Source organism: Somniosus microcephalus, chromosome 5 (genome assembly GCF_052327205.1).
Source record: "Somniosus microcephalus isolate GS21.2 chromosome 5, FLI_Smic_1.0, whole genome shotgun sequence".
Classification (NCBI taxonomy): domain Eukaryota; kingdom Metazoa; phylum Chordata; class Chondrichthyes; order Squaliformes; family Somniosidae; genus Somniosus; species Somniosus microcephalus.
The window spans coordinates 36986427-37274784 of NC_140991.1; the positions used below are offsets into that span (position 1 = coordinate 36986427).

A 288358-nucleotide genomic window follows, 5' to 3' on the forward strand; every position below is an offset into this window, starting at 1 on the left:
TTCATTTCACTGGTTTTCTACCTATTTGTCACCAATTCTGATCTGCTGGTTCCCTACCTGATTGTTCAGACTCTCGATCTGGCAATTTCTTACCCTCCATCCCTTCCTTCATACTGACAGACAAAAAGCAAACGTACACGACAAATAATTTGATATTTGTTTTTATAAGAGAATAAGGCATTACATTTTACATCTGCCTGCCACCAGTCTTCAGCCCGGATTGGAAGACTGGCTAACATCATCCTAACTTTCGCCAGAATAACGTTTCTTATTCCTTCCCACAAATGCTCCTTCAACAACACAGACATCACCAACATTTTTTTTAACAAAACATGGTTACTAATAATTGGCAGGGTTAAAACAGGAAATGATTTAATGCCTCAGCAAAACTAGGCAAGTGATTAGGACAAGCAGTTACTGGTTCACAAATATCAGTACAAGATTGGGCGCAAAAGCAACCTGAGCTATTTAACCTTGTTGGACAAGTAGAAGAGGTGCGTTTCAGCTCAAGATCTTCTTGTGGTACAAGGCCTCCTTCTGATTTGTTTTTCATGCTGATGCCAGGAAAGTATTGTATCCAGAAGAGTTCCATTTTGATTTTCAAGTAAAGCATCACCCTAGCTGAGCACCTGCTTGGCCACCAAGGGCCAATTGCTCCAGGTCAATTGTTGGTACATCCCTCAAGGATTCAGAGCCTGAAGCACAATTTTGACCCTGGGTCACAGTTCCCAAGACTGGCCTACATGTATAAATAATTTGAAGGTGAATGCTGCACTGCTTTCCTTTCATTTTAGCTACTTTGACCTTCATCCCCTCAGATTCTGACTTTCCTAGTCTTATTTTTTGTGTGTGTATGTTTTTCTCATTTCTTTTCTGATATAACATTACTTAACATCTCCTAATAAAAGTATAATAGAAACATAGAAGATAGGAGCAGGAGTAGGCCATTCGGCCCTTCGAGCCTGCTCCGCCATTCAATGAGATCATGGCTGATCATCCAAATTCAGTACCCTGTCCCTGCCTTCTCCCCATATCCCTTGATCCCTTTAGCCTTAAGAAATATATCCAACTCTTTCTTGAATATATTAATGAACTGGCCTCCACCACCCTCTGTGGCAGAGAATTCCACAGGTTCACCACTCTCTGGGTGAAGAAATTCCTCCTCATTTCAGTCATAAATGGCTTACCCCTTATCCTTAGACTATGACCCCTGGTTCTGGACTCCCTGGCCATCAGAAACATCCTTCCTGCATCTAGTCTGTCCAGGCCTGACAGAATTTTATAGGTTTCGATGAGATCCCCTCTCAATCTTCTAAGCTCCAGTGAGTATAAGCCCAATCGACACAATCTCTCCTCATACGTCATTCCTGCCATCCCAGGTATCAGCCTGGTGAATCTTCGCTGCACTCCTTCCATGGCAAGAACGCCCTTCCTCAGGTAAGGCGACCAAAACTGCACACAATACTCAAGGTGCGGTCTCACCAAGGCCCTGTACAACTGTAGCAAGACATCCTTGTTCCTGTACTCAAACCCTCTTGCTACGAAGGCCAACATACCATTTGCCTTCTTAACCACCTGCTGCACCTGCATGCTTACCTTCAGCGACTGGTGCACAAGAACACCCAGATCTCTTTGCACTTCCCCTTCTCCCAATCTATTGCCATTCAAATAATAATCTGCCTTTTGCCACCAAAGTGGATAACCTCACATTTATCCACATTATAGTGCATTTGCCATGTTTCTGCCCACTCACCCAACCTGTCCAAATCGTACTGGAGTTTCACGACATCCTCCTCACAGCATACCCTCCCACCCAGCTTTGTGTCGTCTGCAAATTTGGAGATATTACATCCAATTCCCTCATCCAGATCATTAATATATATTGTGAACAGCTGGGGTCCTAGGACTGATCCTTGCGGTACCCCACTAGTCACTGCCTGCCACTCGGAAAACGACCCGTTTATTCCAACTCTTTGCTTTCTGGAATATGTATATGCATATTATATTTCCTGTGTAACTGGCTGGGTGATGTTTTCTCCTCCTATTTGTCATTAGACAATAAGACAAGAGTGATCTGAAATCATTCCTGCAGTTGAATTTAATTAAGATGGCTGGTAATGAAAACATTCTTATAGGCTTGTGGTTTCTGACAGAAGGCTCTTAAAGAGGCACAAGCCATACTCTTCTCTTGCCAGCATTACCAATATGTTAAGTCCCACTTCATCTCCAACAAGAGGGAGCCCAGCATTTAATCTCTGATGACAATTGTACAGTTACATTTGATATCAAGGCAGCATTTAATAGAGTATTGCACCACAGAGCATGACTGGATACTGTTGCATGAGTTCCTCAGGGCAGCATCCTAGGCCCAACTATCTTCAGCTGCTTCATCAATTTGGTTGGAGTTAAGAAGCAATAGAAACCAAATTTTAATTTGATTGGTTAAGATTTTGTTTAGGGGTTTATTGGGCTTTTGTTACAGTTTATTTGGTTAATGTCTTTTTTTTTGGGTTATACAAAAAGAGCTAAGAAGCAATAGAGGAGCTATTATGCTACTTAGTGTATTTTATAGGCCATCAAATAGTGGGATGAAGATTTGCAAGAAATTTCTCAATTGTGTTCAGGAGAGTTTTCTTGATCACTATATTTCCTGCCCAACGAGGAAGGAGGCATTGCTGGATCTAGTCTTGGGGAATGAAGTGGGTCAAGTGGAGAACGGGAATAGTGATCATAGTATCATAAAGTTTAGATTAGTTATGGAGAAGGACAAGGAGTAATCTAGAATAAAAATACTTAAGTGGAGGAGGGCTAATTTCAGCAAATTGAGGAGCTTTCTGGCCCAGGTAAATTGGAGTCAAAGACCAGCTGGCAGAAATGTAATGGAGCAATGGGTGGCCTTTAAAGAGATACAGTCTAGGTACATTCCCACAAGGGGGGAGAAAAGGAGGGCAACGAAAGCCAGAGCTCCCTGGATGATGAAGGAGTTCGAGAGTAGGATGAAGCAGAAAAATGGGGAGTATGCCAGATGTCAGCTTGATAATACAAGGGAGATCAGGCAGAATATAAAAAGTATACAGAGGAGAATTGAAAAAGGAAGTAAGAGGGGCAAAGAGACAGTATGAGAATAGATTGGTGGCTAACATAAAAGGGAATCCAAAGGTCTTTTATAGGCATATTAACAGTAAAAGGGTTGTCGGAGGAGCAGTGGGGACGATTATGGACCAAAATGGAAATCTATTGGTGGAGGCAGAAGGCATAGCAGAGGTATTAAATGAGTACTTTGCATTGGTGTTTACCAAGGAAGAGGACTTTGCCAAAGCTATGGTAAACGAGGAGGTTGTTGGCATACTTGATAAGATAAAGAGGAGGTACTAGAAAGGCTGGCAGTACTTAAGCTGGATAAGGCACCCAGTCTGGATGGGATGTTTCCTAGCTTGCTGAGGGACGTAAGGGTAGAAATTGCGGAGGTGCTGACCACAATCTTCCAATCCTCCTTAGATATGGGGTGGTGCCAGTGGATTTTACGGTGGTGGATACAGATTCAATAGCAGCTTTCAAAAGGGAATTGGATAAATACTTGAAGGAGAAAAAATTACCGGAATAATGGAGGTGCATGAACAGAGAGACCTGGGGGTATATGTGCACAAATCGTTGAAGGTGCCAGGGCAGGTTGAGAAAGCAGTTAAAAAAGCATACAGGATCCTGGGCTTCATGAATAGAGGTATAGAAATTATGATGAACCTGTATAAAACACTGGTTCGGCCTCAACTGGAGTATTGTGTCCAATTCTGGCCACCGCACTTTAGGAAGGATTTGAAGACCTTGGAGAGGGTGCAGAAAAGATTTACAAGAATGATTCCAGGGATGAGGGACTTCAGTTATGTGGATAAACTGGAGAAGCTGGGGTTGTTCTCTTTAGAGCAGAGAAGATTGAGAGATTTGATAGAGGTGTTCAAAATCTGGACAGAGTAGATAGAGAGAAACTGTTCTCATTGGCAGAAGGGTCAAGAACCAGAGGACACAGATTTAAAGTGATTGGCAAAAGAACCAAAGGCGACATAAGGGTAAAACTTTTTTACTCAGCGAGTGGTTAGGATCTGGAATGCACTGCCTGAAAGGGTGGTGGAGGCAGACTCAATCACGGCTTTCAAAAGGGAGTTGGATAAGTACCTGAAAGAAAAACATTTGCAGGGCCACGGGGAAAGGGCGGGGTAGTGGGACTAGCTGAGGTGCTTTTGCAGAGAGCGGGCACGGGCTCGACGGGCCGAATGACCACCTTCCGTGCTGTAACCATTCTATGATTCTAATATGGGGAAAGATTGGGGAAGTGGGACTAACTGGATTGCTCTTCGAAGGAGCCAGCGCAGACTTGATGGGCTGATTGGCCTCCTGCTGTGCTGTATATAAACTGCTGGGAATAGCTTTGATAAAGCACAATCAGAAGGGAAAGGAAGTAATGGCTGGCAGCGAAGGGACAATAGCTGGCAATGAGGTGTCAGATTATAGCCACTCTGACTAATCTTATTAACTAATAGGTCCAAGAGTCTAGTGTAAGCAAATGTAATACTTTATTAAGAAATACAAGATGTAGCTTCCACCTTACCTCATATTGATATATCAATCATAATAAACATGTACGTCCTGTGCATCTGACTTACTTACATTAGTCAGCCTGCTGGATGGAATCTTACATGCTCCGGTCGCTCTCCAGTGTCCTAAGTTCAAGGTGCACATATGTACACCAGTTTTCTCTCACTTTTTCTACTCGATATTGATCCATCTCTGTCCTCCACATCGGGGAGACCAAGCTACATTGGGTGACCGCTTTGCAGAACACCTCTGTTCAGTCTGTAAGAGTGACCCCAAGCTTCCGGACGCCTGTCACTTTAATTCTCTGCTCCACTCCCACTTTGACCTCTCCATCCTCAGCCTCTTACACTGTTCCACAGAAGCTCAACGTAAGCTCGAGGAACAGCACCTCATCTTTCGATTAGGCACTTTACAGCCTTCTGGACTCAACATCGAGTTCAACAATTTCAGACCATAACCTCTGCCCCTATCTTTTTTTCTTTTTTTTCTCTCTCTCTCACATGGCAGCTGTCGATCATTCTGCCAGTGCCATTTACACTTCATCTAGAGTCATCTTTTGTTGCTTAACCTGTCCCATTACCATCTCCTTTTGCCTTGCACCATCATCCCTTTTGTCTCTTAATCTCTCCTGCCTTCCATCCTATCACAGACCTTCCCTTTTATTCTTTCCTCCCCTCTCCCCTTTCCCTGCTCCTACACTTGCTTAAAAACCTGTTCCATCTCCAACTTTTTCCAGTTCTGACGAAGGGTCATCATCCTGAAACGTTAACGCTGTTTCTCTCTCCACAGATGCTGCCTGACCCTCTGAGTATTTCCAGCATTTTCTGTTTTTATTTCTGTCACTTGATCCTTCTTTGTCTTAGCTTCATGCCAAAAAACAGAAGTTATCAATAGCAGCTAGAAGCTCTCTAATCAGTAATTTACAAGGACATATTCCTTGATACCGAGCAGCATTCAGTCACTTTTCTTCAGAAATTCCCTCATTATCCCTAGACCAACTTGCTGACTGTTAATTATGTTATTTCTCACAGTTTCACAATCATAGGTATAAACATCACACGTTATAATCTAATCTATTCCATTACTCACTCTGGGTTAAGTTTATATTATGGTTAATAACAGACAAATCTCTATTCTCCCTCCGTATTTTGTTAAGTTTCCAGCTATCTGACTGCGAGAAATGTCTTATCAGTGTTGCCTTAGCAACTTGTCTGCAGTGAAGTGCCTGTCTGCGTTTCTAACTCAGGCTAACTTCTCGATCCCATAATGCACATTAATCAGCCATTTTCATAGAATCATAACAACAACAACTTGTATTTATATAGCGCCTTTAACATAGTAAAACGTCCCAAGGTGCTGTACAGGAGTATGAAAAGACAAAAAATTTGACACCGAGCCACATAAGGATAAATTAAGGCAGGTGACCAAAAGCTTGGTCAAAGAGATAGGTTTTAAGGAGCGTCTTAAATGAGGAAAGAGAGGTAGTGAGGCGGAGAGGTTTAGGCAGGGAATTCCAGAGCTTAGGGCCTAGGCAACAGAAGGCATGGCCACCAATGGTTGAGCGATTATAATCAGGGATGCTCAGGAGGGCAGAATTAGAGCAGCGCAGATATCTTGCGGGGGTGGGGGCGGTTGTGGGGCTGAAGGAGATTACGGAGATAGGGAGGGGCGAGGCCGTGGAGGAATTTGAAAACAAGGATAATAATTTTGAAATTGAGGCGCTGCTTAACCAGGAGCTAATGTAGGTCAGCGAGCACAGGGGTGATGGGCAAACGGGACTTGTTGCGAGTTAGGACATGGGCAGCCGAGTTTTGGATGACCTCAAGTTTACGTAGGGTAGAATGTGGGATGCCAGCCAGGAGTGCGTTGGAATAGTCAAGTCTAGAGGTAACAAAGGCATGGATGAGGGTTTCAGCAGCGGGTGAGCTAATGCAAGGGCGGAGACGGGCGATGTTACGGAGGGGGAAATAGGCAGTCCTTGTTATGCTGTGGATATGTGGTCGGAAGCTCATTTCAGGATCAAATATGACACCAAGGTTGCGAACAGTGTAGTTCAGCCTCAGACAGATGTTACGGAGAGGGATGGAGTCAGTGACTAGGGAACGGAGTTTGTGGCGGGGACCGAAAACAATGGCTTCAGTCTTCCCAATATTTAATTGGAGAACATTTCTGCTCATCCAGAACTGTATGTCGGACAAGCAGTCTGACAACTTAGAGACCGTGGAGGAGTCGAGAGAAGTGGTACTGAGGTAGAGCTGGGTGTCATCAGCGTACATGTGGAAACTGACACTGTGTTTTCGGATGATGTCGCCAAGGAGCAACATGTAGATGAGAAATAGGAGGGGGCCAAGGATAGATCCTTGGGGGACGCCAGAGGTAACGATGCTGGAGCGGGAAGAGAAGCCGTTGCAGGTGATTCTCTGGCTACGATTAGATAGATAAGAATGGAACCAGGCGAGTGCAGTCCCACCCAGCTGGATGACAGTGGAGAGACGTTGGAGAAGGAAGGATCCAATGTTAGGATCTCTAAAGCCTATATGAGGGCCAGAGGGAAATGGATGTCAATGAAGGGGTGAGGGTAGGCAAAGATGAAGGCAAGAAGCAAGGGGCAGAAGCTGGGAATGGTTGGGGGATGGGGGGAGAGGAAGGAGAGTACTAGCATTAACTGACAAAGTGGGGATAGAGTTAATACGGGAAGAGTGGCAGCCTGAACTGGGGGAAGGGAAGAAAAGTGTCAGCCTGATCACAGGGTGGGGGAAAAAACGTACTAGTTTGAATGGGGGTGTGGAAGATGAGAACATAAGAGCATAAGAAATAGGAGCAGGAGTAGGCCAATCGGCCCCTCGAGCCTGCTCCGCCATTCAATAAGATCATGGCTGATCTGATCCTAACCGCCAATCCACCATCATAGAACCATCTCCTGAATCTAACAGAATTAGACACACGAAATAGGAGCAGGATCAGGCTACACGGCCCCTGGGCCCGCTCCGCTACCCACAGGGCCATGACCGATCCGAACCTAGTCTCATGTCCAAATTCCTGCCCGCTCCCCGTAACCCTTAATTCCCTTTACTTCTAGGAGTACCTGCTTTAGGTGGGTTGGAGAGGAAAAGAATGCCAGGTTGAATTGTGTGGCAGGCAGGAGGGTGAGGGAAAGGCATTCCAATACGAATTGAGCAGGTTGAAGGAGGATGAGAATCAGAATCAGAATCAGAGGATAAGGATCAGAACCAGCATCTCTGTGAACTGTATAAAATCCCTCGGTGATTGAGAGAGGGGGGGTGGAGGGTTCAATCTGGGAGTGATTTTGTTGAAGTAACTCTTGGGGAAGTAATAGTCTGGTTGGTCTCTTAAAAATCCAAATATAATTTTTTCCAGATTAAAAATTTATTTATCGGGAAATATTAAAGTGCTTCGAATGAATCACAATACATCATTTTAAATGTATATTTTTTCTAGAGCAGCGTGCCACCAGACCACCCTAATTTAATAACTATATTAGGGTATTCCCCTTCAGGTTTTCATATACTTATGTTTTTCCCCCTCCAAATGAAAGAATGTTTTCTATACTTACAGCTAAAGTTACAAAGTTCATGTAACTTAGAGTTGCCAACTCTGGTTGAACATATTCCTGGAGTTTTCATCTCCAACTGCCCTGCTTCATCAAACTGTTTCCCCCCCCATCTCCAATAGTTTTATTACTAATAAAATGTATTGAAAGAAAATGAAAAAAATACAACTTTTTTAATGCCCCTATGATTTATCTTCTGGGTTACTTGCAGCAGTATCCAGAAGATTCATCTTTAATTCCTGGATACGCAAGGACAATCCTGGAGGATTGGCAACCCTAACTATATTTGTACTAGGCTTAGATTTTATTGATTTTCAGTGGTGGCATGCATGAATGGTGCTTCCACCAGTTGAAGGTGCATAGCTTCAGCAACTGCTGTCTGCCTCTCTGCAACCCAATCTTGGTAGGCACCAAACCCTGGATACATGGGCAAATATTCTCATACCCTCCAGATAGATCACAGAAGGATAGATGCCCCATGTCTCAGGTTCAGATGCTGCCTGACCTGCTGAGTATTTCCAGCATTTTCTGTTTAGATTAATAAAGTCTGTAAACTCAAGCTTGTGGTATATCAATGTTATTCCCATCCGTTTGTAGAAAAACCACACTTGTAGTTTAACATTTAAAGCAAAATATATTTATATTTAAAAAACATTTGTAATTATTTTTGGCTTGTAATGTAATCAGCCAGACTTTACTGGGTAACCTTTTTTTTTAGAAACTGAAGCGAGGAAAGTCTTGGAATCACAATACAACCCCCCACCAAAACTGAACTTCTCAGCTGTGGCTCAGCTGGTATTACCCTCACCTCTGAGTCAGAAAGTTGTGGGTTGAAGTCCCACTCCAGAGACTTGAGCACAAAATTCCAGGCTGACACTCCAGTGCAGTACTGAGAGAATTCTGTAAAAGTATCCTCCGGACTCAAAGGAAAACCGTAAACAATGCATGCAGGGCAGAACTAGGCCAATATCCATTAATAATCACTATCCAAAAAAGAGCCACCAAATTTTGGGAACACCTAGAAATGAGCAACCCCCAATGCTATCATTACGAAGCCCTGAAATGCCAAGAGAGGACCATAAAGAAGAATACCCTCAGTCAACTAGTCCTGGGACTCAGTGAAGTAACTACTAACAATAACCAGCCCCAGGACAGTGACAGTGTAACACAAAGAATTCGACCCAACACAATCGTCGCTAAGCAAAAGGAAAAATATGTCATATTGGACAGAAACAACAAAAACCCAAAGCAAACTCAATTGCTACTTGGCCCTAAACAGACAATACAACATGGCTGATTACCTGACCATGGTAAAGGATAGCAAACTGAGAAAAACCGTGACAATGTACAGACTTAGTGAACATAGCCTGGCGATCGAAAAAGGTAGACACAGGCAGATCCGGCTACCAAGAGAGGACAGGATATGCTCTCACTGCAGTCAGGGAGTGGTGGAGACAGAGATGCACTTCCTCACAGCTTGTAGAAAATATCAGGGCATAAGGGAGAATTTCTACCCAAAATTCACAAAAATATGCCCGGAATTCAGAAATTTGAATGACGACCAAAAACTCCCATACCTACTAGGGGAAGAGAGAAATTGTGTAATCTTAGCGGCACACTATGTTACAGCTTGCCATAAACAGAGGGACAACCACTAAATAAAAGAAGAGTATATACAAATTATATGAATATATATTTATACACTCAGGGATATATCTGTTTATACACTGTATGGATAGATCTGTATTTTTGTGTACAATCATGAATGTTTTTCGATGCTTTGGCAACATAAGATGTACCTTGTCATGCCAATAAAGCGATTTGAATTGAATTGAATTGAATTGAGTGCTGCACTGTCGGCGGGGGATGCCGTCTTTCGGGTAAGACGTTAAACCAAGGCCCCGTCTGCCCTCTCAAGTGGACATAAAAGATCCCATGCCACTATTTCGAAGAAGAGCAGGGCTTGTCCCGGCCAATATTTATCGCTTCATCAACATCACTAAAAATAAAACAGATTATCTGGTCATTATCACATTGCTGTTTGTGGGAGCTTGCTGTGCACAAACTGGCTGCTGCTGTTTCCTACATTACAACAGTGACTACACTTGGGGAAAAATGTACTTCATTAGCTGGAAAGCACTTTTGGATGTTCGGTGGTCGTGAAAGGTGCTATATAAATGCAAGTCGATCTGTCTCTTTGTTTTGGGTGTAATTGTGGGAAGACAATGGGTTGACCCTTCCAGCAGGGATGGTGGCCTTGCTTCCGCACGCATGCGCGGCGCCGTGGTCCTCCACTATACCGTGATGCTGCACGGGAACAGCGCCATTCCGCCATGTTGTGATTTACTCTCTCTCTTGAGACGAGCGAACATTTCAGTCGGGCCTTTATTTTTCTTCTTTCTCTCGGCTCCCGGACGGGTGAAGCGAATCGGATCCGGGTTAATGCAATTCCGACAGCAAACTTGAAGCACAATACAAGCGCAGCACGATGGCCTGTAACGCACAAGGTAATTCCCTAACCGCGGGTTCATTTTTCTTTTTTTTTTAAACCCCCCACCCCCCTAAGACATTGAATTACAAATAGTTCGCATTTATTTAAGGGCGTCGGCGATGAGGAGGCCACAGGCCGGTGTGTAAAAAGAGAGAGGCCTAGACCTCGGTTCGGCGCTGGCCTCGGCGTCGTAACCGAGCCGGGGATGGTTGTTGTTGAGCTGCTCGCTTTTCTGGAGGTCGGTGCTGAGGCGGCGGCGGGGTTGACGGTTTCAGAGGTGACTATCTCCACGTCCCCCTCCCCGGTTGAGGGAGAGGGGTGGGTTGCGGTTTAACGATCCCTGATGCGGGGAAGGTGTTGTGTCTGATGTGACCATCTTACTGATGCTGTCTTTCTCCAACCCTCCCTCTTTTTCCATTTACAAACATTATTTACAATATTTATTGAAAGGGAACCCGGTTACTGGAATTATTTTTTAAAAAAAACAATCGTTCCCTTGATTATTCCGTCTGCGCTGTTTTGTTCCATTAGTACATACAGCGATTGTTAAACAAAGAGTTGGCCAGTGCACTACTTTGCAAACTAATATGTTACCATTTATTATCAAAAGCATCACATTCCTGCTTGTATTTATTTAATCACTACTTCTTGATTTAGCTGATTCATATTTTCTTTTACTTTTTCGCACTATGGACCTTATACTAGTTCACTTTATTTGAATAATGAAGAAATTATTTTATTATATATAATCTAGTAGATCTCTTGTTGTGCTGCTCACAGGTAGTCTGGAGCACATTTGTGACGTTTAGATCCCAAACTGGTCTGTGCCTTTTTAGGCCACAGCTTTTAAATGGGCAAATCCAGGTGATTATAGCTAAGAATTAAGCAGTTAATAACATCAGATGTCAGTTGTAATTGTAAATTTCAGGCTCCAGATCAATAATTACATTTTTAACAGTTAAATACCCATTGTTTAAATTGTTTAATTCAAATTGCTGGATAATTCATTTTTTGATGCTTCACAAAAGACTTTGAATTATCAAGCTATAAAATGTACGTTCTTTATGGTTGCCAGCACAAAATATGAGTGACATGGTGCAAGTATATTCTATGGAGTTCATGAATTGCATTGTTTACCAACTGGCAGCAGTTGAGTATTTCATTCAGCTCAAGTGCTGAGAAATGTTAGCAGTTTTACATACGTATGTGTGCATGTTAGATGAAAACAGTATGCCTATTATGTTAAATCATAAATGCATGGGAAAATAATACAGAAAAAGTAGTTTAGTTATAGAACATCAGCGTTGATCTGTTGCAGAACCTTCCCCCACCCCCACATAGTATTGGTGTATGAAATCATTAAAAAAAAATGGGAGGCTACCAACCACACATTTCCAGGGATGAATTTAGAGAACAAACAAAAAAACTTTAAAATGTTTTTGGGGATTATTGGAAAACAATTAAGATTTTAATTAATGTTTAGGATGTTCTGCAGTGTTAAGGGAACAACTTTAAGGACTGAGGGCCACACAAAACTGGAGAGAAGTCACTCAGCTGTAGTTATCTGCCAGTATATCTTATTCATAGTGTTCCTGGTTTTGGGGAAACTTAATTTCTAAAACCCAGTGTTAATAGTGATCCTTTTGAGCAGTTGACTGTATATTAAGGGAATGTTTTGCTCTATGGCTTTAATTTCCCTCCTGTTTTCCCCCTCCTGTTCAGATTTATTCTATCATACTAATTTTTTTCCAATATGAAGCACTGAAATTTAAGCACCAAAAATAAGTATCCAGGATTATACCAAGACTGTCCTGGATCTGATGGTTGTCTAGGAAAGAAATGTAAAATATAAATGCTGTTTTTAAAAAAATCAAAAAAAAAATCATATTTTTAAAAAAAAAATTTAATTATGAAAAGTGACCAAGTCAAACATTTCTAATGTCGCATTTATATGACAATTATCCACCTTCGACTGATAGTTATAGTCAGTACCTCATACATTGCCTGGTTTTAACTGCTGCTTTCCTCATGAGCAAGCTCTGCACACTTATAAAGCACAGAGTTGCACTCTGAGCTTTCTGCTCCAGTGAGTTTTGCACTGCTGCTCAAGTCAGGTTGATCTTTGATTCTGAATTTACATTGCAACTTAAGCAATGGTACTAAAGTTATAGAATAGATGCACTGAGTTTTAAGTGTCACTTGTGTTTATGCGGTACACTTGATGTACCTTAAGAGTGCTAACTAATATAGTTACATTTCTTAATGTGTGGTTTTATGCCCTATACCCATTTCATACTGGTTTCATTTAAGATTTATCTTTGTGAAAATCCACAGTGGTAACATGTTCTGGTTAGTATGTATTTGGGGGGGGAAAAAATTCTGTTTATTTAAAAAAAAAAAAAAAAAAAAATTGATCACAAAAATGTAAGCTCTATTCTGGATGGTGTCGAGCTTCTTGAGTGTCATTGCTGTTGCAATCATCCAAGCAAATGGTGAGGATTTGAGCAAAGTCTTGACTTGAGCCTTGTAGATGGTGGAGAGGCTTTTAGGGGCCAGGAGGTGAGTCACTCGTTGAAGAGTACCCAGCCTACGTTCTGCTGTTGTAGACATGGTGGTGGTGTGGTGTTTTCAGACAAGTTTCTGGTTAATGTTGACCTATCAAGATCTTAATGGTGTGAGACTTGGTGATCGTGATGTTGTTGGGGGTCAAAGGGTTGTGGCGGCATACAGTTCTACTGATGGTCCACAGTATCTCATGGTGCCCAGTTTTGGGCTGCTAGATTTGGCCATAGTCTGTCCCACTTAACAGTGTTAGTGCCACACTACATGACGGGAGGTCTTTGATGTAGAAGTGGAATTTTGTCTAATTGCTAACCTTGGTCAAAGCTAGTGAATTGTATATTCGTGTCCTCATTCATTTACATTAATCATGAATTTGTTTGACTTTGTCACTTTCCATTAGATATTGTATTCTAGACCTTCCATTATGTGGGCATCAGTCAGACTAATTGTTGGTATAAACTGTAAAATGGGGCCTACAGTTTGTGTTGCTCAGCTGATATTTGTGCAATAGGCCCTTTACAACCATTTAATGTACATATGGATCCTTTGTCTTTAAAAATAGAATTTATTGTAGACGATTAGAGCTGTGAGCAATATTTCAACACTGATAATTTCTCATCTTGACCAAAAACGGTCAAGTAAGATCAGTAGGTCTGGAACTTGTCAGTACAGTGTATACATTAAACTGGTAGTATTTCTGGAGAGTGACTTGTGTTTGGCAAACTAAATCTTTGTGTTTTTTTTCATAGAAGATGAATTTGACCAGGTTGATAAACCCGGTGCTGAGCGATTTCGGAGAAGACGAACTACCAATGACGAGTGGGACAGGTAGCTTAGAATTTGATTCTTATACATCATTTTCAAAATTCTGAATTACTCTCTCAAACAAACGGTTAACAAATGCATCTGTTACTAGCAGATGATAGACTAATCTTAAAAAAATGACTGGAGAAAATTCTTTTAATTGGTGGATGCTAAGACGTTGTATTTTCATAGAAAAAGCAAAGTCTACTTCCTTCCATTGAATTGTCTCATTTAAGATGCTCAATCCTGCAGAGCATTCCTCCTGCTTTTCCAAGCTTCATGCAGTTGGGCCCTTACTTAGTCTGTTGGGGTTGGCTAGCAACTCCGTATCGTATTCTCTCCAGGCCTCTGGAATAGTCTCACGGAGCACTGGTCTTGGCAGTCTTTGACACTAGTGTAGAGGAACTCTTCTAACCATTACTAACTTTGGCTAACAAATATACTTAAGTACTGTATCATGATTGTGTGATTGTATCCCTTTGTGAATGAATCAACTCACTGATCCCACTTCATCTGAAAGACTCTTGTGGCCTAACAACATGCTGCATCATAATCTATCTTTTGAGCAGCTCTTGATTGATCTGAAGAGGCTTAAAGTAAAACTTTAAAGATCCTTTGCTTATTCCTAGCAACTTTCCTCTGCTGTTGCTGTTAGAAGGCTGACCACTTGCAACACAGAGGCCATCAGCCTAAGACAAGTAATAGCTGCTCTCTTGACAAAATGGATGCCCATAATCAGGTTCTTGGACTTGCTTATGCTCACTAGGGGAAAAGAAGGATAAAATATCCAAGGGTGAGTCATCCCCAGTCCATTTGTACACCTAGTGGCTCTTTACCGAGTAGCATTGGCAGAGGCATGGGCTATTTTTGCTGATTGCCCATTCTCTTGGTGGACAGTAATGCTGGGGGTAATTGTAAGCAAGGGGATGTGGGACTAAGCATGACTGTTTGTTTCAAAGAGCCAGGTTGGCTGAATGGCCTCCTCTGCTGTAAGTTTCTATGATTCTATTCTATAAAAATAATTCACAAATGGAGCAGAAAGTCAAAAAAACTTAATTAGTTTACAGCTATGGTTAACAATTGTCGGTCTAATTTAGATACTTCACGATGGAGTTTAGTAACCCCTCTGAGCCAGTTTTAAATAAAAATATGCGATGAGCTGAAATGGGCAGGAAGTTGAATAACTTTTTTAAGAGGTAGTGATAGTGACACTCTTCCAACTCAAGATAGCTATTAAAGTTAAATTTGCATGGTAGTAATGGTACGTGGATTTAATGTTGTGCTTCATCTGCTATTAAAACTGCACCAAGAATGTGATGGACTATATAATGCCATAGTTTCATAGTGCTGTGTGACACTTCAATAACAGGCTCTTGTTTATGAAGAATTTATCAGTTGACGATTTTCCTGTATGTTATTGAGATCAAAACCCAATTATAAAACAGCAAAAAAATTATATATTCTACTTGTGCTGAAGCTGGTTTGGAACAATTGAGTTGAAGTGCCAGCTATAATAACTTCAGCTTCCTGTTTACACTACAGCAGCAAATTGGGATGGTTGAAAAATAAATTCCAGTGTGAAGTGCATGCATGTATAAGGGATTTGTGATGTTACAGCATGTCTTGCCTTTGTATTGATGCTGATGTAATTGTTAGATTACCAGTTATATATCCTTAGTGTACAGTCCCAGGGCTCGTCGAAGTAAGCTTAAACATATTTCCCATGATGCTGTGTACAGGAGACTTGAATATTAGAGTTATACCTCGTTTCCTGTGCTGTAAGAACTTGCTGGAATGATTCAAAAATATTTGCCGGAATAGTATGCATCAAAATCCTAAAGTAATACTCCGCTATAAGAATAAGGCTAGTAGCTAGTGAGGCAGAAATTATATCGGCTTCCTTATCGAATACATTTTGGAAAAGACAGGTTTAAAAACATAAAAGAATGGAACAAGAAAAAGGCTTCAAGCTCACTCTTTCCACATATAAGAATTAGGAGCAGGCCAATATGGCCCCTCAAGCCTGCCATTCAGTAAGGTCATGGCTGATCTTCGACCTTAACTCCACTTTCCCGCCCAATCCCCATATCCCTTGGTTCCCCAAGAGTCCAAAAATCTGTCTATCTCAGTCTTGAATATACAGGAAACTCTTGATTTTACCGGCACCGAAATAACCGGAAATCTCGGTTAACCGGCAAAATTCAGGAGTAGGTTCAGGTAAGTTTTACTTCATATTACTGGCCTTCCTCGATCTGTGGCTGTGCAATCGGGTGCGGCTGCAACTGTTGCTAAGCAACAGGGACGCTTGGATCTTGTGGCCATTGTTCTGCACCTGTTGCTAAGCAACAGGGTTTGTTGCTGTATACGGAGCTCTCGTATCTTTTACTAAAGCTCTCGGTAATCCGGACTTTTTGATGAACCTGCACCAGGCCGGTCCCGTCGGTGCCAGATTAAAAAAAGAGTTTCCTGTACTCAACAACTTAGCATCCACAGCCCTTTGGGGTAGAGAATTCCAAAGATTCACAACCTTCTGAGTGAAGAAATTCCTCCTCATCTCAGTCTTAAATGGTCGACTCCTTATCCTGAGACTATGCCCCCTAGTTCGAGATGCTCCAGCCAGGGGAAACAACCTCTCAGCATCTACCCTGTCAATCCCCCTCAGAATCTTATATGTTTCAATGAGATCACCTCTCATTCTTCTAAACTCCAGAGAATATGGGCCCAATCTACTCAATCTCTCCTCATAGGACAACCCTCTCATCCCAGGGATCAATCTAGTGAACCTTTGTTGCACCTTCTCAAAGGCAAGTATGTCCCTCCTCCGATAAGGAGACCAAAACTGTGCACAGTACTCCAGGTGTGGTTTCACCAAAGCCCTGTACAATTGTAGTGAGACTTCCTTACTCTTGTACTCCAAACCCTTTGCAATAAAGGCCAACATGCCATTTGCCTTCCTAATTGCTTGCTGTACTTGCACGCTAACTTTCTGTACCTCCTGTACGAGGACACCCAAACCCCTCTGAACACCAACATTTGAAAGTTTCTCCCCATTTAAAAAATATTCTGTTTTTCTATTGTTCCTACCAAAGTGAATAACCTCACATTTCCCCAGATTATACTCCATCTGCCACCTTATTGCCCACTCATTTAACATGTCTATATCCTTTTGCAGGCTCTTTGTGTCCTCCTCACAGCTTGCTTTCCCACCTAGCTTTGTATCGTCAGCAAACTTGAATACATTGCACTTGGTCCCTTCATTTAAGTCATTACAGGAAACTTTTTTTTATCCGGGACCGCCGTGGTGCCGGTTTATCAAAAAGTCCGGATTACAGAGTTATAGTTAAAAGGTACGAGAGCTGCGTACACAGCAACAAAAACAAGGCTTCCCTGTTGCTTAGCAACAGCTGCAAGACCCTGGCCACAGACCAAGCGTCCCTGTTGCTTAGCAACAAGTGCAGAAACCCCGATTACACAGCCAAGAATCAAGAAACGGCCACTAATATGAAGAAAAACTTAACTGAACCTACTCCTGAATTTTGCCGGTTAACCGAGATTTCCGGTTGTATGGGTGCCGGTAAATCGAGAGTTTCCTGTAATATACAGTAGATTGTGGATAGTTGAGGCCCAAGTACTGATCCTTGCGGCACCCCACTGGTTACAGCCTGCCAACCGGAAAATGACCCGTTTATCCCTACTCTGTTTTCTATCCGTTAACCAATCATCTATCCATGTTAATATATTACCCTCAACCCCATGTGCCCTTATCTTGTGTAGCAACCTTTTATGTGGTGCCTTATTGAATGCCTTTTGGAAATCCAAATATACTACATCACTGGCTCCCCTTTATCTACCCTGCTAGTTACATCCTCAAAAAAAACTCTTAATAAATTTGTTAAACATGATTTCCCTTTCATAAAACCATGTTGATTCTGCCTAATCATATTTTGATTTTCTAAGTGCCATTACCACTTCCTTAATAATGGATTCCAGCATTTTCCTTGCGACTGATGTTAGGCTAACTTTTCTGAAGTTCCCTGTTTTCTCTCTCCCCCCCCCCCCCCCCCCCCCCTCCTTTCTTGAATAGCAGAATACATTTGCTACCTTCCAATCCACTGGGACCGTTCTAGAATCTAGGGAATTTTGGAAGATCACAACCAATGTATCCACCATCTCTGTAACCACTTCTTTTAGAACCTTAGGATGTTATGTTGGCCATCAGGTCCAAGGGATTTGTCGACTTTCCCATTAGTTTCTCAAGTACTTTTTCTCTACTGATATTAATTCAAGTTCCTCACTCTTATTAGTTCCTTGGTTCCCCATTATTTTAGGTATGCTTTTTGTGTCTTCTACTGTGAAGACAGATACAAAATATTTGTTTAACGTTTCTGCCATTTCGTTATTCCCCATTATAATTTCACCTGTCTCCGCCTCGAAGGGACCAATGCTTACTTTTGCTGCTCTCTTCCTTTTTACATGCTTGTAGAAGCTCTTACAATCTGTTTTTATATTTCTTGCTAGTTGACTCTCTATTTTCCCTTTTTATCAATTTTTTGGTCATCCTTTGCTGGTTTCTAAAGCTCTCAATCCTCAGGCTTACTACTATTCTTCGCAACATTATAAGCCTCTTTTAATCTAATACTATCCTTTACTTTTTTAGCCACGGATGAATCACTTTTCCTGTGAAGTTTTTATTGCTCAATGAATGTATATTTGTTGTGAATTTTGGAATATATCTTTAAATATTTGCCATTGCTTATCTACCATCATATCTTTTAATCTAATTTCTCAATCTACCTTAGCCAACTCGCCCCTCTTACCTATGTAATTGGCTTTATTTAAATTAGACTCACGCTTTGAACGTAACTACTTCACTCTTGCGCTCAATGTGAAATTCTCTCACATGATCACTCTTCCCCAGAGTATCCTTTACTATGTGATTACTAATTAACCCTGTGTCCTTACACAATGCAAGATCTAAAATAGTCTGTTACTTGGTTGGTTCCATGACTTAGTGTTGTAGGAAACTGTTTTGAATGCATTCCCTGAATTCGTCCTCCAGATTACCTTTGCCAATTTGATATAAACACTCTGTAATGGTCATTATTGCATATTCTGATAGATATTTCTGCATAATTTTTCCTCCATTTCCATAGACAATGAAACCAGTATATCTGCAATGGAACTGCGTAAGCCACACTCCTATTCGCGTTCTTAATTGTCCATAATTTTTCCGCAAGTTGGAAAAAGAAAGACTTGCTTTTATATAGTGCCTTTCGTGACCTCAGGATGTCCCAAAGTGCTTTACAACCAGTGATGTATTTTTTGAAGTGCAGCCACTGTTGTATTGTAGCAATCAATTGGTGCACAGTAAAGTCCCACAAACCACAAGATAATTACCAGAAAATCTATTTTAGTGATGGTTGAGGAAAGACCATTGGGAGTTGGGGCTTTTTTTCAGGGAGGCCAGTGGGAGTCAAGATTGCCAGCCTTATTAAAACAAAACTCTGCTAATGTAGAGGAGACTGCACTTCAGAAATTTAGCAATATGGAGCTCATTCGGTGGAGCATGGAATCGTCTCCGCAATGCTCTACGTTGTAATACAGGAAACTTTGGTTTATCCGGAGGTTAACTGTCCGGAAGCCGTTTCATTAGGTTTTTTTTCATCAGTCAGGCTCTGCAAGGTCTCGCTGAAGCTGTTGCTAAGCTACAGAGACGCTTGCAAGGTATGGCCGACTGTTTAGAAGCTGTTTGTTGCCAGATACGGAGCTCAAAATCTCCGTATGTTTCAACATTAGCGCTGGTTTGTCCAGCAGTTTTGATGGGACGGCAATAGCTTGGTGCCGGATAGCACAAAGTTTCCTGTATAGTATTTGGTCTTAATTTTTGAAAATACACCATTTGTACATTAAAGAATGTGTGATCTGGACACATTGACAAACATGCTAGATTTAAAATTCTTGCAGGGCTTGACATGGTAGATGCAGGGAGGATGCTTCCCCTGGCTGGGGAGTCTAGAACCAGGGGTCACAGTCTCACAATAAGGGGTCGGCCATTTAGGACTGAAATGAGGAGAAATTTCTTCACTCAGAGGGTGGTGAATCTTTGGAATTCTCTACCCCAGAGGGCCGTGAAGGCTCAGTTGTTGAGTGTATTCAAGACAGAGATCGATAGATTTTTGAATATTAAGGGAATCAAGGGATATGGGGATAGTTCAGGATAGTGGAGATGAGGTAAAAGATCAGCCATGATCTTATTGAATGGCGGAGCAGGCTTGAAGGGCCAAATGACCTCCTCCTGCTCCTATTGCTTGTTCTTGCAAGGGAGAACCGGATCACTGACATCTGTCGCCCTGGAATCTGAATGATAAAAGTGGCTTTTGATGCTGTTGCAGTAGTCGTTCATACTTGGGTCAAGTCTGTGAGGCCTTCTAAGCAAGTTTTAAGAGTTTACAGTTGTCCAATGCTGCAACTTACATTATTGTGAATGTAATTGTCTGTCTGGTTGAGTTATGCTAAGATGACTGAATCACAAAGTAAATTTGGATCACTTTCTCCTGTCGGGCAGTTTATAGAGAATTTATTTGCATGTACTAGTATTGTTTCTGTCTACTTACTGGGTCGTGGGGTGGCATTAAGTCAGGGAGCTGCCTAGTTTTTGGCAGTAACTTCCCTCACTATCCTATTCCACCTGTTTGATTTTAAGTGGAATATTTCAGTTGGCTTAGGTCCGAAAATATTCAGGCATAGAGCTGTGGATTTTATAATTGGTGACTTAGCTATAGTCTTTTGAAATGTGATTATAATGACATGGGTATTGCATGTTAAAGCCATGGTTTAATGAGTCTGCAACACACCTAACTTCATAGAATGTAAAGAAAACTTAAATGAACAGCAAATATTAGTGTCGAGTTTCCACTAGTTATAGCAGCGCAATCCGGTCGAATCAGCGGCAAAGATCGCGTAATTTAAAACGTAACTGAGCTACCCCTTAGACCACTTGCACTCGTATTATCTGTGATCTTTCACACTGGTCCACAAATCACTTTGTCTGAAGCAGGCCCTGCCCACAACCGGCCATGGTCCCAGGTCGAAATAGTGGGGTGGCGAGCAATGTTCCCGTTAAGCTGCGCAGCGCTCTGGAGGTCCCGTGCAGGCCGCTCATGGATTTTTCAATGGAATTAACTGCGCATGCGCGAAAAATTGGGTGGACCACGCAGCCAGTTAAAGGCCCCGTGCACCTAATAATAAAAAAAAAGAATTACAAGTAACAGTGGTGGCGAGTTTCCGCAGTTTGCGCCCGTTTGAGAGGTCGTTAGATTGAGCTTGTTTTTTCTGCCGCACAGATACTAGTAGGCACTTTGCACTCTGCTCAGATAGTAATAAGTCACTGCTTTTAAAACTTGGGCATGGATTTAAATTAATTTAAATGTATTAATCAGATCAATGCTCTTAAGGCAGGGCTTGTGGCAGTCAAAGGGTGGCAGAGAGTGAAAAACAAAAGTCCGTTTACCTTTTGATCTTCAAACTCACTCGGAAGGATTTTCTTTCCCCCAGTGGCTTTTATAGGACGCCTCCCCTAAACTTGAGGCCTGATTGCACTCTGCTCCCAGCCGCTAAGCGATTGCACTCGTCTATGCTGCTCTGTTACGTGGAGTCATTGGCAATTTTACATTTGGAAATATGCAGTTGAGTTTGGGCAGAAACTTGAAGCATAACTTCAAATTGGAACAGCACAATTTCGAGCACAATTTCCCAGTTGCGCTCAAAGCGAAAGATTGGGATGGTATATTTGAAGCTAAAAACAAATAACGGGAAAGTTCAGAGAGACCAAGGTTGCAGTGAAGAGAAAGAGGCTGGAAGCTAGAGGTGAAAGAAGAATTGTCCATCAAATAACTAGCTTTTTATTGTATAGTACCAGGATTGCTGTGGGTGATATTTTGAATTGAGGTGTGATGTGCATTTGTGACTGCATATTTGACTTGACATGCATCTTTTTGGACAAGTGGTCTCTTTAAAGGAGTATGAAATAACAACAGAAAATGCTGGTAACACTCAACAGATCAGGCAGCATCCGTGGAGAGAGAGAGTTAACGTTTCAGGTCTGTGACCCTTCTGACAGTGTTATCAGCACTTTGTTATTTCAGATTTCCAGCATCTGCAGTATTTTGCTATTGTATTAGTGCTCTTTAAAGGAGTGTTTTCAACAGAATTACAAAATAGTAAAGTGAAGCAGGGCTTTAATTATAGGCTAAAGCTTCTCGGCAAAGTGTCTGGGAATATTTGGGTCCAGAGGCTAAGGTGACAGACTGTGTAGCTTAACGATTTGCAGTAAATATGGCAACTTCTGTATCCAAAGCTGCATCAATGGTTTTGTGAACTGACCTTTTTTGATGCAAGAGCAGTCAGGATGGCTTGTTATCGCTTGCAATCAAAAGTGGCGTTCGGGTTTTTAAAAAATCTAAAATGGTAATACTCGGGTAACAGATCTCACAACATAGCGTAACTGGAAATTTCCCACTAATTATGCAAATACAGTTGTAGTTGTGCTTCATCCAGATCTATACAACTTGAGCCAAACTAACACAATGGGCTGTTTTAGTTTGTTCTAGCGTGACTTTATGGCCATAAGAATTCAGAGCTGTTACAGTATCAAGGGTGTAATAGTTTATAATTAAGTTTTCAGTATTCGAGTAGTGCTGTATTGTTTTCAAAAGGTAATGCTTTCACTTAAGGAACAGGGAATCTATTTGCCCCCCTGCCCCCCAGCATTCACTCCTGAAGATGTGGGTGATGGCCGAAGCTGCCCACCACTATCCCCCAAAGACCAAGCTCCTGCGCCCTGGCAATCCACCTCCCAAAGAAAGAAGAAAAGACTTGCATTTATATAGCGCCTTTCACGACCACCGGAAGTCTCAAAGCACTTTACAGCCAATGAAGTACTTTTGGAGTGTAGTCACTGTTGTAATGTGGGAAACGTGGCAGCCAATTTGTGCACAGCAAGCTTCCACAAACCAGATAATCTGTTTTTGTTATGTTGGTTGAGGGATAAATATTGGCCAGGACACCGGGGATAACTCCCCTGCTCTTCTTCGAAATAGTGCCGTGGGATCTTTTACTTCCACCTGAGAGAGCACCAGGGCCTCGGTTTAACGCCTCATACGAAGACGGCGCCTCCAACAGTGCAGCACTCCCTCCGCACTGCACTGGAGTGTCAGCCTAGATTTATGTATTCCAAGTCCCTGGAGTGGGACTTGAACCCACAACCTTCTGACTCAAAGTCTGGGGAAATCCATTTTATTTGTGTAAATTTATTGGTTTGCCCTATTTCAGTTTTGTGGGCCTGGAGGTTTAGGAAGGACTGTTTTTTGGCCTTGTTGCCGTATACGTGAATGGGTTGTAAATCAGCACCACGATCTCTTGGTACCAGCAACTTAACTACCGTAGGATGTTGTTTACATTAAAGGTGCTATATTGTTGCTGTTGTGGTATGTGTAAGTTAATGGTGTTTTAAATTTTGTTTTTTAAAGTACAGTATGTGGTAATTCAGCTATTGAAGGCAGGATGTATTTATAATTTTTTCATATTGTAACAACTCCTGTTGGTTACCATCATTTTATGATCGATAACTGGAATCAAAATTAACAGCTAAACTCCACCAAGTGGTTGAAGGCCTGGTGTAGTGCTCAGGCATAACAATCAGGACTTAGTTGACCTCGGCTGAGGCAGCAGTTGTAGCTCTACAAATTAAATTAAAAGGAAAAACCATAAACGCTGGAAATCTGAAATAAAAACAAAAATGCTGGAAATGCCCAGCAGATAAGTCAGCATCTGTAAAGAGAAAAGACAGGGTTTGATGTTTCAGGTGTGTATCTTTGCAATAGAAGTGCTACAGCTGGTCCCTACCCCTCGGCAGGGAAAAAGAAGGGTTGCCATTCTTGGTCACTACCTAAGGACTCCTGCTGCAAAGTGTGCTTATGTGAACTTCATGTAGACACAGTCAGATGGCCCTCACTGTCAGATACTGGAGGGCGGTTGGCACCTGTGGAATTATATCCCCAGCAAAAGCTGATTCTGTCCAGAGAGGAAGGGCAGAAATGGGGAGAATATTGGAAAAGAAAAGAAATGAATAGCTACATTGAGACTGGTTTATTTTAGCAGACTATGGATGATGATTGTCTAGTGGGCCAGTGAATTTCACTCTCAGTTTGTGGTCACTGTTTTTGTATTGACTTTTTACAGAGTGCTCCAATAAACATCTGTGTATATGATGCTGATTGATCAGTACACATCTTGCATAAAAAAACACTGCATGAGTGACTTGGTCAGGTACTGGTCTTTGGTTCTGTCGCTTTATTCTGGAGCCACCATGATATTGCCTGTACAGATATATTCAAAGCACATAGGTGATATTTTTAACCTGCGGTTTTTGAAGATTCAATTTAGACTTCCATAAAAGTAAATCTGTTTTTTAAAAACTATGGCACACTTAAGTATTTTTAAAACTCTCTTGATGTTTTCCTGTATTTCATTTTTATATGGTTGGATATTCGCTCTTGCATGCACTTCATTAAAACATGCAGAATGCTTTGAATCCAAAGACTTATAATTGATCACAAACAAATTTTTAACACTAATATAAGAGCAAAATACTGCGGATGCTGGAAATCTGAAATCACAACAGAAAATGCTGGAAATACTCAGCAGGCCAGGCAGCATCGGTGGAGAGAGAGAAACAGTTACCGTTTCAGGTCTGGGACCCTTCATCAGAACTTCGTAACACTTGCTTTTATCAGTCCTGAGTAGGTTCGATCTTTGAAGAACTGACAAGAGAAAGGGTACTATGTCAACTGAACGGAGTGCTGTTGTGCTGAAATACATTAACTACATTTACCGTCCACACACACTAACCTCCAGGCTAATGAGGAACCAGACTCTCTCTCACCCCAGTTTTGCTTTCTTTAGCTGCCTACTTTACACAGTGGATACATGAGAGCAATTACAGAATCAATTACGTTGGAGAGATTTGATGATGCCAGCTAACTTTACAAGGCAGTAATCCAATTGGATAGGGTTTAATGTCAAACTGCTAAATTTAGAAGGCATTAATCTAATTAGAGGGATCCAATGATGTCAAACTTAGGCAATTTATGGTGCATTCACACATTAGCTTGAGTTTCACAGCAAAGTGCTTTACGTTGTACAGAAACATTGAATTTGGGGTGTTGGTTGAGATTTGGGCCAGTGAGCTGAGTGGATTGCACTGGAACTGTTGAAGTGAAATCCCCCTGAGCTGGTAGTTACACACCAGAACTGCAAACCAGACTGTTGTGTAAATGTGGTCTTCTGCAGTTCAGCTTCAGAAGTGTGCAGTAGGGTGAGGGCAAAGCTGATAGATATATATATCTTAGATAGAGATAGATAGATATATTTTTGCAAATTTAAGCAAAAATCTTTTGGACAGTTGGTTGTCCCTTCTGAGGCTAATGTAGGAAATGTTTTTAATTACTGCTAAATGTAACGAGCTGTCGCGTGTACATTTCTTGTAATTCATCACATGCATCATAATGCAAGGACATCACGTTTTCACAGCATTGAAACCCAGGAAGTCAAGTTAGTTATTGGAAGACACCGTATCAGTTGGTGCTCTAAACTCCAAGTGAACTTGAGGGATACGCTTTCAGTTTGCTTGGTGCAGTATAAATGCACCTCGTCATCTGTGCGTGAGATTATCCCTAAAGTTTTTGTACATTTATATAGATTGTTTTAATTCCTCTGTGTTTTCTATTAATGTTAGTAGCAGTTATCGGTGCCAGCAATTGATCATTTGCTGCTTGTCCTTGATGCATGGTGTCCAAATAAAAAGATTAACAAGTGAGCAATTACTGCAATTTTGTTCTAAAATCTGTAATTATTTAAACCCCGTCTATTATTATTGATGTGCTCCTGTAATCACTGAATTTGACCTTTGGTTTCTCAATATGACAGATCATATTTCACCCGGTGTCATCTGTGAAATGCAAATATTCCAGAGAACATGCAATTGTAGTCTGCTTAATCAGCCCATAGCAGGAGTATTGATCATCTTCAAATCAACTTTTGCCAAAAACTTAGAAATCTGATGACATAATGGACAAATGCACTCCCGAATGTGGCATTGAACCACCCAGACCAGGACGATCCCAGGGTCGATGCCTGCTCTGTGCTGAGTTAGTTGATTTTGCCTTGAGCAGTGCGGAGTGCTGTAATTGGCTCCGGACCACTGCGTTAGGGAAGAGGAAAGTCTACCAGTGTTCTTGCTACTGATTGCAATCCATTGTCCCCTTACTGTAAGTCATGTGTGTGTGTCAGGTGAGGATAGGACTGGTCTGTGCTGCACTGGAATAGCCTCACCGTTGAATAACTTGGTGACAGTCGCAGCTCAGGTCCACATTTGGGTGAAGTGTTGGAGGATGCATGGCACTGATGGAACTGTTTCCTAACGCGAGGCGGTGCTTTCAGGAGAGGACAATATTGCACAAGAAGAAAGATTGATGTTACCAGGGACCGACACAGGGTAAAGTACTTGGTGTCGGCCTTGGTTCAGTGGTACCACTCTTGTCTCTGAGTCAGAAGATCACGGATTCATGCCCAACACTAGAGAATATAATCTAAACTGACACTCCAGTGCAGTACTGAAGGAGTGCTGCACTGTCAGAAACACTGTCATACGGATGAGATGTTACACCAAGGCCTGTCCGCCCTCCCTGGTGGATATGAAAGATCCCATAGCATTATTTGAATAAGACATGGGTAATTCTCATGATATATGGCCAACATTTATCCCTCAACCACCACCATTAAAGCAAATTAACTGCCATTTGTTACTGCTATTTGTGGGGCTGTGCTGTGTGCAAATTACATAGAAACATAGAAAAATAGGAGCAGGAGTAGGCCATTTGACCCTTCGAGCCTGCTCCGCCATTCAATATGATCATGGCTGATCCTCTATCTCAATACCATATTCCCGCTCTTTCCCCATACCCCTTGATGCCTTTTGTGTCTAGAAATGTATCTCCTCAAATGTATTCAGTGACTTGGCCTCCACAGCCTTCTGTGGTAGAGAATTCCACAGGTTCACCATCCTCTGAGTGAAGAAATTTCTCTGCATCTCAGTCCTAAATGTCCTACCCTTTAACCTGAGACTGTGACCCCTAGTTGTTGACTGCCATGTTTGTCTACATTACAAGAGTGACTACATTAAAAAAAAAAGTACTTCATTGGCTGCAAAGCACTAGGACATTCTGAGGATGTGAATTGTGCTATATAAATGTTTGTTTCTAATAGCATAAGTGTATATTATATCCATTGCTCTACAAAAACTTCAGTTAGAAATTAGTGAAAATTTATAATTGCTGCAAACTTGTTTGATATAAATTTTATTACTAACTTGAAGACTTTTTTCCTCATCGGGAGCTTAGTGTTTTTCTTACTATATTAGCAATTCAACTGGGCACTTGGCGTGGGGGGTCAGGGAAGAGGAGAGAGAATTGTTATTGGAAAATTTCCAATAAAGTGGGGGGCGGGACGGGAGAGGAGAGAATTATTTTGGAATAATACAGTGGCAGTAATTGTATCCCTGCTTGGATGGAAGAACCTTTGTAGAGTTACACGGTTGCTATTTTTGATGTCCCCTGGAAGCCCTCAGTTTGGACTAGTACCTCTAATTCTTAATCAAATAAATAGAAGCTAATACAAAAAAAAGAGTTCTGTCTTACTGTTGAACTTAACAATAAACAGGGTGCAAATGAGAGCATGAAGGATGAGGGAAATGTTTTTTCCCCCTCCAATATTCTCTCAATTTCTCCCCTCCTTTCCGAAGGTGTTCACTCTTGCTCGGGTACAGTCCCACTAGCCTGAAATCCTCTGATACCTCACCCAAGGTTTATTTGAATTTAAAATGAGTGTCAGTGGGATATTTAACCATGGAAGATATCACAAATAAGTCTTAAGTTTATCCTCGGCCAAATGCCAACTCACGAGCACTTTTTCCAGCAAAAGTCAGTGGCTAGTAATTGTGAGCAGGAACTTTTTATGGTATTTTCCATCACTAGCCTAGAGGCTAATTATAGCAACTGGTGCTCTGGCTGCCATCCGGTTAACTCGGCATCGACTCGGAACTCTGTTGTCGAGTTACTCTCGCCAGCACCTTTCTCCACTGTGCCACTGAGGAATTGTCAGTGGCTTTTTTAAGTGAAGTACTTGGACAAAATATTTCTGTAGCTTTCTACTCCTTCTTTGTATTTTCATCTTTTTAAAAGAATGTAGACAATGTGAAAAGCCATGGCACATAGTGCAGGACATCCACTAAGATCGAGTAAAAGACAATACATGATAAATTGGGAGCAGCGATTGGGTGATGCCAAGTGTGGGTTATAAAAACCAGAAGATTGTAGGGGGAATGAAAGACTGAGATGATGGAGTTCTCCAGTTTTAAGGCCCAGGGTAAAAATGAGTTGGAGTGGGAGACTAATGAATCATGAGTACTACATAATGGAGCAGTAGGAAGAGGGTGTGTAATTGGAGTTGAGAAGGAGCACTAGAGGATGTTCAGAGGTACTGACTAATAGCATTGATAAAATAATGACAAGGATTGCACGAGAGACAGAGAGGCCAGAAGTGAGAAAAAGATTGCTTGTTAGATGACCAGTTTTTTTTCCTCTTGTGGCCTTTTCAAGGGTCGTGAAAGAAAGCTAGAAGAGCCTTCCCTAATTATGAGACAGTATTCCTCTTTGGATTTGGGGCTTTATAGAGAATTATGAAATATTGATAGATAAGTTACAGTAGAGGAAACTGAATACCATTTGAGGTAAGAGGAGATTGTGAAGCCAAGAATGTTGATAGTTGAAAGCGTAAGGGTAGAAATATCAAAGGTGAGTGGTGGTGGGTTAGATTTGAAAGTCACGAGCACGCTGCATGAAGAACTGAAACTAGAATTTCATTGTCCCATTGAAAGGCATGGAAGAAATCAAGATGTTATGATTAAGCTATTGTATAGCAAGAGGACTAGAGGTTGTGAGCACTGAGGGTGTGCAATATGATGAAAACACATGAATGTAAAGTGTGATCATTAGCAAACAATGTGGATAGGGTTTGTGCATAATTGGAGGACATTGATGTGAAGCTGTAAAGTGGGAGAGAGAAGGACATAGAAACATAAAAGATAGGAGCAGGAGTAGGCCATTCGGCCCCTCGAGCCTGCTCCGCCATTTAATGAGATCATGGCTGATCATCCAAATTCAGTACCCTGTCCCTGCTTTCTCCCCATATCCCTTGATCCCTTTAGCCTTAAGAAATATATCCAACTCCTTCTTGAATATATTTAATGAATTGGCCTCAACTGCCTTCTGTGGTAGAGAATTCCACAGGTTCACCACTCTCTGGGTGAAGAAATTCCTCCTCATCTCTGTCCTAAATGGCTTACCCCTTATCCTTAGACTGTGACCCCTGGTTCTGGACTCTTCTGCCGTCGGGAACATCCTTCCTGCATCTAGTCTGTCTAGTCCTGTTAGAATTTTATAAGTTTCAATGAGATCCCCTCTCATTCTTCTAAACCCCAGTGAGTATAAGCCCAATCTCTCCTCATATGTCATTCCTGCCATCCTAGGTATCAGTCTGGTGAATCTTCGCTGCACCTCCCCCCCCCCCCCCCCCCCCCCCAATGGCAAGAACATCCTTCCTCAGATAAGGCGACCAAAACTGCACACAATACTCCAGATGTGGTCTCAACAAGGCCCTGCACAAATGCAGCAAGACATCCATGCTCCTGTACTCGAATCCTCTCGCTACGAAGGCCAACATACCATTTGCCTTCTTAACCGCCTGCTTCACCTGCATGCTTACCTTCAGCGACTGCTGCATGCTTACCTTCAGCGACTGGTGCACAAGGACACCCAGGTCTCGTTGCACTTCCCCATCTCCCAATCTATTGCTGTTCAGATAAAAATCTGCCTTCCTGTTTTTGCCACCAAAGTGGATAACCTCGCATTTATCCACATTGGGCAGGTGCATGGCAAATGCAGTATAATCACCCAACTTGTCCAAATCATACTGGAGTTTCTCTGCATCCTCCTCACAGCACACACGCCCACCCAGCTTTGTGTCGTCTGCAAACTTGGAGATATTACATCTAGTTCCCTTGTCTAGATCATTAATATATATTGTGAATAGCTGGGGTCCTAGCACTGATCCCTGTGGTACCCCATTAGTCACTGCCTGCCACTCGGAGAAAGACCCGTTTATTCCAACTCTTTGCTTCCTGTCTGCCAACCAGTTCTTGATTCAAGTCAGTACCTTACCCCCAATCCTATGTGCTTTAACTTTACACGCTAATCTCTTATGCGGGACCATATCGAAAGCCTTCTGAAAGTCCAAATACACCACATCCACTGGTTCTCCCTTATCTATTCTACCAGTTACATCCTCAAAAAATTCCAGTAGATTAGTCAAGTACGGTTTACCTTTTGTAAACCCATGTTGACTTTGTCCAATCCTGTCACTGTTTTCCAAGTGTTCTGCTATTACATCTTTTATAATAGATTCTAGCATTTTCCCCGCTACTGATGTCAGGCTTACTGGTCTATAATTCCCCGTTTTCTCTCTACCACCTTTTTTGAATAGTGGGGTAACATTAGCTATCCTCCAATCCATGGGAACTGTTCCAGAGTCTCTAGAATTTTGGAAGATGACCATCAATGCATCTACTATTTCTAGGGCCACTTCCTTAAGTACCCTAGGATGTAGATTATCAGGCCCTGGGGATTTATTGGCTTTCAATCCCGTCAATTTCCCTAACGTCATTTCCCTACAAATACTGATTTCATTCAGTTCCTCCCTCTCATTAGACCCTATGTTCCCCGACATCTCTGGGAGGTTATTTGTGTCCTCCTTTGTGAAGACAGAACCAAAGTATGTATTTAATTGGTCTGCCATTTCTTTGTTCCCCATTATAAATTCCCCAGATTCTGACTGCAAGGGACCTATGCTTGACTTCACCAATCTTTTTCTCTTCACATATCTATAGAAGCTTTTACAGTCAGTTTTTATGTTCTCTGAAAGCTTACACTCATACTCTATTTCCCCCCTCTTAATTAATCCCTTTGTCCTCCTTTGCTGAATCCTAAACTGCTCCCAATCCTCAGGTTTGCTGCTTTTTCTGGCCAATTTATATGTCCTCTCCTTGGATCTTATGCTATCCCTAATTTCCCTTGTTGGCCACAGTTGAGTCACCTTTTTTGTTTTATTTTTATGCCAAACAGAGATGAACAAATTCTGTAGTTCATACATGCGATCTTTAAATGTTTGCCATTGCCTATCCATCGTCAACCATTTAAGTAACATTCCCCAATCCATCCTGCCCAACTTGCGCCTCATACCATCGTAGTTTCCTTTATTTAAATTCAGGACCCTAGTCTCTGAGTCAAATACTTCACACTCTATCTTAATGAAGAATTCAATCCTATTATCGCTCTGCCCCAAGGGACCTCGCACAACAAGATTGCTAATTAATCCTTTCTCATTCACCAGGCTGATACCTGGGATGGCAGGAATGACGTATGAGGAGAGATTGTGTCGATTGGGCTTATACTCACTGGAGTTTAGAAGATTGAGAGGGGATCTCATCGAAACCTATAAAATTCTGTCAGGCCTGGACAGACTAGATGCAGGAAGGATGTTTCTGATGGCCGGGGAGTCCCGAACCAGGGGTCATAGTCTAAGGATAAGGGGTAAGCCATTTCGGACTGAAATGAGGAGGAATTTCTTCACCCAGAGAGTGGTGAACCTGTGGAATTCTCTGCCACAGAGGGCGGTGGAGGCCAGTTCATTAAATATATTCAAGAAAGAGTTGGATATATTTCTTAAGGCTAAAGGGATCAAGGGATATGGGGAGCAGGCAGGGACAGGGTACTGAATTTGGATGATCAGCCATGATCTCATTGAATGGCGGAGCAGGCTCAAAGTGCCGAATGGCCTACTCCTGCTCCTATCTTCTATGTATCTATTAATGGTGCACCTTATCATGTCTCTGAATTGTCCCAAAGTGCTTCAAAATGAATTAATGTGAAGTTGCTGTTACGTTGACAAATATGGCACCAATTTGCACGCATTGAATCATAGAAATTTATGGCACAGAAGGAAGGCCATTCGGCCCATTTTGTCAGCGCTGGTCAAGAAAAGAGCTATCCAGTCTAATAAAGTGCCGCAAACAGAAATTCAGTGTTTAAGAACTATTTTGCATGTTATGTTCAGACTGGTTATTAAAAAGCACAGCATTTTTCATACTACTGGTAAGATTCAATGCGAACCTGGCAGTAAACAAAATAATTGCTTGTAAAGCAACTGCTCTCGAACGCCCTGCGTCCTTATTGTGCGCATATATGCACAACACATATCCATATGTCGAGCCCGTTGAAAATCTCTGCTCACCCTTCTGTACTGACTGTTCCAATTAATTATTCACTACTGCAGCTCTCCACCCCTTCCAGCTCATCTCATGGGTGCAACGTTGCCAACTTTTCAGCATTCTGTATAACTAGGATCGACACAAGGAATTTTACCTGAGGGTAGAGTCTGATTAAATATTCACAGATGAATTTCGTGCAAGGTCTATCTTGGGTGGAGGGTAAAGGTAGAAACTGAATCTGTTTCATATTTAGAAATGTTTCTATATTAGTGAAATAAAATGGAAAATGCTGGAAATATATAGTGGGCAAGTCAGCATCTTAAAGAGGAAAGATAATGATGCAGACAGAAACTCTTCATTGGTACTTCGGAGGTTTGGGCTAAGGCACATTGCCAGGGCAGCAGAGAAAGAGCTTTAGTTTGCATGTAACCTATGTTGTATCTGATGTGAGCATGCTTGTGGTTGACACTGTGCGCCCAAAATGGACTCTTTGATAAAGTTGGGTTTAGTTGTGGATTTACACAACTGAGCAAAGATCAAGTTGGCTTGGCAAGCTTCAAACTGATCAAAATGCCAGGTGCAATGGGCAGAATTGTTACAAGTATCAGCAGAATGACATGTTTGATGGAACCAAGATGTATGTTCAACAGACATGGTAATGAAACCTTGCATGCCAGCTAGAACAAAGCTGACCAATAGAAAGCATTGACTAGTCACAGGCATGGCTACATGCATATAGTTTTAACCACATGCATTTAATTTTAGTAGAAAAAGCCATGCACACAATGCAGGTAAAAGTACTCCATGGGTACGTCGGATGATCAGGGATGTAGGTAAATGAATAATTGACTGACTTGTTTGAGATCATTTGGAATGTCAATAAGGATTGCCAATATAAAAACTGAGGGTTCTTCAGTTTTGTTTCAGTTTTATTTTTAGTGTTTAAAAAAGGTAAGAAAAATTGGACCCTTAAAACCTGTGTAAAATTGTAGAAAATCATCAGGAAAGCAAGCAAGGAACTTAAATGTACAGTCAAGCTACATGAGAACCCACAGTTATTTGCACAGTTCACAGACATCACTTTTATGGGATTTAGGCTCTCACTTAACCTCTGCATAGTTTTTAAAATATTAAAAATAGAGATCAAAATCTTCTGTTTATTGTTGTGGCTGCCACTATGAATGTAGAATAATAATTTAAAAATTATAGCTTATGGGGAACAGTTGTAATCTTACTTACCCATATATCTCCTCCTTTGGCTTGGTGTCCATTTTGTATGGTTATGCTTGTGATGTGCCTGGAACATTTTTCTATGTTAAAGGTGCTTTATAAATGATCATTGTTATAGTACACAATGCCTTGGTGTATGATCTGATTGATTGACCTCCGTCTTGAGACTATCGGTGTGGTAACTGTCAGTGCTACACTTGCTCTATACCTAACTAGATATGATGCAGACATTTGCTGCAGTGTAAGGAATATAGTCCTCACAGCAACATGTAACATATCTGGTCTCCTTTTATATAAAAAAAAAATAATAATAATTCTGAATCGCACAGTCTTCATTTCTTTTCCTGCCAAGAATTAGTTGCACAGATGTCTGTGCATCGCATCAGTGATATCAGCATGGCATGTAGAGCACAGTGGATGCTAATGTTGTGGATGCAATCAATGCACAAGTATCTCTGGACCTGATTTTTGGGAAGGAAATGGAAAAGTTTGATGGTTTTTTTTTTGCTTTAATTTAGGAGGGAATCAATTTTCACCAGTTATCACCTGAAAAGATGGGAATTTTTTTATTGGAAATTGTATTTTTTTTAAGCTATTGATTCCTAGTTATTAAATACTGGCCTGATCAGTAGTTGAGTAGTCATTGTTGATGGTGAACATTAAAGTCATCAAAAAATGATTTCAGTAGATGGGGGATGTTAAATAGATGTTGCTTGACAGAATATTGATGAGTTCTACCGAGACATCAACGTTCGAGATAGCCGATGGATTTAGTGAGGTGAGGAGGAGAGTATTTTGGCCACAGGTCATTGAGGTAAATTGATTCTAAGGAGCCAAGACAACCAGTAGGGATATCAGAACAAACCTAACAACTGCACCTCCCTGGGTCAGAAGTTGGAGTAGAAAGTGTAAGGGAATTTGAAAGTGTGAGAGAATCAAAAAGGTAAAACTTGGGTTTGTGTAATGCTGTCATACTGCTAAATCTACTCGACAGTGATTCAGTCCATAGCTTTATTTAAGAAATCTTGATGCAGAATTGGAAGCATTTCTCTGCTTGTCTTTAATGAATGGTTTGTGTACCAGTTATGCATTTTTAAAAATGTAACTTTTTCACAGTGGGTACATAATTTGCACTTTTGTGTCTTTACTTACAATTGTACAAGTTTACTGACCATGAAAACTTGCATGAAGGTGGAACTTAATGTACCGGAATTTATTGACTATGCTTTTTTTTACAATGTTAGTTGAATCCGAATATTAGCCACTTAATAAATGCTGCTCTGCTAATGTATTAGTAGTTTAACTATTTCAAACTAGATAAAACAACATGTTAAATCTACAGTATGTGTCTTTCAGCAGTGGTCAGTAAATGAAATTATAGACAATAATTATTGTCTTTCTTACAGTGATCTTGAAGATGACTTGCTTAGTGATGACTGGGGGTTGAGCAAAAAGGTAAGGCGAACAGAAATGTCTCTGGGGTGGCTCTTTTCAGCTCACTGATTAGACCATTAATGCTCTTATTTCTCTCCATTTTGTAACTTTTTTTTGGATCATTAGTAACAAAACTAGCAAAAGATTAAATATTTGGACTATTAGTTTTCAAAACCGGATTGATGCACAAGCTTGCTCAAATGTCTCTTAGTGGAGGTGTACCTTTCAGTAAATGCACAGAACAGCATCAGGAAGGTGCTATAAACTGAGCAGTGCAGTATATAATGCATAAGTTGTTATATGGTAAGTGAGTGCTTGGAAAGACACAAGTGGTAATCTGTTTCTGCTACAAATTGTGCTGCACTTTGTATGTTAATAAATGGAGTAATAAAATGTCCCCAGTTCACCAACTAATTGCTGGCTGCATCATCTTATGAGCAGTCAGCACACTTTCCTAAGTGAACTGAGAACAAATTGCTCCTGAATTTGCTGCAGATTTGAAGAGGCAATTTACACTGACATTTCCAAGCCCAACTTCACTTCTGGTTTTGAAACCAGTGTGAAGCCTTTGATAACATAATGTTTGTGTTTTGAGGATGACCTTGATTGTGGCATGCATTTTGAACCCGAGCTGCGGAGTACAGTGCTTACACTGTGGCCTGAGATCTGCGGTTTGAGTGTGAAACCCCCAGCTGCTGTTGGGTTCACATCCAATGTCCCGGTGCAATCACCAGTCAAATCACTAGTGAGAATTCCTATTTGCACATTAACTTCAGTATTACAATTCTAATATTGTCCAGATGCATCCTCCGTGTCATCAATGACCAACAGAATGCATTCACTTACCTGCTCATATCACAAAATGAAGGCAAAATGGTGCAAGCACATAGATTTTACAATATAGATATTTGAGAATGCAGCAAGAATCAGTGCTATCTTGTGCAAAACAGATTTGGTTGAGAAATGTACCAAATGCTCATTTCCAGTTTATAGCGGAGGTCCTTTTTGCAATCCTCCAAGTTGTTAATTTAGTGTGTAAAAACTTGGATCTGTTGATTAGAAACAGTTTTATAAATAGCTGCAGTCTGACGAGTTAAAACTGAAAATAATGCAATAGCTAATGAAAGCTTGTTGGATAATGAATTTTAGATGAGGTAATTTAGAACTGTTTTTAAGTTGAGCTATTCTTGCTTTCTCATTTAAGCGCATTTGGTGCTTTTTTTAAATTTCTTCCCACATTAGAATCAGTCTGACCAATCTGATGAAGAACTTGATGATAACCTTTTGCAAAGTGATGAAGAAGCAAGTGAAAGGTACAGTCGATTCTGCCATTTATTTTGTGATTCATGGATTCTGAAAATTGTGCACTTACAAGTAAAATGACGATAGTCTACGACTTTTAACGTTAGACAAAAGACCATAATTGTGATTCAGACTGCACATTACTGTACACTGGAGATGTAATTTGTTTTATGTTTTCAGTAAAATTTAATTCTGTTGTGAAAGAGTCTTCTGGTCTGCTTAAACAGGTATTAAACGTACTTTAAGATATAGCATTTTGCTAGTTCTTTCCTGCTCTAGGTTGAGCAGCCCTTTCACATGCCTAGATTTTGGTACATCTGATTCAATCAAATTTTGAATACAGACATCACTGAAAGGAGTAATAAGGAAGATTTAAAGAAAACTTCATAGTAGCTAAATTGGATGGAGGTTAATACATTACATTAAAAGTGCCCCTTTTAATTGCAACCATGTTTACCTAACCTTTAAGGAGAAAGAAATGATCAACAGCTGTGCAAAAAGCATTTGAGATATTCTGAAGACGGTTACTGCTATCATTTTATGCTGCAATAATCTGTAAAATGTCTATTATTTTATCCTCCTGGCTTATGAATGAAGAAGTTTAATATTAATGATAATGGTCTGCATTTTGCAATCTGCGGGCAAGTGACGACGCTCGCTGCTGACCTCCAAGAAAGCTGTCCACAAAGATCTAGCAATCTCTGGCGTGGATTTCACCTTTCCCGGCGTTAATTTCATTCTGGCACCATGTATAGGGGATCTCTGGCGTCCAGCAACAGCGATGCCATCAAGCAGGTTAAGCAGCTAATCATATTGAAGAATTCTTACAGACAGCAAACCAGGAAGTAAAAAGCACTGATTAGCATTCACTTTACAATCATTTTAGAGAGCGAAATAAATATTGGGACATACACATGGGATTAAGGTAGAAGCTGAAATATCATAAGCTTAAAAGTTTTTAAATTTAAAATCTATGGGAATTTGTATCATGATGGAGAAATTTGTCATTCCACAAATATAAAATTAGTTTTTCAGCACCAGAGAGCTTGTTCAGTAATTATGACTTTGTGTGCTGTTTAAAACCCCAGTTCCACCTCATTCAACAAGGCTTAACTTTTTCTGGGGTTTTTACAATGAGATTAGAGTGTTAAAAAGTGGAAGTTCACATCAATTCAAGTGATTTGTAAGATTTCCATCTGCGAGGTCTTCAACAGCGCACCCTGTGGAGGAGCGGGGAATCACTGATGGCAACTTCTGGATTTCCGCGTTAAACTGCGCATGTGCGGACGCGAGAGGTTGCTGTCAGTTTCACAGAGTAATGATGGCGAACACTGCAACTGCAAATTCTGGGCCACTCTATTGACTTTCTTATCCCTACTTTTTTCTCTTGTGGGGATCTGTTTTAGCTGCCTACAGCTGTCACCCAAATAGACAAAATGCAGTGCTTTGATTGAAGTCTGTAAAATTCACACTCTGTACTAATTCTGTTTCTGCTATATTTTTGTTCAACTAGGACTCATTAGATAGTTACTGTGCCCTCTGAAGAAGAGCCACGTTTATATTATGCAAGTGCTGTCAACTGCAGATGTATGGGTCTTGCACAGCTGACCACACCAAAGATAAACATGCCAAAAGGGCGTAAAAGAAAAGACAGCCATGCCAAAAGGGTGTAAAAGAAAAGACAGCCATCTGTGGCTAACTAAAGAAATTAAGGATAGTATTCGACTAAAAACAACGGCATATAAGGTAGCCAAATCTAGTGGGAGGATAGAGGATTGGGGAAACTTTAAAAGACAGCAAAAAATAACAAAAAGATTGATTAAGAAAGGGAAGATAGATTATGAAAGTAAATTAGCCAAAAATATAAAAACAGATAGTAAGAGTTTTTATAGTTATATAAAAAGAAAAAGGGTGGCTAAAGTAAATGTTGGTCCCTTGGAGGATGGGACTGGGAAATTAATGGTGGGAAATATGGAGATGGCAAAAACACTGAATGAATATTTTGTATCAGTCTTTACAGTAGAGGACACCAAGAATATCCCAACACTGGACAAGCAGGGGGCTATGGGGGGGGAGGAGATAAACACGATCAAAATCACTAAGGAAGTGGGACTCAAGGCGGATAAATCACCTGGACCTGATGGCTTACATCCCAGGGTTTTGAGGGAAGTGGCGGTAGGGATTGTGGATGCATTGGTAATAATCTTCCAAAACTCCCTGGACTCAGCAAAGGTCCCGGCAGACTGGAAAACTGCTAATGTAACACCCTTATTTAAAAAGGGCAGTAGACAGAAGGCTGGAAACTATAGACCGGTTAGCCTAACATCTGTGGTAGGTAAAATTTTGGAGTCCATTATTAAGGAGACAGTAACAGGACATTTGGATAATCATAATTTAATAAGACAAAGTCAGCATGGTTTTATGAAGGGGAAGTCATGTTTGACAAATTTGCTGGAGTTCTTTGAGGAAGTAACATATAGGGTGGATAAAGGTGAACCAGTGGACGTAGTGTATTTAGACTTCCAAAAGGCATTTGACAAGGTGCCACACAAGATTATTGCTTAAGATAAAAAATCATGGGATTGGGGGTAATATTCTGGCATGGCTAGAGGATTGGCTATCTAACAGAAGGCAGAGAGTTGGGATAAATGGTTCATTCTCAGACTGGCAATCAGTAACCAGTGGTGTTCCGCAGGGGTCAGTGCTGGGTCCCCAACTCTTTACAATCTATATCAACGATTTGGAGGAGGGGACCGAGTAACATATCAAAGTTTGCAGATGATACTAAGATGGGAGGGAAAGTAGTGAGTGAGGAGGACATAAAAAACCTGCAAAGGGACATAGACACTAAGTAAGTGGGCAGAGATTTGGCAGATGGAATACAATACTGGAAAGTGTGAGGTTATGCACTTTGGCAGGAAAAATCGTAGAGCAAGTTATTATCTTAATGGCAAGAAACTGGAAAGTACGGAAGTACAAAGGGATCTGGGGGTCCTGGTGCACGAAACTCAAAAGGTTAGTATGCAGGTGCAGCAAGTGATTAAGAAGGCCAATGGAATGTTGGCTTTCATTGCTAGGGGGATAGAATATAAAAATAGGGAGGTATTGCTTCAGTTGTACAAGGTATTGGTGAGACCGCACCTGGAATACTGCATACAGTTTTGGTGTCCATACTTAAGAAAAGACATACGTGCTCTCGAGTCAGTACAAAGAAGGTTCACTCGGTTAATCCCGGGGATGAGGGGATGGACATATGAGGAGAGGTTGAGTAGATTGGGACTCTACTCATTGGAGTTCAGAAGAATGAGAGGCGATCTTATTGAAACATATAAGATTGTGAAGGGGTTGGATCGGGTGGATGCGGGGAGGATGTTCCCGATGATGAGTGAAACTAGAACCAGGGGGCACAGTCTTAGAATAAGGGGCTGCTCTTTCAAAACTGAGATGAGGAGGAACTACTTCACTGAGGGTGGTAGGTCCATGGAATATGCTGCCCCAAAAAGCTGTCGAAGCTACATCATTACATAAATTTAAAACAGAAATAGACAGTTTCCTAGAAGAAAAGGGAATTAAGGGTTACGGGGAGCGGGCAGGAATTTGGACATGAGTCTAGGTTCGGATCGGTCATGGCCCTGTGGGTGGCGGAGCGGGCCCAGGGGCCGTGTAGCCTGATCCTGCTCCTGTTTCGTGTGTCTAATTCTGTTAGATTCAGGAGATAGTCCTGTGATAGTGGATTGGCGGTTAGGATCAGATCAGCCATGATCTTATTGAATGGCGGAGCAGGCTCGAGGGGCCGATTGGCCTACTCCTGCTCCTAGTTCTTATGTTCTTAAATTTGTTAAGGCAGGGCCTGGGAAGAGCCATTTTTACTGGGTCTTCTGCGCCAGCACAAGCAAATCTGGCAAGTTTATGTTTGATGTTGCTGTTAGATGTGCAGGGCTATGACATGGAATTAAGTGTGAGGTCATCCACTTTGGATCTGACAGAGACAAACTGGAATATTTTCCTAATGGTGAGACACTAGGAACTGTGGAGGAGCAAAGAGATTGGGTATCCATGTACACAAACCATGAAAAGCTAGTGCACAGGTACAAAAAGTAATGAAAGAGGGAAATGGAATGTTTACCTTTATCTGAAGTTGATTGGATTTAAAAGTGAGGAAGTGGCATTTCAGTTGTACAGAGCCATTGTCAGTCCCCATCTGGAGAACAGTGTTCAGTTTTGGGCACCAAGCCTCAGGAAAGATATATTGGCTGTTGAAGGAGTGCAGCACAGATTCACCAGAGTGATACCAGGGCTTAAAGCATTAAATTATGAAGACCGGTTGCATAAACTTGGCTTGTATTCCCTTGTGTTTAGAAGGTTGTGGGTGATCTAATCGAAGTATTTAAAATGGTAATGGAGTCAACAGTAGATCAGAAAAACTTTTTTTTTCTGGTGGGGAATCCAGAACCAGAGGGCATAATCTTAAAATTAAAGTTAGGTTATTTAGGAGTGAAATCAGGAAGCACTTTCACACACGGTAGTGGAAATCTGGAACTCGCTCCCCGAAAACACTATACTGGATCAATTAAAATTTTCAAGATTGGTATCTATGGATTTTTGTTAGGTTAGGGTATCAACGGATAGGGAACAAAGACAAAGGAGTTCATAGTGTATCCGGAATGGTTTCCTAGAACAGTATGTAATGAAAGCAACCAGGGAGCAGGCTATCTTGGATCTGGTACTGTGTAATGAGACAGAATTGATAAATGATCTTGTAGTAAAGGATCCTCTAGGAAAGAGTGATCATAGCATGGTTGAATTTCAAATTCATTTGGAGGGTGAGAAAGTTGTGTATCAAACCAGTGTCCTGACCTTAAACAAAGGCAATTACCATGTCATGCGGCCAGAACTGGCTAAAGTGGACTGGAAAAATAAATTAAAGGGTAAGACAATTGAAATGCAGTGGCGGACATTTAAGGAGATATTTCATAACTCTCAACAAAAATATATTCCAGTGAGAAAGAGAGATTTTAAGAGACGGGAGCACCATCCGTGGCTAACTAAGGAAGTAAAGGATGGTATCAAATTGAAAACTAAGGCATACAATGTTGCCAAGATTGGTGGGAGGCCAGAGGATTGGGAAATTTTAAAAAAACTAGCAAAGGATGCCAAAAAAAAATAAGAGAGAAGATGAATTATGAGAGTAAACTGGCAAGAAATATTAAAACAGAAAGAAAGAGATTTACAGGTATATGAAAAGGAAGAGAGTAGCTGAAGTAAAGATTGGTCCCTTAGAGGATGAGACTGGGGAATTAATAATGGGGAACGGGGAAATGGCAGAGACTGAACAAATATTTTGTATCTGTCTTTACGGTAGAAGACGCCATCAACATCCCAATAATGGATAATCAAGGGGCCACAGGGAGGGGGGAACTAAAGATTATCACTAAGGAAAAAGTACTTGGTAAAATAATGAAACTAAAAGACAAGTCCCCTGGACCAGATGGCCTGCATCCCAGGGTCTTAAAAGAAATGGCTGCAGAGATAGTGGATGCATTGGTTGCAATATACCAAAATTCCCTGGACTCTGGAGAGGTCCCAGCGGATTGGAAAACCGCAAATGTAACACCCCTGTTTAAAAAAGGAGGGAGACTGAAAGCCGGAAACTATAGACCAGTTAGCCTAACATCTGTCATTGGGAAAATGCTGGAGTCCTTCATTAAGGAAGCAGTAGCAGGGCATTTGGAAAATCATAATGCAGTCAAGCAGAGTCAGCATGGTTTTATGAAAGGGAAATCATGTTTAATAAATTTGCTGGAGTTCCTTGAGGATGTAACAAGCAGGGTGGACAAAGATGAACCAGTGAATGTGGTGTATTTGGATTTCCAGAAGGCATTCGATAAGGTGCCACATAAAAGGTTACTGCACAAGATAAGAGCTCACGGAGTTGGGGGTAATATATTGGCATGGATAGAGAATTGGCTAACTAACAAAGCAGAGAGTCGGGATAAATGGGTCTTTTTCCGGTTGGCAAACGGTAACTAGTGGGGTGATACAGGGATCAGTGCTGGGGCCTCAACTATTTAAAATCTACATTAATGACTTGAATGAAGGGACCTAGTGTAATGTAGCCAAGTTTGCGGATGATACAAAGATGAGTGAGAAAGAAAGTTGTGCAGAGGACTCAAAGAATCTACCAAGGGGTATAGACTGGCTAAGTGAGTGGGCAAACATTTGGCAGATGGAGTATAATGTGGGAAAGTGCGAGGTTATCCACTTTGGCAGGAAAAATACAAAAGCAAATTATTTAAATGGAGAGAGATTACAAAATGCTACAGTTCAGATGGACCTGGGGGTCCTTGTGCATGAAACACAAAAAGTTAGTATGCAGGTACAGCAAGTAATCAAAAAGGCAAATGGAATGTTGGCCTTTATTGCAAGGGGGTTGGAGTATAAAAGCAGGGAAGTCCTGCTACAACTGTACAGGGTATTGGTGAGACCACACCTGGAGTACTATGTACAGTTTTGGTCTCCTTATTTAAGGAAGGATATACTTGCATTGGCGACAGTTCAGAGATGATTCATGAGGTTAATTCCAGAGATGAGGGGGTTAACTTATGAAGAAAGGTTGAGCAGGTTGCCTATACTCATTGGAATTTAGAAGAATGAGAGGTGATCTTATTGAAACATAATAAGATACTGAGGGGGCTCGACGAGGTAAATGCAGAGAGGATGTTTCCCCCCGTGGGGAAATCTAGCACTCGGGGGCATAGTTTCAGAATAAAGGGTTGCCCTTTTAGAACTGAGATGAGGAGGAATTTCTTCTGAGGGTCATAAATCTGGAATTCTCTGCCCCAGAGAGCTGTGGAGGCTGGGTCATTAAATACATTTAAGGTGGAGATACAGATTTTGCAAGATAAGGGAGTGAAGGGTTATGGGGAGCGGGTAGGGAAGTGGCTTTGAGCCCAAGATCGGCCATTATCTTACTGAATGGCGGCGCAGGCTCGAGGGGCCAAGTGGCCTATTCCTGCTCCTATTTCTTATGTTCTTAAAGACGGTTAAATGAAATTGAGGTACATTTCAGCCATAATGTCATTGAATAGCAGAACACTACGAAACAAAAACGCCATGGGAAAAGTGATCCAACTGTGCCTAACTAAAGAAGTTAAGGCTAGCATTAGATTGAAAGAAGCTTATAATGTTGCAAAGAGTAATAGTAAGCCTGAGGATTGGGAGAGTTTCAGAAACCAGCAAAGGTTGACCAAAAAATTGATAAAAAGGGAATAAATAGAATGAGAAAACTAGCAAGAAATATAAAAGCAGATTATAAGAGTTTCTACAAGTATGTAAAAAGGAAAAGAGTAGGAAAAGTAAACGTTGGTCCCTTAGAGGCTGAGACGGGAGAAATTATTATGGGGAATAAGGAAATGGCAGAAGCGTTAAACAAATATTTTGTATCTGTCTTCACAGTAGAAGACACAAAAAGCATACCAAAAATGGTGGGGAACCAAGGGTCGAATGAAGATGAGGAACTTAACGTAATTAATATAAGTAGCGAAACTAATGGGACTAAAAGCCGACAAATTCCCTGGACCTGGCGGCCTACATCCTAGGGTTCTAAAACAGGTGGCTGAAGAGATAGTGGAAGCATTGCTTTTGATCTTCCAAAATCCCCTAGATTCTGGAATGGTCCCAGCGGATTGGAAGGTCGCAAATGAAACGCTGCTATTCAAGAAAGGAGGGAGAGAAAAAATAGGCAGCTACAGGCCAGTTAGCCTGACATCAGTTGTCGGGAAAATGCTGGAATCCATTGTTAAGGAAGTGGTATCAAGTCCCTTAGAAAATCATAACGTGATTAGGCAGATTTAACATGGTTTTATGAAAGGGAAATCGTATTCAACAAATTTATTAGAGTTTTTTGAGGATGTAACTAGCAGGGTAGAAAAAGGGGAACCAGTGAATGTAGTATATTTGGATTTCCAAAAGGCATTCGAGAACGTGCCACATAAAAGGTTATTACACAAGATTAGAGCTCATGGGGTTGGGGGTACTATAGTAGCCTGGATAGAGGATTGGTTAACTGACAGAAAACAGAGTGTAGGGATAAACAGATCTTTTTCAGATTGGCAGGCTGTAACTAGTGGGGTGCCGCAAGGATCAGTGTTGGGGCCTCAGCTATTTACAATCTATATTTATGATCTAGATGAAGGGACCGAGTGTAAAGTATCCAAGTTTGTTGATGATACAAAACTAGGTGGGACAGTAAGCTGTGAGGAGAACAGAGTCTGCAAAGGGATATAGATAGACTAAGTGAGTGGGCAGCAAGGTGGCAGATGGAGTATAATGTAGGGAAACGTGAGGTTATTCACTTTGGTAGGAAGAATAGAAAAACAATATTTTTAAAATGGTGAGAAACTTTCAAATGTTGGTGTTTAGAGAGATTTGGGTGTCCTCATGCAAGAAACACAAAGCTAGCATGCAGGTACAGCAAGCAAATAAGGAAGGCAAATGGCATGTTGGCCTTTATTGCGAGGGGGTTTGTGTATAAGAGTAAGGAAGTCTTGCTACAATTGTACAGGGCCTTGGTGAGACCACACCTGGAGTACTGTGCAGAGTTTTGGTCTCCTTATCTAAGGAAGGATATACTTACCTTGGAGGTGGTGCAACAAAGGTTCACTAGATTGATTCCTGGGATGAGAGGGCTGTCCTATGATGAGAGATTGTGTAGAATGGGCCGATACTCTCGAGTTTAGAAGAATGAGAGGTGATCTCATTGAAACATACAAGATTCTGAAGGGGATTGACAGGGTAGATGCTGAGAGGTTGTTTCCCCTGGTTGGAGTGTCAAGAACTAGGGGGCATAGTCTCAGGATAAGGGGTTGGCCATTTAATACTGAGATGAGGAATTTCTTCACTCAGAGGGTTGTGAATCTTTGGAATTCTTTGCCCCAGAGGGCTGTGAACGCTGAGTCTTTGAGTATATTCAAGGCTGAGATATAGATTTTTGGACTCTCGGGGAATCAAGTGATACGGAGATCAGGCGGGAAAGTGGAGTTGAGGTGATCAGCTATGATCTTATTGATGGCGGAGCAGGCTTGAGGGGCCGCATGGCCTATTCCTGCTCTTACTACTAATGTTCTTATGTAACAAGCTCGAGGGGCCGAAAGGTCTCGTCCTGTTCCTACGACTCGCTCATCGAGAGCCAGTGCCTACTAGGACGGCACTAACAAAGTGCTTGTTAGTATTTATTTTCTCCCCTTTCCACTGTTCAAACACTCCTTCATCCATTCCTTGACCTATTCTGAGAAAATTATTCCCTTAAAGATTACCCAATGTTACAAGCCATTAATAAATTAGGAGATTTTCCAAGTACTACAGATTACAATCCAGTTCTATCCAGTAGTTTTTTCCTAAAGTATGATAATTTTTCACCACTTGGTAGTGTGAATGTTGCATCCTAAATGAAGGTTACAGAATACCATCTGTGTGGCTGTATTTTCAATCTCTACCTGATGAATGGAAAAAAAACTGAGGCACAATTTAGTACTGTATAAAGAACATACGAAATAGTGAAATTTGGCATAAATGTCAAATTTGTCGAAGGATTAACGCAAGCTGTACAAAGGTCAATATCCCCAGGATTAATTAAAAGTATGTTTTGTTGTATTTTGCTGTATAAGATAATGACCACCACAGTTATAACTTGAAATGTAATGGTGTAGCTAACTACAGTACAATAAAATGTGTTCAAAGTAAAGGCACTCTAATTTACTGAAATAAATGTTTAGTAGTGTAAAAGACTGGAAAAATACAGAACAGGGCACAGGGGAATGCACGTATAATTACACTGCCTCTGGTGAGCTGTGCTTTACCTAGAGCAATTTACCATTCCTCTTCTGCTTGAAGATCTTTTATCACAGGTTCTGTAGAGAAATTAGTTAATTGTACCATGGTAATCTGCAGCTACCTATTTACTAAAACCTCTCTCTCATATATTGGTTTTATTACTGTAATGTAAAAATGTCTAAAATTCATGCTGTCCACATGCTTCAGGGCACCTAAAATAACCTTTTAATTAATCGTCAAAGCAGTACTTTGCTGATAGGTGAGAATAACATGAATTAGCCATGTAACTTTTCCACTGGCCAGATGGCTTTTAAATTAGGTTACTAATTAATTAGGTTCTTCTTTGGAATTTGTACCTGCTGCAGATCTACTTCCATTGGAGTGATAGGGGTACCTGAACTTCCTGTCTTGTATTTGCCGTTAGATTAAATTGTGTTTTTGACAATGTAAGTATCTTAAAATTTGCTTAATGAAGTGTTACCTAAAAAGCTTCAACAGTAATCTATAAATCCATCACACTGACCTGTACATTAACGGCATGCCTTCACAGATTGATTACAGTATTATTTTACCAAATCATGGTTGCTTCATTGAGTGATTTGAAGAGACCCAGAGGGCTAAGCTGCTGAAAAACTAACATTTGTTTTTGTTCAGTCCTCTGCCAACTGCAGGCTGAAACCCATGTTGTCAAGAGGGCAATCATGAAATGCAGTCCCTTTGACATCTTTGATGTTGGCAGCATAATGTTGGGATGCCTCCTGAATTTTCCTTGTGCTATATGGATGATGTAAAATTCTTTATCCCATGTCAGCACTGAGGCATTCTTGGTTTCCTTCGATTAAAAGTTCCCTATTGTGGTAGTTTAAAAAAAAAAAAAAAAATCATCCTTCATTTTATTACTTGTTTTTATTTGCCCCTCTTGTAAAGGTGCCAAGTCATGCCAGCATATGATTCAGTGGGTGCTGGTAGCCATCTGATACCATGGCCTCGATTTTAACCCCCCTCCTTCCCCCGCCGAATGGAGGAAGGGGGTGGGGTGGGGGCAGTGTGGGTTAAAATATCAAAATTGAGCAACCCAACCCCATTCCTGGCCGCCGTTATATTTAAGGTGATGATTCAGGCACTGAATGAGGCTCCCATTAAAAGTAGGCAAGGGTCTACTTCACAGACGAAAGTTACGGCCTGATGATGTGCCGTGACTTTTTAACCTCAACACTGGGAGTCCCGCGCTGTCTGCTGCCCGGCAGCAGCAACACGGCAGAAGGAGCCGACTAGCTAAAAGAGGCCCAGGTAAGTTTTAGAACTTTGCCAGGATTTAAGCTCTTTGTGGGGTTGAAGGAGCAGGTGTGTTCCTCTTTTTCCACCACCACCCCCCCCACCCTTCACCACACCTAAGTGGGCCAGGCCTCACTAGGAACCGCCGACCTCCATCCATCAGGATCATGTCCATCAGCAGGCACCCCTATATTGATTGCAGCCTCTCTTTTTCCACCCCCGATCACAGCCTGAAGCTCTTTTCTTAACCCTCCCTCTCCCCACTGACTCTGCTGGGGACCGTTCCCACGGGTCTCTGGCTGTGGCCTCCTGCTGCTAAATATCAGCTCATTCCCACCGGCTGTCGGGCGGGAGTCTGCACAGAATTATTTGAGGCCCTGCCGTTAAGGTAGGCAGGGCCTCCACGTCCCGGCCTTGCCGGGTTCTTAACCCGCCACCGGGCTCCCCCACAGCCTAAATACCAGACCCATGTGCAAGAGCCAATTTTTCATGTGAGCGCTAGGTGGCTTAGTACCACATCGCACAGTGCATTTACCCACTGAACCATTTTAAGCAATTGACAATTCCAGATAAAGGGCCAGATTCTCGAGCAAGCTTCTCTTTAACAGCTAGGTTATAGTAACCAAGGTGTCGCCCTTGGCTCACTGATAGTATTCTCACTTGAGTCAGAAGGTTGTGGGCTCGAGCCCCACTCCAGAGACTTGGGCGCATAATCTAGGCTGGCACTGCAGGTGCTGCACTGTCGGCGGTGTTTTCTTTCGGATGAGACTTAAATCGAGGCCCCATCTGCCCTCGGGTGAACGCAAAATATCCCATGACACTATTTGAAGAAGAGCAGAGGAGTTTTCCCCAGTGCCTGGCCAATAGTTATACCTCAACCAACATCATTTAAAAAGCAAGATATCTGGTCATTATCTCATTGCTGTTTGTGGGACCTTGCTGTGCATAAATTGGCTCCCGTGTTTTCCTACGTTGCAACAATCTACACTTCAAAAGTACTTAATTGGCTGTAAATTACTTTGGGAACTCGAAGTCGTGAAAGATGCTATATAAATGCAAGTTCTTTCTTGCATGCTATTGAAAGAGAATGGTTATTTAACCTTGCATGGAAACTAATATTGAATCAGGGATGGGAACTCGCTAAAATTAACGTAAGCAAAATAACAGTAATGAGGAAAATAATGGCACTAAAGAGTGATAAATCCTCAGGAACAGATGGTTTCCAGTCCAGGGTTTTAAAGGAGGTAGGTGAGAACATTGCAAGTGCCCTAACTATAATCTTCCAAAGTTCTTTCGATTTGCTAACTTCCTTTTAGATTGGAAAATTGTGCATGTCACTCCGCTATTTAAAAAAGGTGAGAGGCGGAAACCAGGGAATTTTAGACCAGTTAGCCTAACGCCTGTCGTTGTGAAATTGCTGGAGTCTAAAATTAAAGATCGAGCAACTGAACACCGTGAAAATTTTCAGCTGATCAGAGAACCAGCATGGATTTGTAAAGGTCAGGTCATGCCTGACAAACCTGATTGAATTTTTTTGAAGAGGTGACTGAAGTCATGGACAGGGGACTCTCTCACTGGGTGTTATTTATATGGACCGTGATAAATTCCCTCCTAAGAGACTTAGCTAAAGTTGAAGCTCATGGAACTGAAGGTAAATTATTGGCTGAGCGACAGGAGGCAGGCAGTAGGGATAATGGGCAGGTATTCTAATTGGCAGGATGTGACTAGTGTCTTGCAAGGATCTGTGTTGGGGTCTCAACTATTCACCATATTTATTAACGGCTTAGATGATGGGATAGAAAGTCACAGATCCAAGTTTGCAGAAGACACAAAGATGGGCGCCATTGTAAGCAGGGTAGATGGAAGCATAAAATTACAAAGGCATAGTGACATTAAGTGAATGGGCAAAACTGGCAAATGGTTTTTAATGTTGGCAAGTGTGAGGTCATCCACTTTGGACCCAAAATGGATAGAACAGAGTACTTTCTAAAAAGCTAGAAACAGTGGAGGTCCAAAAAAGACGTGTGGGGGGGGGGGGGGTGTCCATGCACGTAGAACATTAAAATGTCATGGACAGGTACAGGAAATAATCAAAAAGGCTAATTTAATATAATAATTCAACTTTATTGTCACTGTACAATGCACAAGTACATGAACAACGAAATGTGATCTTGCAAGCTCCCATGAGTCCAGTACAAATAACATTAACATTAAACGTAAATAGCACCGTCCTGGGAGAAGCAAAGCCGCTGCGTCTGTGCGTGCCGCCATTCCATTTCCACCATTCCTCCTGTCCGACAATCTTCAGCCCAACGCCCGGGCCTGCTGGCCTTTACATCTAGAGGACTAGAACGAATACAAGACGGTAGAAGTTTAGCAACAGCTATACAAAGCCCTTAGACCACACCTGGAGTATTGTGAGCAGTTCTGGGCACCACACCTTCGGAAGGATATATTGGCATTGGAGGGAGTGCAGCGTAGGTTTACCAGAATGATACCTAAGGGTTAAATTACGAGGAGAGATTACAGAAACTAGGGCTGTAATTCCCTGGAATTTAGAAGGTTAAGGGGTGATTTGATCAAAGTTTTCAAGAACTGATACGGTTGATAGAGAAACTATTTCTGCTGGTTGGGGATTCCAGGACTAGGGACCATAGTCTCAAAATTAGAGCCAGGCCTTTCAGGAGTGAAGTTAGGAAACACTTTTTCTATACACAAAGGGTGGTAGAAGTTTGGAAAACTCTTCTGCAAATGACAGTTGATGCTGGGTTAATTTTAAATCTGAGATTGATAGTTTTTTGTTAACCAAACGTATCAAGGGATTTGGGACAAAACCGCATGTATGGAGTTCAGTCACTCATCAGTCATTGAATGGTGGAACAGACTCGGGCTCAATGGCCGACTCCTGTTCCTGTGGAAATGAAGCTACCTGGCACTAAGGTATATACAGTAGTGCTAAATGAAAAATCCCTTGCTGTACATCCAAAAGAAAGTTGGATTCCTTGCATATCTTCGGCATTTGTTGAATTTGAAGCAAAATTCCTTCTTTTGGCCACTTCTAAGTTTTCATCAAGAAATGGCTAGAAACATAGAAACATAGATAGGAGCAGGAGTAGGCCATTCGGCCCCTCGAGCCTGCTCCGCCATTCAATGAGATCATGGCTGATCGTCCAAATTCAGTACCCTGTTCCTGCCTTCTCTCCATATCCCTCGATTCCCCCTAGCCTTAAGAAATATATCCAACTCCTTCTTGAATATATTTAATGAATTGGCCTCTACTGCCGCCTTTGGTAGAGAATTCCACAGGTTCACCACTCTCTGGGTGAAGAAATTCCTCCTCATCTCTGTCCTAAATGGCTTACCCCTTATCCTTAGACTGTGACCCCTGGTTCTGGACTCCCCAACCATCACGAACATCCTTCCAGCATCTAGTCTGTCCAGTCCTGTTAGAATTTTATAAGTTTCGATGAGATCCCCTCATTTTTCTAAACTCCAGCGAGTACAAGCCCAATCGACCCAATCTCTCCTCGTACGTCATTCCTGCCATCCCAGGTATCGGCCTGGTGAATCTTCGCTGCACTCCTTCCATGGCAAGAACATCCTTCCTCAGATAAGGCGACCAAAACTGCACACAATACTCCAGATGTGGTCTCCCCAAGGCCCTGTACAACTGCAACAAGACATCCTTGTTCCTGTACTCAAACCCTCTCGCTACGAAGGCCAACATACCATTTGCTGCCTTAACCGCCTGCTGCACCTGCATGCTTACTTCCAGCGACTGGTGCACAAGGACGCCCAGGTCTCGTTGCACTTCCCCTTCTCCCAATCTATTGCCATTCAGATAATCTGCCTTCCTGTTTTTGACACCAAAGTGGATAACCTCGCATTTATCCACGTTATATTGCATCTGCCATGCTTCTGCCCAATCACCCAACCTGTCCAAATCATACTGGAGTATCTGGGTATCCTCCTCACAGCGCACACGCCCACCCAGCTTTGTGTCGTCTGCAAACTTGGAGATATTACATCTAGTTCCCTCGTCCAGATCATTAATATATAGGGTCCAAGGACCGATCCCTGCGGTACCCCACTAGTCACTGCCTGCCACTCGGGGGGGAAAAAGAGCCGTTTATTCCAACTCTTTGCTTTCTGTCTGCCAACCAGTTCTCTATCCCAGTCAATACCTTGCCCCCAATCCCATGTGCCTTAATTTTACATGCTAATCTCTTATGCGGGACCTTATCGAAAGCCTTTTGAAAATCCAAATACACCACATCCACTGGTTCTCCCATCTCTATTTTACCAGTTACATCCTCAAAAAATTCCAGTAGATTAGTCAAGCACGATTTACCTTTTGTAAATCCATGTTGACTTTGTCTGATCCAGTCACTTTTTTCCAAGTGTTCTGCTATTGCATCCTTTATAATGGACTCTAGCATTTTCCCCACTATCGATGTCAGGCTTACCGGTCTGTAATTCCCTGTTTTCTCTCTACCACCCTTTTTGAACAGTGGGGTAACTTTAGCTACCCGCCAATCCATGGGTACTGTTCCAGAGTCTATCGAATTTTGGAAGATGACACGCAATGCATCTACTATTTCTAAGGCCACTTCCTTAAGTACCCTAGGATGTAGATTATCAGGCCCTGGGGATTTATCAGCCCTCAATCCCATCAATTTCCCTAACACCATTTCCCTACAAATACTGATTTCTATCAGTTCCTCCCTGTCATTAGACCCTATGTTCCCCGACATCTTTGGGAGGTTATTTGTGTCCTCGTTTGTGAAGACAGAACCAAAGTATGTATTTAATTGGTCTGCCATTTCTTTGTTCCCCATTATAAATTCCCCTGATTCTGTCTGCAAGGGACCTACGCTTGACTTCACCAATCTTTTTCTCTTCACATATCTATAAAAGCTTTTACACCCAGTTTTTATGTTCACTGCAAGCTTACTCTCATACTCCATTTCCCCCTTTTTAATTAATCCCTTTGTCCTCTTTTGAATCCTAAACTGCTCCCAATCCTCAGGTTTACTGCTTTTTCTGGCCAATTTATATGTCCTCTCCTTGGATCTTATGCTATACCTAATTTCCCTTGTTAGCCACGGTTGAGTCACCTTTTTTATTTTTATGCCAAATTGGGATGAACAAAATTTGTAGTCCATGCGATCTTTGAATGTTTGCCATTGCCCATCCACCGTCAACCCTTTGAGTGTCATTCCCCAATCAATCCTACCCAACTCGTGCCTCATACCATCGTAGTCTCCTTTATTTAAATTCTACTTTTTATGTCCAGCTTTGAATGTATTGGAAGTGAAACATTGGTTCTCTTATGCAACTGTCAAAAGAGCTGTAGATAACTTTTGACAGAAAAAAAAAACCACATTGGCTCGACAGTGTGAAGGATCAACCCTTGGGTCTGCTATTTCTAACCAAAGTCTGGCAAAATGATTAGTTGAACATATTGTACATTATCCCCCAAGACATGAAAAGCCTTTGCATAATGCAAGATGGTGTGCACGTCTCCATCTTGGACTACTCTTTGTATTTGACAGTATCTGTAGGGATGTTTTTGGTTTATCAGCCACAATTTGGCAGATTTGTTTTGACAACCGGTTTGCTGGGAGTGTACTATAGGCCCCCAAACAGTCAGGGGGAGATAGAGGAACAGATATGTAGGCAAATCTCAGAAGTGTGAAAATAATAGGGTAATAATAGTGGGGGATTTCAACTTCCCCAATATAAATTGGGATAGTCAGAGTGTGAAAGGCTTAGAGGGTGCAGAATTCTTAAAGTGCATCCAGGAGAGCTTTTTGAGCCAACATGTAGAAAGTCCTACAAGAGAGGGGGCGGTACTGGACCTAATTCTGGGGAATGTAGCCGGGCAAGTGGTGGAAGTATCAGTCGGAGAGCATTTTGGCGACAGTGACCATAATTCGGTGAGATTTAAGGTGGTCATGGAAAAAGACAAAGACGGCCCGGAAATAAGAGTTCTAAATTGGGGGAAGGCCGATTTTAATATGATAAGGCAGGATCTGGCCAAAGTGGACTGGGCGCAGCTACTTATAGGAAAATCCACATCAAAACAGTGGGAGACTTTCAGAAGGGAAATAGAGAGAGTACAACGCCAACATGTTCCTGTAAAGGTCAAGGGTGGGGACCAACAAGCAAAGGGAACCTTGGATGACAAGGGATATACAAAAATGCATTAGAAATAAAAGGGGGGCTTTTGGCAGTTACTAAAGACGGAAGAAGCCCTAGAGGAGTATTAAAAAGTGCAGGGGCATACTTAAAAAAGAAATTAGGAGGGCGAGGAGGGGCCATGAAATAACACTGGCGAGCAAAATAAAGGAAAATCCTAAGATGTTTTATAAGTATATTAAGGGCAAGAGGATAACCAGGGAAAGGGTAGGGCCCATTAGGGACCAAAGTGGCAATCTGTGTGTAGAGCCAGATGATGTAGGCGGGGTTTTAAATGAATTTTTTGCATCTGTGTTCACTATGGAGAAAGACGATGCAGACATAGAAATCGGGCAAGGGGACTGTGACATACTTGAACATATTAGCATCGAGAGGGAGGAGGTGCTAGCGGTTTTAGCAGGCCAAAAAGTGGATAAATCCCCAGGCCCGGACGAGATGTATCCCAGGCTGCTGTGGGAGGCAAAGGAGGAGATTGCAGGGGCTCTGACACAAATTTTCAGAACCTCTCTGGCCACAGGGGATGTACCAGAGGACTGGAGAACAGCTAATGTAGTACCATTATACAAGAAGGGTAGCAGGGATAAACCAGGGAATTACAGGCCAGTGAGCCTAACATCTGTGGTAGGGAAATTATTGGAAAAAATTCTGAGGGACAAAATTAGTCTCCACTTGGAGAGGCAAGGATTAATCGGGGATAGTCAGCATGGCTTTGTCAAGGGTAAATCATGTCTGACAAATCTGATTGAATTTTTCGAGGGGGTGACTAGGGGGGTGGATGAGGGAAATGCTGTGGATGTGGTTTACATGGACTTCAGTAAAGCTTTTGACAAAGTCCCGCATAGGAGACTGGTCAAGAAGGTACGAGCCCATGGGATCCAGGGTGCCTTGGCGCGTTGGATCCTAAACTGGCTGAGTGGCAGGAGGCAGAGGGTGATGGTCGAAGGTTGCTTTTGTGACTGGAAGCCTGTGTCCAGTGGGGTACCTCAGGGATCGGTGCTGGGTCCCTTGTTGTTTGTGATCTACATAAATGATTTGGATGAGAATGTGAAAGGTATGATCAGTAAGTTCGCAGATGACACGAAAATTGGTGGGGTGGTAAATTGCGAGGAGGAAAGCCTCAGGCTACAGGACGATATAAACGGGTTGGTCAGATGGGCGGAAAAGTGGCAAATGGAATTTAACCCTGAAAAGTGCGAGGTGATGCATTTTGGACGGACAAATAAGGCAAGGGAATACACAATGAGTGGTAGGACCCTAGGAAGTACAGAGGGTCAGAGGGACCTTGGTGTACATGTACATAGATCCCTGAAGGCAGCGGAACAGGTAGATAAGGTGGTTAAAAAGGCATATGGGATACTTGCCTTCATTAGCCGAGGCATAGAATATAAGAGCAGGGAGGTTATGATGGAGCTGTACAAAACGCTGGTGAGGCCACAGCTGGAGTAGTGTGCAGTTCTGGTCGCCTCACTATAGGAAGGATGTGATTGCCTTGGAGAGGGTGCAGAGGAGATTCACCAGGATGTTACCTGGGATGGAGCGCCTCAGCTATGAAGAAAGACTAAACAGGCTGGGGTTGTTTTCCTTGGAGCAAAGAAGGCTGAGGGGGGACCTGATTGAGGTGTACAAAATGATGAGGGGCATAGATAGGGTAGATAAAGAGGAACTTTTCCCCTTAGTAGGGGGGTCAATAACAAGGGGGCATAGATTCAGGGTAAGGGGCCGGAGATTTAAGGAGGAACTTTTTCACCCAGAGGGTGGTTGGAATGTGGAACTCAATGCCTAAAAGGGTGGTAGAGGCAGGAACCCTCACAACATTCAAGAAGCATTTGGATGAGCACTTGAAATGCCATTGCATACAAGGCTATGGACCAAGTGCTGGAAAATGGGATTAGACTGGACAGGGATGGATGGGCGGCGCAGACACGATGGGCCGAAGGGCCTCTTTCTGTGCTGTAAAACTCTATGACTCTATATGGAGAAGGTCACCAGGCTGCTCCTCAATACTTGCTGTACCCAAGTTCTGAGGGGTGTGGATGATGTTGAAACAGGAAGATTGTAAGATTGATTACCTTGTAGGATTGTTGAATTTTTTTTGAAGTATTATGCACTTACCAAGGTTTCCTCCTTTCCATGGCTTTATCATGGATTGATTGCACATTTTATTACAAAAATATGTCTGGGGTTTCTGTTCTGCCTCCTGGAGTTAAGGAAACACTGCACATCCCGAGGAATATTTCTTTATATGGTAGTGCGTACATCACAAGGCAGCAACTTGTCACAGTCTCAAACATCTTAGAGACTTTGACTTTTAATCTTTACAATTCACAGCCTGAGTTTATTTCTACACTATTTGGAACATACTTCGTTTAAGGAATGAAGACTCTACAAGGCATTTAATCTTAATTTTGGTTGACACATTTTTGTTGTATCCTGGAACAAAAACAATAGAGTAAATAGAAAAACCCCTTAAAGGAACATATCTTCATAAATATTCACAGTTTGTATTTCTGTCTCTGTGTGATTTGTAAGTAAATCTCAGAACTGTCAATCTTATAGTAGCATCTGCTTTGTGTAATAATACTGCGGTCTAAGCCTTGTTGGTGCAGTTGTTTCAGTGGTACTGGCATCGGGGACAAGAACATTTCAGATTTATATATTGGGTTAGTGTTCGACTAAATGTTTATTTCATTAAGTTCAGGTTATCGTTCAGGGCCTGACCTGTGGTAAATGCCATGTGGTATTCAGGGTCCTTCACAGGGCCGGATTAGCATTGGCGTTCTGTGATAGAAATTCTGTTCTATTACCAATTCTTGGAAATTTCTGCAGCACACTTTTATTTTTGCATTGACTGGCTGAAAACGACCGTATCTAGATTGCAGTGTACATTGCGGCTTATTGGGCTGTGGTTCTTGTCCAACTTTTTTTTTAATATACAGTAGTGGGTTTTCATTTGTTGAAATCCAGTGGGTGCAAAGCTTAAACTTTTTATTAGGTCTTCTGAGACTGTTCACTGCTGAGCCCAAGGGTTTGATGTTTAATTGTGTTTGTTATGTTGGTATGTATACAGTGCAGTGGACATTTCTTACCCATTTGGGTCTAAATCTCTTGCATTGAAATCTTTTTTCAGAGGTTTATCTTTTTAAGTGCACATTCTGCATCAATTTAAGAGACCATTTTAAGTTCTGCAGTAGTTTTGAACAGTTGCTTTATTTCCATACTTTGCAGGAAATTTGCCTGTTTCTTAACTTAACTGGGGGCTGTAATATTGATTTATGGATCACTTTCCTTTGGCTTCTTTTCAAAATTATTTGTAGCATTTGACAGAAAAGCTACAATTTGCACCATGGATTGATTTTTTGACATCTCAATGAATGGTGTCAAACTGGTTCAGGGAAAATCTGAGAGATCTGGAAGTGATAGTAAACTCAATACTTAACATGTCCAGTCATGGCCGAGCAGCAGTCAACAAAGTGAACAGAATTCTGAGCTACATTGCCAAATCAGTAGAGTGCAAGTCTGAAGCTGTCATGCTGACGTTGTACCATGCTCTAGTCAGGTGGCACTTAGAGTACAGTGTTGAAACACAAGGGAAAGGGCCAATGCCTTGGAAGCAGTGTGGAGAAAGGCAATAAGGCTGATAAATGTAAGCTAAGGGCTCGTAGGTACAAACCAGCAAAAGCAAGTTCAGGGCTTGTGTCAGGAAACATTTGCCACAAAGAGTGATTTAATACTTGGTATGGCTTTCAGGTAGGACAGTGGCGGTTGAAAACCGGAATCATTTAAGCAGTATTGAGATGCTGTAATTGGAGGGCTGTACGCTTCTATGAAAAGTAAGCTTGATAGGCTGAATGGAATTGCTCATTTGTACTACTTTTTGTTATCCTTGAGATCTCGGCCACCTTGTCACTATTAGGGTTTAGGGGTGGCACTGTAAGCTTGAAAACTCAAATCAGCTGGCCAGTGCTGGGAGGTTAGAATATCTTTGAAGCTACTGGATTTAAAAAATGAATTTCATATTCTAAATTTATCTTGGCTTTCATTTTGATTTATTAGCCCACCATACAAACACAAACATGTGTGCTATATGTATGTTGATGTTCTGTAGATGAGTGTTTTGTGCTCAACATACAGTCAGTAAGACACTGAGAAAACATCCAAGAACAATGTAGAAGGCAGCAGTCAAGATATTGCTTCATTATATTCCACATTCACTGACCTTTGCAAATGCTGAATATCTATCCCTTCTAGCAAAATCTAATTTGTTTCAGAAACATCTGTAATATAAAAAGAGGCATGGGGATAAGGAAAATATTAAGGCAAATATCAGTGGTAGGCGTTTTGTCAATTACCCATTTGGACCTCACTTAGAAAATCAGCATAACCATTTCTTGACCAATCTTTTTCTCATCAGCTACTTTTGATGTTTTTCTTTATAAATGTAGAAGTAGTTTATTTAAAATGACTAATTTGGTGGGTTACAGCTCATGTTGGTGACTGAATTTTTAGACGTTCATTTTTAGATGTTTTTTGTCTCTATTTGTAATCACTTCTCTTCCCTTGCTAGTAAAATTGTGTTCAGCAACCATTTCAGTGTGGCTGATTGACGACAGCTTGGGCTGTTTTTAACTGTTGAGGTCTTTTAATGCTGATGGAATTGTTCTATATTGAGAGACAGCAATCCCAGACTAAGGCATCCTAAGTGAGAATTGGTGCTCTTGCTATGTCCTGCTAATGATCACGTTTTCCAATCTCTCCTGCTTGGGATTGGAGGTGGCATTAAGCTTGAAATGTTTTTTCCCCTTGTGCTTGGTTCTGCCATGCAAAATATGTAAAAAAAAAAAAAAATTATTAAACATAAAATTGCATTTGTAATTATTAGGGAAGGAGGATTTACTTTGTAAAATCCGTCTAAGCATTGATTTGCAACTGCAGTAATTAAATAACACCACCATCTTTGTAATTAGTCTGTGCTAGCATTTTGACTGTCTCTCTTTACTCCAACAGCAACTGCTAAATTGGCAGCCGGTGACTTCCAAGTACCTGGGGCACCTGCCTAAAACGGGCATGAAGTGCCTTGAATATGCTAATCATGGGCCTAATGCCAACTTCAGGACCCCAATGTCAAATTCAGTTTAAAAGCTGGGTAGAGCAAATGCCGTGCATTCTCTGTTCAGCTTTTACAGGCCTACAGCGGTCCTTAAAGCGTGAGATTTCAGTATATGGTGGCAAGATTGTGCAATCGAGGTGACAAGTTTTCATTTCCATTATAGGAGTGGACATTATAATGGGAAACGTTAACACAAAAAGCGTGACAAAAATGTGGTGATAAATCAAGTGGACGATGAAAGTGGCAGCCGATATAATATTTTAGCAGATGTAATATTTTGTCAAATGTAATGAGTATTTTGCTAGTGACCACACTCTGTTTAAATAGACTAAACCTGCTAAGATCAAACCTTTTTTGTCATGCAATTTTAAAACGCCTGTTTTTATTTAATACTATTGAGAAAGGTTGAAATCGCAAGTGAATTAATTCATATTTAAGGTTTGTTGTAATTAAATCTTAATATGTGGTACCAAGGATTTTAATTTGGAACCTTTGAGTGTTGTAGTGATACTTCAGGTTCATCACTGCAAGGTATAAAACATAGCCATTACATTAATTTAGTGATAAAAGGATAAATTTTACTTAGACTATTGTGATTTTTTTTGTCTGGTATACATCTAAAATGTATTTTCTTTCATAAAACTTGTTTGTCTATTGCTCAAGCATCATTGCAATTTAGAATTAAAAGCAAAGATGGTGCAACACTGAGTTGCATAACGTTTTGATATTTAATGATGCAATGTGTTTTTGAAATCTATTTACATTTTTAATTGTAATGCAGAGGACAAAGATTTTAAAAAGCCATGATTTCTACATTTTAAGTCTTTATTTTTTCTTGCAGTTACCAAGGTGTATCTATCGACCTCGATGCCTCAACATCTTTTACGGGTACATCCTTAGAACTGTCCAAGAATATCGGTGATAAATCTACCGAAGAGATATTCCATTATGCAGACCAAGATGCAGATGATGAAAATGCAGCCCTGGAAGTTGTAGAAGAAACACAAGAAGAAATGGAAGGCTACGCCCCGGACGAATATGTTGAAGAGGAAGAAGGTGTGCAGTATGAAGGCAACGACACAGAGCTAGGAGACGACCAAATGGATTACCCGGGAGAACAGGGCGAAGAGGAGATGTACAATGATGAAGTGTTAGACCTTGAAATCAATGACCCTCTAGATGATGAATTTCAAGTAAGTCCTTTTCTGTTGTATCATTTCAGATAACACTTCATCACCAGTATCCAGGCTGATTTTAAAACTATTTCTGTCCCAGGGGAGGTGTGAAAATTAGACCTATTATCACTTGCTGTCAGTTTCTTTATCTCCTGTCTGACAAAGTTTATGTTGACAGCTTGTTTGGAGGTAGGCAATACTCTTCTGACAGGCTTAGAGACTGCTTGGCATTATGACCTTGAGGGTTGTATCTTTGTGAAAAAGCCTGCATTGTCTGATGCAGATACACTGCCAATTGTCAAGCACAGTTAAGGTGAAAGGTTTTTTATCAGCAGATTGGATGGGATCTGATTGAGCCCTGTAAAGGTGCATAGATTACTGACCTCTTTAGAATGTTAATTTTCCAGAAATGATTGATGTCCTTTGCATCCTTTCTTTCAACACATAGCAACTTTAAGCTGAATAAAGAGATTAACTCTTGGCTGTTGAGATGATCTCTAGCGTAGAAGCATTTATCATCATTAAGTGGGTAAAACCACATAAGTCAAGTGTATTTTTGAATGGGAATAGAAGCTGATCTAATTAATGAGTATTATGACATGGAAAATTATTTTCAGGAAAATGATTGAAGCTGACACTGGACCAGAAAATTTAAATTCTTTCAAGTAATTTTGTAATTTCAAAACATACAAGAAAACTCTATATAAGGAAGTGATTTCAAAATTATCCAATATCACTGAGCTTTTGATAGCAGTTTTAGTGAATTGGGGGGAAAATAATGTGTTTAAATTAAGCATTAAAACTTGTAATTGCAGCATTATTTTTACTACAGGTTTTTTTTCTCCCCACCCAAAAACACTCTTCCTGTTCTGTTACGACTGAACAGTCAAATTTACCCTCGTCGTTCATGGATGCTCAATTCTATTTCTGCCAAGAGGCGCCCCTAAGCAACGCAGGAAAGTATACCCTTTTCAGAGACTCCGACAAGGCTGGCAAATTCATTCTATTGGGGTCAGTGTGAATGCCTGTCAAAACTGATTTGAATTTGAGTCTCCAGACTGTTAACATTATAACCTCTGGTGAATCTTGTGGACGTAAAAATGGCTGATGTAGAAAATGGAGACTGGCTGGTGTCATATGGAGCACTTTTCTAAAGTTGGTATTAAGATGTGTTACTGGGCCTTGATAACGGAACTTTACCCTGCATTGAACACGTACTAGGTATGACCCGAGGAATATGTGATGCAGACATTAGGTAGAAAAAGTGAAAATGTTCAATTTCTCCTCACTGTTGCTTCCTGTCTTGATGACCACAAAAATTGGAATTTAAGGGTGACTTTCTGCACGTGTGTTTGGACTTCGTTTTTCAAATTGGAGATGACCACACCCTGCCATTTCTCCTGGAAGCAACATTTTTTAAATGTGGACAATGCTAATTATATAAAAATTCTATTTCTTATAGAAGAACAAATGATGTATTGTAAAAGCATTGCATGGTTTCTTGTTTTGGAACCATGATAAATCAGGAGTTTTGAACATTGAAACCTAGGAACAGGAGTAGGCCATTCAGCCCCTTGAGCCTGTTTTGTTATTCAATTAGATTATGGCTGATCTGTACCTCAACTCCATTGGATCATAGCTGATGTGTACCTCAACTGCATTTACCCACCTTTGTTCCATATACCTTGATATTCTTGCCTAACAATCTATCGATCTCAGACTAGATTGCAATTGACCCAGCACCCACAGCTTTTTAGATTGCCACTACCCTTTGTGTGAAAATGTTGTTCCTGATTTCACCCCTAAAGGATCTAGCTCTAATTTTAAGATTATGCTGCCTTGTTCTGGGTTTTCCCACCAGAGGAAATTGTTTCTCTGTATCTACCCTACCGAATTCCTAAATCATTTTTAATACCTTGATTAGATCATGCCTCAACATTCTAAACTTAAGGCAATACAGGGCAAGTTTTTGCAACCAGACCTCCTAATGTAACTCTCTAAGCCCTAGTATAATTTAACCCTTTGAGCCCTAGTATAATTTTGGTGAATCTGCTGTACACCCTGCAAGGCCAATGCATCTTTCCTTAGGTTGGGTGCTCAAACTGAACGCTGTACTCCAGATGGGGTCTGATTAAGGCTCTGTACAACTGAAGCATCACTTCTTCACTTTTTTTTACTTCCAATCTTCATGCGATAAAGACCAATGTTCCATTAGCCATTTTGATTACATTTTGTAGCTGTGCACTAGCTTTTAGTTATTTGTGTACATAGACACCCAATTCCCTTTGCTCCTCCATAGCTACTAGCCTCTCACCATTGGGGAAAATAGCCTGATTTGTTTTCCTCGGGTCCTCGCACTTCCCCATTGAACTCCATAATGCTCAATTAGTCTATGTCCCTTTGTAACTTCCCACCTCATCCATGCAACTTGTCTCTCCTAGCTTAAGTGTCACCTGCAAACTTGGATATACAACTCTCTCTTCCTTCATCCATGTCATTAATGCATATGGTGGAAAATCTGCAACCCCAGTATAGGTCCCTAGGGAGCACCATTTGTCACATAGCGCCAATTTCAGAATGTTTCCTTTATCGCTACTCTCTTCTGCCTCCCAACCAATTACCAACCCATATCACACGGTTACCTCCAATTCCATGTGCTGTCATTTTTGCTAATGTCTTGTGTGGAACCTTATCAGATGCTTTCTGGAAGTCCATATAGACAACATCCATGCTAGTGATCTCCTCAAAAAATAATCAACTAGATTAGTCAGACATTACCTACCCATCACAAATTCATGCAGACTCTGATCAGCTAATATTTGCCCAAGTGCACAGTCACACTGTCTGAGAGATTTCAGTAACTTCCCCGCAATTGATGTTAAACTGACAGATCTGTAGTTACTTGGTTTTTCTCCCTCCCTTAAATAATGGAGTGACATTTGCAAATTTGGGTTTGAGCACTGTGCTGCATTCTAAATCTGGGTTCCAGCCTAAGTATATAGTTATTATAGGGGCAAATTGATGGTCAAGAAATGCAGGAATCAAATTATATCGCAACTTGGTTCAAGAACAGACAATGAAATGATTGGCTTAAGTTGCTGCAGGCACTGTCTCTAAACAGTAAAATGTTATTTGGTGCATTCTAAAGTACAGCTTCAAATTTGGGGGATAAGCTACAGAATATTGATCTACACATAGACTGAGTGTGTGTTTGACACTTACAAGTTTTGGTACAAGCACATCATGTGAGTTAGAATAAACTTCATGGAAAGGCGAAAGGATAACTCGGCAGGATAAATCGTTAAGTAGCTATACAGTAACATTTGTCAAGGAATACTGGAAACATACCAACTCGGTGAAATAGGAACAATTGTATTAAATGGAAGACTGTGTAATGAAGTAAATAACACGGCTTGGGTGTGAAAGTCAGTAAAAGCCAATGTTCCCTCTAATTTTTTTGTGTGCGTGGTACCTTTAAATTTCTGCGCGGCACAGTATCTTGATGCGAACAGCTTGTGAGTGGCCTGCGCGGTACCTTTCCGATTGCTGCTTGGCCGCACACATGTGCAGCTTAGAGGCAACATTGGTGAAATAATCCATTTTTCGACCTATAAATTGCTTAGTTTTATTTAATAAGCAGATCAGTTGCAGGCTTGTAACAAACTTGTATATCTACTACTGTCTCTGTATAATGTAAAGAAATGCTAATTCTAACCAATTGCGTGGACATAAGATTGCTTCACAATGATAAACACTTGCCTCATCTTGGCTGTCTGAAATAGAGAAGAAAATTCTATGCATTTTGTAACGTATTGAATGATACCGATCTCCTGGAAGGGTAAACTTGTCTTTGTTATCAGGATGAAGAATATACACAGTTGTATGTCTCAAACCAGGATATGCCAGGACAGCTCCAAGCTCAGGGCAATGAAGAATATGAAGAAGCAGCAGCTACAGATAGACAGGAGCAAGTTGTAGAAACTGTCAAAGAACCTGAAGAGGTAAAGTGACAATGTAGTTTTATATACGGCAATTCTCCACTGAATGAGTTCCCGACCTCATTTAGGTCAATAGGGAAACTTCAGAGTGTCAACCAAGTGTTTCCACACAAGAATGGATAGATAATCGAAGGATGTATCAACCCAGGTTCCTTTGACATATTCAGTGGTGGCTAAATAGTGGAATTGACAGTGGTGTGGGATTCATCCTCTCAACTGTAGGCTGTTGGGAAGAGTGTTAAAACAATTTGAAAAGCAGTTTCCCTTAACGTTCTGAAAGACACTGCTTGCTTGTGTATTAAGCCATGCAGACCAGAAGGTCCTAGGTTTGATTACCTACCCATGCTGGTTTAACTAATCTCAGCAGCTTACGACAGTTGAGCTCAGTGCTTCTGAACTAATTTGAAAAATATGTTGGGATTACTATTTCTGATTGCTACGTAAAAAGGATGTTGACTTGTGTATCAAGCCTCAACAAAAACAAAGTGCATTTATATAGCGCCTTTAACATAGTAAAACGTCCCAATGCGCTTCACATGAGCGTTATCAAATAAAATTTGACATCGAGCCACATCAGGAGATATTAGGACAGATGACCAAAAGCTTGGTTTAAGTAGTGTCTTAAAGGAGGAGAGACAGAGAGGTTTAGGGAGGGAATTCCAGAGCTCAAGGCCAAGGCAGCTGAAGGCATGGCCGCCAATAGTGAAGCGATTAAAATCGGTGATGTGCAAGTAGCCAGAATTGGAGGAGCAGAGATCTCTGAGGGTCATAGGGCTGGAGGAGATTATAGAGATGGGGAGGGGGCGAGGCTATGGAGGGAATTGAAAACGAGTATGAGAATTTTTAAACTGAGTCGTTGCCTGAGCAGGAGCCAATGTAGGTCAGCAAGCACGGGTGTTGGGTGAATGAGACTTGGTGCAAGTTAGGATATGGGCAGCAGAGTTTTGGATCATCTCCAGTTTATAAAGGGTGGAAGATGGGAGGTTGACCGAGAGAGCATTGGAATAGTCGAGCCCAGAGGTAATGGGCATGGATGAGGGCTTCAGCAGAAGGGGTGGAGTTGGGCGATGTTACGGAGTGAAAGTAGGTGGTAACATGTTCAATAACTGAAATCTTTTACAAACCAATTTTTTTAAACTGCTGTTAACTGTTTAAGAAGATTAACTGAAATCCAGAGAGTTAGGTATTTCATGGAATTTTTAATGCTTGACTCTTCCATTAACCATTACAAGTACTCAAATATTTGTAAATTGTGAAACAAAAATTAGACTTGTCATTTACCCTTAGACAGCCCGCAAGTTCCTGGCAGTGACTTTCTCCCTGGGTTGGATGGATTTTCAGCTCTCGCTCCTTTATACTGAAATAAAAACTGTTGCATGAGTAAGGCTACTGTGATGCCAGGAGTAGCTTTGTTAAACTTCATAATCTATAGATCTAAAACACTTTGAATTCTGTTTCTTATTTTCTCTTTCTCCTACTTTTTCTCATTTTGAATTTGTAATCTGTTTTCTAATCTCTTTTCTCAATTCAGAAAACTTTTTTAAAGAAGCAAGTAAGTATATCTTCTACCTGGCTCCCACTGTCTCTTTTTTGAGGTGAGACTACATTTTTAAGAACTTCTTTTTTCTAATTGAAAATCCAGACTTGGAATATCAACCTCGTTCTATAATAAATCTTATATGGTTAATTTTAAGCATTTATGCGTAAATCAGGGAGATCTTTTGCTGACAAGTAAATCATACACGGCCTAAGCCCGACAGTATGTTTTGAGCTGGGAGAGGGAAGAAATTCTATTTCCAGTTAGTTTCCTTGCACCTGACATGGATATTAATGTGATCTTTTTCACAGTGATCATTGGTTCATAAGGGAGAGAAAAGAAAGTGATTGACTTAAGATAGTTTTGCTTTTGAGTCACAGTCCCTTGGGCATGCTGGTTGAAAGAACTGGTTTCAAATTTTGAGACTTGCATTTGACATGTCAACCCAGCTCCAAGGAAAAGATATTATACAACATTGTATAAGGCCCTTAACTTGGAAAGTTCGCATCTTCCATGTTATAATTTCACATCAGTGTTCGTTTGAGAGCTTGGTTTCCTATGGATGTTGATCCATTCCTCCCTCACTGAATTTCTGATGTCTACATAATTAATTGGACAGTCTGCTCCAACAGCCTTCTCTCAGATTGACGAAGTTGCACAGGGTCCTGGTCATCTGCTTTGATGCCCTGTTTGCATCGCATGGTGAAACTTGATAAATACTGACCCAATTTCTTAACTAAGCTGGACATTTCCACTTCTGGATAGCAGGAAAATAAGTGCATGTTTTGCAGGAGCCAGACCAGTTCTTTGAGAAACCAAGGGGCCAGTGAGCTCAATTGTTGAGATGGGATAGATTTGACAGCAGTGGAGAATGTTAACCTGATCACTGTTTCTAGAGTTTAGTAATGTACTAAGCAATCTATCATAGTCAATCATTTAAAAAAAAAATTGTATCCTTCAAACTTTAAGACATAATTGATATTTTGGAGCACTTTACAACAGTATACAATAGAACTAATGTCACCAAATATATTAACAGTTTTTACTCTATAACTGGACTTTTGAACAACAGGAGGTTGAATGGCCTTTGAATTTTGAAAAATTATGTTAACCATATACATAATTAGGAAAAAAAATTTAGTAGCCACAACACAAACTTGTGCATATGTTCTCGATGGTACCATTCAAATTTGGACAGCCGTTCAGCAAAGTTGTATTACCCCTTGTTTGGATCGTAAGGAGATAGGTCTACCTTTGTAAAAGGACAAATGTAAGAAGTCACACAACACCAGGTTATAGTCCAACAGCTTTATTTGAAATCACAAGCTTTCGGAGCGCTGCTCCTTCGTCAGGTGAAGTGAAGAGATGCATATAGGCACAGCATATATAGTCAGAGAGTACTGCCAGATGATTACAGGTAATCTTTCTAACTGCCCTTTATCACACCAGTTAGAAAGATTACCTGTAATCATCTGGCAGTACTCTCTGACTATATATGCTGTGCTTATATGCAACTCTTCACTTCACCTGACGAAGGAGCAGCGCTCCGAAAGCTTGTGATTTCAAATAAAGCTGTTGGACTATAACCTGGTGTTGTGTGACTTCTTACATTTGTCCACCCCAGTCCAACACCGGCATCTCCACATCATTTGTAAAAGGAGGTGACCCTCCTTGGTGAAATTGCCGATGGTATAAACAGGATAATGAATGACTATCCTTAATTTGTCACAAAGCAAGCATCATTTACATTGCAATGTGCTCCAATGAATGAGAACCTAATATTTCAAATATTCAATGATTTTCACCTGTTGGTGAAACTTTACTTCCCAATATTTTCTTGTTCCAGTTCCATTTGTAGGAAATGTTCCCTAGCCTGAGCCTGCTCATTGCCTTTGCTCTGCCCTGCCCACAACTTTGTGTGAGTTCTCCCATCAATTCTGGAGATGGTCCAGTGATAAAAGCTTCAGTGAATCTATCCAAGCCGATCTGGCAGGTGCCAAAAAAGCAACAGTTGGAGGCACAGATCAGTCCTAATCCAATTTGTGGCTCAGGTGTCTGCCCTGAGCATTCACTACTGGCTACTTTTCAAATGGTGTTAGCTAAAATACTTTCAATCTGGAATACTTGTTAAATACAGATAAAGGAAATGACAGTTAATACATAATACAGTAAGATCTTCCTGTTGAAGTAAACTCCCTGTAATCAGTACAAGGAAAATGCTATATTAATTGTAGCACTTAACTGTTATATTTTACATAATTTAATGCCTTTTGTAACCCTCATTTGTTCTAGGTTCAGATTTTTAATACCGAATCTATATCAGCAATCTTGCTGCTTCCCTAACCTCCCTTCCCCCTGAATGTTTTAGTAAAAGCATAAATAGCAAGAAACCCACATCAGAAAGGGAAGACCGAATAAAGCTAAGTTGCTGCAAAGAATCAAGAAAAAAATGCAAGTGTTTATGGTCTGCTTTGAAGTTGCTTATTCGAATTGAAATTGCACAAATAAAATTTTCTGCAGTGTCATTAAAATTGGTTATTACTGGATATTTGAATTTTTCCCAGCAAACAGAATTACTTGGAATATTTACCAGGAGTAGAGCTTACAGCTGTACATGCTACAGTTGTAACAGTAATCACCCCCCCCCCCCCCCCACCACCCCCCTCAAAAAAGGCAGTCCGTGATGATTCTGCATGTTATCCCCAGAATAATTGTAGGCAGTCCGTGATGATTCTGCATGTTATTCCCAGAATAATTTGTAGTGGCCATGCACATTCAAATGAACAAACAGTTCAGCTTTGCACCTACTATTCAGAGCGTATTTCAGTACTTGGAGATGGGAGATTTTGATTTTTTTCCTTCATTTTTATGGGATGTGGGCATCACTGTCGAGGCCAGCATTAATTGCCCTGGAGAAGGTGGTGGTGTGTCACTGCCTTGAACTGCTGCAGTTTGTGTGGTGAAGGTACTCCCACAAGTGCTATTAGGGAGGGAGTTCCAGGATTTTGACCCAGCGACGATGAAGGATCGGCGATATACTTCTAAGTCAGGATGGTGTGTGACTTGGAGGCAAACTCCAATAGAATGCTAAATCATCTCTTAAGCTTCTGGAACTTTCAAATTCAATTTATTCCAAAATAGCGAACGATTAGTGAAGCTACTGAGAGCATAGGAATTGCGAGACAAAAAAAGACTGCGGTCCATCTAGTTCACCTTCTACCAGTCGTATGATTCAGTACTATGGGAGTTGTTGTCTAATCGTGGCAGTCAATCTCTATCAATTAGTCTACAACAGCCCTGTACTTGAGGTGACAAAAATCCCCAGTGGTGGAAAGCTTTGGGAGCCATGGGTCCAAAGTCACTTCGTGAGGGGTTGGCGGGATTGGGGCTTGGGTGGGATGGGGGGTGGAGTAGTGCGGACTGGAGAATGGTGTGAGGTTGTATGGCTGTGGAGCCCAACATTTCCTACAATGCTGGGAGCAGCAACAGCAACAACTTACATTTATGTAGCGCCTTTAACGTAGTAAAATGTCCCATTATGGTGACCGGCAGCGACGCATAAACTGAGTGTTGGTGAGCAGATTGTTAGTAAGTAGATGCTACTTGATGCTATAGATGAGCTTTTCCACCACTTTTTTGATGATTAGGATAGAGCTGGAATTGGCTGGGTTGGATGTACTTTTTTTTCTTGGGGCATCCATGGGCAAGTTCCACATTGCTCGGTCAATGCTAGTATCACAGCTGCACTGGACAGCTAGTATGAGGCTGATGAGTTCCAAGGATAATACTGTTGAAGCTTGGACGTCATCAGTTACACGCAGAAATAAGATTTAAAAATAGCTGCATAGACTTGTCCAAAACTGTTAACCTGTCAACGATGGGCCGTATATTCCGATCCCTACGGGTGTGTACGCGCTGTGTGCACCCGTAGGGACATCGGAAATGCCGATTCAGGCATGCCAAGCGCATGCGCTGAAAACCGGCATTTCTGCTATGTCAAGAATGCCCTTGACAGATCGGACGCCTGCCCTAGAGAAGGGCCTCTGCGGGCGGATAGTTCCGCTTTCTGGAGAACCTCCGCCCGCAGAAAACACTTAAAAAATCTTACGCCTGGTAAAAGCAGGCAAAGGTCTGCTTTTACCAGCATAAGATTTGGGGGGAAAAAAAAATAAATTTCCCCTCGTTTATCATTTAAAAATACTTTTAAAAAGAGGTAAGTTTATTTTTAGCCCCGTAAAAAACTTCAATTGTCTTTTTCAAAAAATTTACATTTTTGTTTAAAATATTAAATTTATTGTAATTTCAACTCATTTTAAAAATGTAATGTTTGTTTAAGTTTATTTAATGTTTTACAGTGTTTTGGGGGTGATCTCCATTCATATATTTGACTGGTCTATCTGTCAAGTGTATGAAGGGAGATTCCCTTCTTTGATTGGCTCTCCATGGGCCACGTGATCCCAGGGACGCTTGCGAACCGCATACGCCTCTGGGATATGTGGGTCCTGCGCATTTCGAGTTGGAGAGGCCCATGAGCGGAAGTGTCCGGACCTCGGGAGCCCTCGGGTAAGTCTGTATTTTTTTTCCAAAGAGAAGCCTCCGATTGGAAAAGACACACAAAAATTTGACACCAAGCCACATAAGGATAAATTAGGGCAGGTGACCAAAAGCTTTGTCAAAGAGGTAGGTTTTAAGGAACGTCTTAAAGGAGGAAAGAGGTAGCGAGGCAGACAGGTTTAGGCAGGGAATTCCAGAGCTTAGGGCCTAGGCACCAGAAGGCATGGCCACCAAAAGTTGAGCGATTTATAATCAGGGATGCTCAAGAGGGCAGAATTAGAGGAGCGCATATATCTGGAGGGTTGTGGGGCTGAAGGAGATTACAGAGATAGAGAGGGTCAAGGCCATGGAAGGATTTGAAAACAAGGATGAGAATTTTGAAATCGAGGCGCTGCTTAACTGGGAGTCAATATAGGTCGGTGAACGGGACTTGGTGCGAGTTCGGACATGGGTAGCCGAGTTTTTGATGACCTCAAGTTTACGTAGGGTAGAATGTGGGAGGCCAGCCAGTAGTGCATTGGAATAGTGAAGTCTAGAGGTAACAAAGGCATGGATGAGGGTTTCCGCAGCAGATGAGCTGAGGCAAGGGCGGAGACGGGCGATGTTAGAGGTGGAAGTAGGCGGTCTTTGTTATGCTGTGGATATGTGGTCGGAAGCTCATTTCAGGGTCAAATATGACACCAAGGTTGCGAACCGTTTGGTTCAGCCTCAGCCAGATGTTGGGGAGAGGGATGGAGTCCGTTTCTAGAACGGAGTTTGTAGCGGGGACCGAAAACAATGGCTTTAATTGGAGAAAATTTTTGCTCATCCAGAATTGTATGTTGGACAAGCAGTCTTGACAATTTAGAGACCATGGAGGGGTCTTGAGGAGGTAGTGAGGTAGAGCTGGGTGTCATCGGCGTACATGTGGAAACTGACGCTGTGTTTTCGGGTGATGTCGCCAAGGGGCAACATGTAGATGAGAAATAGGAGGGGGCCAAGGATAGATGCTTGGACACCAGAAGTAACGATGCTGGAGTGGGAAGAGAAGCCGTTGCAGGTGATTCTCTGGTTACCTGGATTAGATAGATAAGAATGAACCCAGCTGGACGACGGTGGAGAGGCGTTGGAGAAGGATGGAGTGGTCAATCATGTCAAAGGCTGCAGACAAGTCAAGAAGGATGAGGAGGGATAGTTTACCTTTGTCACAGTCACAAAGGATGTCATTTGTGACTCTGAGCACCATTTCGGTGCAAGGGTGGAAACCGGATTGGAGGGATTCAAACATGGAATTGCGGGAAAGATGGGCACGGATTTGGAAGGCGAAAACATGTTCAAGGACTTTGGAGAGGAAAGGGAGGTTGGAGATGGGGCGGTAGTTTGCAAGGATGGAGGGATCAAGTGTTGGTTTTTTGAGAGGGGTGATGACAGATTTGAGGGAGAGGGCGACAGTACCCGAGGAGAGAGAACCATTAACAATATCCGCTAACATTGGAGCCAGAAAAGGAAGTTGGGTGGTCAACAGTTTGGTGGGAATAGTGTCGAGGGAGCAGGAGGTGAGTCTCATGGACAAGATGAGACTCACCTCCTGGTGGAGGACGTTTAGCCCAGTGGGCACGGGGAAGGAGGGGCAAGTGGTAGAGGCAGTTTAACGGATGGTCTCCATCTTGGAGACAAAAGTCCATGAGCTCCTCACACTTGTTATCGGAGGGGTGAGGGTGGAGGAGAGAGGGGTTTAAGAAGACGGTTAGCAGTAGAGAATAGAAGCCGGGTTTATTTTTGTATTCCAGAATGATTCTGGAATGCAAAGAGAAGTGCAAACCTATGCTGTATTAATCACCACCGTAATTAATTCCACCGAGTTCTGGTCCCTCTGCGCACGCGCCCCTATTTGGTACTGCACGTGCACTCGCTCCGGTCGCGCATGTGCTCTCGTTGCAACGCCTGAGGCACTCTTTCCTCGCCTCTGTGCGGAGGAAGGGAGGGGATCGGCATGGAGGGGGTCGGAGGGGCGGGGAGGAGAGGATCGGATCGAAGTACTCCAGCAGGCAGGATCAAATTACACATGCCAGACAAACTGTTGTCTGTCTTGTCATCTAAGGGGACCCATCATAAATTTGGTGTTACAAATAGACACAACCATTAATCACAGCCCATTTACTAAATTATTGTGATGCATTGAAACCACACTGCAGCTTGTAATTAGTAAACTGAAGTATTTCATGTGCTCGTTAATGCTTAATTTTGTCATTGTATTAATTACCATATTAAGGATATAGTAATGAAGTAGTGATCCAGGATTTCTGTATCAGACTATACCATCGATGATTAGTTAACTTGTTCATTCAATCGTGTGCTGCATTCATTAGTTTGAGAGTTTGCTTACTTTAATTGTCGATAAACCTTAGTTAATGTAATAATGCTGGAGGCGAGCTGAAATTTTAGGCATTTAATGACCCTTCTTATGTGGTTGTAAATCCTCAGCCAGTCCTCCTGTGTGGAATTGGATTCGGAAGGGGACAACGATTCATCAGATACACTTTGATTAATATTCCTTATATGGTTTATGGATTTACCAACCGCCATATTTATTGTGGCCTTCACCAGATTAAATAATCCCAAACTATTCCAATGTCTCCTCATAGCTCAGATGCCTTGAGTATCTGTTTAATTGCCATTTTCTGCTCTGTGGCCATATAAATGCCTTGTATGGATGTGTCACCTGGGATTTGTGCTTTGCCATTCTGGCTATGCATCCCAAAGTCTGGTTAATTTGCATTTAACATTACCAATTTATATATTCAGGTGTCATCCTTGGATCAGTGGTAGCACTCTCACCTCTGAGTTGGAAGGTGGTGGGTTCAAGTCCCACTCCAGAAACTGGATAAACACTTAACGTTTCAGTTCAGTACAGAGGGAGTGCTGCACTGTTGGTGTTGCCAATATTTATCCCTCAACCAACATTACTAAAATAGATTATCTGGTCATGTATCTCATTGCTATTTGTGGGACCTTGCTGTGCACAATTTGGCTGCTGCATTTCCCTACATTGCAACAGTGACTCTACTTCTAAAGTACTTAATTGCTGATAAGCGCTTTAGGAAGTTCTGATATCATTAAAGGCACTATATAAATGCAAGTCCTTTTCCTATGTATTTAAGTGGTTTCCTTCAATTTCGTAGCTAGTTGAGACCCAAATGTTTCCATTTTTTTCTAATGTGTAAAAATACTAAGTCATAGTAAATGCTGCAGTGATTTTAGTTGTTGTAAAAATGTGAAGGTTTTTTTTAAATATTTAGGTGGTGAAGCAAATACAGGAAGTAGAAGAAAGAAAGGAAGTCTCTGATGATGAAGATGACGATGATGAGGAGTCTGGAAGAATACGTTTCAAAACTGAACGGAAAGAAGGAACTGTTATTAGGTTAACAGATGCAGCTAGAAAGAGGAGAAACATTCCAGACACCTTGGGTAAGTAACCAGCACGTAACAAAGTTTGGCTCTACGTCTGTGCACTTTACTAATCTTGTTGATAAGATGAAAAATGATTTTCCTTTTGATTTGACCCTTTCCCCATTCCTTTTTTTGAGTGAGGCTACTCATGATTGCCGAGAGTTTCATGGGAGGAGACGGCATTCAAATACCTTCCTTCTAAGTGGACATTTATCATTCCTTAACCCTGACAGTACATGTCAGTATGGTGTTCAATTGTGTGGGATGTCACAGCCAAGCTGGATTCTGTTCTCTCACATGCACTTTCCAGCAAGTATAAATGGATAGATATTCGCTGGGGGGGAGGGGGGAAATCTAGCCAGCAAATTAGCCAAGGGAAGCTGAGGTGAATTGTATACTCCCGCTATACTGGCTCAGACTAGTTAACTCAACAAGAGCTTTAATTTATGCATCATCCTGAGATGCTTCACAGTGGCATGAGGAAAATGGATGCTGAGCCATAGAAGGAGAGATTGGGAGGGATGACCAAATGCTAGGTTATAGGTGTGTTTTAAGAAGGGCTTTAAAGGAGGAGAGGGAGGTGGGGATGTAGGGAGGGAATTTCATAGGCTGAGATTTAGGTGTCTGAAAGCCCGGCTACAATAAAAGTGCGGTTACACATGAGGCAGCAGAGGAATGATCAGTTTGGGGGGAATTGTAGGATCGGAGGAGGCTAGCGAGAGTGAGGCCATCGAGGAATTTGAGAACGAGAACTTTAAATTTGAGGTGTTGGGGGGACTGGAATCTAATGTAGGTCAGCAAGGGTAGGTGTGATGGGCAAATGGGACTTGGTGTAGAATAGAGTTTGAGGATGACCGCTTATGTGAAGCCAGCAAGGAGAATATTGGAATAATTGAATTTGGATGTGACAAGGTATCGATGAGGCTTACAGTGGCAGATAGACTGAGGCAGGGCCAGAGGCAGACAGTTATGAAGTTGAAATAGGCAATCTTGGTGATGGAGCGGATATGAGGTCAGGAACTCGGCTAAGTGTCAAATAGAATATGAAGGCTGCAAACATTTTGGTTCAGCTTGAGATATTGGTTGGGCAGGGGATGGAGGCAGAGGTTGTGGAAGGGTTGATGGTGATTGCTTTGATTTTCATACAATTTAACTGTAGCAAGTGCAGACTCATCCAAGGCTAGATGTTGGATAAATAGCCTAGCAGCATGGAGGCAATGAAGATGTTGAAGACTTGGATGTCATCATCATACCTGCAGATCTCCTGTCTGCAGATGATGCCAATAAATAGCTTGTGGATGATGAAGAGGAAGATGTAATTTTGAGGGCAGCAGTGAGCTGAAGTGGGGTGGAGACCGGCAGTGTTACCGAGGTGGAAGTAGGCAGTCTTGATGGAGAGGATATGGAGTCGGAAGCTCAGCTTGGGGTCAGATAGGATGCCATGGTTGCGAATAGTCTGGTTCTGCCTCGGGAGGTGACCAGGGAGAAGAATGAGTCGGTGGCTAGGGAATGGAGTTTGTGGTGGGGACCAAAGACCATGGCTTCGGTCTTCCCAATATATTTAATTGAAGGAAATTTCTGCTCATCCAATACTGAATGAATAAAAATATGACTACCTACACGTAACAAAACTGATTGGGTCACCTGGACTACGCTAATAAGGAAACCTGGTCTGAGAAACTTGGGTACAATTTCTGTGTGGGGGAGGTTCCCCAATCTCCTGCTGTAACTTCGGCAGAAAAGGCGTAAATGGCTATTTACGTCGTTTTTCTGAAGGTTACACAAATCTTCCGCTGAGGTTACGGGAGGTGATCAGGAGAATCCCTGCGGAAGTTGTAGGTTTCAGTATTTTGAATCATCTTTTGTATATGCCTCCAAAGAACTATGGTAAAAAAAGGTCATTAAAATCCTCTGCTACACCTATGTGCTGACAATTTTTAAGGGCAGCCCTAACAAAGCATTTTTCCTTGCTGCTGATTAAATCATAGGTTTTCTAATTGTGGACCCTGGAGCTGAGGAAATGCTAAAGGCTCTGTTTCAAATGTCTAACCAGCTTTCATCAGGATTCTGCATTTAGCTCTTTTTTAATACTAGCACGGTTTAGGAAGGGAATTCGCAAACTTAGGGCCTAGGCAGCTGAAGGCATGGCCGCCAATGGTGGGGCGAAGGGAGGCGGGATTGCACAAGAGGCCAGAATTAGAGGAGCGCAAAGATCTGAGGGTTGCAGAGCTGGAGGAGATCACAGATGGGGAGGGGTGAGGCCGTGGAGGGATTTGAAAACGAGGATGAGAATTTTAAAATCGAGGCGTTGCAGGTCACGGAGCATGGGGGGGGATGGGTGAAAGGAGCTTGGTACTAGTTAGGAGTACTATTTTCCCTTGGGTAGCTGGCATAATTTTGGAAGTTAGATCAGCGGCCCTTTGATGTATGCAATATTTGCAGTGGTCCCTAGGTGTGTTGGTGTTTGCTGGGGTCCCCTGGTGTGTTCATATTTGCAGGTGGTTTCTCAGATTGGAAAAACTCAATCTGCTGTTTTGAATGATTAAGGCCTATTTAATGTCTATTAGGCTCCACACCGGATATACCACAAATTAATAATACTTTGGTTCATTGCTAATAGATCCCCACTCAATCCCAAGCTTAAGAAGGGAGCTTGGTAATTGCCTCCTGAGTCAGAGGTTTGGGGCTTGCAGCCCCAATCCAGAATTTGAGCACAAATTTTAGGCTGGCATTTGTGTAGAACTTTGGGCAATTTGAGGCTTGCAAGGGAAATCAAAGATAAGTACTAGGTGAGGGAGGCTTATCCAGCTCCTCCCTCTCCAGATGACTTGAGTTTTTGCCTCCATTGTCCTACCCTGAAGACCATTTTGGATATGAATTATTTTTTAGGAGATGTGCTTCCCAGCTTCTGCCCATAGCCTCTTACCAGTTTGAAATCTATGTCTCCTTGTCCTGTATTTGTGATTCAAATTTTTGTTTTTCAATTTCCTATTTTATGAAAAGTAGCGTATTTATCTCTAAATCTGAACTGCAGTGATTTGATTGACTTCTCCTGTGACACTGATCATGGTTCATTTGCGTATTTGTCTCAGAAGTTACTATCCAGTCAACTTCACCGTAGGAGGATATTTATCATAGCACTCAGATTATATTTTTTTCTCTCTTTCTGCCAATTTTCTCTCTCATTTCCACTCTTTTTTCCTGAAATCATTGACCCCCCTGCAAGGGAACGATTCCTTGAATGCCAGATGTCCTGATCCTGGTCCTGTGCGAGCCCTATCAGTGAGTTCAGGGTTTGTGTGGTAGACCAGGGATCAAAACTGGGGCCTTTCTAGTCTGAATGACTGACAGTATTTCATTGGATAAACTTGCTGACTCATCAGGGAAACCACTGCTGGCTTTGTTGCACAGTATAAATGGGGAATGTTTAGAAGACCAAGCATATCCATGACCAGCACACGTGAAAGGGTTGAAATGTTGAGCAAAAATTGTTTTTAAGGAAAATGCTAAAAATATATTAAATTTTATGGGGGTGTAATGTAAAGGGTCCTAAAATTTATGGAAGAAACGTGTTAATTACTCATTTAGATGTTGTATAGTATTTGAAATTGTATGTGTCCTATTTCTTTAGAAATCTCATTAAAAATCTTGATGGGGGTTCATGGAATTAATGGCAAATTAGCTTGGTAGTACCGAGCCGAAGGTGATGACAAATGGATCAATCTGTTTTGGGGTGATGATTAGTACAGCTATATAGGGATCTGTTTTGAATTTCCTGCTGTTTATGCCATTCATAAATAATATGATGGCAGGTTAGCTCTAACCACAAATTTTGCTGATTATACCAGGTAATGTGACCAGGTAGCTAGGGTAAGGGACATGGTTAACATTGTTGAGAGAAATTTTAAGTAGATTATTGAGTAGCAGATGAAATTTAAGGTGGTTACTCATACGATGGAATGAAATGTCCAATGAAAAGAACATTTGATTGAGAAGAAACAAATTATTTTAACCCCATATCAGTCACTTGTATGGACACATTTGGAATGATGTGTTTAGTTTTGGATACCTTATTTCAAAAAGACAATGGCGAGGGTTCAGAGAAAAGCAACCAAGACCGTGGTGATTTTATTTGTGCAACTAAAGTTTCATGTCACTGAAAACCGTACGCAAGCTGAGGCAGCAAGTTTATTAGGCCAAATGTCCTCCCTCTCATTCTTCACTTATGTTGTGTGCCTTTTGTAAATGGTAACCTGGAAAATTCCTTTTATTTCTTCTCTTCCCACCAAGAATTGAAGATTGGAAAAAATGTCCTTTTTGCTTCCAGATGAAATAAAATCCTCCTTGATGAAATAAAAAATTTCCAGTTCTAGCTAACAAACTATACTCTTTTATTTGGATCTCACAAAGCAGATTTGAACATTGTTCATTTCAAGCCTTTGTTGTTGTATAAAAAGAATAATTTTGTAGCAAGTTTTGAATTTCTAGTGCCATTTTTAGTGTAAGATTTTATGTTGGTGTACTCTTGTGTTATTTGCATTAAAATGGTAGCAAATTTTGAAAATTTGAGGCTTTTTCTAGAGGACAGTAAATGAACAGGTTAAAAAGCAGAAAAATCGATAAACGCTTACACAAAGAGCAGAACTCTGCAGCCGCTCTCAACTGGAATCTTGAAGCAGTTGAAAAAGCATTTAAAGGGCAATTGACATTTCAGTTGAAGTTGCAAATGCAATCTCCACTTTGTCAGATTTTGCTGACCTAATGTGACAGCTTATTTCTATTGGATGAAAGCATTCTTGCCAACTGATTAGAGTTGTCGTGTGAAACCATTTTATTATTGGCTATACCGAAATTAATCTCGACATCTAAGAATGCACGAGTAACGTTTGTAATTGCTGATTCACTGTATCACCAAAATATGAAAAATGTCCTGTGCACATATTTGGAATAAAAAGCATTTTTTGAAGGTTAGTGTAATCTGAATGTTTTGTCAGCTAAAGAGGAGTGATTGTTGATGTGAAAAAAGTCTTATCTAAAGTTGATGGTGCTTTAACTGCTTAGACTGTTTGAATAGATTTTTCCAAGTAATATTTCATTTGCTTTCATGGAAACATGACCAAAATCCGAAATGCTCTGCAGTATTAAAGAGACAGTTTTAGTTTTGCTTCCATCACAGTTGTGCTAAAGTTCAGAATATAATCTTTGGGAAAATATGCAGATTTTAGTCTCTAATTGGGTGTCAGCCTTGGTTGGGAGGTCGCACTTTCACCCATGAGTCAGTGTGTTGAGTTCAAGACCCATTCCTGAGGCTTGAGCACATAGGTTGACCGTTCAATGCAGTACTGAGGGAATGTTACCATTTGAAGAACGGAAGTTTTGCCGGTATCGTGGCCAATATTTATCCTTCAACCAACATCAGTAAAACAGATTATCTTGTTGTTCCTCATTGCTGTTTGTTGGAACAAATTTGTGCAAATTGGTTGGCGTGTTTCCTACATTACAACAGTGCTTCGGGATGTGCAGAGGCTGTGAACAATATTTTAATGGCTTTCTTTACTTGTAATTATGCTGATATGGTTAGATGAAGCAGGATGGGAGGAGACTTGTGTGAAGTGTAAATACCTGCATAGACCAATTGGGCTGATTGTATTTACAGCACAGAAACAGGCCAATGTAGTGACTCTCCCATGCAAACACTTCCACTCTAAGGTGCTCAGGTATTAGATTACGTTTCCCCAAGCTAACTTCCCATACCAGGCATTGGTATGAAAAAGTTGTTTTCACTGATGAATTAGTGCAGCTCCAGTGGTTGTGAGTGTATACTTTGCTGCTTTGGAAAGGTCTAGTCCATATTGACATGTCTTTGACCCAACTCCTTTTGTTGACACTCCTCCAAACTCCCTACATGGCATTGATCATTTTTGTTGAGTGTTTGAAGATGAGATACTTTGGAGAGTATTGGTGATTGAGATCTAAGGCTCGGATGCACTGGCGAAAGAATTCAAGTCATGCAAGGCCTTGGAACAAATTTGCCACAACTCACTCGGTATTGAGCAGTGCTATTCAGATGATTTGGTCTCTGCACCTTTTTCCAAACCACTAACATAGCTTCATAAAGTTTTTCTGAAGCTCGTTTGGACAATGAGTTGGCCCATCTATGTGCCATTCCTTAATTAAGGAACCAGTGATGGCTTTAATTACTGAGGGAATGTTAGAACCCTGAGTCCGGGCAGGTATTGCATAATTCCATAAAGCCACAAGTAGCATTTACTTTGAATTGAGAATTTCCTGTTACATCCGAGTCTGGTTCTTCCTTCACTCTTCAGCACATTGGGGCAGATATACAAAATAAGCTTGAATCAACAGCGCAACATTTAGCAGTATCTGCCATGCAGAGCTCTTTCAGAAATAGGTTTTGCATTGTTCAAAGTATCTATGCAATCTGTGTACATCCGGACTGTTTTAGCATATCTGCCATTTAAATAACGAGGGTTATTTAGAAATTTAACACTGAAGAGAAGCTATCTAAATTTTAGGGGCAATTGGCAGTCCACTGGGTCTACTGATCTGCAGTCTAAGCTTGAGGACCAACAAGGCAGGAGATTAAGATTCAAATTGAAGAATAAAAGCTCTGAAATCTGAGTTTAAGCTCCCAAATATCCCCTAAAAGTAAGGACAAGTTGTTTTCCACAGCTATGCTCTACCAACAGAGATGACCTAGTACAGATTGACAATTAAGATTTCTCACTAGTTCGGAAGTTATCTACGATTTGGGAGTGTAGGTCTCGAGTAGCCAGTGAAGATGGTCTCTCATGTTGCAAATGGTGGATAAGTTGGAGGAGTTCAGACCACATCTGCAACATCATAGAGGAGGTAAGGTGTTGGCCTTGGCTCAGTGGTAGAAATTGTGCATCCGAGTCAAAGTGAAAGCCTCACTCCAGAGACTTGAGCATGTAATGTAGACCAACAGTTAACGTGCGGTACTGAAGGAGTGCTACACTATTTTAGAAGTGCTGTCTTCAGATGAGACGTTAAACTGAGGCCCCAATCTACCTCCTTGGATGGATGTAAAATATTCCATGGCAGGGGAGTTCTCCCTTTTACCAGGCCAACATTTATCTCTCAACCACCAAAAAACATTATCTGATAATTTATCTCATGTTTGTTTGTGGGATCTTGCTGTGCACAAAATGGCTGTCATGTATCGTGACTATATTTGAAAAGTACCTTATTGGCTGTGAAGCGCTTTGGGATGTTTTGAGGTTATGAAAGGCGCTATCTAAGTGCAAGTTCATTTTTTAAAATCAGATAGGAACTTGCATTTTATCGTGCTGCAATCGGACTACATGACGAGGTGATTTACAATGAGAAGGAAGAGGGCACTTGCTTGTTCCAAGAGAGATTGGGGTAGCAGGATCAAAAGTACGGTTGAAGAGCGATTTCTTTAATCGGCTTTTTGGGGAACAAAATGTGCCAAATGGCAAGGCAGATCACTTAAGTTTGAGGTTAAAGCCATAGTGACTGGAGCGGAAACCTGAAATAGTAAGCCAGTCAGAGGAGCAGAGGCTGTGTGCGCAGACACATGGTTGAAGAACATCATTCACGAAGGAAGGGTTGAGGCCATGCAGGGATTTGCAAACTGAAATAAAACCCAGAGAATGCTGGAAACACTGAGTGGGTCAGACAGCTACGGAGAGAGGAAGATGAAGTAGCTGCATTGGGAGATACAGGAGTGGCACCAAGACAGCTTTACCATGCCGAAGAACCATGATGGTGAATTAATAGAGAAATTAATGGTCAAAGGCAGCAGAGTGGTCAAGGAATCCGGAGGAGACAATACATTGCAGTCACCTAAAATGTCATTGGTTTCTGATCTGCCCACCCCATCAAGTCTACTCTGGTAATTTTCAGAAAATACTGTGGATGCTGGAAATCTGAAATAAAACCAGAGAATGCTAGAAACACTCTGCAGGTCAGGCAGCATCTGTGGAGAGAGGAAGGTGGAGTTTACGTTTCAGGTCTATGACGCTTTGTCAAAACTGGTGTTTGGTTCATTCTTTATCAGATTTGTTGCACACAAGGTAAAACCTCTATCTCAACTGAAGGATCTTTACTCAATCCTGCATTGAACAAACACCTATGTATGCTATCATCAACCTGAAACGTTAACTCTGTTTCTCTCTCCACTATGCTACTGACCTGCTGAGTGTTTCCAGCATTTTCTGTTGTTGACCCATGTATATTAACTGGCAAACAGGTATTTGTTGTATGCAGGTTTAATTGTACACACGATCATACAATGCTAGAGCACAGAAACAGATTTTTCTGCCCATCGTTTGCGCTGGTGCTTTTCTCCAAGATCCACCTCGTTGAATCCTACTTTCCTGCTCATTTCCCTGTCTACCCTTTAATTGCAACGGCATATAATTGCACCTAGTTTTCTCTGTTGATAAGTGTCATCAAGGATCTTTCTTGTTAGTCAGTTCGTACAGTAGTGCTATAATTTTGAACTGGAATGAAAGTACTTGTAACGTTTGTAGATTCAGATGTTTTGGACTGTATTTTGATAACTGATGAACCAACTAATTTGTATTATTTTAGAACTTTCTGACGAGGCTAAGGCGGCATTGCGTGAGTTTGAGGAGACGGAACGCCAGCGAAAACAGGGAAAAAGAGGCCGAAGAGGAGGGCCTTCAGCAAATTTTGGGTTTTGTGATCCAAGGAGAGACTGTGCAAGGAGGAGAGACCAACGGCCGCCTTTGATGCAAGTGCCTCCATCACTGCAGGTAACGCTATCTTGTGTTTTTAACTTGGTTTTACTTTTGTTTTTTTCATCGAAGTTATTTTGTAACTTTAGTGGTTATGCAATTAAAGGTTAACTGCATTGAGGAACAGCCAATGATTGCATCCAGCCTGCCTGTTCAAGTACAGTGAGTTTAGAGTTCTCACAAGTAAGCTGTCTGCCTTCATTACCTATTCATTGGTGATTTCTCTACCTCTTGGAGGCTAAATTTTTCAGTGTATTCTGCAGATTTCTTGTACTAATCAGTTCTTTTTCATTTCAACTAAATCTGGAGTTTTATTATTGCTTTCAGTTGTTCTTCAATAAGAAAAGTTAGAAATCTGTGTACAATCAGAAAAACCTGGAAAATGAGCAGAAAAAGAAAATCTGGATTGGGATGTTTCGTGTAATAATTGTATAAGTGAAAGCTAGTTCAAATATGAAATCAGATCGATGCACTGCTACTGCCAAGATGTTACAAAAATCCAGCTAAAGATGCGAATATTTACCTATTTCTTCAGCTTTTTGCTTTATTTGCTCAGCGTTTTGCCAGTGTTACAGAAGTAAGCACCACTTGCAAATGTTGTTTCTCTGTTGTGGCTCACTGTCTTTCCTGAAAATCAAACTCGAAATATATATTTATAGTTTACTTCTGTCATATCATTGTCAAAAACACTTAGCCATTGCACTTCCTCTTCATTACAAAGAATATGTAAATATTGGATTCATTTGCGGTTTTTGCATATATATTTCTCAATAGAAGCAGCAAGCTTCTTGTAATTTTCCATATGACAGAGATTGGTGGTAGAGTAAGTAGTGTAGACGGGAGCATAAAATTACAAAGACACGTTGATAGATTAAGTGAGTGGGCGAAACTGTAGCAAATGGATTTCAACGCAGGTAAGTGTGAGGTCATCCATTTTGGACCATAAAAGGTTAGATCCGAGTGTTATTTAAATGGAGAAGCTAAGCACAGTGACGGTCCAAAGAGATTTGGGGGTCCATATACACAGATCATTAAAATGTAGTAGTCCAGTACAAAAAATAATCAAAAAGGCTAATGGAATGTTAGCCTTTATAATTAGAGGGCTAGAATATAAAGGGGAGGAAGTTATACTACAGCTGTACAAAGCCCTGGTTAGACCACATCTGGAGTACTGTGGACCGTTCCGGGCACCGCACCTTAGAAAGGATATATTGGCCTTGGAAGGAATGCAGGGCAGATTCACTAGAACGTTACCAAGGCCTCAAGGGTTAGATTATGAGGAGAGATTACATAAACTAGGCTTGTATTCCCCTGGTAAGGCTGATTTGATTGAGGTTTTTAGGATTTCAAAAGGAATTGATATGGTAGTTAGAAACTTTTTCTGCTGGTAGTGGAGACTAGTGCAAGGGGTCATAACCTTATCAGAGGCAGGCCATTTAGGACAGAATTTAAGAAACACTTCTTCACGCATAGGGTGGTAGAAGTGTGGAACTTCCACCCACAAAAAGAAGTGGCTGCTAGCTCAATTGATGATTTAAAATCTGAGCTCAATAGATTTTTGCTAATCAAGGATATAAAAGGACATGGAGTCAAGTCAGATGGCTGGAGTTTAAATACAGATCAGCCATGATCTCATTGAATGGCTGAACAGGCTCGAGGGGCTGTATGGGGTACTCTTGTCCCTATATTCCTATATGGTGTGCCATTATTTTTGAAGAGTAAGATGTGTTTGAATTTGGTATTTGCTTTAAATGAACAAGATTCTGTGCATTAGAATTTCTCTTCCTTTTTGTTGAAGAGAGAGCAGCATACTGATCTCAGGAAGGTTACAACAAAACAGATGGGTTATTTTGAATGTATTGGGTTTACCAAAAGGGTAAATGCAGTCTGCTTTTTCTCCCCAAGCTGTCTGTGGCCAAGATGCCAAGAGGGATAATTACACTCTGCTCTACATTAATGGTGTACTTCATCTTCCAAGGATGCTGTAGGGATATCTTGTGGTTCAGCATGTTTATCTAGCGAGTGCCTGAACTATATAGACTAGAAAGGTCCCAAGTTTTGACTGGCCAGTGCTGCAATTGGCCATGATTCTTGTTTCTGATTGCTATCCAGCAACCATTGCTGGATGTGTATGTTTGATTTGTTGGTGAGGACCTCTGATACTCTTTGCAGTCAGTTACCTGGAGAGTATTTTTCACATGAATAATGGCCACTTGAATGAGATACCAGAGGCCAAAGTATGAATTACTTTGAATATAGTGAACATTTTGTACACCGCAAGATCCCACAAATAGCAACGAGGTGAATGATCGATTAATCTGTTTTTGGTGATTGTTGAGTACAGAGTGCTGGCAGACACGAAGAGCATCCTTCTCTTCAAATAGTGTTGCAGGTTTAACTGAATCACTGGAACAAGCAGATGAGTTTTGCTTTAACACCTCATGCATGGGATGGCACCTCTGACAATGCAGTTCCATCTCAGTACTGCGCTGTTGTTGGTATAGTTTAGTTATTGAAGTCCTAGAGTAATACTTAAGCTTGAAACCTTCTAGTCAGAGGGCAGAATGCTACAAACTGAGCCAAGCTGACACTTGCTCCAATGAGCTTCTCTTTGCAATTGCAATGAAAAATATTAAATTCAACATAATTAAACTAGAATCATACATATGCATTCCTATGAATGGTATGTTCTAAGTGTCAAATTGCTAATTAGTGGTATATTCAATAAATTTAGATTAAAAAACCAATATAAGCAAACTAGACCATTATTAGAGGCAAATCTTGTCTCCATTCACGCGTCTTGAGTTGCATTAGTAGCTCATCGGAAATTAAGATGACAGAAATGCTGTGCTAGATTTTTCTTCAATATCTGAATTGCAATAAATGACTTGGCATAATGCTTTGCATAAAATTATATTTTGAGCAAAAAAATCTTGGCTTTTTGGTTGGTGGAAAAACAAAGGTGAACTATTTATTTTCCCAGAATCCTCGTACTACAATGAATTCTCCAGATCAGGGTAGAGGTAATTTTCAACAGCGACGACAACCACCGCCTCTCCTGGTACCTCAACGACATCCTTCTACATCTCAATTGTCCAATTGCCCTCCGCAGCAGCCAGAACAGCAACATCAACAACCGCAGCAACAGCAGAACTCGGAAACTGCTTCTATTGGTTCGAATCCAACAGTAATCCCAGCACAACAACCAAAGAACATTCATATAAACCCTCATTTCCGAGGTCCAGTGGTTACACCTGTGCAAGGTTAGAACTGCAAAAGATTGTGTAAATTCAGCTTTCTGGGAGAATATCGCCTCCCTTTTATGTGGGTATGTTTCCTCCACTCCTGTCCTGAAGACAGTAACTTATTCAGTGAATGCCAGAGTCCTTGCCAAAGTGACCCTTCACATTTAAGCCTAGACGTGAAGTGTTTATGGGCTTTTCATGGGTGGCATTACATCTGAGCCTGCTCCTGTCTTCAACTGACATACATGATCACTTTCTAGCACAGGTTACTTGATGTCAGGAGCGGAAATTCTAGCTGATTTACTGTTCCCCCCCCCCCCCCCCCCCCCCCCCTCAATAGACTAGGAACACTTGAGGCTATTTCTAGTGATCCTGCCTGCTGTTAAATCTGAGATTAGCCAACCTGTCAAAGACCAGAGATTGAATGTAGCGGGCTGGATGACAAATTTACAAACTGCCATTGGGGAGCCTGGTACAGCCATTTTTAGTGCTGTTTAATTAAAATGTGTTGGCAAGATTTAGGAACGAAAACTTTTAGCAAAAATCAAATTTAATTTTAAATCAAAATCTGAATGTAATTACTTTTTTTTCTCGTCTGCTCCTATTGCATATCATAAAGAATAAACATTCCCAAATGCAGCCCCACTAGCTCTGCTGTTAAATGCACTGCAAGTGTGGAAAGGAGGCCTCAAACATTTGCTTGTGGGCCCAAGAAAAATTCTAACTGTTTTGCCTTTGGCTTAATCATGCCCGTTACATATGCTCTGTTTGCATTAACTGTTATTTTCTTTTTGATTTTTGAGTAAATGGATGTTTATGGAAGGTTTGCTTTCAGCATACAGATTTTTTAAAACTTCTTTTACGATGTAATTTCATTGATTCATTCTGAAAATGGTGCAGTCAACTGCAGTTTGTTTTAGTATCACCTCCGCACCCAGAGAAATTATTGACCAATTCCCATACAGCTTTAAAATTGTTGTTGTTCGACTGTAATTTGAATTGTTAATATTTCCACCGAAATCTTTACAGGGGAGTGATATTAGCTGAAGTCATTCCTGTCTTTTCTTTTGGAACTAATACCTAACCTAAAAGTAAATCCTTGCAACCTAAATTAGAGTAATTCTGATAAATATTCAAAGCTTTTATAGTCAAAGGCTGAAATCCTTTAAGTGTGCAACTTAAATTTTGATCCAGTTTACGTTGCTCCCTTGCATTAGTGATTTGCTTAACTGATGCCATGAATTGATTCTTCATCATGCTACTTCAATTATTCCGCTTTCTGTGTTCAGTGCAACAGCTGATGTGAAAGTGAGGAGCACCATCATTTTGCTGCAATCATTTTAGGTATCTGTTGAGGAAGTTTTACTTTCAGCACCGAGGTTATAATCCGAGACTCGTTAAGATTTATGATTTAAAATGAATGTTTACATTCATGTGCAGAACTTGATACTTTAAGGCCAGTTGTAGGCCTTGTGGCCAATGCAAAATCGATTCAGATTTTGCAGACCTACAATAAGTAATCACTTTTGAGAAAAATATGGCAGTGCCTTGATTTTGCTGACATACCTGTTTATGCAAGATAGTTAACTTCATGGCAATTGATATTTAAGTTTATATTTTAAAAAAACTCACCACTCCCTCTTATGAGTGACAGATTAAAAACAATGTAAAACCCATTTAGTTTCTGTGGTTTACTGTTGAACTTTCAAATTAGGGTGATGAATTAACAATGGTGGAATAATCGGTACAGGTGTTGAGGAATTAATTTTGTACACAGAGCACTAAAGGGCTTCCAGAGCTCCGCTGTGTAATGCCCGCTCCAGGGACTTGAGTACAAAAATCTAGGCTGGCATTCCAGGGCAGTGCTGAGGGAGCGCTGCACTGTCGGAGGGTGCCATCTTTCGGATGAGACGTCTTCTCTCTCAGGTGGACATAAGATCCCATGGCACTATTTCGAAGAAGAGCAGGGGAGTTATCCCCAGTGTCCTGGCCAATATTTATCCCTCAATCAACATAACAAAAACAGATTATCTGGTCATTATCACATTGCTGCTTGCGGGAGCTTGCTGTGTGCAAATTGGCTGCCGTGTTTTCTTCATTACAACAGTGATTACACTTCAAAAGTACTCCATTGGCTGTAAAGCGCTTTGGGACGTCCTGAGGTCGTGAAAGATGCTATTTAAATGCAAGTCTTTTTTTGTGTGCTTTTAGCACTGCCCTGCAAGCTTCTGTGAATGTTGATGTTCGCAATGTAATGTATGCATCCGATTTTCAAAATTGTTGTGTTTCATGCTTAATGTTTCTTTATCCTAAAAAATCTGTTTTGTGATTCAGATTTGTTTCTTTACTGTTTCTGTGATGTCACTCTTCTGTCAATTTCCGGATCTCCCTTTTATTTTTTGTTTTAGTACTTGTTAATTTTGGTATAATATGGTGTGCAGTCATTAGATGTCGATGTTAAGCTTACAAAATGGAGAAGTGTTTTCCTGATGGCTTGGGGAACTGTACCTGAATATGTGTTGGTTCCTTCAGGCTGGAGAAGGTGGGGCTGGAGGTGAAGGGGTGGAGGAAGGCAGTTGTTGGTTGAACAAGTTGTGGTGAAAGCAAACTGCATCTCTTAATTGGAATGCACCTTTGGCAACCCTGAACATTTTTGTCCATGTGTTTCGAAAGTGAAGTTTTCTTTGTACCTGCATCTTCCAAGTATATCAACTTTGTTAATTCATAAGGTTTTTCTTAAACAAATGTTAACAAAAATGTAATTTTCAAACTGGTTTAATTAGGATTGTTGCAAAGTTTGTTGAATACTGTCAAATGCTGATGTCAAAATATTCACATGCCGATTGGTTTGCTTAATCAGTTTGTGATGGGATCAAGTGGTGTTTAATTAGAAGTTCACATATGTCAAAATCTGCTCGGACAACAGTAACTGTTACAGGTACAGACCCAATTGATTATTTTTTAAGTAGCTTGATCAATATTCATGCTTGTGTATAAGCTGCTTTTCTGCTACAAACTGCAGACAAATAGCTGGCAATTTGCTTCGTGTAATATAAAGTAATTTCAGCTCTGGCTGTTTAATTTCTTGCAGCAAGTATGCCTGAATCCTTTGAAAGGTCAGAACACAAAGGTAATGATTGGTGTTTTTTTTTCTCCCCTCATTGTAATTGCAGTGCCCTTGATGCCTACGCCAAGCCAGCCGAGGCCTGCTGTGGGCCCCCAGAGATTCCTAGTGAGTAGCAGCTGCTTCCCTTTGTATTGCAATATTGATTGCACGTACCTCTGTAAAGTAGTATTAACATAGTAATTAAATACCAGCAAAGCTAAATAAAGTTTTGCGAATCTGTAAACATTGTTGGTAGTCTGCACAGCTGGAGATGTTTGATATGAGCTTTATGCTGTGATAGGTTTGGTGATTTTACTGTAAGCTCTACAAATGTGAAAGCGACAGGAGATGTAACAGGGACTTCATATGATTTAAAAAGCAAAATCTATTAAAATAGATAAGGCAGAATTTTGCTTTATGAACGTACTGTCTTATTATTTTTCAAATACAAGAGAAGAGATACTCCCACTGTTCCATTTGGTGGTATTAGTCAAGGTCAAAGGGCTTGATTAAATCCCGTGTATTAATTTAGTTCCTGACATTTCATTGTTATATCTACATGGTTTTGCATTTGCTTTTCTTTTAGGTTTGCGCATATGCTTTGAGCTTCTCTAATGTACGTCTGAATCAGTGGTATTTTGCAAAATATATCTGGGTCATTCCTATTGACCCTGAAGAAATTACAGTATTTAAACATTAGAATTCCATTGAATATCCAAATGCTACTGCTCTGTAAAATACATTTGCAACCCCCCCCCCAAGTTACCTCAAATCCAGTCCTTTTTCTTGTGAATCAGGATAGCTGGTAGAATAACAGTAAACAAGAGCAGATGAGCCTATACAATTTGCAGGCAAGATTATAATGGATACAGAGATAAAACAGATCAAGTAAGAGAGAATCCGTAGTATGCTGTAGTTATTGTTCAGAACCATGGAGAGTTGCATTGTAGTCTACAGGGTACAAGACATCAGGTGGTGGTGATTGACACTTCCTGGGTAGAGCTTCTCATAGCAGTTTATGCAAATTGAGTATGAACAAGGTTGCTGCAGCAAATTACATTTCATTTAGGTTATGGACCTTGCTAAAATGAGGCAGAGCTGTGTTCTGAGTAGTATACGATTTCAGCCTGAGCATTTTGTGTTTTCAAGCCATGTTTTGGAAAGCCATGTAATTATAACCTTTATAGGTGGTAAAGGAATGATGGGCATTTTCTCTCATCAGATCTTGGGCAGAGGAGAGCAGATGCAGTATTAGATACCACCAGCTGTCAAATACTGTCAGACTGGCGTATACAGTGCACAATTTAAAATGCAGGTGACATAATACCAAGCAACTTCCATTTGCCACCAGGCATCTGATTAATCATGATTAGCATACATTATCATACTATCAAATTTAATCATATCCACGGGTTTCCATCTGCAGAGCTTGATGTAGCTGTACAGAATATGGTTTGGATTTGAGGGGGGTGTGTGTGTATGTTTTATGTATTTATTTGAAGATCAGGAAATAATGAAATTTAGATAGGATATAAAACCTGCCTTTTTTAATACAAAATATAACGGTATTTTATATATGGCAGATCCTGTTCATATAATGGCTGGTAACATTGCAACCTTCGATTTATTTTGAAGAAATATGCTAGCAGCTTGGGAATAAGTGGTCTTATCCCAGCATTCCTGGTGACGGGGATGGGTAGGAATTTCCATCTCCTGATTGAGGCCACTCACTACCTTCGCAGCCTTGCTGAGACTTGGTGTTAAAACTCGGTTCTCCATTTACCTTCAGTTTTCTGCATCTGCTGCCGTTCCAGAAAGAGAGTTTCAGAGGATCAGACTAAGTAAAGGAATTCTCTTTGCACCAAAGCCTCTTAAATTATAACAAAAAAATAGAAGGTGGATTATTTTTCTCATGAATACTTGAAAGTAATGCTATTGTGCAGCCTTGCTCTGGAGCAGCCCTTCAGATTCTTGCTGTTTTAAAATATTTTCTAGTGTAATTCCGAACTTCATAAATGCAATAGTAATTTTGCCAACGGAAAACTAATCTTGGGATAAATAATGCATTTTTAAAATCAAGTGTTTGTTGAAAGCCAGTTTATTATTGCCATGTCTGTTTATGGTGAAGACATAATAACGCATGTTAAAGTTTACTACGCTGTATTTTCATTTTTTTTTAAAAAACCCTCGGTGTGGGAGAATATTTCTGATTTTGTGAAAATAAAAATTAATCTGTGCTCCTCCAGTGGCTCGGCGAGTTAAGACTGAACCATATAGGCCAGGGGTATCTCCGATCAGTGCCCAGCTTGTGTGCAGATAGCTGATCTCTGTCAACAAGGTTGCAAGGTACAGTTGGCCTCCACACCCTAGTTACTGAGAAATAAATGGGCCAAGATTTGTAATTGTTACGGAGCAGCCTCAATTGGAATTGCACATGTGGAGATAATTTGGCTTCACCGTGATGTCCCAGCAGTTGAATGGCCTGCTGACACCATTGAGGCTCGTACAGGAATAATAGTCACTTAGATGATGTACCAGAGGGTGACCAGCTTCTGTGGAATTGCACTCAGCAAGGATTCTGTGTGATTGGGAGCGCAGGAGAGCAAATTGGTGTGAATTTAAAAGAAATGAATCAGTATTTTTCTAATGATGCTTACAAAATTTACCAAGAATAGAATATCTGCCAACTACGCATGTGGTGTATAGTTTACCAAAGTTTAAAAAAAACAGAGGGCTTCAATATTTTGATATTCCCCTAGCTGAGGCTCAAGATAACATAATCAGAATATTAATATTCTGCCCAGTGTTCTGTGCAATATACACATTAAAAACAATTACCCACATGGTGTGTTTACAAGAAAGCTGGTAACTATAGACCCACAGCATAGAAGGAGGCCATTCAGCCCATCGTGCCTGTGCCGGCTCTTTGAGGTAGCTATCCCGTTAGTCCCGCTCCCCTGCTTCTTCCCCCATAGCCCTGCAAATTTTCCCTTTTCAAATATATATCCAATTGTCTTTTGAAAGTTACTATTGAATCTGCTTCCACCACTCTTTTTCAGGCATTCCAGATCATCATAACTCGCTGCATAAAAGATATTCTTCTCATCTCCCTTCTGGTTCTTTTGCTAATTATCTTAAATTTGTGTCCTCTGGCTACCGACTCATCTGCCATGAGAAACAGTTTCTCCTTATTTAGTCTATCAAGACCTTTCATAATTTTGAACACCTTTATTAAAATTCCCTTCAGCCTTCTCTGCTGTGAGGAGAGCAATCCCAGCTTCTCTAGTGTCTCCATGTAACTGAAGTCCCTCATTCCATGTACCATTCCAGTAAATCTCCTCTGCACCCTCTAAGGCCTTGACATTCTTCCTAAAGTGTGGCACTCAGAATTGGACATACAACTAAGGCTGAACAAGTGATTTATCAAGGTTTAGTGTAACTTTCTTGCTTTTGTACTCTATTTATAAAGCCAAGGATCCCATCTGCTTTGTTAACAGCCTCGTGAACTTGTAGTGCCACCGTCAAAGATTTGTTTCTGTGAACCCCCAGGTTGCTTCGTTCCTGCATCCCCTTTAAAATTGTTTATATTGCAGCTTGTCATTATTCCTTCCAAAATGAACCACTTCTCTGCATTAAATTTAATCTGCCTTGTGTCTGCCCATTTCACCGGTCTGTCTATGTCCTCCTGAAGGCTGCGACTATCCTCCTCACTGGAGGTAATTAACATCAGTAAAACTATCATTAGTAGCAAGAGTATAATTTTTTTTAGAATTTAGTCTTGCGTATCAAATTCTCTAGCTTGCATTCTGGTGCAATTGTATATAGGAGAGCAGCTTAAAAGACTTTAAACTTCTCTGTTTGAAAAGGCAGCTTAGTGAATATAGAGCTTAAAATGGTAATTAAGGTTAATGTGCCATCTTCTCATTTTTATTTATATCTTTTTAACATTTGCAAAGTGTGTGTACTTGAATTATTAAAATGAAGACTCCGGCTTAGAGATATGCAGTGAAATATTTACAATAGTTGCTTCCAACTCTTCGCCCTCATTAGCTCATCGTGAAGCAAAGGTAGTTTGGATAGAAAATTATCCTAGTGTGAAGGATATTTAAATTGTAGGCTAATTCTTAAATTTCAGACTTACAACTGTTCTAATGAACTGTCATGTGTTGAGTCTCAGTAGGCTTTACACTTGGTTAATATAAATGAGCTGGAGTTAACATTAGCATTTAGAAAGCAATGGTTATAGTTATGCTTTTTTGCAAATGTGGACCTTAAATAAAGATCCAAGGGATCCTGTATTTATATTTATATATTTCTAAAATATGATGTAGCTATACCTAAAAACAAAAATATATATGCCCGTGGGATGTCTCTGGGGTTAATAACCACTCTGGTGTGTATAGCTTCTGTGAATGTAAAGAGATAGGCGTACAGGCTTATTCATGACATCTTTTTTTTCTCACGAGCGTTTGATACTGTCACTTCTGGTCTGGAAGATAAGGGGATCTATATCCACTAACTGAAGATCCTTCACTGTGTATTGTAATAGTAATGCAGGCTGTATAGCAGTCATTTAATTTACTTAGGTTTTGCCTTTTTTCTCCAAACAGTGACAGTCAGTTGAATTAACTTGTGCTCACCCACTATATCAGATTTATTTTCACGTATAACTATTTTACATTTTAAGTAGGATTAATAATAAATGCCTGCCTTGAAGATGGACACCATTAATTTGTTGAACAATTCATAAGATTTCAACAATGTTGTTAAGGTATTTAATTAAAGGTTTTTGTGACTATACAGCTGAAGCTATTGAGAAAGCTGATAAGTGGTACAATAGCCATTTGATCCTCTTGGTTGACTGTACCTTCTTTCAGTAGTTGATTAACTTTTTGTTGAGCACCTTATGTGAAGTTTTAGCTGTTTTACCATTGTAAGCGAGTGCCATCATTCCATATGAAAAGATGGATTACCATTGATAACATCATATAATTAACACAAGGTGGAAAAGCAAAAGCACAATTTGTATAAGGATCATATGCCAAAGAAGGTTAATTTCTTAACTGGGAAGGGTCTATCCAAGGATAAAATGAGAAAGCCAAGTGTCGTCTTATTCTGCAAAAGGATTAAAGCAGCCTTATCTTGCTTATTTTCTTTGAGAAGGGTGATAAAAACTGTGTGTGTGTCTGTCTGCGGTATGTGAATGCAATGTATGATGAGCTATTCACAATGTATAATGAATTGATGACACAGACAATCCTTTTGCGCTTCTGCAGAAGTATTGCTGATCAAACTGGTGGAATAATTAACCCTCTGCTCGCTCTCTGAATCTATACACATCGGGTTTCATTGTCCTATGCTTTTAAAAACCATTAGAAGCAAATAATCACAACTTAACTTTCCCAATCTTAAGAGAACCATGGATGAATTAGGAATTGAGACTGTAGAAATTTGCTATGTCAAATTGATAAGATCTGTAGATTACATTGAATTCCTTTAGGACTGAAAATTGATACAGCAATCTGGTGATCCGGGGTGGCCTTCAATTGGTTTGTACTGATAGTGTGGACTAATTCATGACTGATCAGATGTTGGGTGTCCTAACTGATCTGAGAAAATGATTTACGATGAGCCAGATCTCCTAGTTTGAAAGAAATGATTCAGTGCAACCTTATGACTACTGTATTATTTCATTATCAGAGCCCTCCAGAATTTCAACCGCCTATTCCAGTCCCTGCTAACTTTAATCAGCCACCCAGGCTACCTCTTCAGGAGCCATGGAGAGGACCACACCCTCAAGAGCGAGAACCCTTCTTCATTGGTGGTAAGAAACTAGGAAGTATTTTTAAAGGCAAAAGTAATTGAAAAATTGTCGGGGTTGCAGAAAGTATATTCTTGGAATAATACAAATTATGAGCAATTTTAAAAATACTGATCTTGGATATTCAACTTTGTTATGCATTCTGTAATAATTAAAGGTCTTGCAGCGAAAGTATTAGTTTACAATGTTAGAGGAAGTATTAACTCAGCACAGTTCAACACCAAATTAATGCATGTTTGAATTCACAGAACCAAGGTTCCAAGGACAACATATGTTTGAGCAGCGGAGTCCTCCTCCCCCACTTATGAACAATCATGCTATGTCTTTGCAACCTCCCATGGTGTACAGCCATCCAGGCCCAGGTTTCAACCAGCAGGGGCAACATCACATGTTTCCAAGGGAAGCTCCAATAAGGACTAGTCTTCAGCCCCAGGGTCATATGGGGATGCCTCCCTTTAACCAACCTGGTCCATTGAATCCAAGACCATTCATTCCTCCAAGACAGCAATTCCCACAAGGCCCCGGACAGCCATTCCCACCATCACCCCACATTCAACAAAATATGCAGGTATGAGAAAAGCTCGTAAGTAAGTGAGTAACCAGAATAATGAGGATCTAGCCTTCGTTCTGGCAGTTATGGTTAGCAAAATATACGCATTAAATGAAGATTTTGAAATAGTATCTTTTGTAGGAGATGATAGTAAGTTATATACTTGTGCAGTAAGCTTGTGTGAAAGATGGTATTTGTAATGTGCAATATACCAGCAGGACAATTAAAAATAATGCTTTTTTGATGTACCAATTTTTAGATGTTTGTAGTTATTAGCATTGCGTGCCAAAATTCGCATCCTACTAGGTGATGAGCGTTCAAATAAGTGACTATGGCCTCCCTACTGTGTGCCTGGAAGCGTCATCTGCTTACTGGATTTGTATCGCACATGAAATTAATGTTGTGTACTATGAAATGCTTGGGGTGCATAATTGAGGAAGATAGGGGCGCCCTCTACTGCTTAAATGATAAATAGAGCCCAGCAGTTTAATACAGTCGACTGATATTTGGGCTGCTTTATGCGTTTTTAAAAATTTGAATTAATTAAGTACTGCAAATAACACAGGAAAGTATCAGATAGTTCAAATTGAGTGACCTTGAGTTAAAAGTAGACTTTATTGAAATATGGCCGAAAAACTAATGAAAAGCATTTTTTTTTGCACAAAATAGAAGTTTGATAAACTAAAAGCTAAGTATGTAGTGTAATATTTAATCACTCAAAGATTACGTAGCATTTGTATTTTTGTGAATTGAACAATAAAATGTTTGCTATACACTTTGAATAACTATTATAGGTATGATTTTTGAAAATGTGGATGTGTTACTGAACATTATTGCAATATGTTCACGGTAGCACTATTTGAATATGTGCAAATTATATCCACCGTTTTAACCAACCTTATGTCGAGGCAATAAGCAGGCACGTTTGTAACCATATTTAAATATTAATGCAAGTGCTTACTGAACCAGGAATAAGTGAAAATAATTGGCTCGAGTTGATGTGGGATGGGTAACTGGCTGTTTGGAGAGGGTAGAGAGAAAGTGACCGAATCATCGTGCGATTTATGATTGGACACGAAACTTTGCCTGCTCTTGGAAATTGTAGCAAAATGTGCAATGGGTCAGTAAAACCAAAACTGGTTAACCCGCTGACAGACTGTTGTACACAGTACTTGCTGCACTTGAGTAATCAACAAATGGTTTTCTCTAATCTATATATCTGCTACTCTTTTAGGTGTATATATATTTCTTGCACAACGGAGAACATGATTTCCTCGTATTGGAATATTAACCACATACTTATTTCTACCTTTCAGCCACCCATGCAGCTGCAGCCACTACCACAGCACCAGAATAACTGTTCTCCTCAGCCCATCATTCCTAATGCTCCACACCAGTTTAGGCCACACTTACAGATTCTCCCTACATCTGTAAATGACAAACGACTTCAACGTCCACAGCGGCAGAATCTAATGAAGATTCGACATGTGAGCACCATTTCCTTTTTTAATTTTCTCGTGTCATAAAGTGGAAAATCCTAATTTTAAATTTTGATTTGATGGCTATTTAGTTTTTGCTTTTATAATCTGCCTATGTGCTTGGTTATCCTGGAAGCAGAATTCCAGCAGAGACGGTGTTAATATATGGTGCTTTATTTGGTGTGCGGCATTAGGGTTATTACCAGTGAGAAATTATAGTCTGGCTTGATTTAACTATTGGTGGCCCGCAGCCACCCCATTTTCTCTGTGCAAAAGAAAAAATACTGCTCAGGAAAAAGTAGAACTTTGATCAAAATATCTATCAGATTTACTTCAGTTCAGTAGTTCTGCCCTGTTGTTTGCTTAGCAGAAGGGAAGTGACGTTAGTGGAGTTGTCCTGAAAAATCCTGACTTTATATCATTGTTTCATGTGGAGCCTCCACTACTGGAAGTGGTCTGCAGTGTAGTGCATCCAGACGTAGACTGCAACATTATTACCCTGTGAGCAGTTGCATCCTGTGCAATCTGTCAACTATCAATTGAGGCCCTTGTTCTGTGGTTAGCCACAAGTTGCAGAAAACAAACAGTTTCTGGTAATTTGCCAGTCAATCAAGCTTCATGGCCTGCAGCTTCAGGGCATCTAAGGCTGAACATAATATGAAGAACTGTGAACCTGACATACAGTAAAAGACGCAAGAATAAAAATCAATGCAGGCTTATTGGAGCATAGGAAATTTTAGGAATAGAAAAGGTCATTTGATTCAATCAAGTAACCCCTTTTTAGTTAGTCTCCATCTTCCAGCTTTCCCATAATCCTCTCCTGTTTCTAATTCATTTATACTCTTCACTTCAAAAGCCTTTCCTTATTTCTTATCTCTTTTAGCCATTGTGTGAAGTAGTCCTGCCTGAATTCTGTGTCCCCTAATTTTTGAAACCTTTGTCATTGTGAACAGTTTGCCGAGATCAGTTTCACCAATCCCATGAGTAATTTTGAGAACTTGTATTTGGCTGCCTTGAAATCCTCCTTTTCCAATAAGAACAAGCGTAACGTCAGTATTTGCCTGTAACTTCAGTTTGCTGCACTGCACCCTCACAAAAAACACACTCTGCTTCCTAAGTTAAGATGACTAATGCTACTGAGTAATCCAGATGCGGCCTACCCAGAATCTTACATTATCTCTTGATTTATATTCTGTGCCTCTGCTAATGCACTCCATACCCTTTTTTAAAATTACAGCAATACACTGGGCCATTGGTTTAAAAGATGTTTCTACCATAGCACCCAAATCCCTTTCCTGTTCAGTAAACTATTCTATTCAATTCAACATTGCATCCTCCCGTACTATTTTATACTTGTCTGTATTTGCCATCTGCAGACTCTATTTCCTAACCATTTTAAATCTTGAATTTGTTTGCATTGTAACTTATTATTTGGCCTGCCTTCAATTTTGTTGTTGTCGGCAAGTTTGCAGATCTCACTTTGAATAAATTCCCGAGTAACTGTTGCGGCCACGTTTTCCAGTATATATAACAGAGTATTGGCTTTCTTTCAGTTTTAGTAAAGTTCTCACTCTCTGTATTTTATATATATATATTTCCACCAAGAAATGTTAAACCATTCCCTTGAATGTAGAAAGAATACATTAAAAATACAAGTGGTAGAGGTTTACAACTTGCACACCAAAATAGTTAGAAGACTATCACCTGGTGCTGAGCAAAGCTAGCACCCAAGAGTCTGCAACAACCTATTCACCTTTCCAAATGCCTCTGTTACACGTTGACATCACCTACATTTCTGGCCGTTCTGTTCTACAAATCCTCTCGAGGGAAGTGCTGCCTTCTAAGACAGTATGTTGATGGGTCAATATTTAAAGTGCTAGTTATCTGGATACGGCTCAAATCTGATTCGTGTTCCTTTACGTTATGTTGAAATTTATAACTGGAGAGTATAAAATTAAATTAGAATCCGATTAGCAATATGTTTTCAAATTATCAGCAACTTATAGATGACTTGGGTAGCACACGTGCAGTTTTACTTTACATTGAATAATGCTGATAAACTGCACCTGTATCTATTCCAAATTACCATCTCACTCATTTAGAAAGAAGTTAATGGGCCAGAAATTCGGGTCCCCACGGGTGAGTACGCACTGGGTACTCACGTGTAGGGCCAACGAAAGTGCTGGTTTCGTGCATGTGTGGGAAACCGGAACTTCTATTCCCTTGAAGTAAGGGGTTCACAGTTCGAACGCGTGCGCCGGAGAGGCAGCGCGTACGCCTGGAACTTCCGTTTTTTTTTTTTACATGTTTCTCCTGGAGGGTAAGCCTCCAGCAGCTATGCTTTTAAAAAGCAGTCGCAAGGCCTGCTTTTAACAAGTTAAGTGGTGAATTAAGTAAAATTAAAACATTTTTTCCACAAGTTTATTATTTTTAAATACTTTAAAGAAAGGTGTTTATTTTTAGCCCTGTTAAAAACGAATTAATTTTTTCAAAAATTTAAATTATTGTTTAAATGTTATTTTATGTAATTTATAGTTATTTTAAAAATGTGATTAAAAAATTTTTTTTTTTTTGGAAGTTTTAGTTGGGTTTTGGGGCCGATTTCTATTCATAGATTTGACAGCTCTTCCTGTCAAATCTACGAATAGAGATTCCCTGCTACGATTGGCTCTCCATGGCCCACATGATCCCAGGGGATGCTTCGAACTAACTGCGCCCCTGGGGTACACAAGCACTGCGCGCTGGCATCTGGAGCAGGCCCAGGGTTGGAATCACCCAGCACAACGGCCAGCGTGCTAGGTAAGTGCTGGTCGGGGGCTTGCACCCACAGGAAGCCTCCGACCCGAATTTCTGGGCCAATATGCTTTGTAAGCTTTAAGGCGCCTGACACTTGGTAATGTTTATTAAATTGAAATTGTTTATTGTGTTGCTGAAAGGCATAGCTACAAAACCAGCAAAATAAAAGGAAAAACAATAACCGTTGGAAATCTGGAATAAAAATAGAAATTGCTGGAAATATGGCAGGTCAGGCAACTTTTGTAAAGACATAAAACGGAATGATGCATCAGGTGTGTACCTGTCATAACTTGTCTTTTCCCTTTCTAGATGCTGACTGATTTGCATATTTCCAACATTTGTTTTTATTTCAGTTGCAAAATCAGTTGGAAACATTGTTGTGCTTATTTTATGATTTTTGATGGTATGCCTACTCTTTTGAACTCCAAGATCTTTCCCAGGCTATGCAGTTCCTTTAGTTGAAAGGGTGCATTGGACACCATACTCCCAGATCACTGTTCGGGCCACTTTGGCCAGCCAGCAGGTGTCCTACAGAAGCCTTGTGCAAATGCTATACCCAGTTTTTTCCATCCTCCCATGAAAAGAGGAGTGTGACTAATGTCTGCCTCCCTGTGTAACATGTCTGAAATTGGTAGCTTGCTGGGGGAGAGAGGAACGGTGGTGGTGGGGGGCGGGGGTGTGTCACGTAGCATAGGCCAGAGGACCCACTGGCTTGTCTGGGTCCTCTGAATGCTTGCCCCTCTTCCAAGGACTCGTACGTGTCCCGGTTACCCTGAAGCAGGATCAAGCGGTGTTGACTGGTTTGCTTAAAGCATTTCATGACCGGTGGGCACCACTGGATAAACCGGTTTTCATTGTGAGAATAGAATACTATTCTAAACTTGCACATATTTTTAATTTGTTGTGAGCCAATTGTAAAAGGGAGCACTTGTCAGAAGTTGACTCTTATTTTTGTGGCAAATGTCACATATTGTGTTCACAAAAAATAAAGCAGTAGCTTGAGAGGGATTTAGATGCGCATATTAATGGTACCAGGGCCTGCACATATTGCTCAGCAAGAGTACAACTGCTCGACAGCCTATACCAATAGTATTGTTTCACTTTTGTTGGGGAGTATGGATAGACTCTGCTTCCATTAGCATGAAATTGACTCATCTTGTTGAAATAGCAATAGAAAAAAAGCTATTGGGCCAGATTTTGCTGTCAAAGTAACCGTGAGGCTAATGGCGCTCGCCGTTACTTATATGTAAATGCTACAGCACACGCGAGGAGTAGATGTGCGGTTAAATGCCAATATCCAACAGTTGCTACTTGTTTTGTGCCGCTTTGCCGTTAGCTTCGCGAAAGTGGCATTTTACTGTCTGCCTTGCCTGCATTGAATTTCGTGAAATTGCTGCATTTGTGTAGTAGATACGATCTAAACTTGCCACAGAAAGTTAATCTTGTCATTTCAAGTGTAAACACTCTTTTTAATGAGGTGATAATTGTTTATTACTGCCAATCTCTGACACTGAAAATTAGCACATACAAGTGTGGAGTCTTATTACTTCAGGTATTAATTGTTGGAGATTAAAAAATTTAATATTTTAACTTTTCTGTCTCTTTCTCTCAATTAAATCCTTCTTTCCCTCTTTATTTCTCTTTCTGTACCTGATTTGACATTGATTTCACCCACTTTAATTTACACTTCCATCTTGGTCCTTCCAACGTTTATTTCTCAATCTTTCAATCTGATTGGTTAAGGAGATACACAGTTGGTTGCCCTGTTTCTGTCGCTGCGCCATTATCCACTCGCACTTTCAGCAATTTAGTGAGCAAAAAAAATTTGAACGGAATGGTGCTGGGGCAAGTCTAATTAACGGCAGACACCGCTGGATTACCGATACAGCAAAATCTGGCCCATTGTGATTATGCGAGTGATTTTGAGACAACCAGAATTAAAATGAAATCACAAAAGACCGATGGTAGAGAAAATTGATTAACGGCAAGGAGCGGAATAAATAAATAATGAAAGGTATTCAAAAAATGGGCAATAATTGAAGGGAAAGAAAGGCAGCAAGAAAAGAAGTAAGGTAAAAAGAACAAAACAAGCACTTTGGAGTGGATAGGAACAACAATTTGTATTTATTAGCGCCTTTAACGTAGTAAAACATCCCATGGCGCTTCACAGGAGCATCATCAAACAAAATTTGACACCGAGCCACATGCAATATTGGGGAAGATGGCTAAAAGCTTGCTCAGAGGTAGGTTTTAAGAAGTGTCTTAAAGAAGAGGTAGAGAGACGGAGAGGTTTAGGGAGGGAATTCCAGAGCTTAGGGCCTTGGCAGCACGGCCACCAATGGTGGAGCGATTAAAATTGGGGATGCTGGAGGCCAGAATTAGAGGAGCACAGATATATTTGAGGGTTAATCTCACTCCATGTAAACTCCCCAACCCATACCCATGGCCACCCCTTTGACCTGGCCATCTCACATGGCTTCGCTACTCTCATTGTTTCATCACAGCTAATACCATCTCTGATCAGTTTCTTGTATTGCTCTCCACCCACGTTATCCCCCTTCCCCCTCCCAACACTGCTTCCTTCTGTGTTTGCCCCTGGAAAAAACACTCCTTATTCACTTACAACTGCACTTTGAAAATCCCAACTGCCTGGCCTTTGGCCCTCCATTCATCACCAAGGTTTCTGCAGCTACCAATCTGCTCAAGCACCCCCTCACTTCCAGCTTTGATACCCTAGTCCCCATTAAAACCATTACTCTCTCTCACCCTGGCCATTCCCCCTGGTACAGCCCTCATCTTCACTCCCTTAAGTCCAAGGAATGCAGACTTGAACGGATATGGTGGACAACTGGTCTAGCCATTTACCGCCAGATCTGGCTGGACCACAGAAAATACTGTCTGGTACTGCTGTTGTCTGCCAATACTGCTCACTTCCCTATTCCAGGATCATTTTGGAATGCAAAAGTAATACCTTTTCTGCAAACCGTCTTCTTAAACCCCTCTCCTCCACACTCGCCTCCAACAAGTGCGAGTAGCTCATGGACTGCTTTGTCACTAAGATTGCGAGCATCCGATCAGCTGTCTCTGCCACTTCCCTCCCTTCCCCATGCCCACCGGGCCAAACTTCCTCTAAGGTTCCCTTCTGCCCTAGCCCTGAATGCGCATCTTTCTCCAGCTACTCTCTGATCTCCCCTCATGCCCTCTCCAAGCTCATCTTGTCCATGAGACCCACTTCCTGCTCCCTTGACCCTATTCCCACTAAGCTGCTGACCATCCAACTTCCCTTCCTGGCTCCCATGTTCGCTGATATTGTCAATGGCTCTCTGTCCTCGGGTACTGCCCCCTTCTCTTTCAAATCTGCCGTCATCACCCCTGTCCTCAACACAAAAAAAAAAAAACCCTTGACCCTTTTGTCCTTGCAAACTACTGCCCCATCTCCAACCTCCCTTTCCTCTCAAGTCCTTGAACGTATTGCCGCCTCCTAAATCAGTGCCCATCTTTCTCTGAACTCCATGTTTGAATCCCTCCAATCAGGTTTCTGCCCTGCCACAGTACTGAAACTGCTCTTATCAACACCTACTGTTGTATTTTACTGAAATCCTAGTGACAATGCTGCTTAGTATGAAATGTGTATTCATCTATACAGTAGCTTGTTTTGATTAATTAGTTTAGTTGATTTGTTACTTTTCTTGTCATTGCCAGAACCACCAATTTGCAATCAGGATCCTATTAGATCTTTAATTTAACACAATTGTCATCTATAACTTCAGTTCAAAATATGATTTCTGGAAGAAGCATTCCAATGAAGCCTTGAGTTTTAAAAACACAAATTAAAGCACTTGCATCTCCTTTAAATTTTAAAACTAGTAAGTATATAGAAAATATAATCAAGTTTTCTGTTTATGCTGAACGCAAAATTCTGCACATAATTAAACATTAATGATTCACCATGTGTATACGTGGCCTTTGTCATCTGGTAGCTTGGGCAGCCTGCAAGTTGCCAGAAATTATTTTGTTGTTGCGACTTGTTCTTAATTACAGAAGAATGGCCTCGTAACAAATCAGAGGCCCAAATTTTGCAATAGGTATAACAGTGAGGCTATCCACGCTCACTGTTATTATCGAGAAAATCGGACAGCGACACTTGTCCTGCTCCTTCACAAGCTTCGCTACACCAGTACCTTGCTGAGAGACTCGGCATTAAAACACATGAAATGGCATGAAGTTGCAGTTCTTGCCCACTAAACACGCCAGAAAAAGTTGGGGCTTGTGCATTCAAGTCTAAGTGAATTTTTAATGGCATGATATGTCTTAATTAATACCAAACAACCTCTCTGGCCATGAACATTTACTTTTATAAGTTTCATTCCTTCAGATTTTAATTATTGTTGGAGATTTTTAAAAAATTAAAATTTAATTTTTACTTTTTCCTTTCTGTCTCTTTTATCTCTCTCTCTCAATCCAAACCCTTTCACTCTTTATTTAGCTTTCAGTACATGAAATTTACATTGAATTAAATCTTCCAGTTTACACTTCCTGGTTTAGACTCTGGCCCAATATTTACTGGGGTGGGATTTCCAAGTGTGGGGGTGTGCTTCCTGTCATCCGGAAGCCAGCCTCATTGATGGGCTTGGCTCTCTGTCGGACGGAGAATGCTGCAGAGGAGGCTGCAGCCGGAGGAGCAGGCAAGTTTGTGCTGACCGGGGTGGGGGGAAGGGTGGTGTAACAGTGTGGTTTGGAGGGTCGGGGGTTATTGCCGACGGGTCAGAAAGAGATGGGGGCATAGTTAGGGAGGTCGGGGAGAGATTGGAGATGGGCCGGGGAGCGGTCGGTGATCGTGGGGATGTCCAATCACGGGCGGGGTCTGGGGGGAAGCACTCCTGCTCCTCCTGGCCCACAGGCAGTGCTGGAGAAGCTCTTGCCTCTTCCGTGCTGCAGTCGTTGCCTCCCTTTAGCTGCCGGCCAGCGTTCAGCCTGCAACACAGATAAAAGCTTAGGCACGCAGCCTCATTAAAATATTTAAAATGAGCAACCCGCCTCCAAGGAACAAGTTGGTTGCTCGCCCCTGACCCGTCTTCATTAAAACCGGAAGTGGGCGGGTTCAAGCTTGTTGAGTTTGGGTTTTAGATTTTTTACATTTTTACTTCTCACCCGACCCAAACCCACCAGTTTTTGGGAGTTAAAATCCCCCTGCAGGTTTGAGGATTCTTCAGTCTGATTGGTTGAGGAGACATGCTGTTGCTTGCCCTGTCCCCTGTAGAGCGCTCTGTGCTGAAATGGTTCTCGAAGTACCGAAGTTGCTGCGTCGAAGCCCACGAAAAGTCTGTGGGCAGCTGTAAGCGTAATGAATGGCGAGTGCCATTCCTTCGTCGCTTACCGCAAAATCCGGGCCAGAATGTGATCGCTTATGTGGTGGTAATGTGGCAAGTGGTCTGTCACTTAATTTCACAGGCTCTGCACTAGAAATAAATGTAATATGAAATCAGGATTTTTCTGACAGCCAGAAGCATCTTTTTTCACATTGCGATGAGGTCTCCTTGAATAGGAATAAAACACTTATTTTTTCCTTAAGATTTTTTTTTGATAGGAGCTTTAGGAGTGATTTGTAGGACACCCACAATTAATTTGAGCCATTATGTCCTTGCTTTAACATTTTTGTGTGGTCTTTTTAAGTTGTTAAATGGTTCTCCTCCTTAAAACCCACCTTTTTGACCAAGCTTTTAGTCACCCCTCCTAATATCTGCTACTTTGGCTCAGTATCAATTTTTCTGTTTATGCTTCTGTGACGCACTTGGGAATATTTTCTACATTAAATGCAAGTTGTTGTAATAAAGTCAGTTTTTTTTTCCTGAAGCATTAAAGGCTAATTTGTCATAGTTTTATCATAGTTATCTATTTCTCCAGTGGCCAGTGGTGTATTATAGCAGAATACTCATCCATCCCATTCATTATCTACCACATCTTTTATGTTGAATCTTCGTGCCTCCCATGGATGACCTGATAACTTGAAAATCCTGAGCTGGTGGCTTGACCTAGGCTGTGAATAATTTGCAATTGTCTAAGCCTAATTGCCTCTCCATGTGCACTGCATGGCCTCTATGCCTGTGGAAACAACCTATCTAAATTGTTTTCTATTAATACCAACAGCCTGTCCGGAAATAGTACCAAGCTGAAAAAAATATGTAACTCAAAACATTTTTCATTAAGCTCTTTTCACAAAAGCAAATAAATAGTTAAGTTTGAATTGCTATCTCTGGCTGCTGCAGATGAAAAGATTTGTTTAAAACCTTAACATATCAGCTAAATGGATATGATTACCTCCAGTTAACATAACTTGACATGATCACTCTTTTTACATAGTCAGTTTACACCCATGTCTCTTTGGTTTCTTTCCCAATGTTTCCCCTTTCATGAAGGCTCTGACTTTTCCTTGGGGCACAGGTTCACAGGTACAAGTATTCTTACAATTCCCCATCCAAGTTCTCATTTGCGAGTTTAGACAGTGTGGGATGGATTTTAACCATCGCTGGGTGGGAGAGGTTAAAATTGGGCGAGTTGACTTCACAAACCAAAGTCGTTTCATCCTGCCTGGGGCCATTTACTCTGCTTCCTAATTCAGGGAATTGGACTATTTGTGGTACAGTCAGTTGTATGATTTTAAATTTTGGCCTGGTTGAGATTGACTAATTTAGCACAGAGAAGGGAATGAAATATGGGGCCTTCTGTTCTGGATCCTCAGTGACGCACCTCGTGGTGTATATATCCTCTCGTCTCCAATACTAGTGCCGCACAACCAAACTATTAAATCATCTGCTTGCAAAAGCATTGTTTTAATTTTTTTTTGTCTGAATGAAAGATTTGATATCACGTCAGCCTTTGCTCAGATATGGAACTTTAGAAAAGCTTCGTTCTTTAATTGATTGGATTAACTTGCATCTGAAATGCAAATCCCTGTACGTCTTTGTTATTCGCAGAGTATACCTGGAATTCAAAACATGAATAAGCTACCAAATCAATTCCAGACATCTCTTCAACGAAACAGCAACCTCCGGGAATTGCCTATTGCTCCTCATAACAGTGGTATAAGACATCACCGTCCTATGTCGGCTCCTGCTGCTCAAGCTACATCTGTTTCCTGGGCAAAACCCACTGCCTCAACTGTAACCTCTTCTCGAATGAAACAGACTGCTCAAAGTGCACCTACTGTTCAGACTGCACCTGGAGTGAGGGTGCCACAGAAGAACTTGCAACAAAAAAACAGGAAACAAAAGCCTGCATCACAGGATACTACAGTAGTAGAGGTCAGAATTTTCTCAAGTATATTTGCCAGCAGGTTCTTTGAAACTCAGGAAAGGTTGTTTGCAAATAATCAACAGATTCATGCGGGGCGACTGATTACCAATTTGTTTACGGTTTACATGAAGTGCTCTGCATGACATTTGGTATGAAGAATTTCACGAGCTTGATAGATTGAAAGGCAATATTCATAAATGGTTCATCTTTTAAATCTGGTAGCGTTTCCAGTTATGATGTTTTCAGTTGATTCAATTTTGGGCACAGTTATTGATACAATTGTACTTACATGAAGGACATTCTGCATTTCTGCCACGGTGGGAGATTCCTGGTTGTCTATAACCAGAGGAGCCTGTAGCTGAAGTTTTGCAGGTGTGTCAGCTGTCGCTCAAATAATTTTTCTGTTTGCTTAATTTAAATAGAGTATGAGTAAATGAAATTTTGATTGTGACCATATTTTTTGGATTAATAGTTTGCTCATTACATTAATATGGCAGTTCTTCACTAGAATTTATCATGATTTATATTAAGGTTGTATCACTTTTGTGAAAGTCAGTCCACTGTTGTGACCAAATGGAGGTTTTTATGGCCCATCAACCACTTACTTCTTTGGCAGTTAAAGGCTCGATCTTTAAAATGGGTGATTTATTTTACTGCTGTACAAGCAGCAGCAGTTGAGAATTGAAAAGTGTAGGACAGGGCTGTCTGACATTCAGCCTTAGGTCCACGTGCAGTCACTGATCCCCGATGCTCTGGCCCTTGAAGCCCTGGCAACTCGTTGCTATGTGGAACTATTTTTTGGAAATTGATTTGTAGCGCAGTTGTCTCATTAAATCTGAACAGCTAGATCTTTTAGTATCTTCAACTAAAGATATATAATTCATGATCAGATGGATTAAACTTTGTATGTGGCCTTCATGGTATGCATCTAAGTGGCTCTTCAAGGATAGAAGCCTAAACGCATCTGGTGTACAAACCACATATCACGTTATTTACGCATCAACACCATTTTGCCCATCTTGGGTCAATCATCAGGTGTCACCCTAAAGTCTTCCCACTGCAACATCTAATTGATTCATAAATATTGTCCTGTCCAATATTTATCCCTCAATCAACATCACTAAAACAGATTACCGGGTCATTATCGCATTTCTGTTTGCGGGAGCTTGCTGTGTGCAAATTGGCTGTTGCGTTTCCAACATTACAACACTTCAAAAGAGGCTGTAAAGCAATTTGAGACTTCCTGAGTTCGTGAAAGGCGCTAGAGATGCAAGTCTTTTAAATAATTCCAGAGTTTTTGCCTCCACCACTCTATCAAGGAGTTCATTCCCGGTATTGATCGTTCTTTGCATAAATAACTTTGATATCCATGCTAAATTTAACTTTTGTTGGGTTGATATTGTGGCCCCATGACACACTTTCACAATTATAAAAAAAATAAAAAAAAATAATAATTCTTGGAATGTGGGCGTAAAGCCAGCATTTATTGCCCATCCCTAGTTGCCCTTGAGAGGGTGGTGAGCTGCCTTCTTGAACCGCTGCAGTCCATGTGGTGAAGATACTTCAGTGCTGTTGGGCAGGGAGTCCCAGGACTTTCACCCAGTGACAATGAAGGAATGGTGATTTATTTCCCAGTCAGGATGGTTTGTGACTTGAATTTAAAATAATATTCTGGGTTTAGCTTTTCTGTATCGTGCAGTTTTCTATACTTTTATAAGATCATCTCACAAATACCTCTAAGACTAGGGATCATCCTTGTGGTTCTTCGTGTCACCTACATACAAAGGACCGCATTGGCATTTTAGGACTGAGCAGTTTCAGCAGGCAGCCCAGCTATCGAGGAGACCAAAAGTATGTTTATTTTTCTGAGGCCAGGAGCAGTAGGAATGTTCCTACGGGCTGCAGAAAAACAACCTGAATCTACACCCCTTCTCTCCCCACGCACCCCTCAATCCCCACTGACCCACCTTTTTGCGCTGCCGAGCTGCCCTGGAGTGGCTGTTTTCCATCCACCAAGGGTAAGTAATGAGGCCCGGGCCCCTCATTTCTTTCAGCCAGCCGGTAGTCAGACTCTAACCCACAGTTTCTGAGCTTTGTGTTCTGCGTTGTTAAAACATTGTAGGAGGCCAAAGCCAAAAAGTGGGAGGGTGATTTTGTGGCGAACCACCGTGAGGTCAGGATCATGGTTGACAATTGGAGCTGTTTGGCGAAGAGGTCACCCAGTCTTTACTCTATCTCTATAGTGACAAAACGAAAGAAAATCATACCTTAAGCAACAAATACAGCATACAAAATTGGATTGGAGATTTGTGTAAATTGCTGTTATGTAGATAGATTGCACAGATGTCTGGCATAGAAGGAGATGATTAGACAGATGTCGTTTCTGTTGTGGTTTATTGGGCAAGTACCAGGAGAAGGGAAAAGTAGGGTGATGGACGAGTGTATCAGAGGGAATGGTCTCCCTGAAATACAGAGGGTAGTAGAAGATGATTCAATTAGTGGGAATAGCTTGTGTTGTACTAAAACCTCAATGTCGTGGCCCTGCCCTCTCCTGAAAATGGTGAAATAACAAAACATAGTACATGTACACACAATAAAACAATTCCAGTCGAGCAATTACATTTTATTTTTGCTAAAGCATCTCAGATTTTTTGTTAACATTTTACGTCCCCCAAAATGCATTGAATTTTGTCACCCGGCTGGTAATTTAAATTACACTGCCTCTACATGCTATCTGAGGCTTGGCAGCTTTAATCGGCTGCATTGTATAGGACCTGGAGACAAAGTCTTATCCTTATTCCAAAGCAATCAATTCTCAGATTCCCATCCTTCTCAAAGGAAGAGTTCCACAGGGGGATCCTTCAATAAAGGTCGTGTTTAATTGCTGATTTCTAAAGAATTGAGCACATTGCCATTTGTAATTTTGGGACTGATTCCAGAAAGGGAGTGTTAATTTTTTAATAAAATGGCTAAAGGAGAAAAATGCTCAGGAGATTACTTTCAACTAAAATGCCTTTGTCACCTCCCCAAACTCCAAAAATAAGCACTCTATTATAATTTATTTTACCAGAGAGGGAAGATTCCAGCTTTTGGAAATGAAAAATCAGCTTCATGTCCAGAAGACTTTATTTGGTGTGTCCTCCTCCTAATTGTGAAGTGCTTGAAATGTCTCCCTACATGCAGTGAAAGTTGTTTTCAATTGGCTCTTCTGTTCCATAGAAATTGGCATCCTTGTCTGAGATGCTGATTCTGGCAATCAAGCGCAGTTATGTTCTGTGTGGCCTGTGGTTCAGTTCCAACTGAAAGCTATCCAGTTAGTCCCATTTCTCTGCCCTATCCCTGTACCACCTAACTTCCTCCCCCTCACCCAGTTTGAGGGAAACTCTTCACAGGCTCTCTTGATGGTTCTGAGAGTAAATGCACTGTGTGGTGTGATTCAATTCAAGTAAAGGATCACAGTGACAATATTGAAATCCGAAGCTCACTGACAAATCATAGGGGCAGAATATGCATCGATCAACATGTGATGTAACCTATTTCAGCATGTTGAAGAGTTGCCATCGAGCAAGGTACTGGTTGGCATTCTAATCTACAACGTAAAATTCATGCTGGTCTAGGCTGAAGATTGCCCATTTGAGAGTTACACTGGAAGACTTCTGCTATCCACAGAACCATACCGTAACATGTCACTTTTTTGTGGCAGGGGTGCTTTCTTGCCTCGGGGCCCCTCCCAGTTTTCCTCTCTCAATCACTACATGTTGCCATATGATTGAAGTTCAGATAGTTAGGCATTTTGAGAATGTCAAGCAAGCTGATCTAACTTTTCTGTTTTTAAAACTGCACAAGGCATCTGTCAGGTGGAAGTTTCCTCTTCTGGTATGAAGAAAGGACAAGTGAATTAGTTCTACCAGCACTTTTAGAAATAGTCTCGCAAGCATTGTCATGGATGGAGGGCAAAGGAAGCAAATGGAATTTGATTACTTACCTGCTAGCATATAACCCTGCATCAAAGACCATGATTGTACCAGCACTTGCTTTAGAAATGGTCATACAATCAGTCCATTTATCTTTTCCTTCATACAAGAGAGGATCATCCCAAAGTGCAACCTCCCACTGGCATAATTTCTTGTCTCTCTCTCTTCTTCCCCCCCCCCCCCCCCCCCCCCCTTGCAATCGGAGTTCAGTGGCCCAGATTTTGCGTTAATAACGGTGAGGCTAACCGCGCTCACCATTATTATGGAGTAAATCGGACAGCAACTTCTGGCGTCCGCACATGCACATTTAAATGCAGAAATCAGGAAGTTGCTGTCGGAGGTACCCCACTCCTCCACAGGGTACACTGTAGTATCGCCAATAGTCTCGGCATTGCAATGGCGTGAACTTGGGATACTTGCCCACTAGTTCCCCACTAAAGATGCCATAAAAAGTTAGGGCTGGTGCATTCAGGAGCAAGTGGATTTTTAAAGGCGTGGTACTTGATAATGACTGCCAAACAACCTCTGGCCCTGAAAATGTAATTTTACAAGTGTGGAGTATCATTCCTTCAGAATTTAATTAGCGTTGGAGATTCTTTTTAAATTTTGTTTTACTTTTTCTGTTTTGTCTCTTTTATCGCTCTCTTAATCCCATCTGTCTTTCCCAATCTTTATTCTGCTTTCTGTCCAATATTTAAATCTAATTTATACTTCCTGCTTGATACTTCCTGGTTTACACTCTGCATGTCTGTGAGGATCCTTCAATCTGATTGGTTGAAGAGCCTCGCTGTTTCTTGACCTGCTCACAGGCGCTACAGATGCCCTGTTGAGGGCACCACGCTGGATAGGAACAAGTCTGCGCTCAAAAGCCAGCAAAAACTTTGTGGGCAGTAGTCAGCGAGGTAAAAGGTGAGCGCCATTCCTTTGCCGCTGACCGCAAAGTCCAGGCCACTGTCTCTCCTATACGGCTCATGTTAGACAGCATTGTGAAGCTCACTCCTCACAATGAATCTGGATCCATAAGGGCCCCACCATTAGTCTATAATTTAATAAAGAAGCAGATAGAATTTTACTGTGAACAGTATGTTTAGTTATAATGCTGACAATGTCGCATTCTGGTCTTTTAAAATTGAATATAGAACATCTAAGAATTAAAAAAAAATGTCAGTGCGAATGGTGATTAAAAACCTCAATCTACCCATAGTGCAAATTAAAAAGTGCAAAGGGCATCTTAAACCTATGTACAGCAGCTTGAATGTTATTTCAGTCCAGTTTCTAATCCATAAATACCCTTCGCGGGTCAGTTACCCCAACACAACTTACGGTGCTAATTTTAGACCCTATTGCCAGATGACAGGGTAAACCATCACAATTTAACTGGATTATAATTGAGCCGATAGCCACGTACTGTTGAGCAAACAGCTGACGAATCCATGCTACCCCTCCCATTTTTTTAATTCTGTGGGGTGGGGGTGGGGAAGAGGTGAAACCCAGACGTCTGACTATGTATTTTAAGGTCAGTGGTGCAGTTTTGCTTTGAGTCAATCACTCCTATGCAGTGTCAAGCTGGGCCAGGTTTGCTACTATCGGCATTCATTTTTGAAACTGAAATATTCTAATTAATAGAGAAAAATAGATTTTAATTGCTTTTATGTAATGTATCAAGATTCTTACCAACATCTCAGTGCACTTCACATACAGTGGAATTGAATTCACAAACAGCAGGGAGGCAAATGATCAGTTAATCTATTTTATGGTGGTGTTTGGGGGAGCAATACTGGCCAGGACATTGGAGAAATTCCCTACTCTTCGAATAGTGCAGTGGGACCTTTCTACATCCACCTGAACCACTGAAAATAATAGACAGGCATCAGTTTAATGTCTTTTCCAGACAGCATCTCCGACAATGCAGCATTCACTTGCCCTACTGGAGTGTCTGTTCAAGTCCTGCAGTGTGGCTTGAGCCTACTGAGTTAGAGGCAAGAGTGATGCCAACCTAACACTTTTTTTCTAATCATTTTTATTTTAACAGGTTTAAAAAAAAATACTCCTGCTGAGATTGAGAAGGTAATCGTGTCTTTTCAATAGGAATTCCACGGAGACAGTGTAGCAGTCTGGGAAATTGATGTCTATTGTGTTGTATAATTGATTTCGAAGGCTGTTTTTTGTAAATAAACATTATAGAGAAAGCAAGAGGTTAAGGAGCTGTCCCAGTTGTTCCAGAATTGTGGACCACTCAATTATCCAAAGTAATCCTGCTCCGAACGAGTCAGTTTAGTTCATTGACTCTCAGAAGGCCATAGGTTCAAGCCTCACTTCAGGAATGAAGCACATGATCTAGGTTCACCGTTCCAACACAGTACATAGTGGGTGAGAAGAATAGCCACAGATAACGTGCGTCATGGGACTCCCCTGCTGCCCTTGGATCTGTATCCCTGCACGAACCATTAGCTTCAGGAGGGAATGGATAAGGGATAATTTTCTTCATGCAGCTCCTGAGTAATGGAAAGAATTGTAGTGTTTTATGTTGTATGTCGAGAAAACTAAATTTTCAAATACATTGAATTCAATTTTTTTTTCATTGTATAAGGCCTGTGCTACCAGTACATAATTATCATTGTGACAGATATGAAAGTTATGCAAATTGACATGCAGCAAATTTGGCATTCAATCTTTTTATAACCACAGTTTCTTCGTGAAATCAAGTTTTGCGCTGATGTTTCTGCATATTCATTAAAGAAAGATTTGCATTTATATAGCGCCTTTCATGACCACCGGACGTCCCAAAGTGCTTTACAGCCAATGAGGTACTTTTTGAAGTGTAATTACTGTTGTAATGTAGGAAACGTGGCAGACTGTTTGCGCACAGCAAGCTCCCACAAACAGCAATGTGATGATGACCAGATAATCTGTTTTAGTGATGTTGATTGAGGGATAAATATTGGCCAGGACACCGGGGAGAACTGCCCTGCTCTTCTTCGAAATAGTGCCATGGGATCTTTTACGTCCACCTGAGCGAACAAACAGGACCTCGGTTTAACGTCTCATCCAAAAGATGGCACCTCTGACAGTGCAGCACTCCCCCAGCACTGCAGTGGAGTGTCAGCCTAGATTTTTGTGCTCAAGTCCCTGGAGTGGGACTTGAACCCACAGCCTTCTGACTCAGAGTGCTACCAACTGAGCCACAGCTGACAACACTATTCATCAGATTTTTCAAGGGCAGTACTACAGATGTCATTAATATGTAGTTTCAGGGATTAAAAAATGTTTGGGGAAACAAAATAAACTTGGGCCCCGATTTTAACTCCTGCCCCCCACCCCTGATGAGAATGGGGCAGGGTGGTTAAAATTGTGGCGGCGTGTTAGTCCTTCATGCCGCACTTGTACCCCACGCCAGTTTTGGACAGCGTGGAGGCCCTTGACCCAGGTAAGTGAAGAATGTAAGTACATAGGAACAAGAGTGGGCCATTCAGCCCCTGAGTCGTGTTTGCCATTCAAATAGATCATGACTGAACTGTACCACAACTTTATTTACTTGCCATTGCTCAGTTTCCTATGATACTCTTGCCTAACACAAATCTGTCGATCTTAATCTTAAATTTCAATTGCCCCAGCATCCACAGCCTTTTTGAGAAACGAGTTCCAGATTTCCACTACCCTTCGTGTGGAAAAAGTGCGTCCTGATTTCACTCCTAAAAGGCCTAGCTCTTATTTTACGATTTTGCCCTCTTCTTCATTTCCCCTTCTAGAGGAAATAGTTTCTCTGTATTTACCCTGTCAAATCCCTTTAACATTTTGAACACCTTGATTAGATCAGGCCTCAACCGTCTGAATTCAAGGGAATACACGCCAAGTTTATGCAACCTATCCTCATAATTTAACTCTTTCAGCCCTGGTCTAATTCTGGTGAATCTGTGCTGCACTCCGTCCAAGGCCAATATATTTTTCCTGAGGTTCGGTGCCCAAAACTGAACGCTGTACTCCAGATGGGGCCTGACCAAGGATCTGTACAACTGAAGCATCACTTCCTCACTCTTGAATTCCAATCCCCTTGAGATAAAGGCCAACATTCTACTAAATCTTTTTGACTACATTTTGTACCTGTGCACTGGCTTTTAATGATTTGTATACATGGACACCTAAATGCCTTTGGTCCTCCACAGCTTCTCGTCTCAGCGTTCAGAAAAAATTCTGATTTGGTCTTTCTCAAACCCAAAGTGGAAGACCTCACACTTCCCACATTGAGAACTCTCTACCATAGTTTTCCCCACTCACTTAGTCTGCACTCTCCACTTGCTTGGATGAGTGCAGCTCCAACAACACTCAAGAAGCTCGACACCATCTGGGATAAATCAGCCTGCTTGATTGGCACCCCATCTACCACCTTTACATTCACTCCCTCCACCACTGGCATACTGTGGCTGCAGTGTGTACCCTCTACAAGATGCACTGCAGCAACTTGCCAAGGCTTCTTCGGCAGCACCTCCCAAACCCACAACCTGTACCACCTAGGAGGACAAGGGCAGCAGGCGTATGTGAACACTATCACCTGCAAGTTCCCCTCCAAGTCACACACCATCCTGACTTGGAAGTATATCGCCGATCCTTCATCGTCGCTGGGTCAAAATCCTGGAACTCCCTCCCTAACAGCACTGTGGGAGTACCTTCACCACACGGACTACAGTGGTTCAAGAAGGCAGCTCACCACCACCTTCTCGAGGACAATAAATGCTATCCTTGTCATCGATGCCCTCATTCCATGAACGAATAAAAATAAAGTCTGTCCCTTTTGTAACTTCTTCCTCCTGTGTGTGCGCGCGCGCGCGCCCTGGGGAACACCACATGTCACATCCTGCCAATCAGAGAATTCCCTTACTCCATTCTGTATTGCCTACTTTCCAACCAATTACCATGTCACAATTGTGTGTGCTTTCATTTTTTCCAATATTCTCATGTGTGGAACCTTATCAAATGCTTTCTAGGAATTCCAAATCGATAACATCCATAGACAGTCCCGTATCCACCATCTTAGTGCCCGCCTCTGAAAATTTAACTGGATCAGTCAGGCATGACCCACCTGTCACAAATTCACACTTTTTACTCTTTTTGATCAGCTCATACTTGTCCAAGTGCTCAGTCACTCTGTCTCTGATAGATTCTAGTAACTTCCCCACAATTGATGTTAAACTGACAGGGCTCCCTCCTTCCTTAAATAATGGAGCAACATTATCTGATTCATTGCCTGAATCTAGAGAGCTTTGGAAAGCCATGACTAATGTGTTTGTAATTTCCTCACCTATTTTAATACCCAGGGGCGGAAACCATCAGATCCTGGAGATTTGTCTAAAGTCCCAGTGTTTTCTCCATATCATCTTTTTTACTTGTATTAAATTCACTAAGTTCCTTCCCATGACTTATTTTTAGGTTCCATTGTACCACTATTCCTCCACTGAAAATGGATACAAAGTACTCATTTAGCAAGTCTGCCATTTCTTTATCCATATTTCTTTATGGTCCCACCTGCATCCATCTTTAATGGGCCCACATTCCCCATTAACACTCTCTTACAAATTGCGTACAATGCCGATTGAGCCCGAGGAAGCTGGCATGAGAAGACTCCAGGGCTAGGTAAGAGAAACTTTTTTAATTTTTTTGAAGGTTTCCTTGTGGTCCCGCAGGAGCAGAGGTTCTCCCAGTCCCGAAAGGAATTCTTGAGCCTCCCCTGCCCCGGACATCCTTTCCGTGACCACAATCGATTCAGATGCCGCAGACCTGCCGCTCGACCCGCCACCTCCATACTGAACTCTTGTGCCCGGGTTAAAATCGGGACTTATGTTTCTGACTGATTTTTAAAATGGCTAATTAAAAAAAGCTGAAGTTAATTAAAGGTGAGAGATGGTGTTTGAAGAGTTCTTTACTTGTAAAGTTACTGCCCTGTTAAACGGTTTCATAAAAAAAATTGGGTTTAAAAGAAAATCTCTTACCGGGTAACACATTCTGATCCTGGTGATTTTGCTGACCTTTGGCAATCTGTTATTTGGTCAGCTCTCTCTTCAAGGAGCCCCTCTCTGAGAGAGGCATAGTGGGGAAACAGCAACATGGAGTTCGTTATGCAGCGCTTGGATGCTGGCCAGGGATTTCCAAGTCAGGAAAAATCTGAGTTGTGTTGTGATGTTTCCTATTAACTTAAGTTCTCCTTTTAATCTGAAAAAGTACAATGGCTCTAGCTTGTTAATTGTTGCATATAAATCAATTTTTTAAAAGCTGTATTAAAGGTGAGAGTGCAAGGGGGGGAGGGGTGGGGATAACCTACCTAAAGTAGTGCTCGCCACAAATCAGTATTATGAGAGATATATTTAAATGAACGAACTTCCTGTGGAGGTCTGGCATTTCGCTTTCCTCTTGCAACATTTCTATTCCAATAATATAGGACATTGGTGCATTGGGGCCACCTTCCTCGAGTTACCCAGAAATCAGAGTTTTGAACTGGGTGGTGGGGGACAACAGCAGGAAATGTGAAACAAAAACTGAAAATGCTGGAAATACAGTCAGTCAGCATTGGTAAAGAGTAGAGAAGTTAACGTTTATGGGTTTTGATGCATATTTCACTAGTACGAGCTTTCCTCTGGTTAGGTTGTCCATATTGACACGAAGATCTGTTCAAAGAGTTGGTTTCTGTGTTGCACTCGGATGCATCGAGAATATATATCATTGGAGCAGCTCTGTTGAGTCAGCAGATGCAAGAAGCAACTCAAAATAATGTATTGAAAGAAATGCATCGATGTAGTGTAATTTATACTGAAAGGAAGAGTTACTGAGCCCATTTGTGTAAAGGATCTTGACGCAGCACGCACAGTTGAAGCCACGATACCAGAGGTTAATGACTGCTGATGTTAGCTCAGTGCCCTCATGTCTTTGGCCTCACTCTTTCAAGCCAGTTTCCATACTGTTGGTCATTGTTTAAACAAGTATGATGTGGAAGGCCAGTTCACTGATGGTATGAAGTTACAGGATGAGTGTGATCAGTGAGTGATGCTGGTAGGAGACCAGGCCAGATAAACCAGAGTAGAAAACAGAGGTCACGGCAAATGGTTTAAAAGTTGTGATCTAATATGGGTAAACCATACTACAACGCACTTCTCTGGGCTGATGTCACTCTGGTCTCAGCACCAGTCAAGATTTTTAAAAACGGGAAGTGAATATTCCTGAATCTTCTTTTTTTTTTTTTGACTGTACTATAATAGATGTTGAACCTATGTTTTAAGGGCTGCTGTTCCATATCATTAAGCTGGTTAAAAAGTAATATTTAATGAGCTTAAATCTGTGTTAAGATAGCTGTTGAGCACGTTTTCAACTTTTTAAGTTTGAAGTACGGGTGCAAAAGCACTATTTTTTGCACTGTAAAACTATACTTCATTTGTGGACTATTTTCAAATTGTTTAGACATGTTAGTAGCCAGCCTGAAAGGACAATTTGAAATAATTTCTTGAGGCACAATTTCCTCAAGGTCAAAATGATGGACTGTGAACTGTTGATTAGAGCCAATTATTAAGGACAAATCTGTTTGAGCTCAATGAGAAATTCTATAGAAAATCAATATTTCTGTTCATCGCCTTTTCAGGTTCTCTTCCACTTTGCTTTTGTAACAGGCACAGTGAGATAATTACCAGCATGACAACAGGCTGAGGACTTGTCCATAAAATCTCGAAATGGCCAATAATGGGGCCAGCAGTAATGTTATGATTTTATTATATTTCATCTTTATTGTACTTTCAAATCTATTAATTGCTTTTGGAAACCCTGACCACCATTACTTTGTGTTAGAGCGGCTAGACAAACAAATTAAATACATGGGGGTGTCTTTTCCCCAGAGCAGGCGAAAGGCCTGTAGAACATGCTAGCTGGCTGCTTGATGGTCCCCGCGGAAGTTGCGGTACATTTTTAGGACTGGGTCTTGTTAGCATCAGGCTGGCAGGCTACTGCCCGAAATCGAGCACCTCGGGGCAGCCAGCCGACTCCAGACTGCTGCATTATTGGGTGGCCCAGCCAGTCTCAGCCCAAAGATGGTAGGCTCCTGAAGGGGGCGACGTGGAGCCTGTAAGAACGCTCTTGTACATGGAAATGAAATCTAAGCTGATACTGGTCAGAGTGTGCCTGGCGCACACTCCACCTATTTCAGCCCCAAACTGGAACTGGTGTCCTATTGCTATCATAGGAGTAGGACCCCAATTTCAATATTTAAATCAGGTGAGCGATATCTTCAGGTGGCCGCTAGGGCCACCTACTTGGAAAATGCCAGTAAAATGGCGCTAAGTTCTGGCTCAGTGTGTTTGGTAATACTATTTGATGTGATTGTGCTAGGTCAGGAGTTGCACAGCTTGCCCAGTTGCATGCCATTTGCACACTCCAAATCAGGGACTTGAGACCCTGATGATGGCTGTTGTACCAGGCAAAGGGGTGTGAGAGGGAATCCTCTGCAGTCTGGTGAGGACAACAACATTAAAGATGAAGTCGGTGCATTTATCGAGAACATTGACTCAGACATCAATGTGAGTGCAGGTGGCAAGCCAGAGAAGAAGTTGTAGAGGACACTTTTGAGGAAGTTTAGAAGGTAACTTTTTGTATCGGTTGAAAAAAAGAGGTAGAGAGGTTGGGCAGGTAATGGTATGGAGAATGGGATGAAGAAATTATCTGAGGAGGCTATGTGGAAGTAGTGGAGTCTTGAAGGGCTGGTCACATATGAATGGGATAATCATTTGCAGGGTGACTTTCAGTGAGGACCCAATTTGGATGAGCTGGGTTAGGGTGAAGTCACCAAGGATGCAAATGCGGAGTGAAGACAAAGGAGAATGTTTTGGCAAAATGGGAGACTGGCATTACTGGATGGACTGAGCGGATCTAGAAGGGTGTTGGAGTATGCGGTGTTACAGTGAGGAAAAGATGCCAGAGAAATATAGGGAGGACCAAGATGAAATCTGGGAATGACTTCCAAAACACCTCCGCAGCAGTTTGAGCAGAATGCATGGTGGAATGTGTGGTTAAGTGAAGTGGCCATGGCTGAGTTGATTTTGGTCAGTGAAAGTGGAGGTATAATAACCGTATTTGTGTCTGCATTTGTGTAAAAGTTAAGATTTGCTATAAATACACTTTTAGAATACATTTTTGAACTAAGGCATGATGAGCATTACTTCAGATATTACAAAATTAAATAAAATAAGGCCCACAAAACTAAATTTGCAGCGTTCCAGTTGAGTTGAGCGAGCATTGCATACACATGAGCTGTACAGTTTTAAATGTCGGAAAGTCACAGCAACCTAATTGGTCAAATTAGAGAGAGGGGGCAAGTGAATAATGAAAATGACCTCAAAAATTAGTACAGGTAGACTATCCTTTATCTGAACTACCGAAACCCTCTAAAAACCGAAGGTTTTTTCGTTCAGCGTAAGTCGTGCGCACGACATGACCAGAGTGGCGCGCGACTTACGCTGAGCAGGGCAGAGGGTCACTTGAGTTCCCTCCTGGGTAGGAGATTGCAGGCCGAGCCGGGCAGTTGTGAAGGAGGTATACCGGGAGAGTGAACCCATCAATACAGCGGCCTGTCGGATATTCTTTGCTCCCACCCCCCCCCCCCCCCCCCCCAACCGCCGACCCCCACCCTTTCGGATAAGGGATAGTGTATCCTTTATCCGCACTTCCGAAAACCGAAATCCTCTGAAAACCGAAAGTGTTTTCGTTCAGCGTAAGTCATGCGCACGACCCCGACCCCCCCCCCCCCGGACAAATTTCCCAGTCTTATAAAATACCTTCTGAAATCCGAAATTTTCCGAAAACCGAAACACGGCTGGTCCCGAGGTTTTCGGATAAAGGATAGTCTACCTGTATCTTAACTGTGATCTATCTAGACACCCTTGAATGAGTTCTTTCACAAGGACAGCCATTTATCTGCTGTAATAATGTCATCACATTTGGATTGAGAAATGTAAAGGGTCCTTTTTTTAAGGGCTCCTAAAGTCAGTTTTGTGCAAGAGCAACCAACAGCTCTGACTACTTGCTGGTTAAATTGGCCGAGCCATCGATGCAGCCCTTGTGTGTTGCCAGCCCATTCAGTTCTTAGGGAAAAATTAGAACATGGTGCTTTCAGTTTGTCACCTGAAACTGGAAGAAGGATTCACTGAATTTTAACTGACAACAGACACAATTCTATTGAAGGTTGCATGCTGAGATGGTTTCTTTGCCCACGTGTAGAAGCACTTTTGACAGATTTTCATAAAATTAGTGATTTCCCCTGTTCTTGGATTCCTTTAATTGACATTCTGGTAACCATTACTGCATATATCCAGTGTGTCTGGAAATTATATGCTTTTCGATAGTAACTTGTCACCTTTTTGCCAAATTTAATTCGGTTCTTATTGTTGGGTTACGGGTTAGTTTTCTCAATGGATTTACTGAAGACTGGGTCCTTCTGTTCATCTGGGAAAGATGCATGGTATTTCCATTGGACTTGATGGGTAGCTTTGTGTTGTCAAGCATTTTCTTTTCTTTTAGAAATTGGGCATACAGCAGATACTGGATTGTGATCTAGCCAGTTTCATGTGCCAATGGCGTGTGTAATATTTTTTATAAAATGTCAATTTGGAGAAATTTGCCATTGCATCTTACATCCTTGCATCTGTTACTGCCCCAAATAGCCTTTAAGTAACTTATTAGAGTTGGTAAGTTAGCCAACATCTCTTCTCCATCCTGCACCGCCCCTCCCCCATACCAATTTACAGGTGGATAGATCTTCAGCTTACTTTTCCTGCTTTAAAAAAAAAAAAGTTGTTTAAATCAACATGCATAATGCTTGTTCATGTACAACTTTTAGAAAGGAAAGAAATAACAACAAAAATGTTTTTGTGCTCTGGTTAGAAGTGCACTGAGTAGAGGGAAAATTACTGCATTGGTATATATTTTGTGAGCAGTTGAGGGAGAAATCAGCAACTCCAATGTGTCAGTCATAGTCATATGGCACAGAAGGAGGCCATTCGGCCCATCGAGTCCGTGCCGGCTCTCTGCAGAGCAATCCAGTCAGTCCCATTCCCCCGCTCTATCCCTGTAGCCCTGCAAGTTTATTTCCCTCAAGTGCCTATCCAGTCTCCCCTTGAAAACATTGAGTGTCTCCACTTCCACCACTCCCGTCGGCAGCGAGTTCCAGGTCCTCACCACTCGCTGCGTTACAAAGTTTTTCCTCACATCCCCCCCCCCCTGTATCTCTTGCCCAAAACCTTAAATCTGTGTCCCCTAGTCCTTGTATTATCAACTAATGGGAACAGCCTTTCCCCGTCTAGCCTATCCAAACCTGTCATCATCTTGTACACCTCTATCAAATTACCCCTCAACCGCCTTTGCTCTAATGAAAACAAATCCAGCTTCTCCAACCTGCCCTTGTAGCTAAGATCCCCCATCCCCAGAACCATTCTGGTAAATCTCCTCTGCACCCTCTCAAGGACCTTCACATCCTTCCTAAAGTGTGGTGACCAGAACTGGACGCAATACACCAGCTGGGGCCTAACCAGCACTTTATAAAGGTTCAGCATAACTTCTCTACTTTTGTACTCGATACCTCTATTTATGAAACCCAAGATCCCATATGCTTTACTAACCACTCACTCAGTATGCCCTGCCACCTTCAGGGACCTATGCACATTAACCCCCAGGTCCCTCTGTCCCTGCACACTCTTTAAAACTGTGCCATTAAGTGTATATTGCCACTCCCTGTTCCTTCTGCCAAAATGCATCAGCTCACACTTCTCTGTATTAAATTCCATCTGTCACTTGCCTGCCCATTCTGCTAGCCTTTCTATGTCCTGTTGCAGTCGATTGGTATCATCCTCACTGTTTGCCACACCCCCAAGTTTGGTGTCATCGGCAAATTTAGAAATTCTACTCTATTCCAATATCCAGGTCATTTATATATAATATATAAAAACTTGTATACTTGATGGTCCCTTTTCCCAGTGCTTAAAATGTTAGAAAATTAAAATAAAAACATACTTTTATAACTGTTACTTCATGATGTTTTGGTTAGTAAACTTGTTTCCAACTTGTAGTGTAGAAAATCTTATATTTTCAAGGGACATTTGCATTCTGTGTATTTCTGGTGTTTTAGTGTAGAATTACAGAAATGATGGCACAAAAGACAACCATTGAGCTCGTAGTACCTGTGCAGGTCCTGGCCTTTAATTGGAGCTGATTAGTCCAATCTTTTATTCCTGCCTTTTTTCCCATTTTCTTTAATATTCTCCCTTTTTGATCCATATGAAACCATATATGTACATGAATTTTCAGTGTGCATTCCTTACTGCAAAATCCAGTAGACTGCACTTTATGATTGCTTTCATAGCCGCAGTCAGTATGAAGTGTGAGTACTTGTTCAAAGACTATTTTATTCACAGCTTGTTGGGTCCCCTCGCATTGTTCCTCCAGGGAGAGAAGGAGTGTGATTTTCTTTCCCCCAGCCGTCTGCCAGCATCACTCATGAATTAACTTAGAGGGGTGTGAGTTGACTTGAGCTATTTTCTTCTTCCCTCCCCTCCCCTCTCCCACCATTGCCCCCCCCCCCCCCCCCACTTCCCTCCAGAGACCTGCCTCTAGAAGGCCTAGGTCAACCTATCAACTTATTGTGCAGTGTGGCTCTAAAAAGTTTCCCTTTATTTTCAGCTCTTAAGCAGGCTATTTTAAAATCCTTCCTTTAAAGGCTGACATTTTGTGCTGCTGAATTCATTGACTTCTTCTGTTTCCTGCATTAGCCTACAGAAGAAGATGAGGAAACAAGAGTGTATCGTTTGAAAATTGAGGAGCAGAAAAGACTCAGAGAAGAAATTCTGAAACAGAAGGAACTCCGACGTCAGCAGCAAGCTGGTGCCCGAAAGAAAGAACTGCTTGAACGACTTGCACAACAGCAGCAGCAGCAGCAGCAGCAGCCTGCTGCACAACAACCATCACAACAACAACCAGCAAATACACCACAGGCTTCCCAGAACATTAACCCAGCCACACTGCAGGCTGTAAGCCTAATACAGCCAAACATAAAGAACAGACTGTTCACAAGGAAACAAAGCATAGGAGCAGGAGTACAACAGCAATTCATTAAAACTCATCAAACTGGAAATATTCAGCAGGTTCAGGCGGAAATGAGAAAGAACACCAACCAAGTCAAACAGGTCAGACCTGCACCCTTAAATCCGCTTCAGTTTCCAAAACTGGTCCAGTGTAAACCTGTTGGCACACCAGGACCCAGTGTGCAGTCTGGGAAGATGGTTATTCCTGCAGTCAAACCCCAAGAATTAAAGCCTGGTATAAAACGGACTGTAATGCAAAGAATGAATAGTGGAGGAGGGGATGGGCCTCACATTAATCCCAAAATAAGGGTACTGAAGCTGCCAACTATGGTAAGACCCAGGTTTCTTTGTAAAAACGCGCAGTGCAGTTGGTGCTAATTTTGGGGGGTGGGGGGAATTGGAAACCATTCTTTGTGTTGAAGAACTGAATACTAAAAGTATCACTGGGAAATTTTAAGAAAAAGAAATGACTCTTCATTACCTATCGAGTGGTTACCACCGCTTACCCGAGTCACGGTCCTGTGCATATTGCAGATATCCACTTGGCTTTCTGCTTCTGCTTGTTTTGTTCCTGGATCACTGTACTTAATTAGTTTTCATTTCAAACTGTAGATAAAGTATTGCCAGAGCTGGTTGGTTTCAGAAGTTTAAAAAAAAAAAAAAATCCTATTACATTGGCGAGCCTTTTCGAAGTCCAATTTACAGAAATGCTGTGTATAATAATTATTATTCCTACAATATTATCTAATATGGCTTTTTAGTGCTTCGTATTAATGAATAACCCTTTTGCCAGTGGTTCACAGATCTCTACTGTGCATTCAAATGTATTTTCAGCAAGTGAAAGGTCCGGTACACCACCTGGTTGCATCCCTCTCTTGTATGCCTGCTACGTTTAGTACAAGATAATGCTGGATGATAGAACTGTTCTCTGAAAATATATCAACATTTTTGACTTGCTGGTGAATCACCTTTAAATCTTTTTTTTTTGCCAGAGGGTATTGCATGTAGAAGTGCAAAAATAATCTATAACAGCATGCACGCCAAAGTAAAATCTCCTGTAGGTAAAGCCCATGTGTACTAATTAAACTTTTGACTGATCTTAATAGTACTTCAAATGATTCAGGTTTTTGTGGCTTAGGGTGAAAGAATAATGTTAAATCTGCTTATTTTCCCATAACTGGCAAAGGGATTTGAACAGAAATCTGAATTTTATTTTATTTGCAAGTGGTAATAAAAGCATTGTGTCACTGTTAATAGATTCTTGTCTTGCAAAGTCTGCCGGCAGCTGGATTGGTGGCAGTACCTTTGACAGAGCAGTGTAGCCTTTTCATAAAGGGAATCCTTGCAATGCTGCCCGGGAAGCTGCACTGCTGTCGTTCTGTGTACTCTGACAATGTTATCTTTTCTTTCAGTACAGAGTATCAAATGTCTGTCAGGAATACAGAAATTAATTTAATGTCACCTGACGTGCAATTAATCTTGAGGTTTTCATAATACCTGTACAGAGAGAGTTGCCAGTTTGCAGGATTTGGATTTCGGGGCTTAGTTGTAGATAAGGGAAATTAATTTTTCATCAGGGTTAGTACAGGCTAGCAGGACCACAAAGACTGCAGCAAATGGATGGGGAATTTGTCATGTGTTGTCACTCCAGAATAATGGTACTTAACATTTGATAGGTGTAATCAAGAGAGGTGCGATTCTATAGAAGGGGATTAATCAATTTGCACTGTGCTGAATGTGGTTGGTGTTATCACCACTTGCTTGGGTTTTAGAATAGAAATAAGATTTGATCAGTCAGATTTTGAAGGACTTTTGGAAAAGATTTCCCCCCCAGACAAAACTGATAGAATTTAATAAAAATATACTGGTGTGCTGGCAGATTTATGCAGTTAATACTTGGAGCCTACATAATTGCTGGATAAAACAAAACAAAAAAATTAAGGGCGCAAAGGCATTTATGAAGATGTAACTTTTGGTCTTCACATGTTTAAAGGCCTGTATTTTGTAGAGATAATTACAAAAAATGATAGAATACATAAAATACACAAACAGCTATTTGACCCAACTAGTCCATGTCAGTGTTTACTCCCCACACAAGCAAATAATCCGAATCCCAATTAACCACCCTGTTCCTATTTTCCTTCATCCATCTATCCAATCTAAATCTTAATGTTGATTTTAGTTTCTGACTCGAGCACTAGCCCTGGAAGTGAAATCCACAGCCTCCCAACTCTGTGTAAAGAAGTTTCAAAAAGTACTCCATTGGCTGTAAAGCACTTCGAGACGTCCGGTGGTCGTGAAAGGCGCTATATAAATGCAAGTCTTTCTTTTCTCTTCTAAATCTCTTGCATTTAACCTTGCATCTATGTTCCCTTGTTCTTGACAGCTCAACTACTGGAAGCAGCCTACTTCTATCTACCCTGTCCCATCCTTTCATGATTTTAAACACAATAATAAGGTGACTTTTTGCATATTTTGTTTTAAATGTTCTTCTCTTAATCATGGCTTTGAAAAACCTGAACAATTGACCTATACTTGCTAAGTTATAGGTTTTTTTTTCTGCTGTAATGCAAAGTATTCAATGGTACTGTAAGATTTGAACTATACACCAGTTTTTGAGTTAAATATTTATTTTCATGTATTTTTTAGCAAATGTCCTGTGCTATGTGCACATATAAATCATCTGCCTCTTCCCCTATCTCCCTAATAGAGACATGCATACTTTCACAGCCTAGGGTATCAAATGTCCTGTTTTAAAAAAATAAAAAAAAAGTTGGTTTATTTTGTTGCTTACAGGCTTTTTTTTAAAAAAAAAAATGGAGGAAGTAGGATCATTTGAAGAATTGCTTCAGTTAACATTGTTAACGTTGGGGAGCTCATGCACCGAAAAAGTGAGGTTAGATGATCAGTAGAGTGGGAATGAACGAAATCAAACAAGCATGTAGTTAACAATCAGCCAAGATAAAGCAATGACCCAACAATTTACCCTGAGCTGAGTTTCCGTCCCTACATGCTCTCCCATCACAAAATCCACCTCCTTCCACCTTGGTAATATTACCTGTCCTCATCCCAGCCTCTGCCCATCTGGCACTGAAATCCTTTTCCATGTCTTAGTCACCTCCAGACTCCCAATATTCTAATACTCTCCCATTCTTCATCTTCCATAACAGCAACAGTGTGTGTGTGGGGTTTTTTTTCCCCCAGGCACTTCACAGGAGTATTGTAAGACACAAAATTTGACACCGCGCCACATAAGGAGAAACTAGGGCAGGTGACCAATAGCTTGGGCAGAGGTAGGTTTTAAGGAACGTCTTGAAGGAGGAAAGGGAGGTAACAAGGCAGCGAGGTTTAGTCAGAGAATTCCAGAGCTTAGGGCCTAGGCAACAGAAGGCATGGCCACCAATGTTTGAGCGATTATAATCGGGGATGCTCGAGGGTAGACTTACAGGAGCACAGATATCTCGGGGTGGGGGGGGGGGGTGTTGAAAACAAGGATGAGAATTTTAAAATCGAGGGTGTTGCTTAACCGGGAGCCAAAGTAGGTCAGCGAGCACAGGGGTAATGGGTGAACGGGCCTTGATGCGAGTTAGAGCATGGGCAGCCAAGTTTTGGATGACCTCATGTTTACGTAGGGTAGAATGTGGGAGGCCAACCAGCAGTGCGTTGGAATAGTCAAGTCTAAAGGTAACAAAGGAATGGATGAGGGTTTCAGCAGCAGATGAGCTGAGGCAAGGGCAGAGACGGGCGATGTTACGGAGGTTGCCATAGGCAGTCTTAGTTATGCCGTGGATATGTGGTTGAAGCTCATTTCAGCGTCAAATATGACACCAAGATTGCGAACAGTGTGGTTCAGCCTCAGACAGATGTTGGGGAGTGGGATGGAATCAGTGGCTAGGGAATGGAGTTTGTGGCAGGGACCGAAAACAATGGCTTTGGTATTTAATTAGAGAAAATTTCTGCTCATCCAGAACTGGATGTCGGACAAGAGACCGTGGAGGGGTCGATAGAAGTGGTGGTGAGGTAGAGCTGGGTGTCAGCATGCATGCAGAAACTGATGCTGTGTTTTTAGATAATGTTGCCAAGGGGCAGCATGTAGATGAGAAATAGGGGATAGATCCTTGGGGGACACCAGAGGTAACGATGCGGGAGCAGGAAGAGAAGCCATTGCAGGTGATTCTGTGGCTACGATTAGATAGATAAGAATGGAATCAGGTGAGTGCAGGCCTGCCCAGCTGGATGACGGTGGAGAGACGTTGAAGGATGGAGTGATCAACTGTGTCGAAGGCTGCAGACAAGTCAAGAAGGACCAGGAGGGATAGTTTACCTTTGTCACAGTCGCGAAGGATGTCATTTGTTACTTTGATGAGAGCAGTTTCGGTACTGTGGCAGGGGTGGCAACCTGATTGGAGGGATTCAAACATGGAGTTGTGGGAAAGATGGGCACGGATTTGGGAGGCAACAACAAGTTCAAGGATTTTGGAGAGGAAAGGGAGGCTGGAGATGGGGCGGTAGTTTGCAAGGACGGAGGGGTCAAGAGTTGATTTTTTGAGCAGAGGGGTGATGACGGCAGATTTTAGGGAGAGGGGGACAGTACCTGAGGAGAGAGAACCGTAAACAATGTCAGCTAACATGGGAGCCAGAAAAGGAAGTTTGGTGGGAATAGGGTCGAGGGCGCAGGAAGTGGATCTCATAGACAAGATGAGCGTGGAGAGGTCACGAGGGGAGATCCGAGAGAAACTGGAGAAAGATGAGAGTTCAGGACTGGGGCAGGGGGGAACCTTAGAGGAAGTTTGGCCGGTGGGCTCGGGGAAGTAAGGGCGGAGGCAGCTGAACAGATGGCCTCGAAGTCCTTGAGCTCCTTGCACACTTTTTGTCGGAGGAGACAGGAGGGGGGGTTTAAGAAGACTCTTAGTGGAGAATAGAAGCCGGGGTTTATCTTTCTATTCCAGAATGATTCTGGAAGAGTGAGCAATTTTGGCAGACGAGAACAGGACCCGATAATGCTTTGTGGTCCAGCCAGATCTGGCCGCGAATGGCTAAACCAGTTGTCCGACCTAACTGTTCAAGTCTGCGTCCCTTGGACTTAAAGGAATGAAGATGAGGGCCGTACCAGGGGGAATGGCCAGGGTGAGTGTGTAATTGTTTTAATAGGGACTAGGGCATCAAAGGTGAGGGTGTGGTTGAGCAAATTGGTAGTTGCAGAAATGTCGTGGTGAATGGAGGGCCAAAGGCTGGACAGTTGGGTTTCGTAAGTGCAGTTGTAAGCTTTTTTCAGGAGTGAACACAGAAGGAAGGAGGGTTTGGGGTGGGGGGGGTGGGATGTGGGTGAAGAGCGATAGGAGAAAGTGGTCAGAGATGGCCTTATCTGCGATTGACACGATGGGAGTAGCGAGGCCACGGGAGATGGCAAGGTCGAGGGGTTATCCATGAATATAGGTTGGGGAGTTTACATGGGGGAGAGATTAAAGGAGGATAGGAGGCTGGTGAACTCAGGAGAGAGAGCATGATGAATTGAGATGGAGGTTGAAATCACTGAGGATGAGAAGTCGCTCGGTGCAGAGGCTGAGGGAGGAAAGCAGTGAAGTTATCGTGGTAATAACATTTTTATGGTACTTGGGTGGGCAGTAAAGAACAAGAATTTTAAATGAGAGGTGGAACAAGGTGAGCTGCTCAAAGGAGAATAAAGTGTTGGAGGAGTAGGGGGACAGACCAAGGTGTATGTTGATGAGAGCTACACCGCCACCACGGAGGTCTGAGCGGGGCAAGTGGTGGAAGGTAAAGCCAGGTGGGGAGGCTTCATTTAAGGGTAAGGTGTCATCACCCCTTAGTCAAGCTTCTGTCAGGGCCATGATGTCGATGTAATCATCCACGATAAGCTCATGGATGGCAAGGGTCTTGTTTGCAAGTGAACTGACATTCTGGAGGGAGATGCGGAGAGGGTCGGTGATTGCTGACCCACTGCCAGCGTGCATAGGGTCAGTGCTGGGAGGGGCGAGTTGGACGGGGAGGGGATTGGCCCCCGGTCGACACGCTGGACGAGAAGGTCGGCGAGTGAGAAGGATGGGACAGTTGAGGTTGCTGCTCGTAAGGAGGCAGCGATGAGTGCCTCGATGGGCCCTTCGTAGGATGCCAAGAGAGGCACAGAGGGAAGCTGTAGGCTTTTCTAAGAGGGCGTCAAGCCCGGGTGGCGGCAGGAGAGTAGGAAGGTCGACGAGTAATGAAGGATTGGGGCAGGGGTTTGGGTGGGCAGAGTATCTGAGAGGAGAGATGAAAGGATGCATGACGACAGGAGAGAGCAGTCAGGGAGGGGGAGAAAAAGTGGAGAAAGAAATTAATGGCTTGGGTCTGGAGGGGTAGGCAAAGTGCACACGCAAATGGACACAGGGAAAAGCTCAGGTTACATAGGCCTGGTTATGTAGTAATTAATGGAATGTATATTTCCTGGTAGTAGGGAATAGGTTGGAGACAACAGTAGGGAGACCAGGGTCAAAGTCAGAGGTTCCATGGAGGGACAAAGCTGATGTAAGCAGGATGGAACCAGCACAGAGCATCGACGAACCGCTGTCCAAAGCAGGTAACTGAAGTCCAGAAGCTGTTTGAGGGTGGAGGTTGTTGCCGTAGGAATGAGAGTCAAATAAGCATCAACTCATCCAAAGCTTTGCTGCCTGTGTCCTGTGCCTGTTCATCCATTAGCCCTGTCATTGCTGTGATCCACGTTGGCTCTCGGTCCTCCTCTGCAATCTCCTCGGTCTCAACAAACCCCCCGAACTCTTTCTCTGACCTCTTATGCATCCTCCTCCCTTTGCTGGCAGCTGAGCCTTGAGCCACCTTGGCAATATGTTCGAGAATTCCCCCTCTAAACCGCTGTGCCTCTCCAGTTCCCTCTCCTCCTTGAAGACCCTCCACAAAACCCATCTCTTCGACTGCTTTTGGTCATCCTCCTAATATCTCCTGCCTTGGAATCCATTTTTGCTTACACATGTGCGATGCGTGGAACATTTTCGGATATTAAAGATGCTATGTAAATAACCAATTACACAAGAACCTAAGAAATAGCAGCTGGAGTAGGTCATTTGGCCCTTCGAGCCTGCTCCGCCATTCAATAAGATCATGGCTGATCTTTTACCTCAATTCTACCTTCCCGCACTATCCCCATATCCCTTAATTCCCTTCGTTCCCCCAAATTTATTGACCTCTATCTTGAATATGCTCAACGACTAAGCATCCACAGCTCTCTGGGGTAGCCATGATGTGGAGATGGGTTGGACTGGGGTGGACAAATGTAGGAAGTCGCACAACACCAAGTTATAGTCCAACAGCTTTATTTAAGATCACAAGCTTTTGGCGCGCTGCTCCTTCGTCAGGTGAAGTGGAGAGAAGCATGGTAGTGAATTCTCTGGGGTAGAGAATTCCAAAGATTCACAATCGTTTGAGTGAAGAAATTTCTCCTAATCTCAGTCCTAAATGGCTTATCCCTTATACTGTGACCTCGTGTTTTAGATTCCCCGACCAGGGGGAAAACATTTTCCCAGCATTAACCCTATCAACCTCCTTAAGAATTTTATGTTTCAACTCGATCACCTCTCATTCTTCTAAACTCTAAGGAATATAGACCTAGTCTACTCAATCTCTCTTCATAGGGCAATCCCCTCATCCCAGGAACCAGTCAAGTGAACCTTTGCTGCACTCCCTCTAAGGCAAGTATATCTTTCCTTAGGTAAGGAGGCCAGAACTATACATAGTACTCCAGATGTGGCCTCACCAATGTCCTGTATATTTGTAATAAGACTTCTTGACTCTTCTACTCTAATCCCTTTGTAACAAAAGCTAACATATGGATGTTTCCACTGATGGGTGAGACTAGAACTAGGGGGCATAATCTTAAAATAAGGGTCTGCCTTTTCAAAACTGAGATGAGGAGAAACTTCTTCACTCAGGGTAGTAAATCTATGGAATTTGCTACCTCAGAGAGCTGTGGAAGCTGCGACATTAAATAAATTCAAAACGGAGATAGACAGTTTCCCAGCTGATAAGGGAATTGAGGGTTACGGGGAGCGGGCAGGGAAGTGGACATGAGCCTAGGTTCGGATCAGCCATGATCTTATTGAATGGCGGAGCAGGCCCGAGAGGCCGTATGGCCTGCTCCTGCTCCTACTACTTATGTTCTTATACCATTTGCTTTCCTTGTTGCTAGCTGTACCTGCATGTTAACTTTCAGTGATTCATGTACAAGGACACCCAGGTCCCTCTGAGTGCAAACATTTCCCAGTCTCTCGCCATTCAAAAAATTTTTTTTTTTTTTGTAACTTCACATTTCCCCACGTTGTGTTCTATTTGCCACGTTCTTGCCCACTCAGTCAACATGTCGATATCTCTCTGCAGCCTCTTTGCATCCTCCTCACAGCTTAGTTTCCCACTTAACTTCGTATCATCATTACACACAGTCTCTTCATGTATGTCATTAATATAGATTGTGAATAGCTGAGGCCCAAGCACTGATCCTTGCGGTACCCCGCTAGTTCAAGCCTGCCAACCTGAAAAAGTCCCGTTTACTCTGTTTTCTGTCCATTAACCAGTCCTCAATCCGTGCTAATATATTACCTCCAATCCCATGAGTCCTAATTTTGTGTAATAACCTCTTGTGTGGCACCTTATCGAATGCTTTTTGAAAATCCAAATACAGGAAACTCTTTATCCGGCACCGGCGTGGTGCCGGTTTATCAAAGTCCGGATTACAGAGAGGTATAGTAAAAAGGTACAGAGCTCCGTAAACAGCAACAAATCCAGGCTTCCCTGTTGCTTAGCAACAGGTGCAGGAACTCCGACCACAAGATCCGAGCGTCCCTGTTGCTTAGCAACAGGTGCAGGAACCCAGCCACAGATCCAGGAATAGGCCACTAATATGAAGTAAAACTTAATTGAACCTACTCCTGAATTTTGCCGGTTAAGAGATTTCCGGTTATTTAGGTGCCGGTAAATCGAGAGTTTCCTGTACACTGCATCCACTGGTTTCCCCTTATCCATCCTACTAGTTACATCTTCAAAAAATTCTAACCGATTTGTCAAACACTATTTCCCTTTCATAAAACCATGTTGACTGCCTAATATGATTTTCTAAGTGCTCTTTTACCATGTCCTTGATAGATTCTAGCATTTTGCCTACTACTGATGTCAGGCTAACTGGTCTATAGTTCCCTGTTTTTTCTCTCCCTCCTTTCTTAAATAGTGGGGTTATGTTTGCTACCTTCCAATCCTTGGGGACTGTTCTAGATTCTAGGGAATTCTGGAAGATTAATACCAGTGCAGCTACCTCTTTTAAAACTCTAGGATGCAGGTAGTCTGGTCCAGGAGATTTGTCGCCACTTAGTCCTATTAATTTCTCCAGTACTACGTCTTTACTTATACTGATTTCTTTAAGTTCCTCATTCTCTCTGGACCCTTGGTTTCCCATTATTTCCGGAATTTTTTTAAATGTATTCTACCGTGAAGACAGGTACAAAGTATTTGTTTAATGCCTCTGCCATTTCCTTATTGCCCATCATAATTTCTCCTGTCTCTGCCTCTAATGGGCCCACGTTTACTTTCACTACCTATAGAAATGTTTACAATCTGTTTTTTATGTCTCTTGCTAATTTACTCTTTTTTTCTCTTTCCCTATCAATTTCTTGGTATTGGGTTCAGGCATGTGCAGTAGCTTTGGGAGGTTGTTCCAATAGTGGTACTTGAGATCTATAAATCAGAAATGTTCAAACTTTAATGGTGTGGGATGGATGTGTCAGCATTTCAGGGAGGGGCAAGGTCATTTGGTGCTTGGGCTGGTGACTCTGTCTGAACACTCTGCTGGTGGGAAGATTTGCACCCTTGGTATTGACATGCTTTTCAATTCTTCCAGGAACCTGCTTTGCTTTGCTAGTTTCTCATGCTTCCATTTCCATCTACCTTAACCCCACCTCCTCGGCTATTCAAATGTTCTGTGTCTCGTAAGTGTCTTTAATTTCTCAGTATGTCTCCTATTGTCTTTATATACTTTGTCATTTAACCATCTCTTATTCTCCACTTAATCACTTTGCAGATATTTCTGTTTCTTCACATACACATGTGTCTGCTTATTTTCCCTTCCCTTTGTTCTGTTCCTTTTTAAATGCACCTTATGTATAATATTTTCTAGTGGTGATGAAGGGCTTGCACCTGAGACATTGGCAATTTTAACTTAACTGGCTGGGCGGGAAACGCATGGGATCGGTGAGTAAGTTCAGACAGGGTGTAAAATCAGTGTTGCACCCAATCCTGACATTCTCTGGATGGGCAAGTTATGTTAAAATTGGCCCCTTTAACTTGTTTGTTCTCTCCACACTTGCTTATTGAGTATTTCCAGCATTTTCTGTTTTTGCCTTTTTGTTCTCAAACTTTTCTCTGTCAATAGTGACAGACTCTTGATTATCCGCCTTCCAATTTTAAAAGACTGTCAGCTAACCAAGGAAAACAATGTTATTGTAGAAAATGTGGTTTTTTAAATTGGTATATGACCAGAGAAATAGCATGTATAGTTATCCTGATGATGAACACACAGAAAGCTGACCCCAGGGATTCCCTTGCAAGACTTCCTGGCAATCTGGGGATGCCAGTTTGAAAATCTGTGCTGTAAACTGCAGGTGTAAGCACCAGATCATGATAAAATGTATACAAGCAGCATGCTTTAACTTTTGGCAGCTTGCAGTTGTAATGCACAGAGCAATCTCTCATCCCTGACAAAAAGAATGCTGGCTTCTGGAATGCACTCTTAATATTACTGTTTGCTGGAGCTAGGCATAAGCAGATCATTATTTTAACCCAAGTACCTATTTAAAGAGTTACAATACAGTTCCTTCAGCAGCTGGTATGCATTAATTAGGTGGTTTAAAAACATAGAAATAGTATTAAGAGAAACAGAAAATGTTTGAAGTGGCATGTATGAATATACAGAGAAATTCTTGCTCATGAAGATACTGAAATTAATTTGCTGTTTAAAATCTAAAGCCTCAGACAGAAGACATTAATGGGGCAGAAATTCTGATCCCAACGGGTGTGTACGCGCTGTGTACTCACCCGTAGGGGCATCAGAAATGCCGGTTTCAGGCATGCACTGCGAATGTGCTGGAAACCGGCATTTCCGCTCTGTCAAGAAAGCTCTTGACAGATCCTCCGGCTGCTCTGGAGCAGGGCCTCTGTGGGCGGATAGTTCTGTCTTTTGGAGACCCTCCGCCCGCAGAAAACACTTAAAATTCTTGGGCCTGGTAAAAGCAGGCGCAAGGCCTGCTTTTACCAGGATAAGAGTTGAAAAAAAGTTAAAGAAAAATTTCCACTGATTTATCATTTAAAAATACTTTAAAGAAAGGTATGTTTATTTTTAGCCCCGTTAAAAACTTTAACAATTTTTTCCAAAAATTTAATTTTTTTGTTTAAAATAGTTAATTTATGTAATTTCAAGTCATTTTAAAAATATGATTTTAAAAAAAATGTATTTAAAGTTTTACTATGTTTTGGGGTGATCTCCATTCATATATTTGACAGGTCTACCTGTCAAGTGTATGAATGGAGATTCCCTTCTGTGATTGGCTCCCCATGGCCCACGTGATCCCCGGGACGCTGCGAACCGCCTGCGCCTCTGGAATACGTGGGCCCTGCGCACTGGCAGTTTTGAGAGGCCCAGGAACGGAACTCTGCACCTCCCGGGAGCCCTCCAGTCTTGGCGCAGATTTTTCCGGATTGCAGCCCTCCGCCCGCGGGAGGCGTGCGAACGGAATTTCTGGCCCATTGTCTTCGCTCCGCACTGCAAACTCCATGTCCTCGGCACGGACTCCATCCCCATCCTGACAACTGGTTCAGGCTGAACCAGACTGTTGGCAATCTCAGCATCCTGTTTGACCCCCCAAGCTGATCTTGTGACCCCATATCCTCTTCATTACAAAGACCGCCTACACCATTGCTCCGTAGCATCACCTACTTCCATCCTTACTACAGCCCACCTGCAGCAGAAACTCGTTCCCGTGTTTGTCACCTTCAGCCTGGTCATGCTAACTCCGATCCTTTCCTGGCTGACCTCCCAATCCCCCACACTCTCTAAACTTTAGCTCATCCAAAACTCAAACGTTAATTGTTTAGTGATTTTTGTATAAGGAAATTTCCTTAACCCTCAAAATGCTTCAGAAGATGAAACATTTTCAATTAATTTTCTACAGAATTGGAGATGTAAATTGAAAAAGATAAACATTTTCAAAAAAACAATCTTTTTATTTTCTAATAAACCAGAATCCGAGGTGTTGCTAATCACTGGTGTTGTGTGTCTGTGAGGAGTTCATACTGGACCGCTGCAATTTATTACATAGAATATATGCACAGAAACAGGCCATTCAGCCCAACCAGTCCCTACTGGCATTTATGCTCCTCTTAAGCCTCCTCCCATCTCTCCTTAACTCTATTAGCATAACTCTCTATTTCCTTGTCCCTCGTGTGCTTATCTAGCTTCCCCTTAAATGTATCAATGCTATTTGCCTCAAACACTCCCTGTAGTAGTGAGTTCCACGTTCTCCCCACTCTCTGGTTTCTTCTGACTTCCTTACTTGATTTCTTGGTGACTATCTTGTATTGATGTCCTCTACTTTTGCTGTTCCCCACAAGTGGAAACACTCTGTGTATACTCTATCAATGCTTTTCATAATTTTAAAGACCTCTATTAGGTCACCCCCTCAGCCTTGAAAAGGGACCCAGTCTATTCACCCTTTCCTGATGGGTATAACCTCGCATTTCTGGTAACCTCCTTGTAAATCTTTTTTTCACCCTCTCCAGTGCCTCTATATCCTTTTTATAATGTGGCGACCAGAATTGTACTGCCAAGTGTGGTCCAACCAAGGTTTAGCATAATATATAAAACTTAAATAAATCTCATCACTTGCCTGAAATAACATTTTGAGAATTTAGTTTCCATTTTGTTTGGAAGACTTAGAAAAAGCAAAGAAATTCTCAAATCCTCTTCGGGTAAGGAGACATCACCTTATGCTGATGCACAAATTGCATGCTGGGAGATACTGCAAAACTGCTCATGGTCAGGTTGCGCGGATGTTGAAGTAAAAATATTCAGTTGAACCCCAGGCTTCTGAGACAGTCTTACAGATTTTAAAAGATACAAAAAAATCAGTAGGTAAATTTAATTATTTTTAAATATGTTTATTTATTTTGAACATTAGAAATTTCAATTACTGAAGGAAAAAAGGCACAATTTTTAAAAAGCATTTTCAATGATTCATAATGGACAATTATTTATGTATGGTTTTCCCGTTATAAAATATTTACTTATTTTTCCTATATGTAATGTTTAAATATGCTTTCCCATTATAAAGTTGACATAGTGTTCCAGGATGTAACGATTGTGGACTGGAAGTGTTTGCGACATGCAAGATTTTGAATGAGATATGTAGGTAGTTAATGCTGGTAGCAGAGCAGCGATAACTACAAACTCTGCACATCATACTATTTGAAAGGATTGGCCTTTTGTTTGTAAATGGTGTGACTTTATACTTTATAGGAGATTTGATTTGAAATAATTGAGGGGAACCCTAAGAAGAGAGTACTTTCAATATATTCTTCCACCATTGACAACACCCCCACCCCAACTTGTGTAGTTAGCAGGTGAGATCACTCGGCAGTTTCATGGTCCCTGGCAGCTCCCTCATATCTCACCCAAATTACCACATTCTTCCTACATAAGCCTCGACTGTGAGGGCTGACAAGGCGTTACAGCTGAAACCAATTCTGCCCTCGCCCGATATTCGCACCATTCACGTTCTAGCAGGAGTCAGCAGATTGCAACCAGGCATGAGAACCAATGCTGATTTTTTCCCTTTACCAGCTCAGGCACTGAGGGCAATTGTAGCACGTTAACTGCTGCCCTGACTGATATCCGCACTGACCGGGAATGAAAACTTGGGAGCTTCTGGTCCATTTATCTTGGTGCTGCACCAGACGATACCTTTCACTTTTTAACCTAGCAGGCCATCGGAGAGCTAACCCTTTATCCCCCAACTGGCATCATGATATAGCCCAGCCATTGTTAGCTGTACACCAGAAAACAGGCACTCAGCTGATCTAACCTATCTGTTAGCAATAGTTTTCAGCGAGGCAGCACTGATTTAGGCACCCTTTGGTTCTAGGTGAGATTCAATGGTGACAGTAATGTAAAAATTGTGAAGTGGTTCATTTCCATGCTTCAGAGCTGTTACTGTGGGTGTTCAACATGTCACTGGTGAGGGGATTAAAATATATCCGTCTAATAAATGGGAGATATTTATTCCCCTCCTTGTTACAAGGCAAGGGAATAGCTTCTATGAAATCTTCTGCTTTAGTCCTGCAAAGTACATTTAAATTAGCAGTCTTTGTGTAAGTGGGGCGAATTCATCACCTCGCAGTGCACTGTGTAGTTTATTTTTCCTGTTTCTGCAAGGTCATACTGCATTTAGCACACGGTGAGTGGTAAAGGGTTTTGTGTTGAGTGAAGAAACTGAGCAGCGTGATGCTGTGTTCTTACAGCAGGGGAGCGAGAACACTAGCTTCTCTCATCCTGAGGTCCAATCTCAGCGGCAGCACCAGCAGCAACTTCAGAAACAGCAGCCTGTTCGGAAGGTCACATTGACAAAAGGAGCCCAACAGCAACGACCACAGCAACAGCGGCAGCAGTCTGTACCACAATTGCTAGGAATGACAAAGAATTTAGCCAATCAACAGAACAGGGTAAGCACATGTATTTTCCAAATATTGTAAATACACCTGCCTTATGCTGTGAAGGTGGAATAGGTTCAAAGTATTACGGATGCCCTCAGCCACAAGGCAGTAAAGGACTATTTATTTTAAATCCATTAACCCTTCACAGCATTGTTCTCCTAGATTTTGGTAACTGGTCAGTTTTGTTGGTGCTTAACTATTTCCTCTTTAAAGGGAAAGAAGAGTCTGGGGGTGGAGCACTTTTTTCCTCCCTCTTTTTCCCCCCCCCTCCCACCCAAAGGTACGCCTCCATTTTATATAGAAAGAAATGAAATAAGCAGATTTTTTGATGTTTTAGTAAAAATGTCCAATTTCTTACCTGCATGGAGATGCCCAGTTAGGGGTCCCTTACTACTAGCTACTCTAGAGGTATCATCATCAGGGAAGGCCTCCATAAGACCAACTTCATGCCATCCTAAGAACTGCTCAATTGTTGAACAAGATATTCTCCCTTCTCCCTTTCCCATTGGGGGCAATTGGCGGGTTAAGGAACACCTAAAAACATTGGGGTAACTTTCAACTTTGCTGAGCAGCAATCTGGCAGAGCGAATTGCCTGCCCAATTTTCATTCCATTGAAATTGGGTTGTAGAACGGGTGAGCAATCCATTCTGCCAGTATATTGGCCAGACGGTGATGTATAAAATGACCCCCAGTGTAAAGCTGGAAATGCACCAACAGGTGTAGTCACTGTTGTGGTGGTAGGAAAACACACCAGCCAATATGTGCACAGCAATGTCCCACAAACGGCAATGAAATGAATGACTAAATAACCTGTTTTAATGATAGTTGAGGGTTGAATGTTAGCTAGGATACTGGGAGAACTGCCCTGTTCTTCCAGTAGTGCCATGGGATCTTTTACGTTCATTACAACAGTGACCACGCTTAAGTATTTAATTGCTTGTCAAGCACTTTGGGTGGTCCTGTGGATGTGAAAGGTGCTATATCAATGCAAGTTCTTTCTTTGGTGTGGGCTAGTTATAAGCAAGCCAGACAAAGCAGGGTTAATGGATATTAGTGAGCCAGTTGGATTTTTAACATTTCAGCAGCTTTCATGGTCATTTTATCGGGTGCTAACTTGCAAATGATCAGATTTATTGAATTCAATTTCTAAACTATTTGTGGTGAAATTTGAACTTGTGACTTTTGGGTTGCCTGTCTCGTGCCGTAACCACAACACTAATCTACCTGCTAACTTAGCTTGATATATACCAGGGGTAAATCTCCAAGTCATGTTCTTGGTGCAAATCAAAACAGCAGCACAGGCACTTTGTCATGGAAGGAATTAAGGAAAATCTAGGAAACATTCTGATAGTTGTCAGAAGCCAAGACTCTTGCACAGATTCTGCCATTAAACTGAAATTTCAAGCCAGTTAAACCTACTTTTACAGAAACATATTAACTAATATTCAGTTTCATTTATTCCAAATGACAATTGTGTCTCTTGAGCATTGTTAAAGGTTCCAAATGTCTGTCTTGGCTTGGCCACTGGAGTCAGTGATGCATGTCTCAGCATTTGTTCAGCCCTTTCTCCAGTCATTATCAATTACCACATCTAGATAACCTACAACATAGATCATTTTTCTGAATCTAGTGCAGAGCGTGCATTTTATCACACCAATCATAAGCCTGTAGCTGAGAAAAATCTCTTAGATTTTATTTGAGAATTGAACTTGTCAATTGAAATGTCTTTGAATCCTATTAGCCCTGGTTTGAGGCCAAAACCTGAATGATCAACATATCCTGATGTTCCAGGATTTTCTTTCCCAAACTCCTTGTGGTTTGCCATAAATTTGGTTTAGGGAGGCCCAGGTTTTCATCAGACCTGGTTCCAGTGGATAGAGACCTCTTTGACTGCTGAACATACTCAACATGTCACTGTTTGCTTTGTAGGTGTTTTTTGTTTTTTGTTCTCTGGATGTGGGCAAGGCTGAAATTATTTCCCATCTCCAGTTGCCCTGAGAAGGTTCTGGTGGGCCATCTCCTTGAACTACTGCAGACCTTGAAATGATGATTCTCCATGGTAGTTTTTGGTAGGGAATTCCAGGATTTTTATCCAGTGACTATGAAGGAACATAACTTTATGTCCAAGTTGGCAGAGAACTTTGAGGTGATGGTATTTCCATGATCTTGCTACTCTTGTTCTCAGTAATGTAATGTTCCTCATAAGGATGATTTTAACAACTCTCAAACAGACATCCCCGTGGCCTTAGAAACAAGTCCAAACATGTGGACTCAATTCTCTCTGAAGTAGCCGAACAAACCATCCAGTTGTGAATAGTTGCTACAAAGTTCATGCAAAGGGAATGGAGTATAAAAGTAGGGAAGTCCTGTTACAACTGTACAGGGCGTTGGTGAGACCTCACCTGGAGTACTGCGTACTGCTTTGGTCTCCCTATTTAAGGAAGGATATACTTGCATTGGAGGCAGTTCAGAGAAGATTCACGAGGTTGATTCCGGAGATGAAGGGGTTGTCTTATGAAGAAAGGTTGAGCAGGTTGGGTCTATACTCATTGGAGTTTAGAAGCATGAGAGGGGATCTTATTGAAACATATAAGATTCTGAAGGGGCTTGACAGGGTAGATGCAGAGAGGATGTTTCCCCTCGTGGGGGAATCTAGAACTAGGGGGCATAATTTCAGAACAAGGGGGCACCCAGAGAGCTGTGGCGACTGGGTCATTGAATATATTTAAGGTGGAGACAGACAGATTTTTGAAAGGTAAGGGAGTGAAGGGTTATGGGGCGTGGGCAGGGAAGTGGAGTTGAGGCCAAGATCCGATCAGCCATATCTTATTGAATGGTGGAGCAGGCTCGAGGGGCCAAATGACTTACTCCTGCTCCTACATCTTATGTTATTACGTTCATTAATAAGAAAATCAACCTGACCTTTTGGCAGTGACCTAGGCATCATATTATAAGACTAAGGCTATCTCTGCCCAGTTGACCCTGCAAAGTCCTGCTCACCAACATCCAGGAGCTAGTGCCCAAGTGAGGAAAACTGTCCCCCAGACTAATCAAACAGCGGATGAATTCATACTTGACAGAATACATCAATCAGCCAACATTCTAGATTCTTCCATCGTCATCCCTGGGTATGCCTGGTCCCAGTGACTGGAGAGATCTGCCAGAGGTGAGGGCAGTGGCATACAGTCAGGTGAGAGTGGCCCTGGGAGTCCTCAACATTGTCTACAGACCTCATGAAGATTCAAGGCTTCGGGTCAAACAAGGTCAAAGAAACCTGCTGATCACCACCTCCTGTACCCCCCATAACTGTTCAGTCAACACTCCTCCATATTGAACAGTAGTTGGAGGAAGCTCTGCGGGAAGCAATAACACAGAATATACCCTGGCTAGGGAACCTCAGTGTCCACCAAGAGTGGCAAAATATTACCCTCACTGATTGAGCTGGCTGACTCCTGTAGGACACATCTGCCGGTCTGTGCCTGTGTCAGATGGTGAGGGAACCAACACGAGGAACTCGGCTCACTGACTTCTCTGTTGCAGACATATCTGTCCACGATAGCATTGACGCTCCTTGTGAAGACTAAGTTTTGTCTCCACTGTGAGGATATCCTCCATCATGCAATGTGGTGTGACCATTATGCTAAGTGGCATAGCCTAAGCACAGATCTAGCAGCCCAAAACTTGGCATCTGAGATGCTGTGGGCCATCAGAAGCAGCAGCATTGTAAATCATTGCAACCTATAATTTCATGGCCTGGCATATCCCTCACTACTTCTTAGGAGATCAGTCCTGGTTCAATGTGTGCCAGGAGCAATGCCAGGCATACCTTACAATGAAGTACAAAATTAGTGCAACTACTATACAGGTCCTGGATAACATTCAGGCTTGGGCTGACAAGTGGCAGGTAACATTTACGCTACATAAATGCAAGTTAATGACTATCCCCGGGATCCGAACCTTGTTCCTCACAAGCTCATTTGAACTCAAGTTGTGTGTGATCTTGTGTTCTTCAGTTTGAAAATATTAGCATTTCTTGCTCCTCTCCAGTGAGTAAATGTCATGCTTTGATGGTTGACAGGATAGAGTCTTTAGGTCATGCCCCAAATGTTGGACATGGTTGAATTTTTTTCAGCCTCAGGAGATCAAGGTTTATCTGTCACTAAATATGTCTGAGACCACTTTATTAATATTTGTAGAAATTAGTTTTTCTATATAAACAGAATCAAGGTGTTGGTTAGTCTAGGAAGTTTGGCTAGCTAAGCGAAGTTGGTTAAGGGCTGCCAGGAAAGGTAAAAGCTCATTTTATTAATTGTCGCCTCTTGGATTGTTATGCAAGAATTTCTCTTGACTTCCTTTGCAGGGCAGCTGCATGGAATAATTTGTGTACTTGCAAAATATTCTTGATCAGACTGCTCAAGATAGTTAACAACTGGATGTTCTTCTGCTCCAGGCTGATTTAGTTTCTGAATTTATCTCCTACATTGTTGTGCCACTTTGGTGTAACTGATATCGTCAACTTTCAATATAGTTTTACTAATTTTTTGTAGTTCAACGTGCACTTAGTTTTTTTTTATTGCCCTTGTACCATTCCATTTTCTCTCAAGGATACAGCTTTTTAATTTGTGCGTTTACCTCCTATCAGCCTCTTACCCCTGTTGAACAAACTGCATTGCAAGATCACACATGCAATGTAGTCACCTAGATAATCTAGTATTCCCACCGCCCTATCCAATTTTGGGGGAATCTTGACTGTGACGACTCTTTCATTTTTCAGTCGTCTCTGTATACCCAACCTTCTTAGGGGATAGTGTCTGTGCAGGCCTTAAGTCTTCAAATTATTTTAAATGTTCCCAAATTATTACACAGCAATATTCCTTTTGTTTTCCTTTGTTGGTATAATTTCAACACAAAACCGGTGTTTAAGCAAAATAGTGCATCAGTAGCCCTATTATCTCTTTTGCAGAGGCAAGCAAATTCTTTCGTGCATATAGATTCGGGCTTTGCTGTTAAAATATTGCCTCCAGTTGAAAGTACTGAAGCTGATTCATGATTTTAGGGATCGTAGTTATTGGTTAAATATGGGGCATAGCAGCTTTAAAAATATAACCTTATCTTAAACTAGTTTCACACAGTAAATGTTGCTGTGAAACCATTGTATGACCCACAGAAAGTTTTGAGCCACAAGCTGACACCCCAAGGACAAAATAAATTGGCTGAGTGTTGTGTTCTCTACAGGTCATTATGCAGGGGCGCGGCATAGCATTACCAGGCCAGATGGGCCGAGGACGCATGATGCAACATAAACAGAATCTGCGAGTGGTGGAATGCAGACCTCAACCATGTGTGGTGTCAATTGAAGGGCTTTCTTCTTCAACCACTGATTTCCAGTTGAAAAACCTGCTGATGTCAGTTGGACCTATTCAGGTAGGTGACCCCTTGCATGCATTTTTTAGCACACAAATTATTGTAATGCTTTTTTATCAGTTTTGATCTAAGCAGTTCAGTTTAATCTATGAACCTAAAGTTCTACTGAAATATACTAGATTTTTATAATTGGTAAATATTACCTTGTTGAATTAAATGGTAATAGGGAACATGGTAATGAGCGGTCACTATCATTTGAAATTGTAGCATCTTATATTTCCATGATATGCAAGATTTGTATTAGCATACAGCTTTTTACATTGATTGCATATTTCTCTAATGCACAGATGGCAGTGGCTTGTCCTAGCTTGTCACGCTCATTGACAGGTGTCTGATTTGGATGTGGATTTCTGTGCACCACCCAAATTCCGCTCAATAATTTCCCTTAATTCTTTGCACTTTCCTGTCTCCTTTTTCTTGCAGTCTTTGCCCTTGGCTACCTCTTCAGCTCAACAGGCTTCTCGGGTAGTTCGTTAATGTTATGTTTAGAAAAAATATATACACTGCAGTTCCTGAAAACATTTAGCAAATTTTTTAATACATGAATAAAATAAAATGTTTCTTTTTGTCATCTTCGATATACTATGGAATAATGCCAGTTAGGGTGCTTATACACTAAGTATAATGCCAGCGTGAAACAGCATAACTTTCTACTAATGCTAACTGCTTGTAGTGTAAATCTGGAATAATGGCCTGACCTCACTCTGAAACAAAACGAGACTCTTTCCTCATCCTTCCCTCCTTTCCCCACCCCCCCCCTTCCCTCCTACAACGGAGTCTTGCTCTGCATTGCTCCTGAGTTTTATTGGGCTCTGACTCTAGACATACAACTTATCTTATCAATCAAGCTATTGCTCACTTGTCCTAACTCTCCCACCAAAGCTTGGTGTCGATTGTTTTATTCATATTTCCCCCCCCCCCCCCTTTCCCAGCACTGTCTTGCAGCATTTTCTGTTAAAGGTGTTATAAATGCAAGTTGTTATGCCTCTGTTAAGTGAATATTTTAAAAACATTCCAGTATATCATTATATAAGTGCTATATATAAATGCAAAAAGCAAAGTACTGCAGATGCTGGAAATCTGAAATAAAAACAGACAATGCTGGAAACATTTAGCAGGCCAGGCAGCATCTGTGGAGAGAGCAAGGTAGGGTTAATGTTTCATTTCTGATGACCCTTCATCAGAACCCCATGTGGAATGAGTCAGAGCCAGAGACGGTTGTTGAGAAGAGATGTGGCTATGAAAGTAAGTTTTAGCGAACACTATATATAAATGCAAGTTAAATGAATGCTTGAAAAAAAAAATCCAGTATCATTACATATTCAGATTAAATTAGTTAAGTTAAGAGACTGACTGATTCATTTTAAACCAGTTAGCAATTACCTCTGAGAAAGGCAATGCCATGACCGGCTTAATGCATTGATACTATAGGCAGAGGGTTGAATAATTCCTATTATCTCCATCACTCTGGGTCAAGTCATCTAAGTGAAACTGGGATGAACAAATTACATGGATTCTCGAGAGATCAATTTCATTCCCTTTCTACCAAGCCTTCAGATGAGTCCATGATACCCTAATAGGTCCAATTTTCAGTTAGTAAATTTTTTTCCACAAGGACCTTTTTGAACTCCGTTTCCCCCAATGAATCTTAAAAAGCTGGATGCACTTGGATACAAATAGCACCGTAAAAATATTTTACCAGCTTGTACGGGGAAAGTTTTTGACATAGTTAGATGAACTGTAAATAATATTGAAGAATCTATTGTGTTCCAGATTGAGTACTCTAGATAGATGGGCAGACTTTTTTTTTAAACTTATGTTTTAGGTGGCATATTAAAGAAGCATTGAAATAGATAACTAACACAAAAAAAGGTGTCTTGTACAATTGGGTCTGATGGGAACACAAAAGTTTAGAGAAAATTTATTGGGGTGCCAATGGGAAACAACTGTCCTCTGGATGAAGCATGCTTCAGCAATCCTGATCGAGTAGCAGTGGTTAATTGTGCTTAAAATTCTGAGGTCCAGGCAACAAACTTAATTGGGAGAGAGTTCTACAGGCAGGAGAAGCAGTGTGTGCTCTGCTGCAGGAATTCTCTGTGGACTTTTGAGATCAATACAGAATGTTGGTGTGCAGCTGCAGCAACTCTTTGTTCCTGGCTTAAACATGGAGGTCTGGCTTGTATATCAGCATTGTTTCTGCTACTGTTCTAGCAATAATCTTCATCCTGTAATATCCATGCACTGCTGTCATTAGGCAATGCTATCTGACAGGCCTGCTTGGTTTAGAGCTTCTCTTCTGACAAATGGACCATAATTCTGGATTCATCACTGATAATTATCTGGTGACAAAGTTGAGTAATTTCTCAACATATAACAGGACCAGTCAGTCGGAAAGCATGTTTGGACACACTGCCAAAGACAAATCTCGCAAAGGCCGCCAGCATTTTTCTAAGAACTCCTTTTACCATTAACATAGGAACATAAAAACAACGAAGATAGGAGCAGGAGTAGGCCATTCGGCCCCTCAAGCCTGCTCCGCCATTTAATGAGTTCATGGCTGATCATCCAAATTCAGTACCCTGTCCCTGCTTTCTCCCCATATCCCTTGATCCCTTTAGCCTTAAGAAATATATCCAACTCCTTCTTGAATATATTTAATGAACTGGCCTCCACTGCCTTCTGTGGTAGAGATTTACACAGGTTCACCAGAAGAACTTCCTCCTCATCTCTGTTCTAAATGGCTTACCCCTTATCTTTAGACTGTGACCCCTGGTTCTGGACTCCCCCGCCATCGGGAACATCCTTCCTGCATCTAGTCTGTCTAGTCCTGTTAGAATTTTATACGTTTCAATGAGATCCCCTCTCGTTCATCTAAACTCCAGCGAATATAAGCCCAATCGACCCAATCTCTCCTCATACGTCATTCCTGCCATCCCAGGTATCAGTCTGGTGAATTTTCGCTGCACTCCTTCCATGGCAAGAACATCCTTCCTCAGATAAGGCGACCAAAACTGCGCACAATACTCAAGGTGTGGTCTCACCACGGCCCTGTACAACTGCAGCAAGACATCCTTGTTCCTGTACTCGAATCCTCTCGCTATGAAGGCCAGCATACCATTTGCCGCCTTAACCACCTGCTGCACCTGCATGCTTACCTTCAGCGACTGGTGCATAAGGACACCCAGGTCTCGTTGCTCTTCCCCTTCTCCCAATCTATTGCCGTTCAGATAATCTGCCTTCCTGTTTTTGCCAGCAAAGTGGATAACCTTGCATTTATCCACATTATACTGCATCTGCTCAATCACCCAACCTGTCCAAATCATACTGGAGTTTCTCTGCATCCTCCTCACAGCACACACGCCCACCCAGCTTTGTGTCGTCTGCAAACTTGGAGATATTACATCTAGTTCCCTCGTTTAGATCATTAATATATATTGTGAACAGCTGGGGCCTAGCACCGATCCCTGTGGTACCCCACGAGTCACTGCCTGCCACTCGGAAAAAGAGCCGTTTATTCCAACTCTTTGCTTCCTGTCTGCCAACCAGTTCTCTACCCAAGTCAGTACCTTACCCCCAATCCCATGTGCTTTAACTTTACATGCTAATCTCTTATGCGGGACCTCATCAAAAGCCTTCTGAAAGTCCAAATACACCACATCCACTGGTTCTCCCTTATCTATTCTACCAGTTACATCCTCAAAATACCAGTAGATTAGTCGAGCACGATTTACCTTTTGTAAATTCATGTTGACTTTGTCCGATCCTGTCGCTGTTATCCAAGTGCACTATTACATCAGGCTTACTGGTCTATAATTCCCCGTTTTCTCTCTCCCACCTTTTTTAAATAATGGGGTTACATTAGCTACCTCCAATCCATGGGAACTGTTCCAGAGTCTATAGAATTTTGGCAGATGACCAGCAATGCATCTACTATTTCTAGGGCCACTTCCTTAAGTACCTTAGGCCCTGGGGATTTATCGGCTTTCAATCCCGTCAATTTCCCTACAAATACTGATTTCATTCAGTTCCTCCCTCTCATTAGACCCTATGTTCCCCGACATCTCTGGGAGGTTATTTGCGTCCTCCGTTGTGAAGACAGAACCAAAGTATGTATTTAATTGGTCTGCCATTTCTTTGTTCCCCACTATAAATTCCCCTGATTCTGACTGCAAGGGACCTACGCTTGACTTCACCAATCTTTTTCTCTTCAAATATCTATAGAAGCTTTTACAGTCAGTTTTTATGTTCCCTGAAAGCTTACTCTCGTACTCTATTTCCCCCCTCTTAATCCTTTTGTCATCCTTTGCTGAATCATAAACTGCTCCCAATCCTCGGGTTTGCTGCTTTTTCTGGCCAATTTATATGTCCTCTCCTTGGATCTTATGCTATCCCTAATTTCCCTTGTTAACCACAGTTGCGCCACCTTTTTTGTTTCATTTTTATGCCAGACTGGGATGAACAAATTCTGTAGTTCATCCATGCAATCTTTAAATGTTTGCCATTGCCTATCCACCGTCAACCCTTTTAAATAACGTTCCCCAATCCATCCTATCCAACTCGCGCCTCATACCATCGTAATTTCCGGACCCTAGTCTGAGTCAACTACTTCACTCTCCATCTTAATGAAGAATTCGATCATATTATGATCGCTCCTCCCCAAGGGGCCTCGCACAACAAGATTGCTAATTAATCCTTTCTCATTACATAATACCCAGTCTAAGGTTGCCTGATCTCTAGTTGGTTCCTTGACATATTGGTCCAGGAAACCATCCCGTATACACTCTAGGAATTCCTCCTCCACTGTATTGTTACTAATTTGGTTAGCCCAATCTATATGTAGATTAAAGTCACCCATGATAACTGCTGTGCCCTTATTGCACGTGTGTCTAATTTCCCGTTCAATGCCATCCCCAACCTCAGCATTACTCTTTGGAGATTAGGGATAGCATAAGTGGATGTGGTGTATTTGGACTTTCAGAAGGCTTGCGATAAGGTCCCGCATAAGAGATTAGCATGTAAAGTTAAAGCACATGGGATTGGGGGTAAGGTACTGTCTTGGATAGAGAACTGGTTGGTAGACAGGAAGCAAAGAGTTGGAATAAACTGATTTTTTTCCGAGTGGCAGGCAGTGACTAGTGGGGTCTCGCAGGGATCGGTGCTAGGACCCCAGCTATTCACTATATATAAATGATCTAGACAAGGGAACTAGATGTAATATCTCCAAGTTTGCAGACGAGACAAAGCTGGGTGGGTGTGTGTGCTGTGAGGAGGATGCAGAGAAACTCCAGTACGATTTGGACAGGTTGAGTGCTTGGGCAGATGCATGGCAAATGCAGTATAATGTGGATAAATGCGGGGTTATCCACTTCGGTGGCAAAAACAGGAAGACAGATTATTATCTGAACGGCAATAGATTGGGAAAAGGGGAAGTGCAACGAGACCTGGATGTCCTTGTGCACCAGTCGCTGAAGGTAAGCATGCAGGTGCAGCAGGCGGTTAAGAAGGCAAATGGTATGTTGGCCTTCATAGTGAGAGGATTCGAGTACAGGAGCAAGGATGTCTTGCTGCAGTTGTACAGGGCCTTGGTGAGACCACACCTTGAGTATTGTGTGCAGTTTTGGTCGCCTTATCTGAGGAGGGGTGTTCTTGCCATGGAGAGAGTGCAGCGAAGATTCACCAGACTGATACCTGGGATGGCAGGAATGACGTATGAGGAGAGATTGGGTCGATTGGGCTTATATTCGCTGGAGTTTAGAAGAATGAGAGGGGATCTCATTGAAACTTATAAAATTCTAACAGGACGAGACAGACTAGATGCAGGAAGGATGTTCCCGATGGTAGGGGAGTCCAGAACCAGGGGTCACAGTCTAAGGATAAGGGGTAAGCCATTTAGGACTGAGATGAGGAGGAATTTCTTCACCCAGAGAGTGGTGAACCTGTGGAATTCTCTGCCACTCAGGGCAGTTGAGGCCAATTCATTAAATATATTCAAGAAGGAGTTGGATATATTTCTTGAGGCTAAAGGGATCAAGGGATATGGGGAGAAAGCAGGGACAGGGTACTGAATATGGTTGATCAGCCATGATCTCATTAAATGGCGGAGCGGACTCGAGGGGCCGAATAGCCTACTCCTATCTTCTATGTTTCTATATATGTAGATTAAAGTCACCCATGATTACTGCTGTGCCCTTATTGCACGCGTCTCTAATTTCCCGCTTTTCCCTTCTTCTTAGGCAGTCCCTCGGAACTGTGCTTTCACATTAAAAATGATTTTGCAGATGACTGATTAGTCCAATGCTGGACCTACAGTCTCTGTCACAGGTGGGGCAGACGGTGGTTGAAGGGGCGGGTGGGTGGGGTGCTTGCGCTGCCTGCGCTTGGCTTCCGCTTGCTCCCGGCGAAGAGACTTGAGGTGTTCGGCGCCTTCCCAGATGCTTCTCCTCCACTTTATGCTGCCTTGGGCCAGGGATTCCCAGGTGTCGGTGGGGATGTTGCACTTTTTCAAGGAGGCTTTGAGGGTGTCCTTGAAGCGTTTCCTCTGCCCACCGGGGGCTCTCTTGCCGTGCCGGAGCTCCGAGTAGAGCGCTTGTTTTGGGAGTCTCGTATCACGCATGCGGACAATGTGACCCGTCCATCGGAGCTGATTGAGCGTGGTCAAAGCTTCGATGCTGGGGATGTTGGCCTGAGCAAGAACACTGACGTTGGTGCGCCTATCCTGCCAATGGATTTGCAGGACCTTGCGGAGGCAGTGTTGGTGGTACCTCTCCAGTGCTTTGAGGTGCCTGCTGTACATGGTCCATGTCTCTGAGGCATACAGCAGGGTGGGTATCACTGCTCCTCTGTAGACCATGAGCTTAGTACCGGGTTTGAGGTCCTGGTCTTCAAGCACTCTCTTCCTCAGGCAACCAAAGGCTGCACTGGCACACTGAAGACGGTGTTGGAATTCGTCGTCGATGTCTGCCCTTGTTGACAGTAGGCTCCCGAGGTATAGAAAGTGGTCCACGTTTTCCAAGGCCTTGTTGTGGATTTTGATAATTGGGGGGCAGTACTGTGTGGCAGGGGCAGGTTGGTATAGGACCTTTGTCTTACGGATGTTTAGTGTAAGGCCCATGCTCTCGTACGCTTCGGTGAAGGTGTTGACATTGGTTTGGAGTTAATGCCATCCGCAACCTCAGAATTACTGTTTGGGGGTCTGTATACAACTCCCACTAACGTTTTCTGCCCCATGGTATTTCTCAGCTCTACCCATGCAGATTCTACATCATCTGAGCTAATATCCTTCCTTACTGTTGTGTTAATCTCCTCTTTAACCAGCAGTGCTACCCCACCTCCTTTTCCTTTTTGCCTGTCCTTCCTGAATATTGAATACCCCTGAATGTTGAATTCCCAGACTTGGTCACTCTGGAGCCATGTCTCCGTAATCCCAATTATATCATATCCGTTTACATCTATTTGCGCAGCTAATTCATCCACCTTATTACGCATGCTCCTTCCTCGCATTAAGACACAAAGCCGTCGGGCTTGTTTTTTCAACACTCTTGGTCCTTTTAGAATTATTATTCACTGTGGCCCTGTTTGATTTACACCCTTGATCTCTCTGCCTTCCACTTTTGCTTTTCTCCTTCCTGTCTTTTGCTTCTATCCTTGCTTCCCTTTCCTCTGTTTCCCTGCACAGGTTCCCAACCCCCTGCCATGTTAGTTTAAACCCTCCCGAACAGCACTAGCAAACACTCCCCCTAGGATATCGGTCCCGGTCCTGCCCAGGTGCAAACCGTCCAGTTTGTACTGGTTTCCCCCCTCCCCCAGAACTGGTTCCAATGTCCCAGGAATTTGAATTCTTCTCCCTTGCACTATTCCTCTAGCCACGTATTCATCTGAAATATCCTTCTATTTCTACTCTGACTAGCATGTGGCACTGGTAGCAATCCTGAGACTACCTTTTTGAGGTCCTGTTTTTTAATTTACCTCCTAACTCAGCTTTTAGGACCTCATCCTGTTTTTTACCTATATCGTTGGTACCTATATGCACCACGACAGCTGGCTCTTAACCCTCCCCCTCCAGAATTCCCTGCAGCTGCTCCGAGACATCCTTGACCCTTGCACCATTCCTTTCTCTGCGTGGTTTAAATGCCCTCTTCCAGTTCACAATCCAACTTCAAAGAAATCTGTGATTTCCTGATTGGTGACTGCATTAGCTTCTTCGAACAGGCACTGCCTGTATTTTTGTAAAGATTTAATTTCAGGTGCATAGTAAATCTCAGTTAGGTCCCCACCACATACTCTGTCCTCGCTTATCACTGACAGCAGTCTATGTCAGGCAAATGGGGCTAACCGTTTGTCCGCCATAGGTGTCAGTTGCAATGGCGCTGCTTCAAATGTATTAAGCGCACTGGCTATTTTGTGCAGTTCTGTACTTACTGACTGTTTAGAAGTCAATTTTTTTTATGGCTGTATCCAATCAGTTTGCAACATAAACAGGCAGATGTTAGAACCGCAGTGACATAAATAGAACCAAGACACTGTAGCAGAGTTTGACCTGATCTTGTGTTAAACGTATTAGCTGATTGAAGCTGCCTGAAGCCTCTACTGTCTCCTGTAGTTGTTAACAGTGCGAATAGCTGATGGGGAATCCAGGCAGCTTCAATCAGCTGTTTGCACTGTTACTGACTACCCAAAGCAGTCGGATAGCGGAGACTTCGAGCAGCTTCAATCAGCTGATATGTTTAACGTGAGATCTGGTCAACCTCTGCTACAATGTCTTGGTTCATTCAGATGGATTTACTGGCCACCGCGTGTAGTTGGCAAATGAAGTTGGCACATTCAGTCCCCACCGCATATAGCGGGCACGTATCGGCGTATTTATTTTTGAAAGGTATAGAGTATTTGTAACGAAACCAACCAGGATATTTAAAAAAATTTTATTAAGTGGCCCAAAAAAGTTTTTGAAAAATGTTACAATTTTACTTAAAGAAAGAAAAATGAACTTGCATTTATAATCGTGCCTTTCACTTCCTCAGGACTTCCCAAAGTGCTTCACAGCCAATGACTTGCTTTTTGAAGGGTAATCACTGATTGTTATACAGGTAGACTATCCTTTATCCGAAAACCTCGGGACCAGCCGAGTTTCGGATAAAGGAGAATTTCGGATTTCGGGCGGGGGGTCGGCGGGGTCCGCGGGGGGGTCGGCGGTTGTCGGGGTCGGCGGTTGTCGGGGCCGGCGGGGTCCGCGGGGGGTCGTGCGCACGACTTACCCTTTAACCGAACTTCCGAAACCGGAACCCTCTAAAAACCGAAGGTTTTTTCGTTCGTACGCGCGACTTACGCTGAACGAAAAAACCTTCGGTTTTTAGAGGGTTTCGGTTTTCGGAAGTCCGGATAAAGGGTAGTCTACCTGTATAGGCAAATAAATATATGAACTAAACATAAGAAATAGGAGCAGGAATAGGTCATTCGGCCCTTCGAGCCTGCTCCGCCAGTCAATGAAATCATGGCTGATCTGCCTCCATTCCATTCACCGGCCTTATCGCCATATCTTTTGATGCCCTTGCTAGTCAGAAATCTATCCACTTCTGTTTTGAATATACCCAATGACTGAGCCTCCACAGCCCTCTGGGGTAGAGAATTCCAAAGATTCACCACCCTCTGTGAAGAAATTTCTCATCTCAGTCCTGAATGGCCTACCTTTTATCTGGAGGCTGTGGCCCCTGGTTCTAGACTCCCCAGCCAATGGAAACATTCTCCCAGCATCCACTCTACCAAGCCCTGTATTAATTTTGTATGCTTCAATTAGATCCCCCCTCATTCTTCTGAAATCAAGAGGATACAGGCCTAGTTTACTCAATCTCTTCTCATACGACAGTCCCGCCATCCCAGGAATCAATCTCGTGAACCTTTATTGCACTCCATCTATGGCAAGTATATCCTTCCTTAGGTAAGGAGACCAATATTGTACACAGTACTCCAGGTGTGGCCTCACCAAGGCCCTATATAATTGGAGTAAGACTTCTTTACTCCTGTACTCAAATCCTCTTGTAATGAAGGCCAGCGTACCATTGCACATTATTAGGCAGACTAGCATTATTGATTGGGACAATATGGTGGCCCATGCATACAATGCTGTGCAGCCATAAAATGGTCACTCAATCGTGCATAGGCAGTTACTTGCCAACCAGTTTTTTTGGTGTTAAAATTATTTTTTCCTATCTGGAACTTGATCCTTTGCCAACATTCACTTCTGAATGCGTACATTAAAAATGGCCCTATTGAGAGAGGAGAGAACTGAACGTGCGTGAAATTTTCTGCACATTTCGAGAATATATATTTCTTCGAAAAAGACCTCTGAAATTTGTCTGAACCAGGCTAACAAAAAACTGAAACTGTTGCCTTTCAATTATTCCATCAGCAAGAGGATCCATTTCAAACAATCTATTTATTGGCCCTTTTTAAACCACATCCTGTTCATCTTGCCACTGTTTATTTTCAGCCAAACTTGTCAGCCTGCCTTGTGTGCAAAATCTAATTACCATTAAATTTAGGTGATTAAGCTGTTTATTTTAATATATTTAAAATTTTCAGTTATTGATAAAAAATTTAGACACAAGTATCAGTTACACCACCCGTGACTAATTTGAGAAATTACTCTAATTATGCCTGAAGATGACTAACTTTGAGAATGTTCAAAAATACAAATCAGTAGCCTTTTTTTTAATTTTTATAAAGTGCTTTGTTATTAAAAGGCACTTTTATAAAGTGGATTTCTCCACAACATTAAAAACCAGTTTAAAATATTTGACACAGAATTGCAGAAATAAAAGTACATTTTTCTTTATTAAATCTGGTTTGAATATTTTTCTCAGACCCCAAGTCTTTTTATTTTGGTTATTGCCGGTGATCAATCTTTTTTCAGTGTTATTCAGACCGATGGACATTAGTTTTTTTAGAAAACACATATTTAAGCACTTGATACATGTTTGGAGAAAGCTTTAGAAGTTGGAATTTTGTTCTGCACGTCATGTAACCATGGGAGCTGATATGATCAAGACTGAGGAATTTCGACAACGGTGAAATCCGAGCACATTTGCACAGCATTAGTTCTGAACTTGTGAAGGCCACTGAGAATTTCTGCTGGACACACTTTCTCCCAGTGTTTATAGGGATCTGTTTTGATTACTGCTTTTTTGTGTGTGAGCACTACACAGCATTTTCTTTGTTGCAGTGACTGCATCATCCAGTTAATCTGTTAATTGTGAAATAAGTCCCTCATATCCATTCATTAGCGTTAGCCGTTGGTTGATCTGCCCATGAATTAAACAGTAAATTCAGTTTAACAAATAAATTCAGCATTTGCATTTAAACTACTTATTAAAGTATTTGAATTATCCACAGAGTCAAAATGTCAATTATTGAGAGTAATTCTTAGTACATTTTTCCCAGTGAAGGGGTATCTAATGAATATTAACATTCAAAAATTGCTTGCAAAATGAAAATTATTGTATGTTTGGTGTGTGTGACATCTGCTGCAGTTGGACTGTTACAGGTTTCTATTTGGCATGCCTTGATGGGTTGGATTAAAATACGCCTGTGTGCACTAGCTATAGTGAAATTGTGCACCATTCTTTATAAATATGTTGATGATTTGCTACAGCTGTCATATGGGAAACCATATCCCACTATTGTTCTGGTCCTTTTAAAATGACCTAACTATTTTCAGAAGTTTACAGAATGAGACCATTCAGCCCATCTTGTCTGCCCTAGCTCTTGGTTAGAGGAGTCCAAAACTGATTCCACTGCCCTGCACTCTCCCCATAGCCCAGTGTCTTCAAATGTTTGTCTACGCTTCCCTTTAAAGATGCAATGCTTCAACTACTCCCAGTGGCAAGGCATTCCATTCTCAAACCAGATTTTCCAGAAGGACATTTTTCCTTACCCATCTCCTCACTCTCTTAGTGACTTTTAAATGGTTGATATCTCATTACTGATTCCCTAACTAGAAGAATAGTTCTTTCTCTCTTCATCCAATTAAAATCCTCAATTTTCAAAACCATATTAAATCTCCTAGCATTCTCTGCTGCAATGAAAATAGTCGCAATGAAGAAACAGACATGAATAAACTTGCATTTATATAGACATCCCAAAGTGCTTCACAGCCAATGCTTTTGAAGTACAGCAACTGTTGTTATTTAGGCAAATGAAACGGCCATTTTGCGTGCAACCATGTCCCACAAACGGCGATGAGATAAACGACCAGTTAATTTGTTCTGGTAGTGTTGTTTGAGGGATAAGTGTTGGCCGGGACATCAGGAAATGCTCTTGCTCCTCTTCATATAGTGGCATGGGTTTCTTTTACATCCATTCAGACACATTTATGCCCTCTAATTACTTACTTACTGACCAGTTGATAGTTTCTTCCAGGTTACCTTGTCAAAACCCCTCAATTTTGAGCACTTTTATCTCTTAGCTGCCTTTGCTCTAATGGAAAGAGACTCTGTTTCTCTAGTCTCTCATAACTGAAGGCCCTCATTCTTCTTATCATCTCAGTGAATCTCTTCTGCATCCTCCTTGGCATTGACATCCTGATTAAAATAAGGCACCCAAAGCCAGACACCATATTCTAACAGCAGCCTAGCCAATGATTTGTGTAGGTTTAATATTACTACTTTGCTTTTGTACTCTATACCCCTATTTATAAAACCTAGGATCCAATATGTTTTTTACAGCTTCATCAACTTGTCCTTCCATTTTTAAAGATTTATATATCTGATGTCCTAAGTCTCTGTGATCTTCTACTCCTTTTCCACTTTTGGCATTTCGTGTAGATTACCTCAACTGCTTTTAGCCTCCTGAAATTAATCACCTTGCATTTCTCACATTAAAATTAATGTCACATATTTACTCAACCCACTAATCTGTCTTCCTGAAATTGTTTGCAGTCCTCATGTAGTTAACTATGCTCCCTATTTTTGTGTCCCCTATATCCAAATTAATCTCTTCATACTCATTGCCTTCTTAAACTCCCTTTTTTCTTCTCTTCTAACCTTTTTTATTATGATGAGTGCACCCTAGGTTGTTAAAAGAAGTTGGAGATGAGATAGCAGAGGCTCTGAGCACAATTTTTAGTCCTCAAATATGCAAATTATATAATTGGACTAGAGAGTAGCCAGTGAAATGAAAGGCAGATAAATGGGTGACTTTAAACTAGTTGGTCTAACATCAGGTATGGATAAACTCGAGTCCATAAATCGATACAAAATGAGTGAATGTTTAGAAATGCCTGGGTTAATAGGACAAGAATTTGATTGTGCTAGCGAAAAATATAAAAACGGATTGTAAAAACTTCTACAGGTATGAAAAGAAAAGGACTGGTGAAGGTAAATGTAGGTCCTTTACAGTCAGACAGGAGAATTTATAATGAGGAAATGGCAGAGAAATTAAATAAATACTTTGTTTCTGTCTTCACGGAGGAAGACACAAAAAAAAACCAGAAATACGAGAAAACCAAGGGTGTGGCCAGAATGAGGAACTTAAAGAAATTATTATTAGTTTAAAAAAAACAGTACTAGCAAACTTAATGGGACTAAAAGTTGATAAATCCCAAGGACTGGATAACCTACATCCTAGGGTTTTGAAAGAGGTGGCCATTGGGATAGTGGACCCATTGATTGTCATCTTATAGAATTTTGGAATGGTTCTTGCAGATTGGAGGATAGCAAATGTAACCCTGCTATTTAAGAAAGGGAGAGAGAAAACGGGAAACTACAGACCTGTTGGTCTCACATCAGTAGTTGGGAAAATACTGGAATCTATTATAAAGGATGCAATAACAGGGCACTTAGAAACTAATAGTAAGATTGGGCAGAGTCAGCATGGATTTATGAAAGGGAAATCCTGTTTGACAAACCTACTGAGTTCTTTGAGGATGTAACTAGTGGAGTAGACCTAGGGGAACCGGTAGATGTGGTGTATTTGGATTTTCAGAAGGCCTTTGATAAGGGTCCACACAAGAGGTTGGTGAACAAAATTAGGGCACGTGGAATTAAGGGTAATATACTGGCATAGATTGAGAATTGGTTAACAGACAGAAAACAAAGAGTAGGGATAAACGGGTCTTTTTCAGGATGGCAGGCTGTGACTAGTGGGGTACCGCAAGGATCGGTGCTTGGGCCCCAGCTATTCACAATCTACATCAATGATTTGGATGAGGGGACTAAATGTAACGTTTCCAAATTTGCTGATGATACAAAGTTAGGTGGCAGTGTCAATTGTGAAGAGGCTTCAAGGGGATCTCGACAGGCTCAGTGAGTGGGCGAGAACATGGCAGATGGAATATCATGTGGATAAATGTGAAGTTATCCACTTTGGTAGAAAAAACAGAAAGGCAGAGTATTTCCTAAATGGTGAAAGATTGGGGAATGCAGATGCTCAAAGGGACCTGGGTGTCCTTGTACATGAGTAGGAAGGCAAATGGTATGCTGGCCTTCATTACAAGAGGATTTGAGTACAGGAGTAAAGAAGTCTTACTCCAATTATATAGGGCCTTGGTGAGAGCACACCTGGAGTACCGTGTACAATTTTGGTCTCCTTACCTAAGGAAGGATATACTTGCCATAGAGGGAGTGCAACGAAGGTTCACGAGATTGATTAGAGGATGGCGGGACTGTCATGAGAAGAGATTGAGTAAACTGGGCCTGTATTCTCTTGATTTCAGAAGAATGAGAGGGGATTTCATTGAAGCATACAAAATTATTATAGGGCTTGATAGGGTGGATTCTGGGAGAATGTTTCCATTGGCTGGGGAGTCTAGAACCAGGGACCACAGCCTCTGGATAAAAGGTAGGCCATTCAGGACTGAGTGGAGCAGAAATTTCTTTACACAGAGGGTGGTGAATCTTTGGAATTCTCTACCCCAGAGGGCTGTGGAGGCTCAGTCATTGGGTATATTCAAAACAGAAGTGGATAGATTTCTGACTAGTAAAGGCATCAAGGGATATGGCGATAGGACCGGTGAATGGAGTTGAGGCAGAAGATCAGCCATGATCTCATTGAATGATGGAGCAGGCTCGAAGGGCCAAATGGCCTACTCCTGCTCTTATTTCTTATGTTCTTATAAAGAAATTGTGTTTGAAAAATAATACAACTTTTTTTTGAAGAGGTGACTGATTAGATAGATGAAGGAAGTGGAGTAAATGTCGTGCATTTTTTTAAATTTAAAAGGCTATTTAATAAAGTATTTGAAGAGTCTTGTTTAAATTCAGACAAATGATGCAAGGGGAAATGTAGCAGTATGGATAGAATGTTGATTGATTGGACAGGACAAGGAGAGTTAGGGTAAGTGCATGTTGAAAAGCGAGAAGGGCTGGAAGTGGTTTATTCCAGGTGCCAGTGTTGGTCACGTTTGTTCTTAGTGTGTGTGTACGTGTATATAGGGAACACAATCTCCAAATTTGCTGACACAGCAATAGTAAGATTTGGCGTGCATCAAGGAGGAAAGTAAAACGCTTCAGGAAGACAGCTCGGTTAGCAGAACGAACAGACAGGTGACAGATGCAATTTATTGTGGATAAGCATGAGAGAATAAATTTTGGAAGGAAAAACAATGAATGGAAGTATACACTCAATGTAAAGATATGGATGAACAAGAAACCTGGGGATTGAATACTTAATTCCCTGAAAGTGCAAAGAGTTTTACAAATGGGAACATACAGCATATGAGTAAAAAGTAATACATTTATATAAAACATTGGTTTGGTCACAGTTGGAGGTCCTGTGTGCATTTTTGGGTGCCCCATTATATGAAGCAGTGTTGTCCAATAGAAATTGGTGACGAGCCACAGGCAGCACATGTATTAATTTTAGTAGAAAATGCCCTACACATGATACAGGTAAATGTACTTCACGTGTATATCTACTTAACAATCATCTACCACCATCCACTAAAACTTTGCAGTCATTCTGTTTTGCCAAAGTTCGGAATTCTGCCGTGAATTTACCAGACACACTACATCTTAGTGTGGCTTCTAGGTTTTTGTCTAGCAGTTGCGAGTGGTACTTTGACTTTACCAGAGTGATTACTGAGGATGCGACTCTCACAACGAGACCCGCCCCTGCTCTCCATCCAAAATGCGGTTGGGTGCCGCTTGCCCTTTGTCGTGACATGCCCTGTTGGAGCTGCTCATTATTGCTTGGGCTGGCTTTCTTCTGCTGGCCTGGAGCAGTTATTCAGATTGGTTGAGTTGACCACAGTGACCGCTCCCCCCTCCGCACAATGTTGCTGGTGTTCCCATGGTGCTGAAGTTCAGCTTTTTCACTCGTGTTACACCATTTTAACTGATGACCAATAGAAGAACTAACTAATGAGGTAAAGCGCACACAATGATCAAAAAACACTTGGACATAGCTTTTCACCTTCTGCGCAAAAAGACTAAAGTGCAAATGCTGTGCGAATGAGTATTGAAATCACATGGCCAACAATGGTGTCTGTTACTCATATATTTTTATTTACCAATGGAATCCCAATTAGCCACATGTAACTAGTGGCTAACATATTGGACAACACTGATACAAAGGATGGAAAAGCCATAGGACAGCGTAGATTCACCAGGATGATACCTTGGCTGGGAAATTATCATTGAGGAGAGATCTTATCTTGGAGCTATTCCCAATGGAGCAGAGAAGGCTGAGGCGATCTAATAAATGTTTTTGAAATTATGCAAGGTTTTGATGTAAATCGGGAATGACTGTTTCTTCTGGAGCATTAGGTGGTCATCAATTTAAAAGTTGTCATAATGAGGAGATTGCTTGTTGGAACATGGAATGCTTTGACACAGGGAGAAGTTGGGGCAGAGACCATTGTATTTTCTAAGGGAAAATTTGTTAGATATTTGCAGCAGAGCATGATACAGGGCTAGGGGCAGAGGGATTAGTTTTGGATTATTCTAGAAAAGAGACAGCAGAGTCACAATTGACCGAATGGCCTTGTTCTGTGCTATAAACTTCTATGGTTGTATGGTATTCGCCCTTTGTCGTCTATTCATAAGTTGAAGTTCCTTGTTTCAAAATTATCTGATGATTTGAATTTTTTAAGCGTTAAATTAATCGCTCCTGTGTTTGTTACTTAATTTGATTTGCTGGATAATTCAAATTTTTAATGCAAAAAATGACACCACCATTGAGAATAGATTATACTTAATAAATGACCCTTTTTAAAAAATAAAAAAAAACACTTTTTGCTTTAATCTCAATCTCTCCCTTTTCTTTCTATTTTCCTCCCCTCTCTTCTATTTTCAGTGTGACCCTAATTAGGTGTTAATATGTGCAGGAACAGCGTTATTTGGGTTTCTGCCAGGATTTGTTCAAGGGACAGATAATACCAATATTTCCAGTTAGGTAGGACATGTGGTGTGTAACTTCATCAAAGAAAGCTGATTGCTGAATTGTATAGTGAATAATTTACCTTTTTAATTTGTGTTTGCAACAGAGAATGCTTCTAGGTTTATGTCTCCAGTTACTTCTCAAAAAAAAATCCCCCGCTGCACACCTACAGAATGATCACTAATAGTCAATTATGTTTTTTAATTGCACAAACTTGAAGTGGAAGCTTTTGTCACAAAGCCAAAATGTAATAAGTGCTGTCAAGTAGTATTGTATTACTCGAACTCTTCGGTAACCTGCAGATTTTGTATCAACAGTTGTGTGTATCTTCCTCATTAACACACACACTATCAAATGCTTTTTATATAATGCACATTTTGTATGGCCTTCAGCTGCTGCCTCCTTAAGAGATCTTGCTCATCCTTAATTATCTTGCTTGGTTGACGAAAGGAGACGCATTTGTTTTAATCTGTCCATCTGTATGTGGAAACTTAATTTGCTACTGCACAACTTCAGAAATGTGTTGCCACATTTTAAACCAAGTTTGTTGATGGTGTTTCTTCCAGAAATGGGCAACCATCATTTTTGACTGAATTGATTAAAGGAGCGGGTTGGAGAATTCTAATTGTATTCAGTTTTAAGAGATTTTGCTCACTGCAGTGCATGAGAGCAACAGTATGGGAGCTGTAATCTTGATGTATTTCCCAAATGTTTTCTCTCCTGTTAGCAGTGGCTTTATACTGTTGCTATGTTCTACTGTGTGCCCCAGTTGTCAAATCTATTTTACAGCAACAACTCTGGCTTTTAATTTTGTCTTCCCACATTGGTTGAGTGTCCTAGACAGTAGAACTGAGAGAGCTCTGCTTACCAATGTTTTTTTCATTCATTCACGGGATGTGGCCATCGCTGGAAAGTCCAGCATTTATTGCTCATCCCTAATTACCCTTGAGAAGGTGATGGTGAGCTGCCTTCTTGAGCCGCTGCAGTCTGTGTGGTGAAGATACTCCCATAGTGCTGTTAGGGAGGGAGTTCCAGGATTTTGACCTGTCGACGATGAAGTAACGGCAATATATTTCCAAGTCAGCATGCAATGTTCATTCCGAGGCCACCCAGTAATGGGAAAGGTCCCGTGCAGGCCGCTCCCCGGCTTTTCCATTGTTAAATTTCTGCGCATGCGCAATATTTAATGGACCGCGCATTAAAAGAAACAGGCAGTGCAGAATAAAGTGCTGCTTACAGGGAACATTGTCAGCATGGCGTGCGACTTGGCGGAGTACTTGGAGATGATGGTGTTCCCATGTGCCTGCTGCTCTTGTCCTTCTAGGTGCTAACATAAAGGCATAGAAACGTAGAAGGCAGGAGTAGGCCATTCGGCCCCTCGAGCCTGCTCCGCCATTCAATGCGATCATGGCTGATCATCCAAATTCAGTACCCTGTCCCTGCTTTCTCCCCATATCCCTTGATCCCCTTAGCCTTAAGAAATATATCCAACTCCTTCTTGAATATATTTAATGAATTGGCCTCAACTGTCTTCTGTGGTAGAGAATTCCACAGGTTCTCCACTCTCTGGGTGAAGAAATTCTTCCTCATCTCAGTCCTAAATGGCTTACCCCTTATCCTTAGACTGTGACCCCTGGTTCTGGACTTCCCTGCCATTGGGAACATCCTTCCTGCATCTAGTCTGTCTAGTCCTGTTAGAATTTTATAAGTTTCAATGAGATCCCCTCTCATTCTTCTAAACTCTAGCGACTATAAGCTTAATCGACCCAATCTCTCTTCATACGTCATTCCTACCATCCCAGGTATCAGTCTGGTGAATCTTCGCTGCACTCCCTCCATGGCAAGAACATCCCTCCTCGGATAAGGTGACCAAAACTGCACACAATACTCGAGGTGTGGTCTCACCAAGGCCCTGTACAAGATTGTGTGTTTGGGAGGTGCTGTTGAAGAAGCCTTGGCGAGTTGCTGCAGTGCACCTTGTGGATGGCACACACTGCAGCCACAGTGTGCTGGTGGTGGAGGGGAGTGCCAATCAAGCGGGCTGCTTTATCCTGGATGGTGTTGAGCTTCTTGTGTTGTTAGAGCTGCACTCATCCAGGCAAGTGGAGAGTATTCCATCACACCCCTGACTTCTGCCTTGTAGATGGTGGAAAGACTTTGGCGAGTCACTCGCCGCAGAATACCCAGCTTCTGACTTGCTCTTGTAGCCACAGTATTTATGTGGCTGATCCTTTTAAGTTTCTGGCCAGTGGTGACCCCCAGGATGCTGATGACTGGGAATTCAACAGTAGTAATGCCATTGAATGTCAAGGGAAGGTGGCTAGACACTTTCTTGTTTGAGATAGTCATTGCCTGGCACTTGTGTGGTAGGGTAAAGGGGATAGGGGTGGGTTATGTAAAAGCCCAGTCAGAAGGCTGCAGGGTGTGGGAGGGGATATGAGCCAGAGGAGTTTGCAGAGATGGGGTGAAGCAAGTCTGGAGCAATTTGAAGATTTTAAATTTAATAAGTTGCGTGATAGGGAGCCAGTGTAAATCAACAAAGCCAGAGGATGATAGACAAGTGAGAATTGGTGCGGGACAGGATTTGGGCAGCTGAGTTTTGTGCAGGTTGGTGTCTACAAAGGGTGGAGGCTGAGAGGTCAGCAAGGAATGTGTTGGAGTTGCGGTGAAGCTCTGTTCTGAATCAAATAGAATGCCAATGTTTTGCAACCGTCTGATTCAGACTGGAGGAGTCTCCAGGGAGAGCAGGGGAACGGAGTTTATGGTGAGGACTGAAACCAGTGGCTTTGGTTTTCCCAATGTTCAGGTTGATGTCGGACAGGCAACCTGACAGCGCAGAGGTGGTCATGGTACATCTGAGGGCATTAACGTGCGGATGGAATCTGACATTGTGCCTGCGGATGATATCACCAAGTGGCAACATGTAGATGAGGAAGCGGCCAGCATAGATCCTTGAGGGACTCTGGAGGTGATAGTGCCAGGGTGGAAAGGGAAGTCTTTGCTGGAGATACAATTGTCTGTTCAGTTTTAAGATCTGAAAGAGCACAAACTTCCTTCTACCGAATGACTGCAAATTTGAGGTTGCTCCCATTCGCACCTCTCCCCACCTAGTGTCAATTCCATGAAACTCTAGATCTATCCGTATATCTCCCATTTCACTGCCGATTCCTCAGACACCTCATCACTTTAAGACTTGACTTCTCTAATGCTCTATTTGCTGGCCTTTCAACTTCAACTTAAAGCCGCAGACTGCATCTCACCCACACTAAGTCTCATGCTCCCAAATACCCATGTCCAAGCTCCACTGGATTCCCATGCCTCAGCATGTTGATTCGGAGTTCTTAACCTCATTTTCAAATTTCTTCATGGCTCTGCTTGCCCCTACTTTTGTGACAGCTTCCTGTCTTGCATCTATGCATGCATGCTCCACTCCTCTTAACACATTAGTGGCCAGCTATTTCAGCTGCTGTTTGTCCTGTGGAACTCTCGGTTCCCTGCTTTGAAAAGGTCCCTAGAAGTTCAGCTCTTGGGCAGACTTTCGATTTCCACATCCCAGCCTCCCTTTTTTTGCCTTTCCCTATGCTCACCATATTCCTTTCTTCCTTATTGTGGAATGCTCTAAGACGTCTTCTGCATATGAGGCATGCTATCTAAGTGTAACTTGTTGAATCCAAAAAGTCTTAATCCAAATGTACACTCTCTGGAGCCGCAAGCCTACATTTCGTTGTACTGCACTTGTGCACTAACAATGACAATAAAAGTTGATTTGATTTGAAGTAAGTCATTAATTATCCTTTGGACTGCAAAGATATCCCTTCCTGAAAATGGAGCCACTTTAGGTAAATCCTAATTTCAGAGACTGGGTTTTTTTGGGGGGACAAATGGTACACATTAGTTAAAGTTGATGGTTCTGATAACATGATGCAATTCTTCATTAAGATGGAAAGTGAAGTACTCCAATCTGAAACTAATTTGCATCCCAGAGTACTAAGAGGTAACCATGGAAATAGTGGATGTATTGGTTGTCATCTTCCAAAATTCTATAGATTATGGAACAGTTCCTGCAGATTAAGAGGATGGCAAATGTAACCCCACTATTTAAAAACGGAGGGAGAGAGAAAACAGGGAACTGCAGACCGGTTAGCCTAACATCAGTAGTAGGGAAAATGGTAGTGTCTATTATAAAGGATGTGATAACGGGACACTTGGAAAATATCAACAGAATTCGACAAAGTCAACATGGATTTATGAAGGGGAAATCATGTTTTGCAAACCTACTGGAGTTTTTTGAGGATGTAACTGGTAGAATAGATGAGGGAGAACCAGTGGATGTGGTGTATTTCGACTTTCAGAAGGCCTTTGATAAAGTCCCACATAAGAGGTTAGTGTACAAAATTAAAGCACATGGGATTGGGGGTAATATACTGGCATGGATTGAAAATTGGTTAACGGACAGGAAACAAAGTAGGAATAAATGGGTCATTTTCGGGGTGGCAGGCGGTGACTAGTGGGGTACCGCAGGGATCAGTGCTTGGGTCCTAGCTATTCACTATATATCAATGATTTGGATGAGGGAAGCAAATGTAATATTTCCACGTTTGCTGATGACACGAAAGTAGGTGGGGTTGTGAGGAGGATGCAGAGAGGTTTCAAGGCGATTTAGACCAGTTGAGTGAGTGGGCAAATACATGGCAGATGCAGTATAATGTGGATAAATGTGAAGTTATCCACTTCGGTAGGAAAAACAGTATTATTTAAATGGTGATAGATTGGGAAATTTTGATGCACAAAGGGACCTGGGTGTCCTTGTACACCAGTCACTGAAAGCAAACATGCAGGTGCAGCAAGCAGTTAGGAAGGCAAATGGTATGCTGGCCTTCATTGCAAGATGATTTGAGTACAGGAGCAAGGATGTCTTACTACAGTTACACAGGGCCTTGGTGAGACCACACCTGGAGTACTGTGTGCAGTTTTGGTCTCCTTATCTAAGAAAGGATATACTTGCCATAGAGGGAATGCAGCGAAGGTTCACCAGACTAGCAGGACTGTCGTATGAGGAGAGATTGGGTCGACTAGGCCTGTATTCACTGGAGTTTAGAAGAATGAGGGGGGATTTCATTGAAGCGTATAAAATTCTGACAGGGCTAGACAGACTGGATGCAGGGCGGATGTTTCCGCTGGCTTGGGGTGTCTAGAACGAGGGGGTCACAGTCGCAGGATAAAGGGGTAGGACATTTAGGACTGAGATGAGAAATTTCTTCAGAGGATGGTGAACCTGTGGAATTCTCTACCACAGAAGGCTGTGGCGGCCAAGTCACTGAATATATTTAAGAAGGAGATGGATAGATTTCTAGACACAAAAGCCATTATGGGGAGAGAGTGGAAATATGGTATTGAGCTAGAGGATCAGCCATGATCATATTGAATGGCGGAGCAGGCTCGAAGGGCCGAACGGCCTACTCCTATTTTTCTATGTTAACTGCTGAGCGTTTTCACTAATGTGAATTCCTTATTAGATAAGATTACAAATTACTCTAATTCTTCGATGTGTGGCTTCATGTAGAAAAATTAATTTGGATTTTTATTGGAGGCGGGAGAGACAAAATAGCAGCCACAGAATATCCTTAAGCAAATTTGTTGCTGCAATATAAAAAGGCATGTGAAGGAATTATATGTTGCGTGTGCAATTTTTTTTTAAATGGAACTTTTAAGTTACAACCGTCAGCCAGAGCTATCGCATATAACCCACGAGTTTCTTTCCATGTCTCTCAAATGGCATAGCACTCATTTGACATAACCTGGAAGGAGGTGTTCCCTGATACGCCTTTAGGTTTACTGTCAAAATGTCTGTCACAGAAAGGTCTCCAGGTCACTATGCTAACTAACTCAGAAGTAGTTGCGTTCAGTTGAAAAAAAAAAATTCTAAAATGCTAATGGCAGAAGAAGAAAGCTGTCGATATTCTGTTCCCACTTTGGTAATTTAATGAGCACTGGGTGTCCGACCTAATGTGTGTCTCTACTAATTACCCAGCACTAAATGAAAGACTGAGTGGGTAGTTAGGAACTCATAGACTGCAGGAAAGTACCTCTAGTTCATAAAACTGAATAAAATATGTAAATAAGGCAATTGAATAAGAAAACTACTGAGGATTGGTAGCCCTAAGTGAGTAGTACAAACTTTATTTTGGTGGAAGTCCATATAACGAGCTCCCCTGATGGCTGAGTTTATCCAGTGAGTAACTGAGCCTTATGGACCAAGATGATCAAACCTAGTTTTTTAGATGGCAATAAAAGCATAAAATTAGCCTTGGTACACAGGGGAAGGAAGGGGAAAATGCCTCTTCTAACTGAATATCTCATCTACAATCATTGCCGAGGCTTACAGATAATTAATGGCTGTTTCTGTCCGATACTGGTCGGACTATGGTGCCACTGCAACCATACTTGTAACTCATTATAAGTTGTAAGGGGTGCAGTATGGCGTATCTGATGGCAACTGGTTTAACCAACCATCACAAGAGAAGAGCATAAGAAATAGGAGCAGGAGTGTAGGCCATTTGGCCCCTCGAGCCTGCTCCCCTTTGCCAAAACTACCTGCTACTCTTTCCCAACCTCCCTGCCGTATTGCTTTTAAATCCTTTGCCATTGCTCTATTTACCATATGTTCAAGGATGTTGTTTCGGATTTGGTGAAAGCTATCCCTTCGGAATAACCTTCCCTTTTTCCAATGTGAACTCGTCCCTCCTACAGCAGTCATGCATTGACTTTCCTACTATTCTTAACATGTCCAGTGTGTGGTGCAGGAAGCAATCTGGCGATTACCACCCTTTAGGTCTTGTTCATCAATCTAGTGCTGCTTAAGCTCTCTTCAAAACCTGAACTATACTTCTATCTATGTCAAAGGTTCCAACATGGATCATGACTTTTGACTGCTATCCCTCCTTTTCCAGAAGTTTTTCCACCATTCCGCTCCTCAACTCTGGCATCAGGGAGGAAGTGTACCATTTGGGATTCCCAGTCATGATTGCGAAATGGGCTATCTATAGCTCTGACTCTAGAAATTCCCTACTAGTACCACTCTCCTATTCTTGTTGTCTACCAGCCTCTCGGTGCCTTGGATTCCCCCTTGTTCCATGGTGCTGCAGTGTTGCTCAGAATCACCCTCTTTTGAGTTGCTAAGCATCCATTGGGCAGTTCGTGACTCTGGTATTCCCTGAACCTGGGATCCCATCTCCTTCTGCGGCCCCTGCTGATGGGCACTATTTCTCTTTCTACACTCGCTGTGTCCTGTATTACCTAGCACTGCCTTTTGGGTTACTGCGTTCTGGAGCGTACGATCCTCATTCTCTCTGATGCTGCGGTTTGTGGCCAGATGCTGCTCAAGCAGAGATTCTTTGCTGCATGGACCCAATTTTCCAATATTTAGTGCAAATGTACAGGCACTGGAAACACAGGATCCATGATGGCTCACTTCTTGCACGCCATACACACCATTCCCTGGACTGTCTGTGTTTAACTTAAAGGCAGCTAAGGGTTAGCCTGAACTCCCATTAGCATCAAATGCCACTTACTCATTTCACAAGTATTAATTATAGAAAAAAACTGTCCAATGATAGCACCTCAATTATGAACTCCCACTGAGACGAGCCCTGGCCTTTCAAACTCTTATGCCAGAGAACACCTAATTGTGTCTCTTTTAGTAACCAATTAATTACCTATTAGTACCTCAAACAAACTCTCAAGAACCAAATTAAAAAAACTTTAAGACTCCCAGGATTGAACAGCTGAAATTAATGAGCTGCGTTTATATATAAATGAGCACATCAATATCTATGTCCCAATCGCACTCGGAGGCTAAATTTTGCACGCCTCACACTTTCCACTGGTTTCTCATAAGAACATAGCATAAGAAATAGGAGCAGGAGTAGACCATTCGGCCCTTCGAGCCTGCTCTGCCGTTTCATTAAATCATGGCCGATCTATGATTCTCGCAGCTCCTCTATAACTATCTTGTAAAGGAGGATCTTGCACAGCATTGGTAAGTTTAGTATTTTATTCTCTAAGTGGTTTATAAATAAATATAGTTTTCACAATTCTCTACACTTCCAAATTACAAGGTTGAGGTCGTATAGGTTTCAAGCAGAGAGCATCATATCGTTTTATGACCAATCCTACTGATTTTGAAGGATCAACATTCCTTATGATGTTGTTTTGGTTGTAATACTGTGCTTTCTACTTGGGTTTATTATTTCAGTAGCTTTGGACTAAGGTAGCAACAATTGATTGAGGTGTGCATGCTCCAATTTGTTCAATACTTGCCAATAACACAAAATTGCTTTCTGACACTGGTCCCATCAGGTCCTGCCATCAATTATCCTCTCCGCTCCTTTCAATTCTTACCTGCTTGCATACCATTTTATTAGAGGAGGTAGCTGTGAACATGGGATTGAGTAAATGTTAACCGTTTAAAGCACTTCACTCATCTACATTGTGTTTTAAGTTGTGGGTTTGCTTGGTACTAAAGTTTCTAGATCCTTCCGACTGGCATCCAGGTCTGGAACGGGTGTTGATCTCGGCTTTCATTAGAACATTGTGGACCTCCTGGCAACTCGGAGACGTTTCTGAAAACATTTATTTCTGTATGAAGTGTTGATTAGCAGTACTTTAAACTGAAAGTATTCTCTAAGAATATGTAAAACTCTACTGATGGCCATGTAGATAACTGCATCACATGACATTGAGCCATTTGAACCAGTGAGGTCAAGCATCTGCTGTTCATTCCAACCAGGGCAGAAATTGAGGCATTTTCTCCTAGCTGGAAGTGAGACACCAGCTGAGGGGGAGGTCAAGATCTACTGTGATGATGCCGAGGATCAAATAACTCCCTGACCAAAATCAAAAGAGCATCGGTGCACGCTGGGTTATCAGGCTCGAAGAAGTTGCAGATGTAGGGCGTGGAGAAAATAGGGACTGAGCCGATTGATGGTACATAAGTAGGAGTCTTAATGATGAATCAAATGCTGGGTTTGAAGCTAATCTTGGTCAAACAGGACACTGAGATTGTGTATGTTTGGATTCGACCTGAGTGAGATTCTGGGAAGGGAATGGAAATTGAAGGCAGCAATGAAGAGAAGCTACAATGCTGAGTTTCTGGTGGTAGCTGAACAGGATGGCGTTGAGCTTCTCAAAGTTGAGCTGGAGAAATTTCTAACTCATCCATAACTTAATATCAGGCATTCAAACATCATATTGTGAAAGGAAAAAGTGAGGCATGTAAGGTGAATAAAGAAAAAAAACATTAAAAACGGAAAAGTTGAAGAGAGTGACAAATGCAAGTTGGAGCAGAACAAATTAAGTGAAAGGAGAGCTGGATGAAGGAATAAAATATTTAGCATTCAAGATTTTGCAACTTCCATTCAGAGTTAATTGGACTGTAAGTGAGATGAGCTTTATTTTGGATGCTAGTAATTTTAGTTGACTACAGCGTACAGCTATACCTATACCAGCTTGCATTTACCACATGAGTTGTGCATTTAAGTGTTACGGGATTTCTCCTGTTGTCGTTTAGCCGAGAAGTGAGTAAAAATGAAGTGCCATTTCAGAGAATCATACAGCACAAAAGGAGGTCATTCGGCCCATTGTGCCTGTGCCCGCTCTCTGAAAGAGCGACCAATTAGTCCCACAGCCCTGCAAGTGTTCTCCCTTCAAGTATTTATCCAATTCCCTTTTGAAAGTTGCTAATGAATCTGCTTCCACCACCCTTTCTCCAAAATCATACTACAAAACGCCTTCCTCATGCCTTTTAAAAAATATTATTGCAGGACTTCAAGATGATGCGAGAGCAACGAAAAGCCATTGCAAAATTCAAGGAACCTGCACATGCTTCAGCATTTCAGCAGAAATTCCACAGGTAAATATCTATCACTACTTTTTTAACCTATTAGAAAGGGAAAATTTCAGAAAATGGACACAGTAAAATTCAGTTAAGTTTAACAATAAAACCTGTAACGCAAGTGAAGCGGATTTTCTGTTGTAATAAAATTTAGGTTTGGATTTAATTTGTCGAACTGCTTATTCCTGAATTACTTTGTTCTGTTATTTAAAAGTAATATTCTTTGGGTATTTTGTAAGCTATGCACAAGGTCATGCCAAGCACTATAGCTTTTTTTGTAAGCCTGAAAAATTGCGAAGTCCCCTAGATTAATTTTTGTTTTAATATTTTACCTTTTTTATATTATGCCTGACATTAAAATAAACACTGGAGCAGGGATTGTGACTTGCTCTAACCGGGAGTTAATTGATTGGCTCTTTTCCTGCTCCAATCCGATACTGCCTTGCACGTTTGTGACATATGCCTAAATCAGACAGACACCTCATTAATATATTGCAATCGGGCCCTATCACTCCGAGGACCCAGACCCAATTTTAATGACCTCCTGGCTGGCGCGACCATCGTGGTCGCCCCGACCAGTAAAACCTGCCAAAGCACAAATGGGATTATCTGCAGGGATGTTCTGGGATCTGTTGCCCCAGGCTCCTCCACTCCCTTCAAGCCTGTGGAATCCTGTTGTACTTCCCTCCACACCTTGCCAAAGTGCTGCTGTCTTGGCCTGCCGGCAGCCTCTTTACATCTCTTCCGGCAGACAGCTGGCCAGCAGGATGTTAAGGAACCCCAACTGCTAAAATTGTCCAGGTCTCCCAGGGCGGGAAATTTGACACTTTTTTTCCCGCTCGGCTTTTCGCCAGAGTTAAAATCCACACTTTACTTTTCTAATATGCTCAAAGCCAGCATTACAAACTATAGCTCGTCTAGAACTCTGCTGTCACCATCCATTCCGTACAAAGTTACACTCACCCATCCACTCAGTCCTTCCTGACATCTAATGGCTCCTCATCTTCAGTTGCGAATCTTTCCATGACTTTGGTTCATCCTCTTAACACTTTTTCCACCTACATCACAACAATGTTACAAAAGTACTTCCTTGACTATAAAGTCCTTTGTGACATCCTGAGATTGTGAAAGGAGCTATATAAATACAAGTTTGTTCTTTTCATTCAGTCAGTACTACTCTGAGCATCCCCTGCCTTAGCTCCGCCACTAATGGTGGAACAATCAGCCTTCATTCCCCTGCACACTGCTATTGTCTTCCTAACTCCTTGTATCACCGCATATCTCCCCACCTTCAAAGTTGTGATCGTTGACCGTACAATCATCTTCTCTAACTTCCCCGTTCTTGTTCAGTGTCTGATCTGCCCCTAACTGAATCACCTTGGGATGTTTTGCTATGTTAAAGGCGCTAGATAACTGAAGCGTCCAACTCAGTAATGTGGTGATACTCGGTTTCATTTGTGCCATTTCACGCTCAAGTCATAATATGTCAAGTAGTTCCGAATGAACAGAAGTGGTATTTACAGGACTTTTGTTTTTTGTTGAGACTAATTTTGCATGCATTTTTTTTCGGAAAACTTTTGATTGTTTTGCATTACTTTTCCTTACACCTTTTGCAGGCACATGATAGATCTGTCCCATATCAATGTGGCACTGATCATGGATGAATGATTATTCTCAATGAAAACAAAGCTTCATACTAGTGCAGAAGTTCAGATCAAGTCAAATGGAGATATGGAATGGTAGAACCATCGTACAGTGATCAATTTCTAGCCAGTGCATATGCCGTTAAATTGGTGAAACCAAAGGAGTTGGCCCAGGTCCAATGTGGGATGAAGTATGTGATGCCACTGAAGAAGACTGTTTGTACTCTTGTTTCTACATGTTTATTGTTTATTGTCACCAAATGGAACAAAGTCTTTGGCAAAACCACCTCTGTGGATTCAAAATACCACAAAAGAATGACTTAACTGTGAACAGTGACTGAAGTAGGCACTGTAGAAATAGGACGGCTGCTTATCAAACTTAATAGAGGACTTTAATGGTGAATAACACTAGATAATGGTTGCTGCAGACTTCTTTCCTTGCAGGTTTAGATTTAAGTGCTAAATATAGCCCCCTTTTAAACTATTTTGTACCTATGGCATGACTAGCTTCAAAATAGTGCACCATTTTGCCCATCTAAATTAAGAATTAGCTGAAAAGAACTCTGAATTGCATTGAGAAATGCATGCTGATGACTTCAAGAGTTTCAAGTGCAAATTAATGCATTGTTTTAAACCTCTTTTGAAAGATGCTTAACTACAAGATTTATAAAGCTAGGTAAAAAATTCAAAGGCAGTATATTTGATGAGGGGCTTGTCTGTTAGATGTGGATTGGGGTTTTATTTTTGTTTTATAGTAAAAGCTTTGTTGAGGAAAAATCGAAAATAATACCAATCTGTTCTGTCAGTAAGAAATGCACGTTCTTCATTTTAACAAAAGGCGTCATTTGAAGAAAAAATGACTTGCATATTCAGGTGGTTGCCATGAAAACGCATTCTGATCCCTTCTGTTTGTTCAGCCAATGAAACCTCAAATTATTTCACTTTAAAAGACAAAATGTGAAGATTTTCAACCTGTTTTTGGCAAAATGATTTTGATGGCTGAACCTTTGGTGTTAAATATCCAAAATACCTGCTAATCATCTGGAAAACATAGCGATTTATGTTGGTTGAGTGGTAGAGAGCAGTGCAAGCTAGTTTAGTGCTACAATTATAGATTGAAGGTAGATGCAGGTAATTCTATCCGGACTGCCAGAGCAGTATCAGAATCCGAGTGCTGTTCCTTTACCTGTATGTTGATCTGTAGTTGGTTTACTCCACATTATAGACCATGAGATTGTGTCTGAACTAAGGACTACTTCAAGGCTTCCTGCAGGTATTTTGAATATTTTTGTCCACAGTTGTACCCTAAAGCATTTATCGCTGTGGTGGTAGTAATCTATTACTTAATGTGAAACTTTTTGATTTCGTATTTAAGTATTCTAAACTGTGCCGAGTCCTAACAAAAGTTGATATAAATTAAACTCTAGAATCAGGTTTTCATTCGTCTGTCTGCTGGTTAGTGATTATTTTTTTACCATCATAATATTATATCTGCTGAATTCCAGCCATCCATATAAACAAATGTTTCACTGCCACAGGCAGTGACTCCTGACTTGCTCACTTTCACGTCTTTGGTCTGCTGGTGAAATTATCCAACCACCAGCCTGCCAAAACAGATGGGACTCTGCTTCTTGCCGATGACGATGAAAACTGAAAGACCTTTAGAAATGCAGTTGTTGTCGCAAGGTATCTTTTCATGGGGCGAGTGAGAATTGTTTTAGGTTTTGTTTTTAAATGTGTGCTGCATAGACTTCTCCAAGTCTACATTTCTGAACACATTTTATTGAGTGTCTTTGTACACAGGAGTATATTTCTTCCTATTCAGAAGATTGAGAATGAATACTTTGAGTTGCAGTGTTCAGCTAGTTGCATCATTCTGTGCAGAAGGAAATTGTGCAATCAAATCAGCTTTTGTTTGACTAAGTACAGCTGTAGAAACTGTTGTGGCAGATTTGCTAGTAAGAGGGATTCGGATATCTGACTTGCTTTGTGGTGGAAAAAATATATAGGTGTTTACAGTACTAAGATTTTAATACAACCTATGAGAGCCTGCCCTGCGCAGTCCCATTTGATAACTGTCCAACAATTATAGTGCTTCAAATTCATTGATTCACTTCCAGATTTGTCAGATGTTGCAGCTCATTGAGGATTTAAAATTACTTTCATTAAAATCGATCGGTATATTAACTGCATATTCTGTTTTATGCTGATTTATGGCTGTAAAATGCAGTTTCTTGCACTGTGAACACTGGAGGTTTATCACTGACAATATGGACCTACAAAAAGAATAAGCAGTAGGAAATTTTGCAAGGATGGGAGAGGGGCTTGCTGAGCTAGGAATAAATTGAGGCTAAGTGCAAGTTGTCTTTTTTTTTATTGGATGCTCAATCCTGAGTTGATGCAAGGATTAAAAGTATCATGCAGGTTTTCATTTTAGTTTGATCAGGCCCACCACTGATTCCTGTTTGAAGAATTAGAATCTTGTTGTGTACAATTGGTTGGGATGCTTCTAACTAGGCCTGCGTATAATGGAGCTGTCTGCCGGTTCTTGCTATATGAGGAACAGTTTGATTGTATCATGATCACCATATAGATGGATTGAAATGTATGACAGATGGTAAGGGTTATTGGCCTTTATTTTTGGCAGTTTATTTGAGTTTGTGTGATGTCACGCACATAAGATTTATGAGTCAGACATTTTGGTTTTCTTGGATGTTAACTATAGTTCTAACATCAATTTGGAAAACCAAATGGGTTACAACTCGTGTATTCCCAGCAACAATATATATGGCTTGTATTTTATATATTTATATATATATATATATATATATATATATTATATATATGTAAAATATAACTTGCATTATTGAAAAAGAAACTTGCATTGCTGAAGTCTTTTGAGGGAGGAGTGTTCACTAGTTTATAGTCATTTGTTAATAGCAGTGGCCATGTTGCCAGAGGGAAGATATGGTGGGATAGGACATGTCACATTAAGGACATAAGTGTGGTAAAACTGTAGGTGTATAGGGGAAGATTTGCTGCAACCATCATCAGAGTTGTTCACTGCACATTAGTGGGTTTCACTTAAAGTGCAAAGAAGCATTTGTATGGCAGCATGTAAGTAGAGCAAAATGCTTTCAAGTCATCATCCGTGGTGTTCATCTACTTTTTAGACGTTGTGCATTAGCTAATACTTTCTGAAGTTGCTTGTGTTTTTTCCATGTATTTTATTTCAAAGTTTATTGGATGCAATGACTATTGAACTGAAACAAGACATCCTGTGTATTAATACATTTTTATAAAGATCACCGTTCTTCCATATGTACTTTCTCCTGTTTATTTGCATGAGTCTTTTTACTCAGGGGTGATATTTTGCAAACTCCTCGGTGCGTATGTGGAGCCAAATTTTTTTTGGGGGGTGGGGTTTGTTACTATTTTTGTTCTACATGCAGTAAAGTCCTTCTGTGAGTAGTGGGGTGCACAGTGGTTTAAACACAAATCTGTACACTGTAGGTGAAAATTGAGTTTTAATATAGAATAATTTGAATCAAATTGAATAACTTTTCTGGAGTCTGTGGGCACTTGTTCGCATTATGTAGCTTCTAAATTGTTTGCCCTGCACATTGACTAACACAAAGTTGTACTTTCTGCAGCAATTAGCCAGGAGCACATCTTGATCGTTTGAAGGGACGCATCCTTGTAGAGGGAGTACTTGCGATGTACACGATTGTCCACTTTTACATCTACATGCAGTATTCTAAAATGAGTGGTTGCCTTGATGTGCTAGGATAACCTACATTTTATGAATCTGGAAGCGGTAAACTAATGCCACAGAGAAAGAATGGCTTTCACGGTGTGCTCTCTGAAACATTGAGTCACGCTGTTTCCTTGCTGATAGAGACTCTGGTTTCATGCTCTAAACCATGTCAGCTGAGCACTGATGCCAGTTTTAAAAAGTGGATCACAGCTCCTGCTCAGTTTGGAGAAGTCATGACTTGATGGTTCATGACGCACCCTCTCGGCCGATTTTCACTCCGATATCTGCTTACTACTTCGTAAAATGTTTGGCATATTGAGCAGCACCCATTCTATGCTAGAGTTTATCACAGAGAAATTTTAAAATGCTGTATGTAGATGATGTGGTAAGAACTTGTAAACACTAAATACTTACCACCCCCCACCCCCATCCAAAAATGGATGTTCCGTTTTAGTTGTATTTTTTCCATTTAACACTAGTGTATTACAAATAGCTGCAGGTTAACAACTGTGAAAGGAAAATTGTTTCCTTTATTCACTCCTAGATTATTTATTTAAAAACACATTCAATTGGCTGTTTAATAGACACATGACTAGACATATTTAGCTGGAATTTTGGTTTTTGAAAGGCACCTAGTCAAAACATCAACTCTTATTTTTAATAGAAGATTCTCACTAGACAGAGTACTGTAATCGCCGTGCTCCTCTTTCCCCCCCCCCCCCCCCCAACATCTGCTACACAACGTGAAGGAGAAGGTAGTAAACTAGATAGGCAGTCAGATTCTAGCCAATATTTAAATATTTTAAAGTACTTACTTTGTGAAAAATATCCTGTAGTACTGCATATGAATAACAACGTCTTGTTTGTGGAAATTCAAACTGGCCACAACTGGCAGTGCCCTGATTGAAGAGTTAATGTGTAGAAGTGTAAGGGAACAGGTGTGGCTATGCGCCCCTTTTAGTTTACTCTCCCGTAACGCCTTTGCCTGTCAGCAAGGGTGAGAGAGTATTGGGCCACTGATTGATTGGATAGTTTCAATTTGACTATCCTGTCAAATGGGTAGAATTAAAAAGCAGTCATGTGGATATTTCAAATCTGTATTCTCTGCTAGTTTAGTATTGTGTTACTTGGTGTAGCTTTTGCACTTGTGATGTCTCTTTAGTGTAGCGTCGTTCAAGTATGTCTTGCTTTATTTCCTTATGTGGTGTTGCTTTATTTGTTTTCAATTTGGCTTCACCTACTCACTTTACAGATTTCGAAGAATTGATTTATATATTGTCTTTTCCTGCACTTGTAGAATAGAAATTCTATTAACATTTATATATAAGGTAGTGAGATCAAGAATTGACCAATCCGTGACTCAAAGGTTCGTTGTTTGTTGAGCTGTTATACAGCCCCGGTGTTCAAGCTGTATTATACCAGAAGTCAGATACTTTAATCGGGTTCATCGCCCTTCTTTTACACCTATAACTTCAATGCTTTAGAAATAACCATTTTTTTTCCCACAACCATGAGTGATCACTTATTTTTTTCCCATTGTTTTCTGTTCAGTGTTTATAATTACCATTTTTAAATCAGTAGAACATTAACATTTTTATCCTTTTTTATTTAAACAAAAATACCCTGAGATCAAAATAGTTGCTTTTATGCTGAGCTATTTCTAAGTATGAGATGCTCATTCCCTAAATTTTAAAAATTGCACACTACATTTACTTTAAGAAACAGCTTAATGACTCTGTATTTTTCATTTTGTTTCTGTTTTAAACTGGTTACTGTTTCATTAGATAATATCCGGTGGGAAATTCATTGCCACAGTTCTATGTGGTTAAAATCTTAAGAATCCAAAGGATTTCGTGTCAGACTTTATTTTTTAAACTGCCGACTAGGTTGGCGCTGGAAATTGTGACCATCATATGCAAGTGTTTATGAACAAACTGATTCACATTGAATCTTGGTGTAGCTTTTATCAGAGCTCTTTATAGAACACAGTTGGGAAGGATCAGTATTTGTGTGTTGTAACATCAGCTTGGACGCTGTTTTGTCCCTGCATCTCTTGGCCCAGGCTTTCCACCAAAAAAAAAATGCATTGTGAATAACAGCCTCTCTGTGTCCAAACCAATGAAACTGAAATTTACCCCTGCTGCAAAGCAGTGTAATTGACTGTGGGTAGTTTTGTGCAGGATTTTCTGAACAAGAGGATTTTGCGTGTTAGCTTTCGAGTATATGTAAATTGTAACCACTTAAAGTTGCAGTGTTCCAGTATAAAAGCATTCAATATACTGTGATAAGATGCTGAGAAGTATATTCCTTTCCTAATATAGCGGGGTAATTGTGTTTATTTAAAAAAATTTAAAAAAATCATTTTGTTGCATTGGGCCCATATTTAATTTTCAGTTATGCAAAGATAATGCAAGAAAGACTGCAGTCATAGTACTATATTCCTGAATGCGTTTGCTATCTGGCATTCTCCAGTGAACTACTTAAATAGCACTTGTGTTTATTTTGGAGAAAAATCTTTTTATTAATATTATCCAAACGGGGAAAAAAACACTCAGATATATCGTCCACGGAGGTGTATTTTCTTTTTGTCCGCTACTTTGTGCACACACAGCTTGCATCCTTTCACCTGAGCAAAGAGCGATGATTTTCCTCCACATACAATACACCAGTATTTGATACTTTAGGTTACTATAATTTGATCGCTAGGCAGATTTGTTAGAAAATAAATAGCACTGCCAGTTTCTTTGTAACTGTGTAGTTTCACAAAGTACTGCTGGTGACCCTAGTTGATAGTTTTCTATGACAATAGGAGATGTATCAATATTATAATAAATGGCTACAGTAAATGATTTGACCAAGTCAGTAAGTTGTGTCATTGGAGATTTGGCCTTAACATTTGGATTTTCATTGTGTTTTATTAGCTGATTACTAAGTATGTGTGACACGAAAGTCAAGCTCATTAGTGTGAACACTGATTTCCCAGTGACTTCTGTTCTCGACCACGAGCTCTGAGATGCTAAAAGCCTCCATATAAGTTATGCCGTTCCCCCTCATCCACTTTTTTCCCCCCTCTTGCTGAGTGTCTTACGAAATGCTAATGACTCAAAAACTGCTATCTTAAACTATAGGTGTCCCCAGTGTCTTTCTCTCCAAGCCTGGGCTGAGGGTTAGCAGGGAAACGGATGCTGTCTGTGATCGGGTTGCATTTCAATGTCTTGCATGTTAAATGTTATTCACAAATGTGTTTTGTTGTAGGAAATGAAAAGTAGGAGCTGGCGTTGGAGATGAAGTTTCTAACAGGTTTTCCTCCTTACAGATGCAGTAGAGCAGATTCGATTTTTGTCTGGATTTAAAATCTTGCCTAAAATAACTTTTGTTTTATCCACAGGGAATTCAATGCCTTTTTTTTAATTATTATTTCATCACATTTCTTAACTGCTGTGGAAATCTATTTGGTACTTCCCTATGTGGTGTGCTTCGTATTTTGAATTCTTGCTGCAATAAACTGCGCATATCTTTCAGGAAATGCTTTCATGCTTGTTTTTCCACACATGACCAGAACTATATTTGTTGTATGTGTTTTCTGGTTTACAGTTTAGGCTTTTATTTGACACTAAACTCTTCAGTTCTATCACTGTTGGGGAGTGAGTTTCACAGTTGCTAATGTGACACTGAGCAGTGTTTTTAAATTTGTTTCTGAGATCTGTTGTAATTTTTTTTTACGCTCCAGTATGGCAGATTGACACGTATAACTGCATTTGGCATGGGCGGCATCACTTTTATTTATTCTCTCTATTTTGGCCGAGAAGACAAATTGGGTATAAAGCTACTGCGTTAGTCTGTAGGGCTCTGTTAAAGTTTGTTTCCTGCTGTTAAAATTCGGAAGCTTTTGCATGCATCAATAGTAAATAATAGCTGAAGGGCATGGGCACCATCTAAGTGCTTTATTTTCAGTAGATGACAGACCCATTGAGTGGTTCGTGATTTGATGATACCTTGTTTATCTATGATAAGCTTACTTATTTACTAATTACATTTTGTTACAGATAGTTTGTGGAGGAGATGGCCCATAGCCATGCAAGCTTGTCAAATGTATGTTGAGATTTTCCTAATGTTTGTCACTAACTTACTGTTTTTCTTACAATTTAAGCCCACAGGAGGAATATAGAGGGATTGCCTTTCACTTGAGTTGCCCACTGTTTTCGGTGGTAGAAACGATTATCAGTTTAGCAATTCGACACATGAAAACTGAGCATGGTTAACTTAAAAGGGTTGTTGTATTCAGTTATATCTATCACTGAAAAGTTGATCCTTCCTAACCTGAGTTTACAATTGAGGTTTAAGTAGATGCTCTTGGGAGTTACAGCAGTTTTAACATGATGATACTGTGATATTACAATGGCGTACTTGATGTAAGGGTTTCTAATTGCTGATGAATGGATTTGGAATTGTTACACATTCAAATATATTAATGTATTACATTTTATAAAATGCTTTAATCTGTTCAAATGTTTTTAATGTTTTTGAATTTTTTATTTTTAATCATTTGTGGAGTGCATAAGATTTTTGTTTTTTATATTGAGTATTTTAAAATATTGAATTTTTATATCAATGAATTGTATTTATACTGCTGAACTTTGAGTAAAATGGTTTGATAATAAAAATGTTTTAAAATTAGTTTGGCATCTTTTGTCTATTTTGAATTGAAACACAGACATTCATAATATACTCTAACAATTTCCCATCTGTGTAAACTGCTGGGTTCATGGGATAATGTCATACATGACGGGCATCTCGTCCTAGGTCAGCCTTTATTTTCTACCAGAAAATTTCATAATTTTAATACCAGTGGTAAATAGTGAGCATAGTTTTGTCGTGTGGATTCCAATCTACTAAGAACTGGATTACGGTTGTTCAAACCTATTTTATTCTCAAGCCCGTGCAGAGTAAGTAGGAAGGAATTGTAACAAAAGAATCTTGGGTGACGCAACTGTAAACTGAAACCTAATTTATCGTACAACTTTGCATAATTGTCTCTTTTCAACAACAAACACCCATGATTTGTGTTTGTACTGGCTATAAAATCTCGCATTGAATCTTCATTTCAATGCTGTTGAAAATCTTCCCAGGCAGTTGACTGGTGTAGCATGTTGGTGCAGGAGCATGTGGGTCCACTGAATTCAAATATGTGGTTTTACCCTCATAATTCGCTATACGTCAAGTTCCTGATCTTGGCAAACCTTTCTGGGAAGAGGTGGCAAGAGAGATCAAGTCAGCCTACACTTTCTTTCGCCCCACCCTGCCAACCTTCATCCTGCTGGCAGGTGACTCCACAACAGCCTTAATAAGTATCTGGAAGAACTCTTCGCCAAATAGTCTGGGTTTGTTGCGTGGCAAAAGTGGGGAATTAAAAATCTTACTTTTCAGTTTTTAACACCTGTTTGCATTTTTTGTTGGGGGGAAAAAAACAGTTGGCTTTTAATGTCTGGTGGTCTCCATCTCCTTTTAATATGTTACACAAAAGCATGCACGTGGAATTGACTGAGAATATAAAATTGCGAAAGAACTGCAGGCGCAAGCTGCTGCTTGAAGCAGCTTACGTTGGTGGTGGGGACAAGCTAGGAAAGGACCATTTCACCGTTCGGCTGCTCAAAATGCCTGGGGCTAAAGTTCACGGTCGTTTCAAAATTCTACAGGGTGTTGGCAAATGTTAACTTTTTTTATATAAATATATTCTATATACAAAGACACAGTATACTAGCTACTCATAGCAAGGCCTTAAGTAACTTATTCAGTAAGGCACTAAACTTCGTGTGTGTGTGTACTGTCTAGTTAAAACGGTCTGTTTTTCTGCCGAAGGGAGCATGGATGTCACTGCATCAATTTGAACTACAGAAGCGCCGAATGTAAAATTACCATTTGTCTTTCAATTACTGGCGTCGAATGGTTTTCAAGAAGGAATTAGACAGATTCTTGTCAATAAATAGAATTCAAGGTTATTAGAAGTGCAGCAAGAGGATACTGTGGATAGGTGGGCGAGATCGACCAACTTCTGCCTGGAACTGTTGCTATGTTAATCTTAGTGTCAGCCATGGCTCAGTCGGTAGCACATTCTGCGCCAGATTGTTGTGGGTTCAAGTCCCACTCCAGAGACTTGAGCATAAAAATCTAGGCTGACAATGCAATGCAGTACTGAGGGAGTGCAAGGCCATGTCTGCTCTCTCAGGTGGACGTAAAAGATCCCATGGCACTATTTTGAAGAAGAGCAGGGGCGTTCTCCTGGCCAATATTTATCCCTCAATCAACATCACTAAAAAACAGGACATCTGGTCATTATCACATTGCTGTTTGTGGGACCTTGTTAGCAAATTGGCTGCCGCGTTTCATACATTACAACAATGACTAGACTTCAAAAGTACTTCATTGGCTGTAATGGGCTTTGGGGGCGTCCCGAGGTCGTGAAGGGCGCTATAGAAATGCAAGAGGAAAACTTAAATGAATAATTGTGCCAAGTAATTGTTATCACTTAACTATTCAATTATTTTATCAAGGGACCCTTGCGGGTGGTGCCCAATCATTGGGAGTTTGGCAATCAGGCCTGCGGGGTGGGGGTAGTGGTACGGGGGAACATCGGCGATCGAGATGGGGGGGGTGGTGTTGGGGTGACCTGCGATTGGGTCTGGGGGAGGAGACATGATTGGGGGAGGTGGGGGTGATGCGGTCTGATTGGGGCTGGGTGGGAAGAGGACTGCGGGGGGGGGGTGGGGGGGGAGGCTGAAGGCTTTCTTGAGGGCTCCGGGGGTAGCACTCCTGGTCCACAAGGAACACTGAAACAGCTATTTACCTCTGGGAGCCAGCTGCTCCCGCCTCGGTTTCACTGCTGTTTCCTGACCCCTGGGAAACCCGCACAGCAGCAGTAAATATTAAATCGTGCTCCTGGGTGCACTGTGGGAGTCCAATTTAAATATGTTAAACCGTCCTGCCTTTCCAGGGCGGGACACTCGGAAGCCCCGATATCCACTGCCATAAAAAATGTGTGGCGGGTGTGAAATGCGTTCTGTGCATTACACTTTTTTAACCCTCCTGCCCGTCATGTGGCTAATATCGAGGCCCGAGTTTCTGCTGCAGTTTATTACCACCGGATTTGTGCGCCGCTATAACATAGAAACATAGAAGATAGGAGCAGGAGTAGGCCCATTCGGCCCCTCGAGCCTGCTCTGCCATTCAATGCAATCATGGCTGATCATCCAAATTCAGTACCCGGTCCCTGCTTTCTCCCCATACCCCTTGATCCCTTTAGCCTTAAGAAATATATCCAACTCCTTGAATATATTTAACGAATTGGCCTCTACTGCCTTCTGTGGTAGAGAATTCCACAGGTTCACCACTCTCTGGGTGAAGAAATTCCTCCTCATTTCTGTCCTAAATGGCCTACCCCTTATCCTTAGACTGTGACCCCTGGTACTGGACTCCCTGACCATTGGGAACATCCTTCCTGCATCTAGTCTGTCCAGTCCTCTCAGAATTTTATAAGTTTCAATGAGATCCCCTCTCATTCTTCTAAACTCCAGCGAGTACAAGCCCAATCGACCCAATCTCTCCTCATAAGTCATTCCTGCCATCCCAGGTATCAGCCTGGTGAATCTTCGCTGAACTCCTTCCATGGCAAGAACATCCTCAGATAAGGCGACCAAAACTGCACACAATACTCCAGATGTGGTCTCACCAAGGCCCTGTACAATTGTAGCAAGACATCCTTGTTCCTGTACTCAAACCCTCTCGCTATGAAGGCCAACATACCATTTGCCGCCTTAACCGCCTGCTGCACCTGCATGCTTACCTTCAACGACTGGTGCACAAGGACGCCCAGGTCTCGTTGCACTTCCCTTTCTCCCAATCTATTGCCATTCAGATAATCTGCCTTCCTGTTTTTGCCACCAAAGTGGATAACCTCGCATTTATCCACATTATATTGCATCTGCCATGCTTCTGCCCAATCACTCAACCTGTCCAAATCATCCTGGAGTTTCTCGGCATCCTCCTCACAGCACACACGCCCACCCAGCTTTGTGTCGTCTGCAAATTTGGAGATATTACATCTAGTTCCCTTGCCTAGATCATTAATATATATTGTGAATAGCTGGGGTCCAAGGACCGATCCCTGCGGTACCCCACTAGTCATTGCCTGCCACTCGGAAAAAGACCCGTTTGTTCCAACTCTTTGCTTTCTATCCGCCAACCAGTTCTCTGTCCAAGTCAATACCTTGCCCCCAATCCCATGTGCCCTAACTTTACACGCAAATCTCTTATGCGGGACCTTATCGAAAGCCTTCTGAAAGTCCAAATACACCACATCCACTGGTTCTCCCTTACCTATTTTACCAGTTACATCCTCAAAAAAAAATTCCAGTAGATTAGTCAAGCACGATTTACCTTTTTTAAATCCATGTTGACTTTGTCCGATCCTGTCACTGTTTTCCAAGTGCTCTGCTATTACATCTTTTATAATGGACTCTAGCATTTTCCCCACTATCGATGTCAGGCTTACTGGTCTGTAATTCCCCATTTTCTCTCTACCACCTTTTTTGAATAGTGGGGTAACATTAGCTACCCTCCAATCCATGGGTACTGTTCCAGATTCCATCGAATGTTGGAAGATGATCAGCAATGCATCTACTATTTCTAGGGCCACTTCCTTAAGTACCCTAGGATGTAGATTATCAGGCCCTGGGGATTTATTTGCTTTCAATCCCATCAATTTCCCTAACACCATTTCCCTACAAATACTGATTTCTTTCAGTTCTTCCCTTTCATCAGACCCTATGTTCCCCGACATATCTCGGAGGTTATTTGTGCCCTCCTTTGTGAAGACAGAACCAAAATATGTATTTAATTGGTAGCCATTTCTTTGTTCCCCATTATAAATTCCCCTGATTCTGACTGCAAGGGACCTACGCTTGACTTCACCAATCTTTTTCTCTTCACATATCTATAAAAGCTTTTACAGTCAGTTTTTATGTTCCCTGCAAGCTTGCTCTCATATATTCTATTTTCCCCTTCTTAATTAATCCCTTTGTCCTCCTTTGTTGAATTCTAAACTGCTCCCAATCCTCAGGTTTACTGCTTTTTCTGGCCAATTTATATGTCCTCTCCTTGGATCTTATGCTATCCCTAGTTTCCCTTGTTAGCCACGGTTGAGTTACCTTTTTTGTTTTATTTTTATGCCAAACTGGGATGAACAAATTCTGTAGTTCATCCATGCGGTCTTTGAATGTTTGCCATTGCCTATCCACCGTCAACCCTTTGAGTGACATTCCCCAATCAATCCTACCCAGCTCGCGCCTCAGACCATCGTAGTTTCCTTTATTTAAATTCAGGACCCTAGTCTCTGAGTCAACTACTTCATTCTCCATCTTAATGAAGAATTCGATCATATTGGGCCAGTAATTCCGTTCCCAACGTGTGAGTACGGACGGTGTACTCACGCGTGTGGCCGGAGGAATTGCCGGATTCCAGCATGCACAGCGCATGCGCGGGAAACCGGCATTTCCTCTCCATCGAACTAAGGGGTTAAGAGGTCCAACGCGTGCACGCAGGACTCTGCACGCACACATTGAACTTCCTTCGTTTTGACAGGTTTGCGCGTGTGCAAGGGCCTGGACTTTTTGGAAATGAAAAAAGGAGGCGTAAGTAGTGGATTCTTGAAGGTAAGTGGTCTATTATTTTAAATTATTACATTTTTTCCACAGCTTCATTGTTTTTAAGGACTGTACAGTAAGGTAAGTTTATTTTTAGACCCGAATTCGTAAAAAAAAAAAAAAATTCAAAAATGTTATTAATTGTTTTAAATAGTTTTTTTTTAAAGTTATTTATAGTTTATTTAATTATTGGGATGTTTTTTAAAATTTTAATTAAAGTTAAACTGGTCTTTTGGGCGCCCGTACTTTTCATGAGTTTGACAGTCTTCACTATCAAACTCATGAATGAGTTCCCCTGATTGGCTGCAGAGTGCTCACCTGATCCCAGCCGGCACATCGCACTAACTATGCCGCTGGATCAGGTAAGCACATCGCGCCGACATCTGAACCGGGCCAGTGACAGGAAATGCAAGCAGGCCCGGGCTTCAGATGTCAGCGCGCAGGGTGAGTGCAGATCGGGGGCTTGCACGCGCGACAAGCTCCCGATCCTAATTTCAGGGCCATTGTGCTCGTTTCGACCCAAGGGGCCTCGTACAACAAGATTGCTAATTAATCCTTTCTCGTTACATAATACCCAGTCTAAGATGGCCTGATCTCTGGTTGGTTCCTCGACATATTGGTCCAGGAAACCATCCCGTAAACACTCCAGGAATTCCTTCTCCACAGTATTGTTACTAATTTGGTTAGCCCAATCTATATGTAGATTAAAGTCACCCATGATGACTGCTGTGCCCTTATTGCACACTTTTCTTTAATTTCCCTTTTAATGCCATCCCCAACCTCCGCATTACTGTTTGGAGGTCTATATACCACTCCCACTAATGTTTTCTGCCCCTTGGTATTTCTCAGTTCTACCCATACAGATTCCACATCATCAGAGCTAATATCCTTCCTTACAATTGTGTTAATCCCTTCTTTAACCAGCAATGCTACCCCACCTCCCTTTCCTTTTTGCCTATCTTTCCTGAATATTGAATGCCCCTGGATGTTTTGTTCCCAGCCTTGGCCACCCTGGAGCCATGTTTCCGTAATCCCAATCAAATCATATTCGTTTACCTCTATTTGCGCAGCTAATTCATCCACCTTATTACGAATGCTCCTCGCATTAAGACACAAAGTCTTCAGGCTTGTTTTTTTTACACTTTTAGACCTATTAGAATTATTATTTATTGTGGCCATGTTTGATTTAAACCGTTGATTTCTCTGACTGCCACTTTTGTTTTTCTCCTTCCTATCTTTTTGCTTTTATCCTTGTTTCCCTTTCCTCTGTCCCCCCTGCTCAGGTTCCCAACCCTCTGCCATTTTAGTTTAAACCCTCCCCCAGAGCACTAGCAAACACTCCCCCTAGGACATTGGCCCCGGCCCTGCCCAGGTTTCAACCGTCCGGTTTGAACTGGTCCCACCTCCCCCAGAACCGGTTCCAATGTCCCAGGAATTTGAATCCCTCCCCCTCGCACCATTCCTCTAGCCAAGTATTCATCTGAAATATCCTTCTATTTCTACTCTGACTAGCACGTGGCACTGGTAGCAACCCTGAGATTGCTACCTTTGAGGTTCTATTTTTTAATTTACCTCCTAACTCCCTATATTCAGCTTTTAGGACCTCATCCTGTTTTTTACCTATATCGTTGGTACCTATATGCACCACAACAACTGGCTGTTCACCCTCCCCTTCCAAAATGTTCTGGGTAAGTTATAAGCATTGCAAAGTTTGAGTATTAGCAGCTGATGAGGCGATTCTTCACACCCAAGCAAAGGCACTTGTCACGTTGATGGTCAAAAGTGCTTGATCCCAAACACCTGATGAGGTGAAAAAGACCCTGAAACATCACCAAATTAGTTACTAGCCGATTTTCACACCTAGGCAGAAAAGAGCTCAACGCATTGGCAAAAAGAGCTTAATGCATTAGCTTTAGCGAGGCAGTACAACATTTAAATGAATAAATCCTGACTTTTGCAATTCATTTAAACATTTTATTCATTTAACATGGACAGCTATCATTGGAAAAGATAGAAAAGGGATTTGTGCATGGAGATTTTATTCTCAAATGTTTTATTCTTTTACCAGTTAATCATTTAAGTGAACTTGACTAATTCCTCACAAGAAACCTCCTGTCCATTCTTTTGTATAGTAGTAACAAAACACATTAAATAATCAATATCTAGGTCAGATTGATATTTAATGTGTGTTTTGCCACTACCATACGAAGGAAGACTGGACAGGAGGTTTCTGTCCAGTGACCTGTTTTGCCTTATTTTATATTCTATTTCCAACAAAGCAGCCTTGTACATAGATTTGTGTCTGGACTTGTCAGCCGTGGCTCAGTTGATAGCCCTCTCGCCTCTGCTTCAGAAGGTTGTGGGTTTAAGTCCCACTCCAGGGACTTGAGCACAAAAATCTAGGCTGACACTCCAGTGCAGTGCTGAGGGAGTGCTGCACTGTCGGAGGTGCCATCTTTCAGATGAGGCGTTAAACCGAGGCCCCGTCTGCTCTCTCAGGTGGATGTGAAAGATGCCATGGCACTATTTCGAAGAAGAGCAGGGGAGTTATCCCCAGTGTCCTGGTTAATATTTATCCCTCAACCAACAGTACAGAAACAGATTATTTGGTCATTATCACATTGCTATTTGTGGGACCTTGCTGTGTGCAAATTGGCTGCCAGGTTTCCTACATTACAGCAGTGACTAGACTTGGGATGTCCTGAGGTCAAGGTGCTATATAAATGCAATTCTTTTGTATTTAGAACTGTCATGATTTAAATGAATAAATGCATTCATAGCCAATGTTTCCTATTCGCTGCGCAGCTCTCTGCAGGTCCCGCGCAGCCAGTGAGCTGGCTTTTGAATAGAGAAACCGCACATGTGCGGAATTTTGGGGGGAAAAAATTAGAGGGCACATTGTTCATAGCTCTAGTCTACAAATGCTCTTCTCTGAGTACTGTTGCAAGCCTCTTTAGTGACCTGGAACTTTCTGGAGTAGTGCATCTCATGGCGTACGCCTTTTGTTGGACTTGTTCCTGCACCTTCCAGCTCAGTGTTTTTGCACCGTAACTTGCTGGAAGTGCGAGCTGATAATCTGGGCATCTGGGACCTCGGTGATCAACGGGATCAACAGTCTATCTCCTCAACAAATGAGATTAAAGGATTGAGAAATAAACAGAGGAAAGACTTGATAAGGGCAGGGATCAAATTAGAGTGGGTGAACTCTATCAAATCAGGTACAGAAAGACAAATGGAGAGTGTGGTATCTTGAGGTGGCCATAGATGGAGACGGACACAGGTTAACTCCGTAACATGGTTTAATCAACACTTGCACATAAAAGCTTCTGCCATGAGGCAGAAAAAACAGAGTACAGACCAGACTTAACTCAGGAGACCAATTGCCACAGCACCACCTGGTGGATCAGGTTACTCATAACCTCCCAGGTTACTACACTCCTCCCCCCTTAAGATTGCTGTATGCAATTCTTAAACAATAACCCTTACTAGGTACTACGTTTTAATTAACCAGTATGCTCTAACCATGGTTAACCCATGACTAATTTAACAGGTTTGTATAAGTCTGGTTGCTTGCGAATCCTTTGTGAACGTCTTAATTCCACTTGTGGATTCTCAGATTCACTCGCACTTGAGATTGGAGTAGTCTCTGATGTTGGTTTTACTCTGTCCCGCTGTGGCCTGGCAGTACCAGTGTCCACTGGCACCTTATAAGCCGTGCTGGGTCCTGGAACAGCCTCCTCTACTGCCCTTTGTTCCATCTGAGGCAGTTCCCCCTGCTGCCGGCTGAAACGCTGATCCACATGCCGACAAACCCCTCGACCATCCCCTAGTAACACGGAGTACGACACAGGTCCTGTAATGTCCTGGATTAGTCTGGTATCCATTTAGGTCCATAGCCGAAGTTCCGGGTGTACACAGAGTCCCCTATGGCGAAATAGCGAGCTTTAGTATGTTTGTCATGGTATGCTTTTTGGTTTGTTTTGTCTCAACCTTGCTTTTGAGATCTGGGTGTATCAGGTCTAATGTGCACTGCAACTTTCTCCCCATCATCAACTCAGCTGGAGAAAGCCCCGTGGTAGCTTGGGGTGTTATACGATAACTAAACAAGGCTCTATTGAGCTTGGTCTCCAGGGTGTCACCTGAGCTCTTCCTCATGAGCTCCTTAAAAGTCTACACGGCTCGCTCGGCGAACCCATTTGAGGCTGGGTGATATGTGTAAAGTCTGTGGGTTGTGCAGTTAATTACGACACAGACTTCAGGAGTAACATACAACAGGACTTTACTATTCGAAGGTCAGGGCGAATCTGCCCTATAAATCATGCCACAGCACTTATATACCGGTGTGGTCACCGTCGGTATTACCGTATACAGAAGCCAAACAAGTAGTGCCACACCTAAAATAGTTCTCTTAAAGGTGAACGGTTACATACATAGTCTCTTAAAGGTAGACGGTTACATACACTACAATCCTCCCTTTTTAGCTTATAACATACTATTTCTCATTAACATACATATATTCAACTTCAGGTAAACAATTTACAGATATAGTCTCTGTGGGGAAACAGTTCACAGGTTCAGTCTCTGTGGGAACAGTGTATAGATTCAGTCTCTAGTTTTGACTCGGTCCGAACAACATCGCTGTGGTGTAGCCGGTTCACATTGCTAGCGTGACTCCTCCACTAGTCTTCCCCTTGACGTAACAGCTTGAACTTTCGTCCTGCTGAACCAGCAATGCTGACTTTTACAAACAGCTGTATTGCCTTGGTAATTTTTCTTACTTTCCAACTGATTTATCTCCCTTTGTAGGGCCCACGTGCATGATCTGGTAGGAGTGATAATGATTTTGATGGTTATCATCTTTTTCTTTTCTGCTTCTTGGAGACTCTCGGGGCTCCCTTATCAGCTGCCAGCTGTAGCGCCACCATCTCTCTATGTTCCTTAGACTTTAAGTGCTTCATCCTGATTTCTGCACTTTGGGAGTTTTCATCACAAGCTGGGCAGACCAGATCCTCGTAATATTCAGTGTCACTCAACAGGTCATGGTAATATTCGGTGTCGTCCTGAGCTAGTCTAGCGAGAGGGCCTGCTACTTCTTCCGTACCCAACTGGACGTTAGCCGACTGTTGTTCCCTCCCTAGACATCTTTCCTGAAGAGACTTCTTCATGCGTTCATATTCATCCCGCTCTTCCTGGGTTTCCTGCAAATCCTTCACTAATGACCTCGTTTGTGATTTCAACACTTCCCCTTCCCTCGGGGATTGATTGATCAGGCTATTCAATCCTTCTACTGGAGCAGCTGTTTCAACATTCTGCTGTTCACATTGACGTGATTCAGCGTACTTTTGGCATCCCTGTAAAATCTGTGTTGCAACCTCAGCTATTTCCATAACTTTTGAGAGCTCCGAACTCCTTCCCTTTGAAGATTGAAGCTCGTGTTCAGATTGTTCCCATTGTAGAGTCTTGTCCTTCAGCATATGAAGGAGTTGGCTGACTGTTAACTCTTCCACGGGAACACTGTGGGTCAGAGTCTTCTCCATTTCATCCACCTTTTCCTCCAATGCTTTCACCTTCTTTTCCTCTTGTACTTTGGCTTCCAGCGCTCGGAGAAGTTGCGCCTTGATGCTCTCTAGCTCATGTTCAGAGGCCATTCTTACGGTCTCTGTGTTTCTTACAGTTCCCTTTTCTTCCACTGAACGGATTCCCAGTTGAATCTGTTCTTCAAGTTGTTGAATCTCGGTCATTGCCGCCCCATATTTGTCTTGGGTTTCCTTTAATATTTTTATGAGTTCTTGTACATCTTGTCTTTCAGGTTCTGCCATGTCTTTCACCTCTAATTTCTCATCTATGGATGGAACTTCTACCGATGAGTCTGTCTTGGCCTTGAGCTCACCAAGAATTTCCTGCAGCCTTTGGACTTCTTGCTCATGTTCAACCTTCAGTTGCTCATATGCTTCCACTGAAACTAGCTTTTCGGAGGTTGCCGAGTTAATCCCTTCCAGAATTGTAGCCTGGGCCTGTTCGTACTGTTCTTTCAACTTCTCACACTCTGCTTGTAAGGAGTCGTAGAGAAGAACTGGAATAAAATCTTGGCTTCCTGCAGATTCCTCTTCATTTGCTTCTTCCTGCAAATATTCTAACTCCTGAACAGCATAAGGGAGATGTGATTGGTAATTGGTCACCGATGGCTCTATGGTCGCTCTCTGCTTGAGCTAGCTGCTTCTGTTGTCTTTCCAGATTCTCCCATTCGGTGTCATAGAACTTTTTCATTGTTTTCATCTCTTGTACGAGATGGTAACTCAATTGTTCTAATTGTTGTCGTAATTTGAAATAAGTTTGAGTCCGAGCTCGGTGTTCTTCCGTCATGGATATGTCCGTAACTTGAACAGGCTCAGAATTTTCTGTCGAACTAGGTTGTCGTTGTTCGGTGGAGTTCTGTTCTGAAACTTTGTTCTTCTCTGGAGCATAAGCCTTTATGCATGCCTTCGTTTTTCCAACCTTCGTCGGCAAGTCCATTTCAGCCTTGTCTTTCATATTTGGGTTGGTCTTATCGTCATCCGTTTCAGAATCTGAGCTGATTGTCTGCACCGAGTCCTCACTCGTTATGGCTTTTAGATAGTGCCATTCCATGTCTATTTTCTTGATCCACTCCCGTCCTAGAAGTGGTGGTCCTCCCTCATGTAGTACGTATAAGTTCATTCTTGGGTGTTCTTTACCCCTATCTCTCACTTTGACTCTTATCTTTCCCATGGGGTATACTTTATGCCCCGTGTATGTCTGCAATACGAACTTGGTATCTCTTAAGGGTATATGTGAGAATAGCCGGTGGTAATCCCTTTGATTTATGACTGATACAGCTGATCCAGTGTCCAACTCCATTTTCACTTGGATTCCAGCTATTTTTAGCATGACCCAGATAGCTTGTAGGTCAGCTTCCTTACTCACATTGTGAATTCTCAGACTACCCAGCTCCTGGCCGTTTGGGTCTGAGTCTGAATTCTGTTCGTCTGAACTCTTCTCAGCCACCTTGTGTACCTTGTACTTTTCCTGTGATGGCTTCCTTTGGTTGTTGGTCCTTTGGTTGTTGGTCTTCTTCCCTGACCGGCATACCTTAGCTATGTGACCCAGTTTGCCACATTTCCTACATTCCTGGTTCTTAAACCAGCATTGGTTCTGGTCGTGTGTTGTCTTCCCACAACGATAGCATTTTGTTGTTGTCGAGGTAATTTGATCCACACTTAGTGCTGCTGTCTTTAGTTGCATTTCCGCAGTTCCCTTCGCTGCGGCTTCGTGCGATGCTGCAATAAGGACAGCCCTGTCAAGTGTAAAGTCGTTCTCTTCGAGTAGTCGCTTTTGCGTTCCTTCCTTTGCCAACCCGCACACGAACTTGTCTCGCAATGCCTCTGTCAGATTCCCTCCAAACTGGCAGTATTTCGCTAGTCTACGCAGTTCGACCAAGTATTCTGCGTTGCTTTCGTCTTTCCGTTGCGTTCTCGCATAGAATTTGAATCGTTCCGCCAACATCAACGGTGTAGGGTTCAAGTGGTCCTTCAGGACAGCCACAATATCATCGAAAGTCTGATCCGCCGGTTTAGCTGGTGCTAGTAGATGCTTCAAGAGCCTGTATGTCTTTGCGCCCATCGAGTTCAGCAAGGTTATAGCTTTGTCATCATCTTCTATTTTATTGGCCTCACAATAGATCTCAATGCGTTCCACGTACGTGGCCCAGTCTTCTACTTCGGAATTAAAATCGTTGATGTTACCACGCTTAGGCATCTTCCTCTCTTTGGGAACAACACAAGTATTTCTTTAAATTATTATTTCTTTTTTTTTCCTAAGATGGCGGTTTTCCCGCGAAAATGGCGGTTTCCCGCTCTTATCTTCTCTCCCCGCCCACTTCAATGGCGGTTTCCCGCTTCTGTCTTCTTCCCCGCCTAATGGCGGCATCCCGCGTTTCTTCCCTGGCGGGAGGGGTACACTTTCCCCACGGGCGACGGCCGCTGGCTTTCAGGTTCACAGCCTGCGCATCAGCTTCAAGGCTTTCCCTTTTTTAAAAATGTTTTTTATGGCAGAGCGACCGGCTCTGGGTACCCCGTTGACGGCGAACAGGTTCAGCCGCTGGGCTGGCTCTCGCACAGTTCCCCTTGCTCGGCTCTACCGGCGCTGGGTACACCCCGTTGACGGAGGACAGTTCAGCCGCTGGACTGGCTCTTGCGCAGTCTCTCTTGGTCGGCTCTGCCTCTCCCGCTCGCTCGGACCCCAATCGCGCCTCCCAGCCCTCTCGCAGTCCGGTGCTTCTCTCCCCGGCTGCGGCTGAGTTTCTCTCTTCCCGCGCCTACGCTCCCGGTCGCAGCGCTTCGTGGCTTCGGTCACCGCCCGGCTTTTCCCGCCGGTCGCGGTCTCTCATGACGCCGTTGGACCCGACTTTTTGTCCGGCTCCTTTTCCCCCTCGACCGTGGTCGAGTGCCCAGCCCTTATCCTCCGGCTATTCTTTTCACTTTCCCTTACTCACAGTCACCGTGGCAGAAGGGACAGTCAGTGCCTGTTGCTGATGGAAGTTTTTGTCGCTAAAGTCTTCCTCCTTTCTATTGCTGCAGCCTTGAGTTTTCTCCCAGCCGAATGACGAGGGCGGTTGCCTCTTTTCGACGCTCTTTCGTTGCTTTGAAATTATTGTTGCCGCAGGGTACGATCGGACTCGTCGCCACTGTAAAATCTGTGGGTTGTGCAGTTAATTACGACAGACTTCAGGAGTAACATACAACAGGACTTTACTATTCGAAGGTCAGGGCGAATCTGCCCTATAAATCATGCCACAGCACTTATATACCGGTGTGGTCACTGTCGGTATTACCGTATACAGAAGCCAAACAAGTAGTGCCACACCTAAAATAGTTCTCTTAAAGGTGAACGGTTACATACATAGTCTCTTAAAGGTAGACGGTTACATACACGACAATATGGAGCCGAGGTGACGTGTGATTCCATTCCTTACCATGAATTCTTTGCTCCCTTCACTAACAAAACACTGTGCATTGTCGAATATAATCATTTCTGGAATACCATGCGCGCTGAAGCTGTTCCTGAGACAATCCAGTGTGGCATCAGTCGTTGCAGAGCTCACTGGATAAACGTCGATCCACTTTGAGTGAGCGTCTACCAGCACCAAAAACATTTTGCCCATAAAAGGTCCCGCATAGTCCATGTGAATTCTCCTCCAGGGTTTGCTGGGCCACTCCCAGGGATGGAGTGGTGCCCCGGCAGGTGCTTTCCTCTGTTCCTGACATATAGTGCATGACTTTACCTTTGACTCAATTTCAGCATCCAAGTTAGGCCACCACAGGTAGCTCCGAGCCAGTCCTTTCATTCTAGTCATTCCTGGGTGCGATTGATGCAACTGTTCCATCAAAGGAGAGCGTCCCCGCTCTGGGACTATGATGCGTGTTCCCCACAGCACACATCCATCTTGGACACTGAGCTCGTGCTGTCTCTGTCTGTACGGCGCGAACTCCGGTCCCTCACGGTGATCTGGCCATCCTTTCAACACATACTCACGGAACCTTGACAGAACGGGGTCCTTGGCTGTCCAGCCCTGGATCTGCGCTGAAGTCATCAGGGGACTGATCTCCTGATCCAGCATCAGGATGTGCTCCTCAGGGGAAGTACTGCGAGGAGATTTTGAGAGGGGCAGGCGGCTGAGAACATCAGCGTTCCCGTTTTCCTTGCCGGCTCTGTACGTGATCACATATTCATAGGCTCTTAGTATTACTGCCCATCTCATTATTCTCTGTGATGCCATTTGAGGCACCGCTTTCATCTCATTTAGTAAGCCAATAAGAGACTTGTGGTCAGTACTGATTACAAACTTCCTCCCATATATGTACTTATGGAATTTCTTTACTCCAAATATAATGGCTAACCCCTCTTTATCAAGCTGTGAATAGAACATAAGAAGCAGGAGTAGGCCAATCGGCCCCTCGAGCCTGCTCCACCATTCAATAAGATCATGGCTGATCTGATCCTAACCTCAAATCTTCTATCACTGTGCATCCACCCGAACCCATGTGATCTCCCGGGAGAGGCGAAAAACCAGATAAAGACCCAATGGCCAATTTGGGAGAAAGAAATCTGGGAAATTCCTCTCCGACCCATCTAGGTGATCGAAACTCTTCCAGTAGATCACTCTGTCCCTATATTTTCTACAGTACTTACCTTCTGTAAAGGCGATCTCCACCCCAGCCAGGAACAGGAATAAAACCATCTCCTGAAATCTCTCACAGAATTAGAACACAGTAGGAGCAGAACCAGGCTATGCGGCCCCTGGGCCCACTCCACCACCCACAGGGCCATGACCATTCCGAACCTAGACTCATGTCCAATTTCCTGCCCGCTCCCCGTAACCCTTAATTCCCTTTACTTCTAGGAAACTATCTATTTCTGTTTTAAATTTATTTAATGATGTAGCTTCCACAGCTTTCTGGGGCAGCAAATTCCACAAACCTACCACCCTCTGAGTGAAGAAGTTTCTCCTCATCTCAGTTTTGAAAGAGCAGCCCCTTATTTTAAGACTATGCCCCCTAGTTCTAGTTTCACCCATCATTGGGAACATCCTCACCGCATCCACCCGATCAAGCCACTTCACAATCTTATATGTTTCAATAAGATCGCCTCTCATTCTTCTGAACTCCAATGAGTACAGTCCCAATCTACTCAACCTCTCCTCATATGACCACCCCCTCATCCCCGGGATTAACCGAGTGAACCTTCTTTGTACTGACTCGGGAGCAAGTATGTCTTTTCTTAAGTATGGACACCAAAACTGTATGCAGTATTCCAGGTGCGGTCTCACCAATACCTTGTACAACTGCAGCAATACCTCCGTGTTTTTATATTCCATCCCCCTAGCAATAAAAGCCAACATTCCATTGGCCTTCTTGATCACTTGCTGCACCTGCATACTAACTTTTTGAGTTTCGTGCACCAGGACCCCCAGATCCCTTTGTACTACAGTACTTTCCAGTTTCTTGCCATTAAGATAATAACTTGCTCTATGATTTTTCCTGCCAAAGTGCATAACCTCACACTTTCCAGTATTGTATTCCATCTGCCAAATCTCTGCCCACTTACTTAGCCTGTCTATGTCCCTTTGCAGGTTTTTTATGTCCTCCTCACTCACTACTTTCCGTCCCATCTTTGTATCATCTGCAAACTTTGATATGTTACACTCGGTCCCCTCCTACAAATCGTTAATATAGATTGTAAAGAGTTGGGGACCCAGCACTGACCCCTGCGGAACACCACTAGTTACTGGTTGCCAATCTGAGAACGAACCATTTATCCCAACTCTCTGCTTTCTGTTAGAGAGCCAATCCTTCACCCACGCCAGAATATTACCCCCAATCCCATGATTTTTTATCTTGAGCAGTAATCTTTTGTGTGGCACCTTGTCAAATGCCTTTTGGAAGTCTAAATACACTACGTCCACTGGTTCCCCTTTATCCACCCTGTATGTTACTTCCTCAAAAAACTCCAGCAAATTTGTCAAACATGACTTCCCCTTCATGAAACCATGCTGAGTTTGTCCTATTAAATTATGTTTATCCAAATGTCCCGTTACTGTCTCCTTAATAATGGACTCTAACATTTTACCAACCACAGATGTTATAGTTTCCAGCAATCTGCCTACTACCCTTTTTAAATAAGGGTGTTACATTAGCAGTTTTCCAATCTGCCGGGACCTTTGCTGAGTCCAGGGAGTTTTAGAAAATTATTACCAATGCATCCACAATCCCTACCGCTACTTCCCTCAAGACCCTAGGATGCAAGCCATCAGGTCCAGGGGATTTATCCGCCTTGAGTCCCATTATTTTACCAAGTACCACTTCCTTAGTGATTTTAATCGTATTTAGTTCCTCCCCCCCAGAGCCCCCTGTTTGTCCAGTGTTGGGATATTCTTCGTGTCCTCTACTGTAAAGACTGATACAAAATAATTGTTCAGTGTTTTTGCCATCTCCATGTTTCCCATCATTAATTTCCCAGTCTCATCCTCTAAGGGACCAACATTTACTTTAGCCATCCTTTTTCTTTTTATATAACTATAGAAACTTTTACTGTCTGTTTTTATATTTTTTGCTAATTTACTTTCATAATCTACCTTCCCTTTCTTAATCAATCTTTTAGTTATTTTTTGCTGTCTTTTAAAGACTTCCCAATCTTCCATCCTCCCACTAGATTTGGCTACCTTATATGCCCTTGTTTTTAGTCGGGTACTATCCTTAATTACTTTACTTAGCCACGGATGGCTATCTTTTCTCTTGCACCCTTTTTTCCTCAGTGGAATATATATTTTTTGGAAGTTGTAAAATAACTCCTTAAATGTACACCACTGATCATGTACCGTCTTACCCTTTAATCTATTTTCCCAGTCCACTCTAATCAATTCCGCTCTCATACCTTCATAGTCTCCTTTATTCAAGCTCAGCACGCTTGTTTGAGATCCAACCTTCTCACCCTCTAATTGAATATGGAACTCAACCATGTTATGGTCACTCATTCCAAGGGGATCCTTTACTAGGACATTTTTAATTAATCCTGTCTCATTACACAGGACCAAATCTAAGGTTGCTTGCCCCCTGGTCGGTTCAGTTACATACTGCTCAAGAAACCCATCCCTAATACACTCAATGAACTCATCCTGAAGGCTGCTCTGCTCAATTTGATTTGCCCAGTTAATATGATAATTAAAATCCCCCATAATTATAGCTGTTCCCTTATTACAAGCCTCAACTATTTCCTGATTAATTCTCCATCCAACAGAGTTGCAACTGTTCGGAGGCCTATAGACTACACCCACTAGTGTTTTTTTTCCCCTTATTATTCCTTATCTCCACCCAAACTGTTTCACTATCCTGCTCCTTTGACCCAATATCATTTCTCTGTATTATAGTGATTCCTTCCTTTATTAACACAGCCATCCCACCTCCTCTCCCTTCCTGCCTGTCCTTCCTGATTGTTAAATAACCTGGTATGTTTAATTCCCAGTCATGGTCACCCTGCAGCCATGTTTCTGTAATGGTCACAAGATCATACCCATATGTCGTTATTTGTGCCGTTAACTCATTCATTTTGTTACGAATGCTACGTGTATTCAGATAAAGAACTTTCAAATATGTTTTGTAACACTTAGTTCCTGTTTTTTCCCTTTTTAGTACTTTACTTTTTGCTCCATATCTTCTGTCCCTTCCTGACACACTCTTTTTTTAATTCCCCCACTGCTACCTAAGTCTATGACCTTCTCTGTTGTCATTTCTATTATTTGCTCTCCAGAAACCTCCCCCCCACTAATTAGTTTAAAGCCCTCTCTACAGCCCTAGTTATGTGATTTGCCAGGACTCTAGTCCCAGCACTGGCCAAGTGGAGTCCGTCCCAATGGAACAGCTCCCTCCTGTCCCAGTTATTGGTGCCAGTGTCCCAAGAAGCAAAACCCATTTCTCCCACACCAGTCTTTGAGCCACGCATTTAACTCTTTAATTTTATTTATCCTAGCCATATTCGCTCGTGGCTCAGGTAATAACCCAGAGATTATTACCCTGGAGGTTCTGTTTTTTAATTTGACCCCTAGCTGCTCATACTCCTTTAACAGAACCGTCTACCTTGTCCTATCTACGTCGTTTGTACCAACATGGACCACGACAACTGGATCCTCCCCCTCCAAGTTTCTTTCCAGCCCAGAAGAGATGTCCTTAACCCTGGCACCGGGCAGGCAACACAGCCTTCGGGACTCCCGCTCTTGACTGCAGAGAACCCTATCTATCCCCCTAATGATATTATCCCCTACCACTACAACATTTCTTTTTACTCCCTCCACTTGAATGGCCCCCTCTATCACGGTGCTGTGGTCAGGTTGCTCATCCTCACTGCAGTCCCCGCTCCCGCCCTCACAGAGAGTAAGAACCTCGATCCTGCTGGACAAGAACAAGGGCTGCGTCTCCTTCAACACTACATCCTGGATCCCTGCACCTTCCTCACTCGTAGTCACACCATCCTGTCCCTGACCACAGACTACATCTGCAGTAATTAACTTCATAGGTGTGACCATCTCCTGAAACATAGAGTCCAGGAGCTTCTCCCCCTCCCTGATGTGTCGCAGTGTCTGAAGCTCGGTCTCAAGCTCCATAACACGGAACTAGAGTTCCTCTAGCAGCAAACACTTGTCGCAGATGTAATCACCGTGAGGCTCAATGGGGACCACCGGCTCCCACATCTCGCAACAGTAACACATCACCTGCTCCATTCTATATAATTAATAAAATGTCTTATTATTAGTTATGAAGACCCTGCCCGGATATAGATGATAATGTCACGCCACTATTCAAAGGACTTATCAACTTAAAGGTATAAAAAAGAGAAGGAAGAAAACCAACCAACCAGCTGATCACCAACCTCCTCCTTGAATACTGTCTGTGGGGCCTGTTTGGTTGACTCGTCTCGCTGCTCCGCCTCCGCAGTGTTGTCCAAGCCTGGGAGTGGGGAACAAAACAGAGCAAAAAACACACCCTCATCTCCCACTTATCCGAACTCTCCCACTTAGCAAAACTCCAGCACCACTCAATGCACAAGGCACTCCGTGCACTGCACTAGCCCCTCCACTTTTATACCCGGATTCTACTTCCGGTTTAAACTGCCCAAGAGTTTAAAAAACCCTTAAAAAATTAAACTTACTTCAAATAATTGACTTCTTAACACACTAAAATTCACAAAATACACTTAAATGATTTTTCTCCCACTTAGCAAAACTCCAGCACCACTCAATGCACAAGTTCTTTTCCGCAGCTGTGAGCATGCGTGAAACAAACCCGATGGGCCTTTCTGCTCCATCTGGCATGTGGTGGGCCAACACTGCCCCCATTCCATAGGGTGATGCGTTGCAGGACATTATCAGCTCCTTCTCGTCGTAATGCACTAACACCCTGCTGGACTGAAGTAGCTCCTTTGACTGCTGAAACGCTTTCGCTTGCTCTGGCCCCCAACGCCATGGCTCCTCCTTTCTCAGCAGTTTGTGCAGGGGTGCCAGCAGCATCGATAAGTTTGGAAGAAACTGGTTATAATAATTCAGGAGCCCTAGATAGGCTTTCAGTTCAGTCACTGAGGTGGGTGCAGGTGCATCCTGCACTGCCCACACTTTCCCTGGTAATGGATGGAGGCCTGTGGCATCCACCCGATGTCCCAGGAATGTAACTTCCTTCTCCATGAAACTACACTTACTCCATTTCAGGCATAGCCCTGCCTCTTCCAGCCACTGTAGCACTTTGTCCAGTGTTTTTACGTGATCCTGATCATCACTTCCTGTTAGCAGAATATCATCTAAGTACACAGCCACCTTTGGAATGCCCTGCAGAATGCCCTCCATAGTCCGTTGGAATATTGCTGGGCTAGAACTGACACCAAATGGTAACCTGGCATACGTGAACAGCCCCTTGTGCGTGTTCACCGGGACAAACTTTTTTGATTCTTCATCTAGCAATATCTGCTGATACGCATGACTCATGTCCAGTTTGCTGAATCTTTCTCCCCCAGCAAGCGATGTTAACATGTCCTCCATTCTCGGAATGGGGTACTGTTCCAGTGATGATACTCTGTTCACTGTTAACTTATAGTCACCACACGCCCTTACGTTACCGTCGGGCTTCAATACCGGGACTATTGGTGCCGCCCAGTCTGAAAATTTCACTGGTTCTATTACTTTGTCCTTTAGCAGGCGATCTAGTTCCACCTCAACCTTGGTTTTCATTGCAAAAGGTACCGACCTTGGTTTAAAGAAACGAGGCGTGGTATCACTGGCTACATGAATCTTGGCTGTGGCTCCCCTTAAGGTGCCCAGTTCGTCCTTGAACACTAACTCATGCTTCATCAGCACTTCTTGCAGTGCCTCTGTACTGTCCTCCATTTTATTCATTGCCTGCCAGTCCACACTCAACTCACTGATCCACCCTCGCCCTAACAGGTTTGGCCCTGACCCTGCTACCACTACCACCGTAAGCTCTTTGGTGACTCCTTTGTGTTCCACTTGTACTTCGGCCGTCCCCAAAATGTCCACCTTCTGTCCTGTGTAGGTTTTGAGACTAATGGGGCATGTACCTAGCTCTGGTACTTTTGCTTCCCCCCATAGCTTGGCGTACTCAGTCTGCGACATTATGGTTGCACTACATCCGGTGTCAATCTCAAACTTTACTTGACCTCCGTTCACTATCAAATAGTGAGTGAGAGGGGGTACGTTGGGCCTTGAAGTGTCTATACTGTATACAGTGAAAACCTCCTCACTAGACTCTTCCTCCTCTTGTATGTAATTTGCCTGCTTTGTGTACTTCTCCCTCCCCCCTTTAGCATGCTTTGCCCCTTTAGCACTGCTTCTCTCACTCACTGCCCTTTTACAGACTTTCTTTAAGTGCCCTATTTATCCACAATTGTGGCACTTTGCCTTTGCAAACCTGCAGTCCTTTGCATAATGGCTCATCCCGCCACATCGGTAGCAATCCCCAACCCCGACTGGTGGACTTTTCGCGCCAGCTTCCATCTTGAAAACAGCTCCTCCCACTGGTTTACTCCTTGCTCATACTGTTTAAGTCCTTAATGTCCTTGTTAGCCGTCTGTAGGGGGTTTCTCTTGCTCGTTCTGGTCTCCTGCCAGGCTTTGTGCAATAATTACCCTTGAGTGGTTCGACCCACTCTCCCCTACGGTTCTAGACCTTGGACTTAGATGCAGAGAACTGTAGTGCAGAGAAAGGACTCAATAGACCAGGTTGAATAGCATGAAATGGATGCTTTTATTTTTAAACAGTTTGAAGCATTACAAAATACATGTCATAGGCACAGATTAAAGTAACTACAATCATGCACAAATTTATGAACTTGACTCTATGGAAATGGGGAACACACGGCACATCGTAAAAGGGGAAACACATTACGATTTAACCTTACTCCCTCCCCTAAATACCTAAACTAAGTTTCGATTTGAGGAACTCGAGATCATGCTCACCACTATCAGAATCGCAAAAAGGGGTTCGCAATCTTTTAGCACAGCTTTCCGTCGTCACGTGGATCTGGAAACTTCTGGCGCAGTCGATATTCTCTCTCTCTCTCTCTCGAGGCGGCGGGGTAGACACAGCCTCGATGAGTGCCCGTCAAGGTTGAGATCCACTATTGTGGATTTGGGTTCATGGAGCAGTCCCTGCCACCAATGTGATATTGAAGAAATGGATGCACGTGTCGAGGCCTTGCCTGGCTAGGCTCGGAATGTCCTTTTTTATCCGACCTGGATCGTCGGTTTTTCCCGAGGGTGTCTTCTCCTTCGGCCTGGGTCGTCGATGATCTCCCGACAACAGCACCCGGGCCACCCTCGTCGTCTTCCCGTCGTGGCCGAGCCTTGTCTGGCTGAACACCGATCGTGTCCCGAAATCAAAGTGCTGCCTTGCACTGAAAAGTCCGTCCGAAGCGTCCTCGAAAAGAAGAAACGTCTTGGTCGAATTCCGAAGAAGTGAAACGTGAACTTGATCCTGGATCTGTGTAACCGTAACTTTGATGGACTTTCAATCCATAGTTATACCCTTTTGGGACAGTCTTATCTCCCGCCAAATCATAGTCCTGTCTTTGTATTAATTTTGGCGGGCAGAAATCTCTGCAGGGGCGCTTTGTCTTGTAACGGGAGCCGGTGATAACTTAACTGGCCTTCCTGGCCGATAATGTCTTTTAATGTCTTTTACATTGTCACCGTGACTCGGTTCGCATATTGATCGGTCTGGAGATTTCCCTTGATGGCTGTTAAACGGTTTCTCCTTTGTACATTAAATGGGTATAAGTGTTCATGCATTGTCCGCCCATATCTTGATGGGCCCCATCCTGTTTGCCTGAAACCGTCCTGTACTTAGAATCCATTGAATATGTATGCTGTTTCCCTGAGTTTCGGTTTCCCGATACTGGCTTTCGCGGGCTTACTGTTTTCAATCCACAAGCCTGTCTGGCTTGCAGTAACAGAAATCAAATGGTCCAGAAACTGATCACGAGGCCCGGCGGCCATTTTGTATGCCCTTTTATCAAAGGTTTTTCTGTGCAAGCTTACTTTGGTCAATAAACTGTCTTATTTTATCCTGTTTTCTTGCGTGATTATTGCTGAAAATTTCGAATCTTACACGTCTCCATGGCTTGTGCTTTTTTAAGTGCCATCTCAAACGTTAATCCTTCTTCTGACAGCAACCTTTGCTGTATACTGTCGTCGTCAACTCCGCATACTAGTCTGTCCCTTAACATGACTGTGAGCGTATTTCCAAAATTACAGTCCTGTGCGAGCTTCTGAAGCTCCTCCACATACTCAGTAACGCTTTCTTCCGGCCTCCTAATCCTCAAATTGAATTTCCATCTCTGTACTATTTCACTAGGTTTCGGATTGAAATGATTCTTTAGTAGACTCACCAACTCGTCAAAAGATTTTTCTCCTGGCCGCTCCGGGCTCAGCAGATTCCTCATCCGTGTATAGGTTTGCGCTCCCACACAACTCAGTAAAATGGCCCTTTTCTTTTCAGCACTGTCCACCTCATTTGCCATAAAGAAATGGCTCAGTATTTCACAATACTCCTCCCAAGACTGCGACTTGCTGTCAAAAGGTGCCACAGAGCCTACCGTTCCTGCCATCCTTGGAGTCCGGTCACTTCAGCCAAAAAATCAAACTCCGTTTTGACTCCCGCGGCCTAGCCTTGTGCTTTTCCGACTAGTTTGCTAACCAACCCGAGCACCTCTTCCGAATACTCCATAACTATGACTGATCCACCAAAACTTTTCTGTCCTTTATTCTCGTCGCCATAAGTGGTATCTTGAGGTGGCCATAGATGGAGACGGACACAGGTTAACTCCGTAACATGGTTTAATCAACACTTGCACATAAAAGCTTCTGCCATGAGGCAGCAAAAACAAAGAGTACAACCAGTACAGACCAGACTTAACTCAGGAGACCAATTGCCACAGCATCACCTGGTGGATCAGGTTACTCATAACCTCCCAGGTTACTACAGAGAGGGAAAGATAGATTGGATTAAGAGGGGAAAAAAAGTAAGAAAAACTGCAAAAATTTTTAAATTGGACATATTGAAAATTTCCAGCAATTCACTACTTGAAGGAATGAGACTCCACAATTTAAATTGTTCACTTGCTGGGCTAGAGCGGTTGATTGGCAAGTTCTTAAAAGTGTGGGGGGTGGGGGGCTGCTAAGGGTGAGATGCCGTTTGTGTGAAACAAACGGCAGAGCAGTGTACATCAGCCAACAAGTTCTGGAGATTCGCAACTCATGGCCTATCTCTTAATTCCCTGAATTTGCTGACTGATATGCGCATTAATAACTGCGTGCGTCGTTAACACGCTGTTATTTTTTCAGCAAATTCGACCCCAATCTTAAATGACAACCAGTGCTTTCCAGGGTTGTTCATTTATCGTCCTGCTATATACTGCATGGTGTAATTTTATTTTGTCCTCCAGGATGTGGCAGCATTGGCAAGGCTTCATTTATTGCCCATCTCCAGTTGTCCTGAGAACATTGAGTCAATCACAAAGTGTGAACTGGAGTCATGTTGTGATCAGTGTTCCTGGCCTACTGCCAAAGCCATGCTGGGCTGAACACCCTATGGGCAAACTAAAACCATTGGTTTATAAGTTGGTGCTGGTCCTGACATTTATAGTCTTGATGCTCCGAAGACCCGAGGGGTTTGACAGAGTGCTATTTCTCTCTCTCATATCCACATCCATAATCTCTTTCAACTTATTATTTACATAGTTCCTGGATTGAACTTGATCTCAGAATCTATAGATAGGACTGGGGATTTGGACCCATTACAACTGAACCTGCCTCAATTTAGTTCATACAAACTTAGTGAATGGTCCCTTATCCTATACACATACATTATCTTGACTAATAACTGCTTATATCTTTCTCTTATTTAGCTGTTTGCTTCATGGTGGAGGATTTCTTTAATCATTATTGAAATTCTTGATTGCAGTTAATGCAATCTGGTCAGGGTACTGAGCAAATTTTATGCATCCCCAATCATATTTTTAACACAATTTGTTCAGCTCAAATAGGTCTCCTGTACTGACCTTGTGATCAGCTCTAATGTGGGACAGTGCCTGCACTACATACGCCTACACATGACAGCTTTTTAAAAAAAATAAAAGGATGTCTTGCAGACAGTCAAATTAAAACTGCAGGGAGCTTTTGATCTGTTAATCATCCTCTGCTGCTTCAGACATACTTAGCTGAAGATCTTAGGGATGACCCTCAGTTAGACAAGCTGGTCATGTGATCAGCCATTGATGACAACAAGCTGTTTAGAGATAAGATGGAGAGATTCTTCGCCAAACAGACCATGAAGGTTATTCCACGCCTCCATCCTGAGTACATTTCTGCCCGAAGGAAAAGACACACTAAGTCACAAATCAAAGTGGTAGCTAGAAAGGTACATTCTCAACAGCATTGCTGAGCCTATATCCTAGCCAAGCCTCTAAGGTAGCTGTAAGGACGACCAAATAACGAACGTCTGCTCCACCCCTCAGTTAGTCAGAACGGCACAGTTTGAGAAGACGATGACATTTCTAAATCCCTGATCCCACTACACCATGGGCTGGCAATTCTCCCAAATTCAGAGACCACATAGAAATTCACGGTACAGACGGAGGCCATTCGGCCCATCGTGCTTGTGCCGGCCGAAAAAGAGCTATCCAGCCTAATCCCATTTTCCAGCTTTTGGTCCGTAGCCCTGTAGGTTACAGCACTTCAAGTGCATGTCCAAGGGGGAGGCGGATAGATTGTAAATGATGCATAAACATTACATAGAATGTACAGCACAGAAACGGGCAATATGGCCCAACTGGTCTGTGCCGGTGTTTATCCTCCACACGAGCTTCCTCCCATCACTCTTCTTCTAACCCTATCAGCATAACCCTCTATTCGATTTGCCTCAACTACTACATGTGATGCGAGCGCCACATTCTCACCACGGTTTCCTGAGTGAGAGAGGATACTTAAGGATACTGACTGTGTTTTAAGGATCTTTTGATTCCTAAGATAAATATTAATGTGGTCATGTATGCCGGTCAAATGGTCAGCATTATGTTCACAGGCTAGAAGTGTAGTAAACAGTGAGGAAGATGGTAATAGACTTCCAGAGGACACAGACTGGTGGAATGGGTGGACAGATGAGATTCAAGTCTGTCTATCTATCTCATCCTTAAATATACTCAATGACTGAGCACCCACAGCCCTCTGGGGTAGAGGATTCCAAAGATTCACAACCCTCCGAGTGAAGACATTTCTTTTCATCGCAGCCCTAAATGGCCGACCCCTTATCCTGAGACTATGCCCACTAGTTCTAGACTCTACAGAATAAACTGTGATCATCATCATAGAATCATAGAGACTTACAGCACAGAAGGAGGCCATTCAGCCCATCTTGTCCGTGCCGGCTGACAAAGCTATCCAGCCTAGTCCCACTTTCCAGCTCTTGGTCTGTAGCCCTGTAGGTTATGGCACTTCAAGTGCATATCTAAGTACTTTTTAAATGTGATGAGGGTTTCTGCCTCTACCACCCTTTCAGGCAGAGAGTTCCAGACCACCCCCCCCAAAAAAAGGGTAAAAAAAGTTCTCCTCAACTCCCCTCTAATCCTTCTACCAATTACTTAAAATCTATGCCCCCTGGTTATTGACCTCTCTGATAGGGGAAGTAAGTCTTTCCTGTCCACTCTATCTAGGTCCCTCATAATTTTATACACCTCAATCATGTCTCCCCTCAGCCGCTTCTGTTCCAAAGAAAACAACCCCAGCCTATCCAATCTTTCCTCATAGTTAAAATTCCCCAGTCCTGGCAACATCCTCGTAAATCTCCTCTGTACCCTCTCTAGTGAATCACATCTTTCCTGTAATGTGGTGACCAGAACTGTACACAGTACTCTAGCAGTGATCTCACTTGTGTTTATACAGTTCTAGCATAACCTTATATTCTATGCCTCAGCTAATAAAGGCAAGTATCCCATATGCCTTCTTAACCACCTTATCTACCTGACCTACCTTCAGGGATCTGTGGACATGCACTCCGAGGTCCCTTTGTTCCTCTACACTACTCAGTGTCCTACCATTTATTGTGTATTCCCTTGCCTTGTTAGCCCTCCCCAAATGCATTACCTCACACTTCTCCAGATTGAATAACATTTGCCACTGTTCTGCCCACCTGACCAATTTATTGATATCTTCCTGCAGTCTACAGCTTCCTTCTTCAGTATCAACCACACGGCCAATTTTTGTATCATCTGCAAACTTCTTAATCATACTTCCTACATTCAAGTCCAAATCATTGATATATACCACAAAAAGCAAAGGACCCAGTACTGAGCCCTGCGGAATCCCACTGGAAACAGCCTTCCAGTCACAAAAACACCCTTCGACCATTACCCTTTGTTTCCTGCCTCTGAGCCAATTTCGGATCCAACTTGCCACTTTGCCTTGGATTCCATGCACTTTTACTTTTGTGACCAGTCTGCCATGCGGGACCTTATCAAAAGCCTCGCTAAAGTCCATACAGACAACATCAAACGCACTACCCTCATCGACCCTCCTTGTTACCGCCTCAAAAAATTCAATCAAGTTAGTCAGACACGACCTTCTCTTGACAAATCCTGCTGACTGTCCCTGATTAATCCGTATCTTTCTAAATGAAGATTTATCCTGTCCCTCAGAATTTTTTCCAATAATTTTCCCACTACCAAGGTTAAGCTGACTGGCCTGTAATTACTCGGTCTATCCCTTTCTTTCTCCCTGTTTAAACAATGGTACCACGTTAGCAGTCCTCCAGTCTTCTGGCACCATACCTGTAGCCAGAGAGGATTGGAAAATGATGGTCAGAGCCTCTGCTATTTCCTCTCTTACTTCTCTTAACAGTCTGGGATACATTTCATCCGGGCCTGGGGATTTATCCACTTTCAAAGATGCTAAACCCCTTAATACTTCCTCTTTCTCTATGCTTATTTCATCCAATATTTCACACTGATGAAAGAGTCATGGTGATTGCCTAACTCACATACTTCAGGCTCTATACCTAGAGGGCTTGCTGAAAGACATCTACTTTCACCAAGCCATATGTGAAAGTACACACTCTGATGCGCTATCAATTACTCATAAAAGACTGAGAGTTAAGAGAGTAACTAAAGGCTTTTATTAGCAAAGAACAGAGCATGCCTCTCGTGGTTGACTGGGTTCCAAGAAGGCAGGGGGCTGCAGGTCAATCACCTTTATACCTGGGCCTGTGTGGGTGGAGCCAGCCGAGACATGTTGAGGCATGCATAGGTACAACAGTGTGTAACAACAACAACAACAACAACAGTGGTTTACCACACACTCCCATTGTTTCGGGTTGAGACAATGCCAGTAATGGTTTACAGCCCATTTGGCCTTGTTAACTAGCGTCACAAAACGTTTCTTCATGAAAATGATTTGTCTGAGTACCAAAAATGCATTAAAAGGGATTGGTGTAGGTGACGTTTGCAACTTTGTATCCAGCAGAAGGAGACCATATTTCCTCACAAGGACACTATTCTCATCACACAGTTTACAGAGATGGAAGTATCTGGAGATAGACCCTTATACCACAGTCAGGCGAATGGCCTGCACCAGGAGTTGGGCAGACAGCCTAAGCCATCGGCCTGTCCATATGTCAACGGGGTTAGTTTCTGTGTGACCATAAGAGCATGCTGCAGGTACTTTTAGGAGCAGGAAAGGCCATTTGGCCCAAGCATCCTGTCCCTTTCCAACTAATATTAACCCTCTTCTCCGTCAATCATTTCTCATGCCAAAAACGCACCTAGTTGAGTCCTTCAGCTATTTACACCATTTGCTTCAATGCTGTCTCTGTACTTTATTCTGTAAGATTGTTATCCATTTGTGCAAAAACATTGTTCTGCCTGGTTTCACTTTTTGCTCCTAACTTAATTTTTAGTTTGTGCCCCTAGTTATTTAAACCCTTCACAATAGTGAAAAAATTCACTGGATCATAATCATGAAAACTTCACTTGAATCTTTTCCAAAAAGATGCCTGACTTTCTTAAGCTTGGCTTGTAACTTAGGTTCCAGTTACCTGGAATCGTCTTGATTGCCTGCCTCTGTACCCTCTCAAAGTCAATAATCTCCTCCCTGTGAATGTGTGACCAGAACACAACACAGTACTCAAGGTGGGATCTAACCAGCGGCCTGTACAGAAACAATACAACGGGGTAGTGTTTCCGCTTTCAGAGCAATCGTCAAAATGCGCTTGAAATTGAGCTGGTTGGGTTAAAGTTCAAGTGTTTTTTAATTCGTTCCTGGGATGTGGGTGTCGTTGGCAAGGCCAACATTTATTGCCCATCCCTAATTGCCCTTGAGAAGGTGGTGGTGAGCCGCCTTCTTGAACCGCTGCAGTCCGTGTGGTGAAGGTACTCCCACAATGCTGTTAGGGAGGGAGTTCCAGGATTTTGACCCAGCGACGATGAAGGATCGGCGATGTATTTCCAAGTCAGGATGGTATGTGACTTGGAGGGGAACTTGGAGGTGGTGGTGTTCCCATGCACCTGCTGCCCTTGTCCTTCTAGGTGGAAGAGGTTGCGGGTTTGGGAGGTGCTGCCGAAGAAGCCTTGGCGAATTGCTGCAGTGCATCATGTAGATGGTACACACTGCAGCCACGGTACGCCGGTGGTGGAGGGAGCGAATGTTTAAGGCGGTGGTTGGAGTGCCGATCAAGCGGGCTGCTTTGTCCTGGATGGTGTTGAGCTTCTTGAGTGTTGTTGGAGCTGCACTCATCTAGGTAAGTGGAGAGTGTTCCATCACACTCCTGACTTATGCCTTGTAGATGGTGGAAAGGCTTTGGGGAGTCAGGAGTTGAGACAATCTCCGCAGAATACCCAGCCTCTGACCTGCTGTTGTAGTTTCCGATAAACACATTTGCTAATCACAAACGTAGAATTTTCCCTGAGGCAGCGTAATAGAACAGAATCATTTATTTTTCTTTCCATTAAAAAGTATTCCTTGTATTTAAGAGTGGTAACCTGGTCCACTTCTATGAATATAACTGAAACTGGGTTTATCACAAAAATAAACATTTTTAGTAAGTGACCAGTCCACCATCGCTGAAAATGACTTCATAAAACTATATTGAAGCATTTACTAGTTTCATTGGTGTACACTAATCGGTTTCTTAGTAAATGAAATATATTTTGGCATGAAAAAACTTTCAAAATGTGCCTAAGAAAATGAGCGTGATTTGAAGAGGCTTCCCGAACCAGCGTAATCCCGCAATTTCAACCTGGGGGGCGCGGCCAGTTTTGTGGGCAGGGCCTGATCTGGTGAATTTAATCTTAAACCAATGTAAAAGATCACGGAAAACACAAACGTAAGTGGTTTCGGGTGTAACTCGCATTTAAAAGTTCCCGATCTTTTTCGCTAGTTCGGCCGATTCCTCCCGGATTGCGCTGATATTCCTGGTATAACGGAGCGGAAACTCTACCCCAGCCTCTCTTGATTTGCACCCTACTGTGCTGCTGAAGCAGTATATTACCTTATTGGTCTTTTCTTCCTGCAGGCAAGAACCGTGGTTGATGGTTTCATAATTGTTCTCGTTTCTCCCTGTGACAAGGTCACCAGAGAAGGAAGAACAGAAATAGCCGGGCTGATTTAAAATGCTCCATACTGGCCATTCACGCTAATTCTCAATCATCCTGTTCCTGCTGAGCAGTTGCCCATTTGGTCGGCACGGGTGAGTTAGCTCTCCCGAAAGGAAGGGGAGCTTTAATTTCCTGCACTGTTCAAACTTCAGGCGATGGTTCAGTCACTGAAAGGCTGGCTTAGCCCACAACCCAATGACTCAGTGGGTAAACGCACATCATGAAGGCACGTGTCACGCAAACCAGGAAGGTTTCGTGTTAGATCGCTGCTGTGTGCTGGGGTAGCCCGCCTTTGCCAGGTAGGGTAAGATGCCTCGGAGTCCAGGGTCCAGGGAGGGGGAAATGGCCAGAATTCCTACTCATCATCATTCAGTGACCCATAGCGTGCATGGAGTAGGATTGGACTCGGGTGTGATGCCACCCTACTATTAAATAGGCTGCCAACGCTTCCTGCCCAGGCTGTCACAAAGAATGGCAACTGGATTGAGGTACCAGAGGGTTGCCACTGCTCATGGAACCATATCAGGAATTGTCACCTTTAGGAGACAGGAGATAAAGGGAGAACGTTGAAAAGAAAAGAGCAGCCTACATATTGCAAGTGATGGGCACCACTTGGGTCTCTAGAAAGCCAACCTAAAGTAGGAAAACTTATAGCAAAGCAAAAGGAATTACCATTTAACGTGACAACAGGAAAGAAGAGCTCACCATTTGTAAAGGTTCTGTTCTACCTAGGAGAATATTATAACAATTTACATTTATTTTGCATCTTTAATGTAGAAAAATGTCATAAGCCATTTCACAGAGGCATAATCAGACAAAAGATGGATGCTGAGACAATGGTCATGGTGTCCAAAAGCTTGGTCATAAAGGCCGGTTTTAAGGAGAGCCTTCGAGGAGGCAAAAGAAATGGAGAAGCAAAGGGGAGGGAATTCCTGAGTTTGGGGCCTAGATACCCAAAGCCCTTTGCTCCTCAACTGCTCCTGAATTATCACCATTAAGAAAATATTCTGATTTGTGTTTCTTGGATCCAAACTGGATTCCTGGCACTTCCCCACATTGAACTCCATCTGTTTCATAGTTTTGCCCACTCACTTAGTCTGTCTATGTTCCTTTGTAACTTCCTGCTCCCATCCACACAACTTACTGTGCCTCCCAACTTAGTGTCATCTGCAAACTTGAATACAGAACTCTCTATTCATCCATCATTAGTAAACATAGTAAAAAGGTGGCGCCCCAGTACAGATCCCTGGGGAACACCACTTGTCACATCCCACCAATCGGAGTACATTCCCTTTATCCCTACTCTCCGTCTCCTACCTCCCAACCAATTATCAACCCATGTCGCAAGGCTATCGCCAATTTTGTGTGCTTTTATTTTTGCTAATAATCTCTTTGAACAAAGTGTTAAAATTCCAAACATTGCATATTTCACAATAAATGTTTAAATTTATCCATAGAATCGTCTGCAGTGAATTTTAATGCCTTTGCTAAAGGTTTTACTTGGTGGCCCCAGCCTCTCTCAAAAGCCTGGGCTTGGATGTGATATTTCTGCTCACTGTTGTGCAGCTTTGAGCTGCATTTTTTTATTATGCAGTCTGAGCAATGTGCAGTGTGGCTCATTTCCCACGTTGCACCTGTACCATGCAACTCGCACTTGGAGCTTTTCTTCAAATGATTTTCAGACAAAGTGGGCACATTACAAATGCTGCACTGAGGTAAACTGAGGTCAAATTTTGTCTGATAACGCTGCTGTGATGCACCTTGGGGCGTTTTACTATGTTAAAGGTGCTATATAAATGGAAGTTGTTGTTGTTGTTAAAAGTTATACTTTTTAAAAAAGAGGTATGTGAGAAAAATGACAATGTGCTGATTTCCCGCCTGTTGTAGCTTTTGTGTTATATAAACTTCAGAAAGTGTATTAAGCTGAGAGTAAGTAGAAATCAGGCAGAGAGGGGAAGAGAGAGAGAGAAAGAAAGAAAGACTGGGGTCAGAGAGAAAAGGAGAGCTGGTGGGAGAGAGAGTCTGCATAGCAGTGTTAGTTTATTTTTTTTAAAACACCAGTCGAAATTTGAAACCAACTAATTATCGTGTTTTGCTGACAGAAAATGTCAATGCTAATGATTGCTTACACTTGTGAGACAGAAATTCTAATTGCTAATGCCCGTGAGACGGATAGGGAGAGACTGAGATAGAGACAGACAGTGAGAAGGGCACTATTGTTCCTCATTCTTGGGGTGGCAGTAAGGGCAAGGGGCATGATGGGAGTGAGGAGAAGCACCAGCGATTGGTAGAGGGGGATGAGAAGGAGTTGCCGAGGGTACACATTTTCCCCATAAAGTCCACCCAAAATGCAGCTTGATGGCTCCTTTCCCCACCACACCACACACCACCCCTTTCACCACACACCATTCACACCACACCACGCCACGCCATTCACCACACCACACCCCACCCCACCACACCCCACACACCACCACACCCCACCCCACCACCGCACCCCACCCCACCACCCTGCCCCACCACCCCGCACCCAACCACACCCCACCACCCCACCTCAGCCCACCCCACCCCACCCCCCCTCACCCCACCCCCCCTCACCCCACCACCCCACCCCCCTCACCCCACCCCCCTCACCCCACCCAACCCCCTCACCCCACCACCCCACCCACCCACCCCCCTCACCCCACCCACCCCCCCTCACCCCACCCACCCCACCCCCACCACCCCCCCTCACCCCACCACCCCCACACCCCCTCACCCCACCACCCCCACCCCCCTCACCCCACCTACCCCCCCTCACCCCACCACCCCACCTCACCCCTCACCCCACCACTCCACACACCCCACCTCACCCCACCCCACCACACCACTCACCACCTGCCACCAGAAAGGGAAAAAGACAGAAGCAAAAGTGTCAGAAAGATTAACAAAAAAAGAGAGTTTGGGAAAGAGAAACAGCAACACAAAGATACCCGAGACAGGTAAAAGAGTGACCACATTCTCCAACTTACTGTATGCAATGCCACAGGACATAAGAACATTAGAAATAGGAGCAGGAGTAGGCCATTCGGCCCTTCGAGCCTGCTCCGCCATTCAATGAGATCATGGCTGATCTTCTGTCTCAACTCCATTCACCGGCCCTATCAACTAGTATAAAATAAAATGATAACCCTTTTGGTTTACGGCATTGTCTTAGTCTCTGTATTAAGCTGCGACACTACAGCTCTCACCCAGGTGTTCAGTGTGATTTTGAGTTGCCTGGTTTTCCGATCGGTCAAGTCAGCCCAGGTTTTTGAAATTGCCGATCCCTGCAACAAATGCAAATCCCTTTGAAAGACTGAAGGAACAGGAGCGGGCCATTCAGCCCCTCCAGCCTGTTCCGCCATTCATTGAGCTCATGGCTCATGAACTGCGACCCAACCTATCACACCGTTTAAGTCTCTCAAAGTGCTTCACTTGGTGAAAGTGCAGTGACTGTTCCTGTATGGAAACATCCCCACTTCATTTTCAGCTGAGAACTACGAAGAGAACGGCTTGTGCAGTGCTGACCTCCCGGATTGTGCAGTATTTGAAAGCCTCCGGCTGCTTTGAGCTTTTCAGGAAGTGCTGAGGATATCGCACCTGTTCTCGGAACGTGACTCGCTGGCAATTCCAGAAAGCTGGCTGAACTGACCAGGTGATCACCATACTGCTAGTCAAGGCGAACAGTTTCCCCCAAAGCAAAACCAGCCTGCTACAACAGCAAACAAGTTGCATTTATGTAGCGCCTACAGCGTAGTAAAACATCCCACGGTGCTTAAGATGCAAAGCAGGTCCAGCAATCCTGCTTCAACAACACCCAGCACCCTGAAATCATGAAGGATGCTGACTGCAAAAGGAACTCAAGTGTTCATATACAAAATACCCATTGGTTATGCTTGTTTAAACCTTATCTGTAATCTTGTTCAGTAAAATTGTTCAGGCTGAGTTTTAAAAAAACACACTTTGTTCCCTTCCTTTTTTTTTACCCTCTTCAAACCTCCTTTGTTCAAAGAATTGAACACGGGCCATGTGGGGGGATTATTTCCAGGCTTGGGAAAGGGAATGTCATGTGGTACAGAATGAAAATATCTAACAGGGTCGTGTTGCAAGTGATTTCCCCATGGATTGCCTGGCGTGCCACAGTTATGTAGAGAATAACCTAATTCACAGAGAGACTGCGCCTGAAGGTAGGACAGCTATAAGTACATAGCGTCATTACCTGCAAATACTGGCCATCAATGTGTGCTACCTTCTCTGCCATTTTAGCTATGTTCGCAGTCTAATTATTCTCTTCTCCTTTGCCTTGCCATGCTCTCCACACGCTTCATTAGTTTGGTACACTGTGTGTGTGAACACTGCCCCACAGTGGCTATTCGAAGTATTGCCTCTTTTTCCTCCATCGGATAAAATTGCTAAAATGATGATTGAACTGATATAATTTATCAATCCGTTGACATTCACTCAGCCCTCCCCAGTGGACAGAGGATGAATGCTAACTTTTTATCTATTTGTCTGTTCTTGCTAAGATAACTAGTTGTTACCATTAGCATAAGATCACAGGCCATTTACATACATAAAGTGTATTATTATAAAAATATTTATAATACTTGCATTTATATGTGTAAGTGGAACACATTGCAATCCAATCAAGATGATGCCATGTCAATCAACTAAGGAGAAATTGTTTCTGGTGGCCAGAGGGTCGGTAACCAGAGGACACAGATTTAAGATAATTGGCAAAAAAACCAGAGGGAAGATGAAGAGAGAGCCTTTTACGCAGCGAGTTGTTATGATCCGGAATGCACTGCCTGAAAGGGTGGTGGAAGCAGATTCAATAGTAACTTTCTAAAGGGAATTGGAGATATACTTGAAAAGGAAAAATTTGCAGGGTGAAGTGGAAAGAGCCGGGGAGTGGGACTAATTAGACAGCACTTTCAAAGAGCCAGCACAAACACAATGGGCCAAATGGCCGCCTCCTGTGCTGTGTGATTCTATGATTTTTAAGGTTGGTTACACTCTATGATTCTGTGATTTTTAAGGCTGGTTACACTCTGTGATTCTATGATTTTTAAGGCTGGTTACACTCTGTGATTCTGTGATTTTTAAGGCTGGTTACACTCTGTGATTCTATGATTTTTAAGGCTGGTTACACTCTGTGATTCTATGATTTTTAAGGCTGGTTACACTCTGTGATTCTATGATTTTTAAGGCTGGTTACACTCTGTGATTCTATGATTTTTAAGGCTGGTTACACTGCAGTTTTTATGTCAATGCAACAAGGTTTTCGAGTGGCATCAACACATAAGGTGCTGTGCAGCAGGTTTGAGATTGCCAGTCTGAGAAGGGTTCGCATTTTGGGAGTGTTTTGCGAGACCATGTAGAAGAGATAGTCGCACCCCATTTTGGGCATCATACGTGATTACAATATACACCAAGTCATCCGTTCAAACATTGTAATGTTTAAAAAGCCCCAGCTGGCCACATCTACATTTTAATGTTCACGAACAGCTAACAGACAGGTATGAAAAATGTCACCTGGCACTCTGATACAAATGAGAGGGCCTCTGCCCATGTGTTTAAGTCGACAGGTGCAGACCTCTGTTTTACCTGAGTACGGAGCAATGTGGAACAACACTATAACTCGCTGCTGCTGGCTTGGCCTCTCAAGCCGCTACTGCTGTCAAACTGGTACCTACCTTCTGAAGGTCCCTCAGATCCTCAATCCAGTTTACGTGACCGTTCAGACTACATTCGGCTTCTTGTGGATCGGGTGTGATTACAAGCCCTTACCAGCACAATGCCTTGTTGGTGCAGACAGCTCAAATTTCCCTGTGGCGGGAAAATGCCGAACTCCGATCCAGTGCAATGGAAGATGGTTAGTCTTCAATATCACTGGCTCGCAGTAATTTACACAGAACAAAACTGGGCATTTGGAGTCATTGACAGTTTTTGTGGGAACCCTCAGATCTATGCGTGTCCAGTCCTATTGTAGGTAATAAAGAGAAATCGCAATGATTTGTTAATTGGCCCAATTCTTCAGGAAAAAAAATTCTGTTTATTTTGGAAGAAAAAATATTATTAACAAGTCCTGTGAGGAATAGAAAGTATTTAGTGGGCAGCCCTTGATCGAGTAATACCGGGTGCCACCTAGTGGCTGGCTATGGCATGGCACCCAAAATTCCCAAACAGTGAGATAAAAAACAACTTGCAATTATATTATGGCCCAGAAATTTGGGTCGCAATGCGTGAGTACCCAAAATAGAGGTAGGTTTTAAGGAGCGCCGAGAGAGAGAGTGGCGGAGAGGTTTAAGGAGGGAATTCCAGAGCTTAGGGCCTAGGCAACAGAAGGCACGGCCCCCAATGGTGAAGCGATTAAAATCAGGGATGCGCAAGAGGCCAGAATTGGAGGAGCACAGCGATCTCGGAGGGTTGTGGGGCTGGAGGAAGTTACAGAGATAGGGAGAGGCGAGGTCATGGAGACATTTGAAAACAAGAATGAGAATTTTAAAATCGAAGTTTTACCAGACCGGGAGCCAAGGTAGATCAGCGAGCACAGGGGTGATGGGACATTATAAAGGCACATTGGCCCAGAAATTCGGGTCGGGGGCTTCCCGCGGGTGCAAGCCTCCGACCTGCACTTACCTAGCGCGCCGGCCGTTGAGCTGTGGGCCCTGCGTGGGATTCTGATCCTGGGCCTCCTCCAACTACCGGCGCGCAGTGCTTGCGTATCCCAGGGGCGCAGTTAGTTCGATGTATCCCCTGGGATCACGTGGGCCATAGAGAGCCAATGGTAGCAGGGAATGCTTCATTCATAAGTTGGGTACTCACGCGTAGGCCCAACGAAAGTGCCGGTTTCGTGCGTGCACTGCGCATGCGCGGGAAACCGGAACTTCCGTTCCCCTGAAAGAAGGGGTTGAGAGGTGGCCCGCGTGCGCCGGAGAGGCAGCGTGTGCGCATCGAACTTACGTTTTTTTTCCAGGTTTTTCCGGGAGGGTAAGTCTCCAGCAGTTACACTTTTAAAAAGCAGGCGCAAGGCCTGCTTTTAACAAGGTAAGTGGTGAATTAATTAAAATTAAAACATTTTTTCCACAGGTTTATTATTTTTAAATACTTTAAAGAAAGGTAAGTTTATTTTTAGCCCCATTAGAAAATGTAATTAATTTTTTCAAAAATTTAAATTATTGTTTAAAATAGTTATTTCATGTAATTTATAGTTATTTAAATAATGTGATTAAAAAAAAAATTGTTTGAAGTTTTAGTGCCTTTATAATGCCCCATCGCCCCTCTGCTCGCTGATCTACCTTGGCTCCCGGTCTGGTAAAACTTCGATTTTAAAATTCTCATTCTTGTTTTCAAATGCCTCCATGACCTCGCCTCTCCCTATCTCTGTAACTTCCTCCAGCCCCACAACCCTCCGAGATCGCTGTGCTCCTCCAATTCTGGCCTCTTGCGCATCCCTGATTTTAATTGCTTCACCATTGGAGGCCGTGCCTTCTGTTGCCTAGGCCCTAAGCTCTGGAATTCCCTCCCTAAACCTCTCTGCCACTCTCTCTCAAGACGCTCCTTAAAACCTACCACTATTTTGGTCACCTGTCCGAATATCTCCTTGAATGCCTCGGTGTCAAATTTTGTTTGATAATCGCTCCGGTGATGCACCTTGGGAAGTTTTACTACTTTAACGGTGCTATATAAATACAAGTTGTTGTTGTTCAACGCAGCAGAATGTCCCAAGTTGGTTAACAAAGAGGGTTGTCAAACACCGGGCAGGGGTAGTGGGACAGGATGGGGGAAAGTGGTCAAATGCTTAGACGAAGAGATAAGTTTTGAGGAGGTTTTTGAAGCTGGTGAGAGATAGAGTATGCTGGAAGGGTTTTTTGGAGAGCATTCCAGAGTGCAGGAAAAAGAAAACCAACATACAAGTTTTGGAAATCTGAAATAAAAACAGCCAATACTGGAAATGTACTCCCGCTGGTAGATGTGTTGTGTATTCCCAGCATTTCCTGTTTTAATTCCAGCCTGAGTTTCCCTGCGTCCATTCGCTTGCACATTTTGGCTGCCACTCCGTACCAGAACCCATCATTTCTATTTCCCTTTACCTCTCTTCTCACCTATCATTATGTCTCCTATCATTTCTACCTCTTTGACCAAGCTTTTGGTCACCTGTCCTAATATCTCCTACATGTGGCTCGGTGTCGATTTCTGCCTGATTACGCTCCTGTGAAGCGCGTTGGGACGTTTTACTACTTTAAAGACGCTGTACAGAGGCAAGTTGTTATTGTTATCCACCTCAACCACAATGCTCAAGTGAGGCACTGAGCGGAGCTGAGCTTCCAGGATGATTTGGACAGGTTGGGTGATTGGGCAGAAGCATGGCAGATGCAATATAATGTGGATAAATGCGAGGTTATCCACTTTGGTGGCAAAAACAGGAAGGCAGATTATTATCTGAACGGCAATAGATTGAGAAAAGGGGATGTGCAACGTGACCTGGGTGTCCTTGTGCACCAGTCGCTGAAGGTAAGCATGCAGGTGCAGCAGATGGTTAAGAAGGCAAATGGTATGTTGGCCTTCATAGCGAGAGGGTTTGAGTACAGGAACAAGGATGTCTTGCTGCAGTTGTACAGGGCCTTGGTGAGACCACACCTTGAGTATTGTGTGCAGTTTTGGTCGCAAGGATGTTCTTGCCATGGAGGGAGTGCAGCGAAGATTCACCAGACTGATACCTGGGATGGCAGGAATGACGTATGAGGAGAGATTGAGTCGATTGGGCTTATACTTGCGGGAGTTTAGAAGAATGAGAGGGGATCTCATTGAAACTTATAAAATTCTAACAGGACTAGACAGACTAGATGCAGGAAGGATGTTCCTGATGGCCGGGGAGTCCAGAACCAGGGGTCACAGTCTAAAGATAAGGGGTAAGCCATTTAGGACAGAGATGAGGAGAAATTTCTTCACCCAGAGAGTGGTGAACCTGTGGAATTCTCTACCACAGAAGGCAGTTGAGGCCAATTCATTAAATATATTCAAGAAGGAGTTAGATATATTTCTTAAGGCTAAAGGGATTAAGGGATATGGGGCAAAAGCAGGGACAGGGTACTGAGTTTGGATGATCAGCCATGATCTCACTGAATGGTGGAGCAGGCTCGAGGGGCTGAATGGCCTACTCCTGCTCCTATCTTCTATGTTTCTATGTTTCCTCCTCACAGGAACAGAGGAAATTGAGTTGACTGACAGAGCACCCCCATAATTCTTAGTTTGTGGCACTAACCTTTTTGAAAGGAACACTGTGAGGAGCAGTAGGAGTGCTTATCAAATCAAAAATGATGTTGCTGGTGTGCTGTGGGGCATGTCATTGGGTGGCCTGTGAACAGGTAACCAGTCAGGTAATGAGGCATGAAGAAAGCCTTTCATTTATATAGCGACTTTCAGAAACTCAGGACGCTCCAAAGTGCCTTACAACCAATGAAGTACTATTTTGACATGTGGTTACTAATATAATGTGGGAAATAAGGCAGCCAATTTGAGCACAGCAAGATCCCACAAACAGCAATGTGATAATGACCAGTGTACGAAAGGCTGATATTTAGTAGACGAGAATCATATACATACAAATTCAAGTGTAGTCATTGACCAAATAATATTACCCATAATTACTCCTGGGTAACTAAAAAGCTAAGACTTGTTCAAAAAGCAGCTGCAAAGACAGTCAAAAGCAATTTTGACTAAGCTTTGATAACAAACAGCCACAGGCTGCGAGTAAAGGTTAAATTGCCAAATAACATATTATGATGCTAAGTAGAAATTAGAATTTGCTTAACAAAATTGCAAAGATATTTTAAAAATAATTAGTATAAGGACATAAAATGAGAGAGATCATGGAGATAAGGTATTTATCTGGTAGATTAAACTGAGATAGTCTGGATACCTCAAGACTAGTGAAACAGGGCTGATATGGGCCCTTGGTATAAAGGCCTTGTACCAGGGAGGCAGGAAATGAAAGAGATATGGTAAATTCCAATGGGGTGAAAAACTATAAACAAGATAACAAGACAACAGGATAGGGATGACGGAAAAATACTGGAAAGGCAGGATGCTACCTTAGTCTGAGTGACAATGGTACTTTGACCATTAGAATCAATTAAAAAAGCTGATTTTGTTAAAGACCCTATATGGACACTGGCCAACCCAACTTTTGATAAGAAAAGGCTTAAAACCTCGATACTCAAAGAACAACTTTACACAGACGTACGGCGAGAACAAAGGAACAGACTTAAGATGACGTTGAGTTTAAGCAGACTTTGGTAAGTGGCAGAAAAAGTCTTTTAAGTGCATTTACTGAATTTTAGTGAGTAAAAAAGTGAATTATTTGAAGTAAGTTTAATTTTTTTAGAGTAAATTAAGCTGTTGGGGAGTTGAAACCGGAAGTAGAATCCGGGTATAAAAAGGGGCGGGCTTAGTGCGGTAGCGCTGAGTGCGGTCGCATTGAGTGTAAGTAGAGTTTGGTAAATGGCAGAGTTCGGGCAAGTGGGAGGTGAGGGGGTGCTTGTTGCTCTGTTTTGCTTCCCTCTCTCAGGCTAATCCAACACTGCGGACGTGGAGCAGTGAGACAATTCAACCGGACAGGTCCCCCAGACAGCTTCCACGAGGGAGGTTGGTGATCAGCTAGTTGGTAGGTTCTCTTCCTTCTCTTCTATACCTTTAAGTTGGTAAGTCCTATTAAATAGTGGTGTGATATTATCATCTATATCGGGGCAGAGGGTCTTCATAACTAATAATAAGAAATTTAATTAATTACACAGATATGGGTGAACAGGTGATGTGTCACTGTTGTGAAATGTGGGAGCTGGTGGACCCCATTGAGGCTCACGGTGATTACATTTGCAATAAGTGTTTGCTGCTAGAGGAACTCAAGCTCCATGTTAAAGAGCTTGAGACCGAGCTTCAGACACTGTGACACATCAGGGAGGGGGAGAAGTTCCTGGACTCTATGTTTCAGGAGGTGGTCACACCTATGAAATTAATTACTGCAGATGTAGTCCGTGGTCAGGGACAGGACGGCGTGACTACAAGTGAGGAAGGTACAGGGATCCAGGATGTAGTGTTGAAGGAGCCGCAGCCCTTGCTCTTGTCAAGCAGGATTGAGGTTCTTACTCCCTGTGAGGGCAGGAGCGGGGACTGCAGGGAGGATGAGCAACCTGGCCACAGCACCGTGGTACAGGGGGCCATTCAAGTGGAGGGAGTAAAAAGAAATGTTGTAGTGGTAGGGGATAGTATCGTTAGGGGGATAGATAGGGTTCTCTGCAGTCAAGAGCGGGAGTCCCGAAGGCTGTGTTGCCTGCCCAGTGCCAGGGTTAAGGACATCTCTTCTGGGCTGGAAAGAAACTTGGAGTGGGAGGGGGAGGATCCAGTTGTCGTGGTCCATGTTGGTACAAACGACGTAGATAGGACAAGGAAGAAGGTTCTGTTAAAGGAGTATGAGCAGCTAGGGGTCAAATTAAAAAACAGAACCTCAAGGGTAATAATCTCTGGGTTATTACCTGAGCCACGAGCGAATTTGGCTAGGATAAATAAAATTAAAGAGTTAAATGCGTGGCTCAAAGACTGGTGTGGGAGAAATGGGTTTTGCTTCTTGGGACACTGGCACCAGTACTGGGACAGGAGGGAGCTGTTCCGTTGGGACGGACTCCACTTGGCCAGTGCTGGGACTAGAGTCCTGGCGAATCATATAACTAGGGCTGTAGAGAGGGCTTTAAACTAATCAGTGGGGGGGAGGTTTCTAGAGAGCAAATAACAGAAATGACAACGGAGAAGGTCATAGACTTAGGTAGCAGTGGGGAAATTAAAAAACAGAACATGTCAGGAAGGGACAGAAGGTATGGAGTAAAAGGTAAAGTAGTAAAAGGGGAAAAAACAGGAACTAAGTGTCACAAAACATATTTGAAAGTTCTCTATCTGAATGCACGTAGCATTCATAACAAAATGAATGAGTTAACGGCACAAATAACTACATATGGGTATGATCTTGTGGCCATTACAGAAACATGGCTGCAAGGTGACCATGACTGGGAATTAAACATACCAGGTTATTTAACAACCAGGAAGGACAGGCAGGAAGGGAGGGGAGGTGGGGTGGCTATGTTAATAAAGGAAGGAATCACTATAATACAGAGAAATGATATTGGGTCAAAGGAGCAGGATATAAACTGTTTGGGTAGAGATAAGGAATAATAAGGGGAAAAAAACACTAGTGCCCTCTGAACAGTTGCAACTCTGTTGGACGGAGTATTAATCAGGAAATAGTTGAGGCTTGTAATAAGGGAACAGCTATAATTATGGGGGATTTTAACTATCATATTAACTGGACAAATCAAATTGGGCAGGGCTGCCTTGAGGATGAGTTCATTGAGTGTATTAGGGATGGGTTTCTTGAGCAGTATGTAACTGAACCGACCAGGGGGCAAGCAACCTTAGATCTGGTCCTGTGTAATGAGACAGGATTAATTAAAAATGTCCTACTAAAGGATCCCCTTGGAATGAGTGACCATAACATGGTTGAATTCCATATTCAAGTAGAGGGTGAGAAGGTTGGATCTCAAACAAGCATGCTGAGCTTGAATAAAGGAGACTATGAAGGTACGAGAGCAGAATTGATTAGAGTGGACTGGGAAAATAGATGAAAGGGTAAGACGGTACATGATCAGTGGTGTACATTTAAGGAGTTATTTTACAACTTCCAAAAAAAATATATTCCACTGAGGAAAAAATGGTGTAAAAGAAAAGATAGCCATCCGTGGCTAAGTAAAGTAATTAAGGATAGTATCCGACTAAAAACAAGGGCATATAAGGTAGCCAAATCTAGTGGGAGGATAGAAGATTGGGAAGTCTTTAAAAGACAGCAAAAAATAACTAAAAGATTGATTAAGAAAGGGAAGATAGATTATGAAAGTAAATTAGCAAAAAATATAAAAACGGATAGCAAAAGTTTCTATAGTTATATAAAAAGAAAAAGGGTGGCTAAAGTAAATGTTGGTCCCTTAGAGGATGAGACTGGGAAATTAATGGTGGGAAACATGGAGATGGCAAAAATGCTGAACAAATATTTTGTATCAGTCTTTACGGTAGAGGACACTAAGAATATCCCAACACTGGACAAACAGGGGGCTCTAGGGGGAGAGGAGCTAAATACGATTAAAATCACTAAGGAAGTGGTACTTGGTAAAATAATGGGACTTGAGCCGGATAAATCCCCTGGACCTGATGGCTTACATCCTAGGGTCTTGAGGGAAGTGGCGGCAGGGATTGTGGATGCATTGGTAATAATTTTCCAAAACTCCCTGGACTCAGCAAAGGTCCCGGCAGATTGGAAAACTGCTAATGTAACACCCTTATTTAAAAAGGGTAGTAGGCAGAAGGCTGGAAACTATAGACCTGTTAGCCTAACATCTGTGGTTGGTAAAATGTTAGAGTCCATTATTAAGGAGACAGTAACGGGACATTTGGATAAACATAATTTAATAGGACAAACTCAGCATGGTTTCATGAAGGGGAAGTCATGTTTGATAAATTGCTTGAGTTCTTTGAGGAAGTAACATACAGGGTGGATAAAGGAGAACCAGTGGACATAGTGTATTTAGACTTCCAAAAGGCATTTGACAAGTTGCCACACAAAAGATTATTGCTCAAGATAAAAAATCACGGGATTGGGGGTAATATTCTGGCATGGATAGAGGATTGGCTATCTAACAGAAGGCAGAGAGTTGGGATAAATGGTTCATTCTCAGACTGGCAATCAGTAACTAGTGGTGTTCCGCAGGGGTCAGTGCTGGGTCCCCAACTCTTTACAATCTATATTAACGATTTGGAGGAGTGGACCGAGTGTAACATATCAAAGTTTGCAGATGATACAAAGATGGGACGGAAAGTAGTGAGTGACGAGGACATAAAAAACCTGCAAGGGGACATAGACAGGCTAAGTAAGTGGGCAGAGATTTGGCAGATGGAATACAATACTGGAAAGTGTGAGGTTATGCACTTTGGCAGGAAAAATCATAGAGCAATTATTATCTTAATGGCAAGAAACTGGAAAGTACTGTAGTACAAAGGGATCTGGGGGTCCTGGTGCACGAAACTCAGAAAGTTAGTATGCAGGTGCAGCAAGTGATCAAGAAGGCCAATGGAATGTTGGCTTTTATTGCTAGGGGGATAGAATATAAAAACAGGGAGGTATTGCTGCAGTTATACAAGGTATTGGTGAGACCGCACCTGGAATACTGCATACAGTTTTGGTGTCCATACTTAAGAAAAGACATACTTGCTCTCGAGTCAGTACAAAGAAGGTTCACTCGGTTAATCCCGGGGATGAGGGGGTGGTCATATGAGGAGAGGTTGAGTAGATTGGGACTCTACTCATTGGAGTTCAGAAGAATGAGAGGCGATCTTATTGAAACATATAAGATTGTGAAGGGGCTTGTTCGGGTGGATGCGGTGAGGATGTTCCCAATGATGGGTGAAACTAGAACTAGGGGGCATAATCTTAAAATAAGGGGCTGCTCTTTCAAAACTGAGATGAGGAGAAACTTCTTCACTCAGAGGGTGGTAGGTTTGTCGAATTTGCTGCCCCAGAAAGCTGTGGAAGCTACATCATTAAATAAATTTAAAACAGAAATAGATAGTTTCCTAGAAGTAAAGCGAATTAAGGGTTACGGGGAGTGGGTAGGAAATTGGACATGAGTCTAGGTTTGGAATGGTCATGGCCCTGTGGGTAGTGGAGCAGGCCCAGGGGCCGTGTAGCCTGGTTCTGCTCCTACTTCTTGTGTTCTAATTCTGTGTTAGATTTCAGGAGATGGTTTTATTCCTGTTCCTGGCTGGGGTGGAGATCGCCTTTACAGAAGGTAAGTACTGTAGAAAATATAGGGACAGAGTGATCTACTGGAAGAGTTTCGATCGCCTAGATGGGTCGGAGAGGAATTTCCCAGATTTTTTCTCCCAAATTGGCCATTGGGTTTTTTATCTGGTTTTTCGCCTCCCCGGGAGACCACATGGGTTCAGGTGGGATGGAGAGTGAAAGAAGATTTGAGGTTAGGATCAGATCAGCCATGATCTTATTGAATGGTGGAGCAGGCTCGAGGGGCCGATTGGCCTACTCCTGCTCCTATTTCTTATGTTTCTTATGTTCTGTGCCCGAGAGGTTCCACAGACCAAGGGCTTGAGCTACTCATTAAAACTATCGCCTAATATTAAGTATATTACGCTGTAAGCTTAATAAATCTTGATCTATTGCTCAAACATACTGGCTGCTGCTTATTGGTGTCTTGTCCAAGAACTCAGAGATCATTAAGATCTTACACCAGGTAATCTGCTTTAGTGATGTCAGTTGATGGGTAAATATTGGCCAGGACACCAGGGAGAACTCCCCTGCTCTTCTTTGAAATCGTGGCATGGGCTCTTTTGTGTCTACCTGAGCGGGGTAGACAGTTTAACATCTCATCTGAAAGACAGCACCTCAGACAGTGCAGCACTCCCTCAGTGCTGCACTGAACTGTCAGCCTAGATTTTGTGCTCAAGTCTCTGGAGTGGGGCTTGAACCCCACAACCTTCTGACTCAGAGGTAGGAGTGCTACCCACTGAGCCACGGCTGACACTCTATATGTGAGACTGGATCTGTAGCATGGCAATCACCCGGGATGATTGGGAAAGTTCCCGCTGGTGTTTAACACAGAGGTTGAAGTGAGCTGGAGGCTTGTGCTTTATTGCAGGTTTCGAGTGGTAGCCGATGTGTGTCTTATTGAGCGGAAAAAGACAGCAAGAGAGAAAAGCCTCACCCACCAAGACTCAGGAGAGGGGGAGGGATTAACTGGGCAGGCTGGAGGCAGGTGGTCAGCACAGAAGGAGGCCATTTGGCCCATTGTGCCTGTGACAGCTCTTTGAAAGAGCTTTCCAAGTAGTCCCACTCCCCTGCACTTTTGCAATAGCCCTGCAATTTTTTCCTTTCCAATTATTTATCTAATTCCCTTTTGGAAGTTATTGTTGATTCTGCTTCCACTGCCCTTGCAGACAGTGCATCCCAGATCATCGTAACTCGCTACGTGAAAAATAATTCTCGTCCTCTCCCATGTGGTTCTCTTGACAATTGTTTTAAATCTGTGTCCTCTGGCTACCGACGCTCCTGCCAGTGGAAACAGTTTCTCCCTGTCTACTCCATCAAAACTCTGTATTAAATCTCCCCTTAACTTTCTCTGCTCTAAGGAGAACAGCCCCAGCTTCTCCACATAACTGACGTTATTTATTCCATCTATTGGAATGTAAACAATCAAGAGCAGGGTAAGTCTGCACAGGATAAAATACGATGTCGAAGAGCAGCAGCAAGGAAAGGAGAAGGGGAATGTAATGGCAGGAAGTCTGGAGAGAGTGTATGTAGAGGACAATGGGAACCAGGGGACAGAGTGAGGTAACATTAGAGAGACTGAGAGACAAAACTGGGCAGGGACACAGCCAGGAAAATTACTCCGGAAAGCCCTGGGTGCAGGGTTAGAGAACAAGACCGGGATCCTTGACTGCCTGAGTGCTTTGTATGTGAAAAAAGGGGTCCAGCACCTATTTTGAAGCCCCCTCTGTAAAATTGGGCAGCTGAGCTACAAATTGCCTTTGGCCAGTCGGTGAAGTGCTCCACAGCATTTTATCCATTCACTTGAAAGGACATATGAGCGAGGATTATTTTTGCACCATCTTTTATTTTTGCATCCTCTTAATTGTTAGGAAATACTCTTCCAGAACGTAGATGGCTTCATCTTGTTACCAGTGTTGAATCCATTCTATGTTGGTAGACTGTAGAAGTCGTCTAGGCTATGAGATATTTTATGGAGGGAATGGGGCAGATGTTCCTCTGTCTGGGCATAAGGTATTGCCTGGGTGCAGCACAAATCGAATGGGGAGGATTTAAATGCCCGTAAGGAACAGAACTGGAATGGGCCAATCATCTCTCGCGCCTGTTCCACCATTCAATTAGATCATGGCTGATCTGTATCTTAACTCTATCTACCCACCTTAGTTCTGTAACCCTTAATAACCTTACCTAACAAAAGTCTAACAATCTGAATTTTGAAATTTTCAATTTTCAAGGGAACTCGACCGCTTTTATATCCACTAATTTAACTACGTGAAAAATCAGGCGGGGTTGCCTTACGTAGGTGCAATCCTTCTCGCCCGAGCTTCCTCTATGCACCGTGCCCAGGTGATTAAATACAGGGACTGGGGAACCTACCCTGGTGACTTTTCCCCAGTTTATCCAGTACTGCACGCGTCCATCGGTGTGTGTGTGCAATTCGCCAGCACCGACTGCACAGTGTAAAGGTGTCAGCAGCAAAACTGCTGCTTACGGTTTAAAAAGATCTTATCCAGCCACTCCCCGATCCCCACCTTTAAATTTCTAATGATGGAAAAGAAACAAGTTTCCCTTGCCAGCTCTTTCCTACCATTATGTGTGAGGCCAGTGAGCAGAGCTCAACGCAGTGTAGCTGATTACCCCTTCATGGGCTGTGCTTTCGCGACCACATGGAGTGGTTGAGGTGCTTAGCATAGATGCTTTTAAGGGGAAGCTCAATAGGTACATGAGGGAGGAAGGACTGGAATGATATACTGATAGAGTTAGAGGAAGTAGGGCGGGAGGAGGCCTGTGTGGAGCATAAACACCGGCACAGACCAGTTGGGCCGAATGGCCTGTAAGTGCTGTAAGTTCCATGTAATTGCACCACTTGGCAGTGATGCCAGGAAATCCGTAAACTGACAAAGATAGACCAGGAATAAAATGTTCTCAATTGGGGAAAAGCCAATTTTGCTAAGCTGAGATGGGATTTAGCCAAAGTGGACTGGAAACAGCTACTTGAAGGTAAATCAGTGTCAGAGCAGTGGGAGGCATTCAAGGACGAGACCCTGAGGGTTCAGAGCAAGTATGTTCCCTTAAAGAAAAAGGGTGGGACTAACAAATCTAGAGCCCCCTGGATGTCAAGGGACATACAGGATAGGATAAAGAAAAAAAGGGAGGCTTATGACAGATTCCGAGGGCTCAAAACTGCAGAAACTCTAGAAAGTGCAGGGGTGCAATTAAAAAGGAAATTAGGAAAGCAAAGAGAGCATGAACATTTTTTGGAAAGTAAAATCAAGGCAAACCCAAAGATGTTTTATAAATACATTAAGAGCAAGAGGATAACTAAAGAAAGAGTTATGCCTATTAGAGACCATAAAGGTAATCTGTGTGTGAAGGCGGAAGACGTGGGTATGGTTCTTAATGAATACTTTGCATCTGTTTTCACAAAAGAGAGGAACGATGCAGACATTGCAATCAGGGAGGAGGAGTGTGAAATATTAAATGAAATAAACATAGTGAGAGAGGAAGTAATAAGGAGCTTAGCAGCTTTAAAGGTGGATAAATCCCCAGGCCCAGATGAAATGTATCCCAGGCTGTTAAGAGAAGCAAAAGAGGAAATAGCAGAGGTCCTGATCATCATTTGCCAATCCTCTCTGGCTACAGGTGAGGTGCCGGAAGACTGGAGGACTGCTAACGTTGTACCTTTGTGTAAAAAAGGAGAAAGGGATAGACCGAGTAATTACAGAGCACTGAGAGCAGTGAGCACAGAGTGAACAATTGGGAGTTTGGTAAGTGTGGGAGTTTTAAGGGTTAATCTCTTTAAAAACCTAGGCCTAGAAATTCATTATAGCCACTTTTGGGGCGGTAAAGTTGGGCGGCCGCTAAAGTTTGCGCCCGGCGCAAATTCAAGGCCACTTCCCCGATATTCATTAGCTTCGCCCTAAGAGTTTGCTCGAGCGCTAAAACTGGCGATGCACGGCTCTCTTTAGGCGCTAAGCCGGCGGCCCGGGCGCTAACACCGGAAGGTGGGCGCAGGGCAGGTGTGGCGAGCTGCTGATTGACGGCAGACACTCTGGCTCCGGTGAGCTCTTAAAGGGGGAGGGTGGATTTGGTTTTTTGAAAGGCCGAGACTGCTGTATTTGTGTTGTTGGGGAGGGCTTCTCTCCATCAGTTTGTTATGTGGTACCGGACCAACACCAACACCAACACCAACACCTCCTCCTCCTCCTCCCCCTCCTCCTCCTCCTCCTCCTCCTCCTCCATCATCATCATCTTTGTCTCTCACAAAGTGTTGCAAAACGGCTGCCTTTTCTACTGCAGGAGTGCCCTTTAATTTGCGCTCCCCGCGGCCCGCCTCGGCTGTGTACCATTCCACTTCACAGTCGTTAGGGCCACCCGGCGCACAATGGGGCGGCGCGAGTGAAGTTCCGGTTCCGGGCGCACAAAGGGCGTTGCACGACGAAATGACGTCATGATCTGCGCGCGCAGCAGGGCGCGCACTAAGACTTTGCGCCGGCACTAAATGTCTACTGAAGTTGGAGCGAGGCGCAGATCGCGCTGCGCCCGGGCGCTAAGCGCCTAGCGCTCGAGATCTACTCCTCCTAAGGCGCTAACGGCTGGCGCGTCCAACTGAATTTCTAGGCCCTAGTGTTAATTGCTAGTAACTTAAGTAAGATCAACTGTTTAAGTTAAAATTTAAACTTTAAATTTTTAAGTTTCTTCAGGCTTAAGCAGAGACGAACAAGTAAGCTCTCCTGCTGGCGAGCTGCTGTAGTCAGTTAATTAGCTAACTAGATTAAACTGGTTCCTGAAACAGTAGCAGAGCAGTGCTGACTAATCTGAGTCACAAACAGTATAAATACAGGGGCCTGTGAGTGTAGCCAGCACTGAATGCAGTGAGCGCAGAGTGAACAACTAGTAGTTTGGTAAGTGTGGGAGTTCGGTGAAGTGGAGGAAGGAGGTGCTTGCTTTTCCTAACTTTTCCCACAGAGCGGCGGCAGACTTGAGTGGGAGCAGACCGAGGCCCGAGAGCGGGGATAAAAGCAGCAGCAGACCTGCAACAACAAGAGAAAATGGCAGTGTGCTGTCACAGGTAAGGTAGGTAAATGATTGATAGTGACTGTGGGCTCAGTTTTATGTTAACATAACATATAACTAAATTTCAAAAACGAAACTTAATTTAATTAATTTAATAAACTAAATGAGGTAAATAATTTGACTAACACTAAACTAATTAATAAAATAAATAAAATAATAGGAGAACAGGAGATGTGTTGCTGTTGCAATATGTGGGAGCTTGTGGACATTTTTGTCCAGGGTGACTACATTTGCGGTAAGTGTCTGCGGCTTGAGGAACTTCAGCTCCGAGTTGAGGAGCTGGAGTCCGAGCTGCATAGAAAAATAGAAGATAGGAGCAGGAGTAGGCCATTCGGCCCCTCGAGGCTGCTCCGCCATTCAATGCGATCATGGCTGATCATCCAAATTCAGTACCCGGTCCCTGTTTCTCCCCATGCCCCTTGATCCCTTTAGCCTTAAGAAATATATCTAACTCCTTCTTGAATATATTTAATGAACTGGCCTCCACCACCTTCTGTGGTAGAGAGTTCCACAGGTTCACCATTCTCTGGGTGAAGAAATTCCTCCTGATTCAGCGAGGCTAGGTGTACCAATTCAGCAGCAGGGGAGAGAGGTAAAAAGTAATCCAAGTGTGACGACACCAGGAAGCAGGTAAGTGATTGGTTGGTGAGTATTTCTTTCTTTCTCCTTTACATTACAAGCTTAAATTCTGTGGTTTATATTTTCTTGGGTCTCTGTGGTGTGGTGGGGACAGTTGGTAAATAAGCGCCCTAGAGTATATCTTTAACTGGTGGTATTGAATTAATTTAAATTAATTAAAGGGGTAAGTCATGCCAGGAGAGCCCAGCCCCATGTTATGCTCCTTTTGCTCTATGTGGGAATTCAGGGATGCTGCCAGTGTCCCTGATGACCACGTGTGCCAGAAATGCATCCAGCTGCAGCTACTAACGGGCCATATGGAGGCGCTGGAGCTGCGGATGGATGGGTTGTGGAGCATTCACGATGCTGAGAGGGTTGTGGATTACATGTTTGATGAGTTGGTCACGCCGCAGGGTAGGGCTGCACAAGCAGAAGGGAAATGGGTGACCACCAGGTGGAGCAATAGAAGTAGGCAGGTAGTGCAGGGGACCCCTGTGGCCATCCCCCTTTCAAACAGGTATACCAGTTTGGATACTGTTGAGGGGGATGACTCACCAGGGGAAGGCGGCAGCAGCCAACTGCCTGGCACCGGGGGTGCTTCTGCTGCTCAGGAAGGGAGGAAAAAGAATGGGAGAGCAATAGTGGTAGGGGATTCTATCATAAGGGGAACAGATAGGCGTTTCTGTGGCTGTAGACATGACTCCAGGATGGTTTGTTGCCTCCCTGGTGCCAGGGTCAAGGATGTCACTGAACGGCTGCAGGGCATCCTGAAGGGGGAGGGTGAACAGGCAGAGGTCATGGTTCACATTGGGACCAACGATATAGGTAGGAAGAGGGATGAGGTCCTGCAGCAAGAATTTAGGAAGCTAGGTAGCAGATTAAAGAGTAGGACCTCAAAGGTTATAATCTCTGGATTACTCCTGGTGCCATGTGCTAGTGAGTATAGGAATAGGAGGATAGAGCAGATGAATGCGTGGCTAATGAGTTGGTGCAGGAGGGAGGGCTTTAGTTTCCTGGATCACTGGGCCTGCTTCTGGGGAAGGTGGGACTTGTACAAGTCGGACGGGTTGCACCTGAACCAGAGCGGGACAAATATCACAGAATCACAGAATCACAGAAACCCCACAGTGCAGATAGAGGCCATTTCGGCCCATCGAGCCTGCACCAACACATATCCCACCCGATCCCCGTAACCCCTACACCAACACCAACACATATCCCACCCTATCCTTGTAACCCCACGTATTTAATCCCCCTAACACTAAGGGTCAATTTATCATAGCCAATCAACCTAACCCGCACATTTTTGGACTGTGGGAGGAAACCGGAGCACCCGGAGGAAACCCACGCAAACACGGGGAGAATGTGCAAACTCCACACAGACAGTCACCCGAGGCCGGATTCGAACCCGGGTCCCTGGCGCTGTGAGGCAACAGTGCTAACCACTATGCCACCGTGCTGCTCCTTGCGGGGAGGTTTGCTAGCACTGTTCGGGGGGGTTAAACTAAAATGGCAGGGGGTTGGGAACCTGAGCAGAGAGACAGAGGAAAGGAAAACAGGGATAAAAGCAAAAGATAGGAAGGAGAAAAACAAAAGTGGCAGTCAGAGAAATCAACGGTTTAAATCAAACGTGGCCACAGTAAATAATAATTCTAATAGGTCTAAGAGTGTTAAAAAAACAAGCCTGAAGGCTTTGGCCTAGAAATTCAGTTGGCTGCGCCAGCCGTTAGCGCCTTAGGAGGAGTAGATCTCGAGCGCTAGGCGCTTAGCGCCCGGGCGCAGCGCGATCTGCGCCTCGCCCCAACTTCAGTAGACATTTAGCGCCGGCGCAAAGTCATTGCGCGCGCTCATCTGCGCGCGCAGATCATGACGTCATTTCGGCGTGCAATGCCCTTTGTGCGCCCGGAACCGGAACTTCACTCGTGCCGCCCCATTGTGCGCCTGGCGGCCCGAACGACTGTGAAGTGGAACGGTACACAGCCGAGGCGGGCCGCGGGGAGCGCAAATTAAAGGGCACTTACCCTGCACTATAAAGGGCAGCCATTTTGCAGCACTCACTCTTGTGCAACGGATTTTTGGAGAGAGACCAAGGAAGAGAGCTTACTGCTTTGGCCCAACACTAGGACAGGTATTTTTGGCTTCAGGCCAGAGCTTTGCAATTCTCTTTGCCTTCATTGAGATCTCAGTGTTTGCCAGCATATTATGGGGGCTGCATTGGGTGCCAACGCTGAGTTTCAGCATTATGTCGGAAGGGCTTACAGATGCCGTGAGAGAGTGGCAGCCCTGGCTAGACGCAGAGGGGGCAACAGGCATCGCCAAGGGAGGCCTTACCCACCCAGGGTATACCGCCAGCAGTTCTCCTATCTCAACATGTCTGCCGCGCAGTGTGTTAGGAGGCTGCGATTCAGAAGGGTGGTGGTTGCAGAGATCTGCCAGCTGCTTCACAGAGATCTGCATCCACAGCTGAGGTGCAGGACGTCTCTGTCGGTGGCAGTGAAGGTGACGGTGGCTCTCAACTTCTATGCCACCGGCTCCTTCCAATCCGCTGCTGGGGACATCGCTAACATCTCCCAGTTCGCCGTGCATTGCTGCATCTGCCAGGTGACCAATGCCCTTTTCAGAAGGAGACGTCAATTCATCTCCTTCCCCATGACCCTGGACAAGCAGCAGCAGCGTGCAGTGGGATTTGCAAGAATAGCGGGCTTCCCCATGGTGCAGGGCACCATTGACTGCACGCATGTGGCTTTGCGGGCACCTCTGGAGCATGCCGAGGATTACCGCAACCGGAAGGGCTACCATTCCCTCAACGTACAGCTAGTGTGTGACCACAGGCAGCGCATCCTAGCTGTCAATGCCCGCTTTCCAGGCAGCAGCCACGATGCCTTTATCCTGCGACAGACAACTGTGGCTGACATGTTCCAGGCACAGTCTCACCGAAGAGGATGGCTTATCGGGGACAAAGGCTATCCTTTGTGTACCTGGCTCATGACCCCGCTCCGCGCGCCCAGGACCCCTGCTGAAGAGGCATACAACGAGAGCCATCAAGCGACCAGGAACATCATCGAACAAACAATCGGCGTCCTGAAGCAACGGTTCCGCTGTCTGGATCGCTCCGGTGGAGCCCTCCAGTATTCGCAGGAGCGAGTCTCCCAATTCGTCATCGTTTGCTGCATGCTGCACAACCTGGCTATCCGCAGGACTCAGGCACTGCCACCTCACGTTGGACCACCACCTCAGGAGGAGGAGCAGGAGGAGCATGAGGAGGAGGAGGAGGAGGAGGAGTACCAGCCCAGGAGGGAGGCAGAAGGTCCAAGGGCCGCCTGTCGGCGGCTTATTGAACGTCACTTCTAGGCCCCCTGTCAGGGAATGGCTTGTGCCAATGAAAGAACATGATTGCAGCCGCTCCGCAAGCCCTCAGCCGGTTAAGGCAACAAACACTTCAAAGATCAAACATGGACAATCTAAATAAAGAAAATGGTTTATTGTACAAACTCAGGGCCCTTCCCACATGAAAACCAAAAACAGACGAAACCCCCAAAAAACACTCACACACATGACTCACTCCCACAACCTGGGGAGGATTAACAAAAGATGTAAACAAAAATGGCCTTCATCCTCGGCCTTCACAAAACACCCATTCCAAAAAACAAAACATTTGGCCACACCCTCTACTTTGTGGCCCGCGAGGGCGATGCCTTCTGCAAACTTTGGCGGCCCCTGCACGCCCTGCTGCTCCTCCTCAAAGTGAGGCCAGTGGCTGCTGCAAGGCTGGGGGAAGGCTCCTGAGGGGCACATGTCGTGACGGCAGATGCCCTTGGGGGTCGGCCTAGACGAGGTCTGGCCCTCGAGTGGCCGGCTGGTGAATGCTGCAGCTGTGGCTGGACAGCATCAGTCGCTGCAGCAGCTCCTGCCAGCTCCACTGGGGGAGTGGCAGTGGCGGCTGGAGGAATGGGGGCAAGCTGGCGATGGCAGGCGCTCGCTGGTTGCCTGAGACACTGGCACTCGCCCGGGCCAGCACTGCAGCATGCGCAGCAATCTGCCGAGGGACAGACCGCTGTGCTGCTGCAGCACGGCGGGTGCCCTGGCGATGCCTGGCTGACACAGCGAGTGTGGCAGCAGTGAGTGCCCGTGTTGCCCTGTTCTGTGACTGCATCAGAGCAGCCAGTGACTGCACGGCACCACTGATCACCTGGCCAGTCGCTGCCTGAGCTGCCCCGAATTCCGCCCGACTCGCTGCCTGATCTGCCCCGAATTCCGCCAAACTGGTGGCCTGTGAGGCCCCGAATTCGGTCACACTCCGAGACAGGGACTCGATGGCCTCAGGCATCCGTGCCACTACCCCCATGAGCTCCGTGTGCCGGCGCTCCGAGTCCGCGGACATGTCCTTGAGGAGGCGCAGCTCCTCGGCGGTGACCGTCTCCGGACTGGAGGCCGGACTCTCCCTCTGGGGAGAAGGCCGCCGAGCTGCCCGGCCCTTCCTGCGTTGCTGGACGCCGCTGGGCCCAGCAATTGGACTCCCCTCCGACCCTTCCCCCCTCTGGGGAGAAGGCCGCTGAGCTTCCACCCCCCTCCCGCGTTGCTGCAGGCCGCTGGTCCCAGGAGCTACACTCCCCTCCGACGCTTCCCCCAGGCTCCCCTCCAGGGAAGACGTGTCCCCTACATTGGCATGGCTTGCCGCGGCTGAGGGTTTCCCTGATGGGCCGCCTTCCTCTTCCTCCTCCTCCTCCTCCTCTTCTGAGGGGCTGTCACTGGCAACTTCAGGGACCTCCTCCTCACCATCTGAAAGCAGGAAGGCACAAGAGTAGCTTTAGAGTGAGGAGAGGGCGTCAGCGAGGGATGCATGAGTGGTGGCATTCAGCGCATTGGTCGGACAGTGGCAAAGGATGTAGATCTGATGCGCAAGTGGGACAAGAGAGGTCCAAAAGGTGATGTCCTTACCATTGGTGCCCAGAACAGGGTCGGCATCTCCAGATGCAACGGGGCCAATCACCCGGGCACCCATGATGTGCTCCACGCGCTGTTGCAGCTCGGTGAGCTGCTGGATCTGGGGTCCGCCTCCCCCGGTCTCAGTCCGGCTCCTCTTATTATTGGCCAGCTTGGCCTGCAAGAGAAAGGACGGCCTCTAAGTACAGTGTGTAGCCCTGATCTTGTGTGCACTGCCTCCCATGGTGGAATAGCCTGGCCAGTGTGTAGCCCTGATCTTGTGTGCACTGCCTCCCATGGTCGAATAGCCTGGCCAGTGTGTAGCCCTGATCTTGTGTGCACTGCCTCCGATGGTCGAATAGCTTGGCCAGTGTGTTAAGTGCAGAATGTGCAATTGATGTTCATGACTGTCCCATAGCTGCTGCATGAGGGCTGGCCATTAGGGCTTTCAGGTCCCTTTGCCCATAATGTGAGGTGCACATGCAAGGATGAGGAGGACACTGGAAAGGGTACTCACCCTGACAATCCTGGCGAGGTCATTTAGCTTTTTGCGGCATTGTACAGAGCTCCTGGGGACCTCACTGTTGGATGTCACCCTGGTGGCGACATGCCTCCAGGCTTTCCGGTAGACGCAGGCCGCCGGCTTCTTCCCATTGTCCGGAAACAAGATATGGCGTCTCTTCTCCACAGCGCCAACCAGCACCCTCAGATCATGCTCTGAGGGTGCGCTCGTTCACGGGCCTTCTCCATCCTTTCAGGCACTATTTGGGTCCAGCAGCAGTGTTCAGGCCTAGCTGGAGGGCTGCAGTGTCCAGGGCGTGGCAGCAGACCAACTCGGCCCTTCCCCCTTAAGAGCTGGCCGGCGCCAGGGTGTCTGCTGTCAATCAAGAAATGACCGCACCTGCGCTGCGCCCGGCCTCGGCGGTATCGCTCAGCACCGCCGGCTTAGCACCTAAAGATAGTCGTGCATCGCCAGTTTTAGCGCTCGAGCAAACTCTTAGGGCGAAGCTACTGAATATCGGCGAAGTGGCCTCGACTTTGCGCCGGGCGCAAACTTTAGCGGCCGCCTGACTTTACCGCCCCAAAAGTGGCTATAATGAATTTCTAGGCCTTTGTGTCTTAATGCGAGGAGCATTTGTAATAAGGTGGATGAATTGGCTGCGCAAATAGAGGTAAACAAATATGATTTGGTTGGGATTACGGAAGCATGGCTCAAGGATGGCCAAGACAGGGAACTCAACATCCAGGGGTATTCGATATTCAGGAAAGATAGGCAAAAAGGAAAGGGAGGTGGGGTAGCATTACTGGTTAAAGAAGGGATTAATACAATTGTAATGAAGGATATTAGCTCTGATGATGTGGAAACTGTATGGGTAGAATTGAGAAATACTAAGGGGAAAAAAACATTAGTGGGAGTGGTATATAGACCTCCAAACAGTAAGGCGGAAGTTGGGGATGGCATTAAAAGGGAAATTAAAGAAGCGTGCAATAAGGGCACAGCAGTCATCATGGGTGACTTTAATCTACATATAGATTGACCCAACCAAATTAGTAACAATACCATAACCATAATAATCAACTTTATTGTCATTGTTAGTGCACAAGTGCAGTACAACGAAATGTAGGCTTGCGGCTCCCGAGAGTGTACATTTAGATTAAGACATTTAAACATTCAACATACATTTGGCTTGTAATACATTAACATAAACATAACCATAATAAAGTGCATTGGCAGATGTGCAGGCTTTAGAGTTTATTTGTGGAGTTCAGTAGGATGACAGACCTGGGAAAGAAGCTGTTCCTAAATCTGGTCGTACGGGTGCGAATGCATCTGTAGCGTCTCCCAGATGGCAGGAGGGCGAACAGGCTGGGGTGGGTAGGGTCTTTGATGATGGACCGTGACCTCCGTAAACAGTGTTTCTGGTATATGTGCTCTATGGTCGGTAGCCGGGTGCCGGTAATGCGTTGGGCAGTTTTGACTACCCGCTGCAGGGCTTTCCGGTCATAGTAGCTACAGCTGCCATACCATACTATGATACAGTTCGTCAGGATGCTCTCTATTGTGCAGCGGTAAAAGTTAGAGAGGATCAGGGGTGACAGGTTACATCCCTTCAGCCTCCTTAGGAAATATAGGCGCTGCTGGGCCTTCTTCACCAGAGAGGAGGTAGTGAGGATACCGTGGAGGAGGAATTCCTGGAGTGTTTACGGGATGGTTTCCTGGACCAATATGTCGAGGAACCAACCAGAGATCAGGCCATCTTAGGCTGGGTATTATGTAACGAAAAAGGATTAATTAGCAATCTTGTACGAGGCCCCTTGGGTCGGAGCGATCATAATATGATCGAATTCTTCATTAAGATGGAGAATGAAGTAGTTGACTCAGAGACAAGGGTCCTCAATTTAAATAAAGAAAACTACGATGGTCTGAGGAGCGAGTTGGGTAGAATTGATTGGGGAATGGCACTCAAAGGGTTGACGGTGGATAGGCAATGGCAAACATTCAAAGACCGAATGGATGAGCTACAGAATTTGTTCATCCCAGTTTGGCATAAAAATAAAACAAAAAAGGTGACTCAACCGTGGCTAACAAGGGAAATTAGGGATAGCATAAGATCCAAGGAGAGGACATATAAATTGGCTAGAAAAAGCAATAATCCTGAGGATTGGGAGCAGTTTAGGATTCAACAAAGGAGGACAAAGGGATTAATTAAGAAAGGGAAAATAGAATATGAGAACATAAAAACTGACTGTAAAAGCTTTTATAGATATGTGAAGAGAAAAAGATTGGTGAAGTCAAGCATAGGTCCCTTACAGTCAGAATCAGGGGAATTTATAATGGGAAACAAGGAAATGGCAGACCAACTAAATACATACTTTGGTTCTGTCTTCACAAAGGAGGACACAAATAACCTCCCAGAGATGCCAGAGAACATAGGGTCTAATGAGAGGGAGGAACTGAAAGAAATCAGTATTTGTAGGGAAATGGTGTTAGGAAAATTGATTGGACTGAAGGCCGATAAATCCCCAGGGCCTGATGGTCTACATCCCAGGGTACTTAAGGAAGTGGCTCTAGAGATAGTAGATGCATTGCTGGTCATCTTCCAGAACTTGATAGACTCTGGAACAGTACCCATGGATTGGAGGGTAGCTAATATTACCCCACTATTCAAAAAAGGTGGTGGAGAAAAAGTGGGGAATTATAGACCGGTAAGCCTGACATCGGTAGTGGGGAAAATGCTAGAGTCTATTATAAAAGATGTAATAGCAGAGCACTTGGAAAGCAGTGACAGGATCGGACAAAGTCAACATGGATTTACAAAAGGTAAATCATGCTTGACTAATCTACTGGAATTTTTTGAGGATGTAACTGGTAAAATAGATAAGGGAGAACCAGTGGATGTGGTGTATTTGGACTTTCGGAAGGCTTTCGATAAGGTCCCACATAAGAGATTAGCGTGCAAAATTAAGGCACATGGGATTGGGGGCAAGGTATTGACTTGGATAGAGAACTGGTTGGCGGACAGAAAGCAAAGAATTGGAATAAACGGGTCATTTTCCGAGTGGCAGGCAGTGACTAGTGGGGTACCGCAAGGATCGGTCCTAGGACCCCAGCTGTTCACAATATATATTAATGATCTGGACGAGGGAATTGGATGTAATATCTCCAAATTTGCAGATGACACAAAGCTGGGTGGGAGGGTAAGCTGTGAGGAGGATGTCGTGAAACTCCAGTATGATTTGGACAGGTTGGGTGATTGGGCAGAAACATGGCAAATGCACTATAATGTGGATAAATGTGAGTTATCCACTTTGGTGGCAAAAACAGGAAGGCAGATTATTATTTGAATGGCAATAGATTGGGAGAAGGGGAAGTGCAAAGAGACCTGGGTGTTATTGTGCACCAGTCGCTGAAGGTAAGCATGCAGGTGCAGCAGGCGGTTAAGAAGGCAAATGGTATGTTGGCCTTCGTAGCAAGAGGGTTCAAGTACAAGAACAAGGATGTCTTGCTGCAGTTGGACAGGGCCTTGGTGAGACTGCACCTTGAGTATTGTGTGCAGTTTTGGCCACCTTACCCGAGGAAGGACGTTCTTGCCATGGAGGGAGTGCAGTGAAGATTCACCAGGCTGATACCTGGGATGGCAAGAATGACGTACGAGGAGAGATTGTGTCGATTGGGCTTATACTCACTGGAGTTTAGAAGATTGCGAGGGAATCTCATCGAAACCTATAAAATTCTGTCAGGTCTGGACAGACTAGATGCAGGAAGGATGTTTCTGATGGCCGGGGAGTCCAGAACCAGGGGTCATAGTCTAAGGATAAGGGGTAAGCCATTTAGGACTGAAATGAGGAGGAATTTCTTCACCCAGAGAGTGGTGAACCTGTGGAATTCTCTGCCACAGAGGGCGGTGGAGGCCAGTTCATTAAATATATTCAAGAAAGAGTTGGATATATTTCTTGAGGCTAAAGGGATCAAGGGATATGGGGAGAAGGCAGGGACAGGGGACTGAATTTGGATGATCAGCCATGATCTCATTGAATGGCAGAGCAGGCTCGAAGGGCCGAATGGCCTACTCCTGCTCCTATCTTCTATGTTTCTATGTTTCTATGTTTCTAAATGGCCTACCCTTTATCTTTAGACTGTGTCCCCTGGTTCTGGACTCCCCGACCATCGGGAACATCCTTCCTGCATCTAGTCTGTCCAGTCCTGTCAGAATTTTATAAGTTTCAATGAGATCACCTCTCTTTCTTCTAAACTCCAGCGAGTACAAGCCCAATCGACCCAATCTCTCCTCATACGTCATTCCTGCCATCCCAGGTATCAGCCTGGTGATTCTTCGCTGAACTCCTTCAATGGCAAGAACATCCTTCCTCAGATAAGGCGACCAAAACTGCACACAATACTCAAAATGTGGTCTCACCAAGGCCCTGTACAACTGCAACAAGACATCCTTGTTCCTGTACTCAAACCCTCTCGCTACAAAGGCCAACATACCATTTGCCTTCTTAACCATCTGCTGCACCTGCATGCTTACCTTCAGTGACTGGTGCACAAGGACACCCAGGTCTCGTTGCACTTCCCCTTCTCCCAATCTATTGCCATTTAGATAATAATCTGCTTTCCTGTTTTTGCCACCAAAGTGGACAACCTCACATTTATCCACATTATATTGCATCTGCCATGTTTCTGCCCAATCACCCAACATGTCCAAATCATACTGGAGTTTCTCGACATCCTCCTCACAGCACACACATTGCGAGACATCAGCAAGGGAGAAAGTTACCTGGACCTTTTGCTCCATGAGGCAGCCACACCCCTTAGATTAAATACTTTCGAATTGACATGTGGTCAGGGACAGAAGGGTATGACTGCGAGTGAGGCAGGTACGGGGATCCAGGAGGTAGTATTGCAGGAGCCTCAGTCCCTGCACTTGTCCAATAGATTCGAGGTTCTTGCAATCCTTGTGGACAAGTGCAGGGACTGCGGGGAGGACGAGCAAACTGACCATGGCACTGTGGTACAGGAATCTGTTCAAGTGGGGGGAGTAAAAAGGAAGGTGGTTGTAGTAGGCGACCGTATAGTTAGGGGGATGGACATTGTTCTCTGCAGCCAGGAGCGTGAGACCCGAAGGCTAAGTTGCCTACCCTGTGCCAGGGTAAAGGACATCTCCTCTGGGCTGGAGAAGAACTTGGAGTGGGAGGGGGAGGATCCAGTTGTCGTGGTCCATGTAGGTACCAACGACATAGGTAGGCCAAAGAAAGAGGTTCTGCTGAGAGAGTTTGAGCAAATAGGGACTAAATTAAAAAGCAGAATCACAAAGGTCATAATCTCTGGATTATTACCGGAGCCACAAGCAAATTGGCATAGGATCAGTAGGATCAGGGAGATGAATGCATGGCTCAAAGATTTGTGTGGGAGAAGTGGGTTTCGATTCGTGGGGCACTGACACCAGTACTGGGGAAAGAGAGAGCTGTTCCGTTGGGACGGACTACACCTGAACCATGCTGGGACCAGACTTCTAGCGAATCGAATAACTAGGGAGGTAGATAGAGCTTTAAACTAAATAAGGTGGGGGGGGGGGGCAGGGTAGGGGGGAGGGTCCCGGTGGAGAGAAATCTAGAATGCTAAAGAGAAAAGACAAGGAAGCAGTGCAGGAAAGTGATTGGGGTAAGGATAACCAGTGACATAAGAAAACTACAAGGCACTTGGTCTAAGAATTAAACAAGGCTTTAATCAACTGTTTTTCAACATGGAGATCTAGTTGTGTCCTTTACTAGTTCCCGTTAAAGAATGTCCTGAGCAAGCTGGGCCCATGCCCGAGTATTTATACTCTCCTTGGACAGTGCCACCAGCAGGCCGCCCAGTATCATTTCATAAGTCATTTCCACATGAATGTCAAGATTCATGTCAACCAGATTGTGTCAGGAAGGGACAGAGTGTACAAACAAAGGAGTGCACTAACAAATAGGGTCCAGATAAGAAAAAATGCCAGTACAAATAGGGCCATAGTACAAAAAAAATGTCAAGATGTCTAAAAATTTAAAAAAGACAAATCTAAAGGCACTGTATCTGAACGCACAACGCATTCGTAAGAAGGTAGACGAATTAACAGCACAAATAGATGTAAACGGATATGATATAATTGCGATTACGGAGACATGGCTGCAGGGTGACCAAGGCTGGGAGCTGAATATCCAAGGATATTTGATATTTAGGAAGGACAGGCAAAAAGGAAAAGGAGGTGGGTGGCATTGTTAGTAAAGGAGGAAATCAGAGCAATAGTGAGAAAGGATATTGGCTCAGAATATCAAGTTGTAGAATCAGTCTGGGTGGAGCTAAGAAGCACCAAGGGGCAGAAAACATTGGTGGGAGTTATCTATAGGCCTCCAAACAGTAGTGGTAATGTAGGGGATGGCATCAAACAGGAAATTAGAGATGCATGTAACAAGGGTTCTACAATAATCATGGGTGACTTTAATCTACATATAGACTGGCCAAACCAAATTAGCAATAATACTGTGGAGGATGAATTCCTGGAGTGTGTACGAGATGGTTTTTTAGACCAGTACATTGAGGAGCCAACTAGGGAAGAGGCTATCCTAGATTGGGTATTGTGCAATGAGAAGGGGTTAATTAATAATCTTGTGCGGGGTCCTTTAGGGAAGAGTGACCATAACATGATAGAATTCTTCATTAAGATGGAAAGTGAAGAAGTACAATCCAAAACTAGGGTCCAAAATCTAAACAAAGGAAACTACAAAGGTATGAGGAGTGAGTTGGCTATGATAGATTGGGGAGCTTCATTAAAAGGCATGTCGGTGGATAGGCAATGGCTAACATTTAAGGAACGAATACATGAATTGTAACAGTTATACATTCCTTTCTGGCGCAAAAACACAAAAGGAAAAGTGGCTAACAAAAGAAATTAAGGATAGTATTAGATCCAAAGAGGAGTCAGAAAAAGTAGCAAACCTGAGGATTGGGAGCAGTTTAGAGTTCAGCAAAAAAGGACCAAGATATTGATTAAGAGGGGGAAAATAGAGTATGAGAGTAAACTTGCAAGGAACATAAAAGCGGACTGTAAAAGCTTCTACAAGTATGTAAAAAGAAAAAGATTAGTGAAGACAAATGTAGGTCCCTTACAGTCAGAAACGAAAGAATTTATAATGGGGAACAAGGAATTGGCAGGGCAATTAAACAAATACTTTGGTTCTGTCTTCACGGAAGAGGACACAAATAACTTCCCAGAAATGCTAGGAAACCAAGGGTCTAGTGAGAAGGAGGAATTAAAGGAAATTAGTATTAGTAAAAAAAATAGTGCTGGAGAAATTAATGGGACTGAAAGCTGATAAATTTCCAAGGCTTGATAATCTGCATCCCAGAGTACTAAAAGAGGTAGCCATGGAAATAGTGGATGCATTGGTTGTCACCTTCCAAAATTCTATAGATTATGGAACAGTTCCTGCAGATTGGAGGGTGGCAAATGTAACCCCACTATTAAATAAAGGAGGGAGAGAGAAAACAGGGTACTACAGATCGGTTAGCCGAACATCAGTAGTAGGGAAAATGCTAGAGTCTATTATAAAGGATGTGATAACAGGACACTTAGAAAATATCAACGGGATTAGACAAAGTCAACATGGATTTATGAAAGGGAAATCATGTTTGACAAATCTGCTGGAGTTTTTTGAGGATGTAACTGGTAGAATAGATAAGGGAGAACCAGTGGATGTGGTGTACTTGGATTTTCAGAAGGCCTTTGATAAAGTCCCACATAAGAGGTTAGTGTGCAAATTTAAAGCACATGGGATTGGGGTAATATACTGGCATGGATTGAAAATTGTTTAACAGACAGGAAACAGGGAGTAGGAATAAATAAATGGGTCTTTTTTGGGGTGGCAGGCAGTGACTAGTGGGGTACTGCAGGGATCAATGCTTGGGCCCCAGCTATTCACAATATATATCAATGATTTGGATCAGGGAACCAAATGTAATATTTCCAAGTTTGCTGATGACACAAAACTAGGTGGGATTGTGAGTTGTGAGGAGGATGCAAAGAGGCTTCAAGGCGAGTTAGACAAGTTGAGTGAGTGGGCAAATACATGGCAAATGCAGTATAACGTGGATAAATGTGAAGTTATCCACTTCGGTAGGAAAAACAGAAAGGCAGAGTATTATTTAAATGGTGATAGATTGGGAAATGTTGATGTACAGAGGGACCTGGGTGTCCTTGTACACCAGTCACTGAAAGCAAACATGCAGTTGCAGCAGGCAGTTAGGAAGGCAAATGGTATGTTGGCCTTCATTGCAAGAGGATTTGAGTATAGGAGCAAGGATGTCTTACTACAGTTATACAGGGCCTTGGTGAGACCACACCAGGAGTACTTTTTGCAGTTTTGGTCTCCTTGCCTAATAAAGGATATACTTGCCATAGAGTGAGTGCAGCGAAGGTTCACCAGACTGATTCCTGGGATGGCAGGACTGTCGTATGAGGAGAGATTGGGTCGACTAGGCCTGTATTCACTGGAGTTTAGAAGAATGAGAGGGGATCTCATTGAAACGTATAAAATTCTGACAGGGCTAGACAGACTGGATGCAGGGTTGATGTTTCCCCTGGCTGGGGGGGGGGGGGTCCTAGAACGAGGGGCCACAGTCTCAGGATATGGGGTAGGACATTTAGGACTGAGATGAGGAGAAATTTCTTCACTCAGAGGGTGGTGAACCTGTGGAATTCTCTACCACAGAAGGCTGTGGAGGCCAAGTCACTGAATATATTTAAGAAAGAGATAGATAGATTTCTAGACACAAACGGCGTCAAGGGGTATGGGGAGAGAGCAGGAATATGGTATTGAGTTAGAGGATCAGCCATGAGCATATTGAATGGCGGAGTAGGCTTGAAGGGCCGAATGGCCTACTCCTGCTCCTATTTTTCTATGTTTTTATGTTTCAGTCAGTCTAACCTTGGTCATGGGAAAATTATTGGAAAAAATTGTGAGGGACAGGATAAATCTTCATTTAGCAAGACACGGATTAAGCAAGGACAGTCAGCACGGATTTGTTAAGGGAAGGTCGTGTCTGACTAACTTAATTGAATTTTTTGAGGAAGCAACAAGGAGGGTCGATGAGGGTAGTGTATTTGATGTAGTCTATATGGATTTTAGCAAGGCTTTTGATAAGGTCCCACATGGCAGATTGGTCATGAAAGTAAAAGCCCATAGGGTCCAGGGCAAAGTGGCAGGTTGGATTCAAAACTGTCTCAGAGGCAGGAAGCAAAGGATAATGGTTGGTGGGTGTTTTTGTGACTGGAAGGCTGTTTCCAGTGGAGTTTCGCAGGGCTCAGTACTGGGTCCTTTGCTTTTTGTGGTATATATCAATGATTTGGACTTGAATGTAGGGGGTATGATAAAAAAAGTTTGCAGATGATACTAAAATCGGCTGTGTGGTTGATGTTAAGTCTGTGTGTTCTAGTTGTAATTACTAACACAGACTACAAGATTAAAGTTCAACAGGTCTTTACTGGTTGGAGGTCAGGACTATACTAAATACAATATTACTACACAGTGCTTATATACCGGTGGTCACCACCGGTATTACGTATACAGCAGCCAGAGAAAGTAGTACATCTCATAAGGTGGAACAGGCTTAAGTTCTCTTAAGGTGGAACAGGTTACATACACCACAGTTGATACTGAAGAAGAAAGCTGTAGACTGCAGGAATATATCAATGAACTGGTCAAGTGGGCAGAACAGTGGCAAATGGAATTCAATCTGGAGAAGTGTGAGGTAATGCATTTGGGGAGGGCTAACAAGGAAAGGGAATACACATTAAATGGTAGGACACTGAGAAGTGTAGAGGAACAAAGGGACCCTGGAGTGCAGGTCCACAGATCCCTGAAGGTAGCAGGCCAGGTAGATAAGGTGGTTAAGAAGGCATACGGAATACTTGCCTTTATTAGCTGAAGCATAGGATACAAGAGCAGGGAGGTTATGCTTCAGCTGTATAAAACACTAGTTAGGCCTCAGCTAGAATACTGCGTGCAGTTCTGGTCATGACATTACAGGAAAGATGTGATTGCACTAGAGAGGGTACAGAGGAGATTTACGAGGATGTTTCCTTGACTGGAGAATTTTAACTATGAGGAAAGATTGGATAGGCTGGGTTTGTTTTCTTTGAAACAGAGGAGGCTGAGGAGAGACCTTATTGAGGTGTATAAAGTTATGAGGGGCCTAGATAGAGTGGATAGGAAGCACCTATTTCCCCTTAGCAGAGGGGTCAATAACCAGGGGGCATAGATTTAAAGTAATTTGTATGAGGTTTAGAGGAGATTTGAGGGGAAATTTCTTCACCCAGAGGGTGGTGGGGGTCTGGAACTCACTGCCTGAAAGGGTGGTAGAGGCAGGAACCTACATCACATTTAAAAATGCTTGGATATGCACTTCAAGTGCCTTGTGCATTGAGTGGTGCTGGAGTTTTGCTAAGTGGGAGAAAAGTCATTTAAGTGTATTTTGTGAATTTTAGTGTTAAGAAGTCAATTATTTGAAGTAAGTTTAATTTTTTAAGGGTTTTTTAAACTCTTGGGCAGTTTAAACCGGAAGTAGAATCCGGGTATAAAAGGGGAGGGGCTAGTGCAGTGCACGGAGTGCCTTGTGCATTGAGTGGTGCTGGAGTTTTGCTAAGTGGGAGAAAAATCATTTAAGTGTATTTTGTGAATTTTAGTGTGTTAAGAAGTCAATTATTTGAAGTAAGTTTAATTTTTTAAGGGTTTTTTAAACTCTTGGGCAGTTTAAACCAGAAGTAGAATCCGGGTATAAAAGGGGAGGGGCTAGTGCAGTGCACGGAGTGCCTTGTGCATTGAGTGGTGCTGGAGTTTTGCTAAGTGGGAGAAAAATCATTTAAGTGTATTTTGTGAATTTTAGTGTGTTAAGAAGTCAATTATTTGAAGTAAGTTTAATTTTTTAAGGGTTTTTTAAACTCTTGGGCAGTTTAAACTGGAAGTAGAATCCGGGTATAAAAGGGGAGGGGCTAGTGCAGTGCACGGAGTGCCTTGTGCATTGAGTGGTGCTGGAGTTTTGCTAAGTGGGAGAAAAATCATTTAAGTGTATTTTGTGAATTTTAGTGTGTTAAGAAGTCAATTATTTGAAGTAAGTTTAATTTTTTAAGGGTTTTTTAAACTCTTGGGCAGTTTAAACCAGAAGTAGAATCCGGGTATAAAAGGGGAGGGGCTAGTGCAGTGCACGGAGTGCCTTGTGCATTGAGGGGTGCTGGAGTTTTGCTAAGTGGGAGAAAAATCATTTAAGTGTATTTTGTGAATTTTAGTGTGTTAAGAAGTCAATTATTTGAAGTAAGTTTAATTTTTTAAGGGTTTTTTAAACTCTTGGGCAGTTTAAACCGGAAGTAGAATCCGGGTATAAAAGGGGAGGGGCTAGTGCAGTGCACGGAGTGCCTTGTGCATTGAGTGGTGCTGGAGTTTTGCTAAGTGGGAGAAAAATCATTTAAGTGTATTTTGTGAATTTTAGTGTGTTAAGAAGTCAATTATTTGAAGTAAGTTTAATTTTTTAAGGGTTTTTTAAACTCTTGGGCAGTTTAAACTGGAAGTAGAATCTGGGTAAAAAGGGGAGGGGCTAGTGCAGTGCACAGAGTGCCTTGTGCATTGAGTGGTGCTGGAGTTTTGCTAAGTGGGAGAGTTCGGATAAGTGGGAGGTGAGGGTATGTTTTTTGCTCTGTTTTGTTCCCCACTCCCAGGCTTGGACAACACTGCGGAGGCGGAGCAGCGAGATGAGTCAACCAAACAGGCCCCACAGACAGTATTCAAGGAGGAGGTTGGTGATCAGCTGGTTGGTTGGTTTTCTTCCTTCTCTTTTTTATACCTTTAAGTTGGTAAGTCCTTTGAATAGTGGCGTGACATTATCATCTATATCCGGGCAGGGTCTTCATAACTAATAATAAGAAATTTAATTAATTATATAGAATGGAGCAGGTGATGTGTTACTGTTGCGAGATGTGGGAGCCGGTGGTCCCCATTGAGGCTCACGGTGATTACATCTGCGACAAGTGTTTGCTGCTAGAGGAACTCAAGTTCCATGTTATGGAGCTTGAGACCGAGCTTCAGACACTGCGACACATCAGGGAGGGGGAGAAGTTCCTGGACTCTATGTTTCAGGAGATGGTCACACCTATGAAGTTAATTACTGCAGATGTAGTCCGTGGTCAGGGACAGGACGGTGTGGCTATGAGTGAGGAAGGTACAGGGATCCAGGATGTAGTGTTGAAGGAGCCGCAGCCCTTGTTCTTGTCCAGCAGGATCAAGGTTCTTACTCCCTGTGAGGGCGGGAGCGGGGACTGCAGGGAGGATGAGCAACCTGGCCACAGCACCGTGGTACAGGGGGCCATTCAAGTGGAGGGAGTAAAAAGAAATGTTGTAGTGGTAGGGGATAGTATCATTAGGGGGATAGACAGGGTTCTCTGCAGTCAAGAGCGGGAGTCCCGAAGGCTGTGTTGCCTGCCCGGTGCGAGGGTTAAGGACATCTCTTCTGGGCTGGAAAGAAACTTGGAGTGGGAGGGGGAGGATCCAGTTGTTGTGGCCCATGTTGGTACAAACGACGTAGATAGGACAAGGAAGATGGTTCTGTTAAAGGAGTATGAGCAGCTAGGGGTCAAATTAAAAAACAGAACCTCAAGGGTAATAATCTCTGGGTTATTACCTGAGCCACGAGCGAATATGGCTAGGATAAATAAAATTAAAGAGTTAAATGCGTAGCTCAAAGACTGGTGTAGGAGAAATGGGATTTGCTTCTTGGGACACTGGCACCAATACTGGGACAGGAGGGAGCTGTTCCGTTGGGACGGACTCCACTTGGCCAGTGCTGGGACTAGAGTCCTGGCGAATCATATAACTAGGGCTGTGGAGAGGGCTTTAAACTAATTAGTGGGGGGTGTAAAGTCTGTGGGTTGTTTAGTTAATTAATGCACAGACTCCAAGAGTAACTTAAAACAGGACTTTACTATTCGAAGGTCAGGGCGAATCTGCCCAATAACTCCTGGCACAACACTTATATACTGGTGTGGTCACCGTCGGTATTACCGTATACAGAAGCCAAACAAAGTAGTGCCACACCTAAAATAGTTCTCTTAAAGGTGAACGGTTACATACAATAGTTCTCTTAAAGGTAGACGGGTACATACACTACAATCCTCCCTTTTTAGCTTACAACATACTTATTCCCCATTAAACATAACATATAATCAACTTCATGTAAAACAATTCACAGATATAGTCTCTGCGGGAAACAGTTCACAGATTCAGTCTCTGGTCTTGACTCGGTCCGAACAACATCTCTGTGGTGTAGCCGGTTCACATTTCTAGCGTGACTCATCCAATAGTCTTTCCCTTGGCTTAACAGCTTGAACTTCCGTCCTGCTGAACCAGCAGTGCTGACTTTTACAAACAGCTGGACTGCCTTGGTAATTTTTCCTACTTTCCAATTGATTTGGCCCCCTTCGTGGGGCCCACATGCATGATCTGATAGAAGTGATAATGATTTAGATGGTTATCGTCTTCTGCTTCGTCTTTTTCTTTTCTGCTTCTTGGAGACTCTCGGGGCTCCCTTATCCGCTGCCAGCTGTAGCGCCACCATCTCCCTATGTTCCTTAGACTTTAAGTGCTTCATCCTGATTTCTGCACTTTGGGAGTTTTCATCACAAGCTGGGCAGACCAAGTCATCGTAATATTCCGTGTCACTCAACAGGTCATGGTAATATTCGGTGTCGTCCTGAGCTAGTCTAGCGAGAGGGCCTGCTACTTCTTCCGTACCCAACTGGACGTTAGCCGACTGTTGTTCCCTCCCTAGACATCTTTCCTGAAGAGACTTCTTCATGCGTTCATATTCATCCCGCTCTTCCTGGGTTTCCTGCAAATCCTTCACTAATGACCTCATTTGTGATTTCAACACTTCCCCTTCCCTCGGGGATTGATTGATCAGGCTATTCAATCCTTCTACTGGAGCAGCTGTTTCAACATTCTGCTGTTCACATTGACGTGATTCAGCGTACTTTTGGCATCCCTGTAAAATCTGTGTTGCAACCTCAGCTATTTCCATAACTTTTGAGAGCTCCGAACTCCTTCCCTTTGAAGATTGAAGCTCGTGTTCAGATTGTTCCCATTGTAGAGTCTTGTCCTTCAGCATATGAAGGAGTTGGCTGACCGTTAACTCTTCCACGGGAACACTGTGGGTCAGAGTCTTCTCCATTTCATCCACCTTTTCCTCCAATGCTTTCACCTTCTTTTCCTCTTGTACTTTGGCTTCCAGCGCTCGGAGAAGTTGCGCCTTGATGCTCTCTAGCTCATGTTCAGAGGCCATTCTTACAGTCTCTGTGTTTCTTACAGTTCCCTTTTCTTCCACTGAACGGATTCCCAGTTGAATCTGTTCTTCAAGTTGTTGAATCTCGGTCATTGCCGCCCCATATTTGTCTTGGGTTTCCTTTAATATTTTTATGAGTTCTTGTACATCTTGTCTTTCATGTTCTGCCATGTCTTTCACCTCTAATTTCTCATCTATGGATGGAACTTCTACCGATGAGTCTGTCTTGGCCTTGAGCTCATCAAGAATTTCCTGCAACCTTTGGACTTCTTGCTCATGTTCAACCTTCAGTTGCTCATATGCTTCCACTGAAACTAGCTTTTCAGAGGTTGCCAAGTTAACCCCTTCCAGAATTGTAGCCTGGGCCTGTTCATACTGTTCTTTCAACTTCTCACACTCTGCTTGTAAGGAGTCGTAGAGAAGAACTGGAATAAAATCCTGGCTTCCTGAAGATTCCTCTTCATTTGCTTCTTCCTGCAAATATTCTAACTCCTGAACAGCATAAGGGAGATGTGATCGGTAATTGGTCACGATGGCTCTATGGTCGCTCTCTGCTTGAGCTAGCTGCTTCTGTTGTCTTTCCAGATTCTCCCATTCGGTGTCATAGAACTTTTTCATTGTTTTCATCTCTTGTACGAGACGGTAACTCAATTGTTCTAATTGTTGTCGTAATTTGAAATAAGTTTGAGTCCGAGCTCGGTGTTCTTCCGTCATGGATATGTCCGTAACTTGAACAGGCTCAGAATTTTCTGTCAAACTAGGTTGTCGTTGTTCGGTGGAGTTCTGTTCTGAAACTTTGTTCTTCTCTGGAGCATAAGCCTTTATGCATGCCTTCGTTTTTCCAACCTTCGTCAGCAAGTCCATTTTAGCCTTGTCTTTCATATTTGGGTTGGTCTTATCGTCATCCGTTTCAGAATCTGAGCTGATTGTCTGCACCGAGTCCTCACTCGTTATGGCTTTTAGATAGTGCCATTCCATGTCTATTTTCTTGATCCACTCCCGTCCTAGAAGTGGTGGTCCTCCCTTATGTAGTACGTATAAGTTCATTCTTGGGTGTTCTTTACCCCTACTTTGACTCTTATCTTTCCCATGGGGTATACTTTATGCCCCGTGTATGTCTGCAATATGAACTTGGTATCTCTTAAGGGTATATGTGAGAATAGCCGGTGGTAATCCCTTCGATTTATGACTGATAGAGCTGATCCAGTGTCCAACTCCATTTTCACTTGGATTCCAGCTATTTTTAGCATGACCCAGATAGTTTGTAGGTCAGCTTCCTTACTCACATTGTGAATTCTCAGACTACCCAGCTCCTGGCCGTTTGGGTCTGAGTCTGAATTCTGTTCATCTGAACTCTTCTCAGCCACCTTGTGTACCTTGTTGTACTTTTCCTGTGATGGCTTCCTTTGGTTGTTGGTCCTTTGGTTGTTGGTCTTCTTCCCTGACCGGCATACCTTAGCTATGTGACCCAGTTTGCCACATTTCCTACATTCCTGGTTCTTAAACCAGCATTGGTTCTGGTCGTGTGTTGTCTTCCCACGATAGCATTTTGTTGTTGTCGAGGTAATTTGATCCACACTTAGTGCTGCTGTCTTTAGCTACATTTCCGCAGTTCCCTTCGCTGCGGCTTCGTGCGATGCTGCAATAAGGACAGCCCTGTCAAGTGTAAGGTCGTTCTCTTCGAGTAGTCGCTTTTGCGTTCCTTCCTTTGCCAACCCGCACACGAACTTGTCTCGCAATGCCTCTGCCAGATTCCCTCCAAACTGGCAGTATTTCGCTAGTCTACGCAGTTCGACCAAGTATTCTGCGTTGCTTTCGTCTTTCCGTTGCGTTCTCGCATAGAATTTGAATCGTTCCGCCAACATCAACGGTGTGGGGTTCAAGTGATCCTTCAGAACAGCCACAATATCATCGAAAGTCTGATCCGCCGGTTTAGCTGGTGATAGTAGATGCTTCAAGAGCTCGTATGTCTTCGCGCCCATCGAGTTTAGCAAGGTTATAGCTTTGTCATCTTCTTCTATTTTATTGGCCTCACAATAGATCTCAATGCGTTCCATATACGTGGCCCAGTCTTCTACCTCGGAATTAAAATCGTTGATGTTACCCTGCTTAGGCATCTTCCTCTCTTCCTGATAACACCACGAATTATTTCTTTAAATTTTTTTTTTTTTCCAAGATGGCGGTTCACGCGAAAATGGCGGTTTCCCGTGCTTATCTTCTCTCCCCGCCCACTTCAATGGCGGTTCCCCGCTTCTGTCTTCTTCTCCGCCTAATGGCGGCTTCCCGCATTTCTTCCCCTGGCGGGAGGGGTACACTTTCCCCACGGGCGACGGCCGCTGGCTTTCAGGTTCACAGCCTGCGCGTCGGCTTCAGTGCTTTCACTTTTCTCGGCAGGGCAACCGGCGCTGGGTACACCCCGTTGATGGCGAACAGTTTCAGCCGCTGGGCTGGCTCTCGCTCAGTTCCCCTTGCTCGGGCTCTGTCTCTCTCCCGCTCGCTCGGCTCTACCGGCGCTGGGTACACCCCGTTGACGGTGAATAGTTTCAGCCGCTGGACTGGCTCTCGCTCAGTCTCCCTTGGTCGGCTCTGCCTCTCCCGCTCGCTCGGCTCCCAATTGCGCCTCCCAGCCCTCTCGCAGTCCGGTGCTTCCCTCCCCGGCTGCGGCTGAGTTTTTATATCTTCCCGCGCCTACGCTCCCGGTCGCAGCGCTTCGTGGCTTTGGTCGCAGCCCGGCCTTTTTCGCCGGTCGCGGTCTAGCTGTCTCACGACGCCGTTGCGTCCCCAGCCTGTCTGTACCGTGGCTTCCTTGCTCCACGCTGCCCCAGTCTCAGCGCCTCTGGGCCCGACTTCTGTCCGGCTCCTTTCCCCCTCGACCGTGGTCGAGTGCACCGCCCTTATCCTCCGGTTATTCTTTTTACTTTTCCCTTACTCACAGCCACCGTGGCCGCCTTGCTTCTCGTGCTGATCGGCTCACTCCTCACCGTGGCAGAAGGGACAGTCAGTGCCTGTTGCTGATGGAAGTCTTTGTCTCTGAATTCTTCCTCCTTTCCAGCTCTGCAGACTCGAGTTTTCTCCCAGCAGAATGACGAGGGCGGTTGCCTCTTCTCGACGCTCGTTAACTGCTTCGGAATTATTGTTGCCGCAGGGTACGATCGGACTCGTCGCCACTGTAAAGTCTGTGGGTTGTTTAGTTAATTAATACACAGACTCCAAGAGTAACTTAAAACAAGACTTTACTATTCGAAGGTCAGGGCGAATCTGCCCAATAACTCCTGGCACAACACTTATATACTGGTGTGGTCACCGTCAGTATTACCGTATACAGAAGCCAAACAAAGTAGTGCCACACCTAAAGTAGTTCTCTTAAAGCTGAACGGTTACATACAATAGTTCTCTTAAAGGTAGACGGGTACATACACTACAGGGGGGAGGTTTCTAGAGAGCAAATAATAGAAATGACAACAGAGAAGGTCATAGACTTAGGTAGCAGTGGGGGAATTAAAAAACAGAATGTGTCAGGAAGGGACAGAAGGTATGGAGCAAAAAGTAAAGTACTAAAAAGGGAAAAAACAGGAACTAAGTGTTACAAAACATATTTGAAAGTTCTTTATCTGAATGCACATAGCATTCGTAACAAAATGAATGAGTTAACGGCACAAATAACGACATATGGGTATGATCTTGTGGCCATTACAGAAACATGGCTGCAGGGTGACCATGACTGGGAATTAAACATACCAGGTTATTTAACAAACAGGAAGGACAGGCAGGAAGGGAGAGGAGGTGGGGTGGCTATGTTAATAAAGGAAGGAATCACTATAATACAGAGAAATGATATTGAGTCAAAGGAGCAGGATAGTGAAACAGTTTGGGTGGAGATAAGGAATAATAAGGGGAAAAAAACACTAGTGGGTGTAGTCTATAGGCCTCCGAACAGTTGCAACTCTGTTGGACGGAGTATTAATCAGGAAATAGTTGAGGCTTGTAATAAGGGAACAGCTATAATTATGGGGGATTTTAATTATCATATTAACTGGACAAATCAAATTGGGCAGAGCAGCCTTGAGGATGAGTTCATTGAGTGTATTAGGGATGGGTTTCTTGAGCAGTATGTAACTGAACCGACCAGGGGGCAAGCAACCTTAGATTTGGTCCTGTGTAACGAGACAGGATTAATTAAAAATGTCCTAGTAAAGGATCCCCTTGGAATGAGTGACCATAACATGGTTGAGTTCCATATTCAATTAGAGGGTGAGAAGGTTGGATCTCAAACAAGCGTGCTGAGCTTGAATAAAGGAGACTATGAAGGTATGAGAGCGGAATTGATTAGAGTGGACTGGGAAAATAGATTAAAGGGTAAGACGGTACATGATCAGTGGTGTACATTTCAGGAGTTATTTTACAACTTCCAAAAAAAATATATTCCACTGAGGAAAAAAGGGTGTAAAAGAAAAGATAGCCATCCGTGGCTAAGTAAAGTAATTAAGGATAGTATCCGACTAAAAACAAGGGCATATAAGGTAGCTAAATCTAGTGGGAGGATGGAAGATTGGGAAGTCTTTAAAAGACAGCAAGAAATAACTAAAAGATTGATTAAGAAAGGGAAGATAGATTATGAAAGTAAATTCGCAAAAAATATAAAAACAGACAGTAAAAGTTTCTATAGTTATATAAAAAGAAAAAGGGTGGCAAAAGTAAATGTTGGTCCCTTAGAGGATGAAACCGGGAAATTAATGGTGGGAAACATGGAGATGGCAAAAACACTGAACAATTATTTTGTATCAGTCTTTACAGTAGAGGACACTAAGAATATCCCAACACTGGACAAACAGGGGCTCTAGGGGGGGAGGAACTAAATACGATTAAAATCACTAAGGAAGTGGTACTTGGTAAAATAATGGGACTCAAGGCGGATAAATCCCCTGGACCTGATGGCTTGCATCCTAGGGTCTTGAGGGAAGTAACGGTAGGGATTGTGGATGCATTGGTAATAATTTTCCAAAACTCACTGGACTCAGCAAAGGTCCCGGCAGATTGGAAAACTGCTAATGTAACACCCTTATTTAAAAAGGGTAGTAGGCAGAAGGCTGGAAACTATAGACCTGTTAGCCTAACATCAGTGGTTGGTAAAATGTTAGAGTCCATTATTAAGGAGACAGTAACGGGACATTTGGATAAACATAATTTAATAGGACAAACTCAGCATGGTTTCATGAAGGGGAAGTCATGTTTGACAAATTTGCTGGAGTTTTTTGAGGAAGTAACATACAGGGTGGATAAAGGGGAACCAGTGGACGTAGTGTATTTAGACTTCCAAAAGGCATTTGACAAGGTGCCACACAAAAGATTATTGCTCAAGATAAAAAATCACGGGATTGGGGGTAATATTCTGGCATGGGTGGAGGATTGGCTCTCTAACAGAAAGCAGAGAGTTGGGATAAATGGTTCGTTCTCAGATTGGCAGCCAGTGACTAGTGGTGTTCCGCAGGGGTCAGTGCTGGGTCCCCAACTCTTTACAATCTATATTAACGATTTGGAGGAGGGGACCGAGTGTAACATATCAAAGTTTGCAGATGATGCAAAGATGGGACGGAAAGTAGTGAGTGAGGAGGACATAAAAAACCTGCAAAGGGACATAGACAGGCTAAGTAAGTGGGCAGAGATTTGGCAGATGGAATACAATACTGGAAAGTGTGAGGTTATGCACTTTGGCAGGAAAAATCATAGAGCAAGTTATTATCTTAATGGCAAGAAACTGGAAAGTACTGTAGTACAAAGGGATCTGGGGGTCCTGGTGCACGAAACTCAAAAAGTTAGTATGCAGGTGCAGCAAGTGATCAAGAAGGCCAATGGAATGTTGGCTTTTATTGCTAGGGGGATGGAATATAAAAACAGGGAGGTATTGCTGCAGTTGTACAAGGTATTGGTGAGACCGCACCTGGAATACTGCATACAGTTTTGGTGTCCATACTTAAGAAAAGACATACTTGCTCTCGAGTCAGTACAAAGAAGGTTCACTCGGTTAATCCCGGGGATGAGGGGGTGGTCATATGAGGAGAGGTTGAGTAGATTGGGACTCTACTCATTGGAGTTCAGAAGAATGAGAGGCAATGTTATTGAAACATATAAGATTGTGAAGGGGCTTGATCGGGTGGATGCGGTGAGGATGTTCCCAATGATGGGTGAAACTAGAACTAGGGGGCATAATCTTAAAATAAGGGGCTGCTCTTTCAAAACTGAGATGAGGAGAAACTTCTTCACTCAGAGGGTGGTAGGTTTGTGGAATTTGCTGCCCCAGAAAGCTGTGGAAGCTACATCATTAAATAAATTTAAAACAGAAATAGATAGTTTCCTAGAAGTAAAGGGAATTAAGGGTTACGGGGAGCGGGCAGGAAATTGGACATGAGTCCAGGTTCGGAATGGTCATGGCCCTGTGGGTAGTGGAATGGGCCCAGGGGCTGTGTAGCCTGGTTCTGCTCCTACTGTGTTCTAATTCTGTGTTAGATTTCAGGAGATGGTTTTATTCCTGTTCCTGGCTGGGGTGGAGATCGCCTTTACAGAAGGTAAGTACTGTAGAAAATATAGGGACAGCGTGATCTCCTGGAAGAATTTCGATCGTCTAGATGGGTCGGAGAGGAATTTCCCTGATTTTTTTTTCTCCCAAATTGGCCATTGGGTCTTTATCTGGTTTTTCGCCTCTCCCGGGAGATCACATGGGTTCGGGTGGATGCACAGTGATAGAAGATTTGAGGTTAGGATCAGATCAGCCATGATCTTATTGAATGGTGGAGCAGGCTCGAGGGGCCGATTGGCCTACTCCTGCTCCTATTTCTTATGTTCTTATGTTCAAGTGCGGTAACCTACAGGGCTACGGACCAAGAGCTGGGAAGTGGGATTAGGCTGGATAGCTCTTTGTCGGCTGGTGCGGACACAATGGGCTGAAATGGCCTCCTTCTGTGCTGTAAATTTCTATGATTTCTATGATTCTATGACTGCCCAATTTGGGCGTAGGCATATTGCACTTCATGAGCAATATGTATGTGGGTGTACGTTGGTAGAGTAGACCAGAGTTATACCATCCCTCTGATCGGGTGCATTCTTTTGTGCTCAGAAACCTGTTGCTGGCTCCCTGGATGTGTGAGTGTGTGTGTGCAATTAACGCCGGTGCGATGATGCAGCCTCGCTTTAACGTTCCAACACGCATTGGCAATGCGTGGTAGAATGGTTCACATTTATGCAAAACCTTAAACAAGTCCATAAAACAAGATCGACGTTACTGGCGCGAGATGGTCCTCCTACCTGCTGCCCTGCACCCAAACTCAGGCAGACTGGAGTTATACTGTGCACAGTAGAATGGGCGTGAAACCATCAACTGCAGGGAGTTTAACTCGTCAGTGAGTTAGATTGATTTAATATTAAATCAAAGTGTCCGTAATACTGCACCATTAAACGTGCAGCTGATACATTTTTATTTAATTGGTTCTCACGATGTGGGTGATGTTGGCAGCCATTGTTTTATGTTGCCCACTCCTGGCGGCCCTGAGAAGGTGGTGGTGGCGGTGGTGATGGCGGTGGGCCTTCTCCTGGGGCCGCTGCACTCCTTGCGCTCATGGCGTTAGGTAAGGAATTACAGGATTTGGACCTAGTAGCAGTGATAAATGTCATAGAATCATAGAAATTTACGGCACAGAAGGAGGCCATTCAGCCCACTGTGTCTGTGCCGGCTGAAAAAGAGCTGTTGTGTATGTAATATGTGTGCTACTTTGAACCTATGGACAGGACTGCACTACTTGTTGGGCGTAGTGATACGCAGTACCACTCCTGGCCATAGGGGTATAAATAGTACTGTGGGTACTGATCCCCCTCAGTTCCCGCCTGTGGGCATGAAGTAAAGACCTATGTATAGTCCCTACCTCCAACCAGTAAAGACCTGTTTGAGTTATACGTTTAAGTCTTTGTGTTAATTGTTCAATACAATACACATACTTAACACTGGCGACGAGTCGGTTCGAACCCTGCGGCAGTTATTCCACAGCGGCTTCGTCCAAAGACAGGACGTTGAAGAGAGGTTCCAATCCTCAACACCCCACTGAAAACTGAAGGGCAGCAGAAATCCTGACAGCTTCCAGCGACTGGAAGCGACAGGCATTAGGACCCTGAAGCCTCCATAACCTCGTGGGTAAGCCAGAGCCCGGGAGGGCGCGAGCGGGTAAGCCAGAGCCCGGGAGGGAGTGAGCAAGAGCCGCCGAGCGGGTGAGCCAGAGGCCGGGAGCCGCTTCAAGCGGGAGGCGCTTAGCGGGCCAGCGATCGCACCGGTGATAAGGGCTGAGAACCGTTTCGGGCGGGCGGCGCACCAGCGATCGCACAGGAGATAAGAGCCGCAGTCGGGCTGAAAGTCAGCGACGAGAAGCGCGGGAAAACCGCCATTGAAGTGGGCGGGGAGAGCGAGAAGCGCGGGAAAGCCGCCATTTTTCGCGGGAAAACCGCTGGGGAAGAAGGCAGAAGCGGGAAAACTGCCATTTTGTGGGCGGAGGACGACGGCAAGAGCGGGAAGCCGCCATCTTGGATAACAGTAAAAAAAAAAATCTGAGAAATTGCAAATCTGATAAAGTACTACAATGCCTAAACACGGGAATATTAGCAACTTTGATAGTGACATCGAAGATTGGGCCATATATGTTGAATGAGTTAAAAATTATTGTAAGGCCAATAAAATTCGTGAGGCTGATAAAGCACAAACATTATTAAATTTAATGGGTGCGAAGACATATGGGCAATTGAAACACCTGTTATCACCAGATGAACCGGCGGATAAGACGTTCGATGAGATTGTTACTGTCCTGAAAGATCATCTAAACCCCACGCCGCTGATGCTAGCGGAATGATTTAAATTTTACGACAGAAGGCAGCTACAGCATGAAAGCAATGCTGATTATTTGCTGGAATTACGTAAATTAGCGAAATATTGCCAGTTTGGAACGGGACTGACAGAGGCACTTTGAGACAAATTTGTGTGTGGTTTATTTAAACAGGATACACAAAAGCGACTGCTCGAGGAGAATGAGCTGACGCTTGAGAAGGCGGTCACTATGGCAGCAGCACACGAAGCCGCAGCGAGAGGCACGGCAGTAATGCAGCTACGGTCACCGGAGCTCAGTGCACACAAATTGGGTGTGAGTTCTGGCAAATGTTATCGTTGTGGAAAGACAACGCATGATCAGAACCAGTGTTGGTTTAAAAACCAAGAATGTAGAACTTGTGGTAGGCTTGGACATATAGCTAGAGTATGCAGGTCAGGGAAGAAGACCAGCAACAAGAAGTCACCGCAAGGAAAATACGCAAAGGTACACAAGGTGACCGAACAGGAGTCCGATTCAGACGCTAGCAGTAATGAACTGGCTAGCTTAAGCTGTAATGAACTGGCTAGCTTAAGAGTACTCAACGCTGGTAAGGGTGCAGACCTCCAGACAATTTGGGTCACTCTTCAGATAGAAGGAGTCCAAGTAAAACTGGAATTGGACACTGGATCGGCATTGACGGTCATAAATAAGAAAGATTACGGAAAGTTATTCCAACATATTCCCCTACAGGATACGGGGATTATATTGAAAACATACACGGGGCAAAGAGTGTACCCCATCGGGAAAATAGAGGTTGCAGTGGTCCACAAGGGCGAAGACAGTCAAATAATGGACTTATATGTGATATCTGAAGGAGGTCCTCCACTACTAGGACGGGAGTGGATTAGGAAAATGAATATGGACTGGCATTTCCTACAAACAATAACGAGTGAGAACTCGGTGAAGATAGTCGGCCCAGACTCTGGAACGGATGATGGTAAGCCCAACTCAGGTGCAAAAGACAAAGTTTCAGCACAGAATTCCACTGAGCAACAACAACATAGTTTAACTGTGGATTCTGAGTCTGGCAAGTCTACTGATGTGCCCATTTCTGAGGGACACCGGGCTCGAACTCAACTCCATTTCAAACTACAACAGCAATTAGAACAAATGCTTCGCCGTTTTGAGCAAGAGTTGAATGCAACGAAAGAGTTCTTTGATATAGAGTTGGAGAATCTGGAAAGACAACAGAAGCAGCTGATGGAGAAAATGGAGCAGGAGCACACAAAACGTCTGATGTCAGAGGAGTTAACGGTCAGCCAACTCCTGCATATGCTGAAGGACAGGACTCTGAAATGGGAAAAACTTGAACATGAACTTCAATATTCAAACGAAAGGGGTTCGGAGCTCTCAAAGGTTATTGGAAGAGCTGAGGTGGCAACACAGACTGAGATGACTGCAACAGAGCAGCCCTTGGATGCCAAAAGTACGCTGACTCACGTCAACGTAGAACAACAGACCGCTGAAACAGCTGCTCCGGTAGAGGGATTGCATAGTCCGATCAATCAATCTCCAAAGGAAGTTGAAGTATTAAAATCACAAATGAGGTCACTAGTAAACGACTTGCTGAAAGCCCAGAAAAAGCTGGATGCAGAGGTACACATGAAGAAGTCTCTTCAGGAAAGATGTCTGGATTTGGAACAAGAGCTGGCTAACGTCCAGCTGGGTATGGAGGAAATAGACGACCCTCTCACTGGTCTAGCTCAGGACGACACCGAATATTACGATGTCCTGTCCTGCCCAGCTTGTAACTTCGACTCCCAAAGTGCAGAAATCATGGAGGAGCACCAAAAGTCTACGGAACATCGGGAGAAGCTGGCTCTACGACGGAAACAGGAGGAAGAGAAGGAGGAACTGCGCATGCAGCTGGCAGCTGTGGCAGCTGACAATGGAGCCCAGAGAGTCTCCAAGAAGCAGAAAAGGAAAAGTAAAAACAGAAGATGACCCATCTGAACCATTATCACCTCTACCAGATCACACACGTGGTCCCTCCGAACGGAGCCAATTCAGTTCGGAAGTTCAAACTGTTAAATCCATGAAAGGACTATTGAATGAGTCACTCCAGCAACGTGAACCGACTACACCACAGAGATTGAATCTGTGAACTGTTTTCCGCAGAGACTGAATCTGTGATCTGTTTTGACATGAAGTTATATATGTATCTATGTTATTCTGTTATGTAAACCTGAAGTTATATATGTATATATGTTATTACGTTATGTTAAATGGGGAGATGACTGTAAAGCTAGGAAGGGAGGAATGTTGTGTATGTAATATGTGTGCTACTTTGAACCTATGGACAGGACTGCACTACTTGTTGGGCGTAGTGATACGCAGTACCACTCCTGGCCATAGGGGTATAAATAGTACTGTGGGTACTGATCCCCCTCAGTTCCCGCCTGTGGGCATGAAGTAAAGACCTATGTATAGTCCCTACCTCCAACCAGTAAAGACCTGTTTGAGTTATACGTTTAAGTCTTTGTGTTAATTGTTCAATACAATACACATACTTAACAAGAGCAACCCAGCCTAATCCCATTTTCTTTCTCTTGGTGCGTAGCCCTGTAGTTTACGGCAATTCAAGTGCATGTCCAAGTACTTTTTAAATGTGATGAGGGTCTCTGCCTCTACCACCCTTTCAGACAGTGAGTTCCAGACCCCCACCACCCTCTGGGTAAAAAAAGCTCCTCAACTCCCCTCTAATCCTTCTACCAATTACTTAAAATCTATTTCCCCTGGTTATTGACCTCTCTGCTAGGGGAAATAAGTCCTTCCTGTCCACTCTATCTAAGCCCCTCGTAATTTTATACACCTCAAGCACGTCTCCCCGCAGCCTCCTCTGTTCCAAAGAAAACAACCCCAGCCTATCCAATCTTTCCTCATAGCTAAAATTCTCCAGTCTTGGCAACATCCTCGTAAATCTCCTCTGTACCCTCTCTAGTGAATCACATCTTTCCTGTAATGTGATCAGAACTGTACGCAGTGCTCTAACTGTAGCCTAACTAGTGTTTTATACAGTTCAAGCATAACCTCCCTGCTCTTGTATTCTATGCCTTGGCTAATAAATGCAAGTATCCTGTATGCCTTCATAAGCACCTTATCGACCTGTAACTGCTACCTTCAGGGATCTGTGGACATGCACTCCAAGGTCCCTCTGGTCCTCTACACTTCTCAGTATCCTACCATTTAATGTGTATTCCCTTGTCTTGTTAGCCCTCCCCAAATGCATTACCTCACACTTCTCCAGATTGAATTCCATTTGCCACAGTTCTGCCCACCTGACCAGTCCAACGTGTGTTCTGAGAGGGGAGCTTGCAGCTGACGATGTTCCCATGCTGTTCTTGTCCCTGGTGTTAGAGGTCACGTGTTGGGAGGTGCTGTCGCTCATCCTGTAGATCGTACATACAGCAGCCACGGTGTGTTAGCGGTGCAGAGGGTGGATATTCTGTCTAGTCCAGTGGCAGGGGTGCTGATCAAGCGAACTGCTTTGTCAAGAATGGCGTTGAGCTACTTGAGTGTTGTTGCAGCTGCAGCTACCCAGGTGAGTGGTGACTACTCTAATCAGACTCCGCACTTGCGCCTTGTAGACGGTGGAGAGGCTTTGAGAGTTCGGGATGTGAGCCACTCGTCATTTCTAATTTGGAATATAAAGCCCATCCCTAATTGCCCTCGAGAAGGTGGTGGTGAGCTGCCTTCTTGAACTGCTGCAGTCCGTGTGGTGAAGATGCTCCCACAGTGCTGTTAGGTAGGGAGTTCCAGGATTTTGACCCAGTGACGATGAAGGAACGGTGATATACTTCCAAGTCAGGATGCTATGTGATGTGGAGGGGAACTTGCAGGTGGTGGTGTTCCCATGACAGATTTTTGGACTCTAGGGGAATCAAGGGATATGGAGATCAGGCGGGAAAGTGGAGTTGAGGTCGATGATCAGCCATGATCTTATTGAATGGCGGAGCAGGCTCGAGGGGCTGAATGGCCGACTCCTGATCCTAATTCTTATGTTCTTATGTGCTTGCTGCCCTTGTCCTTCCAAGGTGGTAGATGTCGCAGGTTTGGGAGGCGCTGTCGAAGAATGTTTAAATTTTATACCCACTCTCCTTGTGGTTGGAGCCATTGATCTGATCTGAATTCCAACTGTCAGCCTTTTCAGTGACACCTCCTCCCCTCAAGCAGTCCATTTATCGGACCACATTTGAATCACTATCTGATGCACGCACTGCTTTCTGCAGAGGGTCAGCGCGTGCGTGTAAGCGTGTGCATGTGTGTGAGCGTGCGTGTGAGCCTATGTGTGAGCATGTGTGTCAGTCTGTGTGTCCGCGTGCGCGTGTGCATATGCGTATATGTGTGTGAGCCGTGTGCATGTGTATCCGCGTGTGCGCGTGAGTGGGTGTGTACGCGTGTGTGAGCCATGTGTGCGTGTGCACGTGTGTGAGCCGTGTGCATGTGTGTACGTGCATGTATGTGTGAGCCATGTGTGTGCGTGGGTGTGAACCGTGTGGGTGTGAGCCGTGTGTGTGTGTGAGCCATGTGTGTGTGTGTGCATGTGTGTGAGCCATGTGCATGTGTGTGTACATGTGCATGTGAGCTGTGTGTGTGCGTGTGTGAGGCATGTGTGTGTGTGAGCCGTGTGAACATAGAAACATAGAAGATAGGAGCAGGAGTAGGCCATTCGGCCCTTCGAGCCTGCTCCACCATTCAATGAGATCATGGCTGATCATCCAAATTCAGTACCCTGTCCCTGCCTTCTCCCCATATCCCTTGATCCCTTTAGCCTCAAGAAATATATCCAACTCTTTCTTGAATATATTTAATGAACTGGCCTCCACCGCCCTCTGTGGCAGAGAATTCCACAGGTTCACCACTCTCTGGGTGAAGAAATTCCTCCTCATTTCAGTCCTAAATGGCTTACCCCTTATCCTTAGACTATGACCCCTGGTTCTGGACTCCCCGGCCATCAGAAACATCCTTTCTGCATCTAGTCTGCCCAGACCTGACAGAATTTTATAGGTTTCGATGAGATCCCCTCTCAATCTTCTAAACTCCAGTGAGTATAAGCCCAATTGACACAATCTCTCCTCGTACATCATTCCTGCCATCCCAGGTATCAGCCTGGTGAATCTTCGCTGCACTCCCTCCATGGCAAGAAAGTCCTTCCTCAGGTAAGGTGACCAAAACTGCACACAATACTCAAGGTGCGGTCTCACCAAGGCCCTGTACAACTGCAGCAAGACATCCTTGTTCTTGTACTCGAACCCTCTTGCTACGAAGGCCAACATACCATTTGCCTTCTTAACCGCCTGCTGCACCTGCATGCTTACCTTCAGCGACTGGTGCACAAGAACACCCAGGTCTCTTTGCACTTCCCCTTCTCCCAATCTATTGCCATTCAAATAATAATCTGCCTTCCTGTTTTTGCCACCAAAGTGGATAACCTCACATTTATCCACATTATAGTGCATTTGCCATGTTTCTGCCCAATCACCCAACCTGTCCAAATCATACTGGAGTTTCATGACATCCTCCTCACAGCATACCCTCCCACGCAGCTTTGTGTCGTCTGCAAATTTGGAGATATTACATCCAATTCCCTCGTCCAGATCATTAATATATATTGTGAACAGCTGGGGTCCTAGGACCGATCCTTGCGGTACCCCACTAGTCACTGCCTGCCACTCGGAAAACGACCCGTTTATTCCAACTCTTTGCTTTCTGTCCGCCAACCAGTTCTCTATCCAAGTCAATACCTTGCCCCCAATCCCATGTGTCTTAATTTTGCACGCTAACCTCTTATGTGGGACCTTATCGAAAGCCTTCTGAAAGTCCAAATACACCACATCCACTGGTTCTACCTTATCTATTTTACCAGTTACATCCTCAAAAAATTCCAGCAGATTAGTCAAGCATGATTTACCTTTTGTAAATCCATGTTGATTTTGTCCGATCCTGTCACTGCTTTCCAAGTGCTCTGCTATTACATCTTTTATAATGGACTCTAGCATTTTCCCCACTACCGATGTCAGGCTTACCGGTCTATAATTCCCCGCTTTTTCTCTGCCACCTTTTTTGAATAGTGGGGTAACATTAGCTACCCTCCAATCCATGGGTACTGTTCCAGAGTCTATTGAGTTCTGGAAGATGACCAGCAATGCATCTACTATTTCTAGGGCCACTTCCTTAAGTACCCTGGGATGTAGATTATCAGGCCCTGGGGATTTATCGGCCTTCAGTCCCATCAATTTTCCTAACACCATTTCCGTATAAATACTGATATCTTTCAGTTCCACCCTTTCATCAGACCCTATGTTCCGCGATATTTCTGGGAGGTTCTTTATGTCCTCCTTTGTGAAGACAGAACCAAAATATGTATTTAGTTGGTCTGCCATTTCTTTGCTCCCCATTATAAATTCCCCCGATTCTGACTGCAAGGGACCTACGCTTGACTTCACCAATCTTTTCCTCTTTACATATCTATAAAAGCTTTTACAGTCAGTTTTTATGTTCCCTGAAAGCTTACTCTCATATTCTATTTTCGCTTTCTTAATTAATCCCTTTGTCCTCCTTTGTTGAATCCTAAACTGCTCCCAATCCTCAGGATTATTGCTTTTTCTGGCCAATTTGTATGTCCTCTCCTTGGATCTTATGCTATCCCTAATTTCCCTTGTTAGCCACGGTTGAGTCACCTTTTTGTTTTATTTTTATGCCAAACTGGGATGAACAACTTCTGTAGTTCATCCATACGGTCTTTGAATGTTTGCCATTGCCTATCCACCGTCAACCCTTTGAGTGCCATTCCCCAATCAATCCTACCCAACTCGCTCCTCAGACCATCGTAGTTTCCTTTATTTAAATTGAGGACCCTAGTTTCTGAGTCAACTACTTCATTCTCCATCTTAATGAAGAATTCGATCATATTATGATCGCTCCGACCCAAGGGGCCTCGTACAACAAGATTGCTAATTAATCCTTTCTCGTTACATAATACCCAGTCTAAGATGGCCTGATCTCTGGTTGGTTCCTCGACATATTGGTCCAGGAAACCATCCCGTAAACACTCCAGGAATTCCTCCTCCACAGTATTGTTATTAATTTGGTTAGCCCAATCTATATGTAGATTAAAGTCACCCATGATGACTACTGTGCCCTTCTTGCACGCTTCTTTAATTTCCCTTTTAATGCCATCCCCAACCTCCGCCTTACTGTTTGGAGGTCTATATACCACTCCCACTAATGTTTTTTTCCCCTTAGTATTTCTCAATTCTACCCATACAGATTCCACCTCATCAGAGCTAATATCGTTCATTACAATTGTGTTAATCCCTTCTTTAACCAGTAATGCTACCCCTCCTCCCTTTCCTTTTTGCCTATCTTTCCTGAATATCGAATACCCCTGGATGTTGATTTCCCAGTCTTGGCCGTCCTTGAGCCACGTTTCCGTAATCCCAACCAAATCATATTCGTTTACCTCTATTTGCGCAGCCAATTCATCCACCTTATTACAAATGCTCCTCGCATTAAGACACAAAGCCTTCAGGCTTGTTTTTTTAACGCTCTTAGACCTATTAGAATTATTATTTACTGTGGCCACGTTTGATTTAAACCGTTGATTTTTCTGACTGCCACTTTTGTTTTTCTCCTTCCTATCTTTTGCTTTTATCCTTGTTTTCCTTTCCTCTGTCTCCCTGCTCAGGTTCCCAACCCCCTTCCATATAAGTTTAAACCCTCCCCCACAGCACTAGCAAACACTCCCCCTAGGACATCGGTTCCAGCCCTGCCCAGGTGCAGACCGTCCGGTTTGAACTGGTCCCACCTCCCCCAGAACCGGTTTCAATGTCCCAGGAACTTGAATCCCTCCCCCTGGACACCAAAACTGTATGCAGTATTCCAGGTGCGGTCTCACCAATACCTTGCACAACTGAAGCAATACCTCCCTATTTTTATATTCTATCCCCCTAGCAATGAAAGCCAACATTCCATTGGCCTTCTTAATCACTTGCTGCACCTGTATATTAACCTTTTGAGTTTCGTGCACCAGGACCCCCAGATCCCTTTGTACTTCAGTACTTTCCAGTTTCTTGCCATTAAGATAATAACTTGCTCTACGATTTTTCCTGCCAAAGTGCATAACCTCACACTTTCCAGTATTGTATTCCATCTGCCAAATCTCTGCCCACTTACTTAGCCTGTCTATGTCCCCTTGCAGGTTTTTTATGTCCTCCTCACTCACTACTTTCCCCCCCATCTTAGTATCTCTGCCTGTTGGTCACCCGTTCCCTTTCTTCCTGTCCAACCTCTACCTGCGGTGTGTCCAACTCCGTAAACATGCTGTTCACGATGTCCTGAGCATCGTGAACGCTCCAGTATGCATCCAATCGCAGCTCCAGCGCCGCAATATGGTCTGTCAGTAGCTGCAGCTGGGTGCACTTCCTGCACATGTAGTTGTCAGGGACACAGGAACTGTCCCTGAGTTCCCACATCTCGCAGGAGGAGCAGATCACGGGGCCCGGCTTCCCTGCCATGACTTATCCTTTAATTAATTGAGTTTAAATTAAATCAATCTATCCCACTAATTACACTACAGTTAAATAGTTTACCAACAGTCCCCGCTACACCAGAGAGACCTTAGAAACTATAAAACAGAGTTAAAGTTTAAAAAAGAGAGAAATACTTACCAACCAATCACTTACCTGCTTCCTGCTGACGTCACACTTGGATTACTTTTTACCTCTCTCCCGGAACCTGGATTGGTCGGGCCTCTGGTGCTCCCTCGCAGGTCCGCTGCCTCTCCGGTCTCGGGGCTCTGGGCGCCGCTGCCTCGGGCTGCTGTTTAAGTACCTCCGCCGCCTCTGGTGATCCCTCGCAGGTCTGCTGCCTCTCCGGTCTCGGGGCTCTGGGCCTCGCTGCCTCAGGCTGCTGTTTAAGTACCTCCGCCGCCTCTGGTGATCCCTCGCAGGTCTGCTGCCTCTCTGGTCTCAGGGCTCTGGGCCTCGCTGCCTCGCTGCCTCGGGCTGCTGTTTAAGTACCTCCGCCACCTCTGGTGCTCCCTCGCAGGTCCGCTGCCTCTCCGGTCTCGGGGCTCTGTGCATGTGCGTGTGTTTGAGCCATCTGTGTTTGAGCCATGTGCGTGTGTGAGCTATGTGTGTGTGTGAGAGCTATGTGTGTGAGCCATGTGTGTGAGCTGTATGTGAGCCATGTGTGTGCGTGCGTGTGTGAGTGTGCATGTGTATGCGCATGTCTGTGAGCCGTGTGTGTGTGTGAGCCATGTGTGAGCCTGTATATCAGCCTGTGTGTGAGCATGTGTGTGTCCGCATGCGTGTGTGTGCACGGGTGTGTGTGTGTACACTTGTGAGCCATGTGCATGTGTGTATTTGTGTGTGTGCACGTACATGTGTGTGGGCCATGTGTGTGTGTGCGCGTGCCGGTATATGCGAGCTGTGTGTGTGCGCCGAGTGTGTGCGAGCCATGTGCGTGTGTGTGTGAGCCGTGTGTGTGCCAGCCATGTGTGTATGAGCCGGGAGTGTGTGTGTGAGCTGTGTGTGTGTGTGTGTGTGTGTGTGTGTGTGTGTGTGTGTGAGCCGTGTGCATGTGCGTGCGTGTGAGCCGTGTGTGTGAGCCGTGTGCACGTGTGTGAGCTATGTGCGTGTGTGTGAGTGAGCCATACTTTAATGAGCCGTGTATATGTGAACCGTGTGTGTGCATGTGTCTGAGCCGTGTATGTGTGAGCAATCTGTGTTTGAGCCATGTATGTGTGTGTGAGCCGTGTGTCTGCGAGCTGTGTGCACGTGTGTGAGCCGTGTGCGTGCATGTGTGTGTGTCCATGTGTGTGTGTGTGAGCTGTGTGTATGAGCCATGTGTGTGTGAGCCGTGTGCATGTATGTGTGAGCTATGAGCATGTGCATGTGTGTGTGAGCCATGTGTGTATGAGCCGTGTGTGTGAGCCATCTGAACATGTGTGTGTGTGAGCCATGTGTGTGTGAGCCATCTGTGTTTGAGCCGTGTGTGTATATGAGCTGTGAGTGTGTGAGTCATGTGTGTGTGCATGTGTGTGTGTCTGTGAGCCGTGTGTGTGTGAGCCATGTGTGAGCCTGTATATTAGCCTGTGTGTAAGCATGTGTGTGTCCGCGTGCACGTGTGCATGTGTGTATGTGTGTACATGTGTGAGCCATGTGCATGTGTGTGTCCATGTGTGCGTGTAGGTGTGTGAGCTGTGTGAGCTGTGTGTGTGAGCCACGTGTGTGTGCATGTGCGCGTGAGCCGTGTGAGTGTAAGCCATGTGCGTGAGCCGTGTGTGTGAGCTGTATGCACATGTGTGTGTGAGCCATGCGCGTGCATGTGCGTGTGAGTTGTGTGCATGTGTGTGAGCTGTATGCATGTGTGTGTGCGTGTGTGTGAGCTGTGTGTGTGAGCCATGTGTGTGTGCATGTGCGCGTGAGCCGTGTGAGTGTAAGCCATGTGCGTAAGCCGTGTGTGTGAGCTGTATGCACATGTGTGTGTGAGCCATGTGCGTGTGTGAGCCATGTGTGTATGAGCCGTGTGTGTGTGAGCCATGTGCATGTGAGTCATGTGCATGTGTGTGCGTGTGTGAGCAGTGCGTGTATGAGCTGTGTGTGAGCCATGTGCACGTGCGTGTGCGCATGCGTGTGAGCCATGTGCGTGTGTGTACGTGTGTGTGTGAGCCGTGTGTGTGAGAGCCATGTGAACATGTGTGTGTGAGCCGTGTATGTGTGTGAGCCATGTGTGTATGAGCCGTGTGTGTGTGCATGCATAAGTCTGCATGTGTGTGCGCGTACCTGTGAGCCGTGTGTGGGAGCCGTGTGTGTGTGAGCCATGTGTGAGCCTGTATATGAGCCTGTGTGTGAGCATGTGTGTGTATCCGCATGCATGTGTGTGTGGACGTGTGAGCCATGTGCATGTGTGTGTGTCCGTGTGTGCGCGTACATGTGTGTGAGCCATGTGTGTGAGTCATGTGTGTGCGAGCTGTGTGTGTGTGAGCCATGTGTGTGTGTGTGAGCCGTGAGTGTGTGCATGCATGTGTGTGTGTGTGCATGTGCTTGTGTGTGTGAGCCATGTGTATGAGCCATGTGCACGTGTGTTTGAGCCGTGTGCATGTGCGTGCATGTGTGTGTATGCATGTGTGTGTGTGAGCCGTGTGTTTGTGTGTGAGTGAGCCATTTTGTTATGAGCCATGTGTGTGTGTGAGCCATGTGTGTGTCTGTGTGAGAGCCATGTGTGTGTGTGAGCCACGTGCATGTGCGTCTGAGTGTGAGTGAGCATTTTTTTTGAGCCGTGTGTATGTGAGTTGTGTGTGTGCACGTGTGTGAGCAATCTGTGTGTGAGCCATGTGTGTGTGAGACGTGTGTGTGTCTGAGAGCCATGTGTGTGTGAGCCGTGTGTGTGTGTCTGAGAGCCATGTGTGTGTGAGCCACGTGCATGTGCGTCTGAGTGTGAGTGAGCTTTTTTCATGAGCCGTGTGTGAGCCATGTGTGTGTGAGCAATCTGTGTGTGAGCCATGTGTGTGTGAGCCATGTGTGTGTGTGTCTGAGATCCATGTGTGTGTGTGTGTCTGAGATCCATGTGTGTGTGAGCCATGTGCACGTGTGTGCACGCATGTGTGTGTGTGAGCTATGTGCGTGCATGTGTGTGTGTGAGCCATGTATGAGCCATGTGTGTGTGAGCCATGTGCACGTGTGAGCCATGTGTGCGTGTGTGCATGTGTGTGAGACATGTGTGTGTGAGCCATGTATGTGCGTGTGTGTGAGCCAACTGTTGAGCCATGTGCGTGTGTGTGAGCCGTGAGTGTGTGAGCCGTGTGTGAGCCATGTGTATGTGAGCCATGTGTGTGCGTGTTAGCCGTGTGTGTGAGCAATCTGTGTTTGAGCCGTGTGTGTGAGAGCTGTGTGTATGTGAGCCGTGTGCACGTGTGCGTGTGAGCCGTGTGCATGCATGTGTGTGTGTGTGCATGTGCGTGTGCGAGCTGTGTATGAGCCATGTGTGTGTGTGCATGTGTGTGTGTGTGAGCCATGTGTGTATGAGCTGTGTGTGTGAGCCGTGTGCACGTGTGTGTGTGTGCGCATGCGTGTGTGTGAGCAGTGTGCACATGCGTTGTGTGTGAGCCATGTGCATGTGTGTGTATGTGTGAGCCGTGTGTGTGAGCCGCGTGAACATGTGTGTGAGCCGTGTGCATGCATGTGTGTGTGAGCGTGTGTGTGTGAACCATATATGTGCGTGTGTGTGAGCCATCTGTGTTTGAGCCATGTGCATGTGTGTGAGCCATGTGTGTGAGCCGCGTGAGAGCCGTGTGTGTGAGCCATGAGTGTGTGAGCCGTGTGTGAGCCATGTGTGTGCATGCGTGTGTGAGCTTGCATGTGTATGCACATGTCTGTGTGCCATGTGTGAGATGTGTGTGTGTGAGCCATGTGTGAGCCTGTATATGAGCCTGTGTGTGAGCATGTGTGTCCGCGTGCATGTGTGTGCGTGCATGTGTGTGCATGCATGTGTGTGCGTGCATGTGTGTGCGCATACCTGTGAGCCGTGTGTGGGAGCCGTGTGTGTGTGTGCCTGTATATGAGCCTGTGTGAGCATGTGTGTGTATGCGCGCGTGTGTGCGTGTAGATGTGTGAGCCATGTGCATGTTTGTGTGTACGTGTGTGAGCCGTGTAAGTGTGAGTCGTGTGTGTGAGCCATGTGTGTGTGAGCCGTGTGTGTGTGAGCTGTGTGTGTGTGTGTGTGAGCTGTGAGTGTCTGCATGCATGTGTGTGTGTGTGCATGTGCTTGTGTGTGTGAGCCATGTGTGTATGAGCCATGTGTGTGAGCCGTGTGCATGTGTGTGAGCCATGTGCATGTGCGTGCATGTGTGTGTGCATGCACGTGTGTGTGAGCCGTGTGCATGTGTGTGTGAGCCGTTTTGTTATGAGCCGTGTGTATGTGAGCTGCGTGTGCATGTGCGTGAGCCGTGTATCTGTGAGCAATCTGTGTTTGAGCCATGTGTGTGTGTGAGCTGTGTGTGTGTGTCTGTCTGAGAACCGTGTGTGTGTGAGCCACGTGCGTGAGCGTGAGTGAGCTTTTTTTTATGAGCCGTGTGTACCGTGTGTGTGAGCAATCTGTATTTGAGCCATGTGTGTGTGACCCGTGTGTGAATCTGTGTGAGAGCCATGTGTGTGTGAGCCATGTGCACGTGTGTGCACGCGTGTGTGAGCCATGTGCGTGTGTGAGCCGTGTGTGCGTGTGCATGAGGCATGTGCGTGTGCGTGCATGTGTGTGTGTGAGCCATGTGTGTGTGAGCCATGTATGTGCATGTGTATGAGCCAACTGTGTTTGAGCCGTGTGTGTGTGTCTGTGAGGGCCATGTGTGTGTGAGCCGCGTGCAGATGTGTGCACGCGTGTGTGAGCTGTGTGCGTGCATGTGTGTGTGTGAGCCATGTGCACGTGTGTGTGAGCCATGTGCGTGTGTGCGTGTGTGAGCCGTGTGTGTGTGAGCCATGTATGTGTGTGTGCGTGAGCCAACTGTGTTTGAGCCATGTGCGTGTGTGAGAGCCGTGTGTGAGCCATGTGTGTGCGTGCGAGCATGCATGTGTAGGCACGTGTCTATGAGCCGTGTGCATGTGCGTGCATGTGTGTGTGCATGCAGGTGTGTGTGTCATGTGCATGTGTGTGTGAGCCGTTGTGTTATGAGCCGTGTGTATGTGAGCTGCGTGTGCATGTGCATGAGCCATGTATCTGTGAGCAAATTGTGTTTGAGCCATGTGTGTGTGTGAGCTGTGTGTGTGTGTTTGTGTGAGAACCGTGTGTGTGTGAGCCATGAGCGTGAGTGAGCTTTTTTATCAGCCGTGTGTATGAGTCATGTGTGTGCGCCGTGTGTGTGTGAGCAATCTGTATTTGAGCCATGTGTGTGTGACCCGTGTGTGAGTCTGAGAGCCATGTGTGTGTGAGCCATGTGCATGTGTGCACATGTGTGTGAGCCGTGTGTGAGCCATGTGTGTGTGTGTGAGCCATGTGCGCGTGTGCGTGAGCCACGTGCATGTGCGTGCATGTGTGAGTGAGCCGTGTGTGTGTGAGCCATGTATGTGCATGTGTATGAGCCAACTGTGTTTGAGCCGTGTGTGACCCGTGTGTGTGTGTCTGTGAGAGCCATGTGTGTGTGAGCCGTGTGCACGTGTGTGCACGCGTGTGAGCGGTGTGCGTGCATGTGTGTGTGTGAGCCGTGTGCACATGTGTGTGAGCCATGTGCGTGTGTGTGAGCCGTGTGTGTGTGAGAGCCGTGTGTGAGCCATGTGTGTGCGTGCGAGTGTGCATGTGTAGGCTCGTGTCGATGAGCCGTGTGCATGTGAGCCATGTATGTGTGACCCTTGTGTGTGTGTGTGTGAGCTGTGTGTGTGAGCCTTGTGTGTGTTAGCCGTGTGTTTGTGAGCTGTGTCTGTGTGAGCCGTGCGTGTGTGTGTGAGCCATGTGTGTGTGCATGCATGTGTGTGTACATGTGCATGTCATGTGTGTGTGTGAGCCATGTGCATGTGTGCATGTGTGTGTGTGCCATGAGCATGTGCATGTGTGTGTGTATATGTGTGTGAGCCATGTGTGTATGAGCTGTGTCTGTGAGCCGTGTGCGTGTGTGCACGTGTGTGAGTGAGCCATGTGCATGGGAGCTGTGTGTGTGAGCCATGTGCGTGTGTGTACATGTGTGAGCCATTTTTTATTAGCCGTGTGTATATGAGCCGTGTGTGTGTGAGTGTGCGCGTGCATGTCTGAGCCGGGTGCGTGTGTATGTGTGCATGTGTGTGTGTGTGTGTGCACATATGTGTGTGAGCTGTGTGTGAAAGTGTGTGTGAGCTGTGGGTGTGTGAGCCCTGTGCATGTGTGTGAGTGAGAGCCGTGTGTGTGTGAGCCGTGTGTGAGCCATTTGTGTGTCTGAGTCATGTGTGTATGAGCCGTGTGTGTGTGTGTGAGCCGTGTGTGTGTGAGCCGTGTGTGTTTGAGATGTGTGTGTGTGCATGCATGTGTACATGTGCATGTGTGTGTGAGCCGTGTGTGTGTGTGTGAGCCATGAGTGTGTGCGTGCATGTGTGTGTGTGAGTTGTTTTTTAATGAGCCGTATATGTGAGCCATGTGTGTGTGTGTGTGTGTGTGTGTGTGTGTGAGCCATCTGTGTTTGAGCCGTGTGTGTGTCTGTGTGAGCCATGTGTGTGTGAGCGTGTGTGAAAGCCATGTGTGTGTGTCATGTGCACACGTGTGTGTGTGAGTGTGAGCCTTGTGTGTATGAGCTGTGTGTGTGTGAGCTGTGTGAGCGAGGCGAGTGCATGTGTGTGTGAGCCATGTGTGATGTAAGAAAATTACTAGGCACTTGGTCTAAGCATTAAACAAAGCTTTAATCAACTGTTTTACAACATGGAGGTCTAGTTGTGTCCTTCACTAGTTCCTGTTAAGAATGTCCTCCGCAAGCTGGGCCCGTGCCCGAGTATTTATATTCTCCCTGGACAGCACCACGCGTAGGCCGCTCAGTATTATTTCATAAGTCTTTCTTTCATGAATGACTGATTCATGTCAGTGTGTGTGAGCCATGTGTGTGTGTGTGTGTATGTGAAGTGTGTGCGTTAGCCATGTGCACGTGTGTGTGCGCGTGCATGAGTGTGAGCGGTGTGCGTGCATGTGTGTGTGTACATGTGCATGTGTGTGAGCCATGTGTGTGTGAGCCATGTGCGTGTGTACATTTGTGTGTGTGTGTGAACCGTGAGCATGTGCATGCATGTGTGTGTGTATGTGCGTGTGTGAGCCGTGTGCATGAGTATGTGTGTGCGTATGAGTGTGAGCCATGTGCGTGAGCCGTGTGTGTGCGCATGTGTGTGATCCATGTGCGTGTGAGCTGTGTGTGTGCGAGCCGTGTCCGTGCAAGCCGTGTATGTGTGTGTGTGAGCCGTGTCTGTGTGTGCCATGTGTGTGCGTGCATGTGTACATGTGCGTGTGTGTGAGCCATGTGTGTGTGTGCATGTGTGAGCCGTGAATGTGCGCTCATGTGTGTGAGAGCTGTTTTTTAATGAGCCGTGTATGTGAGCTGTGTGTGTGTGAACCATATGTGTTTGAGCTGTGTCTGTGTGTCTCTGTGAGCCATGTGTGCTTGTGTGTGTGAAAGCCATGTGTGTGTGAGCCGTGTGCATGTGTGTGCATGCATGTGTGCGTGTGTGAGCCGTGTGTGTGAGCCATGTGAACATGTGTGTGACCTGTGTGTGAGTCGTGTGTGTGCGAGCTGCGTGTGAGAGCCATGTGTGTGTGAGCCATGTGTGTGTGTGAGCCGTGTGTGTGTGAGCCATGTGCACATGTGTGTGTATGTGCATGAGTGTGAGCCATGTGCATGTGTGTGTGTGAGCCGTGTGTGTGTGAGCCGTGTGCACATGTGTGTGTGAGCGGTGTGTGTGTGCGGCATGTGTGTGTACATGTGCGTGTGTGAGCCATGTGTGTGTGTGTGAGCTGTGAGCATCTGCATGCATGTGTGTGATTGTATGTGTGTGTGTGAGCCATGTGCACATGTGTGTGTGCATGTGTGTGTGCATGTGTGTGAGAGCCATGTGTGTGAGAGCCATGTGTGTGAGAGCCGTGTGTGTGTGTGAGCTGTGTGTGTGAGCCGTGTGTGTGTGTGAGCCATGTGTGTGTGTGAGCCATGTGTGTGTGAGAGCCGTGTGTGTGAGAGCCGTGTGTGTGAGAGCCGTGTGTGTATGTGAGCCGTGTGTTTCTGAGCCCTGTGTGTGTGAGCTGTGTGTATGTGAGTCGTGTGTGTGTGTGAGCCATTTTTTTGTGAGCTGTGTGTGTGCGTGTGTGTGAGCCATGTGTGTGAGTGCGTGCATGCATGTCTGAGCTGTGTGCCTGTGTATGTGTGCATGTGCGTGTGGGTGTGCACATGTGTGTGAGCCGTGTGTGTGAGCCATGTGTGCGTGTGTGTGCGAGCTGTACGCATATGTGTGTGCATGTGTTTGCGAGCCGTGTGTGTGTGAGCCGTGTGTGCGCGTGTGAGCCATGTGTGTGCGTTTGTGTGTGAGAGCCATGTGCATGTGAGTGTGAGCCATGACTGTGTGAGCCATGTGCATGTGTGTGTATGAGCCATGTGTGTGTGAGCCATGTGTGTGCATGTGTATGAGCTGTGTGTGTGTGAGCCATCTGTGTTTGAGCCGTGTGTGTGTGAGCTGTGTGTGTGAGAGCCGTGTGCACATGTGTCTGTGCGCATGCGCGAGTGTGTGTGTACGTACAGGGCCTTGGTGAGACCACACCTTGAGTATTGTGTGCAGTTTCGGTCGCCTTATCTGTGGAAGGATGTTCTTGCCATGGAGAGAGTGCAGCGAAGATTCACCAGACTGATACCTGGGATGGCAGGAATGACATATGAAGAGAGATTGGGTCGATTAGATTTATATTCGCTAGAGTTTAGAAAAATGAGAGGGGACCTCATTGAAACTTATAAAATTCTAACAGGACTAGACAGACTAGATGCAGGAAGGATGTTCCCGATGGCAGGGGAGTCCAGAACTAGGGGTCACAGTCTAAGGATAAGGGGTAAGCCATTTAGGACTGAGATGAGGAGGAATTTCTTCACCCAGAGAGCGGTGAACCTGTGGAATTCTCTGCTACTCAGGGCAGTTGAGGCCAATTCATTAAACATATTCAAGAAGGAGTTGGATATATTTCTTGAGGCTAAAGGGATCAAGGGATATGGGAGAAAGCAGGGACAGGGTACTGAATTTGGATGATCAGCCATGATCTCATTAAATGGCAGAGCGGGCTCGAGGGGCCGAATGGCCTACTCCTGCTCCTATCTTCTATGTTTCTATGTGCATGTGTGTGTGAGCCATATGTGTGCATGTGTGCCATGTGTGTGTGCATGTCTGAGCCATGAGCATGTGTGTGTGTGTGCATGTGCGTGTGTGAGCTGTGTGTATGAGCTGTGTGTGTGAGCCATGTGCATGTGTGTGAGCTATGTGTGTGCATGTGTGAGTGAGTCGTGTGTGTGTGCCGTGTGTGTGTGAGCCATGTGTGTGTGAGATGCGTGCACGTGTGTGTGTGTGTGAGTCGTGTGTGTGTGTGCGTGTGTGAGTGCAAGCCATGTGTGTGAGCCGTGTGGGTGTGAGCTGTGTGCATGTGTGATGTGTGTGTGAGCCATGTGTGTGTGAGCCGTGTGTGTGAGCCATGTGTGTGTGTGAGCCATGTGTGTGTGTGAGCCATGTGTGTGTGAACCGTGTGTGTGTGAGCTGCGTGCACGTGTGTGTGTGCATGTGTGTGTGAGCTGTGTGTGCGTGTGTGCGAGCCATGTGTGTGCAAGCCATGTGTGAGCCATGTGTGTGAGCTGTGTGCATGTGTGATGTGTGTGTGAGCAGTGTGTGTGTGATCCATATGTGTGTGTGTGTGAGCCGTATGTGTGTGTGAGCCATGTGTGTGTGAGCTGTGTGTGTGTGGGAACCATGTGTGTGAGCCATGTGTGTGTGAGCCGTGTGTGTGTGTGGGGGAACCGTGTGTGTGAGCCATGTGTGTGTGAGCCGTGTGCACGTGTGTGTGCATATGTGTGTGAGCCGTGTGTGTGAGCCGTGTGCATGTGCGTGTGCATGTGCGTGTGAGCCGTATGTGTGAGCCGTGTGCATGTGTGTGCATGTGCGTGTGAGCCGTGTGTGTGTGAGCCATGTGCATGCATGTGTGTGTGTTTGAGCCATGTGTGTGTGAGCCATGTGCATGTGTGTGTGTGCGCATGCATGTGTGTGCGCTGTATGCATGCATGTGTGTGCATGTGCGTGTGTGAGCCATGTGTGTGTGAGCCGTGTGTGTGTGTGAGCCTTGTGTGTGTTGTGTGTGTGCGTGAGCCATGTGTGTGCGAGCCGTGTGTATGTGAGCCGTCTGTGTGTATGAGCAGTGTGCGTGTGATGTGTGTGTGTGAGACCTGTGTGTGTGAGCCATGTGTGTGTGTGAGCCATGCGTGTGTGTGCGCGTGCGTGTGTGTGCGCGTGCGTGTGTGAGCCATGTGTGTGTGAGCAATGTGTGTGTGCACGTGCATGCGTGCAGTGTGTGTGTGAGCCGTGTGTATGAGCCGTGTGTGTGTGTGAGCCATGTGTGTGAGCCCTGAGTGTGTGAGCCATCTGATTGAGCCGTGTGTGTGAGCTGTGTGTGTGTATGTGCCTGAGAGCCATGTGTGTGTGTGTGTGACGTGTGTGTTTGAGCCGTGTGTGTGTGAGCTGTGTGCACGTGTGCGTATGCATGTGTGTGTGCACCATGTGCATGCATGTGTGTGTGCATGTGCATGTGAGCTATGTGTGTGTGAGCTGTGTGTGTGTGCATGAGCCGTCTGTGTGTGAGCCGTGTGTGTGTCGTGTGTGTGTGTGTGTGTCGTGTGTGTGCGAGCCGTGTGTATGTGAGCCGTGTGTGTATGAGCTGTGTGCGTGTGATGTGTGTGTGTGTGAGCCATGTGTGTGTGTGAGCTGTGTGCATGTGTGATGTGTGTGTGAGCCATGTGTGTGTGCGCCGTGTGTGTGTGTATGAGTGCCATGTGTGTGTGAGCCATGTGTGTGTGAGTCATGTGTGCGTGTGTGAGATCTGTGTGTTGGTGAGCCATGTGTGCGTGAGCCATGTGCGTGTGTGTGGGTGTGTGTGTGAGCCATGTACATGCATGTGTATGTGTGCATGTGCATGTGTGTGAGCCGTGTGTTTGAGCCGTGTGCGTGTGAGCCTTGTGTGTGTGTGAGCCATGTGTGTGTGAGCCATGTGTGTGTGAGCCATGTGTGTGTGTGCGAGCCATGTGTTTGTGCGAGCCATGGGTGTGAGTGCAAGCCGTGTGTGCATGTGTGAGCCATGTATGAATGAGCCATGTTCATGTGTGTGAGAGCCATGTGTGTGCATGTGTGTGAATGTGTGTGAGAGCGGTGTGTGTATGCGTGTGTGAGCCGTGTGTGTGCGTGCATGTGCATGTGTGAGCTGTGTGTGTATGAGCCATGTGTGTGTGAGCCATGTGTGTGTGAGCCATGTGTGTGAACCATGTGTGTGTGTGTGAGAGCGTGCATGTGTGTGTGCATGTGAGGCGTGTTTGTGAGCCGTGTGTGTGTGAGCCGTGTGTGTGCGTACCGTGTGTGTGTGAGCCGTGTGTGTGTGAGCTTTGTGTATGTGTGAGCCTTGTGTGTGTGTGAGCCTTGTGTGTGCGAGCTGTGTGTGTGAGAGCGTGTGTGTGTGACGTGTGTGTGAGCAGTGTGTGTGTGAGCTGTGTGCACGTGTGCGTATGCATGTGTGTGTGCACCATGTGCATGCATGTGCATCTGTGAGCCATGTGTGCGTGAGTCGTGTGTGAGTCGTGTGTGTGTCATGTGTGTGTGAGTCGTGTGTGTGTGAGCCGTGTGTATGTGAGCCATGTGTGTATGAGCTGTGTGCGTGTGATGTGTGTGTGTGAGCCATGTGTGTGTGTGAGCCTAGTGTGTGTATGTGAGCCATGTGTGTGTGAGCCGTGTGTGTGAGCTGTGTGTGTGAGAGCGTGTGTGTGTGTGAGATGTGTGTGTGAGCCATGTGTGTGTGAGTTGTGTGCACGTGTGTGCATATGCATGTGTGTGTGCACCATGTGCATGCATGTGTGAGTGCATGTGCATGTGTGAGCCGTGTGTGTGTGTGAGCCGTGTGTGTGTGTGAGCCGTGTGTGTGTGAGCCGTGTGTGTGTGTGAGCCGTGTGTGTGTGTCATGTGTGTGCATGTGTGTGCGAGCCGTGTGTATGTGAGCCGTGTGTGTATGAGCTGTGTGCATGTGTGATGTGTGTGTGTGAGCCATGTGTGTGCGCGCCGTGTGTGTGTGTATGAGCGCCGTGTGTGTGTGAGCCGTGTGTCTGTGTGTGTGAGCCATGTGTGTGTGAGCCATGTGCGTGCCATGTGTGTGCATGAGCCATGTGTGTATGAGCCGTGTGTGCGTGTGTGAGATCCGTGTGTTGGTGAGCCATGTGTGTGTGAGCCATGCGCGTGTGTGTGGGTGTGTGTGTGTGAGCCATGTACATGCACGTGTATGTGTGCATGTGCATGTGTGTGAGCCGTGTGTGTGAGCCATCTGCATGTGAGCCTTGTGTGTGTGTGAGCCATGTGTGTGTGAGCTGTGTGTGTGCCAGCCATGTGTTTGTGCGAGCCGTGGGTGTGAGTGCAAGCCGTGTGTGTGCATGTGTGAGCCATGTATGAATGAGCCATGTTCGTGTGTGTGAGAGCCATGTGTGTGCATGTGTGTGAATGTGTGTGAGAGCGGTGTGTGTATGCGCGTGTGTGAGCTGTGTGCGTGTGCGTGCATGTGCGTGTGCGTGCGTGTGCGTGCATGTGCGTGTGCGTGCATGTGCATGCATGTGCGTGTGTGAGCCGTGTGTGTATGAGCCGTGTGTGTGAGCCATGTGTGTGAGCCATGTGTGTGTGTGTGAGCATGCATGTGTGTGTGCGTGTGTGAGTCGTGTGTGTGTGAGCCGTGTGTGTGTGAGCCGTGTGTGTGCATACCTTGTGTGTGCGAACCGTGTGTGTGCGAGCTGTGTGTGTGTGAGCTGTGTGTTTGTGAGCCTCTTGTGTGTGTGTGAGCCTTGTGTGTGTGAGCCATGTGTGTGTGAGCTGTGTGTGTGAGAGTGTGTGTGTGACGTGTGTGTGTGTGACGTGTGTGTGTGTGTGTGACGTGTGTGTGTGTGTGTGACGTGTGTGTGTGTGTGTGACGTGTGTGTGTGTGATGTGTGTGTGTGTGACGTGTGTGTGTGTGACGTGTGTGTGTGAGCTGTGTGTGTGTGAGCTGTGTGCACGTGTGTGCGTATGCATGTGTGTGTGCACCATGTGCATGCATGTGTGTGTGCATGTGCATCTGTGAGCCATGTGTGTGTGTGAGCCGTGTGTGTGTGAGCCGTGTGTGTGTGAGCCGTGTGTGTGTGAGCCGTGTGTGTGTGAGTCGTGTGTGTGTGAGTCGTGTGTGTGCATGTGTGCGCGAGCCGTGTGTATGTGAGCCGTGTGTGTATGAGCTGTGTGCGTGTGATGTGTGTGCGGCATCGGCAGCGGGTGGAGGCGGAGCAGCACGGCAGAGCGACTACAAGAGGCCCCAGAGGCTCAGGTAGGCCTCAGTGTGGCATCGGCAGTGGGTGGAGGCGGAGCAGCGCGGCAGAGTGACTACAAGAGGCCCCAGAGGCTCAGGTAGGCCTCAGTGCGGCATCGGCAGCGGGTGGAGGCGGAGCAGCGCGGCAGAGTGACTACAAGAGGCCCCAGAGGCTCAGGTAGGCCTCAGTGCGGCATCGGCAGCGGGTGGAGGCGGAACAGCGCGGCAGAGCGACTACAAGAGGCCCCAGAGGCTCAGGTAGGCCTCAGTGCGGCATCGGCAGCGGATGGAGGCGGAACAGCGCGGCAGAGCGACTACAAGAGGCCCCAGAGGCTCAGGTAAGCCTCACTAATCTCCAATCTCAGGCAAGGAGAGAGGTAAAAAGTATTCAAGGTGTGACGTCACCACAAAACAGGTAGGTGATTGGTTGGAGTATTTCTCTCATTTTAAAACTTTAAGTCTGTGGTTTATAGTTTTTAAGGTTGCTGTGGTGTACCAAGGCCTTTCTGGTGCAGAGTGACTGTTGGTAAACCATTTAACTGGTGTAACTAGAGGGATTGATTTAATTTAAATCCAATTAATTAAAGGGGATACTAGCATCTAAAATCGGGCAGAGGGTGTCCATAACTAACAATAAAAAATTTAATTAATTATATAGAATGGAGCAGGTGATGTGTTACTGTTGCGAGATGTGGGAGCCGGTGAACCCCATTGAGGCTCACGGTGATTACGCCTGTGACAAGTGCCTGCTGCTACAGGAACTCCAGCTCCGTGTTGATGAGCTGGAGTCTGAGCTTCAGACACTGCGACACATCAGGGAGGGGAAGAAGTACCTGGACTCTGTGTATCAGGAGGTGGTCACACCTATGAAGTTAAGTAATTCAGATGTAGCCCATGGTCAGGGACAGGACGGTGTGACTACGAGTGAAGCAGGTACGGGGATCCAGGAGGTAGAGCTGGAGGAGCCGCAGCCCTTGCTCTTGACCAACAGGTTCGAGGTTCTTACTCCCTGTGGGGACAGGAGCAGGGACTGCAGGGAGGATGAGCAACCTGGCCACAGCACCGTGGAACGGGGGGCCATTCAAGAGGGGGGCGTAAATAGAAATGTTGTAGTGGTAGGGGATAATATTATTAGGGGGATAGATAGAGCTCTCTGCAGCCGAGAGCGAGAGTCCCGAAGGCTGTGTTGCCTACCCGGTGCCAGGGTTAAGGACATCTCCTCTGGGCTGGAAAGAAACTTGCAGTGGGAGGGGGTGGATCCAATTGTCGTGGTCCATGTTGGTACAAACGACGTAGATAGGACTAGGAAGCCGGTTCTGTTAAAGGAGTATGAGCAGCTAGGGGTCAAATTAAAAAACAGAACCTCAAGGGTAATAATCTCTGGATTATTACCTGAGCCACAAGCGAATTTGGCTAGGACAAATAAAATTAGAGAGTTAAATGCGTGGCTCAAAGACTGGTGTGGGAGAAATGGGTTTTGCTTCCTGGGACACTGGCACCAGTACTGGGGCAGGAGGGAGCTGTTCCGTTGGGACGGGCTTCATTTGGCCAGTGCTGGGACTAGAGTCCTGGCGGATCATATAACTAGGGCTGTAGAGAGGGCTTTAAACTAACTAGTCGGGGGGAGGTTCCCAGAGAGCAAATAATAAAAATGACAACAGAGAAGGTCACAGACTTAGGTAGCAGTGGGGAAATTAAAAACCAGAGCGTGTCAGGAAGGGGCAGAAGGTATGTGATGTAAGAAAAAGGAGTCTTACCATCAAGTAACTTTAAAGTAAGCTTTAAGTAACTTATAAACACACTATATACAAGAGAGGTCTTTACCATGCCTCTGGTAGAAGCCTCTTACAATATTGAACAGACCAGTATTTATACCAGTCCAACAGGAAGTGACATATGACAGGAAGTGAGGTATGTACACAGTTCATAGTTCATAGTTCACAGTTCACAGGAAGTGATGACATAACTTCCCAGAAGTTATTATTATTATCACATTCTTCCCTCCTGCAGGATTAGGAGGCTGTGGTCTACCTTTTGGTCCGCAGCCGCCGAACAAGGAAGAGTCGCACCCGTTTGGATTCCCGTCGTAGAGGGTCGCTGGTCCGCTTACATGCGGTTGGCCATTGGTCAGAGTCTGTGTGGCCTGGATTGCCCTGTGAAGGGTCGGGGAGATCATGGCTTCGAGTACGAGCCCCAATAGGTTCAAAGTCGGACTGCCTCTGTTCAGAGGGAGGTGCAGAGCTGGTCTGTGGCGGATCAGTACTTTCATGCGCGGTACTGGGAGGGTCGCAACCTTGAGTACGGGGTTCTACCGGCACCAAGCTAGTTGGTGTCTGATCAGGATCCTGGAGAGGGGTACCCGATAGGTCCCAAGAGTTTCCTGGTGAAATGCCATCACCCGATGTCCCACTAGGTCCTGGTGGGCAGGGAGCCAGATCCCGTAATGATATGGTAGATTCTCGGCCGTCGGAATATCGTATGTTTGCATAGGTGGGGTTGGCATCGGTTAGTTCGACCTCGTCTACGAGAGGGTCATTTTTAGACGTCCGAACGTATCTTCGGAGTAATACAGGTCCTGGAGTAGTTAGCCATGACGGGAGTGATGTCCCATGAGATGAGCGACGCTGGAATCCAAAGAACCGCTCATGAGGTGTAGTATTTGTGGCTGTAGAAAGCAGGGACCGTATAGAGTGCAATGCATCCGGAAGCACTGTTTCCCATTGCTGGTCTGGTAGGCCCCGAGATCTTAAAGCGAGACGTACGGAATTCCAGATGATACCGTTATACCTCTCTACCTGCCCATTTCCGATGGGATGGTATGGTGTTGTTTTGCTTGTAGCAATTCCCCGTTCTGAGAGGTAGTCCTTGAGTTCCCTTGACATAAAGGATGGACCCCGATCTGAGTGAATATAAGCCGGCATGCCACAGAGAGAAAATACCTGCTCAAGGCAGCAGATTACTGTGGACGCCAGCATATTGGAGCAGGGGAAGGCAAACGGAAAACGTGAATATTCGTCGATCATGGTGAGCAAATATGTGTTCCGAGTTGAAGAGGGCACTGGGCCCTTAAAATCGATGCTAAGTCGTTGCATCAGTTGGGTTGCATGTATGAGTATACCATCTGAGGGGCGGAAGAACTGAGGTTTTAATTCCGCACAAAGCCGGCATTCTGAGCATATTTTCTTTACATCTCCAGTGGAAAAAGGGAGATTCCGTGATCGTACGAAATGTAGCATGCGCGTAACGCCAGGATGACACAATCCATTGTGGACATCCATGAGAGTAGAGGATGACATAGTGGAGCAGAATGCCCGTGTGAGGGTGTCCGGGGCCACATTCTCCTTGCCAGGCCGATAGAGAATGGTATAACCAAAAGAGGCCAGTTCCATCCTCCAAAGTTGTATTTTATTATTCTTAATTTTGGTTCGTTTTCGATTATCGAGCATGAAGGCGACTGATCGTTGGTCCGTGATCAATGTAAAGTGCTGGCGAGCTAGAAAATGGTTCCACTTCCGTACTGCCTCTATGATGGCTGTGGCTTCTTTCTCAACCGGAGGATAATGTAGCTCGGCACCTTGTAAGGTCCTGGACATAAATGCTACAGGATGACCTTCCTGATTCAGAGTAGCCGAGATCGCCACCTCCGAGGCATCACATTCAACCACGAAAGGGAGATTCTCATCGATGGAGTGAAGAGCCGCTTTCTCCAACTGTTTTTTGAGAAGGTTAAAGGCTGCAACAGCCGCTGTTCCCAGTGGAAATGATCTAGCATGCAGCAAGGGTTGGATTTTGTCCGAAAAATGAGGAATCCATTTAGCATAGTATGCAAACAGACCGAGAGCCCGACGTAAAGAAGCCGGATTCTTAGGTGACGGGAGCTCTTGGAGCGGGCGAAGTCTTTCTGGGTCTGGCTTAATGATACCATTGCCTACGCAGTAGCCAAGGATGTTGATGGTCGGTTGCGACTCAACAGATTTGGATTCATTCAGGGTCAAATTACGGCGATGGAGGGCATCCCGAAATTTTTGGATGTTGGCGTCGTGTTCCTGTTGATTGTGACCTGCAATGGTAATGTTATCAAGATAGGGAAAAGTGTCCCTTAGGTTTTCCTGCTTAACCAGGCCATCCATTGCCCGTTGGAAGACAGCCACTCCATTAGTAACCCCGAATGGGAGGCGACGAAATTGGTACAGCCGTCCATTAGCCTCAAAGGCCGTGTACTGCTTATCTGAGACCTTCAAGGGTACCTGATGATAGGCACTTTTTAAATCGTAAGTTGAGAACACTTTGGCCTAGAAATTGAGTTTGCGCTGCGCCAGGGCTTTAGCGCCGGAAGTTAGCGCTGGCGCTAAAGCCCTTTGCGCGCGCCAAAAATTCAGTAGCGCCGCGCCCAAACGGCTGCCGGTGCTACTGAAGGGTTTTAGCGCCTGAAAACTGGCGCAACGCGCCGCATTGTGGCGCTATTCCGGCGCTGCGGCGCCCGCTGCGGTGCGGCAGGCTCGGGAAGTGCAGGCCTCCTCCTTCCATTAAGGAGGAGCTGCCTGCACCCGGCCGCAGCCCGCGCAAATCTCATCAAAAATGAGCCCGGCACCTCGGACAAGTGCCGGGCTTGCATCTGTTCCGGGGGGGTGGGGGGGAGAAGTCCGGGGAGGGAGCTGCGGGCAGGCGGCCGGCGGGAAAGCGGCCGGCCACCGCGCCTCCTTAAAGCGCCGGCGCAGACTCCGGCAACACTCGTTTGCTGGAGTCTTAGTTGCGGCTGCCACTGGCGAGGCGGCCGCAACTGAATTTCGGCTTGGGGCCGGGTTACCACGGCAACCGGGACGCTGCGCACACCGATGACGTCATCGGTGCCGGCGCAGCGCTACCGGTCTACCGCCGCGGAAGGGCACCAGGCAATTTAGGAACCGGCGCCAATTGCAGCGCTAGGCCCTCTAGCGCCGCAAAATCGGTGCTAAGGGCACTGAATTTCTAGGCCTTTGTATTCGGCCAGTTTATTAACCATATCATCAATGCGTGGCAATGGGTAGGCGTCCAAGTCGGTATATTGATTGATGGTTTGCGAATAATCGATGCATAGTCGCTGTTTGTGAGGTTTTAAAGGGTTCTTGACAATGATGACTTGAGCCTGCCAGGGC

The 288358-nt window shown here is 43.6% G+C and overlaps 1 protein-coding gene across 8 annotated transcripts; it reads left to right on the forward strand.

Moving 5' to 3' along the window:
- Window positions 1-10384: 10384 nt before the first annotated feature.
- Window positions 10385-181176, forward strand: rbm33a (RNA binding motif protein 33a). 8 transcript variants are annotated; one of them, XM_085987527.1, is made up of 21 exons: window positions 10385-10668; window positions 13964-14042; window positions 35094-35142; window positions 36364-36434; window positions 59679-60030; window positions 63873-64013; window positions 65542-65562; window positions 73380-73548; window positions 82132-82316; window positions 85282-85561; window positions 88717-88775; window positions 94350-94473; window positions 94719-95038; window positions 96337-96507; window positions 106269-106595; window positions 123350-123991; window positions 126048-126119; window positions 138224-138424; window positions 143652-143840; window positions 171029-171117; window positions 172716-181176. In XM_085987527.1, exons 1-21 carry the CDS (start codon window positions 10650-10652, stop codon window positions 172765-172767), a joined length of 3612 nt encoding a protein of 1203 aa, XP_085843653.1. In that variant the 5' UTR covers window positions 10385-10649; the 3' UTR covers window positions 172768-181176. The 8 variants fall into 8 exon arrangements, with proteins under 8 accessions (XP_085843653.1, XP_085843659.1, XP_085843656.1 ...); XM_085987533.1 differs by having other exon boundaries at window positions 123350-123763; XM_085987530.1 differs by lacking the exon at window positions 126048-126119.
- The last annotated feature ends 107182 nt before the right edge of the window (window positions 181177-288358 follow it).

Excerpts from the sequence above, each read along its gene's own strand:
- rbm33a (XM_085987527.1), top strand. Across the intron at positions 94,474-94,718 it reads AGAACCCTTCTTCATTGGTG|AACCAAGGTTCCAAGGACAA; the intron begins GTAAGAAACTAG and ends TTGAATTCACAG. Across the intron at positions 123,992-126,047 it reads TACTGAAGCTGCCAACTATG|CTCAACTACTGGAAGCAGCC; the intron begins GTAAGACCCAGG and ends TGTTCTTGACAG.